Source organism: Girardinichthys multiradiatus, chromosome 2, assembly GCF_021462225.1.
Source record: "Girardinichthys multiradiatus isolate DD_20200921_A chromosome 2, DD_fGirMul_XY1, whole genome shotgun sequence".
In the NCBI taxonomy this organism is placed as follows: domain Eukaryota; kingdom Metazoa; phylum Chordata; class Actinopteri; order Cyprinodontiformes; family Goodeidae; genus Girardinichthys; species Girardinichthys multiradiatus.
The window spans coordinates 3,873,193-4,161,550 of record NC_061795.1 but is presented as its reverse complement, the minus strand read 5'-3'; the positions used below and the strand labels follow the sequence as shown (position 1 = coordinate 4,161,550).

The following is a 288,358-nucleotide window of genomic DNA, read 5'->3' as shown; positions in this document are numbered from 1 at the left end:
ATGCTTTGTTGACTGTTTCCAGATGATAGAAAGGCAACAGTAGCTCAAAAAACAACACATTACAACCAATGTATGCAGCATACCATCTCTGCATGTGTAACATGGTGAAACTTGAAACAGATGACCTACAGCAGCAGGAGCACACCACAACAGGTGCTGCTCCTCTTTAGTTAACAACAGAAAATGGAAACCACAAATCACAATGGCTCAAGAAAACTGTGCACACAGATTGTCTGGTCTGATGAATTTGGATGTTAGCTGAGACATTCAAAATTAAAAGTAAAACTGGTTTCTTCCTCCACAGTCACCAAGTACATTTCCAATAGATCAGCTTTGTTATGGAATTGAAGATTTTCCTTAAGGATAATAAGCAGAAACATCTGACCAAATCTCCGGGGGGGGGGGTAACTCAAGCCTCTGTGTTTCCCTTCTGCCTATTTTTTGTGAACTTTTTGTGAAAACCTTTCGAGAAATCCTCCTTGCTCCTAAGCCTGCCTGTTTTGCTGCTCTGCAGGTCAAGACGCTGATCAAGCTGGGTATCCTTCCTGTCATGCATCTGTTGCTGCACTGGATTATTCTTCACCAAGCCCAATTCCCGCAGCACCTGACCGCTTCACCCTGCTCACCCGCTCTCCAAAGCAGCCACGGACTCTAATCCAAGCTTCCCAGGACGACTCACTCAGGCTAGCTCACCACCCGAATCATTACCCACCTCGGAGCTGTAGACCACGCATCCAGAAGAAAAAAAATCAAACTCCCGTTTCTTGCCCATTTTCTTGAACTTTCAAACTGTCTCTGTCTGGTTCTGCATGTGGGTCATGAAAATCTAACCCAATATGACAGAACCGTGTCAGAACCATCCCAGTTATTATTTCAACATGATTCATTCCTGAGATCTCTGTTTGAGCAACAAAATTATGCTTCTCAGCAACTTGATCAACTCACATCGTCAGTACAGGAGCTTGCTAATTGTTTTTACCAAACAGCTCAGCCCCCTCCTACAGCCGGCCAGTTCCTTTCTCTACTACTCGCTTGCGGGAGGTTCCCTCACCCACTTCTGAACACTATTTTGATGAGACTGGCAAATGTGGGGGATTTCTGTTGCAATGTTTACTCGTGTTCTGCAGGTCTCCCCATTCCTTTTCCGATGGTGCTTCCAGAATTTCATATGTGGTGGGACTTCTTCAGGGAAACACATTAAGGTGGGCTGAAGCCAGATTTAACTCTCACACACTCTTAAATCAGACCTTTAGTAACTTTTTGTCAAAGGTTTACACAAACTTTCGGTTACACAGAATCTGAATCTGAAACTCGAAAATTATGGAGTCAGAAACAAGGACACCAGTCAGCAGGCATTTTCGCCATAGATTTCCACACTCTGGCAGCCTCTTCAGCCTGGAATAATCAAGCTCTCAAAGGAGCATTCCTCCAAGCCTTAAATGACTAGTTAAAGGATGAAATCGATAATAGAGATGAACCTGAGACCCTGGAGGAATTGATTTCTTTGACAATCAAAATTGATAATAGACTTTGAGAAAGAAATAAGGAAAGGAGACAACATGTTCAAACACCCACTGGTTTAATAACATGTGCTACATCCAGGCTGACTAGACCCCACATTGATCCAACTCCAGAGGAAGATAGGGCAAACTCATCTGATGCCGGATGAAAGGAGACATCGCTTAGAGAACTGTGCCTGTTTGTACTGTGGCCAGGCTGGCCATTTTGTGGCTAATTGCTCAATTCGGCCTAAAGAGAGAGCCCGCCACTAATTACGGGGGTTGTGGCGAGTGGTACTGAGAAGGACATTTTCTGTTTAACTCTCCCAGTATCTATTGTAACCAGTCAAGATTCTTTGCAACTCCAAGCATTGGTGGATTCAGGTTGTGAGCAAAATGTTATGGATGACAATCTGGTTCAACAATTAGGGATCCCCACCTTTGTCCTACTAACTCCTATTCGGGTGTTGGCTCTGGATGGTAAAACCCTCTCTCTCATCACCCATAAAACTAAACCCATCAAACTTATACAGGTCCTTCTCAAAATATTAGCATATTGTGATAAAGTTCATTATTTTCCATAATGTCATGATGAAAATTTAACATTCATATATTTTAGATTCATTGCACACTAACTGAAATATTTCAGGTCTTTTATTGTCTTAATATGGATGATTGTGGCATACAGCTCATGAAAACCCCAAATTCCTATCTCACAAAATTAGCATATTTCATCCGACCAATAAAAGAAAAGTGTTTTTAATACAAAAAACGTCAACCTTCAAATAATCATGTACAGTTATGCACTCAATACTTGGTCGGGAATCCTTTTGCAGAAATGACTGCTTCAATGCGGCGTGGTATGGAGGCAATCAGTCTGTGGCACTGCTGAGGTCTTATGGAGGCCCAGGATGCTTCGATAGCGGCCTTTAGCTCATCCAGGGTGTTGGGTCTTGAGTCTCTCAACGTTCTCTTCCCAATATCCCACAGATTCTGTATGGGGTTCAGATCAGGAGAGTTGGCAGGCCAATTGAGCACAGTGATACCATGGTCAGCAAACCATTTACCAGTGGTTTTGGCACTGTGAGCAGGTGCCAGGTCCTGATGAAAAATGAAATCTTCATCTCCATAAAGCTTTTCAGCAGATGGAAGCATGAAGTGCTCCAAAATCTCCTGATAGCTAGCTGCATTGACCCTGCCCTTGATAAAACACAGTGGACCAACACCAGCAGCTGACACGGCACCCCAGACCATCACTGACTGTGGGTACTTGACACTGGACTTCTGGCATTTTGGCATTTCCTTCGCCCCAGTCTTCCTCCAGACTCTGGCACCTTGATTTCTGAATGAATGCAGAATTTGCTTTCATCCGAAAAAAGTACTTTGGACCACTGAGCAACAGTCCAGTGCTGCTTCTCTGTACCCCAGGTCCGGCGCTTCTGCCGCTGTTTCTGGTTCAAAAGTGGCTTGACCTGGGGAATGCGGCACCTGTAGCCCATTTCCTGCACACACCTGTGCACGGTGGCTCTGGATGTTTCTACTCCAGACTCAGTCCACTGCTTCCGCAGGTCCCCCAAGGTCTGGAATCGGCCCTTCTCCACAATCTTCCTCAGGGTCCGGTCACCTCTTCTCGTTGTGCAGCGTTTTCTGCCACACTTTTTCCTTCCCACAGACTTCCCACTGAGGTGCCTTGAAACAGCACTGTGGGAACAGCCTATTCGTTCAGAAATTTCTTTCTGTGTCTTACCCTCTTGCTTGAGGGTGTCAATAGTGGCCTTCTGGACAGCAGTCAGGTTGGCAGTCTTACCCATGATTGGGGTTTTGAGTGATAAACCAGGCTGGGACTTTTAAAGGCCTCAGGAATCTTTTGCAGGTGTTTAGAGTCAACTCGTTGATTCAGATGATTAGGTTCATAGCTCGTTTAGAGACCCTTTTAATGATATGCTAATTTTGTGAGATAGGAATTTTGGGTTTTCATGAGCTGTATGCCAAAATCATCCGTATTAAGACAATAAAAGACCTGAAATATTTCAGTTAGTGTGCAATGAATCTAAAATATATGAATGTTAAATTTTCATCATGACATTATGGAAAATAATTAACTTTATCACAATATGCTAATATTTTGAGAATGACCTGTAGTATCTGGAAACCATCATGAAAAGCTAACTTTTTATGTTTTCCCTTCCCCGCACTCTCTCTTGGTTTTGGGATACTCCTGGCTGAGCCTCCATTGCCCTCAGTGCGTCTGGAGCCAAGGTCGAGTAGAATCATGGAGCTCTCACTGTGTGTCCTCTTGTTTGCACTCTGCCCATGTGCCCCCAGTTCCTACCAGGACTGAAAAGGAGCTAAATCCTACTAACTTGTCTAATGTTCCTGCTGATTATCATGATTTAAAAGAAGTGTTCAGTAAACCCAGAGCCCTCTCACTACCTCCTCACCAACCATACGACTGTGCTGTCAACCTGTTATCTGGAGCCACTCACCCCTCCAGTAGACTATTTAATATCTCTACTCATGAAACAGCCAGTATGGAAGAATATATTAATGAGTCCTTAGCAGCAGGCATTATTAGACCTTCCAACTCTCCTCTTGGTGCAGGTTTTTTCTTTGTGGCCAAGAAAGATGGTGGCCTCAGATGCTGCATCAATTTATAGAGTACTTAACCAAACAACCATCAAAAACAAATACCCTCTACCTCTCCTTACCTCAGCCTTTGAACCAGTACAGGGTTCCAACATCTTCACCAAACTGGAGCTTCGCAATGCCTACCATTTAGTCAGGATTCAAGAAGGTGACAAGTGGAACAGCTTTTAAAATGCCTATTGGACATTTTGAGTACTGAGTGATGCCCTTTGGACTGACAGACACCCCTGCTGGTTTTCAGTCATTGATTAATGATGTTCTATGAGATTTCCTGAACCAATTTGTTTTTTTTTTTGTTTTTGATCTTCTCTAAATCCCTATCTGAACACAAAAGGCATGCTAGTTTCATTCTGGTTTCATTCTGGTTTCCACCCTCAAACCAATGGTCAGGTCGAATGTATGAACCAGGAGCTAGAAGCTACACTTTGATGTCTCTGTTTGTCCACTGGTTCCACCTGGAGTTCTCACCTTCCCTGGGTGGAGTATGCCCAAAATGCTCATGTTTCAGCTGCTACTGGTCTTTCCCATTTCAAGATCTCTTTGAGCTACCAACCACCACTTTTTCCCAGTGTTGAACATCTAATCTCTGTTCCCCCAGTCACCCAACATGTCCGCGGGTGCCGAAGGTGTGGGAAAGGACCGTAGCAGCATTGAACTGCACCACTGCATGGAACCAGAGGTTGGCGGACAAGAGACGTACGCCTGCGCCTACCTAATTACCTGGTCCAAAGGTATGGCTGTCCACTCGGGACATAAATTTGAAGGCCACTTCCAGGAAACTTTCCCCCAGATTCGTCGGACCCTACACTATTACCGAAGTGCTGAATTCCACCTCTGTCCCTCTGGACATTCCTCCCAATCTTAGAATTCACCCTGTGTTTCATGTCTCCTTGCTCAAACCTGTTCTCACTAATCCTAGTTGCCTTCCTTTTGAACCCCCTCCACCCGCCCGGGTCATTGACAGCCATCCGGCTTACTGTGTGGACAGGATCCTGGATATTTGCCGCCGAGGCAGGGGCTACCAATACCTTGTGGACTGGGTGGGGTATGGCCCTGAGGATCACTCTCGGATCCCCCGTTCATTCACTGCATCATTCCTCACCAAGCTGAATTCCTGCAGCACCTGACCGCTTCACCTTGCTTACCCGCTCTCCAATACAACCACGGACTCTAATCCATCTTCCCAGGATGAATCACACCGGCTAGCTCACCACCCGAGTCATTACCCACATCCGAGCTGTAGACTCCGCATCCAGACAAAGTATCAAACACCCGTTTCCTCGTGAAAATAAACCTTTTCAGAAAACTTTGAAACTGTCTCTGTATGGTTCTGCATGTGGGTCAGGAAAATTCAACCCAACATGACACGAATTACCTGAGCCACCAACTATGACACTTCTTATACATCCCTTATGTCTACATACATGTCTTTTTTCTCTCTCCACTTTGCTTCAGCCAGTAAACCCAAATTGCCATGATTTAGTCTTTAATGGGATGGTGACAACAGACCGACACCATATTTTGCCAATACGTTATTTACTCATTCTTACTTTTCAAAATAAAATGAAATGAAACTGTTTTGATTACAGAGGTTCCATAAATTTCAAAAGAGCAATATAAACAAGAGCCTTTTTTGTAAATAAAATTACTGGAATATAAAAAATCCTTTAACAAAGTGAGTGTTTAGAAACTCTGACAGGGTTCTAAAGACAAGGAAAGCACTATATTGTTAATTAGATAGTAAGTTATTATCGTAGCACCATGAGCCAAATGTAAACATTATGTGTTAAATTATAGAATTAGAACAATAAAAAGAAAAATATGGTGATAATACTCAGCTTTTGTTGTGTTTGAACACATATGGTCAAAAATGGAAAATGGAATTAAATATTGTCAAAGTTTAAAACATTTAGCAAATTTCTCCAATGCTGATGTATGGGAGAACCTTTTCTGTTTTGTTCTGGTGGATGTGAACTATTTAAAGACTGAAAACTACGCACAATCTTTTAATTTATCCCATTAGGGAGGTATGTTGTTTAGTTAACCGTCAACTAAGCATTTAATCCAATTATGAAGACTGTTCACTTCCAAGAATGCACTGCTTAACTGCATTAGCCTTTGAAATATGAAATGAAGTCATTCCACATGACAAGAATCAGGTGCTGCATTCAGACTGAGGTCAGATGCTGCAGTGATGACGCATCTTTGTTGCAGGCATGACAAAAAGGTTCGAGTCTTCTTATAATGGCCAGCATACTCTGTGTGATGTCAAAAATTGTTAAGGATCGTTGATCATGTCACTCTGTGCAATGTCAAATGTAATAGATGTGGGCAGTTTCTTCCCACTGCAGAATAGCATCAAACATGAGGGAAAGAAGTCCGTGGAAATGCTCAAGGCTGGGAAAGACAAGGAGAACAAACAAGAGATTGGTCATGACAGCAGTCACACTGCACATTTTTCCTTAAAGTTACTGACCCTGTTTGTTATTTATTATGTTTCTTATTTGGCTGTGGCATTGCTGTTAGTCTGTCTTTTTAAAAAGCAACTCTAATTCAATAGCATGACAAAAAATGAAAATACTAGAAATGATGACATAATGAATCAGGATAAGCTTTGTTGGCCAGGCTTGTGTTCACAAACACGGAATTTGACTTTGGTTTAAGTATGAAAACCTAAAATTTAGGAAAAATAAAAAAGGAAAGATATGTACATATTTGTATGTACACCTAATTCCTTTCTCCATTTTTTTAAAGGCTGGCTAAGATTGTCCAAATATGCTAATCTTGTTTTACAGCAGAGTGGCTGGCTACTCTGGCTGTAAGGTGTTTTTTTAAAAAGACTCGGGGAAGAAACTGTTTTCGGGGCAGCTGGTTTTTGCAAATGCTCTCTGTTGCACCAACCTGAAGGTAAAAGTCTAAACAATTTGTGTCTAGGATGTGTGGGGTCTGCAGAGATTTTAGTGGCCCATTTACAGACCTTAGACCTGTACAAGTCCTAGATGGAGGGAAGGTCAGGTCTGATGACCTTCTCTCTATAGACCTAATTGTTTGATGTAGTTTGGACCTGTTCTGTTTTGTGGCTGGGCCAAACCACGCAGTAATGGATGAACACAGGTCAGACTGAATAATGGCAGTGTAGAAGATGTTCAACTTAGTGCATGCTCTGTGTTGCTTTCTGTTCTGTAAACCACAACAACAATTATATTTCTCCACATCTCATTTTCCTTGGTTTGGATTTTGGGCCTGTCTATGCTGACTGATATTTCAAAGAACGGGTATATTATATAATGACACAGATACTGGATTCCCAAGACAAGATACACTTTATTGCCAAATGTATTCGTTCACCTGCCTTGACTCGCATATGAACTAGTGACAAGAATCTTAATCCATGGAGTTCGATATGACATTGCTCCACCCTTTGCAGATATAACAGCTTCAACTTTTTTTGAGAAGGCTGTCCACAAGGTTTAGGAATGTGTTAATGGGGATTTTTAAACATTCTTCTGGTAGCACTGGTCTAATTCATCCCAAAGGTGTTCTAGCGAGTTGAATTCAGAAGTCTGCAGGCCATTCAAGCTCATCCGCATCAAACCTTCTTATCCACGTCTGTATCGATCTTGCTTTGTGCCCTGGTGTACAGTCATGTTGGAAGAGGAAGTGGCCATCTCCAAACTGTTCCAATAAAGTTGGAAGCCCTGAGTTGTCCAAAATCTTTTGGTATGCTAAAACATTTGTTCTTTTCACTGGAACTAAGGGGCCAAGCCAGGGGCACATGATAACATTGTAATGCAGCATCACAGATGCAATACTAAACATGAAATTTACAAAGCTAAAATATGTTTCAATGAGACAAAAATTCTGCCATGATGGAAGAAAGATAATTTACAGACACATGACTCTGAATGACCAACCTGCTGGTTTTATGGTTTTTGAAAGCTACCATCTGCTTTGTTGGGTCTGATATCTCATCTTCCTCTTGACAACAGTCCAAAGATTTTCCATGGAGTTCAGATCAGGGGAGTTTGCTGGCCAATCAAGAACAGGAACACCATGGTCATTGAACCAGCTTTAGGTACCTTTGGCAGTGTGGGCAGGTGACAAGTCCTGCTGCAAAATAAAATCAGCATCTCTGTACAACTTGTCAGGAGAAGGAAGCATGAAGTGCACTAGAATTTCCTGGTAGATGGCTGCATTGACTGTGGACTTCAGAAAACCCAGTGGACCAGAATCAGCAAATGGCATGGCACCCCAAACCATCACTGACTGTGGAAACTTCACACTGGACTTCAAGCAGCGTATTCTGTGGCTCTCTACTCCTTCTCCAGACTCTGGGACCTGAAGTCAGCTTCTCTCCTTCTTTTGTCATAATATTTCTTCTGCTTCTTGCGTGCCTTTTCCAAATTGTGGGTAACAAGTTATTTGAGTTCCTCCAGCCGTACAGCTGTGGGATATGCAAATGAATCTGGATCACAAAGGTGTGAGTGGAGATCATTATCCAGGGGTCCCCTCAAAGAGCGTCCAAGGTTGATTTCAGCAGGGGTCACTCCTGAAGATTCATGTACAGCTGAGTTGAGAGCAAAACGAAACTCTGATAAATACTTGTCCCAGGTTTTATGTTTTTCTTCTACATAGGATGCAATCATTGTCTTTAAGTTGTGATTTATCCTTTCCGTTAGGTTGGTTTGAAGATGGTAATGCGACGTTTTCTTCAGCTGGAGATTCCATCATTTGCAGGTGTTGTGACCTACAGCCATGGATTTCAAAATAAATGGCATTTAACTGACTTCCAGCACAACTCCGAAGGGGGAAGGGGGGGTAGCAGAGGACTTCCCATGATGCCACTGCCCGCATAAGACCCCCACCTTTCCACAAGTCTTTCTCTTACACGGCGATGACTATCGGGATAGGAGGGAAACAAAGCGCGCTGATGTCTTTTGCTGGCAAAAAGACATAAATTCAACTGGCACCAAGGAAGCCATACGATCATCGATCATATGCAAAGTTAAGTAGAATGAAATACTGTCTGTGTATCCGGTATTTTCATTCATGAACGGGGAAATTAAGGTGTAAGAGTTGCTTACCTTTTCTCTTCGAAGCCCCTGCAGAAGCAAAACTGTGTCGCAGAGAAATCCCAGTAGAGAAGCTGTTTCTACAAGCCAAGTCTGAAGGAAGGACAACGGCCTGCATCACCGTGTCTACGGTAACGGAACAGCTGGTTGACGGACAGAACGAGCAGTCTTTCAAGCTACAGCTCCGGAGGTCAGGTTAGCTGAAAGCTAACCCTTTTGTTCAGAGCGAACACACCTCCAACACCCCGCGGAGCTACCGAGCTAACCGCTTGTTGACTGTGGATACCTTCTTCAAACTTTACCCTTGGACAACATTTCCTCACCATGGTCAGAGGTTAGGTTTGGGCAGATTAACAGATAGGTTTAGGATGAAATGATCTAAACGTTTTCATGTTATGAAGTTTGGTTTTATGAAACTCTGCTATCTTGGTGCTGGCATGCTATCTGTAGCATGCTATCTGTAGCACACGTGCCGGGTTGTGTTCTTTGTATGTTTTGAAGTTAAGATAAACTTTATTTAAAGGGTGGTTTTAAACAGAACATTGCTCATAACGTGCCATCCGCGCTTATGAATTTTAGCCCTTTTATTAACCCTGGTATTTTAAAGGTATGTGTTGATTCTGATGCTAAGCTATCAGCTTCTTTGTTAGCTTAACGGCTAACCGGTAGAGAACATGTGCTACTAAGACTATTCAACAGAAAGGTTGTTGGTTTTCAAGCTAGTGAATAATAGTCCCTGGACATCATTTACTAGATTTGATAACTAAGTAAACCCCATTAAGCCCAATTTTTCCAGAAAGATTTGGCTCTTTTCCAAAATGGCTCCCTTAATAATATTTCTTCAAATATTATTTCAATAAATAAAGGCAGTTAATTAGACACCGTTGAGAAATGGTCATCCAGAAGGTTGGTTTTATTCAGCAGATTATTATTTGAAACATTATTTTAGGGCTGCACGGTGGCGCAGTTGGTAGCACTGTTGCCTTGCAGCAAGAAGGTCCTGGGTTCAATTCCCAACTGGGAGTCTTTCTGCATGGAGTTTGCATGTTCTCCCCGTGCATGCGTGGGTTCTCACTGGGTACTCTGGCTTCCTCCCACAGTCCAACGACATGTCTGTTAGGTTAATTGGTCACTCTAAATTGCCCTCAGGTGTATGAATGAGTGTGAGCATGGTTGTTTGTGTGTTGCCCTGCGATGGACTGGCGACTTGTCCAGGGTGTACCCTGCCTCTTGCCCATAGACTGCTGGAGATAGGCACCAGCTCCCCCGCGACCCACTATGGAATAAGCGGTAGAAACTGACTGACATTATTTTATTAAAATAATATTTTATTTGATCTTGCATTGTGAAGGGTTGTCTAAATGTTGCCGATTATTGCCTAAGTTAGTTCCAAGACTAACTTAACTTCATTTCCAGATTCTTCAAGATAATCCTTGGTCCTCAAACATAAATAACATTGCATGGTAATGTTGCATCACTCTTTTTGGTCATGATTTCCAATCATCTTTAATCAACTTGTTTATATTGTACATAGCCCATTAGTCTTTGTTATTCTTTAATTCTGCTTGGTAGTTTCGTTGGATTGTTTTAGCATAGTAAAGAGTTTGTTGATTGAAATATGTTTGACTTTGAGTTGACTTATTTTTGTTAATAAATTCTTGTATTTTAAGAAATTGTGTGAATTCATTCCATATATGTGCAGAGTTTATGCTGTTCAATAATGTCAGAGCTCGTCTCACACCTTTCTATTTTGTCCTAATACCATCACCTTACTGGGCTGGTATTCACAAGACAACCCTTAACAGACCGAAATATTATTTGATAAAATATTAAAATATCAAAATTAAATATTAAATAATATTCTCAGATTCATAATTACAACACAGGTTTCCTCAAACACAGAAGATACAAACTGTGGGCCTTGGTCTGAGAGAATGTAGGTTGGTGTATCCCAACGGGTGAGTATTTCTTTGGTCAGGATATGAGATATGGCGTCCGCTGTTGCCTTGCGAAGAAGAAATAATTCTGTTCAGCAAGTGTAATAATCAACAAAGACTATTAAATACAGATTTCCCCCGGTAATGCGGGGAGCATTACCGGGGGAACATTGGATGTTTGATATCAGAATTTCTGCTTTTTGGAGTCAGCGGTTACCTGGCATATCGAGAAATTCGGAGAGTGTAAGCAGCTGTTCTGGCAATTGTGAGGCTGCCTGGCATGTGTGATGGGATCTTCAGGGAGATCAGCACTCAGACTGAGATGTTACGTGAGCTGAATCGCAGACTGGATGTGATCCTTGCACAGGATCGCAGGCAGGTTGCGGTTCCTGGACTCAGGAGTGAAATGGGATAAATCTTTGAGAAAGTTGTTCGCTCGGATCTGGCGAAAGACCAGGAATTTGGCTGTTTGGATTCGCCATTGAGAAGCATCAGCGAGACTCTCAAGGCTGACGGAAAATTAAGAGTCAGCCTAACCCAAATAATTATTGTTTTTCTGAATCTGGCTCCCCTGCACGGCCTTGATGGCTGGCTATCTTCAACCTCTCCTGGAAGTTATGTAAACATGACGCTCTGCTCCCTCTGCCCCCTCCCTTCCCTGAGGACACCTGTGGACCTGCTCAGAACTTTGTGGCCGGTTGATGAACATTCCAACGTACCATCAAGGACAATGGCCTCTGTGACAGTGCTTCATGGACTTACTTGCACACAATCACTCGCACACACACACATGCTCAAGATAAACATATGCACCCCCTCACACCACCTTCACCGTTCCCGGCATGATGTTGTTTTGTCAACTTGTTGCTTCTTTGTGCTGAGGTTTATTTGCAATCTCATACTGTATCCTGCTAAGGATAAAGTGTGAAATATGATTTTTTTCCTCTACTTACCTAATGTGGCCTCTTTTCTCATCTAGCAAGAGCAGCGCCTGTGAGTGGGCAGCAAAGCCTCGGTGACCCGTCCCCCCTTGTCTTGTGTCATGATGTATGTTTGGATGGGTTGTACTGGAATTCTAATTTCCCCTCGGGGATCAATAAAGTATCTTTGAATTGAATTGAATTGAATTGAAATGGTCCCATGAGATCTACCCCCAGCATCTCCCAGGGCTTGCTGACAAGAGTCTGTTGAAGCTTCCCATATGGTTTCCGGTTTTCAGGTTTGTAAAGCTGACACATCTTACAATTGCGCACGTAATTTCTTACGTCCAAGCTCATCTTGGGCCAATACACAAGTGCTTGCAATTGCTTGTGGGTTTTATATCGTCCATGGTGGCCAAATAACAGATTGTCATGATAGTAATGAAGTAATTCTTGACGGAGAGTTGATGGAATGTAGAGAAACCTGTTACAGTGGGACTGTTACGGTTACGGTTGCATAACGAAACCACCCAAGCCAGTGTCAGCACCAATGCCTGGAGGTATTGGGGTAGGATTATTACCAAGTCAACTTTCAATGCATCATGCGACGACTTGTAAACCCCAAACTCCTTCCTGCTATTCAGAATCTTCTGATACTTCGGCGCATTCAGGCAGATGACTTCAGAGTGACAACGATTGCAGAGACGGTTTTATATGAACTGAAATTGGTACAAGGCATCCACAGTGCAATATCGGACATGTATGATCGCATGGGTGATAATAAATACCTCAAGCAACTTAACTCTGTTTAAGAGTGCTATGGACTGACAAACTGATCTCACATGTTTGATGACTTGTATCATTTTAGTATTCCAGTATTTGAATTAATCTGCATTATCTGATTGTGTTTTTTTCCTTTTTTTACTATTAAATACAATTAAAGTGGGAAAAGAATAACTTTTCCAGAAAGTGTTGTTTAAAAGATTGCAGTGTTTGAATTAATCTGTATTATATGAATACATTTAGCTTGTTTACATGGAAAAAATAAAAAAGGGAAAAATCTACCCTCCGTTGTGTTTTTTCTCATTATTTAACAAGTAATCATCAGAGTGAGTATTAGGCAGGGATGGCAGGAAGACGGTTGATGAAGAAAGTACACTGCTCAAAAAAATAAAGGGAACATTTAAACAACACAATAAAACTCCAAGTAAATGAAACTTCTGTGAAATCAAACTGTCCACTTAGGAAGCAACACTGATTGACACTGATTCACATGCTGTTGTGCAAATGGAATAGACAACAGGGGAAATCTTTGGGGATTAGCAAGACACACTCAATAAAGGAGAGGTTCTGCAGATGGGGACCACAGACCACTACTTAGTACCTATGCTTTCTGGCTGATGTTTTGGTCACTTTTGAATGTTGGTGGTGCTTTCACACTCGTGGTAGCATGAGACGGACTCTACAACACACACAAGTGGCTCAGGTAGTGCAGCTCATCCAGGATGGCACATCAATGCGAGCTGTGGCAAGAAGCTACCAGGAGACAGGCCAGTACACCAGGAGATGTGGAGGAGGCCGTAGGAGGGCAACAACCCAGCAGCAGGACCCCTACATCCGCCTTTGTGCAAGAAGGAACAGGAGGAGCATTGCCAGAGCCCTGCAAAATGACCTCCATCAGGCTACAAATGTGCATGTGTCTGCACAAACGGTTAGAAACCAACTTGAGGATGGAATGAGGGCCTGACGTCCACAAATGGGGGTTGAGCTCACAGCCCAACACCGTGCAGGACGCTTGGTATTTGCCAGAGAACACTAGAATTGGCAAATTTGCCACTGGCACCTGTGCTCTTCACAGCAAGTTCACACTGATGTTGGGGCCATCCATTTTGGTCGCACATGCAGCTCAACAGACGTCACAGCTCTGACGTCACCAAGAGTGTAAAACCCAGAGGAGAGGAAGTTTCGGTGCCATTTCAATTCAATTCAAAGATACTTTATTGATCCCCGAGGGGAAATTAGAATTCCAGTACAACCCATCCAAACAGACATCATGACACAAGACAAGGGGGGGACGGGTCACCGAGGCTTTGCTGCCCACTCACAGGCGCTGCCCTTGCTAGATGAGAAAAGAGGCCACATCAGGAAAGTAGAGGGAAAAAACCAAATTTTACACTTTATCCTTAGCAGGATACACTTTGAGATTGCAAAAAACCTCAGCACAAAGAAGCAACAAGTTTACAAAACAACATCATGCTGGGAACAGTGAAGGTGGTGTGAGGGGTGCATATGTTTATCTTGAGCATGTGTGTGTGTGCGAGTGAGTGTGTGCAAGTAAGTCCATGAAGCACTGTCACAGAGGCCATTGTCCTTGATGGTACGTTGGAATGTTCATCAACCGGTCACAAAGTTCTGAGCAGGTCCACAGATGTCCTCAGGGAAGGGAGGGGGCAGAGGGGGCAGAGCGTCATGTTTACATAACTTCCAGGAGAAGTTGAAGATAGCCAGCCATCAAGGCCGTGCAGGGGAGCCAGATTCAGAAAAACAACAATTATTTGGGTTAGGCTGACTCTTAATTTTCCGTCAGCCTTGAGAGTCTCGCTGGTGCTTCTCAAAGGCGAATCCAAACAGCCAAATTCCTGGTCTTTCGCCAGATCCGAGCGAACAACTTTCTCAAAGATTTATCCCATTTCACTCCTGAGTCCAGGAACCGCAACCTGCCTGCGATCCTGTGCAAGGATCACATCCAGTCTGCGATTCAGCTCACGTAACATCTCAGTCTGAGTGCTGATCTCCCTGAAGATCCCATCACACATGCCAGGCAGCCTCACAATTGCCAGAACAGCTGCTTACACTCTCCGAATTTCTCGATATGCCAGGTAACCGCTGACTCCAAAAAGCAGAAATTCTGATATCAAACATCCAATTATACACACATCTTCTACATCCTCGACTGACATTATCGACAAACACACAATCCTCCACTTCTGCCAGGAGTCCATTGTGTATCCAGAGAAAAACATCCCGTCCGGACAAGTTGGGCTCTCCTTCACCCTGTCTTCTCCTCGAGAATATTTTATCAATTGCATTGAGAGACCAGCTGACCAAATCCATAACTAAGAATTTGGAAGATATGCAAGAAGAGGCTCCAAAGACAAGACACAGAGCTGAAGCAGGGCGGATATGGGAGGGGGTGGGAGACAGAGAAAATCGTCCTCCTCCACTGAGAGCAGAAAACAGCCTGTCTCACAGGTCACCGTAACGGAGGCGCATATCTGGGGAGACAAAAGCTCGCAGGCAAACCTTTGCTCCACAAGGCCATTCCCGAAAGAGATTGAAAGCTGAAAATCTGTCTGATACGAGAAGATCAGAGGATTTATTTGCCGATCGAAGACCACGCCACACTCGGTGCAGGTGAAACCCACAGAGGTTCTATGTCCAAGGAGATGAGTTTCCCTCCTTGTTGATTCAGTCGACTACACGGTTTGTCATCTTTTCCCCTCCTGGACGGATGAGAAGTTACCATTTATTTTTTTTTTCTCCTTAATTCGATCATGGACGCGTGATCCCCCTCCCCTCCTTTTCTTCAGATCTGATCCATCCTCAGCCGGTGGAGGGAAGAAATCAAGTTCAAAGTAATTTCGTTCTTTTCATAGTAAACCGGATAGGTGCATTTAGAGGTCTGGGCAGGATGAGGCAGTTAAGGTGATGTAGGATCACCAGTAGTTAATCTAAGGTATTAACTTGTTGCATGCAATACTGATGGAAGTATTGCATGCTGAGCTGTGTTTTGATTTGGTGCGTAAGCGCTGCTGAATTGTGCGTGGTTAATGTTTGTCCGGCTGATCCCAAATCAGCCAGGAGTTAGAATTTGGAATTTAAAAGGTTTTTCCATTCAAGGCAACTGCTGTCTGGGCCTCGCCCGACCATTCTTTGTTCCAGTTTTATTGCTGGAGATTTTCCACTGAGTTCCCGCCTCAGAGTTTATGACCCTTTGTCAAGATTTGAGCGATCAGCTACTAGAGGCTAAAGGGGCGTGGCCCCACCGTTTTATCAGCTGATCGCTGCGATCGAGACATCAACACGACAGGGGGATTTCTTTCCATTTAACCCAAATTACACATTTTGTCCATAAAACTGCTGGTTTGATCTTCATAGACACTAAATGCGCATATATTTTTTATTTTATTATTATTGTTAGGTAGTCATTTTTATTCCCTTTGTGTAGAACGGTGCTTGTTAGTTAGGTGAAGGTTTTGGGACCAGAATAATGGTATATCAGGATTATTTGGCTTCAATAAATCTTCATCTATATAATTAAGAGAAGCGTTTGTGTTTATTTCGTGCAAGAGTGATTTATCTGTCAAAACAAGGTCGAAGATCCCCAGCTTCGGTGAAGCGGTTGAACAGTGACAGTTTGTGGTTTTGGTTGATAATTAATAATTATTAAAGAGCTTTGAGCCCATAATCACAACACCACAGGGCATCTCTGATTTTTAGTTAAGAAATTAATATTTTCCAAATTATGATTTTAAATTATAATTATTGATGAATATTAATTAATCAATAATCATAATCCTTACACTGAGCACGTTACAGACGTGATAGAGTCTGGAGACACCGTGGAGAGCAATCTGCTGCCTGCAACATTCTTCTGCATAACCGGTTTGGCAGTGGGTCAGTAATGATGTGGGGTGGAATTTCTTTGGAGGGCTGCACAGCTCTCCGTGTGCTCGCCAGTGGTAGCCTGACTGCCATTAGGTACCGAGATGAGATCCTCAGACCCCTTGTGAGACCATATGCAGGTGCGGTTGGCCCTGGGTGCTGGAGTGTGTCAGCAATTCCTGCAAGATGAAGACATTGAAGCTATGGACTGGCCCATTTCCATTAATGATTTTTGTGTGATTTTGTTGTCATCACATTCAACTTTGTACAGAACAAAGTGTTCAATGACAATATTTCATTCATTCAGATCTAGGATGGTTATTTGAGTGTTCCTTTTATTTTTTTGAGCAGTGTATATGTGTTTTCGGGGTATAGATAGGTTGAGGAGGGTCTATACAACATGAAACAGAAAAGAAGGTTGCAGTTGAAAAAGTTAAAGATTTTTTTATCAGAAGATACATATTGTTGGACCACTTGTTTGCTGAATATTGGACCATTTGCACGTTGCTGGACGCCACTATGCCTTTCCAACATCATCGGCCATTTTGTACCGCAGGATAGTCTGTCCTACAAAACCCAGCGGCCACTGCGGCTGATATGACGTCACAGGAGGCAATATAGGAAGGTGAACATTTGAAAGAAGCTGTTTTCACGTTGGATACCGGACCAACATCTGAAGCATCATCTGGAGAAGAAGAGGTCCCACGTGGAGTCTTCACTTCACTCATAAAAGAGGTTTCTGGAATAAGAAGGCCAGAAATTTCACTTTGCTGATCGAAGACATGAGTTTAACACGTAACCAAAACCACGGAGTTTCAAGGAGACGCAACTTTCCCTCCTTGCTTGGTTCTAGTTGACTGCTGACGGTGAGATCATATTTTTCCTTTTCGCCAAGGAGGCCAGAGGACGGAGATTGACCACTTTCTTGGAGTTTAACTGCGGACGCGCAGGTGCTCTTCAACCTTTTTTTTTTTTTTCTTCACTCGCTGCTCAGAAGGAAAACTTCAACAAAGTAAAACTCATCCTTTTATTTTTTTTTATTTTTATTTGTTTTTTAGGAATAGCGTGGGCAGGGTAGAGTAGGATTTTTAGTGCGATTAGATTCGCCATTTAATCTATTGTGTTCTGAATTATATGTGCATGCAACATTTTATTGAAATTTTGATGTGCTGTGTTGGATGTCTGGAAGCCGCTGTGCTACCCATCTTTTTGTGTGCTTTGCGGGGTTATGTAACACCTGAGAGCAAGCGTAGGTGCGCTGTGGAACTGGACTGTTATAATAACCTCATGGGGAAATTCACCATTTTCTTTGTCTTCAACTTTACTGCTTACTAGCTTGCCGCCAAAAGTTTTATAACTCTTTGTGTGCTCACCCCCGCCCAGAGTTGGGGGATGTTTTATGACTGAGTGTAACCGAGTCACAGTTTGGGCTACGCTCCCAACCTCCGCTCACCACCACATCCCTTTGTCATATTATCATTTTTGCCATAACTGCTGGATTGATCCCATACACACCCATTGCTGTTTTGCTTTATTTTGTTTAGTTAGATATTTTACCCCTTTTTTGTGTAGAACTTTGCATGTTTGAGTAGGTGAAGATCATTGAATCGGAAGAGCGAGTGTATCAGGCTGATCGATTTAATAAATGTTCACATAGATAAAGAGAAGTCGTGGGTGTTTATTTTGTGCAAGAGTGATTCATCAGTCAAAATAAGGTTAAAGTTCCACACGTTTTGGCAGAAACGGTCGATTAAACACCGACATCTCTGATAATAGTTATTAATTATTACTGACTATTTAATGGTTGTAATTATCAAAGGCGTTGAGCCACAATTACAACACCAGAAGACATCTCTGGTCTCGATTCATAAAGGAGGATATTTGGTTAAGAAATTAATTTTGTCAAATTATGATTTTTAATTATAATTATTGATAAATATTAATTAATCAATAATCATAATTCCAATAATATACTCTACATAAACCTGCAAGAAGTTCCCGAGAAACAGTTCCAGGCCGATCTCTGTGACATGCAAACTCTGGCCAAGGAAAATAATGGTTATAATTATTTATTAACCGTCATTGACATCTTTTCAAAAAGGGCTTATGTATGAGTTTTGAAAAGGAAAACAGCCGCTGAGGTGGTAAAGGCATTTGAATCAGTTTTAGGAATATTTCTGCCTGTGGTCGTGTTTGCAACAGAATAAATAAATACTTTTTTTTCTTTTTTTATTATAATATTTCTTTTTTTTACCTCAGATCAACAGGTATAGATATCTTCAGGATGATCCCAAGCAAAAATCAAAACATGTTATTGAAAAGGTAAAACAGTCTAACATTAGGCTTCTGGAATGGCCTTCCCAAAGCATAAACCTAAAAAAGTAGTTGTATGTTTGTGAACTATGCCTAAAGGCAGGGTCCGTCCCAAGAAACCAATTAATTTGAATGAACACAACCAATTCTGTTAAGAAGAGTGGTGAAAAATATAGGCAGAATTCCTCCACAAGCTTCATGATGGCTACAAGATGTGTTTTGGGTTCAAGAAAATCCACAATGAAGTCAAAATTCGCATCCACTTTTTATCATTTATTTACAATTCATTCGTGCTTACGATGAGTGTATGCATACTTCTGACCAGACTGATTCTCCATTTATTCAACAGAGGTAAAATTAGAATTAAAGAGCAGTAACATCAATTTACTGTAATTTGTGTTGTTGGTGTGAACTTCCAACCAAGCTGCACGAATGGTACAAAATGAATTTAAGTACAAAGTTATTGCATAAACATCTGCAGTTCAGTATCTAATGTGTTTGCGTGTAACACCCAAAAAATCCAACTAAGAATTTTTCTTTTAAAAATCCTAGTTGATCAAATAAATAGTACTGCATCAGAAAGTCATTCACAACTTTATACAAAAGTGTTGTGGTGTCTGTTCAGCAACGTCATCAAAACACATTCAGCCACCTAACAGCTCTTAACAAAACATGCCCAGACAGGCTGAAATCAGCAGCAAGGCATTCCTGACAAATTACTTTAAAAATATATGTTACTGTCATTCACAGCTGTCACAAATTAATTAAATATTTGAGTTTGAGGAAATGTTATGCTGATCACTAAATCATTAATCCAATAATAATTTGAACACTAATAAAATATCACAATAAAGCTGGGAGCTGGAACTTCATTTCTTTATGCTTGTAGCTATACACATATAAATGTTTTTACAGGCTGGGGGCCCTTATATGGAAGCAAATCGTTACCATAATTCAAATGAAAAAGCATTTTCAGAAATGCTTTTTCATTTTAAGAATGTGGCTGCATTGTTTGACTCATAAATGAAATTAGTTATCAATAATCCTATTTGCATTTTAATTTTCTTCTTCAAGACTGCTCATTCTTTCACTTAATTAAAATGAAAAAGAAAAAGACATTTGAGATTTATTTTTCAAAATGTACCCCAGCAAATAGATACCAAAATTCAATTTGAAATGTAAAATTTGAAAATGAAAAAGCATTTCCAGAAATGCTTTTTCATTTTAAGAATGCGGCTGCGTTATTTGACCCATAAATAAAATTAGTAATCAATCACCCTATTTGCATTTGCATTTTCTTCTTCACGACTGCACATTTTATGCCATAATCAAAAAGAAAACAAAGCAGACATTGCTTTTTCGTTTTTGTGGTCTGCCCGCAAAGTACTGCCCAGAACTCGAAAACGAAAAAGCATTCCGAGCTGCGGGTGCAGAAGAGTGACGTCAGCAGCCACCCTTCCTCAGCTCCCTGCTGACCGAGCTACCCATCTTGTTCGGTGGGAGGCGCTGTGCACGTCTGCAGTGCATTACATTGCAAACGTGCCGAGAAATTGATTGAATTGCAGCAGGACCGAGCTCAATTTGTGGCAGTGGCAGGCAGAACTGGTAGTTCCGGTGGCAGCCTTATGGCCTGGGACATCCAGCGTGTTTTTAAGCATTCGGTGGCAGTTCCGCCACAGCCTGCCACCGAAGCTGCCACCGGAACTGCCACAGTCTGCCGCAGGGTGGCACGGGATTCCGCGAGGATGCCAGAAGGTGCCAGACCGGCCGTAAAAGCTTGCCAATGCGGTTGCCGCTGTTTTTGTGGAAGCTGATGCTGATTATCGGCAAATGGGTGGTCATTATTGTTATAGCCTGTTACCTTTAAATAATGATTTCATTATTGATTATTATTTAATAAACAGCTTTAGACCCATAACATAAGGTGATTGTATTTACTTGACATGGAAAATAAATAGCACTACGTGTATGTGTGACGTGTTGAAAGGATGACGAAGATTTATTGCACAAACAGCCGGTTTATTCTGAATCGTCACTCACAGAAAATTACAAATAAATGCTTAAAAACACGCTGGATGTCCCAGGCCATAAGGCTGCCACCGGAACTACCAGTTCTGCCTGCCACTGCCACAAATTGAGCTCGGCCCTGCTGCAATTCAAACAATTTCGCGGCACGTTTGCAATGTAATGCACTGCAGACGTGCACAGCGCCTCCCACCGAACAAGATGGGTAGCTCGGTCAGCAGGGAGCTGAGGAAGGGCGGCTGCTGACATAACTCTTCTGCGCCCGCAGCTCGGAATGCTTTTTTGTTTTCGAGTTCTGGGCAGTACTTTGCGGGCAGACCACGAAAACGAAAAAGCAATGTCTGCTTTGTTTTCTTTTTGATTATGGCATAAAATGTGCAGTCGTGAAGAAGAAAATGCAAATGCAAATAGGATGATTGATTACAAATTTTATTTATGGGTCAAATAACGCAGCCGCATTCTTAAAATGAAAAAGCATTTCTGGAAATGCTTTTTCATTTTCAAATTTTACATTTCAAATTGAATTTTGGTATCTATTTGCTGGGGTACATTTTGAAAAATAAATCTCAAATGTCTTTTTCTTTTTCATTTTAATTAAGTGAAAGAATGAGCAGTCTTGAAGAAGAAAATTAAAATGCAAATAGGATTATTGATAACTAATTTCATTTATGAGTCAAACAATGCAGCCACATTCTTAAAATGAAAAAGCATTTCTGAAAATGCTTTTTCATTTGAAATATGGTAACGATTTGCTTCCATACCCTTATGCTATCAATATGTCCTTTCCTTGACCAGTTCTATGGTGTGTTTGTGTTCATTGTTCTGTGAGAACAGCCAATTGTGTTCAGGTTAGCTGTTTCACAAATTTGTCTTAAATGGAGACAATGTTTACTTTGCTATTATTCCTCATCTTTTCACTTTTCCAGATGTTCTAATACTTTGGGGTGATGCATGTATAATGTGAAGTCAACTTCAAGGAAGAACACTTGGCTAGGTGTCAAAGCAAAAACATCTGTCTGTAAATATGGACCATAAAAAGCATGTATTCTCTGGACACTGTCCTAGGTAGTGCAGGCGAACCAAATGCTAATGGCGCAAACACTAGTGAGTCATATACAATAAATAGGTATGCCCAAAAGTCATATTAGAAGCAAAAATGTTGTTTCCCAGACTTTGCTATTTGTATAGTTTTTAGATTGCTGTGCAATGAGATCTAGTGCATACCAACTCATTGCAAAGAGCTTAATTAGCTTAAAAAAGTTTAACATATTACAAAAACCCTTTTCCCTATACAATATTTGCCTTGACACAAAAGGGTCATGAGGGGTTCTCTCGTCGGAGATCGCCTGGTGGCTGGGTTGCTCCTCGCGGGACCCGGCCGGGCAAGCCCGAACGAGAGACGCAAGACCATCCCCCAGTGGGCCCACCACCTGCAGGGGGAACCGTGAGGGACCGGTGCAAAGAGGATTGGGCGGCGGACGAAGGTGGAGACCTCGGCGGCCCAATCCCCGGATGCTTAGGCTGGCTCTAGGGATTTGGAATGTCACCTCGCTGGGGGGGAAGGAGCCTGAGCTTGTGCAGGAGGTCGAGAGATATCGACTAGAAATAGTCGGGCTCGCCTCCACGCACAGCCCCGTCTCCTCGAGAGGGGCTGGACTTTCTTCTACTCTGGAGTGGCCCACGGGGAGAGGCGGCGGGCTGGGGTGGGTTTGCTTGTTGCCCCCCAGCTCAGCTGTCTCGTGTTGGGGTTTACCACAGTGGATGAGAGGGTCGCATCCCTGCGCCTTCGGGTTGGGGAGAGGTCTCTGACTATCATTTCAGCCTACGGGCCAAGTGGTAGTGCGGAGTACCCGGCCTTCTTGGCGTCCCTGTCGGGGGTGCTGGATAGCGCCCCTCCTGGGGACTCCATTATTCTGCTGGGGGACTTCAATGCCCACGTGGGAAACGACAGTGACACCTGGAGAGGCGTGATCGGGAGGAATGGCCTCCCCGATCTGAATCCGAGCGGTGTTTTGTTATTGGACTTCTGTGCTAGTCACGGATTGTCCATAATGAACACCATGTTCAAACATAAGGGTGTCCATTGTTGTGGAATTTTCTTATCAAAGTGGGTAGAAGTTGACTCATAACAAGAGAAAATCCGGACTTTGTCTTTATAAGTTTTATTCAAAGGCATTCAGCGTTTGAAGACCCTGACACTGAGGTTAGTCAGTTAAACAGAGCCCCGATCAACAGTTACACACAGTATTTATACCAGAACATGACAGTGTTATCTCAACTTCAAAGAGTCTGTGTTTTATGACCCCAGACCCTTCTCAGGTTCAGAGGTGACAAAGTTATCTAGGAACCCATCTGTCCTTCCCAACACATCATCCTACCAAATGAGTTTAACCATTAAACTTCTGATAATGGCTTTTACAGCTTCCTCCCCTAACACAGATGCTCAGAGGAATGAGGTAACCCAAAGGTCATATACTTTGGAATGCTTACTGCAAGAATTTCCATTACACCATCAGTGTACTTGGCACCAGGATACCCTAGGCAGGAGGTCAATTATCGACTTTGTTGTCGTATCATCAGACCTTCGGTCGCATGTTTTTGACACTCGGGTGAAGAGAGGGGCTGAGCTGTCCACTGATCACCACCTGGTGGTGAGTTGGATCAACTGGGGGAGGAGAAAGCCGGACAGTCTTGGCAGGCCGGGAGCAGTGATTTTGGAGTTAAAGGACTTTAAATATAATGTATTGGGAGTTGATTGGATGAGGAGAAGAGCGAACCCGTCTCTGATTGGAGCGCTATGGTGGAGTCATCAGGTGGAGCGGAGGCGATGAAGGTGAGTCTTCCACGTAGAATGTTCATTAAAATTCCATTTCAACCTGGAAAGATTCACAAAGGAGGGAAACAACAAGATTATGATTAGCAGGCTTATTAATAAAAAATATCTGTTTGGCGCTCAGACCCTGGAGGAAGACGTATACTCTGAGAATGACGAGAGCTAGTAAGGGCATTTTAGGATTAGGATTAGGTATGTTTCCCCCAAAAAGTAGAGGCAGAGCTGAGGCTGAGATTAGAAAGGGAGTTATGAACTCTTGAAATTACGTGCAGGATGAGGTGTTCAGTCCTAGGACGAAAGGTTAAAATTATATAGTTAAACAATATAAAGGTTGCCTGACAAGGCATAGAGGCTGTTGTCTGGCAGGCAGATGAGCATGATAACTAACTGAGATGCCTGCCGAGGTATGATGGAACGACCCTGCCAATGGTGGTAAGAGCTTAATTATCTAGATAGGAATGCCTACCTACTAAGTAGAGATGCTTGTAAAGGCATGATCGAAAGCGCCTGCCAATGGCGGAGATCATGACGCTTAACTATCTAAATGGGAATGCCTGCCATGGCATGATTGAAAGCGCCTGAAGATGGCGGAGATAGAGAAACCTAACCATCTAAATAGGAATGCTGGCAAAGGCATATATGAAAGCGCCTGCCTATGGCTAAGAAATAGTGAAAACCTAACTATCGAAATGGAAATGCTTGTCAAGGCATGAATGAATGCGCCTGCTAACGGCAGAGATAAAGATGAGTTTACTTTACTTGAAAGTAGCCTTGGCGCGGTTGAATGATTTTAAAGAAATTGAATAAATGAAGAGAAAATACCTGACAGGAAGCGAAAGGATGCAGCGTCTAAGATGAAAGTGAGAGAATGGAGCAATCAGAACTGAGTGTTTGGAGGATGAGAACCCAAGAGCTAATGGATTGTTGTGCGGATAAAACAGATTGTAGGTCGGGAAGAATGTAGGAAGCAAATGCTGCAGACAACCAGCGACCTAGTCTCTGGAGAGATGCTGTTGAAACTCTGTGGGAGGCTGCAGTAGTAGCAGCACCGATGCGAAAGGAATGACCTGAGAACTGATTTGGGGAAAGTTTACATGGAGCTAAGCTTTGTCTCATATAACTGAGGAACCAGGGAGCAGACATGGGGATGCCTTCAGGTGTGAGGAAGAGGAGTAAACTAAATGGGAAGGAAAAGAAATAGCTGCGCCTGACATACACTTGAAAGATTTTAATTAAAGGTTCTGAGTTGTACTGGTTTCTCTAACCTTATGTGAATTTCATGAAAAGTTATTGTTTCTTCCATACCTCTCTGAGGGCTCACTGAGGGGCAGATGCACAACACTGTTAGCAGCTGCTAAATGTGCAAACCTCATCTTGCAAGTGCCGCCATTTCTAAAAGACACAAAGATTGATCTGCTCTACTGAGCAAATATGGCTTCCTACTGTTGCAGATTCCCAACATAAATGAGATGTTAAAGTTGAAACCTGCCAATGATATGAATATGAATGAGAAATTCAGCCAGACAGAATAACTAATTGAAAGGAGACATGCAGAACGGTGTGGACTGGGAATGACGGAGAATGGACGCCGAAGCGGGAGGCCAGGTGAATGGTTCTGCAAGCAAGAAAGGAGTTAGGAGGGGGAAGATCTGTTGCGAACAACGCGAGGAGCGGCCACATTGTCAGACTGAAGTCGAACATGACGTGGCTGACGTCAAAGTTCAGCTGCAGAACGGAGGGTTCCATGAATGAAGATCTTTTAAAGCGGAGCCTTGAAGGATGATTGGCCGGGAAGAGATGCAGACTTCACGCTGATTGGTGGGGCATAGCTGCATGGAGGAGTAATTAGACGAAGCTGGAGATGATGGTGAGTCTTCCTTGTTGAATTTTTGTTTATACTTCATTAGTCAACTACAATGTATCATTACCAGGCAATCCTGCAACAGCTTTTAAAGAATCTGATTTATCAATATTTATTTTCAGTATTAGAGAACATTACAACAGAGAGAATCAAACCAACATCTACCCTCTAACAAAATGATTGCTTTTCATTCCAAATTCAATGTGTGCAGCACTAGACAACATTGCTCACCTGAAAAAGAAAAAGGTAATAGAAAACTTTCACTTTATAATAGACCCCAAAACAAAGTTTTTGCCTTTGACACATTGATGAGACAGAGGACCCAAATGCACATAGGAGGAAGATGCAATTGTCTAAAACATGCGGTTCAATAGAATAAAGTCAAAGACTTGAAATATTGATGGAAAAAAGACAGAAATGAAACCAAACATTTCAGACAATAATCTTGAGCTCAAGAGAGACCAGAAGCAACAGAAGGGAGTGATTTCTACAGTGGAAATAGGTGGGTGATCATTAAGAGGTTGCAGTTTTGAGAGGACCAAGAGACTGAAAACTGAGGGAAGTTAACTGAGAAAATGACACAAGAAAAGCACAATAAACAGTAGAGAAACCAAGCCTCAGTGAAACAATAACTAAGATGAAAAGACTGATCAAAATGTATCCAGAAAGGCAAAATATCATTCTACACGACTAACATTAATCATACAGGTACAGTAAGTATCAAAATAGTTGTAAACTGTTACTATAAAAAACCTGAATTGCCTTGTACACCATAATAGACAGTCTTTCCATAAATTCCATAAAAAGCCTTTGAACCTTATAAAGTGTTTTAATTGTTACACACAATTTGAACTTATGAAAACAATCTATAAATGCTAAAAGCCACAATACACATTTGCATCACTAAAACCTTCTGGCCATTATTATAGAATCTTGCCCTGGGTCAAAGCTACAGTGTTTTACAGCACTAAGGCTATAATAAAAAAAAGGTTTGGGCTCTATTCTACTATATAAAAGTATTTTAAAAGGAAAAAACACTATGAGGTAAAATTATGAATTAGTTTCTGACTGATCATATGATGTAATCTGATGCCAATGTTCGTGGGAAATTTAACACCACTGAACCAGCTTGCCTAATTCCTGGGAGTGCCTACCAACTGTAAATGAATCAGTTGTCGTGCTGATGGATAAATCACAGTCTAAAAGCAAGTTTACAAGGAGTTCCTGTTGAAGCAGTTCACCACACCAGATTAAAATACTTATCTCTTATTGAGAGATAATAAGTATTTCTGTTTATACTCTGCTCCTGTGTATCCAGGTATTTGGGTGTCATGTTTGTAATTCCTGACTCACTGACTGACTCATACAGAATAACCGATTTAAAAAGATGTTTATTTTTGCCTCAAGCAGCAAAACTGAAAAAGACACCCTTCTTTTCTATTATACTTGCATGTAATTCCTCACAGTCAGAGCACATTGCCAGTAACATGGCAGTTTAAACAACAATAACATGGCAAAGCTTAGGATAAGTAAACATCAAAGTAGAATTTGTGACAAATCTTATACCAAGAAATTATTGTACAGGAATCATTATTCAGTGGGGATGAAATACTACAGCTTGGTTTCCCTGCAGCACAGTTGGTAGCACTGTTGCCAAGAAAGACGGTCCCGGGTTCAAATCCTGTCCTGCTAGGTTAATTGGTTGGTTTCTCTTAATTCCCCTTAGGTATGAGTGTGAGCGTGCATAGTTGTTTGCTTTGTGTGTCTCTGTGTTGCCCTGTGATAGACTGGTGTACATCCCCTGCATGATGGATGGATGGATGGATGGATGGATGGATGGTGTTGGAAAAATTGTATATAGTTTTTATCTTTTATCTTATATTCTTTTCCTTTTGTTTTATTTGACTATTTGATTTTATAACCATTCACGATGTTTGTGTGAGTAAAGGATGTGTGAGTTGTCTGCAGGCAAAGGTCATAAATGGAGCTGGGAAGGAAGCGGTCCAGTTGAGGAGGTCATAAAGATGAAGGCTGATTGCGCGAAACAGAAGACGCACTGATCCTGGAAGATGGAGAGATTGTGGAAGTGTGTTGTTACAAGATAAAGGAGTTTACGACCTGTTTACGAGGCAGCTGTTGTTTCCCATCCTTTAGAGAACAATGTTTTTGTAACTAGGGTCCCCCAAAGATAATAAAAAGAGAGGTACGGACAGATGCTGTTCAGAGCGGTGCGAGATTTGTAACTGAACACATCTTGACCGTTCTCCTCGCTGCAAGTATATAACTAATTCTTTGTCTTTCTCTTACTTTTGTGATGTTATATGTATTTTAGGTTGTTTAAACCTGACATTAATTTGGTCCTTCAAAGCCGGATTCCAACTACGCCTGAGGATTCCAGCGGGTCGGTAGACTCCAGGAAAAGACCGTGCGCACGGCTGTCTTCATCAGGGAGACACACAGACCCTTTCCGGGACTGGATTTCGGCTCACCCGCTGGGGTCTGACGGCTGACGGAACTCTGAGAGAGAGGAGGAAGACAAAGTGGTGAGTGAATCTGGATTTAAAAGTGTGACAAATGATTGGGGGTCATTGCATGAAATAAAACAAATCCTGTACATCCTAGGCCCTAACAGGTAACAGCAGAGCGGCGGATCCCTGTTTAAAGTATTGTTGGGACCTACAGCCATGGATTTCCACATTAAAACTCCGGTACAGACTTTTCTGGAACTTTTCAAAATAAAGTGCATTAACCTTCTTCCAGCACAGCCAGGAAAGGGGATAACTACGGACTTCCTGTGGCGCCATTACCCAAATAAAAGCACAATTCCAAAGGGGAAAGGGGGGTAGCAGAGGACTTCCCTCGATGACACTGCCCACATGTAAGCCCCCACCTTTCCACATGTTTTTCTCTTTCCACACGCCTCCAAGGAGGACGGTTCAGGAGAGGCCCAGCGCGCGAATGTCTTTTGCTGGCAAAAAGACATAAATTCAACTGGATCCAAAGCCATACGATCATCGATCATATGCAATGTTAAATAGAATGAAATACTGTCTGTGTATCCGGTATTTTCATTCATGAACGGGGATAATTAAGGTACAAGCATTGCTGACTGTCTCTCCGAGCCCCGCAAATGCAAACGGTGTTCGAGAGAGAGGCCCCAGCCAGGACGCAGTCTCTCAGTCTGAAGGACGGACTACGGCTTGCACCACCGTGTTACGGTAACGAACAGCTGGGCAGCGGACAGGCCGAGCCGCCAGCTCTCCGGAGCTAACTCTTTTGTTCACAGAGCGAACGCAGAGGTTTGCTACCGAGCCAACCGCTTGTTGACTGTGGATGTTTATTCGAACTTCATCGCCCTTGGACAACGTTTACTCACCATGGTCAGAGGTTAGGTTTGGGCAGATTAACAGATAGGTTTAGGATGAAATGATCTAAACGTTTTCACGTTATGAAGTTTTGTTTTGTGGAACCTGGCTATCTTTAGCGCTAGTAGGCTAGCTACGGCACGCGCCGGTTCTCTGTTCTTTGTATGTTTTAAAGCTAAGATAAACTTTATTTAAAGGGTGGTTTTAACCAGAACATTGCTCATAACGCGCCGTCCGCGCTTATGCATTTTAACCCTTTCATTAATCCTGGTATTTTAAAGGTATGTGTTGATTCTGGTGCCAAGCTATCCGCTTCTTGCTAGCTTAACTGCTAACGGTAAGAATACGTGTGTGCTAGCATTAAGGCTAGTCAACAGAAAGGTTGTTGGTTTTCAAGCTAGTGGATAATAGTCCCTGAACATCATTTACTAGAGTTGATAACTAAGCAAACACCATTAAGCCCCATGTCTCCAGAAAGATTTGGCTCTTTTCCAAATTACTCAATAATATTTCTTCAAATATTATTTCAATAAATAAAGGCAGTTAATTAGACACCGTTGAGAATTAGTCATCCAGGAGGTTGGTTTTATTCGGCAGATCATTATTTAAAACATTATTTTATTAAAATAATATTTTACCTGATCTTGCATTGTGAATGATTGTCTAAACGTTTGCTGATTATTTCCTAAGTTAGTTCCAAAACTAACTTAACTTCACTTCCAGATTCTTCAAGATAATCCTTGGTTCTCAAACATCTCCTCTCCTGTTAGCTTTCATGAGTTTACATGGCTACGAAGTGGAAGACAATGAGGAGAAGATAAAAAAGAAGAAGGAGAGTATCAATGCCCTATGTTGGAAGTAGCCGAAACAAATGAGCCTCAGTTTGTGTTTCGACCGTGGACTGCAGCAGACATCCAAGCCAGCGCAGCGTTACTTCCAGATTCCGTAGAAGACGGAAGAAAGTTTGCTACGGAATTTAAAGCTTTATGCCATGAAATGAGACCTACCGGCACAGAAATTCGCCAACTCCTTGCAGCAAAAATCAAACCTGGAGAGTTAGTTGGTCTGAGATTGCCAGATCCTGCAGTGCACCTTCGCGTGACAACTGGAGGTGAAAATGGTGATTTAAATCATCGTAATGGACCATGGTATAATGCCATAGAACATTTGTGCACTGACTTGATCACAAAATTTCCACAGAGGAGTGACTGTGCCGTGCTACAACAAGTTAAACAACGTCCTGATGAGACTGTCGCTGATTTTCTTTACCAGATGGAAGAAGCGTTCAATAAACATTCAGGTATGGAGCGCCTCGCTGACTTTACTGTTTTGGGCCCCTGGGAAAAGATGCTGTGTGGATATATTATGGAAGGACTTCTCCCTAAGATCGCAGCACAAACTAAGACTCTTTATGTTGGTTGGAGACATGGGGTGCGTTTTGAGGAGCTGAAAAGACATGCTTTACACAGCGATGATGTCATCAACGACAGGAAGAAGAAAAAAGTGGACAAAAGAGAGACTGATTTGCATAATGCTGCCTTGACCCTGTACTACAGTACAAATCAACGTGGTTCTTTTCCTCGAGAACGAGGCCGGGGACGCCGGGGCAGAGGTCGGGGAAGGGGACAGTGGTCCCGCTCCGATGCTTGCCATAACTGTGGAAAGTTGGGACAATGGAGGAATGAATGTCCAGAGAAACTGCAGCGGATAAAGATTGGAGTGATTATTTTATGTTTCTTTTTGATTTTGATGTTTCTTTCATGTTGTATTATTCCAATGGTTAGGGGAATGGTAATGAGACTGATAAATTTTTCCATGTTAAACGTTGATAAGGATGTACACTTAATTTCTGTTTGTCATGATTGTGATGATTCTGCATTTGAGGTGATGATATGGATACCGATGGATTTTATGTTGCTTAAGATGCTTTAATGATGTGCTAACTCTAAATTGTTTGCGGAGTTACTACTGATGTTCAGCGTTTTAGTGGTATACATGGAGTTTTGGTGGTTTATTTATTTTTTATTTTTTGAGGTGTTGTTATTCTTGTTCTTTCAGTTTTGTTTTCCTGGTGATTTGTGAACCTTAGCTCTTAGTGAGGGCCATGACTATACGGCTTAACTATACGATTAACTAGAATGCCATTATTTTGGACAGTGACGGTGCAGGAAGGAATACATTTGCATACAAAACAACAATGAGAAATATTCCTTACTGAACAGGAGGAACAGTTCTTGAGTGAAGTCCCTAATAAGTTATGGTCAAAAGACCCTACTGACGTAGGCTTAGTAAAAGGAGTGTTACCTGTCCAAATTAGAGCAAAAACAGAATACAGGCCCAGTGTAAAATAATACCCTTTGAAACATGATGCTCGTGAAGGAATAAAACCAGTAATAAAGGATTTAATAACTGCAGGGGTGATAATAAAATGTGAGGACTCACCATGTAACACCCCATTTTTCCAGTTAAAAAACAAGCTCCATCAACAGGATGGCGCATGGTACAAGACCTACAGGCAGTTAATAATGCAGTTGTGCAGAGAGCACCATGTGTTCCTGATCCTTATACATTATTAAATTCCCTAAGACCAGATGCTAGAATATTTACTGTAGTTGATATAAGCAATGCATTTGTCTCTGTACCTGTAGATAAAGATAGTCAGTTTTGGTTTGCATTTACTTTTGAGGGACAAAGATATACTTATACCAGACTACCTCAAGGTTACTGTGAAAGTCCAACTATATACTCTCAGGTAATGAGTGCAAGTATGGCCAAGTTTGACCCTCCAGGAGGTAGTCAGGTTTTACTATATGTTGATGATGTGCTATTAGCCTCTCCTGATGAGGAGACCTGTAAAAATGACACCATAGCATTATTAAAACATTTAGCAGAAGAAGGACACAAAGTCAGTAAAAAGAAACTTCAGTTGTGTAAAAATGAGGTTAAACACCTAGGCCACAATCTTAGCGCAGGGGGACGCACAATTGTAGAAGAAAGAGACACTGCAATATTACAAGCTCCAAAACCAGTAACAAAAAAACAAATGATGTCCTTCCTTGGACTAACTAATTATTGTACAAACTGGGTGCCAAATTATGCAGAAATAGCAACTCCATTGAACAAACAAATGTATGAGGAAGAGCTGAAAATGATGTCTGAACTAAAATGGAGTGTAGAAGCTGAAGAAGCATTTACCAACATAAAACAAGTCCTAGTTTCCAGTATTGCTTTAGCATTACCAGACTATAGTAAACCGTTTGTTCAGATGGTAGATTGCAAGGGACATTTTATGACTTCAGTTCTGGTTCAACAACATGGAGATAAAATGAAACCAATAGCCTATTTCTCTTCAAAACTAGATAGTGTTGCGTGTGCGCAGCCATATTGTGTGAGAGCTGTAATTGCTGCCTCCATGGCGGTTGAAGTCAGTGCTACAATAGTGTTATTTCATCCTTTAATCCTAAGAGTTCCCCATGCAGTTTCAGCATCATTACTGCAGACAAATATGACCTTTCTATCACCTGCTAGACATTTGTCCTGCATGTCAACTTTACTGTGACAACCACACTTAACTATAGAAAGGTGCACCACTTTAAATTCAGCAACATTGTTACCAACGCCTGAAGATGGAATTCAACATGATTGTCAAGAATTAGCAGAAAAAGAAGCAAAAACAAGAAGTGATTTGCAGGATTTACCTCTTTTGCACGGGAAAATAGTCTATGTAGATGGTTCCTCTAGAAAAGATGAGAGAGGGAAGACACAAACAGGATATGCAGTAGTGACGAGAGATACAGTGTTAAAAGCGGAGCAATTACCTTTACATTATTCTGCACAAGCTGCAGAGTTAATTGCGCTAACCGAGGCCTGCAAACTATTTGCAGATGAAGAAGTAACTATTTATACTGATAGTCAATATGCATTTGCAACAGTGCATACATTTGCTCAATGTTGGAAGAATAGAGGCATGGTAACATCTACTGGAAAACCAGTAACGCATGCTGATTTATTAAAAAACCTATTGAAATCAGTGCACTTTGTAAGTGTGCAGCACACACTTCTGGCACGAGTGATGTCATAAAAGGGAATGCATTTGCAGATAAGACAGCAAAAGCGGCTGCAGCTGGACAAATCAAAATATTAGTAATGGAAAAACAACATAATATAGGGCCTCCTTTTGCGGCCAATACAGCGTCAATTCGTCTTGGAAATGACATATACAAGTCCTGCACAGTGGTCAGAGGCCATTCTTCTTGCAGGATAGTGGCCAGGTCACTACGTGATACTGGTGGAGGAAAACGTTTCCTGACTCGCTCCTCCAAAACACCCCAAAGTGGCTCAATAATATTTAGATCTGGTGACTGCGCAGGCCATGGGAGATGTTCAACTTCACTTTCATGTTCATCAAACCAATCTTTCACCAGTCTTGCTGTGTGTATTGGTGCATTGTCATCCTGATACACGGCACTGCCTTCAGGATACAATGTTTGAACCATTGGATGCACATGGTCCTCAAGAATGGTTCGGTAGTCCTTGGCAGTGACGCGCCCTTCTAGCACAAGTATTGGGCCAAGGGAATGCCATGATATGGCAGCCCAAACCATCACTGATTCAATTCAATTCAGTTTTATTTATATAGCGCCAATTCACAACACGTCGTCTCAAGGCACTTCACAACAGTCAGGTACATACATTCCAATTAATCCTAACCATTGAACAGTGCAGTCGGAGTTAGCTTTTTATTCAAATTGGATAAAAGGTTTTTCTATCTAAGGAAACCCAGCAGATTGCATCCAGTCAGTGACTTGCAGCATTCCCTCCTCCTGGATGAGCATGTAGAGACAGTGGACAGTGACTGGCGTTGACTTTGCAGCAATCCCTCATACTGAGCATGCATGTAGTGACAGCGGAGAGAAAAAACTCCCTTTTAACAGGAAGAAACCTCCAGCAGAACCAGGCTCAGTGTGAGTGGCCATCTGCCACGACCGACTGGGGGTTTGAGAGAACAGAGCAGAGACACAAAAAGAACACAGAAGCACTGATCGAGGAGTACTTTCTATGGGAAGGAAAAGTAAATGTTGATGGATGTAGCTCCTTTAGTCGTTTCACCTAGAAAGAAAGAACAGATAAACTCTGAGCCAGTGTTCAAGGTTAGAGTCTGAAAGAGAACACATATAATTAGTTACAGTAAAAGCTCAGTCAATCGCCATGTCTAGGAGAGAGAAAGGGTTAAACACTAAAAGACAGGGCTATGTGGATCATCGGTAGAGGGTGAGCATTAATTTGTTGCCAGCAGAAGCTCGGATGATTCTCCTCTCCAGAAAGGTGTCACAGGTAGACACAGATCCAGGCCAGGTTTAGCTTCTAGGAAGAGAAAAGAGAGAACAAGGTTAAAAGCTGAAATAACAGCAAATAATCCACTGATTTCACTGATCCACCCCCATGCTTCACTCTGGGCATGCAACAGTCCGGGTGGTACGCTTCTTTGGGGCTTCTCCACACCGTAACTCTCCCGGATGTGGGGAAAACAGTAAAGGTGGACTTATCAGAGAACAATACATTTTTCACATTGTCCACAGCCCAAGATGTGCGCTCCTTGCACCATTGAAACCGATGATTGGCATTGGCATGAGTGACCAAAGGTTTGGCTATAGCAGCCCGGCCGTGTATATTGACCCTGTGCAGCTCCCGACGGACAGTTCTGGTGGAAACAGGAGAGTTGAGGTGCACATTTAATTCTGTCGTGATTTGGGGAGCCGTGGATTTATGTTTTATGGATACAATCCGGGTTAGCACCCAAACATCCCTTTCAGACAGCTTCCTCTTGCGTTCACAGTTAATCCTGTTGGATGTGGTTCGTCCTTCTTGGTGGTATGCTGACATTGCCCTGGATACCGTGGCTCTTGATACATCACAAAGACTTGCTGTCTTGGTCACAGATGCGCCAGCAAGACGTGCACCAACAACTTGTCCTCTTTTGAACTCTGGTATGTCACCCATAATGTTGTGTTCATTTCAATATTTTGAGCAAAACTGTGCTCTTACCCTGCTAATTGAACCTTCACACACTGCTCTTACTGGTGCAATGTGCAATCAATGAAGACTGGCTACCAGGCTGGTCCAATTTAGCCATGAAACCTCCCACACTAAAATGACAGGTGTTTCAGTTTCATTGTCCAACCCCTGTACATGATATTGAGGAACCTTACTATATTAGGCAGCAAGCAGTGCTATGTGTGTGTGCTATAAACAAAGGACATTATTGCATCTTTCTTTTTCTTTTATTATTATCATTTACTGTGTGCTACGTGCACTCCAAATAATTGGTTTTTCTTAGTTTTTGTGTTTATGCACTTTTTGTAACCTGTGCTATCTTAGCATGTAAACTTAGTCTGTTTTGACTTGTTGGCATGAAATGTACTAACTTTCTGCTAAGATTTTGATCCTACAGAAAAAGATGGTAACTAATTTAAAAACTATGACATGGTGCATTTAAATGAGCCAGAATTTATTTTATAAAGTAAAGGCATGACTGCAGTTTGTGTGCCATTGTAGACATTTAAACTGGTTATTGGGGCGAGAAGGACAGGGCAAACAAAATACTTTAATTCCATTTATTTGCTAACTTAATCTTTTTCCAACGTTGGAATGTTCAAGTTGTTACCAGATGACCTTTACAAAACTCTATCTGGACAGACTTTCAGAGAAGCGTTTGCAAAATGGAAATAAAAGAGGTATTATAGTTCTGGATGTGTCTCCATCCAGAAAATCTTTCCTAACAACTATAATAAACATACATACTCTTCTAAAGCCACCTGCTTTCCACTAATAGTCCAGTTTAAATAAAATAGCTAAGTAATGAATCCTTCTAAAGTTTAGTTTCTTTGGTACAACAACATTTAATAGTTTTTCTGGGCATTTAGGAGAAAGATTTAAGGTTTCTCTGTGTCTTTTAAAGACCAAATTAATGTATGTAATTCAATCCTCCTTAGAAATCAGCGTGCATGGAGCAATGCCTTATTTATTATTTGTAAAGTCAAATGTTGAAGAGCTAGAGATTTGAAAGGCTTGACTATCAAATAGCTTAATTTTTAAAGTGGCTCATGCAAACATTATTATAGTCAATATTCAGACCTGTAGACTCCTGGCTTTTCCACAACACTGTTATCTTTTGCAAACAGGGCAATCTGAGTTCAGTGATTAAACAAACTAATGCTCACCAAGTTTCCCATGACCTGAATGAACTATGAGAGTAAGACTTGGACTTAAAACCAAAAAACTGATATATTTTTGAAAGCAAATGGTGTGAGGTGCTGAAAACTCTTGACACGTTTTCAATATTGGTCCAACAGTTTTATTAACTCTGCCCCATTCTCCTCTCCTCTCCTCTGTTTTGGTATTTGTTGTTGTTTTACTCTTTTACAAAGTTTTGAACATGCTGAGATTAAAGGACTGGCGCTGAGTTTACATCCTTGCTCCATGATCTATTAGCTTCAGGTTTGTTTATGTAAATGATGGGCGTGCAAGGACATGTTTGAGCATTAAGAGGGCCAATTGGGATAAACCCGGGTGCTAGCTGTGCTGAAGAGTGGTGGCTGTAACACAGAGCTTTAGAACATTAGTGAACAACCTGACAATGCATCTTTTAGATTGACCCTGAAATTAAGAGGAATTACTGACAGCAGATGTAATCATCTTATATAAAAAGACCAAAATTACAAAAGGATCAAATAACCAGGACACCTCATCCTTCTACTACTCCTCTGCTCAGTAGTAAAGAAATTACAAGTTTTGCTAATGACAGGTTTCTGTGTAATCTAGAAAATTGTAGAATTTAATTTTAATATTTCCAGGCCTGAGTAAGCATGTAAAAAAAACAAACGTATGGAAAAATAGTAATGGTATGCAAAGTTTTGTCCCTTTCCCATTCTTGTTTCTGTCCTTCTACCCTTCCTTCCTACCCTATTTGAATCCTGCAGGACTCACAAAAAAACACATAGGTGACAATTAGTGGCAATTAAGTTGATTTATAAATATATATTTCTTCGGCGCTCGGACCCCAGAGGAAGACACAAATGCTAAGAATGACTTGAGCTTGAATGAACAACTTATGAATAGAATTAGAGGTGTGTTCCCCCCTGGGATCCGACTGATGGTGGAGTGGAGGCCTGAGGAGGTAGTGAAATTGGGAGAAGCTAGGAAGCAGATGGTGGAGGTGGGGAGGAGGAGGGTCGCAGCTCAGCTTGAAGAGCGAGGAAGTCCTTGAGTAAAGATCTTTAAAGCGGAGCCTTGAACAGTGATTGGCTGAAGAGGAAATGTGGACTCAATGCTGATTGGCTGCAGCGGGGACGCATGGTGGAGTCATGGGACGGAACAAAGGAGGGGGTGAGTCTTCCAAATTGAATTTTCGTCAAAACTCCATTTAATCCTGTAAGACTGACAAAGAAAAACACATAGGTGGCAATTAGAGAGGTTTATTTATAAATATATATTTCCTTGGTGCTCGGACCCCGGAGGAAGACACGAATGCTGAGAATGACGCGAGCTTGAATGAACAACTTATGAATAAAATTAGAGATGTCTTCCCCCCTAACGGGCCAGGCCGCACCCAGGCTGAAATAAATGAACTATCAGACGTAAATAATTTCAGGTAAGATAATGAATGAATAGACTAATAGGGAGAATGACAGGCTTACAAGAAGAAAGGGAAAGAGAGAGCTGGACAGGCTTGATGAAGGGATGAGTTTAGACAGAAGAAGAAAGGAGTGTGACGCTCAAGCGCAATAGGGTGGAGAGAGTCAAGTGAGGGATGGAAGGAAATAGGGAGCCTGCCTGGTGCAAGGCAGTGAAAATGATGAATTAGCTTGAAAAAGGCATGAAAATGACAGATCGAGACACGGAGGCACTGAGCAAATGAAAGTGTGAAAGCATGACAATGATGACTCGAGCCGCGAATGCATCGAGATGACGGATGCATTATGCCACGGAGGCATGGGGGGGGGATGAAGAAGGAGTATTCAAGGCAAAAGAGGTGACGACTCGAGCCTGAAAAAAAAAAAAAAACCTACGGACGGGGATCGATAAGGAGAAAGTCATCGAGGAGGTGGAGGAGAGAAGGTAGCTTAACAACATGAAGGAGGATCCAGCAAAGAGCTTCAAATAGTTTGTTGAAGAGGCAGGGTCTAAAAGTGAGCCTAACTGTGAAATAAAAATGATTTTCCCATTTGACACCTAGGAGGTGCCACTGAGAAGGGTGGACTGGCATGACCTTAAAGGCATCGGTGATATCTGCTTTGGCAAGACATGCTTTTATAAGTTTGATGGCATGATCCACTGTAGTGTAACACAGGGAAAAGAGGGGCTTGGGAATGATAGAATTGGTGCTGGGTTGGGAACCTGAGTGAGGAGCTGAGAGATCAATAATAAGGCGTTTTTTTCCTGGGGACTCCATTATTCTGCTGGGGGACTTCAACGCCCACGTGGGAAACGACAGTGACACCTGGAGAGGCGTGATCGGGAGGGATGGCCTCCCCGATCTGAATCCGAGCGCTGTTTTGTTATTGGACTTCTGTGCTAGTCACAGATTGTCCATAATGAACACCATGTTCAAGCATAAGGGTGTCCATCAGTCCACCAGGACACCCTAGGCAGGAGGTCAATGATCGGCTTTTCTGTCGTATCATCAGACCTTCGGCGGCATGTTTTGGACACTCGGGTGAAGAGAGGGGCTGAGTTGTCCACTGATCACCACTTGGTGGTGAGTTGGATCCGCTGGAAGAGGAGAAAGCCAGACAGACTTGGCAGGCCCAAGCGCATAGTGAGCGCCTGCTGAGAACGTCTGGCAGAGGCCTCGGCCAGGGAAGTATTCAACTCCCACCTCCGGGAGAGCTTTGATCAGATTCCGGGGTAGGTTGGAGACATACAGGGGTTGGACAATGAAACTGAAACACCTGTCATTTTAGTGTGGTGTTTGTGGGGTCCACCTTGAAGGTGTTGTCTTTTGGGTCCATCCAGTCTGAAGAAGTGTCAGGTTATCATTGTCAGGTCAGTGAGTTTCATAAGTCAGTCAGAACCTTGGTCATTTGGTCTGTGCACATAATGTCTCATGGATCCAACCAATGATTTGTCAACAAAACTTCCACACAGTGTGATGTTATTTCTCCAGCTTCCACCTGTTGAAGAAAAATGTATTGTTAATAAATTAACTGCATTTCCTAGAACACTGCATTCCTCCTGGATGATCATCACCTGTTGAAAAACTTCATTATTAAGTTAGTCAGTTGTTTCACATATTCAATCAGATCATTAAACATTGCAGTAGTTGAAGTTGTTAGTATCAGTAGGTGAAGTTATTATTATCTCTTCTTCAGCATAGAAGGTATCAGTAGGGGGTTGTTTTTTCTTTCCACTAACCACCTTTTCAGCATGCATTGCCCAGTTCTGCCAACTGGTAACCGAGCAGGTGGGTAGATCAATATTATGTTTTGTGACCCAGTTTCGAATCTCAGGTAAAGCATTTGCCTGGAGGGCATTTTTGAACTGCTGTTTATAGGGACTGTCATCAGCAGTATCATTGAGGCCATTCAGTTTAATTGCCACGTATTTTTGCTGCTTATTAAATTTGGGGATCCCTCTCTCATAGTTTGTGAAGTCGGAAAAACCGATGTGAATATGGTGATGCCTCTTCAGTTATTTGTCCCACTGGCGCTGAGGGTTCAGGCCCTGTCGCAGCTGCAGCAGCAGGCTGGGGCTGTGGCTGCCTGCCCCTCCCCCTTACTATTCCAGTGTCTGGCAACTGCTATATAAATCTCCTTGCTCTTTTTATCGTTCCCTGCCTTTCTTTTATGAGCTTCAGCAATTCTTTTTTTTTTTTTTTTAAGTTTGACTGGGTTATTTCCTTTTCCTAAGTTTGTCTTTCTGTTGTAATCACTGTACCAAATGGGTACAAGCAGGAACCGAAAAATGTCCTTTAAACTTATAATCTTTCTACCATTTAGCAAGATTTTTTTTTTTACTGTATCTGGATCTTTTGAGTGCATAAACGTTACATCTCCTTCTAAAGATGGCTGCTTCCGGACACAGTTCCCCATTTTAAGAGTTTTTATTTTTATATCTATTAAAAACTATTATTAAGAACTGAATTCTACTTCTATTAATTTATATTAGCACTATTTATTTTATTCTCTGTGCTTTATTATATATACTTTTATACTATTTACTCTAGTTTATTATTATTCAGACTCCGCTCTTTTTATTTATTTATATATATATATATATATATATAACAGAGATTCATTTATGATACATATTACGTACCATCAAATCAAACAGAAATCCTCAATGGGTCCCCAACATCTCCTGGAAAACAGGCTTCTAGATCAAACACCTAGTTTTGATTCTGTTTTCCGCTTTGAGTTTTACTCTCGGAGAATGCAGGAGTTTTAGACTGAGATTTGATGACACCTAATATCCAAATCAGAATTCCTTGAATACCTCTCAGCTGTCAACATCTTTATGTTAACACCAGCAAGGTTTCGGGTTATCTCACTGAGAGTGCCGTATGATTCTGCAGACACACACACACACACACACACACACACACACATGCACCAACACACAATCACTTATAGGCGAAAATCACCTAGACTCGGTTTTCTGTTTTTTACGCGCTTTTCTTTTTAAACTCAGAATTTTTTCCATGGAGTTGGTTTGCTTTTGAATCTCCTTAAGGGAAATTATGAGTACCTCTAAACTCAAAAACTCCTATTTATTCTTATTTTTCTATGGAGTTGGTTTGCTTTTGAATCTCCTTAAGGGAAATTACGAGTACCTCTAAACTCAAAAACTCCTATTTTTTTATTATTATTATTGAGGTTATGATTTTTGTCTATAATAAAGCTATATCCTGTTTAAAGACTACAATATTGACCAGAAAGTAGTCAGAGACTGAGGAAACTCTAGGGGTGTATTTTCACCTTAGACTCAGAAGTCAGATCTTCCAAATCCAAACAGCAAGAAAGCTCCTGTAAGAATTATGATTATTGGTTATCGATTATTGATTAATTGCTGTTATTTCAGCTTCTAACTTTATATTCTCTCTCTTTTCTCTTCCTAGAAGCTACACCTGGCCTGACTGTGTCTACCTGTGACACCTTTCTGGAGGGGGGCATCGTCCAAGCTTCTGCTGGCAACAACAATGCTCACCCTCTACCGATGATCCACATGGTATGGCCCTGTCTTTCAGTGTTTAACCCTTTCTCTCTCCTAGACATAGCTACTGACTGAGCTTCTACTGTGACTAACTCTATGTGCTCTCTTTCAGACTCTAACCTTGAAAACTGGCTCAGAGTTTATCTGTTCTTTCTTTCTGGATGAAAAGACTAAAGGAGCTACATCCATTAACAATTACTTTTCCTTCCCATAGAAAGTACTCCTCGATCAGTGCTTGGGTGTTCTTTTTGTGTCTCTGCTCTGTTCTCTCAAACCCCCATTCGGTCTTGGCAGATGGCCGCTCACACTGAGCCTGGTTCTGCTGGAGGTTTCTTCTTTTTAAAAGGGAGTTTTTCCTTTCCACTGTCACTACATTCTCATCCAAGAGGAGTAACTGCTACAAGTCTTTGACTCAATGCAATCTGCTGGGCTTTCTTAGGATAAAAAGTTTATCTATCTATTTGAATAAATAACTGAATCTGATTGCACTGTTCAATGGTTAGGATTAATTAGAATGTATGTACCTGACTTTGGTGAAGTGCCTTGAGACATGTGTTGTGAAAGGGCGTTATATAAATAAACTGAATTAAATTGAATTTTATGCCAGTCTGCACACTGGAGGTGCACACTCTTGCTGTCTTAAGGAGAGGGCGGAGCCCGTCTGCTAAAAGGAGTGTGTGGCTGTCTTGTGCCTCAGTTAAGAGGGGATCTTCTTGGCACAAGCTGTCATACAGCTCTCTACTGATTACTGTTTTTTCGAGCCAGAATGCTAGAAGCACTATGAACATGGTTTCCAGGTGTACACCTTCCACCACTTTGGGGTTGTAAGTTTTCACACCTGGGTTCTTTAAAGAGATAAGAAATGATGCATAACTGCATCTGGGAGGAGTCTTCTGGGTGGCTGGGTCTACCTTCATCGTCCAGAAGCCATTCGCCACGTCCACTGTGGAGAAAAAGCGAGCGTCTCTCACCTTAGCCAGCTCCTGGTCCAGGTGAATCATGGGCCAGGGTAGGGGTACCTGCTTGTTCAGTGAACGGTAGTCCATTGTCAGGTGCCATTTTCCGTTCGGTTTTAACACCGGCCAAATCGGGGAGTTTCTCCAACAGCTTATTGAGGATCTCCTGGATCGAATCGTAAGCGCACAAATGTAGGGGGTGCATTTGGGTTCGTTGGGTTATGAACCGTGTGGAGGTCAGTGACCCCACAATCATAGGAGTCCTTTGAGAGGACTGAATTCATAAAACAGCTTCTTAAGCACTGTTCTTTCCACTTTAGTGCTTAGCGCATTGGCTTTCTTCAACTGCTAGTTGACCTCGGTCTCAAAACTGGGGTAAGGCTTTCTGGATGACTCTTCTTGACCTGGTTGGCCTGGGTATGTTGCAAGTGCGTACACCACCAGGTTGCCTTCAGCCCCCAGGGTAGCACCACAAGTGTATTTGGTTGTTGAAACCTCATGTCTCTCAACTGTGATCATGTCCGATGGAAACGTGAAGAAAATGTCTGGAGAGTCCTGTATACCGGACACGAATAAGGGCAGTTCTCCAATGACGGGGATGGTTAGCTCAAAGTCATCCTTTTTGACAATCAGGCGGATCAGTACACCTGCTGTTCGCTGCGGTATTAGTGAATTGGTCTCACTAATGACCTGGCAGGCCTGAGGAATGGTTTGTTCTGACAACATGACCTCAGGGGTTCCCAAGAAGGGACTTGAGGGAGCATTGGCTCGGGCCCAAACAATGTGGTTGAAGGTGTCTAACCGGGCACCCAGCTGAACCAGCAGGTCTGCCCCGATAAAAACTGGAGGGTGCAGGTGTTGAACAATACTAAAAGCATGAGAGAGCTGCGTCTTGCCAACCTGCACATTGAGGGTCCAGACTCCGGTTGCCTTCAGACTCTGAAAGCAGACTCTGGCTACGTTGTGCCTCAATTAGGAGTGGGTTTTCTCGGCACAAACGGTCATATAGCTCCCTGCTGATTGTGTACTTCTCCAACCAAAGTGCTAAGATCACTTCAGGTACGAAGGTGTTTTCCAGGTGCACACCTTCCACTATTTTGGGGTTTTAAGGTTTCACACCTGTACTTTTCAAAGAGCAAAGAAATGAGTCATGACTGCAGAGCGCAGTTCCCTGGATGGTTGGGTGCAGTCGTGCACCAGGGGTGCCGAGGTTGGTCGCAAAGGGTGGTTTACTGCTTGCACCAGGGGTTTTGGCACCTCCACCTGGGCCCAGAGTTGGCCCTGGTGGAGGGGCCATCACAACCCTCAACTTGAAATGGTCTACCAAAGGCAAGCATGGCTTTACTCACTTCCTCAAACAGGTTTGAGCACATCAGGCTAATTTCTGATCCTGTATCCAGGAGTGCGTTCGCCTTAACATACCCTATAACGGTCGGATAGTATAGGCGACGGGCATGTTTGTCGTGGGTTAGTTCACCCAAGAAATTTAGGAAGGGAGTCCGTGGTGTCTCTCCTGACGAGGTCCCAAGGGGTTCTTGAGGTTTCTCAGGTTTGTCTCCCCCACCCGACCTGGTAGACTCTGGTGGCTGTGGAGACGGAGTCCACGCCTAGTCATGCTAACGGGGATTTCGGGTCTGGTTTAACTGGAGGGTCGGCTTCCTGTTTCAAGGATTGTGGTGACCTGGCGCATCGCTTCTGTCACCATCTTGCGTAAGGCATCCTCCATCTCTTTCCCCAAAATTCCTTCTGCGCATTGGTTCCACCCTTTTCCATCAGTTTTACCTTTTGGCCTCGCTTGATGGTCAGGGCGTCTGCTCAACCGGAAGTTATCTGGTTTACCAGACTTCAGTTGCCATTCATTATCAACCCCCCGGTCCTGCTGACCGAACCTATGTTGTTCCCTGAACCTGTTCTTAACATGGGTTCTGGTTCAAGGCATTTCCTGACCTTCTAACACAAGGCTGATTCTTTCTATCTGTACCTGTAAAACCCTAGCCTCACCCTCTGATCACTTGGCCAGGTGAGCAAATGTTTCCCACGTCATCTGAGCATACTTTCGGATCTCTTGGATGCTAAGGGTCTTTGATCTGCAATACATAGTAACATTGTATCACACACTTTCATGAAGGTTGTGGAGGAACGGATTTAAAAGCATGCTCCTCCACAAAGCCAGGAGCATTGTGTCCTTGGAAGTAAGCGGCTCTCAAGCACAGGTAATACTCCCTGGGTGCTTCGCTTTTCTTTTGCTGGATGGCGAAAGCACCAAGTGTAGCAGAGGCCCGGTCCGTGTACACAGAATATTCTTCCCTTAAAGCTTCACAGAGGGTTGAATAATGGTCACGGACTCTACAGGGCAGGCTCTTCATGAAAACATAGACGCTCCTGGATGTTGTCTTCCAGATGAGCTTCAACTTTTCCCTTGCTGATGGGCAGTACAAAAAGAGAGCGTTCAACTTCCCTAAGATAATCATCAATGTTTGACTCTGCATTATTAGGGTCGAAACGCTCTATGTCCTTGGCAAGAGACTCAAGCTGGTGGGTGCGCAGTCCACTCTCAGGGATTGGTGCTGGCCCATCTGAGTCATCATCTGAGAGTTCACTCCTACTACATCCATGGTGTGTCAGTGCATCACGCTTCACCCTCGGAGGAGGCACTGGAGGCTGCTCAAGGTACAACGGTGGGCCCTGTGCTCCCTGGACTCAGGTCCTGAGCAGCGGTTGAGGGCACTATGAACCACCTGAATCCCAGGGATGGCTCTCCTGATGCTTGGCGGAGGTGAGGAATCGTGGAGAATGGTACTGCGAATCAAGTTTGAAGGCTGCTCGCCTCTAAACCTTGAACTATTTACTTCTACTGGATCCGCGACCAGGTATTGTTCATGGCTGCTTATTACAGTGGGATGGGACACCGCACCACTGAACCTAGTCTGACTATTCACACCTGTTCTGGACTCTGTGGATGTATGGGGAACCCCACGAGCCTGGATAGGTAATCTCTGGAGAGCAGCTTCAACTTCCTCCAGATCTAACCTGCAGGTTCTCTGCAACCTATTTTCAACTTCTGTTAGTTCACCCTTAAGGATATCCACCATCTGCAAAGTATCCTTCAGCTCAAACTGCAGTTAAACACTGGTCTATTTCCAACATTAACCTTCACTGATACAACAGAGTGAGCTGTCCTAATAAATCTGCGACCCGTCTGTCTTTTGGTGGGTTCTTAATGACTTGGAGCAACTCCTGAATCCTTGCTTCACATTGCTTGATGCTATAATCATTGAGACCTTTGCGCTCCTCTGGGGATAACAGGATCATTTCTTGTGCCTGCATTCGTATGGAGTCCTCCTGACCCACATCTCCAGCTGCAGTCTGGGATGTTTTCTCCATCTTTTGCGAAAATGCACAACAACAAGCAAAGCTGTTCAGCTATGAACGACCGCTAAATCAATTAGCAGTAATACAAACAAAATAGACTGTTCAGTTATGTATGATTGCTAAAGTAAATTAGCAGTAATACAAACAATCTAAGCTGTTTAGTTATGAATGATCGCTAAACTCAATTAGCAGCAACACAAACAGACTAAGCTGTTCAGTGATGAATGATGTACTTAAAATGGGTGCACCGGTTTGGCTATTCAAACTGTGACTTACCCTATGCTTTACTGGAAATAATACAGCAAACAAACAAACAAAAATATATATATTTTTTTTTTTTTTGAGAAAAAAAATAAAATAAAAAAGGAAAAAGCAAACTAAAACATTCAAGCACTATTTCTAGCTTCAAATGAATGTTAGTGGTACCCACTATGGATCGCTTACCTTCTAGCTGGGCCTACAAAGTTAGACAACTAAGTTAGTTTTATGAGTCAGACCAAACATGCTTCACACAATAAAACCCAGCAAAAACACTTAAATTTTAGAGCAGAAGTGGTAATCAATGATCAATAACTTCAACTTTCAGCTCAAGTTATGCCCTTTGATCATAGTTGATGGAATTATCTGCCTGTGTTAATGAACTAAATGATTAAATCAAAGTAGAAAATGTCCTTGGTTGGAACTGCAATTCTCACCAGTGACCAATGGATGGCACCAAATGCAGGTCTGCAATGGGGAAAATACAGATGCAACTGCATTTTTACTTAGTGGCCACTAGATGTAAGTCTTGCTCTCTACCTAACTGAGAGAGTTGGTCACAGCTGTAGTTACACCCAACTGACACCAGAGGCTGATAGGAAGCCTCCAACTGTGGTAGGAATTTGGTTGCTGTGGTAACAGCTGATTGCACCTAACAGACACTAGAGGCAGATGTGATGCCTCCTGCCCTTACAGGAGTTTAATTGCTATGCTTATCACAGCTGGTTTTGCTGCAGCTGATGTTCCACGCATAGCAGGGCTGGCCAGCTGGAAATTAACTTTAAGTCTCACACCACAAGTTATACCAAGCTTCCACCCTGCATCCACAAAAGCACCTCTGAAAGATTATTATTACTATTACTCCTCTGCAGTAGAATTGAGCAAACTTCTAGTCAAGATATCCTATGGCTTACAAGCACCCTTGGAAAACTCAAAAAATCTCACAACAAAGCTCCTAAGTTCCAAATATCACAATTGTTCACTCTGTGCAACAGTGATGTCTGTCCTTTTAAGGCCCACTCAGGGACGCCAAATATGTAAGAATTATGATTATTGATTGATTAATATTTATCAAGAATTATAATTTAAAATCATAATTTGAAAAATATTAATTTCTTAACCAAAAATCATTACTTACGAATCGAAATCAGAGATGTCCTCTGGTGTTGTAATTATGGCTCAAAGCCCTTGATAATTACAATTAGTAAATTCTCAGTAATAATTGATAACTATTACTAGATGTCACTGTTTAATCAACCGCTTCACCGAAGGTGGGGTATCTTTGACCTTATTTTGACAGACAAATCACTCTTGCTCAAAATAAACACAAACGCTTTCTCTTTATCTACGCGAAAATGTATTAAATCAACAGCCCAGGTGCACCTCGCTATTCTGATTCAATAATCTTCACCTAATCAAGCATGCCGCATGCCAGAGATACTCTCACAGCGTGATCATCTCCTTGCCTGCTGCTTGGTCCTTATTCCGGCTGGTTCCTTCTGTCATGTTTGGAGGATTTGAGGTAGGACTAATGTACATATCATGGCGAGGAGGCCACATGGTGAGTTGTTAAGAGTTTAATGATGATGAACAAAAGACTTACAGGTAGGCTGGCAGAGTGCTGAGCATGAGAACAAACAATCAGGTCCAGGAGTACAAAACTGTGACAACTGGTAACAGACTAGGAAGAACTCAGTGACGATAGCAGGAGGAACCAGTGGGGAACAATGAAAACCAGCAAGCTCATATACTGATGGAAGTAGAGTTTGAACCTATGAAACAGGGAGACAGGTAATCAGCGGAAACTTGACACAGGTGTGGAACAGGCTACAAGGAGACTGAGGGGAATGCGTCAAATTAAACCAATGAGCAGAGCAAAGGCAGGGACATGAGGAACTGAGAAGAAAACAAGGAAACTAGACTAAATAATAAAACCAAGGGAAAAACAGATTTATAGGAAAATATAAACAAACACACAAAACACAAGAATCTAGGGAGTAACAACAAACAGAAGTAATCTAATGACTAATGACCTAGATGAACAGAAGCACTAACTTGGCAGATCGTAACAATACTCACGATAAGGGTATGTACCAACTCTGATGCTGACCCAGAAGTGATAACAGGAGTGCTCATGGTGACCCAAGATGGACAGCAATCAAGTGTCATTTTGCCCATTTTGTGGCACACATATGAGTAGATTAACTCGGTTTTGTTTTTTTGTGTGGTCGGTCCTTAGAGTCTGAGAGACAGCAAGCTCAATTCGTGGCAGTACCAACTAGAAATGGTACTTCTGCCACCGGAGGGTACAACAGGATGCCAGACCAGCAGTTAAAGCCTCTAAGATGCTGCCACGCCGACTGACGCTGTTTTTGCCAAAGCAAATGCTGATTATCGGCAAATGGGTTGCCATTATAGGTATTAGCTATTGACAGTTATTCAGTAATTACTTTCAAATGATGATGTCATTATTTGTTATTTTTAATAAACAGTGTTAGACCCATAATATGAGGTGGCTATATTCACTTGAGATGGAAACTGTCATAAATAGCATTATGTGCATGTATAATGTGCTGAAACGATGACGAAGAGATATTCCACAAACAGTTTATCGGTAGATAAATCATGAATGGTTACTGTGAATTGTTACTCACAGAAAATAAAATGAATTATTTAAAAACACGCTGGCACTCTGTGGAGTCCGTGGCCACGAGGGTGCCACAAGGATGCCAGAGGGTGCCAGACCAGCTGTAAAAGCCTCCAGAATTTTGCAGCTGCCTGGGTTTTACTGTGGTCAAGCCACCTGCCTCCACTTCGAAAATGACAGTCAAGTCAGCCCTCATGCATTTTTGTTGTGCGTAGAAACATCATTAAATAATGGCAGTGGGGCTTGCTGAGATCTTAGTAAAACCAACATTTTTTAAAGGAACTGACTTGTCGTGATTGATGTCATTGTTGCTGTTATTTGTATTAGATATTTAAAAGTCCACCCGCAAATGTATAGATATGACATTTTACTTTTTGTCACTGTTTTATATGGTAATTTGTGTGTTCATTACTTGTGAATGTCCATTTATATTCCCTCAGCTTCCACGCTTATTAAAACAAAATTGTTTTCATGACCAGTCTCATTTCATGTTGACAGAACATATCCAGATGTCACTCATCAAATTTCACTAACATCTGATGTGAAATTTCAAAATTAAAGCCATAAAAAATAAGACATTTTAGATATTGCTGTGTTTATAGCAAGAAATCGGATTGTTTCCAGTGATTACTGGCACTTCAGGCTGACAGAAGTCTACCACTTCTGGGTCAGCGTCACAGTTGGTACTTTCCCAATTCTGTAAGATTTTGTCATTTGTAAATGTGTTTTGAGACTTGTGAAAGTGTTTTCTCAAATGTAAATTTGTTTTCCGAAATATAAATTGGTTTCCTGAAATGTGAATTTCTTTTCTCAAATGTAAATTTGTTTTCCGAAATGTAAATTTGTTTTCTGAAATGTTAATTTGTTTTCTTAAATTGAAATGTGTTTTCTGAAATGTGAATTTGTTTTCCCAAATGTAAATTTGTCTGTGGAAACTTTATACTGGATTCTGTGCCTCTCCACTACTCCTCCAGACACTGGGAGCTTGATTTCCAAATGAAATGCAGAATTTACTGTCATCTGAAAACAGGACTTTGGACCATTGAGCAACAGCCCAGTTCCTTTTCTCCTTATCCCAAGTAAGATGCTTCTGATGTCTCTGGTTCAGGACTGGCTTAACACCAGGAATGCAGCATTTGTAGCCAATGTCTAGTCTGTGTGTGGTGGCTCTTGATGCACCGATTCCAGCCTCAGTTCACTCCTTGTGAAGCTCCCCCGAATTCTTGAATGGATTTCACCTGACAATCCTCTTAATGCTGCGGTTCTCCCTGTAATGTGTTCTTCTGTGATAATGAGGAAATTAAAAACAGAACCCATTCTTAGAGCAGCATTGTCTGATACTAATCTTCTATATACACTCAATGCCATATGTCTGCACGAGGTCCAGAGCATGAAGACAAAAGTGGGTAAGTCTCTGGACGTATTGAGCAAAGCCAATTGAGTTTAAGATAGCATTAAAAGCTATATTTAGGCACTTTCAGTGTCAATATGAATGTTAAAACCCCCCACTATAATGACCTTATCAGTATTTAACACTAAATCAGATAGGAAGTCTGAGAACTGAATAAAAATGTTTGAGTAAAACCCTTGTGGACTATAAAAAACAACAAACAGAAGTGTTTTTAGTGCTTTGCAATTTGGATTGGAAAAGTAACTGTTAAATATTCAAAATAATTGCTATTAATTGACTTGGAACTAATGAATAAATAGAGTAGTGAAAAGAAAAGAAAGAAGAAAAACCCACAATGGTCACAGAAATAACTTGAGTCTGACAAAGGTAATAATAAATAAAAATTCTATGAAAATTAACAAATGAAAGTCAGACATTGCTTTTCAAACTTGCTTTAACAGAATTATTTCAAAAAATATACTCATGAAACAGGCCTGGACAACAATCATGATACCCCTGAAAATATTGTGACCAAAGGGACATATTAAATCAAGGTGTGTCCATTAATTAGCATCACAGGTGTCTACATTCTTGTAATCAGTCAGTGGGCCTATATAGGGCTACAAGTAGTCACTGTGCTGTTTGGTGACATGTTGTGTACCATACTCAACATGGACCAGAGGAAACGAAGGAAAGAGTTGTCTCAGGAGATTAGAAAGACAATTATAGACAAGCATGTTAAAGGTAAAGGTTATAAGACCATCTCCAAGCAGCTTCATGTTCCTGTGACTACAGTTGAACATATTATTCAGAAATTTAAGATCCATGGGACTGTAGCCAACCGCCCTGGACATGGCCGCAGGAAGAAAATTGATGACAAAACAAAGAGACGGATAATACGAACGGTAACAAAAGAGCCCAGATAAACTTCTGAGGAGATCAACGATGAACATCAGTGTCAGATCGCACCATCCGACGTTGTTTGAGGCAAATTGGACTTAATGGGAGACGACCAAGGAGAACACCATTGTTGAAAACAAATCAGACTGGAATTTGCCAAACTACATGAGAAGCCACAAAGCTTCTCGGAGAATGTCCTATGGACAGATGAAACAAAAATGTAACTTTTTGGCAAGGCACATCAGCTCTATGTTCGCAGATGGAAAAATGAAGCATTTGAAGAAAAGAGCACTGTCCCTACTATGAAACATAGAGGAGGCTCTGTTATGTTCTCGGGCTGCTTTGCTGCATCTGGCACAGGGTGTCTTGAATCTGTGCAGGGTATAATGAAATTATAGACTATAAAGGGATTCTAGAGAGAAATGTGCTTTCTGACATTTCTCAATGTCAGAAAGCTTGGTTTTAGTCGCAGTTCATGGGTCTTGCAACAGGATAATGACCCAAAACACACAGCTAAAAACACCCAAGAATGGCTAAGAGGAAAACATTGGACTATTCTGAAGTGGCCTTCTATCAGCCCTGACCTAAATCCTACTGAGCATCTTTGGAAGGGGCTGAAACATGCCGTCTGGAAAAGGCACCTGTCATAGTGTTAATGGCCAACTTGACCCACATGCAGAAAAACATAACTAAACAGAGAAGCGTTTAGTAAGAAGTTTTATTTGCGGAACCAGGTACTGGAAACCGAGGATGCTGAGCGACAGCAAGAGAAAAGCGAACACAGGTAAGACACCACCAAAGAAACCTTAACAATGTGCTCTATGTGAGAGCTTACGTCCGGTTGAGCTAGGTCCGCCAGGGAGAGAGGTTATGATCCTGGAGGGGCTGTGAGCAACACTGCAACGTTGGAGCAAGGTAGTCCTGAGAGGTTCGGAGGAGGGTGGACAGGGTTCGCCTGGAGCTATGAAGCAAACGTCTGATCCGGCAGCCAGCGAGTAGAAGAGCGAGAATCCAGAATCCATAAACTGTTAGAAGTCTTCCAGAGATCTCTTAGGAACTAGGCTTTGGTATCCTGAGACAGATAAGACCATTAATCAAGGGAATAAACAGAGTCTTCACACAAGATCAAAAACTTCACAAAATCATGAAATTGGCCAGGCTGAATACCATGAGGAGGCAAAACACTCAGGCATCGAAGTACGGGCTCGCCTCCTTCTTATAGTCCTCCAGCTGATGACACTCATGCGATACACCTGACCACCCAGAACTCAGCTCCTAACACCCCTACTGGTGGAAAAGGGTTAGTAGCAGGCAAAAATTACCAGGATCTGACAGCACCCTTCAAACCTGAGACAACTGGAGCAGTTTGCTCATGAGGAGTGGGCTAAACTACCTGCTGAGAGGTGCAGAAGTCTCATTGACAGTTGTAAGAATCGTTTGATTGCAATGATTGCTTCAAAAGGTTGTGCAACAAAATATTATGTTAAGGGTACTATCATTTTTGTCCAGGCCTGTTTCATGTTTTTTTTTTTTATAATTCTGTTCAAGCATGTTGGAAAAGCAATGTCTGACTTTCATTTGTTCATTTTCATAGAATTTTTATTCATAATTACCTTTGTCAGATTCAAGCTATTTCTGTGACCATTGTGGATTTTTCTTTCATTAACCGAGGGGTACCAACAATTTTGTCCACGTGTGTACTTTTTGTGAAAGCAGAACAAAAAAATCTGCCCTGTTGTTTATGATTATAATTAAATGAAGAACATAATTTATTGGTTTATTGGTTTGGGGACCAGAGGATTTCGTCTCTTCTTTTTGCAGATGACGTGGTCCTGCTGGCCCCATCTAGCCAAGACCTACAGCATGCACTGGGGCGGTACGCAGCCGAGTGTGAAGCGGCTGGGATGAAGATCAGCTCCTCCAAGTCCGAGGCCATGGTTCTCAACCGGAAAAGGGTGGCTTGTCCTTTTCAGGTTGGAGGGGAGTTCCTGTCTCAAGTGGAGGAGTTTAAGTATCTCGGGGTCTCGTCCACGAGTGAGGGAAGAATGGAGCGGGAGATCGACAGACGGATCGGTGCGGCTGCCACAGTAATGGGGGCGCTGTGCCGGTCCGTTGTGGTGAAGAGAGAGCTGAGCCGAAAAGCGAAACTCTCGATTTACCGGTCGGTCTACGTTCCTACCCTCACCTATGGCCATGAACTTTGGGTCATGACCGAAAGAACGAGATCCCGGATACAAGCGACTGAAATGAGCTTCCTCCGTAGGGTGGCCGGGCACTCCCTTAGAGATAGGGTGAGGAACTCGGCCATCCGGGAGGGGCTCGAAGTAGAACCGCTGCTCCTCCACATCGAGAGGAGTCAGTTGAGGTGGCTCGGGCATCTACAGGTCCTTCTAAAAATATTAGCATATTGTGTTCATTATTTTCCATAATGTAATGATGAAAATTTAACATTCATATATTTTAGATTCATTGCACACTAACTGAAATATTTCAGGTCTTTTATTGTCTTAATATGGATGATTTTGGCATACAGCTCATGAAAACCCAAAATTCCTATCTCACAAAATTAGCATATTTCATTCGACCAAAAAAAGAAAAGTGTTTTTGATACAAAAAACGTCAACCTTCAAATAATCATGTACAGTTATGCACTCAATACTTGGTCAGGAATCCTTTGGCAGAAATGACTGCGTCAATGCGGTTTGGCATGGAGGCAATCAGCCTGTGGCACTGCTGAGGTCTTATGGAGGCCCAGGATGCTTCGATAGCGGCCTTTAGCTCATCCAGAGTGTTGGGTCTTGAGTCTCTCAACGTTCTCTTCACAATATCCCGCAGATTCTCTATGGGGTTCAGGTCAGGAGAGTTGGCAGGCCAATTGAGCACAGTGATACCATGGTCAGTAAACCATTTACCAGTGGTTTTGGCACTGGGAGCAGGTGCCAGGTCGTGCTGAAAAATGAAATCTTCATCTCCATAAAGCTTTTCAGCAGATGGAAGCATGAAGTGCTCCAAAATCTCCTGGTAGATAGCTGCATTGACCCTGCCCTCGATAAAACACAGTGGACCAACACCAGCAGCTGACACGGCACCCCAGACCATCACTGACTGTGAGTACTTGACACTGGACTTCTGGCATTTTGGCATTTCCTTCTCCCCAGTCTTCCTCCAGATTCTGGCACATTGATTTCCGAATAACATGCAGAATTTGCTTTCATCCGAAAAAAGTACTTTGGACCACTGAGCAACAGTCCATTGCTGCTTCTTCGTAGCCCAGGTCCGGCGCTTCTGCCGCTGTTTCTGGTTCAAAAGTGGCTTGACCTGGGGAATGCGGCACCTGTAGCCCATTTCCTGCACACGCCTGTGCACGGTGGCTCTGGATGTTTCTACTCCAGACTCAGTCCACTGCTTCCGAAGGTCCCCCAAGGTCTGGAATCGGCCCTTCTCCACAATCTTTCTCAGAGTCCGGTCACCTCTTCTTGTTGTGCAGCGTTTTCTGCCACACTTTTTCCTTCCCACAGACTTCCCACTGAGGTGCCTTGATACAGCACTCTGGGAACAGCCTATTCATTCAGAAATTTATTTCTGTGTCTTACGCTCTTGCTTGAGGGTGTCAATAGTGGCCTTCTGGACAGCAGTCAGGTCGGCAGTCTTACCCATGATTGGGGTTTTGAGTGATGAACCAGGCCGGGAGTTTTAAAGGCCTCAGGAATCTTTTGCAGGTGTTTAGAGTTAACTCGTTGATTCAGATTATTAGGTTCATAGCTCGTTTAGAGACCCTTTTAATGATATGCTAATTTTGTGAGATAGGAATTTTGGGTTTTCATGAGCTGTATGCCAAAATCATCCGTATTAAGACAATAAAAGACCTGAAATATTTCAGTTAGTGTGCAATGAATCTAAAATATATGAATGTTAAATTTTCATCATGACATTATGTAAAATAATGAACTTTATCACAATATGCTAATATTTTGAGAAGGACCTGTATACCGGATGCCTCCTGGACGCCTTCCTTGGGAGGTGTTCCAGGCAAGTCCAACCAGGAGGAGGCCCAGGGGACGACCCAGGACACGCTGGAGGGACAGCGGCTGGCCTGGGAACGCCTTGGGCTCCCCCCGGAGGAGCTGGAGGAGGTGTCTGGGAAAAGGGACGTCTGGGCGTCTCTGCTGAGTCTGCTGCCCCCGCGACCCGGTCCCGGATAAAGCAGAAGACGACGAGTACGACATAATTTATTATACTATGTACGAAGTTTATGTACTATGTATGAAGTTTATTTCTAACGTGACTCGCTTTAATTAAATGTGCACCTAGATTGAAGTAATATACGCAAATCCACACACACAGAAAATCCATCAATTTCAACATTTTAATGAAACCAATCTGAATGGAAAACTGTAGAGAGACAAGCACTTCTTTTTATGCTTCCTCCTGTCAGAGGAGGTTTTGTGGGAAGGCTGGAAATTTTAGGTTGATCCAAGAAACACAAGCTTAATCTGTTGGTGTTGAACACACCACTACAGAATGTTTTCAGTACATTCTGGAAAGATTTTTCAAAGGCTTGTTGACATTCAAACATTCTTAACATTTGTATTTTTTGTGGTTTAGTCAGGCCTGTCGGCTGTATGTGAGAAAGATTAATGGACCAATTTGGGTTTTTCCTAAATGTGTCTTATCCATGCTAAAACAGCAGAATCTTGCACCAAAGTAAAGGTCTAATGTGGAAGCAATGATTTTGCATAGAAATGACAACCATACTTTGCCCTGTATAGAATGTGTCTTTGTGAAGGGACTAAGAGATGTACCGTGGAGTTATGGAGCAGGACTAAAATGCAATCTTCCAGTTGGTCAGGTGATGTAAGAACACCTTACTTTATTTGTTGTAGACAAAGCTAAAATCAAATAGAGTAGTAAGTAATTGAACTGAATGAAACCAAAACCTACTACATAGATATGTGGCACACTGGAAATATTACAACAGAAAGACTTTAAAAATAAAATTAACCAAGGAGTATATTTACAGAAGAAAGAACTCAGGTGTGGATGGAGATCACAGATTGGAACAAGGCATTGTTGAAGTGCAGGCAGTAAAATTCCCCCAGGTAACCAAGGGGAGAAACTCTAAGATTTGAAACAGAAATGTACACTCACTGGCCACTTTATTAGGTACACCTGCTCGTTAATGCAAACTTCTAATCAGCCAATCACATGACAGCAACTCAATGCATTTAGGCATGTAGACATTGTCAAGACGATCTGCTGCAACAGGAAACTGAGGCTACAATTTGCACAGGGTCACCAAAATTGGACAATAGAAGATTGGAAAAACGTTGCCTGGTCTGATGAGTCTCGATTTCTGCTGCGACATTCAGATGGTAGGGTCAGAATTTGGCGTCAACAACATGAAAGCATGGATTCATCCTGCCTTGCATCAACGGTTCAGGCTGGTGGTGTAATGGTGTGGGGGGATATTTTTTTGGCACACATTGAGCCTCTTAGTAACAACTGAGCATCATGTCAATGCCACAGCCTATCTGAGTATTGTTGCTGACCATGTCCATCCCTTTATGATCACAGTGTACCCTTCTTCTGATGAGTACACTGTGGTCCAGCAGGATTACGTGCCATGTCATAAAGCACAAATCATCTCAGACTGGTTTCTTGAACATGACAATGAGTTTACTGTACTCGAATGGCCTCCATAGTCTCCAGGTCTAAATCCAATAGAACACCTTTGGGATGTGGTGGAACGGGAAATTCGCATCATGGATGTGCAGCCAACAAATCTGCAGCATCTGTGTGATGCTATCATGTCAATATGGACCAAACTCTCTGAGGAATGTTTCTTGTACCTTGTTGAATCTATGCCACAAAGGATTAAGGCAGTTCTGAAGGCAAAAGGGGGTCCAACCCAGTACTGGCAAGGTGTACCTAATAAGGTAGAGCACAATAGATGCATCCAAAGCAACACAGATCAGGAGTAAAATAGATAGAAATTAGCAAACATGTCCATCATTCACCTAGGTGAACAAGGAACAATTTATCAAACATGACATCAATTCACAAAGTCCAAAATCTATATTTTTACGTCCATCTAAAGTGTTTTGCAAAAGTATTTATTCCCCTGATGATTAATTATAAAGGAAAAGCAATTGTTTGACAATAAAAATCTGTCTGATGTGCATTTGTGTTCCCTTGCAAAGCTAAAAAGAAATACCCCCGAATTGCAGCAAAAGGTGGTTCTACAAAGCATTGACTCTGGAGGGTTGAATACAAATGTCCACCACCATTTGAGATTTTTTGTTATAATAAACAAATAAATATTTGAACTTGATATTTTCCTTCCCTTTTAGGATCAAACATAAATTCTTCTTTCTCATGAAATCCCAATAAAATACATTGGAGTTCATGTTCATAACATCACAAAATGTTAAAACATCCTTCTTCTATTAAAGGAAGTTAATTTTGAAAACATGTTTCTTTTGGTATTTGGTCAAGCATCTGTGTGGTTTTGTTCTTGTAGGGCATGTCCAGTTATTTGTCCATCCATTTGTCCATTTACCCATTAAATCCTTGTAGCGTCTTAGGGGGCTGGTCTGCAGCAGGTATTTGGCGGAGTACATCCAGGACAGGTCTCCGGTCCATCAGAGGACAACACAGAGACACACTGGACAAAAAACACTGCAGACACATGCTTAAACATAAGAGAGCTTTTATTATAAACATTTCCATGTTACAACCAAAATTTTGTAAAGCATTCCCACAGAATCATGCTGCCATCATCACATTTCACCATGGCAATAGTGTGTTATATGCAGTGTTAGTTTTCTGCCACACAGAGTTTTTTATTTAGATGTTCAGTTTTGGTCTCATTGCTAACACTCTCTGACAAACATCTTAGGCATTTACAGAACTTCTGTTTTTGTAGTAGGATTATATTGTATACAGCTAGACTCTATTTAAAAACTAGGCGATTTTTGAATGCAGTTGTTGCACAGGAATACAAATGTATGCTACACTTTCAAGATTTTTATGTGTAAGAAAGTTTGAAACATAAAATTGTCATTGGTTGTTCTTAATTAGTAAAGTACTGTAAGCAGAGAAACATTCACACATATAAATCAAAGCAACGTAACATTAATCAGATATTTTGCAAAACTGCAAAACTTGTTGCTCTTTTTAAAGAGCATTTCAGATGATGGACAGATGTTCAAGACTCAAAGTTTAATGCAGTGAAAGAACCAAAGACACGGGTATTGCAGTTGCAACAAGGGTAACAATTGAAGCTGAAGGTGTTTTTGAAAGCTGACATTTAATCTAGAGAGACGAGTGTTGCAAACATATCAGCTCCATTGTTAAGGTGAGTAGGAAACATGAAGTTTGTCATTGTAAGATGATCACTTTAATACATTACACACAGGTTTTAAGCAGCTGTTAAATGATAAATCCACAGGTTTTAGTGCACCTGATAGCAGCACACAATGTAACAGTCATAAACTAGTGTGAATCTCTTGAAGGGAGAACACTCATTGTGCTAGATATCTACAGAAAAATGTTGGAAAGGTAAATAAATCCTGGGATTTGTGGAAGCAAACAAGATGACCAGACATAAACTGTATCAGTCTGCCCCGTGAGTTGTTTTGGAAGATTAGGTGATTGTGAGTATGCTGGGATAATTTTCAAAATTGAACTGTAAATTACAGGAACCTAACATCTTCAATGCTGTTGCACCACTGGGTGTCTGATGGAGAGCTAGAGCGAACTGACGTGGATCAATGGGACTAATAATAATAGAAGACTCAAACAGCGTGGCTTCAAATGGAACTATCTTGTTCGGTTGGAGAAAAAGGAAACAAACTTAACAACAGTCTCTTGTGAAACTGTAGAAAATTAATACCAACCTAACAGGGTATTTTAGCCCACTGTTGGAAAATGTTCAGTTTGAGTTGTTTTAAATTGCTGAAGTCAGCTAAAACAGATGGTGTACGCCTGGCTAGCTTGTTAGCTCTCACCACTGCAAGGATTTATTTACTTTCCAATAAGCTCAAGGTAATATAACATTTTTCTACTACAAAAAAGAACTACTACCAATAAGGAGATGGAAATCTTTCTTATGAATATTTGACACTGAATTTATCTGGACGTTTTTTTTTTTACAGGATGTTCTTTAAGTTGCAGAATTTGTTTATTTTTGCCACTGATTTGATGCTTCTCTAAAGCTTTCTAAATAGAATTTTGGTCTTGGGCTATTGCTGGCAGGTTTAAAAAAGCTTAATTCTTGTGATTTTGGCTTTGAGTGCTTTTGTTATTAAATGACTAGCCTTAGCTTCAAACATAATTTTCTTAGGCTAACACATTTACCTCTGGTGTGCCTTTGTAATGGTTCTAATCAAGTATTTGGTACAAAAAGTACAAAAAGCCACTCTTATGTTGTGCTCTATATCTAGACATTCACTTATTGAGGGTTTGCAGTGTTCAGGGTGTGCTGCAGGCTAAACTACCGCTCCTATGGCTCCAATCTCACCTAAGGTCTTTGTTGGGCTTTTGTTTTAGAATCTCCATGAAGTTTCACACAATTTTTTCATTGACTTCCCTCATCCTACCATATGCTCAATAAGTCATAAAACAGTTTTATGTCTTTAAAACTTCCTGATAATATTCCATGGTTTTTGTATCTTTTGGATTTGTTTTGGTTTTTGATATCAGCCTTCTGATGCTTTCATTCAGCTCACTAGTCTTTGCCAGTGTAAGAGAGAAATTGCATTCAGCCAACCTCTGCAATAAAATCACTATTTATTGGTTAATTTAGATAACGTAAACACTAAAGATTTACCTAAAGTATGTATAATGTGTTTGAATTGTTTTCTGATTTGGATTGATCAGAAGGTGCGAAACATTAGTCTCAGGTAGATTTTATGCGATCAGCTCAGCACAACAAAGCAACTCAGGATTACAAGTGTCAGTGTTAACACTGTAGATAAAACAACACCAGCAGGCCACTTCCTTGTTGGAAAGTCTCTCTCAGAAGGGTTCCACATAAGTGTTTCCGCAGACACAGAGGTAGACATGAATCTCTCTTTTAATTTATGGACCCTCTTAAAGAAGAGCTATCCCTAGTGGTTTGGATGGGCCAGACAAGCCTTTGCACTGTCTGTTCTCCATGACCAAACTGGGCAGGATAAAGTTTTTTGTTTCTAAATGTGAATGTTTTTGGGTAAATGTTTTGTGGGATTTGGATGCAGAAACTTTCCCCTTTTGTTGGCCATGGTAGCTACTAATTGGAATGCATGTGATTGTACACATTTACAAGCTTAATTCATGGGATAATTATAAGTGGTTTCCGTCTGTGGTGTGTCCACGCAGTGAGGTAACTGTTCTCCAATGGCCTCAACACTCATTAAATGTAAATCCAGATGAGCACCTTTGGAATGTGGTTCAGGATTCACAAGATTCATGGATGCACAGCAGACAAATCTGCATCTGCATCTGTGATGAAATCTAGAAAAAAAGGTTTCAGACATCTTGGAATTCTAAAGGCATCCAAGTCCAACTACTTTAGTGGGTACACGTTGCTAGTGCAAGGTGTACCCAATTGTGTCAAAATTCCAACCTTGCAGAAATAATGTTTTAAAGAGCGGACCAAGTGCCCCTACTTCTGGTGCAGTCAAAAAGCCTGAGGTCAGTTGATCAGTTTTCATTTACTGTGTTCATCTGTATCTTTATGCTTCATTTCTCTTTATTCATATTTTTTTTAACAAAATTTGTTCTTCAGTGATGTTTACTTGTAGGTCTGAAGCAAAACATCTGAGCTACATATGAGAAGACCACCCAGATTTACAAAAACAAGTGCTGATAAAGGCATCAAAGAAGGACTATTACTTAGACCAGACCTGGCAGAGAAAACACGCCTCCACCTGCACCTGCAGCACGGTGTGTGCCAATGCTATCATTCCAGTCAACATCACTGAGAAGAAGAAAGAAGAACATCACATTGCTTGATTCTGACAGCCTATTGATTCATCGGCCCAAATGCACACCATGTGAAATTAGCAGGGTTTTGTACACACACTCTGTAGTCTGCTCTGTAGGAGTCATGTGATTACCGGCAGGCACATACAGGCCAACATAGATTTGAGACTGATAAACGTCTTGTTAATCATTAGGTCCTGGTTTCCAAGTGGGGCTTGATAAATTATACATTTTATTAAGAACTTTATTATTCCCAACTGTCTTTAGGCATTTATCTGTATTTGATAATAACTAGACTTGTTCCTATCGTGTACAGCATTAAAGTTGCTCTATGTGCACCAAACCGGTTTTAAAGCATTCCATAATTTTATTCATTCTTTACATCCCAGTATCAGAAATGGCTTCAGAGAGATCTGTCAAACCATAATGAATAAATTATCTTAATGAGATCACAGGTATGGTTGCAGCCCTTGAAGTTAAACATTCCTGTCGTTAATATCCTAGGAAGGATTAATAACATTTGAGACATGCATAGATCCAAAGTAGGAATGCACCAGGCTTAGAAGAAGCTTTGAGCCATCCCCACTCAGTCCATAAACTGCTGGTTTGATCTCCACCCATACTCGCTGCACATCCTTACTTTTTAATTGTTAATTTACCCCTTTTGTAAAATAGTGTATGCTTAATTAGGTGAAAGTTGTTGGACCAGAGTGGTTCATTGTAAAAGGGACTATTGGCTTTAATAAATTTTCACATAGATAAAAAGACAGTGTTTGTGTTTGCTTTATGTAAGAGTGATTATCTGTCAACTGAGGTTAGTGTTCCCTACCATTCGGTAAAACAGTTATTAACAGTGACATTCAGCAATATTTTGGTTAATAATTGTCACTGGACAGCTTTTGAGCATGAATGACCTGTTTAAGCTCATGCCACAGTATCTTAGATGGATTTAATATAAGAGTTTGACTTGGCCACTCCAACACCTTCATCAATTTTTTGAACCCTTAATAGGTTGAGTTGCTGGTGGGCTTTGGGTCACTGTCCTGCCGCATGACTCAAGTGTTCTTATGTTTAACGTCCCAAACTGACATTCTTTTCTTAGACCTATTAGTAGAACACAGAATTCTCAGTTTCCATCTGTTACAAAAAGTTAACTCACTTCCATTTACTTGTCTGATATTTATAAACTTTGTTTTGGTCATCTATTTCAAATCTCTGTTAAGTCTGTTTGTTCAGGCAGTCTTCGGCCATAATGGTCTTTGTGTAAAAATAATCATGTATAAAATTGAAAGTGTGTCAGTGGCATTGGTAACAATTTCATGTGATCCAGTGAGTCAGACTCTTGGGCACCAAGTCTACTGACTGGCATTCCAAGGCCTTGAGAAACTGCCACTAGAAGACAAATCACATTATCAGGAAAAAGACTGTTCCACAGCTTCTTTTTTTTACCAAGGAACTGACATACTCTAGTGGAAGAACATCATCCTCACTGTGTGACAGAAAAGAATAAATTAGCATGAAAATATCTCCAACTGATATGTACCATTGCAAAGGGGGTACAACCTAAATAACTCACCATTTTATGTTATTAATAAATTTTGTTAGACACTTTCTTTAGTCAGTGTCTTCCACATGAACAGTTGTTCAGTTAAAAAAACCTGACAGGTAGATGTCAGGAAAGTAAGAGATTCTTTAAGCTCAGTCCTAAGAGATGTCTAGTACACACAAGCAGGGTATTCAGACCGGTTCCTGAAGAAACAATCTAATTTTAAGCATGAATCTTCTTTTTTCTTCTCACATACAATGACGAACAGTCAAAGAAATCAAGGAGCCAGAAAGAGGCATGGGCCAGTTAAGGGTGTCAAAGTATACATAGGTTTCAAAAAATTGGTAAAAGTCTTTTCAAGTCAAAAAAAAATCTGCCCTTCTTCTGTTCTCTGGCTGTATGGTGCGTAGAGTAGCTCAGCGCTGCCACTCCCCCACCTGTTACTGCAGAATGCCGGCCAGCTAGCTAAAAGAAGGCAACAACATGTTTTTATACTTTCAAAAAAAGAACCAACTTGTCTGTTTGGAAATATTTCTGTTCATGAAAAAGTAAAGGAGGGCCATCCATCCCTTTTTATTAAACCCAGTTTGTTTTTACAATAAATATGCAGCCACAAACTTTCCCAATATGGATGACTTTGTCCTTTCACATCATACAAGGGGATCCTGTGAGATCACAGGCTGTCTGAGTTTCCAGCTCGTGTTGCTGCAGTTGCAGAGTCAAAGAGGCGTAGCTTTCAACCCGCAGCTTTTACCTGCCCTACCCTAAAGATTTGGGCAATCTATTTTAGCCGCAAAACTCGGTTGCACTCTATATTTCCTGCCTTACTGCTGCTGCTGCCAGCTTCTGCTTTGTGTTCTTCAGCCCATCCACCATGCATCACCTCTCTTGGGCACTGAGATCAGAGACTCCTTCCTGACATAAGGAAGCCATGTTGAGGGGGTACAGGAGAGAATGCTCACACATACAGCAGATAAGGAAAACCGAGTGAGTTCAAGAGCACAACCAAAATAACAATAAAGCTTGTGTGGGGGACCTTTATGTTTGGATATCTCTCCAGTACTACAAGAAAACAACAACTACATGAATTCACATTGGATTTGCTTTACATTGTGTGTGTGTGTGGGGGTGGGGGGTGTGACTGACATGAACAAAAGCACTTCAGTTTGTGATTTGATTTACCCAACTCCATAAAACCAAACAAATTTACCACCACTAGTGTCTGCTGCCCCAAATCCTGTAAAACATTTTAATCATAACTCTTTTTTGCTTCACATTAATAAAGTTATAGGTTTAAATATTTGAGAAAACTGTAACAATAAATGAAGGGAAAAGATAATCTACAAGAGGTCTAAAAAATACATATTTCAATATATTTAATCACTAAAACAAATTGCTAATCAAAATCAAATCTTAGTTCCTCTTCTTTGTTCTCTTACTACATTTCCGTTGTTGCCTGCTCTCTAGTTTAAAGAGGAAATCTTTGCTTTTCAGTGAGAAGTTTACCACATGGGGTCCGATGGAGTCTAACACCCAGGTAGCAAACAAAGCTCTGAAGAGCATACTGAGAGGGATTGTGTTTGCCAAAGGATTTAAAGGTTCCTTTGGTCTGCAGGAAGCCCTGACACTTAAAAATGTTCTTGTTTGCTGAGGGCCTCAAGTGTACAGGGGTCAAAGGGAATGGCCTGAGTAAATAAACCCAGCCCACAGAAGCAGCCTTTCATTGTTCAAACAAAGCTGATGTTTAATGATTGCTGGAAAACTGGACACAAGACCTCAAGCAGACAACCTGTCTGCTATCTTAAATTTGGTCCACTCATTTGGGGTGACCTGAGTAATGTTGTTGTATTCACATAATGAGCAGTCAAACCTTAATCAGTCGCCTAACAGCTAAACTTTTATTAGAAATCATCAGCGTTTACAAATGATTTTATTTATTTCTACTCAACAATAGACTCTTCATGATACACAACGGTAATACTGGAAAAAAGTAAAATGTTAATTAGGTTAAATATTAAAACATGTCAGAATAAATTCCTAACAACAGACAAAAACAGAAAACAAAAAGATGCTGTTGATGAAAAAAAGATGTGTTAAGCTCTAGTTGTAAATCCTGTGGATGTTTGGCTTCCTCTAATTTAGCGCCCTCTTAACTTTTAACAGCACAAAGCACTTTACAATCTGTTCCTCATTCACCAGTTCACACACACTTACACACCAATTGTGGCAGAACTGCTATGTGAAAACTGTCATCCAACTACCTCTGTGAACTGTTCATTGGATACCTCGGTTCATAGAAAAAAATGACACCCCATTAAATATTCGGATCTTAATTAAGAAATATTAACATGTTAAAGTTTAATACATTTTTAACCGTTGAAAAAACAAGTTGCAGGTAAATGATAAGATTAACCTTGTTTTACTCATTAAAAGAAGATATCAGCCATTATACGAAATATTCCATTAATGCATCTTTGGTAGAAATAAATTCTGTGAGATGTTTCTTTTATCCATCTATCAGTCTGTGACATGAATTTGGTTTATCCCAAACATGTTCTCTGTTCTGGTGTCCAAATAACACAATTTGAGGCTCATCTGTCCAAAAGAAAGCTTACTCTGGGGTGTTGGCGAAGAGGCCCCGACTGAACCTTGGATCCAGAAGGAGCAATGTGGGTTTTGTCCTGGCCCTGGAGCAGTGGACCAGAACTTTACCTTCACGGAATTGCTGAGAGAGTTGTAGGAGTATGCTCCTCTCGTCTACATGAATTGTGTGGATCTGGAGAAGGCCTATGACTGTGCCCTCTAGGTATGTGCGGGTTGCTCCAGGTGTATGGGGTGTTTGGGTGGCTTTTTAGACGTATTCAATCCTTGTAAGCCCAAAGCAAGATCTGTGTTTGAATTCTCGACACAAAGTTGGGCCATGTCAGATAAGAGTCATCTCCTCTAAGTCTGGAGCCATGGTTCTCCCCCGTGTGGGTTGAGGGTCAGTCGCAGCCTCGAGTGGAGACGTTTATGTATTTTGGTGTCTTGTTCACAGGTGATAGTAGAATATAGATTGACTGATGGATTGGGGCTTCATCTGCAGGAATCCGTGCGTTGATCCGGGTAGTAGTGGTGAAAAAAGAGCTGAGCCAAAAAACAAAGCTCCCGATTTATCAGTCTGTCTACATTTCAACCCTCACCTATGGCCATAGGATATAAATCATGACCAAAAGAACAAGATCTCAGATACAAGAGGTCAAAAAGATCTTGTTTCAGAGGGTAGATCTACTCAGCATTGGAGATAGGGTAAGGAGTTCTGTTATCCAAAGGGAGCTCAAATTAGAGCTGTTGCTGCTCCGCATCAAAAGAAGTCGGCTGAGTTGGTTCGGGCATCTGATTTGGATGCCTCTCGGGTCCCACTTTCAGAGGTCTCCTGGGCATGTCCCACTGGCAGGAGACCGCAGGGAAGACCCAGAACTCCCTGGGGGGACTGTAAATCCTGTCTGCACTGAGAACGCCTTGGGATCCTGCAGAATGAGCTGGAGGATGGATGGATGAGTTTGTGTTGTAGTTGCTTGAATCATGTTCCCATTCTCAGAGAAGTAATCATCTTTACTCCACATGAAGACCTCCTGCTAATATAGGTCCTTCTCAAAATATTAGCATATTGTAATAAAGTTCATTATTTTCCATAATGTCATGATGAAAATTTAACATTAATATATTTTAGATTCATTGCACACTAACTGAAATATTTCAGGTCTTTTATTGTCTTAATACGGATGATTGTGGCATACAGCTCATGAAAACCCAAAATTCCTATCTCACAAAATTAGCATATTTCATCCGACCAATAAAAGAAAACTGTTTTTAATACAAAAACGTCAACCTTCAAATAATCATGTACAGTTATGCACTCAATACTTGGTCGGGAATCCTTTTGCAGAAATGACTGCTTCAATGCGGCGTGGCATGGAGGCAATCAGCCTGTGGCACTGCTGAGGTCTTATGGAGGCCCAAGATGCTTCGATAGCGGCCTTTAACTCATCCAGAGTGTTGGGTCTTGAGTCTCTCAACGTTCTCTTCGCAATATCCCACAGATTCTCTATGGGGTTCAGGTCAGGAGAGTTGGCAGGCCAATTGAGCACAGTGATACCATGGTCAGTAAACCATTTACCAGTGGTTTTGGCACTGTGAGCAGGTGCCAGGTCTTGCTGAAAAATGAAATCTTCATCTCCATAAAACTTTTCAGCAGATGGAAGCATGAAGTACTCCAAAATCTCCTGATAGCTAGCTGCATTGACCCTGCCCTTGATAAAACACAGTGGACCAACACCAGCAGCTGACACGGCACCCCAGACCATCACTGACTGTGGGTACTTGACACTGGACTTCTGGCATTTTGGCATTTCCTTCTCCCCAGTCTTCCTCCAGACTCTGGCACCTTGATTTCCGAATGACATGCAGAATTTGCTTTCATCCGAAAAAAGTACTTTGGACCACTGAGCAACAGTCCAGTGCTGCTTCTCTGTAGCCCAGGACAGGCGCTTCTGCCGCTGTTTCTGGTTCAAAAGTGGCTTGACCTGGGGAATGCGGCACCTGTAGCCCATTTCCTGCACACGCCTGTGCACGGTGGCTCTGGATGTTTCTACTCCAGACTCAGTCCACTGCTTCCGCAGGTCCCCCAAGGTCTGGAATCGGCCCTTCTCCACAATCTTCCTCAGGGTCCAGTCACCTCTTCTCATTGTGCAGCGTTTTCTGCCACACTTTTTCCTTCCCACAGACTTCCCACTGAGGTGCCTTGATACAGCACTCTGGGAACAGCCTATTCGTTCAGAAATTTATTTCTGTGTCTTACCCTCTTGCTTGAGGGTGTCAATAGTGGCCTTCTGGACAGCAGTCAGGTCGGCAGTCTTACCCATGATTGGGGTTTTGAGTGATGAACCAGGCTGGGAGTTTTAAAGGCCTCAGGAATCTTTTGCAGGTGTTTAGAGTTAACTCTTTGATTCAGATTATTAGGTTCATAGCTCGTTTAGAGACCCTTTTAATGATATGCTAATTTTGTGAGATAGGAATTTTGGGTTTTCATGAGCTGTATGCCAAAATCATCCGTATTAAGACAATAAAAGACCTGAAATATTTCAGTTAGTGTGCAATGAATCTAAAATATATGAATGTTAAATTTTCATCATGACATTATGTAAAATAATGAACTTTATCACAATATGCTAATATTTTGAGAAGGACCCGTACTCTAATATGAGATCTTCTGACCACTGTCCACCAAGGGAGGATACCTATTCACAGCTACCTGATTTTGCAAACACAACAAGCTCCCTCTTTAAGGAGAAATAACCTTCCACCCTGTGGAAGTGTTCAGTTTCAGAGGGACTGTGAATGATGCCCCATTGCTTCATTGCTCCATCCACTTCACCCTCCCGGCACGCTCTTTTTCCCTTGTATTGTAGGCTGATTTTTGCTTTGGATTTTTAAACCCAACTACTTAAACCCACCCACCTTCAATACATCATGGAGTAGGTGAACTTTAATTTTTAAACTCCACTGTTGTAAAAATGTATTTTTAGATCTCTAAATAAACTCCAAAGCAAGTACATTCAAGACTGTGACAAAAACCAAGTACTTAGAAATTCACTCCAGGATTAAGAATAAATCTTTCATCATCCGCTCCAAGGCAAGAGTCGGTGTTATGTTTTAATGTATACAGGTGTTGTCAGTGTGTTGTCAGACCCATGCTTTTCCTAAACAAACGTAGAGTTAGAAACTACAGATCTTAGCCAGTGTGTAAACACAGGTAGAGACTCAGACCTTATAAGTGAATGAGGTGCTAGTCTGTCATCAAAGTTGTTTTTAGACCATAGATTTGGTCTCACTTTGGAAGTTGTGATTTGTCTGGTGATTAGCACTAATCTTGCAACTTCAAATTAAATGTACAATATTTTGATAAAAGTATTCACTTATCCATCCAAACCATTGAATTCAGGCTTTTCAATTATTTCTATAGCCATAGGTGTATAAAACCCAACATAGACAAGCAGACTGCTTCTGAAAACAATTGTAAAAGAATGGATCTAAGGAGCTCAGTAAATTTCTGCATGATACTGTTATACAATGCCACCTATTCAGTCATATTTAATTAATTTGAAAATGCGTTCCGATGAGGATCAATTGTCAGATTAAAAATACCTTTTGGAAATAACCTTAAGCAGGTATTAATATACTTTACATCATCTGTGTTGAAAATGTTTTAATTGATCTGATGTAGAATTCTCATCTTAAACATGTTTGTATTAGCTGTATGCGAAAAATAAAAATCATAAATCCTTATGAATAACCACTTGCCTTTAAATTCAAGACTATTCTTCCATAAATGCTAGATTTGTGTAGTACACAACTGACGGGGATCCTGTTAATAGATTCTACTACCTGAGCTGTGGATCTCTGCAGCTCTTCTAGAGTTTCCATGGGCCTTTTGACTGCTTCTCTGGGGGTCGGCTGTGGCTCAGTTGGTAGTAGTTTGTCCTGTTACTGCTGGGTTGCCATCTCAGTTGTTCTGTCCTTGGGCTGCTGTGGCTACAAAGTAGCTTAGAGCGAATGGGTGAATGTGCTTTGGGGTCTCTGGGGACTTGATAAAGTGCTATACAAGTTCAGGTCCTTTACCATTTAATGTTCTCCTTGCCCATTTGTCAGTTAAAGTGCAGTTATGTCATACTCCCTCCATTGATGAATTGAACATTGCTGTATGAAATGTAAAAGTTTGGGCTGCTATTTCACAATTTAACTCCTGCTTTAAACTTCTCCACATCTTTCTCCCTGACCTGTCTGCTGTGTTCCTTGGTCTCCATGATGCCGTTTGTTCACTAATGTAAACAACCCTTTTGAGGCCTTCACAGAACAGCTAAAGTAAACACAGATTGACTTCTGAAGGCAATTATTTGCTCTGGATTTCATTTAGGGGTATCACACAGTAAAGGCGGCTGAATACAAAAGCACACTACACTTTTTCATCCATCAGTACATTGTCTTCTGTTTATTCGAGATCGGAATCTGAACCTGTTGCTCCCCAGCAAAATCCTTCTCATTCTGGGGTGTACCAATGTGTTCCCAGGGCAGACAAGATATGCATTACCCCCAGCCAGTTCTGGGTCTTCCTTGGGGTCTCCTCCCAGTGGGAGGTACACAGGGGGCATCCAAATTAGACGTCCAAACCACTTCAACTGACTCTTTTCAATGATGGAGAAGCAGTAGCTCTACTTTGATCTCCACCAAGATGGCAGAGCTCCTCATCCTGCGTCCAGCCCCCTTCCTGAAGAAGCTGATTTCGGGTGCTTGCACCACAGATCTCTTCTTTGGGTCATGACCCATATGTCATGACCATAGTTGAGGGTCGGAAGGTAGACTGCCCGGTAATTCGAGAGCTTTGCTTTATGGCTTAGCTCTTTATTCACAATTTTTTTTGGCAGGGAAACAATCATTACATGATGTTTATTATTCTGACAAATAATCTGTCATTTTGCAGTCCTTCACAAGCTAATCATGTGCTGTTGGTGTTGTTTCCTGTTTAACACAACAAAGCTTCCATGCCACAAAAATTTGACTGAGCTTTGACCTCAAACCCATCAAGCACCCTTGATATGAAATTGAGCGTTATCTGTTCAGCAGTCCCTCTGTCCCAACATCCACCCACCACTGTAATGTTTCTGTGGCTGAGAAGGGGTAAATTCCTAAAGCCGCATGCCAAATCTCATGAAGGGATTTTTCATAAAAACGGAGGATGATAGGAAAGCCTGTTGTTGGTTTTGACAATTAAAGCACTTTAAAAGTAGTAAACAGAATTTAATTTTAACATCACATGGAGTCTTATACAATTGATTTGCCCTAATTTAAATAATGTAACTTAATTTGCTTTTGGAAAAAGTAAACCCTTAGTATAAATGTTCCAACTACAGGGGGATCACACTCCTCAGCCTCTCTGGTAAGGCCTATGCCAGAGTATTGGAGAGGAGAGTCCGGCCGATAGTCGAACCCCGGCTTCAGGAGGAGCAGTGTGGTTTTCGTCCCGGCCGTGGGACACTGGACCAGCTCTATACCCTCTACAGGGTACTCGAGGGTTCATGGGATTTTGCCCAACCGGTCCACATGTGTTTTGTGAACCTGGAGAAAGCATTCGACTGTGTCCCTCGTGATGCCCTGTGGGGGGTGCTCCAGGAGTATGGAATTGGTGGCCCTTTACTAGGAGGCCATCCGGTCTCTGTACAAGCGGAGCAGGACTTTGGTTCGCATTGCCAGCACTAAGTCGGACCTGTTCCCGGTGCATGTTGGACTCTGGCAGGGCTGCCCTTTGTCACCGGTCCTGTTCATAACTTTAATGGACAGGATTTCTAGGCGCAGCCAAGGGCCGGAGGGGGTCTGGTTTGGGGACCAGAGGATTTCGTCTCTTCTTTTTGCAGATGACGTGGTCCTGCTGGCCCCATCTAGCCAAGACCTACAGCATGCACTGGGGCGGAAGAGGTGTCTGGGGAGAGGGACGTCTGGGCGTCTCTGCTGAGTCTGCTGCCCCCGCGACCCGGTCCCGGATAAAGCGGAAGACGACGAGTACGTGTACGAGCCCTTAGTATAAATGCTGAAAGAAAACCATAAAAAACAAAGACTTTACTTAGGACTGAAAACTCATAAAAGAAGATTTAATATTTAAGCTCTTCTGATTAAATTAAGACATAACTTGCTAAGATTGCTTAGAATAACAGATTAAGGCTTAAGTTTAGGAGGCCGTGCTTATTTGTTCTAACACTAAATTCTTTGGCAGTACTGATTGCTATGGGATATAATAAGGGAAGAAGCTGTATGAACAATCACATCACATTTCAAATGTTTTTTTTCTGTAGGAGTTTATATTTTAATTAAATCCACCATAAAAACACCAAACTGCAGCTGTTGTTTGCCATTCACTGCCTGCGTTAAATTACAGTACTTCAGGCTCTGATTAGACAGGCATGCAGTTAGGAGCCCCAAAACCACCAGTTGTAGATCACATCTTAGACAAACACCCAACCGATCATTACTCCACCAATTACTAATATTTTCATAAAACATGCTTTGCTTTTTCAATACTTTCAGAAATACATTCATACATTTCTGAGAGCTGATTGTTTTGCAGCAATTGGAGGCAAGCCATCTAAATTAACATGAGTTTGACACTTAGTTGTGAGAATGCATGCATTTCCTCCTGTAAGAAGCTCCAAAGTGACTCATGAGCTCCAATGAGTTTTACCACATGTAGCAGTAAATCATCAGCCATCAACTCATTTTGACCTTCATCTAGCCTCCAGCTAAATGTACTCTGATCTCATGAGACAGTTCCACAGTTGAGGATAATAGAGATAATAGTATTTGGTTATTTTTTTACTGGATAAAGGTTCTGTTTGTGTTTATTTTAGTTTACTTTGAATTTTGTCAAAAGGTTAAATATGTGCAGTCATGACGTTCAATAAAGTCATGGAAAAAACGAAGTACATCCTTAATTCCATAGAATTAAAGAAGGAAGTGACAGCCAGGTGTTGCTAATCTATGCTATTAAATATTATTGTTCAAGCGGACCACACCTCTTGGGAAATGCAGCTTTAGGACTCTCTGATTACTGTTTGTTTAATCTCATTCTAACTTACAGGCAAAAACTGGAAACCTCTAAGCCTGTGGTTCGAACTGTTAGGAAATGGACTGATGAGTCAAAACAGATGTTACAGGCCTGCTCTGACTGCAAAGTTTTTTTGTTTTTTTTGAAGCTTCAGCCAAATCATTACTTACGAATAAAAATCAGAGATGTCCTCTGGTGTTGTGATTATGGGCTCAAAGCTCTCAATAACTACAATTAGTCATTTATCATTAATAATTGATAATTATTAACCAAAACCACTAAATGTATTCTACACAAAGGGGATAAAAATGATAACAATAATGAAACAATAATAATAAAAGAAAATATATGCACATTGAATGTCTATGAAGATCAAACCAGCAGTTTTATGGACAAAATTTGCAATTTGGGTTAACTTTGAAAAAGAAGCCCCAAATCTCAAACAGAGTCATAAAACTCTGAGGCGGGAACTCAGTAGAAAAACTCCAGTAATAAAACTGGGAAAAAGGAGTGGTCAGGCCACGAGGCCCAGACCGCAGCTGCTTTGAATGGAAAAACTTTAAAAGTCCAACTTCTAACTCCTGGCTGATTTGGGATCAGCCAGACAAAACACACACCTTGCTTATCGCGTCCGCTCTCCATGATTCAGCCGAACAGCAAATCAAAACAGCTCAGCATAAAACAGTTCAATCAGTATTGCATGCAACAAGTTGATACCTTGGATTAACAACTGGTGATTATAAATCACTTTAACTATGCCTCACCCCGCCCAGACCTCTAAATACACCTATCCAATTTAATATAAAAAGAACAAAATTACTTTGACGTTGATTTCTTCTCTCCACCGGCTGAGGCTGTATCATGTCTGAAGAAAAATGAGGAGGGCGAGGGGGGGATCATGTGTCCGTGATCAACTAAAAAAAAAACGCTAAACTTCTCATCCGTCCAAAACGGGGAAAATATGAAGAACCGTTTAGTTGACTGAATCACAAGGGGAAACTCATCTACTTGGAAATAAAACCTGTGTGGGTTTTTCAGCTGTCAGAGTGGTCTTTGATCTGTACATGAATCTTCTGACCTTCTTCTATCAGACAGATTTCCAGCTTTCCGGGAATGGCCATGCGAAGGAAAAGTTTGCCTGCCAGCTTTTGTCTCTCCAGATATGCGCCTCTGTTGCGTCGTCCCATGAGACACGCTGGAAATGGCAACAAAAGTTAACTTTCCGCGGGTTTTATAATCCTGGGTGACGTCAGAGCTGCGATGTCTGTTGAGCTGTGCTTGTCGAACTGCGCAGCCTAGTGGTCTGTCTCACCAAAATGGATGACCTCAAAAACAATAAACCATTGTTTAGCTGCATCGGTCCAAAGAAGAAGCTTACAGCAGTGGGGATCAGAGCCTGTATAAGCAGCCAAGAAACAAACTGACAATGAAACAAAGATCAGGGCAGCTAAGAGACGCAACAGCGAGAAGCTTAAAGGTAGCTTCTCTGCTACCGACCCAGCTAAGGTTTGGAGGAGCTTGGACACCATGACTAGCTATGCCGCCGCCCACGCTGTGATTACCCCATGACTGGCTGACGACCTCAAAAGCTTCTTGTGCAGGTTTGAAAACCAGCCATTCACACCTTACTCCCACACGAAAGGACTACCTGCACCCCCACCAACAACTCTACAACCCCTCCTATCTACCCTCTGACCCCACGCCTGCACTAAAGATTACAGAGGAAGACATTTGTACCACCACAACCTGCCCTTGTTTTTTTGGCACGTATACTGCTCCTTCATCTTTATTTTATTTCTGAAGTTTATATAGTTATACTAAATGTCTGGACACTGTAAGAGCTTGAAACCAAAGTGGAATTCCTAGTGTGTGCACACAACATTGGCCAATAAAGCTGATTCTGATTCTGTTTTTGTGTGTTATCTATTCTATTATTATAATTATCTATTATTTTTCTTTTCTTTTCCTGCTCTCGGTGGAGGTGGACGCTTTTCCTCTGTCTCCCGCACCCCTCCCATATCTGCCCTGCTTCAGCTCTGTGTCTTATCTTTTTGGAGCCTCTTTTTGCACATCTTCCAAATTCTTCCAAAATATGGATTTGGTCAGCTGGTCTCTCAATGCAATTGATCAAATTTTCTCGATGAGAAGACAGGGGTCGGGAGAGCCCGCTTGCCCGGACGGGACATTTTTCTCCGGATACACGATGGACTCCTGGCAGAAGTGGAGGATTGTGTGTTTGTCGATAATGTCAGTCGAGGATGTGGAAGATGTGTAGATAATTGGATGTTTGATATCAGGATTTCTGCTTTTTGGAGTCAGCGGTTACCTGGCATATCGAGAAATTCGGAGAATGTCAGCAGCTGTTCTGGCCATTGTAAGGCTGCCTGGCATGTGTGATGGGATCTTCAGAGCAATCAACACTCAGACTGAGATGTTACGTGAGCTGAATCGCAGACTGGATGTGATCCTTATACAGGATCGCAGGCAGGTTGCGGTTCCTGGACTCAGGGGTGAAATGGTATAAATCTTGGAGAAAGTTGTTCGCTTGGATCTGGCAGAAAGACCAGGAATTTGGCTGTTTGGATTCGCCTTTGAGAAGCACCAGCGAGACTCTCAAGGCTGACGGAAAATTAAGAGTCAGCCTAACCCAAATAATTATTGTTTTTCTGAATCTGGCTCCCCTGCACAGCCTTGATGGCTGGTTATCTTCAACTTCTCCTGGAAGTTATGTAAACATGACACTCTGCCCCCTCCCTACCCTGAGGACATCTGTGGACCTGCTCAGAACTTTGTGTCCGGTTGATGAACCTTCCAACGTACCATCAAAGACAATGGCCTCTGTGACAGTGCTTCATGGACTTACTTGCACACACTCACTCGCACACACACACATGCTCAAGATAAACATATGCACCCCTCACACCACCTTCACAGTTCCCGGCATGATGTTGTTTTGTCAACTGTTGCTTCTTTGTGCTGAGGTTTTTTTGCAATCTCAAACTGTATCCTGCTAAGGATAAAGTATGAAATATGATTTTTTTTTTTTTTTCCCTCTACTTACCTAATGTGGCCTCTTTTCTCATCTAACAAGGGCAGCGCCCGTGAGTGGGCAGCAAAGCCTCGGTGACCCGTCTCCCTTGTCTTGTGTCATGATGTATGTTTGGATGGGTTGTACTGGAATTCTAATTTCCCCTCGGGGATCAATAAAGTATCTTTGAATTGAATTGAATTGAATTTACTCCACCATGGCATTCATTTATACACTTCTGATGCCCCAACATACCCTGTTGGTGTGAATAGATATTTTGTATTGTAAAATCTGGCGTGAATGCCATATTTGAAATTAAATATGTATATTACACAAACACATACAATATTTAGATATTGTATCAATAACAGTATGAGGCTCTGAAACCAAAGCACTGAAGCCAACAACACAGCAGCTTGCATGAACAGTGTGGCAGTTACACTCTGTTCTGAGCAAACTGACAGATCAGTCTCCGCCTTAGCTCATAAGTGTTACAAAAAACTCTCCCATTGTTTTCTTATGATGCATTATTGCAAATAGTTTTTATTCTCTTGGTTAAACTCAGCTTTATTACATATCTTATTTACTACAGGTTGCTAATTGATGTGTTTGGCAAAAATATAAGCCAGTTTAGAAATAACGGGAAAGAATTGTGACAGAATTCTAACATAAAACAAAGTACATATTAGAAACATGGATATGAGGAATGATATAAGGGAAGCCTTGAGTATGTATTGGCCCTGGTTCTCCATTAGCAAGCTTTATTGCTTTCCTTTAAGCAATGTAGCAAACAGCAGATGTTATTGAAAAAGATTAAATAGACACTCAATGGCTTTATGGTTTAGCAGTGATCTTTTCTGCTGCATGCTAATGTTTGGATCTTAATTCAGGTGTCCTTTTCCAGGCTCCTCTAGTGGAAAAACCAATTACATAATTGCTGCCCTGTCCTCACTACTCACTTTAATGCTGTGTATGTGGCTGTTGGCCACATACTAATCCCCAAATACAATTTGCTGAAGATTGTTAGTACCCTTCAGCTGATACTCCTGTGGAAGATTTTGAGGATGGTAATACACTAAACTTTGTCAGTCTCTCAGGAAATGGAGTTGATGACAGGCTTTCTTGGTGGTGTTGGGGAGCTAGGGAATCTGTGCAGGAAGCAATGTAGGGATTCCTTACCCTCCTCCTGATCCATACTTGATTTAATGCTGACATACCCAAAAACTGAAGACCACCTGCATTGTTTGAGCAACTCTTAACTGCAACATTGCTCCAACATAATAGGTGAAAGGGTGTCCAGTCTTGTTGTCTGCTTGAGTCCAGATAGGTTCTTGGCCAGGCTACCAACTGGTAAGTCTCTTCACCAAGTAAAATGTAGGCCAACATATTGTTGTTGACATCTTCTAAATTGGTTGTGTGTTTGGCAAAGTTTATGATACCAGAGTAGCAGCAAACAATAGAAACAGGTTGGAGAATATGGGCCTGTACCAGATAGGACTGATAATGAAGAGAACCAGCCTCCAATTGAGCCTCTTAACTGATTGGCAAAGGGTTTGCACATCTTTCATATTAATTTGTGCATTTACAATCATATTCAATAAATTAGAATATGCATTCCAACGAGGTTCGTTTGTCAGATTAAAAGTACCTTTTGAAAATAACCACCATAAAGTAGGTATTAAACATACTTTTCATTAAACCCAAATTTCTTTAGTAAAAATTTGTTTTATTGGTCTAATGTCTAATAATAAATGCAGTTACTAAAATAGATTTCAATATTAATTTATTTTAAATGACTGTAGATTCAGAGCTTTGCCCAATCGAAGGAGATTTTTTCATGATAGGCTTCTCCCAATCTACAAATCAATGGGTATAAATCATCAATTAGGCTTTTTTTTTGTGACATATCACCCTTAGTTTGAAGATGTACATAAGACATTACAAGCCCAGATCCATAAAATGACACAGAGGGATCTCTGCAATCAACCGTTTTCCCAGGCTTTTAGAGATCCTGGATAAAAAAAAAAAAGACTTTTCAAGACTAACGCTGAGACATAGTTTAAAAAATATTGAGTAACACAAAAATTGGTTTTGATAATAAAATTGGGCATTTTACGTTTCAGCCAGGGATCTTTTAAAGTCAGGAGAAGTTTAAAATATTTTTTTGTTTTAAATTTATTCCATGTCTGCTGTAATATAAACATCCTCCATGTGCTTTGACTGAATTGGGCCAGACACAGTAATAGTATTCATCATAAAACATCTGCAAACTTTGATTACACTGAACAAAGTCGCTTCCTGTTGCAATTGAACCCTTGGATTTTCTTTAATTTTCTCATAGACACTGCTTCATTGTAGGAGAAGATGTTTGTTGTTTCAACATATAGTAGTAAATGACATTAATTGGTCACAGACAAGTTTTCCTGTGTTTATGCTTAATATTAAACTTCGTTTGGCATTTCAGATTGGGCTGGCACTAGGATGACGCAGTCTCTCTGTTAAGCAAAGCACAGCTGAACAATCTTCATATCCTTACACACGTACAGCTAAAATCAAGTTTACACACACATCATAGGCATATTAAAATAGTTTGGCTTTTTCATGTTTTAAATGACTTTTTTCCCAGGGGGTAATAAGTAAACACCATACAAATGCAGGGATTTCTAAAACAAAAACTGGGTGTGTAAATTTGAAACGTACCAAATTTTCTCTAGCCTACACAAGGTCGACATATCACATACAGGCTCAAATATATGGATAGAACTTGGTTATTGTTTGGGTAACTACCCCTAAAGGAGTTTTCGAAGTTGTTAGCAAGCTTTGCATCATTCTGGCTGGATATTTGACCATTATTCTTCGCAGAATTGGTGAAACTGATATAAACTGGTTGGTTTCCTGCCATGGACCTGACTGTTAAGCCGGGTCCATGGCAGAACCCAGAACCTGCAGAAATGGATAAAAAAGAATCAACCAATTTGTGTCCATCTATAGTTCTTAGATCTTCTCGGAACTCTTTGCATTTTCCTATTGTCCCATTGTATTGATCGATCCGTACATTCAAACTAATGCCTTCTGTGTTGCTGCACTCAATCACGACCATTAAAGCAGTGTTAATAATAAGGCACTGTAGTATTCAACTCACTTATTAAACATTAATGGTAGTGTAAGTTTATATTTGACCCAATATGTAAACTCTTAATTTACTATATCTCCATTCTTGTTTTTAAAAATAATTTAAGATATACATTTAATAATTTCATTCAAGTTGACAATGAATAAATGTTTAAATCAGCTACAGTTCTAAAGAGTTGGAGTTGTGTGCGAGAGAAAGACGCTCGACCATAATCATGCCTTTTAATCCCACTTTATTTAATAACCACCACCAAGGGTCTTATAAAAATCTTAAATTGTGAAAAAAAAGAAAGAAAGACAGTAAATGAGGTAAAACTCAATACATAGCAAACTGGATGCTTCATGGTCCAAAGCTGTACCTTCTTAATGGAACACACTGTTAATCAGTTAGCATTTAACACTGACTGACACAGGCTCTGACCAAACACATGATGGATCTGACACAGTAAAAAATAAAAATACTGGACTCAAAAACACACACTGCCATAGCTTTAACCTGGAGAGTAAAAAACATAATACTAATAAATAACACTGGATATGAAACTCTGAATATGAATGTAGATTAATATTTTTAGAGCCAGAAAAGATTAGCGCACAGCAATGCCTTTAAGTAGTACCGCCTCACTGATTCTGACAGAAATCAGTCTGTGCCGCCTCCATCATAACAACCATAAACAACAAATCTCAGTCTTGTGGAGAGAAACCAATAACATCACGGGAGCTGTGAAAATCTTGATTTGCTCACGAGAAAAAATGCAGCTCTGCAAAATTTACATTAGAAAGTGTAGAGCGTGTCGCATTGATACAATTACATGGCTGCCTTGGCTTAGTCTTTACGTTGAGGCAGTCCTGTTATAAGGTGCAGAAATGTTTTTGGTGGTCTTTCTTGAAGAATTGGTTGAATATGCAGATTACTTCAAAGACAGCCAGTTGGGTCTTATTTAGTGGTAGAATGAAAAAAAAATACCCCTTGGCATTGCCAGAAACTGCTTGTAAACAATAGAGTCTGCAAAAACGATTAGAAAATATCTAACCTCCAAATGATGTCTTGGTTGCAGTGAGTCGTTACATCATCCTTATTGTGCAGAGAGGATGGAGGAAATCCATGTTTTCCAAATGTGCTAAGAAAATTCCCCTCTTGAGGTGGAAGGAGCTTTGGAAAATGAAAACACATGGTGCTGCTAAGGAGGGGTGTGCGTGATCGTTAACCGTCATATAAAAATGGGTGTCACCCATGTAGAAGCAATGTCCTCGGGACAGTTTACTAAGAAAAACATCCAAAACATCCACCTCTAATAAAGCTGCTGCAGGACAGAACATAGCCGTGAAAATGGAACAGATTGATCAGGGTTAACAGTCTGGAAAAGGACCTTCAATCAGATTGTGAGGTGAAGGCAGCTAGAAATACAAAATACGATGTCATAGCATGAAGTGCCAAGTGAGATCAATAAATTTAAGCTGCTGTGACGGAGCATGAGCTTGTAGTGTTAGAGGTGTTTGTGTGTGTGTTCGTGTGTGGGAGGGGGGGTATTTTGCTTGCTGTGTGGTTTATTTTGAGCTGTGAAGTGTTCTGTTACGGTCCTGCCTCAGAGACGTGTGGGGAACAGGTCACTTCCTTTAATTGTCCGTGATACAATCATTCTTTTTTCTTTTAAACAATAACGGAAGAGTGACACATCTTATTAAACACAAATCCAGTGATAAACAATAATCACACACACGGAGCAGAAAAAAAGAAAAGAAAAGAAAAATGTGTGAAATTCACATTCAGTTGAAGCTCACATTTACATCTGCAGTGGGCTTAAAATAGATCATTTGTTCCATATAGTTTTATATGATCTAAGATTTAAAAAAAGGAAAAATAAAGACGGACACTGAGCAGTTCGAAAGATATGAAGAAAACATACAATCTCAGCTGATTAAGAATACACATTATTAAGGGGAGTGCTGTGTTATTCTAATGAGCTTTGATAAAGGTTCTCCAGTACTGAGATGCACTATTATCAATCACCACTTAATATACGCTCTATCTCCTCTAGTCTCTTCAAGGCTGCTGCCCTTTTTTCCTCTATATCTTTTATCTCTTTAGTGGACTTGCCCTTAGTCCGTTTGCCAGCCTGTGTACTGTCAAAAGGTTCTGTTTGGTCTGCACCCCCACCTCTGAGTCCTTCTACTGAGGATTTCCGCACATTCTTCTCCTCTCCGGTGCTCTTTCCAACAGCATCAGCACCCCTCCCTTCCTTTTTGCCCACAGCAATCTCTTCTGTTGCTTCCTGCGGCTTTTCCTCCCTGGGTGACAAACGGGCTCCCTCTTTTGAAAGCGGCTCCCCTGCTGCGCTCATGGCAGCCATTTTACTGCGTACAATGTTCAAATGACGACGCACATACTCCTCATTCGGAGCCAGGGCCAGAGTTTCCTCGAGGCATCGCTCGGCCCGCGGTAAGTCCCGTTCTTCGAAGAAGACCACACACAGGTTATGTTTTCCTTGGACGTTGGTAGGGTCCATTTGCAGAATGCGTTCAAAGCAAGCTTTAGCCCCGTGGGTGTCCTTCTTGTGGTTCATGAGGATGTCGCCTTTCAGAATCAGGCCCTTTATGTGCTCAGGGTGGTGGCGCAGGAGCTCGTCTAACACAGGCAGTGCATCAACCTCACGTTTAGACTGAGAGTAAAGCAAAGCCAGGTTAAACAGCGCGCTGCGGAACCCAGCCTGCAGACCTATGGCTTTTCGCATCCAATGTTCAGCTGCAGCATTTTCATTAGCATCCATGGCCAGCATGCCGAGGTTGAAGTAGCCATTGGCATCATCAGGCTCCTCTTCCACATAGGTGAGGAAACGACGGTTGGCTTCAGGCCAGAACTTTGGTTCTCCTGAAAGGAAGCAGACAGTTTAAAATCAAGGTCTGACCCTGCACCACAAATATTTTCAATTAAATGCACAAAGTCTGAGTAGTTTTTGTTTAGAACAATAGATTGTCTTGACTTGAAAATGTGAAATTCGGGAAAAGCTGACCACCATCAAAACCAGTGTAGGGAATAAAACCTGTTTTAAGAGTTACAACAGACACTCATAATGGAAGGGTTGTGAAAAGAAAAGAACATATTTGCTTGGAACCCTTTTGTTTCAAACCCTACTATGCAAATGATTATTTGTCAGTCAGTCATCTGTCAGTCATTTTCTACCGCTTATTCCATAGTGGGTCACAGGGGAGCTGGTGCCTATCTCCAGCAGTCTATGGGCGAGAGGCAGGGTACATCCTGGACAGGTCGCCAGTCCATCGCAGGGCAACATACAAACAACCATGCACACACTCATTCATACACCTAAGGGCAATTTAGAGTGACCAATTAACCTAACAGTCATGTCTTTGGACTGTGGGAGGAAGCCGGAGTACCCGGTGAGAACCCATGCATGCACGGGGAGAACATGCAAACTCCATGCAGAAAGACCCCAGGCCGGGAATCGAACCCAGGACCTTCTTGCTGCAAGGCAACAGTGCTACCAACAGCGCCACCGTGCTCGTTGCCAAATTGTTGTGGTAAAATTTGACTCTCTAGTCAGACCTGTTGTAATTTTTCCCCAGACATGCTGACTAAACCCTGCACAGAGTGGCATCCTTATCTTGCATTCTCCAGCCCTGGAGCCCTTCCTGAGACTGAGCAGAGCTGAGTAAACTAAACCAAAACATAAAATTAGGCCTGCAGCAGGAGGAAGTGTAAGAGAATACTTTTATCAGGTCATGCGAAGTCATAACACAAAGTTATCTTCTAAATTTTCTATTACATTACAAAAAAGAAATTGGCTCTAGAGAGCTTTATTTTAGCAAGTTTGCTTTAGTCCAGAATCTAAAGACATTTCTAGATCATAGTTCTGCAATAAACACCCAAACACACCTCCCCCATTAAAGCTCACTTATCTCTTTCACATTGTGAATGTTGATCTGCCAGCGAGTGCTTTCATGCAGTTGGGATTGCACAAACAAAGGGGTGTGTCCTACAACTTGAAGCATTCACCTGAGTGATATGTATAAAATGTGTGTGAGGGACTTTCCCTATATCTGGCTGAGCTTGGTGTTTCGATCCTCATGCAGGTGTTTTTAGAACATAAAACTGCGATGATTTAAGCTTGATTTTTCTTTTCAGATTTTTTTCTACTCCACACAAGGTTATTTGAGCAACTGTTGCTCATGTGACTCATGTTTATTTAACTGCTGTGTTTGAGGCCACAAATGATAGCATGCCTCAAAAATCTGAGCTTCACACAGACCTTCTAGCAGCACCTTAGTAGGCAGGCACAGAGGATGATATCTGTGTCACGCAGGCTCGCTGGTCGAGCAAACAGCAGAGCAGACTGTAAGCCAGGAATTCTTCCTCTTTGGAAATGGAATTTGTTTCCATGAACTGGAAAGTGCTGAAACACCAGTGTCAACATCCACAATAAAGCCAGCTTGACATTGCTGAAGGCTTTTGACCAAGAAAGAAACAACTGCTCCAAAACTGACAGCTTACAGCTCAAGTGAAACTCACAGCTACCCACACGAACAAACCAAATGCCTTCTGGAGAAAGGTTTTATTGTCACAGAAGCTGAGGATTGAGCCATCACCCCTAAATAACAAAAAGCATGTTTGGGAGGAGTCAACGTGAGGCTTTCCGGCCTAAGAACACTGTGCCATCTGTCCCACATGAAGGTGGTAGCATCATGCTGAGGGACTGTTTGGCTGCCAGCAGTAATTATTTATTACACAAAGTCAACAGCATAATGGTTTAAATTTAGACAGATTTTGGTGTTTTAACAAGAAATGAATCCTAAAACACATTGAAATTGGTTTTGGAATGGACAAAGCATGCTACTGGGAAGGTTGTGGGCTAAAATTAAAGGTCAGGTCTGTGGCAGAAAACCAACTTATTTAACACTCCTATTCTGCAAACATTCAGATAGAACTATGCCAGAAGCTTATTGCTGTACAAAAATCAATCACTAAAGGCTAAATATTGTTTTTTTCATGCTCATGATGAATGTATGTACCTTTCTCACCGGTACTGTGAACACCAATGTTATAAAATATATGTGTAAATATCAGTCAGTCATTTTCTACCGCTTATTCCATAGTGGGTCACGGGGGAGCTGGTGCCCATCTCCAGCAGTCTATGGGCGAGAGGCGGGGTACACCCTGGACAAGTCGCCAGTCCATCGTAGGGCAACACACAAACAACCATGCACAAACTCATTCATACACCTAAGGGCAATTTAGAGTTACCAATTAACCTAACAGTCATGTCTTTGGACTGTGGGAGGAAGCCGGAGTACTCGGTGAGAACCCACACATGCATGGGGAGAACATGCAAACTCCATGCAGAAAGACCCCCGGTCGGGAATCGAACCCAGGACCTTCTTGCTGCAAGGCAACAGTGCTACTAACTGCGCCACCGCGCAGCCATGTGTAAACATATATGTGCATATTTCACTTTCTTTAAAAATATCATGAATTTAGTGTTTTTTAAGCTTGATACTTCTAAACAGTGAGACAAGTCAACATTTCTAACTGATGGCTGGGATATAACTCTTCTAATGACATAGGAGCTGAGCATGGTGCAAAAAGAAAGTTAAACCACACTCCAAAATCGGCTTAGTTTCACATGGCTAATTTATTGCTCCAGGAAGTACCCAGCTTCACAAAGCAATATGATTAATATAATCTTTCAGTGGTTGAACCTTGACTTTATACGCTGCTCAAAAAAATAAAGGGAACACTCAAATAACACATCCTAGATCTGAATGAATGAAATATTCTCATTGAATACTTTGTTCTGTACAAAGTTGAATGTGCTGACAACAAAATTACACAAAAATCATCAATGGAAATCAAATGTATTAACCAATGGAGGCCTGGATTTGGAGTCACACACAAAATTAAAGTGGAAAAACACACTAGAGGCTGATCCAACTTTGATGTAATGTCCTTAAAACAAGTCAAAATGAGGCTCAGTATTGTGTGTGGCCTCCACGTACCTGTATGACCTCCCTACAACGCCTGGGCATGCTTCTGATGAGACGAAGGATGGTCTCCTGAGGGATCTCCTCCCAGACCTGGACTAAAGCATCCAACTCCTGGACAGTCTGTGGTACAACCTGACGTTGGTGGATGGAGTGAGACATGATGTCCCAGATGAGCTCAATCGGATTCAGGTCTGGGGAACGGGCGGGCCAGTCCATAGCTTCAATGTCTTCATCTTGCAAGAACTGCTGACACACTCCAGCCACATGAGGTCTAGCATTGTCCTGCATTAGGAGGAACCCAGGGCCAACCGCACCAGCATATGGTCTCACAAGGGGTCTGAGGATCTCATCTCGGTACCTAATGGCAGTCAGGCTACATCTGGTGAGCACATGGAGGGCCTTGAGGTCATCCAAAGAAATGCCACCCCACACCATCACTGACCCACTGCCAAACCGGTCATGCTGAAAGATGTTGCAGGCAGCAGATCGCTCTCCACGGTGTCTCCAGCACACAGCAAACCTTCTTGCCACAGCTCGCATTGATGTGCCATCCTGGATGAGCTGCACTACCTGAGCCACTTGTGTGGGTTGTAGAGTCCGTCTCATGCTACCACGAGTGTGAAAGCATCACCAACATTCAAAAGTGACCAAAACATCAGCCAGAAAGCATAGGTACTGAGAAGTGGTCTGTGGTCCCCACCTGCAGAACCACTCCTTTATTGAGTGTCTTGCTAATCGCCAAAGATTTCCCCCTGTTGTCTTTTCAATTTGCACAACAGCATGAGAAATTGATTATCAATCAGTGTTGCTTCCTAAGTGGACAGTTTGATTTCACAGAAGTTTGATTTACTTGGAGTTATATTGTGTTGTTTAAGTGTTCCCTTTATTTTTTTGAGCAGTGTATTTATCTCTCGTGCTTACCAACAGGTTTCTGTTGGATTCAAAAGCTGCCTCACCTTCCAGTAAAACCTGCTGCAAGTAAAACTGATCATTTAATGTTTGTCTTGTTACGGAGTCAAAAAAAAAGGTACTGACAGAAACTTGGCTCAGATCACTTCAGAATAGGGGACAGTTCTTAGGAACCTGGTCACACCCTGTAGGTAATAATAGGTTACTTTCTTCATTCATTCCAGTTTGCATGGTGCTACAATATATAAGTGACTAACAATTCAATGCTTTTAATGTTCTCACTCTGTCAGTCAGTTTGGATGTTTCACATGTGTGAACTGGTCCAGGTTTTACTAATAACGAGTCACAGTCGTCCACAAATGAGTTCATTAGAAAGCATTAAGCTGGATCTTCTCTCTTTCTCGTAACTCACCAGACTCCTGCATGAGAAGAGCTGAATTAAAAAGCGCCAGTTTGTGGCGCGGGTTGAGCTCCAGGGCGTGGTTAAAATTCTTCAGGGCTTCAGGTGGGTCTTTCATCTCGATGTTAACGATGGCAAGATTGTACCACAGGTCGGCGTTGGTGCCATCAAGTTCTAAGGCTCTGAGGTAGGCATCACGGGCTTCTGTCAGCTTGTTCATCTTCAGCAGCAGCTCCCCTCTGTCAAAGAAACAAATAAACTACATGCTGTAGACCTGAAATACAGACTCGCGCCATTCGTCTGCAACGACTTTTTAATTTAAGTAAACAATTTGCTACAGTAAATGTATTTATCTCTCTTAATTTCACATTTTGTCACATTAGGGTTAAAAATTTTTAATTTTTATATTGGGATTTTATTTCATAGACCAAAAAAAGTAAGGCAAACCTGTGAAGTGGAAGAAAAGTAGAAACTGCTTTTCTATTTGGCTACCGTACTTTTATACCCGCTCGCCCCATCCAAAAACAAAACAAAAAAATCCAGTTTAACCAAATTCCTTTAGCCTATTAAGTAAATACACCATAAATACAGGAGCTGCATGAAGGTCTTGTGACACCTAGAGATGTGCTACAAAACATTAGTGAACAAACAAGTGTCACGATGTCCCATAAGGATAAAACTGTAAAATAGTTTAAAGTTGGATAAGGTTCCCCAGCTTTGAACATTTCATAGAGTAATGTTCAATCCATCATCTTAAAAAATTGAAAGAGTCTGACACAACCGACTCTGAACATCACCTTGAACACATCATCTGCACAGTGCGGATGATTTTCATCAGCAGGAACAGAAAAAGTAGTCATAGGTAAAGGACGATGGGTGGAGCTCAACACAGGGCAATCCAGGAAGAAAAACTGTTACAGACTGCCTGTGGCAGAGGTCCACCTTGCAACAGGACAACAATACAATTGAATACAGTGAGAGTTGTAGTGGAATGGTTTAGATCAAAACAAGGTCCTGTGTTTTCAAATCTGCAGCGAGATTTGAAAATTGCTTTGCACTCATTGTGTGCTTGAGCTAATGCAGAGAACTCTGTGTGGGTCTAGCACATAAAATCAAAACAAAGCACTCAAATTTGTACTTTTAAGGGGTATGAATACTGTTACAACCCATTAATTCAAACTGGAAACAAGTTCAGAAAATCTTGCCTGCTGATGTAGGCTTGTTTGAAGTCAGGTCTCATGCTGATTGCTTGTCTGTAGAGCTGATCAGCTTCCTCCAGCCGTGAGTCGTTGGCCCGGATCAGATTTGCCAGGTTTATGTAAACATTAAGGTGATTGGGGGCTACACGTGTCGCGTACTTCTTACCCGGAATAACCTGATTGGTGTAAAGAACCAAATATTGTCACAATAAAATAAGAAGAATGCGATTAATCTCAGTAACACAAAGAACATTTATTGTTTTATGGGAATAGATGGATAAATCCATTAATTTCACTATTGTTGCTGGAACTATTGATGGCATATTCATAGCTGTGGCATTTAGTGTTAGTTGGGTTTCAAAGTTAGTTTTATCCGTTACAATAGCAAACAAAGTAATTAGGAAGGGTGTGGTGACTTCAGGTAGTAAACCAGAAGGGAGTTAAAAGCTCTGTTAAGCATCCACTGTCTTCATGCCAAATGAGTGGAGTTAACTGTCCATGGGTGCACAGTAGTATGCTGCACTTTACTTTCTTTTGAATGGTGGCAAAGACCAGTCCCAGAGAGAAATCTCCTTACACACACACACACACACACACACACACTCTTGTTTTGCTATATGTAGTGAGGACCATGTGTTGACTCCCATTGACTTCCATTGATTTTCAGTCATTTTCAACCCTTTCTATGCCCTAACCCTGACAATAACCCTAAACCTAACTATTACCAGTGCATGCCTAACCCTAACCTTAACCTAAAGTCAATTCACACCTTAGTCCTAAACCTAACCGTTACCAAAATAGGTTGTGAGGACCAGCAAAATGTCCTCACTTTGGTACAAACGGTCTTCAATTTGATGGTGAAATTGGGAACATGGTTCTCACTGTGATGCCAAGACAGGAACACACACACACACACACACACGCGCACACACACAATAGTAGTATTTGGTGATGTAGCTATCAAGGCATAAAGTGTATGTGAAATGAGAACTTACCTGTGGCATGAGAGATTTGGCAACCAGATAAGCTTCCTCTGCTTGTTTAGACTTGTTCAAGTTCTTGTAAGTTCTTCCAACGTTCATGTGAGCCCCAATGTCATCTGCAGCAAGAAATATACATATTACCAAATGAACAATTTTCTATGCATTAAGTTTATTTCATGTTACCTAATCTGAAGCCTAAACACCAATGAAGGTGTGATGCATTTGAAACTGATCTGTAGGATTCAGGTAGCAACATAAATCCTGCTGAGAACTATAATGATCAGCCATCAACTATTAACGATGAGAAGAACATATTTCTGATTAGTACGGCAGGAAATCCTCACTGGGTTAATGTGTTTACATTATTAATCTCGGGAAAACACTTGTGGGTGGGGAACCGACAAAGTGGAAGGAATGAGAAGAATCCCCAGCCCCAGCCCCCCAAAGAAAAAAACAAACAAACAGTGAAGGGCCAAAATAATTGTTTCTGTACATTGTATGAAGAAAGGCGCAGTGTAGCTTTTTTTTTTTTAGCAATATTAAGAAATCTAGTAGATAGACTAATAGAACCACAGGCTGGCTCTTGACTTTGTGAGGAGAGACGAGATCAAGAGCCACTATAAACAGATTTAATGCACCAAAAGTCATCTCTTTCACCACCTCATCAAAATGGACTCTTTCACTTCCCCATCCTTGGACAAAACTCCCTCTTACATGTTTACTTGCACAGCATTATTCACAGTGTATATTTAAACTGTCCTTGATTCTTTTCATTTCTCCTGGGTCTGAAACAAACTTGCTTGTGTTTTCCTGTGATTTTATCCGCAGTATGGTTGTTTTTATTTAGGTCAGGAGGATGTCCAATCTAATTTCTTTCATCAATTCACTTAAAATCTAGATCTGCATCTAAATCTTATTCCCACAACTGCATCTTTTCAAAGCTGCTTAATCGATAAATTCGGATCTTCCACATATGCATCCCTGTATCGATGCAAATTAGTTAATCTTATCATTTCAAACCAGAAGGTTTCCAACTCCCAGTTGGAAGGACTTTGTTAAAGACAGAACAATGGGTATTTTGTGTCTCTGAAACACTCACAGCAAACCAAAACAACAAACGTTCTGTGAGATCTGGATTTTCCAACACATGTACGATACCTTCAGTTTATTGAAAAATGTCAAAATGATTTAAGGATGAATGACTGAAGTCGCTCACCTGGTTGGACGCGAGTGGCCTGGAGAAAATACCGCAGAGCCATTGCATAATTGTTCTGGTTCTCTAAAGCGTGGCCAACATTGTTCCACAACTTGGCATTGTTTTTGTTAACCTGAAACAGTACATAATTTATTAAGGAAAAAGCCCTCTGAAAAAGGCTGATTGATTAAAGCTGTGTTACCTATTAGACTTTAATGGAGACTTTTATCACAGGGTAAGCAAACGTTCCTTCAAGCACTGGAAAACCGCCAAAATACTCATACTAAGCTTTTACCTTCAGGGCAGAGGTGAACAGGGTATATTCCGATTCCCAGTCCCAATTCCTGTTGAAAGTTTTCACTGCATGGGTGGTTAGCAGCACGCCAATCATCAACCAGGAAATCTTCTTTAAATGTCTGTGACAGTTTTAGAAGGTGTTTAAATTTCTCCTTTTGGCAATAAGATCAGTCACAGCATCATACTGATGAGACAAGTCAAGTTCATGTTTTACTGCTCAGGTGCGTGATAATTCTATGAGTTTTAATAAAACACACTGAGGGATCAAACACTGTTCACAAGCCTCATGGAGGCACTGCAAAACAATGTTCCAACTTTTTATGAACCAACAAAGCAAGAAACACCATAACATCCAGATGAAGATGTTCTGATAAGATGAGACCAAACTTGATGTAAGTGGAGTGTCCCAATAACAAGCAGTAATCAACCCTAGCACCTCAAATTGAGCCCATAACTCTAAACCTAAAAGTGGGCACAACTATTTACAAGGATCCAAGACAGCTGGAAGATCGCTTTTAAAGTCTTTCAGATCACTCCACACTGCTTCTTACGTTTTAACTCTCCTCATCATGTGAAACAAAAACACCATTCATCAGACATTATATCATCAGCTCCAGCACTCTGGTAAATCAATACATTTCAGACAGAGATTACTTCATATTAATGTCCTTAACCAGTACAGAGAAATAAATGGTAACAACATAAAGATCTACAGTGCCTCGCAAAAACATTCATAGCCCTCATGTTTTTTGCTTTAAGTCTTGAAATGGCAACTTTAATGAATTTTATCAGGATTTTATGTGAGACCAATATAAAGAAGTGCTTCTTTTGGGAAGTGGAAGGAAAATGATAACAGTAGCAATGATGTTTAAAGCAGGGTTAGACTTTTGAAACAATATCCCAATCTTTAAACATTTCAAGGAACACCACATTATCTGAATGAAGAGTAAGGCACAACAGCAAACCCACCAAGACATTTCAATCAGAGAAATGGACAAGCCACACCTATGGAAACTCTTGAGATCAATAAGCTGAGGTGAGAAAATCTGTTGATAGAGCAAGTTAGTCTCGCACTCCAAAAAACCTGGCCTCTATGCAAGTCCTGTTTACAGATTTCCACAAGCGACAAGGAACAACAGATAATGTGAAAGAGCTTTGGTCAGATGAGACCAAAACGGATTTAATATTCAGCAAGGCCCTAAAATATGTTTCAAGGTGGAGGTTCACCTTCCAGCATGACGACTCTAGTATACAACCAGAGCAATAATGGAAAGCTTTATATGAAAGCATAGTCAAGTGTCAGAACGGCAGAGTCAAAGTCTGGACCTACATTCAATAGAGAATCAGACGCAAGGCTTGAAAACTGATTTTTACATACGGTATTCTACATCAAGTCTGACTGAACTTTAATTGTTTTAAAAAGAAGAATGGGCAATTTTGTTTTATTTCTTGAATTGTAAAGCTGGTAGAGACCAAAGGACCTGCAGCTGTAATACAGGGAGAAGTGAGTTGCTGAATACAAATGTTGAATCCAAGAATCTTTAATTTTTTTTTTTAAGGACATGTTCTTTTCCTTCCACTTCACAATAATTATTTACAGTGGCAAGAACAAGTATTTGATTCACTGGCGATTTTGCAGGTTTTCTACTTGAAAAGCATGTAGAAGACAAATTTTTATCATAGGTACTCTTCAACTGTGAGTGAAGGAATCTAAAACAAAAAAAACAGAAAATTGCATTGTGTGATTTTTAAGAAATAAATTTGCAATTTATTGCACAACATAAGTATTTGATACCTACCCTACCAACCAGTAAGAATCCCGGCTGTCACAGGCCTGTTAGTTCTTCTTTAAGAAGCCCTCCTGTTCTCTACTCATTACCTGCATTAACTGCACCTGTTTGAACTCATTATCTGTATAAAACACCTGTCCACACACTCAGTCAAACAAACAAACACCAACCTCTCCACAAAGGCCAAGACCAGAGAGCTGTGGAAGGACATCAGGGATAAAACAGTAGACCTGCACAAGGCTGGGATGGACTACAGGAAAATAGCCAAGCAGCTTGGTGAGAAGACAACTGTTGGTGCAATTATAAGAAAATGGAAGAAGTTCAAGATGACTGTCAATCTCCCTCAGTCTGGGGCTCCATGCAAGATCTCACCTCGTGGGTCATTAATGATCATTAGGAAGGTGAGGGATCAGTCCAGAACTACACGGCAGAACCTAGTCAATGAGTTGAAGAGAGCTGGGACCACAGTCTCAAAGAAGACCATTAGTAACACACTACGCCACCATGGATTAAATCTTGCAGCGCACGCAAGGTCCCCCTGCTCAAGCCATGCATGTTCTGGCCCATCTGAAGTTTGCCAATGACCATCTGGATGATCCAGAGGAGGAATGGGAGAAGGTCATGTGGTCTGATGAGACAAAAGTAGAGTTTTTTTGGTCTAAATTCCACTTGCTGTGTTTGGAGGAAGAAGAAGGATGAGTACAACCCCAAGAACACCATCCCTACCATGAAGCCTGGAGGTAGAAGCATCATTCTTTGGGAATGCTTTTCTGCAAAGGGGACAGGACGACCGCACCATATTGAGGGGAGGTTGGATGGGGTCATGTATCAGGAGATCTTAGCCAGTAACCTCCTTCCCTCAGCAAGGGCATTGAAGATGGCCTTACTGAGGGTAGGGGAAACACTGGAGGACTGGTCCAAAATCCCTGCTGCAGTGTGTGCAAACCTTGTCAAGAACTACAGGAAACATCTGATATCTGTTATTGCAAACAAAGGCTTCTGTACCAAATATTAAGTTTTGTTTTTCTAATGTATCAAATATGTATGCCATGCAATGAAATGCTAATGAATTACTTTAAAAAATCACACAATGAGATTTTCTGGATTTTTGTTTTAGATTCTGTCACTCATAGTTGAAGAGTACCTATGATAAAAATTAAAGACTTCTACATGCTTTGCAAGAGGGAAAATCTGCAAAATTGGTACTGTATCAAATATTTGTTTTCCCCACTGAATGTATTTATTTTTTATTTCATTGAGACATATTGTAAACATTACTTCATATGTAAAATACTTTATATGTAAAAAGTATTTCATGCAAACAGGTATCTAGTCATATCACTACTTTGTGCTGGTCTATCACAACAAATTTAATTAAAATACTGCAGTTTGCCAGTTGTAACATGACAAAATAAATTGAGGTTTGAACTGAGTCACTGAGATAACTTCAATGAAGTTCAATTTCTAATTATTGTGACAACTTTCTGCAAACATCTGACTATTTTAATTGCAACATTATAAAAAGACAAAGCTACAGAAAAAATAATTTCCTCCACTTAAATCAAAAATTACAACAAAATGGCAAAGAAATTTAAAAACAAACTGGCATTTTGTTCTGAAGTTGTATTTTTTATATTATTTCAACCATAGCTATTATTATTTTGGACATTTACTTACCCTTTATGCGAGACCATCTTAAATCCATGTGCTATAAGAACACAGAATCCCATACTGGGAACATAAAGTACCCTCTCTGCAACAACAAAACCCACAGGAAAGAAGAGGTTGGATGCTGGAATGAAGGGCAGGACGATCAAAGATAAGGCCTGAGAGGTAAAAAAACAAAGATCAAATTTATAAAGCTAAGCTTCAACCTCCGTGAAAGTTAGCTATGATAAAAAACTGCTTCTAAACTTGACCATGTTGTCTCAAGAGTTTAATATGGTGCGATAGCTGATGGGAGGGTAAGCCAATCACTTGAATGCTCTCTCAGTAAGTAAGCAATGCAAAGCAATATTCAAAATGAGTTGACTGTACAGGTCCTTCTCAAAATATTAGCATATTGTGAAAAACTTCATTATTTTCCATAATGTAATGATGAAAATTTAACATTCATATATTTTAGATTCATTGCACACTAACTGAAATATTTCAGGTCTTTTATTGTCTTAATACGGATGATTTTGGCATACAGCTCATGAAAACCCAAAATTCCTATCTCACAAAATTAGCATATTTCATCCGACCAATAAAAGAAAAGTGTTTTTAATACAAAAAACGTCAACCTTCAAATAATCATGTACAGTTATGCACTCAATACTTGGTCGGGAATCCTTTTGCAGAAATGACTGCTTCAATGCAGCGTGGCATGGAGGCAATCAGCCTGTGGCACTGCTGAGGTCTTATGGAGGCCCAGGATGCTTCGATAGCGGCCTTTAGCTCATCCAGAGTGTTGGGTCTTGAGTCTCTCAACGTTCTCTTCACAATATCCCACAGATTCTCTATGGGGTTCAGGTCAGGAGAGTTGGCAGGCCAATTGAGCACAGTGATACCATGGTCAGTAAACCATTTACCAGTGGTTTTGGCACTGTGAGCAGGTGCCAGGTCGTGCTGAAAAATGAAATCTTCATCTCCATAAAGCTTTTCAGCAGATGGAAGCATGAAGTGACCCAAAATCTCCTGATAGCTAGCTGCATTGACCCTGCCCTTGATAAAACACAGTGGACCAACACCAGCAGCTGACACGGCACCCCAGACCATCACTGACTGTGGGTACTTGACACTAGACTTCTGGCATTTTGGCATTTCCTTCTCCCCAGTCTTCCTCCAGACTCTGGCACCTTGATTTCCGAATGACATGCAGAATTTGCTTTCATCCGAAAAAAGTACTTTGGACCACTGAGCAACAGTCCAGTGCTGCTTCTCTGTAGCCCAGGTCAGGCGCTTCTGCCACTGTTTCTGGTTCAAAAGTGGCTTGACCTGGGGAATGCGGCACCTGTAGCCCATTTCCTGCACACGCCTGTGCACGGTGGCTCTGGATGTTTCTACTCCAGACTCAGTCCACTGCTTCCGCAGGTCCCCCAAGGTCTGGAATCGGCCCTTCTCCACAATCTTCCTCAGGGTCCGGTCACCTCTTCTCGTTGTGCAGCATTTTCTGTCACACTTTTTCCTTCCCACAGAGTTCCCACTGAGGTGCCTTGATACAGCACTCTGGGAACAGCCTATTCGTTCAGAAATTTCTTTCTGTGTCTTACCCTCTTACTTGAGGGTGTCAATAGTGGCCTTCTGGACAGCAGTCAGGTCGGCAGTCTTACCCATGATTGGGGTTTTGAGTGATGAACCAGGCTGGGAGTTTTAAAGGCCTCAGGAATCTTTTGCAGGTGTTTAGAGTTAACTCGTTGATTCAGATGATTAGGTTCATAGCTCGTTTAGAGACCCTTTTAAGGATATGCTAATTTTGTGAGATAGGAATTTGGGGTTTTCATGAGCTGTATGCCAAAATCATCCGTATTAAGACAATAAAAGACCTTAAATATTTCAGTTAGTGTGCAATGAATCTAAAATATATGAATGTTAAATTTTCATCATTACATAATGGAAAATAATGAACTTTATCACAATATGCTAATATTTTGAGAAGGACCTGTAGATGTAAAGAGTTGTAGGACCAGAGCAGGAAACAGACCTTACAATGTTAGCAAAAATACAAACAACTTCAATTATTATTTTTTTTAAAACATCCTTGTCCTGTTGGAACACCCAACCCTACCTCTTATCTACTTGTCTAACCCGTTGTGCACGTTTTGTTTGTTTTTAAAGTGAAAAATGAAAGAATAAAGAAACTAATGTTCTCAACTTTTTGTTTATATTTGAGAGCATTTCCTCATGCACTTAAACAAGTTTGTATTGTTTCACGGGTATAGTTCAATATTTTTCAATAAAAGATTGGAACTCTGAAGGTGTATTGTGACCTTATAAACACTTATAAAACAACCCATATCTGCTAAAAAAGGGAATCGGCAGGTCAGGCTTTTTAAAGATTGGTTATCGGCCAGAAAACGGTAATCGGTGCACCCCTAGCTGTTTCAAAAGGACAACAGTCCAAAGAGTGCTGGTTTTGGATAAAGCAGACTAACATCTGGAATGACCTGGACTTCACATCTACTGAAAATGTAAGGAGTATGCCCCAAAGCCAGGTCTGTAGAAATATTCCCAACCATTTAAATGAGCTCTACCATTTCTAGTAAGAGTGGTGATTAAATATTCAGCCTGAATTACGCAAGGACATTGTTGATAACTATAAAGAGCATGCAGTTTCTTTGCAACTTGCCAATATACATTCTTGCAAATATTCCATAGAGTTGTATATACACAGTACAGACACAAGGTTTGGACACACCTTCTCATTCAAAGAGTTGTCTTTATTTTCATGACTATGAATATTGTAGCTTCACACTGAAGGCATCAAAACTATGAATTAACACGTGGAATTATATACTGAACCAAAAAGTGTGAAACAACTGAAAATATGTCTTATATTCTAGGTTCTTCAAAGTAGCCACCTTTTGCTTTGATTACTGCTCCACACACTCTTGGCATTCTGTTGATGAGCTTCAAGAGGTCGTCACCTGAAATGGTTTTCCCTTCACAGGTGTGCCCTGTCAGGTTTAATAAGTGGGATTTCAAGCCTTATAAATGGGGTTGGGACCATCAGTTGTGTTGTGCAGGAGGTGGATACAGTACACAGCTGATAGTTCTACTGAATAGACTGTTAGAATTTGTATTATGGCCAGAAAAAAGCAGCTAAGTAAAGAAAAACGAGTGGCCATCATTACTTTAAGAAATGAAGGTCAGTCAGTCCGAACAATTGGGAAAACTTTGAAAGTGTCCCCAGGTGCAGTCGCAAAAACCATCAAGCGCTACAAAGAAACTGGCTCACATGAGGACCGCCCCAGGAAAGGAAGACCAAGAGTCACCTCTACTGCGGACGATAAGTTCATCCGAGTCACCAGCCTCAGAAATCGCAGGTTAACAGCAGCTCAGATTAGAGAACAGGTCAATGCCACACAGAGTTCTAGCAGCAGACACATCTCTAGAACAACTGTTAAGAGGAGACTGTGTGAATCAGGCCTTCATGGTAAAATAGCTGCTAGGAAACCACTGCTGAGGACAGGCAACAAGCAGAAGAGACTTGTTTGGGCTAAAGAACACAAGGAATGGACATTAGACCAGTGAAAATGTGTGCTTTGGTTTGATGAGTCCAACTTTGAGATCTTTGGTTCCAACCACCGTGTCTTTGTGCGGCGCAGAAGAGGTGAACGGATGGACTCTACATGCCTGGTTCCCACTGTGAAGCATGGAGGAGGAGGTGTGATGGTGTGGGGGTGCAAAGCAAAAGCAAAAGGTGGCTACTTTGAAGAACCTAGAATATAAGACATATTTTCAGTTGTTTCACACTTTTTTGTTCAGTATATAATTCCACATGTGTTAATTCATAGTTCTGATGCCTTCAGCGTGAAGCTACAATATTCATACTCATGAAAATAAAGACAACTCTTTGAATGAGAAGGTGTGTCCAAACTTTTGGTCTGTACTGTATATTTGAGCCTTTCAATTCTAGCAAGAAGAAAACACAGTTCAAAAACATCATTATCATCACCCCGGCACTGTACTGTTAAAAATTTCAAAAACTATTTTCTTCTCTGAATGCGATCTCAATGTGTTGTTAACTGATGAGTTAAAAAGATGGAACAAATAATAAAAGATTCCTTTGTAGGAATGAAATCTATTAAGAAATACAGCTAAGGAAATGCAGGGATTTCATCCAAACTGATCACCATCGTGGATTTAGATTTGAAATTATTCAAGCCAAATTGTGAAACTGCACAACTAAAATTGCATTCTCCATCTAAAGTCATAAAAAGCAGAGGAATTTCTGAAATCTAGACATCAGGCAAACTCAGCAGCCACTGTATGTGAGAAACGCCACCGCAAAGTAGGCTTTTCCACAGAACAACACTTTTTGAGTGGTGTCCCATGCTCCATGTGAGACAGCAGGCAACCTTGCAGAGACGCTAAATAGGTTGATGTGATATGACAATGTTACGCAACATATTCCAAAATGTTCCTACCAAACCAGAGTAAACACTGCACAAGTCATAATTGAGTTTATTTATTGTTGATTTGTGTTGCTCTTTCTAAAAATGAAAGACTGTAAGGAAGTTTACTGACCTTCAACTATGAGAACCATAAGCCTGTTGCACAACAAATGCTTATTTTTTTTCTGTATCCCACAGTGAACATACACCACCCATGTTTTCCTTTAAAATTTAAACAAGAGCCTATCTTTTATTGCTGGCACATAGCTTCTTTCTTTTTTTCCCTCTTGTTTTCATCTCGTTTTCTGATGCAATTTTTTAAAGCAAAAATCAGCAGCCAAAATGAATTAAAACCAGAACTTTCATAGAGGATAAGTCAGACAACAGAGCACAGTAGGGTAATAAACTTAGTATTTGGCAAATTATGGCAAACTTCAAGCCTTGGCTAGCATGTTGATCCAGTACAATTAAATAGGAAAAAGCACAATTATCTTCGGTGTCTTTTTAGCTGTGGACGTGTTGGACACAAGGAACCTCTTTCACTGATGTAGGTAGTTTTTGCCCGCAAACGGCATATTGTGTAAAAACACAACATGAGTTCCATCTTTTCTTAACTGCTTAATTAAGGATTAGTCAGTTCAGTCCAAAGAGCTTAAAGCTAATACGGGCATGCCAAGAAAAAGTGGCTTAGAGAAAAATGGCTTAAAGTGTTTCAAAACTACACAAGACATCATCTTCTTTGATGTCTCAAAGCCCTAAATTGTTGGTTAGTCAGAACCACGAGAAAAGCACAAGTGTTGTGTTGTCTGCATGTCAAAATTAGCCTTTATCTCTACTTCTGCAGAAAGCTCTGCCCTCCAACCTGCTACACCAACATGTAATTCAGATGACTGAGGTGGATTTAATGCATCATAAACAACGCAGATACTTCACTGGTCTGGGAGGACATCATGTTTTACAAAACACATTTCGTTTCTTCATGTTAAGACCAACATATAAGCATTTCTAGGTACATTTGTGGGAAGAAATAAAATAAGATGACATCAGCTTAAGTTTGCATTCTTGTGGAGGACTAATGCATTAAAACATTTAAATAAAAATGTGAATAAAGTGACCAAACTTCCTCTCACCATGATCACAGTCTTGGCTGAGCTGTGTCTGTAGCACAGGCTGTAGTGAGCAAGCAGGCACAGAAATGTGTAGAACATCACAGTGGCCAAGTTACGGAGGTCTAAAAGGGACTCCACAAGAGGAATGGTACCCATAGTCCAGTCGCAGCACAGCTCTGAGGGGTTTAGTAGCAGCCATGCGTTCACAGGGAGCAGGTAGTTGAAAGTCAGCTGCCTGGTGGGAGTGGGACTGACTGCTGCCGGGTTATCAAATCTACAAAAAGGGCACAGAGAAGATTCATTTAGCTATTAGTGCAGGGTGCAAAACAAAAAATAACTATGCATATCATAGTAAAGCTGAAAAGTATATTCTGTATTTATCATTCTAGCAACTTCTCTGTATGCAATATGCATATCACGAAGAACCGGCTAGACTGCAGTTGTAGATGTTAGCTAATTATGTACCATGCATTTCTTATTACTAGATGTTTAATGCAGTATAAAATGTTTTAAAGGTCAGTCGGTGGGAAGGTGGTCAAGTCATCAAGGAATTACAACAATAAACATTTCTTATGTAGATGGAAATTATTTTTTGTTTCCCGTAGCTGGACAAAGTACTTCTAATTTGTGGTCCAAGTTTGTTATGAACACAAAACAAAAAGACAGCGAAATCCCTAATTACTAGCTTATCATGTTATTTTGGTATTGCAACATTCACCAACATTATCGCATATTGCATGTTTTCCTAATATCGTGCAAAACTATACCATTCCAGAAATACTTCCCAGGCTGGAAGAGTGAACGGGAACTCAACAGAAATATCCTTTTTGATCTTAAGGACTAAGCAGTTTGTCAGTATATGCATCTGGGTGCACCACTACCACCCACCATACAGTGGTGGGTGGTAGTGGTGACCTCTTGATCAATACTCATACCTACAATTCATACCTACATTTTACCTGTGCATGACCATTTCTTCCCAACTCACTTTCATTTCATATCCAAAAACAGAAGAGTAGTGTGACTCTTTGGCCAGTTAAGTATTTTTGATAAATTATTGAGATAAATATTGATAAGAAATGTTGAAATCAAGCATGTGAATTATTTAATTGTATATAATATTTCCTGAGCATTTTATTTTACAGTCAATTCCAATTTCTTTTGGTTCTGATTCCTTTTTGGTGAATTTGACAGCAGATAGAATTAGACGATTATAAGCCCTGATCAAACCAGAGAACTCCTGTTTGATAGTTGTTACACAGCAGCATTTCCATGCAGTACACTACAAGTACTTAATAGGCAATGTCTTGCTTCAGTACTGCCAAGCTGAAACATCAATTCATGATGTTGAACAGTGGTGTGACTGTTTTCTTCACTGAGTAGCACCTCAGGGCTTTTAGGCTATGGGAATCAGCAGAATGGTTTCAGGCTTGGGCCTTTACTGAGGTCTACCCTGACTTCCTGAAACATTTCCTATAATATTCTGGGTTGCAAATCTTTTCATCGCTTCTTTGAAATTTATGGGCATGGAAGAGCAAATGAGAGCCACAGCAGCATAACGGGTTGCTGTCTTTGCAACGCTGTAAATAAGGACTCCTGGAGCACTGCTCCTTCCCAGTCTGTTCAATATTAAATCAAACTGTTGCGTTGGTGTTATTTTTGGACAGGTCGGGTCAAATTTGTATAATCAGTGTTTGATTTCAGACTAACAGACTTTGATATTGGTAGCAGTAAAACTTACATGCAGAGAAGAGAGTGACTTTCTGGAAACCTCTTTTGGGATCAACGATGTGCTGTTAGGGCAAATTTGCCTGAGCTGAAAGTCCTACACAAATGGCCTTTAGGTTGGAGAGTTAACTACTTTTAGCTAATTGGTTTTTTTATGCCTTCACCTTTAACATGAAGGTCTCAAAAACTTCCAAGTTATTTATTTTTTGTAGTTCTGTTTAAACCTTGAAATAACAGACTTAAGAATACCAAGACTTTATTTTCCTTTAAATAGAAGTTGGCTGAATAAATAAACAATAAAACGATGTCCTTTTTTATTGACTTAAAGATTATATTTTTCCCCTTCTTACTTATGTGTTTGAGCATATGGGTTTACATTTTTTCATTTATATTTGACACCAGCTTTCTTTTCTGTCTTCCTAGTAAGTCCCAAAAGTTCCCCAAAACAACTTTAATCCGGCACTCAATACCGGCACTCAACGGTAACAGTTTTTGGTACTTTTGTGTGAGTTTATGTGGTAATAAATGTTAATTTGTTTAATAATACAATCTCAAAATTTTTCAATTTAACATAATTAGATCTCAATATAAAAACATGAATGAATAAATCAAAACAGTATCCAGCTGTTTGTATTGTAAAATCTTAGCTATTTCAAACATTTCTTCTTCCATGTTGCTGGCTGCAGACGAGTTGCTAACGGATGCAGGCGTGCTGACGGTGCTAAATGCAGGAGTTGCAGGCGAATGCACTCTTCAGCCTTGAGAAAAATCTGGTGCTTAACCAGGGGCTTCCTCTGATTAGAAGTATTCCCGCCGCTGGCCTTGTATTTCACAGCGAGCGTAATCTGAACCGCATTTTGAAAAGTGGAGCTTGTTGACCATACCAGCGGCAACTGACGTCATTACGCTCTTGTGTGTGCAATGCTGTGTTCATGTCTGGCATGATAAATCGCCTACTCTTCCACTCCCTTAGTGTCACAATGATGCGTTTAGGTACCTAAACATGATATTGTCCGATTTCACGTTAATCGGTTCCCAGTATTATCGACGGAATTTGGTCGGTACCTATAAAACTACCGAATTCGGTACCCATCCCTATGGCTAACACAGAAAACTCTGCACTGATACAATTACTGTCACTTTAAAATGTAATATGGAAGTCTGTTGGTTCCTCCTTTCTTCACATTTTGTGCCCAAGCAGCCAGACTTCATTCTAGTATTATTCTATTAATTCTTATAATACAATAGTTTTTCAGGCTCTATGCAGGCATTTAAAGGTTTTCTTGAGACTTTGGCTGTTTTTTTAAATTCGTTTTTGCAAATGAGTGTAACTGTTTGTTAAACAACTTAACTCTTATCTATAAGTCATGCAGGCATAAAGTGGTTCCTAAACTCAAAGAAACAAACCAGTCTTGTGCCAACATCTAACTTAACTAAGAAACATGTGTAAATTGCATCTTGAGGCTCCTTGTGACCTTTAGTCTGTCACCAAGAGACTCACATTTTAGCACCAACCAGATCAGTGCAAGTATATAGGGGCCACAGGTCTGCAAATTTATGGTGTTTCAATGGTCCAACATACCTAAAACAAACAACCGGGCCTCTGCAGAACTTTATGCCTTGATAAAAAGGTAATTCAGCCATTTGAATCAGCCAATTTGGATCAGAATCCCATCTAAAACATGCAGACCTCCCCTTGACAAATGGAGTTGGAGACCCCTGAAGTAGACAATTCTCTGACATACAGATAATACATTGATGTGTGATAAATATCTGTGATTTGGTGTGTGGTCTTACTGGATTATTTACCAGGATATCAAAGACCTGACTTTTATATGTTGTTCAAATGCAGTAGAAAGTCTTCAGTAGAGATACACAGAAAAGCAGATGGTGAAACTGGAGGATTTTCAACTTTATCAGCCCTAATGGTTGAATAGATAGACTGAAACTCAAAAATCCTGTATTTTTTTCTATCAGTGAACACACTACATCTAAGATACCACTAACAGCCCTTTGGTCCAACCAAGCTAATCACTTAGAAGGTCCTAAACACAGTATAAATAGTCAGGTCATTTATCCATAGTCACATTTAAGGACAGGATTGAAATTGATAATAGGAATTAGCAGCTTAGCCCAAATACCTCTGAAAGACCTTCAGAAATCCTTGAGCTTTGATCAGGATTTTTTTAAGAACAAGAGAAAGTTTAGCTCCTTGGAAGCAAATTGGAAAGAAATACCTAAAGCCTGTAAGTGAAAAAATTTCTAGAAGCCATCTAGATAAAGCAGCTATTACAGAAATATTTGTCCAAAAACTGACTTAAAGCCGAGTTAACCCTGTGGTCATAATGACTCTGTTTTGTCTTTACAGCTGCCTGTGATATCTCCACATTCATAACTCATGATCAGTCTCTCATTCCCACTAAAGTACCCCAAGCCTGCATTTGTATTTAAACTGCACTGATATGGGTCATTGTCCAAACTTGTTTTACAGAATCTGTGCTGTAAACTCTGATCACCACTGAGGAGACAATAAGCTGTGTATGCTGGGTAAATTGTTATGGCTCTGTGGCAGAAATTCTAGCAGACAATCTGGAGTCATCTTTAGGATTACAGCTAGAGGATTAGTCTATCTGAGCCAATTGCCTAGAATTTTATCTTCACGCTCAAATGTCATTAGGTGGAATCTTGTGCAGACAATTTAAAAATAGATAACCATCAAGAAATACTTGAACCAGCAGACCTACTGGTGTTTTGAAGCGGTCAAAGAGTGTAAATCTTTAGATTTACACTATAAATTAAAATTTCTATAAATTGTGTGTTTAATTTAGATACTTCAGTTACCTAATCATCATATTTCAGAGTCTGTGCTTTTGAACATTGAGTTTGAAATAAACTGAAGCACAGATTTACACGTGTACCATCCAGAACCGGTTACAGCCCTGTATTATTTTGTGAAAACAGTCAATAGTGTCTTAGACTTCTAAACATCAGCTGATGTTTTACGTCTTTCTGCGTAATACTCTGCCAGACCTTTATAGAAGCCACCATGACCTGATGCTTGTTTGGGGTTTTGGTATATTTACTGTGATCTGAAGCAAGATTAAAGGCAACTAAATCAAACTGAGACCGGGTAATGGACTGACCCTTTTGTGCCTTTTTCCCCTCTTTACCGTAAAACAGTTTGGTCATATCTTATGTTTTATTGAGATATCCATGGAGTTTTCATTTCTTAGATGTGTCCCTGTTCCAGCACAATTGCATCCCCTGCATTTCATCAGGTTCTGCAGGAGCCTGCTAATGAATCATTTGATTCACGTGTGTTAGATCAGGGAAACAACTACAGCAGGGGAGCCCAAGTCCAGTCATTGAGAACTACCATCCTGCATCTTTTAGGTCCCTTCTCCAATACATCTGGATTAAATAGCTGAATTCCCTCATCAGCTCGTCATTCAGCTCTAGAGGTTTGGTAACAATCCATTTATTTTATTCTGTGATGTTGGAGCAGGGATGTATCTACAGGTTGCAGGGTAGTAGCTCTCGAGGAGTATTTTTGATTGATTTGATTGAACAGTGTTATTCCGGGATGCTTTTTCTTTTAACAAAATGAAAAACATTACAAAATAAATCAAAATGTATACATTAAAAATAATAATCTTTATGTAAACTCGATAAGCACTGGGTAACAATGACAAATTTCAAACACACTGTTAAAATTAATTCGAAATTATATATTGCAGACTTTCGAAGGTACTGCTACATGAACAAAAGTGTGATAACAGTTGCTTTAAGAAGGTTCGCTGACCTTCTGACAACTCAGCTGCAGTTGTTAAGCCAACAACCTACCACTTCTGGGGGGGCACTAGGGTGGCCAGTGTTATTCCCCCCCCAATGTTTGCTTGTCAGATGCTTCTGTGTTTCCTTAGCTAAGCTAAACTACTGGTCAATGGATTTCAACAATTATAAATGCTATTCTTTACTGCATTTATTAATTAATTACAAGCTCCTGTTGATTTATTCTACCAGTGACACATGCTGCAGAATTTTGCGTCGCTATTTTTAAAAGATCAAACAATTTTCATGTGCATTGCTTGCTAAACTGTATAACTGGCCATACTTATCAGTTTGGTAATCTGATAAACAATAAGCAAAGAGGTCCAGTTGTTTGTGTCAAGTAAAATATAACATCAGAAAATAATTAATGTGGTGCATTTTAGGAAATGCATTATCAGAACATTATAACAGTTTCCTTCAGCGAGTTAAAACTGTGTAGGAGCATATTAAAGCTTTCATGAAGAAACACCTAATGGGAAAATATGTTATTGTCGAGAAATAAATTAGAAAGTCAAATCAAGTCAAGTCAGGTTTATTTATATAGTGCTTTTCAGCAACAAGGCACTGTACATAAGAAAAAACATTACAATGATACAGAAAATCAAACAACAGAGGTAATTAAAAAAAATAAAGAGAATAAAATGATGGATAAGAAAACAAAAGGAAAATTGGACTGAAAACTTAACTAATAATGTTTAGATAACACATTCAAAGGCCACTCTAAACAAGTAAGTTTTTTATCTTGATTTAAAGCAACTTAGGGTTTCGGCGCTTTTACAGTTTTCTGGGAGTTTATTCCAGATTAGTGGAGCATAAGAACTAAAAGCTGCTTCTCCATGTTTGGTTCTGGCTATGCAGAGTAGATTTGAGCCAGAAGACCTGATAGGTCTGGGTTGTTGATATACTGACAACAAGTCTGTAATGTATTTTGGTGCTAAGCCATTCAGTGATTTATAGACTAACAGAAATATTTAAAAGTCTATTCTCTGAGCTACAGGGAGCCAGTGTAAGGACTTTAGAACCATGTTGATGTGCTCCACTTTCTTAGTTCTAGTGAGGACGCGGGCAGCAGCGTTCTGGATTAACTGCAGCTGTCTGATCGACTTTTTAGGCAGACCTGTGAAGACACCGTTGCAGTAATCAATTCTACTAAAGATGAACGCATGAATTAGTTTTTCGAGGTCCTGCTGAGACATTAGTCCTTTAATCCTGGAGATGTTCTTTAGGTGATAGAAGGCCGACCTTGTTACTGTATTTATGTGCCCTGAAGGTTCAGGTCTGAGTCCATCACTACACCCAGGTTTCAAGCCTGACTGGTGGTTTCTAGCTGTATTAACTGAAACTTTGTGCTAACTTTTAAACACTCTTCCTTTGGTCCAAAGATTATTACTTCAGTTTTGTTTTGATTCAGCTGAAGAAAGGTTTGGCACAACCAAGCATTGATTTCTTCTAAGCATTTACCCAGCGCTTGAATGGGTTCATAGTCACCTGGTGACATCGTAACGTATAGCTGTGTGTCGTCTGCATAGTTATGATAACTTACGTTGTTGTTTATTAAAATCTGAGTTAGAGGGAGCATGTAGATATTGAATAGGAGGGGCCCTAAGATGGACCCGTGGGGAACGCCACATGTGATTTTTGTGGTCTCCAATGTAAAGTTACCTACTGACACAGAAAAGTCCCTGTCCTTCAAGTAGGATTTAAACCAATTGAGTGCTGTACCAGAAAGGCCGACCCGGTTTTCCATGCGCTCTAATAAAATGGAGTGATCAACAGTGTTGAATGCTGCACTAAGGTCCAGTAATATCAGCACTGTGGGTCTTCCACAGTTTGCATTTCTACGGATGTCATTGAACAACTTGACAAGAGCAGTCTTTGTACTGGGGTGAGCAGGAAGCCTGACTGGAAGACATCGAAGCGGTTGGTCATTGTTAGGAAGTTGTTTAACTGCTGAAACACAGCTTTTTCAATAATCTTACTGATGAAGGGGAGGTTTGATATAGGCCTGTAGTTCTGTAGTAGAAGCTTGTCCAAGTTGCTCTTTTTCAATAGAGGTTTGACAATTGCTGTTTTCAGGGCCTGGGGGAAAACGCCTGACAAAAGGGACGTGTTTATCATATGTGTTAAATCAGATGTTATTACGGGCAAAGGTTTCTTAAGGAAAGCTGTGGGTAAAACATCGAGACAGCAGGAGGAAGAGCTTAGTTGCTGTATGATTTCTTCTAAGTTTTTGTAGTTTATCTGATGAAATTGGGAAATTTTGTCAAAATCAGCTCTAGTTGGGGACAACTTTGGTACTGGAGTTGATGTGGATGTACTGACTGCCCCTCTGATCTTTTGGGTTTTTTCAGTAAAGAAGTTAGCAAATTCATTGCAGGCCCTGGTAGAGTGGAGTTCAGATGCTACAGTTACAGGAGGGTTTGTTAACCTGTCGACTGTGGCAAATAATGCACGAGCATTGTTAATGTTTTTGCTGATGATCTCTTGAAAAGAAAGATTCCCTTGCATTTTTCAGTTGTAGGTTATATCTGTATAGTCTCTCTTTATAGATAATATAGTGGACCTGGAGTCCATGTGGAGTCCAGTCTTTCACCACCTGCGTTCAGCTTCTCGACACTCCTTTTTTTCACTTCTGTCTGGTGGAGCACTTTTCCACAAAGACATTTTCTTCCCAGAAACGACTTACACTTTAATTGGAGCAATTTAATCAATAATGTCTGAGATTTTAGAATGAAAGTTTTCTACCAGCTCATCTACAGTGTTACAGGGCAAAGTGGAGGTAGAAGAGTAAATCTGGTTAAAGGTTTCAGCAGCACCGTCCTTAAAGATGTTTTTTCTTATAATGTCGCTTTGGCAAACTGAGCCATTGGAGATGAGAAATGAGATGAGAAATAACAGAAAAGTGGTCAGATAGGGCAACATTAGTTACATACACCTTGGAAATGTTTAGACCCTTAGTGATGATCAAGTCCAAAATATGTCCCTGTTTGTGCGTTTGCTGTTTAACATGTTGAGTCAAACCAAAATTTCTAAGAGTGTCACATAGATCTATTGGACTTCTGTCTTCAGGATTGTCTATGTGAATGTTGAAGTCTCCCACAATAATTAAACAGTCCTAATCAACACATATCACAGATAAAAGCTCATTGAAATCACTGAAAAAGTCTGTTTTGGACTTAGGAGGCCTGTAAATATAAAGAACATGGTTCGGACCGGGCTCTTTACCTGGAGAGCCAAATATTCAATATTCAAATTTGCCCAGAAATACTTTTTCACACTTTAGTAAATCTTTAAACAAAGCGGCCACCCCTCCACCTTTTCTTTGCTGTCTGCTCTCACAAAGAAAATTGTAGTTCGGAGGCATCGACTCTATCAGAATGGGAGCTTCATTAAATTCATGTAACCATGTTTCTGTTAAAAACATAACATCAAGATCGTGGTCAGTAATGAAGTCATTGATTAAAAATTATTTTCCTGACAGAGATCTAATGTTCAATAAAGCCAGTTTATATGACTTAGTTGCTGATATTAACTCTGTGTCTGGTTGTACCTGACAGTTTATGGCTTTTAAGTTTGATTGTTTATTACTGTCTCTTATCCATTTGGCTTTGTTCTTTCTGTCACCTATAAGCACAGATATTTTACAACTATCTCCTATTAGGGGCCCAAATTTTTCCTGGACATGCTCATTTCTGATAGAGTTACCACTGGGGCCCAGTCTGTATCACAGAGAAGTGATTTGAAGGTCCTGATTAGGAGGAGATAGATTAGGAGGTGGTGGGGCTCTGCAGCATTTGGAAGATGTGCATCTGACAAGCATTATCATTGTTGTTGATACTCCCTGTTCTCTGCTGAAGGTCGAAGCTGTAGGTGGATTATTTACTGAATAGAAGAGATTAGATGTGAGACGTCTGGTTCCTGGCTTGTTCAAACAGAAACCATCTTGTTTGAAGAGTTGTACTTTTTTCCCCCAAAAATATTGAAGTTGTCGATGAAGTTCACAGATGTTGTAGGACATGTTTTTTTCAACCACTTATTAATCATCAGAAGTCTCGAAAACATTTCATCTCCACAGAAAATCGGTGCAAAGGGTCCGCTGAGAAGCACTTTGATATTGAGACGTCCAACAATATTCAGCAGACGAGTGAAATCTTCCTTCAGTCCTTCAGATTTTTTCTTAGCCACGTCATCCATGGCTTCACAGTGTATAATAAGGTTTTCTAGAGACGGGCGCTTTTCTGTGCAAGAAAAGACATCCAATATCGTGACCTGGATGTATTGGCATATTTCAACCATCAGAAACATACAATCCTGATCAGAATAACCCTTGTAAACATACCTTTGCTTTTTTGGGCTTCAGTGGATAAACAATAGAGTAGATTTAGACATAACTTTTATCAACAGTTTAACAAAGCTAGAAGTATAGAGTGGGACTTAAACTAGCAAATTTAAATTAGTTATGTAGGGTTGGGAGACATGATCAAAATATATCATGATATAGCTCTGGAGCTTAAAATCATGATCATCAGAATTTCCCTACATACAAAAGTATACCTCAAATGAAAAAAAAGAGCATTTCTAATATAGACAGGTGTTTTTATTTCAGCAGAGGAGAGACTGTTAGCTGTTTTAATTAGCTTCATGCTATCTGAAGTTCAGAGGGCTTTACACGTGGATAAGGCTCTTATTTTGAAGGTTTGATGTTTTGACACAATAAACAGAGGCATAAACTATCAGGGTTACTGTTTTGACTGCCCTGCTGACTGTATGCAAACCCTTGGGTACACTGCCGGTGGTTCAATAATTCTGATGGCTGGTAACCAGTTAAACAGACAAACCAGCCCATTCTGAGGAGCACAAGCTTCCTAATTCTTTATTTACTGACCAATAGCCTCCAGGCAGCGAATAGCCACTGGCAGAGAGGTCTGCTCTAGGAGTTCCCTTCCATATGCTTTGAGGACCAAACATTTTTAAAAAGCCTTCTTGTGCAGTTGTTAAGTGCAAGGTTCAGCTAAAAGCAACTCTTGGTACATCCAATTTGCCAGTACATCCAACCGGCCTCACGATGGCAGACCATGAGTAACCACACCAGTCCAGGACCTCCACATCCAACATGTTCACTTCCAAGATCGTCTGAGTCCCGCCACCCAGACAGCTGCTGAAACAATCGGTTTCACAACCAAAGAATTTCTGCACAAACTGTCGGAAACCTCAAGGAAGCTCATCTGCATGCTCGTCGTCCTCATCGGGGTCTCGACCTGACTGCAGTTCGTCGTTGTAACCGACTTGAGTGGGCAAATGCACACATTCGATGGTGTCTTGCACAGTGGAGAGGTGTGCTCTTCCCGGATCAATCCCAGTTTTCCCTGTTCAGGGCAGATGGCAGACAGCGTGTGGCGTCATGTGGGTGAACGGTTTGCTGATGTCAACATTGTTAATCGGGTGGCCCATGGTGGCGGTGGGGTTTTGGTATGGGCATGCATATGTCATGGACATTGAACACAGCTGCATTTTATCAATGGCATTTTAAATGCATAATAATGCTGCAACAATCCTGTGTACAGATCCTTGCCCCATGTTGCTAGGATCTGTACACAATTCCTGGAAGCTGACAACATCCCAGTTCTTGCATGGCCAGCATATTCACCAGACATGTCACCCATTGAGCATGTTTGGGATGCTCTGGATTGGTGTAAACAACAGCGTGTTCCAGCCAATATTCATCAACTTCGCACAGCCATTGAAGAGGAGTGGACCAAAATTCCACAGGCCACAGTCAACAACCTGATCAACTCCATGCGAAGGAGATGTGAGACAAATGGTGGTCACACCAGATACTAACTGGTTTTCAGATCCCCCCCAATGAAGCAAAACAGCACATTTCAGAGTGGTCTTTTATTGTGGCCAGCCTAAGGCACACCTGTGCAATAATCATGCTGTCTAATCAGCATTTTGATATGCCACACCTGTGAGGTGGGATGGATTATCTATGCATAGGAGAAGTGCTCACTATCACAGATTTAGACAGATTTGTGAACAATATTTGAGAGAAATTGTTATTTTGTGTATATAGACAATGTTTTAGATCTTTGAGCTCAGCTCATGAAAACTGGGAGCAAAAACAAAAGTGTTGCATTTATACTTTTGTTCAGTGTATTTTGCTATTAACAGAATTAAAATTCATACAACCTTTCGATTATTCCAGTAAGAATTTTTATATTTCTTAGGTTGGTAAAAACTCAGTAGGTGTTATTTTTTTTACGAGTGACGTTTATTATACCTGACACACACACCCTAAAAACTTCACACAATACCTCATCTGTCCACATTATAGACATCAGAAACCGTAAACACACCAACGATCTATGAACTACAGTTCTTTTATTTAAAATACTGTCATCAAAACGATCAAAAAGAATTTGTTTACTCTTAATAATCAACTATTTAAATGCAAACCATGCAGGTACAGAAAAAGGATGGATGGAAGGAAGGAATAATAAATAAATTAAAAATACAATACAGTACAAGGCCATTAGCCACATCCATTAAGTGAAATACTCTGAAAAACCACAGGAAGACATTCTATTTAGACCATCTGTAAACCATAATGCAGTCCGAATTAAATCATCCAGCACGCAGTATAATGTGTTTTTATATAATCCTGAAATCCATTAACATCCAAATAATGGCTTAAATTGTATTACACTGGTATTTAACGTCTGAATATCTATGGTACGCAACAAATGCATCACCCACGGAACACATTATAATTTATTCATGTATTACATAACTCACCTAAAAGTTTTATTGATGTGTCAAATCAGAAAGAGGTTTGCTATTACTTTTCATGATAGTTCATTTATGTAATCATTTTCTGACTCTGTACATTTCATTGTAAGGCCTGCCTACCTGGTGAAGACAGGCAGCTGGGACTGGATAACCTGAACCCTGATGATGACGAGCAGCAGGGTGCTGATGACGAGGACAATGAGCTTCAGCAGGGTTTGTAGGATAGCGTACGGGAAACCATCTTTACCCTGCAGGACTTGCCGCAAGGTATCCAGCAGCAAGGGCAGGGTAAACTATGAATGGCAGCGGGAAAATCACAGGAAGAAGAGAAGGCAAGTCAATCTTAAAGTTTTAAATAAGTTTTAAGTTTCAACTCTTCCTACTTGTTTGATGTTTATGGAACTAAATATTTCTAATTCAAGACTGCTTCTCAAGATATGCTTAAGCCAAGCTCAGCAAACCCATTCCTTTAGAAAGCTCCACTTTATAACAGATGTTGCTATTTATTTTCAAATATAGTCATTTTACATACCTTTATATTTGCAGCAAATTGTCTCATCACATTGCTGTAAAATAGCATTTATTATTCACAATATAGTATCTGCAAGTATAAATCTTCTAAAGGCCCCAAGGGTAGACTAAAAGTTGGTTAAACTCCTGGCTTGTACCTTCATTCATCTTTTACACTCTCCCCTGAAGGAAATCTGCAGCAAACTATCATAGTAGTGGAATATTAAGAATTAATATATTGGTTTTAGCCAGTACACCTGTATTTTTCCATTCACTTTGCCAAATCATTCATATTTATCAAAGAAATGTTCTGTGTGCTCCAACATTGGACTGCAAATGTTAGATTTACTGTAACCAACAAGGCTAAGAAGGCTTTAGAACCTTACCCCTTGTGCAACAAACACTTCATAGACGCAACAGATGCCAACGACTGTGATTCCCTGCTCCTTACACAGTGTCGCCGAAGCCACCAGAACAACAGTCAGAGCAATGGGGGGCCAAACTGATAAATAAAGAACAAACATGTGAGACACTCAGATCACTTAAGTGTAAATCAGATTCAGAATCAGCTTCATTTGACAAGTTTGTGCACACAAACAAGGCATTTGGCTTTGGTTCAACTGGCTCTCAATGAGGACGTTTTCTCCCCCAGAAATAAAAAAGGAAAATATTTTTGTAAATATGTAGGGTTTTTACATAAAAAGAAAGGCATGGTTGAATTGTGCAAACATGCTTGGTATTGATCAGGGCATGCTGACTGTTAAGTAATCAGCAGACAGCCTGGGGAAAGAAGCTCGCTGTGGCGGCTGGTTTTGCCAATGCGCTCTGTAGCACCGACCTGAAGGTAAAGGTCTAAACAGTTTGTTTGCAGGATGTGTGGGGTCTGCAGAGATTTTTGCTGCTCTTTTCCTGACCCTAGATCTGTACATGTCCTGGGTGAAGGGAAGGTCAGCCTCTTCCTCGTTCCTATGCAGCTTCCTCAGATTTGAAGTGAACTATGATTTATTGTTGTGCGAAAGGTCTTGGTCTGCATACACATGTCCTCACAAAAATGGATGTATGATGTCACAGCGTCAGTGAATCCGTTTAGATCAAAGGCCGAAGCTTCACAACTATTGATGTGAAGTTTGCCATTTGAATGTATTTTGTTTGAAAATGCCAAGCTGTGTGTGGTTTTCATATTAGTTTTGTGTGAAGTTGCTAAATGCAGGTAGTAGTAGTGTGACTTTCTAGATACTTGCTTGATATGTGTGCCCATTAACCAGTTCAATTCAGGAGTTTACATACAGTGGTGACAAAAAGGTGATTCTTAGTCTTTTGTATGTTAGTCGCCCATAAACGCTTCAGATCATTGTTCAAGTCCTGGATGGAAGGTAGGTCAGCCCCGATGATTCTCTCTGCAGACCTAATTGTTCATTGCGGTCTGGACCTGTTCTGCTTTGTGGATAAGCCAAACAACACAGTGATTAATGTGCACAAGACGGACTGAATGGCTCTGTAGAAGGTGCCCAGCAGCTCCTGTAGAAGGTTAAACTTCTTGAGTTGTCTCAGGAAGAACAGTCTCTGTTGGGCTTTCCTCTTAACGGTGTCTATGTGTGAAGACCAGCTCAGGACCCGAGAAAGGCTGGTTCCCAGTAACCAGAAGTGATCCATAGTAGACAAAGTGTTGCTGAGGATGGTGAGGAGGCGGCTGTGTGGTGGTGTATTCTGGAAGTCCACTGTCATCTCCACAGTTTTGAGCAGGATAAGCTCCAGGTGGTTCTGACCACACCAGTGTACCAGCCAATCCACCTCCTGTCTCTATGCAGACCCGTCACTGTCCTGGACCAGATCAATAATAGCATTGTCATCTTCGAACTTCAGGAGTTTCACAGATGGGTCTGCTGAGGTGCAGTCATTTGTGTACAGAGAGAAGAGGAGTGGGAAGAGAACACATCCCTGGGGGCCCCAGTGCTGATGGATCTTGTGCAGGAAAAGATGCACCCCAGCCTCACCTGTTGCTGGCGGTCAGTCAGGAAACCGATGATCCACTGGCAAGTGGAGGCTGGCACCGCAAGCTGGGTGAGCTTCTGGTGGAGGATGTCTAGGTTGACTGTGTTAATGGCCAAGCTGAGGTCCACAAACAGAATCCTGGCGTACGCCCCAGGGTGGTCGAGGTAGTGCAAGATGAAGTGTAGTCCCAAGTTGACTGTAGCATCTGCCAACCTGTTTGCTAGGTAAGCAAATTGAAGGGCATGCAGCAGAGGGCCTGTAATGTCCCTCTCATAACTTCTGCTTTGACTCATCAGTCTACTTCCAAACAGTCCTAATCACAGGACTAGAGGGTTTCAGTTTGTACCTGTAAGTTGGAATGAGATGAAGAAGACAGTGATCCGAGAGTCCTAAAGCTACACAAGGAACTGTGGGGTATCCTTTCTTTAAGACTGTAGCAATGGCCTAATGTGTCTGTCTCTCTGGTAGAACACTTTACACGCTGTTTGCATTTTCAGAGTACCCCCAGGGTTTTTAAAGTAAAATTTAAGACCTTTTTAAGACCACTCACAATGAAATTTAATGCCAACTTTATAGCCATACCGGCAAAATTAATGAAGGATTTAATGGAAAATCTGTATGGATTTTAAGGCCTAGAAAATAATTACTCGCCAGGTACTTGAATTAAACTTATTTGTGATGTTTATGTCTAATATATACATTTGTTTGATGATCCACACCAAGGGGGCAATCCCTTTTTCTAACCATTGTAGATCTGGGAAGAGGGTATTGAAGGGGAAGTTAATGCAGAAAATGATCATTAGAATTGAAAGTTGTGACAGTCATACTGGTGTCCCACTGATCTCTAGCTCATGCCAGACTTCAGTAGTAGACTTGGTAGTTCCTATGTTGCTTCTTAAAATACTTATCATCTTCCCGGCGATTACTTTGGGTCTTTCAGACTTTGGCAAAATGTGGTTAAACATCCCTTGTTTGGACCACCAATCTTACAATCTGCAGTTGGTTAGAACTTTCTCAAATGGTGTAAATCTACAACTTGCATTCATTAGATCTTCACTGAACTTCTTGGACGTTCCTATTGTTCTGAGAATTGATCATTCCACAGAGTCAAAAAATCCTTACATACATATATAAATGGATATTCAATGGTAAAGCCACAGAGCTTTTCAGTTAAAGTAAAAAAAAAAAAAAATAGAGAACTGTTAAGAACCTTTGGAAAATGAGCAAATGCGACAAATGCTAGAAACAAAGCAAGTCGGCTCTGCACTGCCTGCCTAGATTTAATCCTGGTCCATGAATAAATTTCATCAGCTGTAATAGAAAACTGATGTAGCTCCCAGATCTTAACTATGGGAAAAATATTGAGGTGCCTTTGATCTGCAAGTTCAAGAGGGTAATCCTAGCTCAGTTATTAAAAAAAGAACAAAGACTGTAGTCAATGAAGAAAAAAACCACCCTTCTCCTTACTTTATGGAATATATATTTTACTAATGAGTTTATAATAAACAATAGTTTCACTTGGTTTATTTCCTCTTTAGTGCAACATGTTTTCAAAGTAAGTTTTGACTCATATTTGGGCTGTCATAAGCTATAAAGGTGGGCATTCTTTAAGAAAGTTGACTGGAAAGTTTAAGAAAAATCTTATCTGTGTTTAAAATGCTATGTGAAATGTATTTCCTGACAAGCCTGTTACTTTTCCGAAATGCACTTGCTAATGGGAGCAACTTGAGGTTAACTGCCATGTAGAAAGATTCAATAGAATATGGAGACCTTATCGTAGGAATCACAAACACTGTGATGAGTTGTCAAACTATCATTCATTTTGCTGCATCCATTCATTTCAACCATAAAGTGTTTGCAGGTTCTATGTAACAGGAAACATGTGGTCTCAAAATACTAATGCCAAGAATTAAAATGCAAGATACTAAAATGTTAGATAAAGCAAAGGTTGACATGATAATGGCAACATCTTTTGGTCTGGACAATTTTTCCATACTCTTTTTTTCTTCTATGAAAACAAAAACCCAACTAAAACACATTTCCTTTTGTATTGAGCAACCCAGTATGAAACTGATAATATCGCAATGTTAGAAATCAGGAATCTCACAACCTTAGCTTGTGGGCCTTGGTTAGGTGATCCCCTCAGATCACTATTTCATCTCTGATACTGTGTAAATCAATCAAGATTATGCTGTATAAATTCAATAAAAGATTATCCATGGCACAAAGCACTGTTGATCATCTTATATGGGGGACTTTTTTGTCAAATTTCCAATGCAAAATGCACCAAACTAAATGACAAAACTCCCCCCAATTTGTTTTTTCACAGAAAATCCTAAAGAAGTATGCAAAAGTTTAATTATTCTTAGTGGTACATTTGACTTACCAATGGAATGCTCCACACTAGTTGATTTTGTGTATGCCAGGAAAGCAGCCAACAGGAAAATTGAAGAAAGTAGCTCAGCTCTTCCAACTACACCAGTGACCTGAATAGAAAGGAAAAGGTGCCATTAGTCCATTCCATGGCCCATGCATATCAGTTTAGGAAGCACGGTTTTAAGCTTTTACAACAATAAAGCGACCGCATTCCTCCTTAACATCCAAAGTTCAGCAACAACCACGCATCTACAGTCAAAGGAATGGAGGTTTGAGACCACGGGAATGTTGGGCTGCAGGATATTAGGAAAACGTGCGATAAGTGATAATACTGGTGGATGCTGTGACAACAAGAACACTGTCATAAACAAACATAATTTAGAAGTGTTAAATGTCTTTCTGCTTTGGGTTCAGAGAAAACATAGACTGCAGATAATGAGGAGTCTATACTGCTATTGGAAAAACAATTAATGCATTATTTTGAACTCATCAAGGTTTTATCAAAAAAATTACTTCTGGACAATATCTGCAGTTTTGGCATTGAAAAAACTTGTTTCTAAATTACTTGATCACCTTACCGCTTCTTTTTCCTCCAAGAACCCTTAATGTTGCATTAAAAAACTAAAGAGTCTGAATGCATGGTACTCAAATAATTAGCTAATATCCATTGCAATCCAGGCAGTTCTTTGCAATAGGTTCTCTATTAATTAAGGTCCAAAGACTGGGATGCTCACTCCCTCACATTATTCTGTTAGGCTGGAATCAATATTAGGGCTGAAACAATAAAATCGGATTAATCGATTATTATTATACCGGGCTGCACGGTGGCGCAGTTGGTAGCACTGTTGCCTTGCAGCAAGAAGGTCCTGGGTTCGATTCCCAGCCAGGGTCTTTCTGCATGGAGTTTGCATGTTCTCCCCGTGCATGCGTGGGTTCTCACCGGGTACTCCGGCTTCCTCCCACAGTTCAAAGACATGCCTGTTAGGTTAATTGGTCACTCTAAATTGCCCTTAGGTGTATGAGTGTGTGCATGGTTGTTTGTGTGTTGCCCTGTGATGGACTGGCAACCTGTCCAGGGTGTACCCCGCCTCTCGCCCATAGACTGCTGGAGATAGGCACCACCTCCCCCGCGACCCACTATGGAATAAGCAGTAGAAAATGACTGACTGACTGACTGAAATAATCGTTAGCTAATTGAGTAATCGCATAATCGTTAACTGGAGTACACAGACTTTAAACATAACATTTGCTGAAAGAGCAACAATTAAGCAAAAATCGATTAATCAAAAAATAGTCAACAGATTAATCAATTTGCAAAATAATCGGTGGTTGCAACCCTAATCACGATGCTGCTCACTTACTGATGTGTTTGGGATTGTTTTCTTGTTAAAACACCTATTTCAAGGGTATTTCATGAGCTTTTCAAGTATTTCCATGCATTTAAACCTGTCCATGATCCCTGGTACGCAATAAATTGGTACGACAACGTAGTATCATAAACATCCCTGTAGCATGACACTTGAGCCACCACTGTGGCTTTAATTCAGTTCTTTGCGGGTGTCTGTCAAACTGTCTGTGGCCCTTAAATGACATAAGAACAATCTCGCCTTCATCAGTTCATAAAATATTTTGCCATTTGTATTTAGGGGCCAATCAATCTGTTCTCTGACTAACTGTAACCCTTTTAGCACATGTCGTTTTGTTTCAGTAATGAGACTTTGCAAGGGCTTCTTGCCAAATGCTTGGCATCGCATAGGTGTCCTCTAATTGTTACAGTTCTCAGGAGTAACTGTACACCTTCTTTGATTACTCACTAGGTCTTGTCCATTTTGGCTCTTCGTTCATCAATCTGTATGGTCAGTTTTCTTCCACGTCTTTCTGGTTTTGGTTTACATTAGAAATAATTTGAGTTCATTTTAGCTCTTGGCATTTTATACGTTTTATACGTCTCTTCAGTGCAGGTGAAGAGCCTAAACCTAATAAAAGCTGAAGGTCCAGATGAAGTCAGCCCTGGGATTCTGAAAGCCACAGCAGATCAACTACTGTACATGGTACTCTACAGTCTGTAGTAAGCCTATTAAAGCATGAGAAGGAAGACGTTCCAGCACTGTGGAAGACATCCTTGTTCAGTTTTCTTGAAAAACAGGTTTCCTCTGACTGAAAGTAGTCACTTTCAGTCAGAAGAAAAACACTTTGAAATGGCTCAGCCAGAGTCCCAACTTGAATGTGATAGAGAATCTGTGGCGGAAGCTAAAGGTTAGGTTGAGGGCAAGGAGGTCTTCTAACCTCAAAGACTTGGAACAAATAACCAAAGATAAATCACCTAAATAGTGGGGGGAAACATGCAAAAGGCTGGTCAGCCAAAAATGAAGTTGAAGACGCCACAATCAACTCTCTGATAGCACTGTGAGGAATATATTCTTTGTTTTCTACAGTATTTTTAGCTTAATGTTTGGTCAAGCAACACAAGACCAACGAATGGAAATTTACTGTTAATGTTTGTGAACTCAGGAGTAACCTTAGACTGCCAAATACCTAAAACTCAACTGTCTGTACATGTTTGATGTTCAGCTTCCTTTTAAAAAAAGGTAAAGTTGTTCCGTAACAAGAAACCACTACCAACTCACTGCTCAATAATGAAACACTGCTCCCATATTTGCTTTAGCACAAGTTTGCATAAAAAACAAAGATGACAAAACACAACTGTGTTGGCAGCCAGTGGAAAAGTACATTTCATCAAATAGGACACTATTTTTTCTTTCTATTTCCTTTTTCCCCGTTAGTAAAAGGTCAACAATTGAACCCACCGTTTTATCTAAAACTGAAACTGTTCTAGAAGTCTTTTTGATAAAAGATTGGGTTAGATCATGTTATAAGCAGATGAACCATCAATAGACACAAGTCGAGCCAGAGCTCCATCCTCAACCCTCCTATATAGAAATTCCAAAGCTTCCAGTGCAGGTTCAGTTAGCCTTAGAATCTCAGCCATTACCAACCTCTCAAATGAATGCTACACTTTTGAGATTTTTCTTTGTAAAAAAGAAGAAAAAATCCCGAAAAACACATATCCTTATCCATCAACATAATTATATATTTTGTGTTAGCCTGTCATATAAATCCTAATTATAATACTAATAATAATGCATTATAGCTTGTGATTGAAACATAATGAAATCTCAAACAGTTAATACAGTATGAATACTTTTGGAATACTCTGCATTTGCACAGGATCTGATTAATAAATTGAAAAAGTTGTCAGGGCAGTGCCAACAGTGGTTGAAGCCAGATGTTGCAAAACAAAACAACATCCATTTAATTTAGAGTCATCAATGGATGCAGCAGCCAGTGACTGAAAGACACAAAGAGAGAAAAAGCCGTCTCTGAGCTGGGGAATTCTCTAATAGCCTGGGAGCAGAATGAGGAATTTTCCTGAACACAACACTGCACACCTTCTGTAAACCACACTACAGGTCCTTCTCAAAATATTAGCATATTGTGATAAAGTTAATTATTTTCCATAATGTCATGATGAAAATTTAACATTCATATATTTTAGATTCATTGCACACTAACTGAAATATTTCAGGTCTTTCATTGTCTTAATACGGATGATTTTGGCATACAGCTCATGAAAACCCAAAATTCCTATCTCACAAAATTAGCATATTTCATCTGACCAATAAAAGAAAAGTGTTTTTAATACAAAAAACGTCAACCTTCAAATAATGATGTACAGTTATGCACTCAATACTTGGTCGGGAATCCTTTGGCAGAAATGACTGCTTCAATGCGGAGTGGCATGGAGGCAATCAGCCTGTGGCACTGCTGAGGTCTTATGGAGGCCCAGGATGCTTCGATAGCGGCCTTTAGCTCATCCAGAGTGTTGGGTCTTGAGTCTCTCAACGTTCTCTTCACAATATCCCACAGATTCTCTATGGGGTTCAGGTCAGGAGAGTTGGCAGGCCAATTGAGCACAGTGATACCATGGTCAGTAAACCATTTACCAGTGGTTTTGGCACTGTGAGCAAGTGCCAGGTCGTGCTGAAAAATGAAATCTTCATCTCCATAAAGCTTTTCAGCAGATGGAAGCATGAAGTGCTCCAAAATCTCCTGATAGCTAGCTGCATTGACCCTGCCCTTGATAAAACACAGTGGACCAACACCAGCAGCTGACACGGCACCCCAGACCATCACTGACTGTGGGTACTTGACACTGGACTTCTGGCATTTTGGCATTTCCTTCTCCCCAGTCTTCCTCCAGACTCTGGCACCTTGATTTCTGAATGACATGCAGAATTTGCTTTCATCCGAAAAAAGTACTTTGGACCACTGAGCAACAGTCCAGTGCTGCTTCTCTGTAGCCCGGGTCTGGGGAATGCGGCACCTGTAACCCATTTCCTGCACACGCCTGTGCACGGTGGCTCTGGATGTTTCTACTCCACACTCAGTCAACTGCTTCCGCAGGTCCCTCAAGGTCTGGAATCGGCCCTTCTCCACAATCTTCCTCAGGGTCTGCTCACCTCTTCTCGTTGTGCACCGTTTTCTGCCACACTTTTTCCTTCCCACAGACTTCCCACTGAGGTGCCTTGATACAGCACTCTGGGAACATCCTATTCGTACAGAAATTTCTTTCTGTGTCTTACCCTCTTGCTTGAGGGTGTCAATAGTGGCCTTCTGGACAGCAGTCAGGTCGGCAGTCTTACCCATGATTGGGGTTTTGAGTGATGAACCAGGCTGGGAGTTTTAAAGGCCCCAGGAATCTTTTGCAGGTGTTTAGAGTTAACTCGTTGATTCAGATGATTAGGTTCATAGCTCGTTTAGAGACCCTTTTAATTATATGCTAATTTTGTGAGATAGGAATTTTGGGTTTTCATGAGCTGTATGCCAAAATCATCTGTATTAAGACAATAAAAGACCTGAAATATTTCAGTTAGTGTGCAATGAATCTAAAATATATGAATGTTAAATTTTCATCATGACATTATGGAAAATAATGAACTTTATCACAATATGCTAATATTTTGAGAAGGACCAGTAATTAGCAAACAAAATAACTTCACACAGAACTGTTCAATTGACAGCTAAAGCAGCTATACCTAATTGTCTACACAGATTTTTTGTGTCATAAAATTACACACCACCAAACAGAAACTATTTATTTTTCTTTTTTCCATTTTGTTCAACATGTTCATTTCAGGCTGGTTATAATAAAATGATTCTTTTTGACTCCCAGGTGTCAAAACACCAATTAAAAATAAATCACGGAACTCATTGACAGAAGCCAGGCGACACGTTCCACCACAGGATACCTAATACACAGAATAACACGGCATCTTTGGGAGCGTTGAAAAGGCTTATCTACAACAGCGGGAAGCTTGACTCCACTAATCTGAGCACTTATGTCCAGCTGTGAAAACAGACCTATTCAGGTAAATCATTTCAACAAATGTAATATTTCTTTAAAGGAGTTTCTCTGACAGCAGCGCCTGTCACTTATGTAAATGATGACTGCCCTCATGTGGAGGCAACAACATTCTCCTTTCTATCCAAAGCCCTATTTTATTAGTAATAGCCCAAACCTAAAACCTCTCATAAGGTTCCACACGTGGTACTTAACAAAGAGCTTAACAAATTAAGAGCCTATTGTTTGTGGTTTGTACCTCTTAAGAACATCCATGCACAGGCATTAGAGGAGGGCTGCGGCTTTTAACTGAAAGGATTAACGTCAGCATTCAAACTGAGCACAGGCTGTGTTCACAGACTGACCTATTTGTCAGAGAAGGGAGATAGAAAAAAGCAGTGGCATGCAACTTCTAGGATCCTCAAATGTCTAATCAGTTCATCAAAGCTAATTCAACGGAACAGAAGGTAGTTAGCTTAATTACGCAGAATTACCCAGACCCAATTTCCCTCTTCTAAGCATCTGCAAACTGCTTTTCAATTGCAGGCTTTACCCTCTAGCCACTTTTGGAGTCCTATAATACTGATATGGAGTACACTAAACAATTTGTATTTCAAGATTCTCTGAGATTCGGGAAAAAACCCTCTCCATTCAAGAAGTCATCACCAGAAAACATGGGGAACTGACAAGGCCTCTTTGTACACACTTACTATAAAGGGACCTTCAGTGCTTGGAACATGACAGCAAAACAAATGATCTGTTCAGAAAGAGATTCCAGACGGAGATAACATGAAGGGCATCGCTGGACTAACTCTGAGGGCTCATTTGTGAGGCAAATTGTTTCCATTCAAGATGTCTGAGAGGCTCTGCGCAGATTAGGGCAAACCAGGAGGAAGACTCGGGCAGAGCTGCAAGATGTGCAAAGCAGCCCTCCGCCCCACCAAGTAGAACGCTTCTCTTTGTTTTTCCAATTTTCCTCAGAGTTAGACGACCCATCGCTTCGGCTATGGTGATAAGGACAAATGACAAGTTTTAAATGGGACAGAAACGTCCCAGACAGACAAAGGAAATCAAGCTCCTATTCAGTTCAACAACAGCTGTGGTGCTTTTAGCATCCAAGATAAACTAAATCGTCTAGTTTTATATGACAAAGTACAAGCAAGAAAAGCCCACAAATTTAAAGATTTTAGTAGAACGCAAAAAACATTTAATAGTCTAGAGCAGGGGTGTCCAAAATGGGTCCTCGAGGGTCAGTGTCCTGCATGTTTTAGACGTGTCTTTGCATCAGCACACCTGATTTCCATTGATGGCTGATTAAGAGGCTTTTGCTATACTGCAGTCGCCTGAATCAGGTGCATTAAAGCAGGGAAACATCTAAAATAGGGCTGCAATGAATGATTATTTTGCTGATCGATTTGTTGAATATTTTTTTGATTAACTGATTATTAATTGGATAGAAAAAGGAGCTTAATAGGAGATTTTTTCCCAGAATTTGAACCAGGTGAAGCTAAAGCTATGTCACTTGAAGAGTTCTGGTTAGAGCATAATTACAGACAATGAAAGTTTTTCATCCTAAATGGAAATTCTTTTTATTTTTTGTACAAGGCTCCAGATTATTCAATTACTGAATTAGCTGACAATTATTTCCATAATCAATTAATCACGATTAATATGATTAATTGTTTCAGCCCTAATCTAAAACATGCAGGACTCCGGGCCTCGAGGGCCGACTTTGGACACCCCTGGTCTAGAGAAACATGCTGATAAACAATGGGATGTGTAAACTGAGGGAATCTTAGGTTGTATTCACACCAGGAAAGTCCTTTAGTCTTCTTGTTTGGTCCGGACCAAATCTCACATTGTACTTTTTGCAATTGAACTGTTACTTGTAAACAAAGCCATGCGGGTCACGATCATTACTCCCATTGGACAGAAATGACGCGGGCGAGACAGAGCACAGACCTGGAAATGTAGGAACAGCTGTAGACGTGCTGCAGGCAGAAACTGTTCTGCATATTCTGCTGTTATTACAGCTGCAATATTATTGTGAGAGTCAAGAGCAGCTTATTCAACACAGATTTTGCGAAGTTCTATTTATAATTTTGTAACAGCGTCGGAGAATGCATTTGCCCTGTCCCACAACATGCCAGTAGCGTTGCTAAGCAACATAGTCCAAAGAGGACAAATGGGGGGAACGAACTCTGATCTGTTTAAAGCAGGCAAAACGTGGCAGGTGTGAATACACCATCACTTTTGGTCTGCTGTCAATGGACCAAAGTTTGTTTTTGGACCAAACAAGCGGACTAAAGGACTTTCCTGGTATGAATACTGTGACTTGAGTCTAGCTTCTGGACAGAAGGTATATTCAGCAGAATGTGAAGACTTTTGCAGCCTCAAACTGCTTTTTTCCAGGATTGTCTTATATTTAGCTTTGCTTTCCCAGTCAATTCTGACCAGCTTCCATGTACCCAATGAAGACAAGCATCCTTACAGCATCACGGTTAGTATTCGGCTCCACATAATGTTCCGCATGCAAGCCAAACAGTTCAATTTTGGTCTTATTCTGTATGGCTCGAGGCAAAGTGAAAATTTAATATCTTATGGTGTTCTTTCAAAAACAATTTTTCACTCTTCCATAAAGACCGGACATACATGACTGATAGTTGTCCTGGCAACAGATTCTCCCACCTGAGCTGTGGATCCTTGGCGGGGATACATAAAAAATTGGAATATTTAGCAAAATTTGAATGCTTTTGCAAGGCAATGTAGAGATACTTCTTAATTTCACAGCTGCCTTTACAAAAGATTCTGATTTTCCAGGAGCAAAGGAAAAAAACTAAATGCTAAATGATGCCACATGCTAGCTGTATAACGCTGTGAGACTGATTTCTGAGAGCAACCTAAAAAGGTCAGTAAAGCTTCTGTATCTGAAGTAGTAAGCTCCCCCATCTGTGTAAATATTAGCTTCACGGACACAGACAGCCCAATGACGGAGTTCTGTCGGTTTGAGCTCCCCTGCAGTGAGGTACTTCCCAGGTGAGCAGCTCCTGAATCACACAACGCTCCATTCTACATTGCTACAAATTACCGCAGGAAAATGTAAATGAGCTGACAGTTCAGTTGGCTGCTAAACAGTGAGGCAACGAAACAAAGCAGTCCACCCCCTCCATTACTCCCCCGTTTAGTTGTAAAGATATCGTGGCCTAATGTGGCTAATAATAAACACAGGTTATGGTGGAGCCAGGCTGAAGCTGACAATCGGAACAGAAAGAAGTAGGAAACCTTAGCAACCTATCCTGCTGCTGTAGTTGATCACTAAAGAAAATATGCAAAATTACTAGAAAGACAGACTTTGTGGAAGTCTGCTGCTGAATACATTTGGATGGACCAGATCCTTGTTTACACTGTAAAAAATAGGTTTTGTATGCGCCAGATCCAAGTTAGTTTATTTTAGTATAAAATGATCCTTTATTTGTCCCACTGTCAAATTGACAAGGCAAGATGAAGCACACAATGGTACACTAAAGAAAAGCAAATATAATGAAATAACACAATTGCACGACTGAGTCAAAGGTAAACACTACTATAAAAGATATTAACACTTGTTAGTGTTATCTGGTCTACTATATAGACAAACAGGAAAGTGACGCCTTCAAATTATATATTTTTCTAAACAAGGGTTAAATTGGTCTCAAATGTTTCTAATTAAGGAAGTTGAAATATTATCATATTGTCATTAATCATTTGTTTCTCTTAAATGGAAAGAACCGTGGACCTTCCAAAAATGTTGCCGCGGTAATGATAATAAATCAAGTATTTTTCTTTGTCGGTATCAAGTCATGAAAACATTTTGCAAACATTTTGCTCGACATCAACACTGTCACCCAAAATTCCAGGTAAGTTGGCCTCCGAATCCACAAGATTTTTTCAGTATCATACAGTGCATGTGTTATATAACATTTCTTTACAAAACTTACAGCCTCAGTGTGGATGGGGTGCACGGCAAACAGCAGCGCTGCCAGTAAGCTGAAAGGCTTGTCCAGGAACAGTCGGCAAACCCGCAGGAAAAGCACGCAGACGGCGGCGTGTAAAATGATATTCAGCAGGTGATAGGAGGCTGCGCTGAGATCACTGAAGAGGTAATTTAGTCGGAACGTGAGCACCGTCAGTGGTCTGTACGACTTATGGCTGCGCTCCTGTAGTGGGACACATAATCAAGCTGTCAGATGCAGGTCAACAGCTCATTTTCCAAACAGATCTCATGGTTCATTTTATCACAATAAGCGGCAGCATCAAATGCAGTGCAGACTTTATTTAACAATTTGAAAATACAAACATTTGCCAAAATATGATGTAGCAGTAGAATGTTTAAGAGATGCCACATTTATAAATGAGCCTGTAATCAAGTATGACAGAAGTATCTTTAACTGGCCTCAGCCATCGGCGTTCCCCAAAAGTCGTTGAGGAACAGGTTGCGGAGAGGCGTTGAGGGCCGGAGGTCCTTGTTGTCAAGGATAGCTGAGACATCATCAAACACAAACCCGCATGACAGGCTGTTCCAGTAACATCCCACCACCACCCCTGTCAAAAGTAAAATCTCCTTCCATGACACGACAGCCATAGCTGAGCCAAGCTGTCATGGATCACTGTGCAAAAAAAAAAAAGCATCAAATTAAATTACACAAGGAAGCTTTTATCTAAAATAACACGTATTAACATAAAATTCCAAGACAACCAAACCTACGCAGACATTTTCAAAGTAAATCTTTGCTCTAAGATGATAATAAATTACCCTACAGTGGAAAACGGACTCTTTTCTGCTATACTCTTTTTACAGCACAAACCCCTGGCAAAATCTATACAGTCACTATTCAGAGAAGATATCCATTATGTTGTTTTAGTTTGTGGGAAAAGCAGAAAAACTATTTCAGATATGAGACTAAACTTTTTAACAACTCAACACTTGGGCACTGTAAGCAATCAAAAGGAAAACAGCAACCTAAATGACATAAATGTAGTAGATGTAACAAACATTTTACAGATCAAGTAAAAGAAAAACACATGGAATCACTCTGTGATATGCCGTTCTTAAACAAACACATAATCATGTAAATGTGTCTGAGTAAACATGCTTGTTTTCAGTCAGTTGTGTCTAAAATGTTCTGTGGGAAAGCTTCCAGGTAAACCACTGAAGATCCGCTCTCAAGCCGAGCGACTTAGCCAGAAAAATTCATGGCTGAAATGAAAAGAAACTGTTCCATGATATTGCTCCATTCTGAAAAGCGGATCTGTTAACTGCTGTAAATGTTGGAACCTGATTGATAAAGTTTATTAATGAAATATGTGTCTCAATTAAGTAATGCTGTCAGAAAAGCAAGAGAAGATACAAGGTACTAATGGTAATTTTTTTAAGTTGTGGTTCTTCAATGAATTTGTATCCCTCAACATTAATCAGATTTCTCTTATTTGTTTTGGATATCTAGAATATTCACCTCTTGATTAAAACTGTTTGGTCTTAAATGTGTGATTTGTCTTTTTCTACAAAGTGACTGAACATCCTCCAGGAGTGACTCCATTATTTTCTCTCCTATGATTTCCAGTACAACCCTTTACTTTACTACTAGTGCTATGCGAGCTGATGTAGCAAGAGGTTTATAGTAATGTTTAAAATAAGAACACAGACTCTGGATCACGCAGTGACTAGAACTTGTGTGGAAAATGTGTATTTTATTCCCTAAATACAAACATTAAACAAACCACACCTGTGCTGTCAAACCTCTTCACAAAATAGCAAACACTTTAGGTCACTCAGTAACAGCAAACGCTGCTTAATTGAATGAGAGATGACACAGTCATTATTTCTGAAAGACATGACACCACAAAGTGTGTGGTATTTTAAACATATTAGAAAAATCTCAGACTCTCTAATGTCCCGTAGCGTTAGCAACTTTAGCAGGTAATGCTAACTAGGTTGGTAGGCGTCTTCAAAAGACTGCATGTGGTGGAAGTGTAATCGTTTAGTTCTGCCTTACCGAGGACATGCAAAAACAGAGACGGGAGCTTCAGTAAAGTTTATGAGAAGAACTCAGGACGGTGCAGGAGATTTGGAGTTACACGGAATGTCATTTGTACCAACTAGCTTAAACGCACCGCTGCTATCTCTTCCGGTGCGGAGGTGAGCGCGCAAGTTAAACATTAGCCAAGCTAGGAATAAAAGAGTCCGCGACTTGTTTGAAGTTCTGAAGCGTTGTCGCGACCGGAACCACCTTAGAATGAGATGCTGCTTTGTTTTAACGCTAAACTCGCGTTATCCACCCGGTTAGGTTTACTCTTTTTCCCGACAGCTCAGTTTGTTTTATTTCCGCTTAGCTCTTGTGGTGTGAGCCGTAACCTAGCAGCAGCCAGAGCTTCACAACATGGACATTCCAGGATGGATGTTAGCTGTTATTCTGCCTTTCCTGTTTACCTCAGGTTGCTTCCACCAAGTCTAACATGATCTTTAAATCAAGGTTTCGAAATATAGATTCTGGACCTTTCGTTCATAACAATTGAGTGGAGTTGTTTTTGTTCCTCCAAATAACGCGAGTGAAAACTGTAATAATATATTATTTACGGTATAATTAAATGGATGATGTCAGAAATAATTGGCCGTTGCCTCTCAGTCGCATTAAGCTTATCAACTAGATTAATTAACTGAATCTTTAAAAACATTCCTTGTTCAAAATGCCGCCGTCCGGTCGCATATGGGATAAAGTGTCAAATATCGACCCAGAGACCCTTGATGACGGTGAAAAAGACGAACTGGATGAAGTCTTCCGCATTTTTGTAGCGGTAATTGTTAATGGTTCACATTTTACATTCTATTGACATCATTGATCGCTGTTCGGTGTCTTCTGTTTTCTGGATTTTAAAATGCATGTTTGAAGAATCAGAAAGCTCTGAAAAAGTGTCCCACCTCCTTGCAGAAATGTTTCGTTTTTGCCCTTTTGTCGGACTTAAATGTTTCAGACCACCAAATATTATTGACCCCACAACCCGTTTCCATGGAAGCTTCTTCACAGATATGTAATTACTTTTTGCATTTTTTATAGATAAGGTTGTTGGCCCACGAGCCATCATCTTGGCTGCTGCTTGGGAAACCTCTTGCTTGATTTGACTTGTAGCTGTGCTTTGGATCACCATCCTGCTACATAACCAATGTGTGCTTGAGCTGAAGGTCACAAACTGATGGCTGGATATTCTTCAGGATTTTATGGCAGAGAACAGAATCCATGCTTCCATCTATAATGGCCAGACATTGGGGTCCTGAAGCAGCAAAGCAGTCCCTGGCTATCACACTGCCACCACCATACATGTCAGTATAATGTTCTTTTTCTGACATGTGCTAGTTTTACACCCAAGAGAATAAACTGCACACCTTCCAGAAGTTCCACTTTTGTCTCTTTAATCTGCAGAATATTTTTTCAGAAGTTTCAGGGTTCATACAGATGTTTTTTGGCAATAGTTAAAGGTCTTTGTAGTCAACATTGTTTTTTACCTTGGAACTCTCTCATGGACTCCATGTTTGCCCACACGCTTTCTTGTATTGTGAGCACTGACCTTCAATCAGACAAGTCATGCTTGCAGTGATTTAGATGTCCTTGTTTTTTTTTTGTGATCTCCTGAATGATTTGTTGAGTTTTTGTAGTAATTTTGGTACGCCTGCGCCCGGGGTGGTTCACCACTACCCTATGTTTTTCTTCATTTATGGATAATGGTTCTCACTGGGGTTTTTTCTGGAGCTCCAAAGCCTTAGAAATGGCTTTAAGACTCTTTTCAGACCCAATGGAGTATAGCAACTTTGTTTCTCATCTGTTCTTGGCTTTCTTTAGTTTGGGGCAAGATATCTTGTGATCCGTTGAGATCGCTTACCCTACTTCGTGTTGTCAGATAGGTTTTATGGACATGATGCAGTATATTGATTTAACACATCTGACAGTCATCAGGCTGGTGAAGTTGAACTCGGCTATCCAAAAATTGTAGTTAATAACAGTGAACTCATGTTTAACAAGGGAAAAATAATTTTTTTTCACATGAGCCCTGGCTGAATTGAATATATGCATAGACCAGGCATAACATTATGACAACTGACAGGGGAAGTGACACCCTTTATCGCTTCACCATGGAACCTGTTGGGTGGGATAAATTAGGCAGTAAATTAACTTTTTTTCCCCCACGCTTTGTGTTACAAAGTGACACAAAGCAAAAAAATAGGCAAGTGTAACAAATTTAGCATAAAAGCCAAAATAAGATGACAAGAGGACCAAAACCACAGCTGTTGTGGGCTGTTTTTGGTCTGCAGTGGTCATAGTTGGAACTGCACAGCCAATCAAATCATCATCACATTATTAATGTATTAAAACAGAGTGATTCCGAAGAACTGCTTTGATGTTACTTTCAAACTCTGCATGTCAATTATATATTTGCTCAGTTTGATGGATTTTCACTGTCACTGATGCCCACACCTGATGCAGATTAAAATATACTTGCCAAACGTACACTAAAAATGAAGCTATCTTCCTTTTATTATATAAAAAATTAAACTTATTGTTTATCTTTTATTATTATACAGAGTTTCATTGCTTCTTACTGAAGAGTTTGGATTATTAATGCCTTCTCAGCTACAGAAATCTGAGCTTTGTTACTGAGCTTTGGTCAGTTTAAGAAAAATATGTGCATGCAATCTTATATATAGATAAAATATCCATTTTGTGCTGCTTTAGGTACTCCATCACTGTTTTTATTAGCTGAAATGACTGCATTGTTGAACATTTTTTTCCATCTAAATCCATGTTTTCCATGCAGACTGAAGAATGGGAGGTGAAGGATAAAGCTGCAGAGAACATTATTGGAGTCCTTCGAGTGGGTCAGGCCCTGTTAAAGGTATTAGGTTTTGTTGTTTTTATATTGTGTTTTCTCCTGTGCACATCTGCTCACTATCCCACAGGTGTGATTTATTTTAAAAAGGAAGACAATTTCATATATAGTCTAGAGCACTGCTAGTGATGCTTGTCAGGGTGAATGGTGCTTGCCTCTGATATTCCACAGACATGAAATACTGTATGTCTGTTGGTTTAAGCCCCTTGGCCTCATCTCTTTCTGCACCTGTTAGATTAAAGAACGGGAGGTTAAACTTCATGAAAGCTTCATCGATGACATTTGCATACAACATGTCAAAACAGGTGAGGTGGGATTCCATTTAATAGAAAGATTTTGTATGAAAACCACATGTTTAAAGTTTTTTAAATCCATTTGTTCTCTAGAAAATGAACTTCGAGCAAAGGTGTCCAAGCTGGAACAGGAGCACAAGGTACATTTTTTTGAGCAGGTATTCATTTCAGGTCTTTACAGTGATGGTAAAAAAAAAGTTTGCCCTCATTAATTCTATGGTTTTAAGACAGAACATGTTAACAATTTAAGTATATTTATTTGTTGAGGTTGTGGAGGGAACAGGTCCTTACTGCGTTTAATTTTTCCCGTGTGAGAAAATAAATCCACCCTTCGATTTGGTTGCCAGCAGTAACTCATTGTTTCCTGTGTGACTTTATCAGCCCTCCTCAGTGTGGGGAAATATAGGCCAAATCTCTGAAGAGCTTTTTTATTTTGCACTAAATTCGGACATCTTAGAGCTTGAAGTTGGTGTACCTACTTATTACTGTGTGTAAACTGTAATGTAAATTAGCATTGTTACCACAGCTATTTACTCTTGTTAGAGTCACTTAGAAACTAAAACAGGCCTGTTTAACTTTCCCACATTTTGTCACATTACAGCCACAAAGGTCAATGTATTTTCTTGGTGTTATATGTGGCAAACGAGCACAAGTAGCACGTAATTGTGAAGTAAAAGGACAGTTATACAAGCCCCCCCAATCCCTGAACAAAATCCTGTGCAACAAATTGCACTTGGAAGTCACCTGATTTGTAAATGGAGTCCACCTGTGCACAGTTGTATCTCTGCGTCAATCCAGCAGTCCTGCGAAGGCTACAGAGGTTTGTTAGAGAACATTAGTAGACTAACTCATGAAGATCAAGGAACAGACTAGAACGGTCAGGAATGAAGAAGAAATGGATAGACGTCTAAAGTGGGGTTAGGTGAAAAAACTATACTTAATGTGTTGAACATCTCATGGAACAATAGTTCACAAAGTTGGGGTCCGGAACCAGCAAGTTTGAGGCCCTAATATATTCCTCATCAATTAAAAAAAATATCAAACATAATATTGGTAAAGGATATTTATGCTATAAATGTTTAAAGAGAGTTAGACAGCACATACAAATAGATAAATGCGATGTATTGGCAATCGTATTGGTTGCCAGTGCTTTTTGTGTTGTCATTGTACCCCATGTATGATTGACTTAGTAGAATGCAAGCTAGAGTTATGGTCACAAGACTCTCCCACTGTTAATTTGTGGGTCTGAAGGTTCAGTCTATTGTGTTGAAATAGAAAGATTATGGCAAAACTGCAAACCCACCAAGACATGGCTGTCCACCTAAAATGAAGAAAAACTTTTAATCAGTGAAGCAGCCAAGAGGTGAATAGTAACTCTGGGGGAGCTCCAGAGACCCACTGCTCAGGAGGGAGAATCTTATGACAAGACAACTATTTGTACAGTCTGGACTTTATAAAACAGTGGCAAGAAGAAAGTCATTGTAGGGGCACCAAGTCATAAAAAGTCTTATTTTAAGTTTGCCAAAAGACGTGCAGGTGGTGCAGCATACTAGTGGAAGGAAGTGCTCTGGTCAGATGAGACCAAAATGGAACTTTTAGCCCTGCTTGTGTTGCAAAAAACTAATATTTCCTGACACCCTAAACATACCACCTCAAAAGTAAAACATGGTGGTGGCAGCATGTTTTTCTTCCATAGGGCAAGAAAAGCTGGTCAGAGTTGATGGGGCAATCGATGGAGCAAAATACAGAGTAATCCTAAAGGAAACATGCTAAAGGTTGCAAAAGACTTGAGAGTGCTGCAACCCTAGGCGTACAGCCAGAGCTACAACCGAGTGAAGCCAAATCAAAGTATGTTCATGTGTTAGACTGGCCCAGTCAAAGTTCAAACATATATCCAAGTGAGAATGTGTGGCAAGACTTGAAACCTAATGTTTATAGACACTCTTCCTCCAATTTGCTCGATTTCACCCTACTCCGTGTTCGTAAAGGTAGCGCAGAGAATGACAACCCATGGATTTTACCATACAAATATTAAGCACCACATTGGCCGAAACAGGTTGAACCGAAAGCTGTGGTAGTGGTTCGAAGTCATTGTTGGAAGACATGATGTGCAAAAGTCTTTGTTTTACTTTGAATCATATCTCATGTTTGGTAGGCTCACACTAGAGGGTGACACGGGAGTGGATTTTCTCTGTTGTCCCATCCCGCTCCCACAGAAAAATGTCTTGTCCCATTCCAATCCCAGGCCAGCATAAAAACAAATCCTGTCCCATCCCACTCCTGGTAAATTGACTCCCACTCCCATCCTCCTCCCATTTAGAACGACTCCCACTCGTGTGCCACTCCCATTTTTATTTTCTTCATTTAGTCTTTCGGCAATTTCTTTGAAGGACCAATTAGGTCCCTGTTTGTAGCTGTAGTAAAGGCCAGTTAAAGTAAAAAGAATAATAATGAAGAAATAATAAAATATCAAACAAGGAAACAGACCATGCCTATCTTAGTTGAATAAACAAAATGTATATAGTTGTATTTTACTCATTTATTAAGTGATTGTTTCCTTTGAACAATGACATTGCTTTTATGTTTCAAATTGTTGAAACGAAAGAAAAATGCACCTAGCAAGAGAAATGTTCTTGGTGAACAAAAGTGCAAAAAGGCATTACCTTCACAATTTAGAAACTGTAGCTCAATGGTTCACAGCTCTGGTCCTCACGGACCCCTTCCCTGCAAGTTTTAGCTGTGTGTCTGCTCCAGAACACCTGATTCAAATTCCGACATCAAGAATGGAGGGTCAAACTGGACAAAATTAAAACAATAAAATCATCATTAATTAAATAAATGTTGGGAATGTCCCATAAGTGAAGTAAATGTAACATGAAAGAAATGTAACATTAAATGTGCCATTATATCATGAAATGGACTATTATGCAATTAAATGTGCCACTGAATAATTAAGTATATTTTTAAAGACGACATGATGTAATTAGTGGTACACTTAATATTTAATGATGTATTAAATCAATTGTACATTTAATGGTACATTCAATTTTTTTTCTATTTCACAACATTATTAAATTCCTTTGATGAAGCCTTTCCCCTCTACTGTGGCAAAGACTCTTAAATCTTTAGAGCACATGCGAGCAGTTTTGTTGGTCAGATGAGACTTGACACATGTTGGTACTTTTTGTTTGACGAATGAAGAGATGTGGGGCTGATTCAATCCAGAATTTGCCTCACAAGTGTCCCTTAATCACTGGTGAACTTGATTACGACTAAACACGTTTTACAAGCAGCAGACTGCGTGTTAACAGCGCTGCATTCAACTCTCCTGAAGTTCAATAATATTTGCGACTTTCCTGTCAGCTCTATGAGTTTAATAGATAAGTCTTTACTTCTGACTTTACGTTGCAAATCCAATTTTACCACGTCCAGTTCTCCACCTGCGTTCAGAATGGAGGGAGCAAACGCAGGTGGAAAACATCGATCAGAAGCACTGTTGGCTTGTGGGTCGTGTAGTTCGTTTGACTCGCATTATAGTATAGGCTTCTTGGAAAAAAACTACACAATGGCGGCATCAATTCAAGTTATTTTTTCTTAAAGTTTATAACAAAGTCTCAGTTTTACATTTCCAAAGACAATTGATCCTAGTTTATTTTTCCTCTTATTGCTTAGCTCCCGCTCCCGTCTGGTCCAGTTCATTTTTTATCCTGTACTGTCCCAATCACGTGATCTTTACTAATGCTGTCTCCCATCCCGCGGGATTCCCATGGGAATCCCATGATTTGTGGGATTCCCGTAAAAAAGTCAGCCTCTAGCTCACCATATCTCATTTTATTACATTTACAATAAGGAATTAATTGATTGCTCTTTTTAGTAAAATATATTGGAGTTTTGTGGTTGTAACTTTACAAAATGTGAACAGTTCGAGAGGCATAAATGCTTTTGCACTGGAGACCACTAAGTCGTACATCTGACATGAAATCACCTTTTCTGCCTCATCACTTCCGTCAACATAGCCAAATCTTTCAGCCAATCACTGATCGTAATCTTGGCTATGACGGGATTGGCTGTAGTGACCACTGCAGGAGTGCACCTAAGAAGATTACCGCTAATTCCATGCACGCTCTTAGCATTTAGTTCTTGTTATAAATGGACTGAAACTGATTTATTAATATTTTTTTGGCTTTAGGAGAATTTCCAATCCGACTGTTTGTTTTGCAAAGAAATTAATCCTTGTTTGAGAACCTCAATCACAGCTGAGCTACATATTGGCTCTGTAAACAGACGAAGGTGAGAGAGACTAAAGTGGGGGCTTTTTTTCCTGTGTCTGGTTTCCGATCCATACGGCTCAGCAGCTTGGCACTGGGCCAGACAGCCGGTTTCTTAGGGATGAGATTCGGCAGCTCGAGGCTCAGCTGGAGCAACAGGAGAAGGAATTGACCCAGTTAAAGAAAGACATGGGCAAGGAAAAGAACACCAATGAAGAGGTATGAGTCTGCCACCCACAGTACCTTCACGTTTTATACAACTGTTGGCTGCAGGTCTTTGGATAATCCTCTTGTTTAGTTTGCACACAGTGTTGTTTTTCCATTTAAACACAGTTAAAGAGGATTGTTTGGTTGGTCTTTTGAAAAATATTCCAGTGGTTTATATTGAACTGCATAAAATAATAACATTTTGATAAATACCAATAATAAAGGAGAACATCTTTAGAAAAAACACATTGTATTGAAGATCCTAATTTCTTCTCTAATAGACTGAATCCGGGGCAATCAGATTAGTCATTGTTTGCTTAAAGCTGCTGGATACCTTTCACTGAATAATTCTCATATTAGTCATAGCCAACTGGAAATGAGACAAAAGTTAACTGTGTTGTGTTTGAGGACAGAAATATTTCTGTGCATTTTCTTTTTTGTTGTGTTTTCCTAGTTAATGGTGCGGTTGGAGGAGGCTGGGGACGAGGTGAAAAAGTTGAAACGAGAGGTACGCAACCACTGGGACCCATCATTCCATTTTGTTCTCCTCTGTCCTCATCTGTTCTTACCCCCCTTCACTTCTGCCTGATTTCACGTGTTCTTTGTTTGTTCTATTCTCTCTTTCGTCTGTTTCTCTTCCATTGGAAAGTTGAAAAAATCTAAGAAGAAGGTAAGAAATTTAGGAATTGTAGTTAAAAGTAGATCGCTTTTAAGAATAGAAAATTTTATTCCATTTTTGGAATTTACCAAAATAATTGTCCACTTTGAGCCCTAAAGCTGCAGATGTATTATTAATAAAGATGCACCCAACGTGGTCAAAGTCTGATCATTGGGTTTTGTATAGCTATAAAGCTTTGAAAAAAATCCTCTTTAAGATCTTTGACAAAAGGAAATATGAGAAGAGAATTCAAAATATTATTTTCTAGGCTTCCTTCCCTGAGCGGTCATTAATTATTTATTCATTAAGACCAGTGAAGTCAGGCCGCTATGAGACAGAGACGTTATCAGATCTGAAACATTTTGCCTTGCAAATAATTTCCCATGTTTTTCGTGATATTTTCTTTTTTCTTAGACTTAAATAATTTTTGTGTCCATTCTCAGCAGCAAGAGCTGGATATGGGTCACTGTTTTTTCAAAAGTTCCCAATAATAAATGGATTCCTTTGAGTCGGCTTTAATGTAACAGCCGCTGGATGTTTGTGCTGCTGTTTACTATGATATTAAAACGAATGTAAAAAGGTAGTTCCTAAAACTACTTTGTGTTGTACCTTACAGTTTGGGTTTTAATTAGACTTTCAGTGAGAATCTCAGCCTAAAACGCCTGCCATAGAAAGTATAAACCCTTAACTAAGAAATTTCCAAAAGGCTGCCAACATTTCCAACTCCAACATGGTCCAGGACAGAGCGAGGGTGAAAGTTCAAAAGATCTTGTAAAAACAAATCTTTAGCTCGTATCCAAGCACTGTCCTTCCCGAAATGATTTCTGCCCTTTCTGTGCCATCACAGAACGAGCAGCTCCAGCAGGATGTGGAGTTCTACCATGGAGAGCTGGAACAGAAGGACCCTCTTCCATCCAGAGACGAGAACGCAGAGACTCAGAGGAAGCTCAGCTTGGCCAACCGCCAGCTTTACCAGTGCTTGGAAGACCTTCAGGTTTATTGAGATCTCATTTGCTAAATGAGACAAATTAACATATACAAAGCCAAAAATATACCATTGGTGTTCTTTAAATTAATAATTATGTTTTCCGCAACTCGTTTTTCTGGCTGTCAGCTCTTTTTATGTGCAGCATGGGTTAAAGTTTGAGGTATTCGTTCACTGATCTAGTTTATTGTATTATTTTTGTGTCTAACAGCGAGCAGAGGATGAAAACACACATCTGAAGACACAGAACGAGCAGCTGCAGAGGAGCCTGGAGGAGTCTGTGAAGGAGATGGAGAAGATGACAGATGAGTACAACAAGATGAAGATCGTCGTGCAGCAGACTGACTCAATTATGGACCAGCTCAGGAAAGAAAGGGATCACACGAAGCTTCAAGTAAAGCCGGCTCTCCTCAAACTGCTGTGTTTTGTTTTTGTATGTCCATGTTCTGATCCCACCCTGAATCAAGGGGTGCTTTGTGAAATATGTTTCCAAGCTGAGATGAGTTATGCAGGATCAGTTATCATTCCTTTGTAAGGTCAGAGTAATGTTATCAAATAAATATATGGTGTGTTACATCTGTCTTTTTTGCTTTTAAGTGGATAATCTAATGTTTTTGTGCACCAAACTGAAGCGAGGCTCCATGTGTTTTCTTATGTGCAGGTTAGAGAGTTGACAGACAAAATTCATAGCATGACCGAAGAGAACGACCCAATTATGGCAGCTGTCAACACCAAAGTGGAGGAGTGGAAGGTGAGAGTTAAATGTAGGCAATAATGTAAGGGCTCCTGTTTGTTTCTTTAATCTTTGAGCAGATATTCCTGACAAATTGACACGACAGTGACCCTTACATGTTGAGCGCATTGACTCATGCAGTTGTAGTCAGAGGTTCACATTCTCTCATCAGGGGCGTGAATGTTGTTCAGTTTGGGCTTTTCGAGATTTTATTTGAACCATTCTATTCCCCAGACTGACATTATAGCGCCACACACGATTTAAAAAACTGGATGCAGACACTTTCATTTATTTTGAATTTTCTCTAATGCACAAGGGGAGTGATTATAAATACAGGCCTAAAAACATCCAGTTAAGGCCAAAATCATTCATGCTGATTTAGATTTTAAATTGTTTTCATTTAAGAAGTTTGCTTCTGATAAGAAATAAGACGGATATCTCTCAAAAGATAATACAACAATGTAAAAGAAGTATCAGTTTTGAAAAAAAATTATTATTTATTTGACAGATGACAAATAAATAAGTAAAATAAAATTTAAAAAAATTGACGTGGAATATCAGCAATTGGTGGCCTAATTGTAAACAAGGTCATTTTTTCTGTACTTCTGAGTTATCAATAGCCAGACTGAGAGCAAAAAATATGCAGAGTTTCTGTTCTTACCTGAGCAAACATCATGACAAGATGTTTTCCTCACACAGAGGGTGCTCTCTGGGAAGGACGATGAAGTTTTGGTGTACCAGCAGATGATCCGTGAGCTGAGGGAAAAGCTGCGCTCAGCCCAGCTGGACTTGGACAAAAGCAATATAATTGCCCTGCAGCAGGTCTGTCCCAAAATATTCAAAAGAGTCAAACCTTTTTATGTATATGTTTACGTCTCACATCTCTGCTTCTTCTGTGGTGCTCTAAAAGTGTGGCATATATTCAGTATGAGATGGTTCTTTAGAACAAACCTCTTTTTATTAGAGCTGCTTAGAAATGGCAAAACATATCTCAAAATATAAAGTTTTTTCTTAATAAACTCAAACTAATAAACTACCCTTTACTTTTCAAAGCCGAAATAGTAAGAGTTTTAAAGTGGAACAACTTCATAAATGTCATACTGGTTTTTATGGCTGCCTGATTGTGTTAGAAAACGGAACAGAAAAGGAATGCGGAGCCCCTCACTGCAACCCCAAATATATTGAGTTTACAGCTAGCTTTGCCTGAAAATAGTCCCTGAGATGCCATTACTACATGTAGTGTTGAGTAATAGATACCTGTGTGTGTTCACTTGTCACTGCTGCAGATGTCTCTGTTGCAGTCTGACCCCAGGTCTGAGCTGCTTGCATTTGCATTTGCAAACATTTGCTGCTGTATTTATGGTGATTGAGAGAGATGCAGGACTCTTACAACGCCTAAGCAGATGATCCAGATTCCGTTTATTTAACCTTTACTCACAATGGCTGCAAACATTCAGACTGAAGGAGATCAGTTGACATGAAGCAACTTTTATCTCCAAATCAGACTGCAGTGGACAGGTGCACTGGATTCAACCAGCTCAGACGTAAAGGAGGACTGGATTAAATTTCGCTTTTATTTTTAATATTTATTTTTAGCTTGGTAGTTCAGATAAGCATGAAGAGAATTAACAGAGACTCGAAAGAGTTTTCAGATTTCTTTGGAAAATAAAATGGAGCAAAACAGCTGCTCCCCTACTTTAAAAAAACACGGAGCAGTTATCCCAGTAAAGGAGCAGACCTGACGTCACACTGTGTGTAAGAGCTGTTGCCCTAGTGAAGGTTTATATTAATATTTTTAAACAAAGACAAATAGAGTATAGAGGATATGTCTGTATTCCCTGAAGAATGCAGCCCCATAACTTAACTCCACAACAAGCATCTTCCACAACAGAGGTTGAAAGCTTAAAATGATAAAACAGAGCTGCTGGGTTCCATTCAGCCTTACTGGTCTCAAGTCTTGCTTTCTCTTGCTCTCCCACAGCCTGAATGAACCTTGGACATGTCCGACATGTCGTTGAAAACCTAGTTTCCTTTCAAAGGCTGTAAGATTCTTTAGATCTCCGTGTTTACTCTTACTTCATTTCACACACCTTGCTGATACTGAAGATAGCTAATTTTAGCTAACCTGTCATAACAATATCCACACCAAACAGTGCTGTCTATGGGAACTGGGCGCACTTAGCATTGTGTGAAAAAGAAGGGAAAAAACTGACTTCAGAGTTTCCATATATTCAGTCACCAGTCAAGTCAGTCGAGCTGAAAATCAGCTCGACTGATCAAATGATTGCTCTGTTCATCTTTAGTGATGTTAAGTGATGTGGTGTTTACGAAACGAGTTCATTTTTCCTCTTTGCTCAGATTGCCAATACCTTCCGGCCATGAAGAATACTAATACTCAACTATCCGTTTATAGGGATGGATAATTCTTTTGAAGAGGGGCTCTATTGAGAGATTGTGAGCAGTAAATATGTTCTCTGCAGTTCATAACTCTAAGAATTTATTTTGTATAAAACGGATTCGTTTTTTAAGGAGGGTGGCGCTTCGCTAATCAGACTGAGTCCAAGAGTGACTTCTATAATGTTAAAGAAGTTCAATGGCAAAAATGTTAATTGCAAATTATAGACATTTGCTGGTTACCAATATAAAGGAATATATACCAAGCTTTTAAAATGTAAAAGTTTAGAAGTATAAGAATACCAACCCCACTGTTTAAAGTTATTTGAATGAGATCCCAGAGAAAGTGTTGTAGTGAGTTTTCTCAGGCCATATAGAGCAAATAGTTGTGAGTTCTGTTGCTGCGCACTGCTTATTAGCTGGCCAAAAGAAGGCCACTACACCTTTCCTTCGCTTACATGACAGACAACTCAGGCTGTTGCTTACTAAAGGACCGCCAACCATCACTCTTATTACGATAACGCTTCACAGTTGGCAAGGATGGAATGTGTTATTTCAGAGTAAAAATCCAAAACATTAAAATAGCTTAGGTGAATTTGAGGGCTGTCTGGTGGTTCTCTCCAGGTACTCCAGCTTCTACCCACAGTCCAAAAACATGACTGTTAGGTTAATTGGTCACTCTAAATTGCCCTTAGGTGTATGAATGAGTGTGTGTATGGTTGTTTGTGTGTTGCCCTGCGATGGACTGGGGACCTGTCCAGGGTGTACCCCGCCTCTCGCCCATAGACTGCTGGAGATAGGCACCAGCTTCCCCGCGACCCACTATGGAATAAGCAGTAAAAAATGACTGACTGACTGAATTCGATTTGAAATGTTTCTACACTGCCTTACGTTCTAGCAGATGCTAATAAATTTCAATTGGCAATATTAACGTGAATTTTTGTGATGGTGACATCAGTTACAATTCACCCACATCTTCCTAAGTCTTGTATTTTTTCCAACCCATCATCTTGATGTTGGCTGAAACGTTTGAGTTTTAACATCTTGGTCACAAAAATCTAAATCATGTATGGACGTCAAGGTCAATGAAAGTCCATCCAACTGGGAAAAACATAATTTGAATGCAGAGTATGAATGCAAGGCTCTTGAAATATGATGGCCGAACAAATGTCGCATCTAAGCAGCCCTAAGCGATGTTGCACGCCTTGATATCGCAACAGTGATGTTGGCTGGACATCTGCTGTGCAATTCTAGAAGCTAAGAGGGTTATGAACTGCAGCTGAGATATTTACTGCTCAGTACTTCTCAAAGAACCCCTCTTCAAAGTAAAATCTGATCTATCCTGTTAATTTTAGCTTTTTACTGGGTCCATGTGTTATATTTACTCCAAAAAGTACATTGTGACAGCACAAAGAAATGTCAGTCAGTCAGTCATTTTCTACCGCTTATTCCATAGTGGGTCACTGGGGAGCTGGTGCCTATCTCCAGCAGTCTATGGGCGAGAGGCGGGGTACACACTGGACAGGTCGCCAGTCCATCGCAGGGCAACACACAAACAACCATGCACACACTCATTCATACACCTAAGGGCAATTTAGAGAGACCAATTAACCTAACAGGCATGTCTTTGGACTGTGGAAGGAAGCCGGAGTACCCGGTGAGAACCCACGCATGCACGGGGAGAACATGCAAACTCCATGCAGAAAGACCCCCAGTTGGGAATCGAACCCAGGATCTTCTTGCTGCAAGGCAACAGTGCTACCAACTGCGCCACCGTACAGCCCCACAAAGAAATGTAACTGTGTAATATTAGGTGGTAATGATATGTGCAGTATGTATACGAAAGATACACAAGTATCTTTCATATACTTACTGCACACACACACACACACACAAAAGGTGTGTGTGTGTGTTTGTGAAATACATTATTTGTGTCCCTTGATGAAGAAGTTTCCTGTTTGTTTGTTCCATCCACATACCGTTTTCCATTTTATGACCTGTTTACCTATTTTTTCTGCACCATTACCTTTTTTTTAAACTTCTCATCAACCTGTCCTCCTTTCCTTCTCTATCGCTGCTCTGGCCCAGGTCATATATGAGCTCTGTGGTGTAAGTTCCATCCATCATGTGTCTTCTGTTCTTAGCCGCTGCTTGTCACTCTGAAAGCTCCCATAATGAAGCGTGTGACAAGTCTGTTTAGTGCTGCACGTGAACTCTTTTTATTTTTGAAATGTCTGTGAATTCTCCACAGGCTCTCCAAGAACGGGACAATCAGATCAAGATGCTGAGCGAGCAGGTGGAGCAGTACACCAGAGAGATGGAAAAGCACGCACAACTCATAGAGGAGTTGAAGATGTCCACAAACAAAGACAAAGGTGTGTTGATTCGTGTCTGAACAGACTAATCCATTGTCTTGGTATCGGTGGTTTTTTTAGTAGAAAGCTCTAAGTTATTCAGCTATAAACAAAAGTGTTTATGGAATTTTATGTTCCTAAAATAAAAGAATTAAAGTTGAAAAGTATGAGGATTTCTTTAAGCTAGTGGTCTAAACATGAGCAGATAAACTCACACAAACTTTCGATAACGTTTTTATCAGAAATGACAGAGATAAATGGGATAAGGTACAGGCCACTGGTTTGGTTCCATGGTTTAGCCCTGCTACTCTGAATGGCATTGTTGTCACGCACAGAAGTTGGCTGCCTTTAGCCAAGAGAATTCTAAATGTTCAAAAAGCCAGATGTTTCCTGAAGAAGTTGTACCCCTAACCCTAACCCCTAACCAAAACACAGCTGACAAGGTAGAATATGGGGGGAAAAGCATATCAGGAAGGGGAGGGGTGATGCTAATGCCCCTGTACTTGCAGGGTGTATATGTTGGAGCTATTTGCAAAAATGTCAACAATACAAAGTGAGAACATCACTCACAAACCTGATAAAATTTTCATTACCAAATGGTAAAAACTCCATAAGATGAGTGTTAGTGTGATGTGCTTCTTAACCGAGTAACCAAAACACGTGTCGTAATTTTTCCAAGGCACCACTGAATATTGCCATCTTCTAAGATGGACAGGGAAGCCTGCAGCTCATCGTTGCACCAAGGGTTAGACTTGTTGGTTTTGTGTGAGGATTTGATGCCTATACTGTAGGCCTTGCCTCGCCTCGTCGTCTTCCGCTTATCCGGGACCGGGTCGCGGGGACAGCAGACTCAGCAGAGACGCCCAGACGTCCCTCTCCCCAGACACCTCCCAAGGCGTTCCCAGGCCAGCCAAGAGACATAGTCCCTCCAGCGTGTCCTGGGTCGTCCCCTGGGCCTCCTCCCGGTGGGACGTGCCTGGAACACCTCCTGAGGAAGGCGTCCAGGAGGCATCCGGTATAGATGCTCGACCCACCTCAACTGGCTCCTCTCGATGTGGAGGAGCAGCAGCTCTACTCCGAGCCCCTCCCGGATGGCCGAGCTCCTCACCCTATCTCTAAGGTAGTGCCCGGCCACCCTACGGAGGAAGCTCATTTCAGCCGCTTGTATCCGGGATCTCGTTCTTTCGGTCATGACCCAAAGTTCATGGCCATAGGTGAGGGTGGGAACGTAGACCGACTGGTAAATTGAGAGCTTTGCTTTTCGGCTCAGCTCTCTCTTCACCGGCAGCCGCATCAATCCGTCTGTCGATCTCCCGCTCCATTCTTCCCTCACTCGTGAACAAGACCACGAGATACTTAAACTCCTCCACTTGAGGCAGGAACTCCCCTCCAACCTGAAGAGGATAAGGCACCCTTTTCCGGTCGAGAACCAAGGCCTCAGACTTGGAGGAGTTGATCTTCATCCCAGCCGCCTCATACTCGGCTGCGAACTGCCACAGTGCATTCTGTAGGTCTTGGCTAGAGGGGGCCAGCAGGACCACGTCATCTGCAAAAAGAAGAGACGAAATCCACTGGTCCCCAAACCAGAACCCCTCCAGCCCTTGGCTGCGTCTAGAAATCATGTCCATAAAAGTAAGGGCAGCCCTGCCGGAGTCCAACATGCAGCGGGAACAGGTCCGACTTAGTGCCGGCAATGCGGACCAAACTCCTGCTCCGCTCGTACAGGGACCGGATGGCCCCTAATAAAGGGCCCCCGATTCCATACTCCTGGAGCACCCCCCACAGGGCATCACGAGGGACACAGTCGAATGCCTTCTCCAGGTCCACAAAACACATGTGAACCAGTTGGGCAAACTCCCATGAACCCTCGAGTACCCTGTAGAGGGTATAGAGCTGGTCCAGTGTTCCATGGCCGGGACGAAAACCACACTGCTCCTCCTGAAGTCGAGGTTCGACTATCAGCCAGACTATCCTCTCCAATACCCTGGCGTAGGCCTTACCTTGGAGGCTGAGGAGTGTGATCCCCCTGTAGTTGGAACACACCCTCCGGTCCCCCTTCTTATGAAGGGGTCTTGGCTAGAGGGGGCCGCCTCGTACAGGGACCGGAACCGCCTCGGTGACTTCAGCCTGGGTGATGAAAGAGTCCAACCCCAAGTCCCCAGCCTCTGTTTCCACCACAGAATGCGTGATGGCAGGATTGAGGAGATCCTCGATGTACTCCTTCCACTGCCCAATAATGTCCCCAGTCGAGGTCAGCAGCCTCCCACCCCCACTATAAACAGTGTTGGCGAAGCACTGCTTCCCCCTCCTGAGGCGCCGCCGGACGGTTTGCCAGAATCACTTCGAGGCCAACCGGTAGTCCTTCTCCATGGCCTCACCGAACTCCTCCCAGGCCCGAGCTTTTGCCTCTGCCACAGCCCGGGCAGCAGCACGCTTGGCCTCACGGTACCCGTCAGCCGCCTCAGGAGTCCCACAAGCCAACCACAGCCGATAGGTCTCCTTCTTCAGCTTGACAGCATCCCTTACTGCCGGTGTCCACCACCGGGTTCTGGGATTGCCGCCGCGACAGGCACCGCAGACCTTACGGCCGCAGCTACGGGCAACAGCATCGACAATAGATGCGGAGAACATGGTCCACTTGGACTCTATGTCTCCAACATCCCCCGGGATCTGGTCAAAGCTCTCCCGTAGGTGGGAGTTGAATACATCCCAGGCCGAGGGCTCCACCAGGCGTTCCCAGCAGACCCTCACTATGCGCTTGGGCAAGTCTGTCCGGCCTTCTACTCCTCCAGTGGATCCAACTCACCACCAGGTGGTGATCAGTGGACAGCTCAGCCCCTCTCTTCACCCGAGTGTCCAAAACATGCGGCCGAAGGTCTGATGATACGACAACAAAGTCGATCATCGACCTCCTGCCTAGGGTCTTCTGGTGCCAAGTACACTGATGGACACCCTTATGTTTGAACATGGTGTTCATTATGGACAATCCGTGACTAGCACAGAAGTCCAATAACAAAACACCACTCGGATTCAGATCGGGGAGGCCATTCCTCCCGATCACGCCTCTCCAGGTGTCACTGTCGTTTCCGTTTCCCACATGGGCGTTGAAGTCCCCCAGCAGAATAATTGAGTCCCCGGGATGGACACTATCCAGCACCCCCGACAGGGACACCAAGAAGGCCGGGTACTCCGCACTACCGCTCAGCCCGTAGGCCGAGACGACTGTCAGAGACCTATCCCCAACCCGAAGGCGCAGGGATATGACCCTCTCATCCACTGGGGTAAACCTCAACACGAGACGGCTGAGCCACCAGGCAACAAGCAAACCCACACCAGCCCGCCGCCTCTCCCCGTTGGCCACGCCAGAGTAGAAGAGAGTCCAACCCCTCTCAAGGAGATGGGTTCCAGAGCCCACGCTGTGCGTGGAGGCGAGCCCGACTATTTCTAGTCGAAATCTCTCGACCTCCCGCACAAGCTCAGGCTCCTTCAACCCCAGTGAGGTCACATTCCACGTCCCTAGAGCCAGCCTAAGCATCCGGGGATCGGGCCGCTGAAGTCTCCACCTTTGTCCGCCACCCAATCCTCTTTGCACCGGTCCCTCACAGTTCCCCCTGCAGGTGGTGGGCCCACCGGGGCCTATACTGTAGGGAGTTTGGAAAATTGTGTTTTTCTGCTCACAGACTCATATGGTTGCCCACGCCATGGGATATTTAACAGGTTTTGGTCAGTGTTTGGTACATCTACATGTCATTTACCAAAACAAGTTTATGTCTTCCTGTCTTTAGAAAGACAATTGTTATTGGGTGGTCAGAGACCTGTAAGAAAACTGATAAAAGCCTGATTAGTGCATCTTAATGCAGTATATCCAAACTCATTTGTTGTTTATAAAAGTTATTAAAGTTGCACAATCTTTGTGCTCTGAAAAAGGAAAGGTTCAAATAAATAATTAAAAGCCACAATTATTCTTAAAATGATGTTCACCATGAGTTTATGTAAACGTTTGACTATAAACTGTAGCCTGGATTAATATGGGTGTTTACCATAGTGTTTGGCTGTTTAAATATAGGTTACCTACAGTTGAAGTGATTCTAACATGTTCTTGTCTAAGGTGTGCCTTCAACATCACAGCAGAGGAGGATGGAGGAGCTGAGGTCCAAGCTGAAAGCTGCAGAAATCAGAGCGATGGAAGCAGACCGAGCTTTCCGACAGGCAGAAGCTCACGCTGAGGAAAAAGACAAAGCTTTCATTGAGGCTTCAAATCGCTTGAGCCAGTATGAGTCTGTAAGTATACAAATACTCTTTTTTTCTTTTGTTTTTGGCTTTAGCTTCCTAGACTTGGTTTTATCCAAATCGAATTAACCGATGCTTAATTTCCTAGAAGTAAAGGCTTGTGATCTTCTTATTCACCATCCATCCTTGCTGTGAATAAGGATTTTAAAATGCCTATGTGACTGTGGTGTGATCAACATGCTTTTTGGGTCCACAAGCATAGCGTTTGTTTTTTTTACCAAAGCTAATCGCACCCTGACTTCCCCAAAAAAGCATATCAGCCAAAAATCAAGGAAATAAAAGTGAGACAAGACGTGCTTTTTGATGTATGACTAATCATAGAACTATTTCTGTACGGCAGGGCACTTATGGCCTGGAAGCAGCCATTGCCGAGATCAAAGAGTGTAACAATCAAATTAGAATGAAAGATCGTGAGGCAGAGGCCATGACCAAAGAGATCAACCAGCTCGAGCTGAGAATCAATGACCTCATGGACGAAAATGAGGAGTTCCGGGAAAAACTGGGTCAGAGTTTTTGAAAACACCACGGTTCTCAGTCTGTTTAGACAACACTGGCTCATCTGAGGCGGTGAAATTTATACGAGTGCTTTTGGATTTTCCTGTCACGAGCAGGTCTTGAGCTGAAGCAGGAAGTGGATCTGACAGAATATAGGCGTGCCAGGGAGCTCAGGCAACGCCAGTACAAAGCTGAGAACCAAGTTTTAGCCAAAGAGGTAAAATGGGATCAAAGAAGATCAGACTGTTGCTTTTATAACTGCTGAACTGACCTCATTTCAACTTTTGCTTGATTTCTTTCTAGATTGAACGGCTAGAAGAAGAGCGACTGGAGATGAAGAAACAAGTCAGGCGCATGGTGAAAGAAAGAGGTGAAAGGGCAAATTTAAATAGTACAAAGCATGTTAACATGCAGGTTTCAGCAGGCCTTTTTTGTCACATTTGTTATTTGACCCATCCATCCATCCATCCATCCTTTTTAACTTTTATAGACTTTTATTCACATGTTTCTATAATATCCTGTAATATAAAATTCGGTAAAAAAACCCCCATAAAAATGCAGGAAAAATACACAAAATAAAAAGTAATATTAATCCATTTTCACATTAACATGTGTATGCCCCCCTCCACATATCCCTTTACATTCTGTCATATTACCAACATAAACTGCAGTGTATTTTTATTGAGATTTTATGTTATAGAACAACACAAAGGCATGTATAATTGTGAAGTGGAAAAGAAAGTATACTTGGTCTTTGAAATGTTTTGCTATCAAAAATCTGAAAGGTATGGTGTACAGTCTACTTTAATGTTTTATTCCTAAATCCGGAGTCTATGGCTATGATGAAGACGTTTTGAGTTCTGCTTGATTTAACAACTTTCAGATCAGAGTCTGCCTGCACTGGATCTGATGTGGAAAGGTTATGGGTTCTGGTTTTCCCTTCTTTGTTACCTTGACCTATTTGCCTTTTCAGGAATAAGACTGACATGTTGAATAAAACACTATTTCTTGCAAAAACAGGAAAAATTAAGATGCAGCCATGTAATGTTGTGCAGGGGTATTAAAATAGCTTGTGACACTTAAGACACTTTTTTTTCTTTTTACTGGTGATCAGCTGTGTCTGCAGGAATCCCACATGCAAGTGTGCAGCTGGAGGAAGATGCCAGGTCCAGCAGAAAAGAACAGGCACTGCTCAAACAAGGATACATCTACACTGATGATGAGATCAGGCGCAAGGTACTTTTTTTCTCCAAATCAAAACAGCCTATGGTTAAAAGAAAAAGAGTTGGGACTGATCTGATGTACTATTAGCTCATACTAACTCACTGCAGTTTTTGAATAATTTTACAGCCTAAAAATTGAAATAAATCCATGTGGCCTACGCATAATTTTGATCATGAAAGAGGGATCAACACTACGAGGTGTTCCTCTTCAATAAAATCCTGATTCTGTTTAAGCACATTGGCTCACAATATCTTCAGTCATGTAAAACAAAAAGAACATCTGTATGTTATTTCTGCAACATTACCTGTACGATGGTCCAAGACAACAATGCAGTGGTTCTGATGATTAAAGCAAGAGCCTTAACTGTAGAGTTCTTGTTTAAAGCAAAGCCCCCCCACACACACAAACACACACACACACACCCTCTATTGCTGACATCCGAATGCAGTTAGAACATTGTCTGAAACCTTAAACGTGAACAACCCTTCAGAGCCGAATGAGTAAGGGTCTTTGGTTGCCTTTTACGACCCCTTGCCAATGTTTTCTTTAATTAAACAAACCACAGTGAGCTGTCCCCACCCACCTCATCTTCTGTAGCAGGTGTCAAATTCTGACAAGTGTGAGCTGTGAGGACAAATCCAATGTCTCCTTTTAAAATAAAATGTAAAAAATTAAAGAGACCCACATCCAAAGGCAAGCAATAGGCTATCCCTTCTGTAAAACATGGTAGATTTAGGATCATTGTTTGGACCTACTTCACTGCTTTGAAGATGATGTGGGTAAAAACCTGATAATAATAAGAGACACACTTATCCGGGCTTTTTTTCTAGAAGGTTAAAGTGAGGGGAAAATACAATGAATATTTTCTGAATGATCTTTAATTGAATTTATTTAATTTCATTTGTTTCTTTGAGCTTCCTAACACATTAACTTTGCCTTGCAGAATGAATACCTGGAGAAAGAACTGAGCAGCAAGAAGAGAGAGCTGGAACTTCACAAGATTGAGTTTCAGGCTCAGTGTAAGTTTGAGAGGCTCTCAGGGCGAGAACAGTATTGAATTGAATTGTTGTTTTTGTCGTTGTTTTTTATAAACTTGTTTGTTCTTTTTTGTTACCAAAAGACTGAAAGATTTATTCAGCATCTCAAATGGTTGTTGGTTTCCTTTGTTCATGTCTTTGCTGTGTGTTAATCTACAGTGGAAGACCTGTCGAAAGCAAAGAAAGATTTGGAGGCTTTGCTGAAAGATGTTTTTCAAGCTACGAGGATCAATCAAGAGATCGGTTCTGATGCAGTCATTATTAGCAGTCTGAGAAGCTGGCCCAATGTGAGTATTAATCATATACCAGGAAGGACTGAGACCATCTTTTTTTTATCATTGCTACTAAGAAGTTCAGACCCCAGGCCTGGCAGAAATGTTACACTTCTTAAACTGAGTTTCTTTTTTCCATATTTTGTCCTGTTACAGCTACATACTCCTATGTGTTTTATTTTAAATTTAATGTGGATTAACTGCCAGTTAAAGATGCTTGTTGGTGTGCTTTTATTATCGTGCTGCTGCATAACCCAAGTGCACTTGAACTTAAAGTTACAAATTTCTGGGTAGAGATTTCTTCCTTATGATTTTCCGGTAGAGAGCAGAATTCATGGTTCTCTTTCAACATTCGTTTCGGTATCTCACTATGGGACACGCCTCCAGCGCCTGTCCCCCAGAAGCTTTATTACATTACGCCAGTCTTGACTGGCAGACGGAAGTGACGTCCGCTCCCATGGGAGGGACTTCCTCCCAGTATAAAAGTCGACGTCACGTAGGTGATCTTCAGTCTAACACCTCTTCTCGCACCCAGAAGCACCTCTCAGACGGTCATTACAGTAACTTGAGCTAGCTTAACTGTTCAAAGAGCGAGCTAACAACTCAGTCGCTGAGCTCTTCCCAATAACTGTGCTCGACTGTTCTGAGTCTTTTTCAACGCTGGTCTGTCACCAAACAGCAGTGCTGCAACTGGTCACCAAACTAGCTGCAACCTTAACGGAGCTTACGAAGTTGTGTAACTTGCACCATTCTCACCATGAACAGAGTCAAACCACCATCTAGAACCTGCACATGTGTGCACGGCTCTCCCTTAAGTCTCGTCGGCGCAGGCTAGCGCGCCAAGCTAGCCTGTCGGAGGTTGATCCTATGATGGGGGTAGCCAATCCCCCGCCACCGGAGCTTCCTGGTACTGATGAGAGAGAGCCCACTTTGGCTGGAGCCAGTCGGGGTGATCAGCTCGACGCTGTCGCGCCACTGACAGACCCAGAGGAAGACGAGGCCGCACTTCCAGGTTTCAGCACTCTTGCTAACGCTGAATCCAAATCTGAAGTGGAGTCCATCAGTCTCGGGTCTGACAACGACGAGCTGGACTGCAGGCCTTATGCCATCCAGTCGGTTGCAAAGCCCTTGGTGACGGATGACACCAGTCGCTGCGGTTCCCCAAACCCGACTGCAACGGACCTGCATGATGTCTGCAGAAGGGCAGCAAAGCCTCACCAGATCACCCTCCTTGCAGGGAGCGAGGAAGAGGTGTGTTTATTAAACTGAAGATTACCTACGTGACGTCGGCTTTTATACTGGGAAGAAGTCCCTCCCATGGGAGCGGACGTCACTTCCGCCTGCCAGTCAAGACTGGCGTAATGTAATAGAGCTTCTGGGGGACAGGCACTGGAGGCGTGTCCCATAGTGAGATACCTCACTCATGTTTCAGAGAACCGGGGTTAAATCCTTAACCTAAAGTTTCATTAATTACTGCAGGTCGTCTAGTATCCTCAGACCGTCACACTACCACCACCATGTTTGACTGTTGGTACGAAATTCTTTTCCAAATTCCACTTTTGTTATGTCAGTCCACATTACGTTTTCATCAAGATGTTGTTTGGAAAATTTGATTGTTCTATTGTTCAGTGATGAACTCTGACGTGGCTTAGGTGAGTTCTGCAGTGCTATAGAACAGTAATTGGTGTGAATTTATGTAGCCTTTTTTCAGTTGTACCGATCACTCAAAGCGCTTTACACTAGAGACACATTCCCCCTGTCGCACTCACAAACACACACCCATTCATACATTATTACACAGATTGGTACAACCTAAGGATGTCTTAAGTGCCTTTCCCAGGGGCAGATTGAAATATGGCAGGAAAAGGCTGGAATTGGACCAAAACTTTCAAATTGCAAGCCAACTACTCTTCCCACTGAGCCTCAAGAGTCTGGTAGGCCAGCCACTCCTGGGAAGGTCCATGCTGTCCCATGTTTTCTCCATTTAGAAATAATGGCTCTCACTGTGGTTCACTAGAGCCCCCGAAACCTTAGAAATGGCTTTGTAACCGTTGGCAGACTGATAGATGTCAGTTACTTTGTTTCTTATATGCTCTTAAATTTCTTTAGATACTTTATTAATCCCAAAGGGAAATTAAATGTTGTTGTAGCTCATATGATGCAGGTCTCTTCAAAGAGTCGTTGTAGATGCTGATGGCTGTGGGCAGGAAGGATCTCCTGTAGCGCTCCGTCTTACAGCAGATCTGAAGAAGCCTCTGACTGAAGACACTCTGTTGTTGTAGGACAGTCTCATGAAGAGGATGCTCAGGGTTCTCCATAATGATCTTCATTTTATGTAGAATCCTTCTTTCCACAATGATCTCCAGAGGTTCCAGAAGAGTCCCTAGAACAGAGCCAGCCTTCTTTATCAGCTTGTTCAAGTCCCTGGCTCTGATGCTGCTACCCCAGCAAATGATGGCAGAAGAGATCACACTTTCCACAGCAGACTTGTAGAGGGTATGCCGCTTCTTGCTGTAAAAACTGAAGGACCTAAGCTTCCTCAAGAAGTACAGTCTGCTCTGTCCCTTCTTGTAGACGGCTTCACAGTTGCATCTCCACTCTAGTCTGTTGTCCAGGTGAACACCGAGGTATTTATACTCCACCACCTCCACTTCTTCTACCATGATGGAAATAGTGTTTGACTTATTCCTGTTTCTCTTAAAATCTACAATCATCTCCTTTGTTTTAGTCACATTCAAAATGAGATGATTGTTTCCACACCATGCCAGCTTGCCAGCTTCTTGTCTCTGATCCACCCCACGACTTCAGAATCATCCGTGTATTTCTGTAGATGTCAGGAGTCTGTCTTGTACTGGACGTCTGACAAACAGACAAGGATATTTTGGCCTGAGAGCAGCATTGGTGCCTCAGGGGATTAAGCACGCGACCCATGTACTGCGGCATTGGTTCTCGATGCAGGCTGTCACTGGATTGAGCCCCGGCGATGTTTTCTGCATACCCTTACTCCACTTTATCACCATTTCCTTTATGCTGTCAAAAAATTTAAAAATAAAGACCAATAGCGCCTAAAAAATACCAAAAAAAAAGGTTTAGCCTACTTTATTTTATCAAACAGTTTCTAAATAAGCGATTTATTGATACTACGTGTCTGGGGGAGTCTTAATCACATCTGGGTGTGGCTACTGAAATCAAAGATTTGAGTTAAACAATGGTTAATACATGATTTAAGAAGAGGGAATTATATTTTCATGTTGGGCTCTGTTGGTTTGTCTGATATTAAAATTTGTTTGATGATTTAAAACATTTAAAATGTGACATAGAAGCAAAGAAAAGAAGAAGTCTGGAACGGGACAAATACTTTTTTACAGCAGTGTACATGCTGAGGTGATTCAACCCCAAAAACTTTGACAGATTAAGCCCAACTCTTAAGCACACTGAAACATTTCATCTGACCCATATGTTATTGTAAGTTTTTGTTTTTCTAATTCTCATTGAAACCATTTACTGCTGTGTTGCTAACAGCTTACTTTGAGTCTCTTTGTTATTTCTGTCGTTTGGTAACTCAACACATGAGAAAAGCAGCAGGTTGTAAAAAGAAAACCAACCCTTATTGAGGCACAGCAGAGGGGCATACTTAAACGGCTTTACAGCAACAGACATGCCCAGGAGGAAGGATTGCAAGTATCAGATGCCGCATTGCTCACACATGTTAGAAATAACATTTAACAGAAAACAAAATGTGCTCTTACTTTGAAGTTCAAAGTTTGTTGGCGTTTCTTGTAAGTATAAATATGATCATAATAGATGTTGAGGAACATTTAACACTTGAAATGAATGAAAATTTGTTTTAACCCTTAAATGATTTGTTCATTTTTCCTAAGGGTGAAAGGATATAACCACATACAACTGCAAAGCTTTTTACATTTTAAATTTTGTGGCCAGTTTTAATTTATTCAGTATTTTCTCTGATCCCACATTATCCATATAGGCTCATAATGTCAACTAAATCTTTAATAAGTGTTGATAATGGTTCTAGACAGTCTTTTGTCTTGAGAAGGCCAAGGCCTACCGGTCTCTACTGACTGATCATGATTGATTGCAGCTGGAAGTCTCTCTTTGACAGCATTAATTTGTTTGACACCAAGGTTGTTGCAGAGCTTTACCAGGGCTGATGCTAGAGCCAGTTGTTTATTAGAACTCAGAGCCTCATTATAATGTCATGAAAAATGTCTCTGACAGTAAATCTTTCATCCTCGCTCTGATGGGGCTGTTCAGAGTTCTTGCTAATGCTTCACAACCCTAACCAGCTGATTTCTGAGCGGTACCAGCAGCACTACAAACATGAGTCGAATACAGTGTATGGAGTATGATTTATTAACACTATCTGATGACATTAAGATACTGATAGTGAATAAGAACTGAGACAGAAATGGTGTTTAGAGGTTCAGTGTAAAATACTGGGGTTAAGCACAGTTCTGCCCGACACATTGACCTGATGAAACACGGTGATGGATCATATCTAAATAAACAGCAGAGACAAAAAGGTACAGAGAGCTCACGCTATTTCTCTGCACATCCAGCGCTGGAACGTTCGAGCTCTGTGATTTTTAATAGGATTGTTTTGCTCCTTGTCAGGCAGATAAAAACTAAATTATCTCGGTAAACCTTTAATTGGCCATTTTCGCCCCAGTTCCTGCCTCTGGTCCAGCTACGAGTTGGTGCTGAGATGGCGCCAGTTTATCAGTGTCATAGAAACAGAAACAATAATCAGAACAATGTCAGGGTCCAAGGAGCTCAGTCAAGATCAAGAGAGGGAATTTTAGATTCGCATTAATTGAAAATAATTTCTAAACAACCAGATTATCATTATATCATCAGGACAGTCAACAAAAGTCTCCAATAAAGGGAGATTTGTTGGGATCTTCAGGAACAACACAGGGATCATCAAGGTTCAAGCCTTCCAGGAACTGGAAAATACTGGAACACCAGTGTCTCTGTACACAGTGAAGCCAATTTTACATTACTACAGACTGAGTAGAGGTTAACAAACAAAGACGTGTGTGCTCCAAAATTGGGAGGAGTTAAGGCAATGTTTCACAACCAAAGAACAAGAAGTCGACTATTGTGGACTCATGGCCCATCAGAGCTAGCTAAAGCTGTAGCTCGTCTACATACAGGGGTTGGACAATGAAACTGAAACACCTGGTTTTAGACCACAATAATTTATTAGTATGGTGTAGGGCCTCCTTTTGCGGTCAATTCGTCTTGGGAATGACATATACAAGTCCTGCACAGTGGTCAGAGGGATTTGAAGCCATTCTTCTTGCAGGATAGTGTCCAGGTCACTACGTGATACTGGTGTAGGAAAACGTTTCCTGACTCGCTCCTCCAAAACACCCCAAAGTGGCTCAATAATATTTAGATCTGGTGACTGTGCAGGCCATGGGAGATGTTCAACTTCACTTTCATGTTCATCAAACCAATCTTTCACCAGTCTTGCTGTGTGTATTGGTGCATTGTCATCCTGATACACGGCACTGCCTTCAGGATACAATGTTTGAACCATTGGGTGCACATGGTAAAGAATGGTTCAGTAGTCCTTGGCAGTGAAGCGCCCATCTAGCACAAGTATTGGGCCAAGGGAATGCCATGATATGGCATCACTGATCCACCCCCATGCTTCACTCTGGGCATGCAACAGTCTGGGTGGTGCGCTTCTTTGGGGCTTCTCCACACCGTAACTCTCCCAGATGTGGGGAAAACAGTAAAGGTGGACTCATCAGAGAACAATACATGTTTCACATTGTCCACAGCCCAAGATTTGCGCTCCTTGCACCATTGAAACCGACGTTTGGCATTGGCATGAGTGACCAAAGGTTTGGCTATAGCAGCCCGGCCGTGTATATTGACCCTGTGGAGCTCCCGACGGACAGTTCTGGTGGAAACAGGAGAGTTGAGGTGCACATTTAATTCTGCCGTGATTTGGGCAGCCGTGCTTTTATGTTTTTTGGATACAATCCAGGTTAGCACCCGAACATCCCTTTCAGGCAGCTTCCTCTTGCGTCCACAGTTAATCCTGTTGGATGTGGTTCGTCCTTCTTGGTGGTATGCTGACATTACCCTGGATACCATGGCTCTTGATACATCACAAAGACTTGCTGTCTTGGTCACAGATGCGCCAGCAAGACGTGCACCAACAATTTGTCCTCTTTTGAACTCTGTTATGTTAGCTATAAAGTTGTGTGCATTTCAATATTTTTAGCAAAACTGTGCTTTTACCCTGCTAATTTAACCTTCACACTCTGCTCTTACTGGTGCAATGTGCAATCAATGAAGACTGGCTACCAGGCTGGTCCAATTTAGCCATGAAACCTCCCACACTAAAATGACAGGTGTTTCAGTTTCATTGTCCAACCCCTGTATGTGGCTGTAGGGTCTTTTCAGATGACTCACATGCATCATTATTACTGATCTGCTCTGTCCTGCACAGAGAGTTTCCCCGGTACATCTGATTACAATATACATACCTGCTATAAGAACAATTGATGATCAGAGCTCATTGGTTAAAAAGCCACAGCCCACTGAAGGCTTGCTAGTTATCCAGCAGCACACAAACACTGACACCCCACTGATGGTTCTCTGGGGTCTGCTAGGATATTGGGTTGAAGCTTGAACACCAAAGGGTTCAAAGGGTGTGGTGGCCTAGTGGTTAGAACAGGAGGTTTGTGTTCCAGAGGGGACACAAGGGGCCAGGTTCGTATCCCACAGATTACCACTCTGGCTCCCTGAGCAAGACCCTTAGCCCCAGAATGCTCCACGGGCGCCGCACAATGGTAGCCCACTGCTCCCTGTAAGGGATGGGTTAAATGCAGAAGACAAATTTCGTTGTAATGTACAATAACCAATAAAGATGATTATGATTATGAAATAAAATATTTAAATTAATTTGGGATTTATGTCCATAATGCATGTTTGTAAACTGTTTTTTAACTGTTCTCTCTCTTGACACAGGCTTTAGATGTCAGCAGCCCAGGTGGGCAGCCTGAGGCTGACCTCAAGTCCCAAATCCATCAGCTGGTGGTGCGAAATGAAGAACTGAGGCAGGAGTTGAAATCAGCTCGCGAGGAGGGGACCAGCAGCTTCACCCACCTTGTCAGAGCCAAGGAAAAGGTATGAAAAGATGACATAATACTGGAGCCAAGACAACAAGGCAGCAAATGAGTGTTCAAACTGATCTAATATACAGGTTATTAAATAAAATAGAAATAAAAAATTTGGAAATACTGAAATTTAAGGACATGAATAACAGGAAACGTGTGTTAAAGCTTTTTGCGTATGCAATCAAAATGTTTCTATAACCAGTGAGTCTTTTATTTTTTTTGTCCAACATGTGTTGCTTCCATTTCATTTAACATGAGAACGGAGGTAAACAATGCGAGAGTTTCAGCTTTCAATTTACATTCTGTTAAAGTGTTCTGAAAGCTGAAAGTCTGCAGCAAATAAACGTTAATGACAATGTTTGTTAGATTCATGTGCTGGAAGGAAGCAATGTCGAATATTAGACGCATTAAACGGTTTTCCCTTTTTTATTTGTTTTAAACAGTTACATTTTTCCTCTTTTTTTTGTGGACTACATTTCAGAATATCTGATTCACCACTGCTTCCTGTAAAGTGCCTTTTTTCTAGAACTTACACAGGACCCCACTGAAATAAATTAAACAACCACTTTGTGCAAATGTTTTACGTGAAACTGAAAGTAGTTGTGTTGCAAAAGGCTTGACTGATAAGTTATGCTACACCCTTCTATTGCCTTCTTCTGTCAGGTGAGCCAGCTCCAAACTGAGCTGGAGCTGCTCAGGAAATCAGGCAGCGGTGGAGTCCTCCCTCAACCTCTGACCCTCCCTAGGGGCCTGGGACCTAGCAGCACAGAGGTCATCAGCTCCTTGAATGAATATGCCGTGCGGCTGCTTCAGGTCAGACTTGCTTTCATCTGAGGGCTTGGGCTTAAACAATTGTAAATCAACTGTGAGTCCATAAAAATAAAAAAAAAACAGCAACACGGCTCTGTTCTTTTTTAGGAGCTAAAAAACAAGCAGGAAAAAAGCAAGAAACTTACAGAAACTCTGGAAGAATACAAAGAGAAGTTTGCTGTCATAAGCCATCAACAGGGACTCCTCTATAAGGAATACTTGAGGTGGGTTTACTGATATATGATTTAGAATAAAAACTGTTTTAATGAACTGGTGAAAATGTCTTTATTATTTGTTTCTTAGTGAAAAGGCAGAGTGGCAAAGAGAGAAGCAGACGTCCATGGACACGAAGAGTAGGCTGGAGGAGCAAAAGCAGGTGGACGATGTGAAAATTCAACAGTTTAATGTAAGTCAGACAAATTGCTAACAGATTAATAAAATTCAAATTCTTTAAGATACACTTCATTTTCCAATGAGTTTATTTTCTTGACTTTAGAATGTGGCTCCCATTTACTGGAGATGCACCAGTCAGAGATTTTGTGGCCAGTTTCTGATCACCAATTTAGTAAAGATCCGACCTTGCAGTTCAAAGTTTAGCCGATTCCGATTTATGTTTTAGAACTTTAAATAACAACAAAATACTTTTTTTCAATTCAACTTTCTCAAAATAGCCCATTATCCCATAGATGTTTTTCACACTGAAAATCAGTAAAATCTTCCAGGCTGTGGGATAGCGGTGCCTCTAAATAAAGCACAACTGAAAAGAACAGGGCAGTATATTTTTCATACTCCCTTGCATGACAATATAGCTGACCTTTTGTTTCATTTTACAGCGTTTTACACCTGCTGGTAATGTGCACCATATCACAGGGTGTTGCGTCGTTTCTATAAAATCATTTCAAACTAAAGAGCTGCATCTAGCTTAATGTTTGAAAGGTTAAAAGTCCAATTTATTGTAACGTTGGATTGTCAAAACATTTATTTATTGTAACTATAAAGGAGTCTTGGTTATTGTTTTCAACAGAAACAGAGGCACCATCTTAAGTGGTTGTAAGAGATAGCTGTTGGTTTTACACAGCTATACAGTCAAACTGGAGATCACTTATATCTCAGGCATCTCATATTAGCATTTGGCATGAGTAGCACAGTTAGCATTGCTAAGAAACATCAGTCACTTTGTTTGTTCAATGTAAAGTATGGTTACCTTTACCTGAACTGTGAAATTTCCAGAAGACCCCAACATCTCCTAATCCATCATGTTCTGCTTCATATAGAATTGGACACGTGTAAAGGATAAAAAAGAGCATAGTTGCTGCAATACATTGAGCTTCCTGTTATCAGCCTAAATTTTTACTCAAACACAGATGTAGGGTTTGAGAAAGAAATGAATCATCCAAGACCACTGCATATCTTGGATTGAACAGATTTCAACACGTGTTGCAACTAAATCTCCATGTTTACATAAATCAGAACAGAGCAGAAGTTTATAACAAAACAAGCACAGGACACACGAGGAAAGAAGTTGGTGTCCTGTCTGGGTCAGGGCCGTTTATTTACCATGCATTTCATCCATCAGGATCTGCTGGACACACTTCACAGAGACCCGGAGGACATTAGGAGACAGCTGAGTGAAGCTTTCCGCAAGCTCACTGTCCTGAAGGTCAACGAGAAGAAATTAACACGGCGCTACTCCACTCTGCTGGAACAAGAGCAGCTCCTTCGCAAAGAAAACAGTCAGTTGAGGGATGAAAGCAGCCATATGCAGGCTTCTGTCATCCAAAGGATGGGTTACCTGCAGAGATATAAGGTAGCCACATCCTATTACATCTGTTTCATGCAAGCAAACTGTCAAGCAGGAGTAAATCAGTATGCATTGTTTTGCTTTCAACGACTTTTATTTATCGCACAACAAATTCTGAAACTGGCCTCAGGTTTTTCTGTGTCCTTCCCACTATGGAAGAAACCATTGTTGCCAAATTTCACATTCTGCATCTTATCAAGACCATTTTTTCAGTTTTTGATTGCAGGGAGGATTGGGTTGCTCTCCTCCACCCTGAAATGCACCATAAATCTTACATTTGATTCTACAGAGGAGACATGTTTTCCTCAAAGACAGAATTTGCAAAATATTTTGGCTTGTCTTGCTGTTATACTCCTTCTCTGCAATACTGGTTTTCTGTGCCATCTTGATTGCCAATATTTTGATGAACATTCACCAGCACCTGGAGGCACCGTTTATACTGTCATCTTTCGCGGTCATCCGGCCTTCCATCATCATACTCCCACCTCTTTGCCTTATCATGGTCCTGCTGGCTATGTTCACATGGAATGTGCTGGACCCTACTCAAGGCAAAATAATTTAGTTCAGTGACTTCTTACTCAAAAAGGTGCTCCTAATAGCCACCAGGTTTCTTTTGTTTTCTTATAGCAAAGGTAAATTTTTCCACTCAAATCTAAACAGTAAAATCTGTTCGAGTTTTGCTCCCAGATTTGCAGCAGTATTCTGTTTGGTTCATTTGGTGCACTGATGGAACGAAGTATGTGGAGCATGTTAGACAGATAGCCTTTGCCGCTCTGACACGATACACTATAATCCCAGATTAGAGCGGGGCTGACAAGTCAGTTACCAGCCTGCAAGGATCCAAGTTCACCTAAGGGAAGTTTTTATAGAATTTGTTTTTGTTTGACAAGTTTGTAATTTTGGTATTTTCTTTTCTAAGATCTCTTAAAATAAAACCCCAAAAAAAGCAAAAAGGATGTAAACAGTCGTGGATTTTTTTTAGTGTGACACGATATGTAAATTTTGTGTAAAAGCAGCTACTATGTACCAAACTTAGGCAAAGCTTCATTTCCTATGGTTACCTGTATGCTTTTTACTGCCTCCTTCCTTGGACCATGATTCAAGGATGAGGAAGTTTTCTACAGTGAAATGTGATTCTTTTTTAAGGAGCTGAAATGTCTTCAGTGATTATATCTGATTTAAACAGATGCAGTTCCAGCAACATTTATTTGCAACCCTTGTAATGCTAATGCTTTATTTAACCCTCTTTTTTCCAATAGGATAGCACTTAGTATTCTCCTTTAACATTTCACAAGGCGGGTTCATACAGACAGTCTTTGAAGAGTCTTTTGAATATTCCTCTTATAATAATATTCCTATACATGATATTTATATTTCTCTAGATTATCCAATCCTGGGCCTTCTCTTATGCTCCTTAGATCACCCTACATATTTTATATAGGAATACCACAGAACAGGGTTGATTTTGTGTCTGCTGAATCCTTTCTGTTTTGATTTAGTTAAATGTTCTGAATCACTATCAAGCAACCAATGACAACAGATTTTTCTTTTTCTCCTAGAGTCCAGCACAGTTCTACAGGTCCTTCTCAAAATATTAGCATATTGTGATGAAGTTCATTATTTTCCATAATGTAATGATGAAAATTTAACATTCATATATTTTAGATTCATTGCACACTAACTGAAATATTTCAGGTCTTTTATTGTCTTAATACGGATGATTTTGGCATACAGCTCATGAAAACCCAAAATTAATATCTCACAAAATTAGCATATTTCATCCGACCAATAAAACAAAAGTGTCTTTAATACAAAAAACGTCAACCTTCAAATAATCATGTACAGTTATGCACTCAATACTTGGTCGGGAATCCTTTGGTAGAAATGACTGCTTCAATGCGGCGTGGCATGGAGGAAATCAGCCTGTGGCACTGCTGAGGTCTTATGGAGGCCCAGGATGCTTCGATAGCGGCCTTTAGCTCATCCAGAGTGTTGGGTCTTGAGTCTCTCAATGTTCTCTTCACAATATCCCACAGATTCTCTATGGGGTTCAGGTCAGGAGAGTTGGCAGGCCAAGTGAGCACAGTGATACCATGGTCAGTAAACCATTTACCAGTGGTTTTGACACTGTGAGCAGGTGCCAGGTCGTGCTGAAAAATGAAATCTTCATCTCCATAAAGCTTTTCAGCAGATGGAAGCATGAAGTGCTCCAAAATCTCCTGATAGCTAGCTGCATTGACCCTGCCCTTGATAAAACACAGTGGACCAACACCAGCAGCTGACACGGCACCCCAGACCATCACTGACTGTGGGTACTTGACACTGGACTTCTGGCATTTTGGCATTTCCTTCTCCCCAGTCTTCCTCTAGACTCTGGCACCTAGATTTCCAAATGACATGCAGAATTTGCTTTCATCCGAAAAAAGTACTTTGGACCACTGAGCAACAGTCCAGTGCTGCTTCTCTGTAGCCCAGGTCTGGGGAATGCGGCACCTGTAGCCCATTTCCTGCACACGCCTGTGCACGGTGGCTCTGGATGTTTCTACTCCAGACTCAGTCCACTGCTTCCGCAGGTCCCCCAAGGTCTGGAATCGGCCCTTCTCCACAATCTTCCTCAGGGTCTGGTCACCTCTTCTCGTTGTGCAGCGTTTTCTGCCACACTTTTTCCTTCCCACAGACTTCCCACTGAGGTGCCTTGATACAGCACTCTGGGAACAGCCTATTCATTCAGAAATGTCTTTCTGTGTCTTACCCTCTTGCTTGAGGGTGTCAATAGTGGCCTTCTGGACAGCAGTCAGGTCGGCAGTCTTACCCATGATTGGGGTTTTGAGTGATGAACCAGGCTGGGAGTTTTAAAGGCCTCAGGAATCTTTTGCAGGTGTTTAGAGTTAACTTGTTGATTCAGATGATTAGGTTCATAGCTCGTTTAGAGACCCTTTTAATAATATGCTAATTTTGTGAGATAGGAATTTTGGGTTTTCATGAGCTGTATGCCAAAATCATCCGTATTAAGACAATAAAAGACCTGAAATATTTCAGTTAGTGTGCAATGAATCTAAAATATGTGAATGTTAAATTTTCATCATGACATTATGGAAAATAATTAACTTTATCACAATATGCTAATATTTTGAGAAGGACCTGTATTTACAATGATATTCTAAAATGTTCATGACACTGTAGCAAGGTTCCCAGTGCCTTTTATAAGAGAAAGATGACCACAGCATCACAGATCTTCCATCCTACTTACCAGTGGTCATGAGGTTGCTTTTCCACATATTCATTGTTTGTTCTGTGTTAGATGCAGCTGAGGTGTTTGTTATTAAGAGGTGGTGTAACGGGACGCATGTCCACGTGAAGGAGCAGCTCTGCACCTAGGACTTGGAGTTGCTTATTGTGGGCATGCGGCCTAATTACATTCCTGAGGGAGTCAGGGTACATAATTGTGTTTTGCGTGTAGATCCTGCTCTCGGCTGCTGGTGCTGCTGCGTGTGGGTGGCTCCACAGCGCAGTCACCCAGATCCAGACATAGCATCCCCGGGCCCTCCTGCTGATCAGCGGTTACTTCAATCACGCCTCTCTCCCGCCATTCTCCCAACCTTCATGCAAAACATCAAGTGCCATACGAGGGACAACAAGAGGCTGGACCTACTGTATGCTAACGTGAAGAACGCTTACACCTCTGCCCCTCTCACCCGCTTGGATGGTCAAACCACAGCCTCATCCATCTGCTCCCACAATACACATCCAAGGTGAGAAAAGAGCGAGCACAGTAAAGGTCTGTGAAAGTGTGGACGGAGGAGCCCAATGAGAGATTACATGACCTTTTCCAGACAACAGACTGGGGCATGTTCTGCAGCTCTTATGGAGAAGACATTGATGTCCTGACCTGCTGCATTACGGACTATATTAACTGTGTGGACAGCATTGTGCCAACCCGGAAGGTAAGGTGCTTCTCCACCAACCATCCCTGGGTGACCCCTGAGCTTAGAACCCATCTGAACCAGACGAAGAGGGCTTTCAACTCAGGGGACAGAGAGGAGTAGAGGAGAGTTCAGCAGAGTGTCAGAGGGACAGCTGATGAAGACTAGTGCTGGCCATGCCAAGGAACCGGCCCACTACAGACCAGTCACCTTGACCTCCCACCTGATGAAGACCATGTAGAGGCTCATCCTCGCCCACCTCCACATTGTGGTAAGCCCCACCTTGGACCCCTCTGCATTTTGCCTACAGGCCCAACATCGGAGAAGGGGACGCTGTCATCTACCTGCTGCAGCGGGTGCTCACCCACCTAGAGACCACCGGGATCACTGTGAGAGTTATGTTGACTTCTCCAGTGGTTTCAACACAAGTATTGCGAGTGGACGCAAAAGTATTGAGTGGGGACGCAAAAGAAAAAAATTCCCCCATGTCCCCTCGCGGGTTCCGTAATCTCGCAATACTTTGTGGGATAGTTTCCTAAAGCAAAAAAAAAAAACAGAAGGCATTTTTCTCATTTTCACCAATCCCTGGGCTGAACCAGCAGTGTGAATGCGCCTCATCAGGGCAGATCCATGATTCTTCACCATTGCAGAATAGTGCGATTTTTAACAGTTTAGCATCTAACTCCACTAAAGCAAAGCACAAAGGCTTGACAAAAATTAAGGAAAAACATAATCATATGTTCTATGAATGTATGGCACTGTTTTTGATGATCACGGCAGAATTCTGGACCTTGTGATCATGAATGTGGAAAAATACAGGGTCAATAGAAAATAAGTTAATGTAAGATAACAAATAAAGCGAGAGATGTACCACTAACACTAAACTGTAGCTGAAGCTCTCCTGGTTTGGTAAGGTGCTAACAGATTTGTTATTTTTGAACTAATAGTGATATAATGGGAATCCAAGTGCTAGTGGTATGTTCTCACGGTCACACTAATCAAATATCTATAAAACGCTGAAGAGTGTAGAATTGAACATTTTTTGTACCTCCCTTATCATGCTCTACATTGTGGGTGTTAGCACGATAAAATTGGGTCCTCGTCCAGCCTAGTGGCCAGTGGCTAAATAAATGTAGCCTCTGTGTCGTATAAGTTTGTTTGAAAAATCAAACATCACACATCTATAACTGGAACAACTGCATAGGAAAAGAGTGGGCAAAACCCACTCTTTTCCTAACAAGGGAAACTCGTGTTAAACTTGCAAGCTATTAATATTCAACATTTCGATTTTGGTCACAGACCTTCATCAAGCCAAAAAGTTCTTAGAATCTAGAAAACAACAGAAAAAGTGTACTCAAAACATTTACTTTAAGATGATTTTTACCAATTATTGTGCCACTGGCAAGTTTGTTAAAAACAATTATTTAACATGTTTTTTTTTCACACCAAATAAAATGTATTCAAATTAAAAGCATGAAATTCCTCAGTGTGAGATTATGCTACTACAATAAAGGATGGCAAGAGATTATACCAGCCCTGTAGAAAGCTAGCCAATAATGTCAGCAGCAAACATTTATTTAAGCTTATTAAGAAGAACAGTATAACTCCAAATGTGATACATTAGAATGCAGCTGATTATCAATTCCAGTGTTGTTTGTGTTTTTGTTCTGGTCATAAAAATATATATTTTTAATATTGAAATACTATGGTTATTTGTCTTGGTTTGTTTCCTGAATTGACATTATTAAAGAAAACCCATCCATATACATATGTTCACTTATAATGGTCATGGCAGCAAGAGAATATTTGTAATTATGGGCTTTGGTTTCATTATTGGTATTTTTATGCTTGCCAGGAAAACCAAACATTAGCAATAGGAACACTTCAGACTGGACGTAACAGTGGTTTAGGAATTAAGATAGAGAATTAATTTATTAGAATATTTGCAAAGGGACTTCTTACCCCTTTGTTTCCAGTTAAATTATTTTGACACAAGAACAGAGGACATGTTTGCTATGAACCAAATCCATAATTCCAGCTCTGTGCTGGAGGTGCTATGATTCTGTGATGTTTTGCTGCAGCAGGACCTCGTGAGTTCACCATCATAGAATCCTCGATAAATTTTTGCATGTAACAGAGAGGGCTGAGAGCATCTGTAAAAAAGTTAAGCTGAAGCAGAACTGGAACCACACCAGTAAATCCATCTAAAACTATCTGGAAATGAAGAAATGGAAATTCCTGGTCCGAGTCAGACCCGAGGTTTTGGTTTCATTGAGATGCTTTGGGAGGATTTGGAACGGATTGTACAGAACCCAATATAAAACCTACATGTGTATCTCTATATATACATGTGTGTCTTTTGAGCTGGGTCTTAGCTAAATTTCATTAAGGTGACATAATGACATAAAGAATCTGGAATCTTGAAGAAACCCCTCAAACATATATTGCAGTTTAAAGCAAAGATTGGGGAAATCTTAGCTGAGGTAACAGCTGTTTCCAAGAGTGCGCCTGGAAAAAAGAGTCATAGTTTTGGAGTCTAGAATGCTTTTTTTGAATTCTGCTCCTTCTCCTTCCCTGTACACCAAGGACATAGTTTGGATGCTAGACCGTCAGCATAGCCAAAGCACCCAACAGCCCTCCCTGACAGAAATGAGGGCAATGGGATGGAATGGGATTCTAACTTTGTCTTTGTGAACAGGCACTGTTGATAGTCATGAATGGCCAAGTAGAAAGGACATTTAAAAAATGTAGAGATCTTTCAATAGCTGGTGAATAGTGTGAAGATACTCAGTTAGTGTGGGGAAAGCTCAGTGAGCCCTAAGGTGGCACTTAATGAGAAATTTAGACATGACAGAGTCTCAGGAGTATCTTAGAAAACACTCCACGCACTCCACCAGTACAGCCAGAAATGTAACTTGAAATTAAACAAATCTTTGTGAGGAGAAGCACATTCATCAATACTAAAAACAGAGTCGAGGTCACTGGGTGAATGTTCAGCTTAGATGGACAAAGAGGTGGAAGAATGGTTCCACATTTTAGCATGCTTTTGAGAGGAAGTGATGAGAACCAACCCTTGACCTACTGATACTGATTTACGGCAATTATGATTTCACTTTAGAATCTAAAATATAAGAAAAAGAAATTAAGCATCCATTTGGGCAACGACTGTGTGAGAGAGCAGTCTGTGTAGAGCAGGGTTTTACAATTGTTTTAAAACAAACACAAAATGATTATGCAGTTGACAGTTTACCCTCTTATAGTAGTGGTTAGCGTGGCTAGCATTACAAAAACAGCAATGAATGCTGTGAGTAAATTCATAATGTTGTTCCTTACCTTAACATATAGATGTCCAAAAATCTGCCAGCCTTCCTGTTATCTACTGACAATCTTGCTCTTCTTTGCTCTCTTACAGCCGGAATGAAGTGAAGACGCGTTGACGTGTGTTAGAAATATGTTTTTTTGGAACCTTCTTACATCTCTGCGCTTCTTCTGATTTCAACACTTTACTGATACATACAGTCCATGCAAAGCTGTTAATTTGCTTCCTTTGGTTTATATATTTTGAACTGACAAAAAGTCTATACACTCCTTGCTGGAACATTGAGTGAAGGTAGTGCATCAAGATGTGTGATTCACTTGATCCTAAATGTTTTGGTTTAATCTTGCTCTTTTATGTTGAAAATGATGTTCTTCACATAAGATCCCATTTGAATAGAAACATGGTAGAAAAATGCATGGGGCAGTATTTAAAAGATTAAATGATGAGTAATTAAACATTTAAAACTATCTATTATATATACATTTAATATTTTCATATTTTGTGCTTTATTCTGGCCATTACAATTGAAGTAATTCAGTTGTTCCAAAAAGGCTCCGATGATCAATTGAATTTGTGAATCACAAGAATGCACAGCCAAAATGTTTCTTACCACCAAGTAGAGCGATTCTAATGCCTTTCTTTCTGTTTTAAAGGAAATGGCAGCCTATGAGATAACTGCCCTGCAAAAGGCCTTGGACAACAGCGTGCCTGCGTCAGAACTTGAGAGGGCCAATAAGCAGTACACAGACCTAACAATCAAATACAGAGATGTGCTCCAGAAGGACAGCCTTCTTATACAGAGAACCACCAACCTTGAACATTTAGAGGTAATAAGCCACATTACACCTCAGTTATTTACTCTGCGATCAACTGTTTCTTCTTCAGTAAATGCAGTACTGTATAAAAGTCCTGATTCTTCCATTCTTTCTTCTGACTTTGATTCATAAGAGTCAGACTTTCTTACAATCTTTTTAAATGGTTTTGAAGAGCTCTTCAACATTCCGATGTTTTTTTTTACGGTTTTTAATTCAATTTTGGCTGCTTTCTGACTGTACTGTACAGGGATAAACAGCTGCTAAACTCAAGAGATTGTTTAGTTATTTCCACATATAACAGACAACTCCGCTAAGAACCAGTTTTAAATGTGCTCCTTAGGCACACTGTTATTGTCCTCCTGTGAAAAAGATGCAATGTGTTCCCATTGTTTGTGTTAATTTTATTTTTTAAAAACCTAAAGATAACACAGTTTCATAATAAGAAAACCAGCAACCAAGCTGGAATGATTATATGACATAAAACCTCAGTTAATTTTAATAACAAGGTTAGGAGCACATGTATGAATTTCACTGTGGATTGGCTGATCCACATGGACTTAAATATAGACACACAATCTCACTAATATTTGGATAAATGTTGCTTACCAAGTTGAAGAGAACCCACATGCTATTTGTAGCCATGAAGAAGGTCCTGGCATATACTGTACTTCTGAATGGACCTTAGACTATATTTGTCAGAATTGGTGTAGACAGGTATAAATTCACTGATTTCTTGCTGCACACCCAGCTTTTCAGCATAGTCCACTAATTTTCCAATGGGTTGAGATCGGGGCCAGTCCAGAATTGGTTTTATTCATTCTAGGGTGAGATTTTCAAACCAAAGGACACTGTCCTGAAGGTAAAGCATGGTGGTGGTAGCATTTGCAGTGGGCCTGTCTCGCCACAGTTAAACTAAGTGGCTGAAATCACAGCTGCTGACGGGGGGGCCTTCCAGCCATCAAATTATGGTCAGGTTTTTTTTTAAATGTATGATTAATATATATGTTACATAACCTTTTTTTCCTTCCCCTTGTAGTAGTGGTAAAGACACATAGTAGCAGAGACCTTTTAAAATATATTGAAAACATCCAAATTTATTTTAAATGTTTTCAGTTTTATTCAAATAATCAAAAATAACAATGTATTAATAAACGTATTAATTTGGGGATTTTCGTCACTGTTAGGTTTCTATATAGTGAATATTGTCTGGAATCTGTTCTGAGAAGGAAAACTAAAAAAAGTGTGGAGCAGATAGGAGGTGGAAGAAGGGAACAGGAGACAAAGGGAAAACATGGAAGGAGAAAGAATGCAGTATGAATCATGTGTTTAAATGGTAAATTTGAATTGATTTTCTACAAGTAATAGAATATCGTGGGGGAAGGCCTATATGTGATCTTGACCAGGGCCAAGGCAAGGTTGTCCGCTGGCCTGGCTGGAACAATATAGAAGGACTAGCCCAAATTCATCAACTTCACCTCAAATCAACAACTAGACGGTTGAAACGTGGGTGTAATTGAGTGTTCCAGATGGATAATGATCTCAAAATCAGAAACAGGTTTCGGAATGGATAAAGCAGTTCAATTTGAGGCTTCTGTAATACCCTAACCTCAACTCTATAGAGAACTTGTGGATGTGGCTCAGAACCGGATCCTTGTTAGTGAACTCTATTGATTCGGCCAAGAAGAGTGGTGAACGATCCAGCCTGCTGAAAGCTTGTTGATGTCTACAAAAAGCATGTGGTGGAAAGGCAGCTAGCTACGTGGAATCTATCCCTAATTCTGATAGATGATATGTAAAAAGTCTAAATATTTTAATGCAGTTTTTGTTTTTAGAACTCATTCAAGCTCTGTTTTGTATTAGCATTCAAACCTTTAACTTCTTCTACTTCGTATAATGCTGTCTTATCACTAATTCTTATGTTTTAACCACTGCAACCACACCAGAACTGTACTGCACCAGATGCTGTCAAGGTCAATACATTTCCAGAAAATATGTGAAAAAGCTGCCAATGAACAAAGAAAGTTTGAAAAACCTTTTGGTTGATCTTTTAAAGACTGCTTTAAAAGATTACAAGTGGCTGCTTGCTGACACCTTTTGTACAGTATTGTAAATAACATTATCTTTCGTAGTCTTTTGATCTCTCCTAATGCACATTTATAAATCTGTCTTAAATCTCAGAGTGAAAACGAGTCTCTTCGAGAACAAATCTCTGCCATTAATAAAGAGCTGGAGATCACGAAGGAGAAACTCAATACCTTGGAGCAAGCATGGGAGAGCTCCGCTTCAGTCGGTAAACAAATGATCCTCACTCTGGTCATTTTCATCAAAAAAATAAAAGGAAGAGCATAGTGTGTTTTGTTTACTCAGAATCTGTAAATGTGTTACCAAGCTATTTGTGCTGCATAACAGTCGAGACATGCAGTCGCGACCAAACACAAGTTTTCACACAGCTTCTCTTAGATATTTAAAAAGAAGTCCTTCAGGGGCTAAATCTGAGGTTGTCTGTTATAAACAAAACTGTTTCTGGGTTTTAGCGATGCCACAGAACATGGCCACAGCAGACGTTTCCCACAAGGGCAGATGAGTGTTTACATCTGTTAAATTACAGTTTTCTGCTCTGCTTTGTTGCCCTGCATGCAACCATTATTGTAATAATGGTTGCCAGACGGTTATCAGACAGCTTATGTACAGCTGCACTGTTTTTGTAATTGGGTTTGAGCACTGGCTTGTCACAACAGTGAGAACCTGAGGGTAGAAGTCATTATAAGAATAGGAATCTGCGCTCCTTTCTAACAAGAACAGTCACTGATTCACTCCATGGCAGCTGTATGCCAACTACAGTACCTTGCAAAACCAATTATACTGGTGGAAGTTTTCACATTTTGTTATTTTACCACCGGATTTGAATGTATTTCATTGAGATTTTATAAAGTGGATAGAAACAAAGTTGAGCACAATTTTGAAAAGGAAATAAAACGATGCATGCTTTTCATTTTAGTATTCAGTCCCCTTTCTTTGATAGCCTCTCGTGTATAACGTAATCTGAGTATAAATCAAGCTGTTCTGTGAAGGCCTTAGAGGTTTGCACATCAAAGATTGCACTTCCTTCACAAATTACTTCGATTTGGTGTGTGTAAAACATTGATGAGCATCTTTTATAGCTCTATGATAGAATCTGTCCTCACATTTGCTTTCATCACCTGGTTGGGCAACATATCAGTAAGAGACAAAAAATAGGATAAAGCAGGTAGCAAAGGTGGCTGGTAAAATAATTGGCACTAATTTGCCCGATCTTACAGAAACATTTTTAAAGAAAGTTAGGCAAAAGCTATTCTTCCCTCTCCTCATCACCTACTTCATGGTGAATTTGAGCTCCAATCATCTGGAAAGAGATCCAATCAGCCTAAATCAAGGACCAACAGATGAAAAAACTCTTGCTACTGGGGCCATTATTTAGACAAATGTAAAAAGTGATTGGTTATGTGATGCTTAGTTGGATTCTTAGTTGTAATGTTGTAGAGTGACTGCGTCTGTGTTGAGTTTTTTATGTTTTCCACCGGGCTTAAAGACAAAGTTCCCCTACGGGAACTTATTAAAAAGTTTAAAGCAGGATCAGGTGTAAAATAAAATCAAAAGTTTTGAATATTGAAATTGTTTTGGACTGTTTTATCCCACAACTAAGAATGGATACATTTAGCCATGGCTGCAAACCTGATCTGACTGGCCCTGGCAAACTGAGCAAACATACAGCAACAGTTACAATGGAGTGAGTTGTATTAAAGAATATTCATGTGTTAGAATGGTCCAGTCAAAGTCGAGACCTAAATCCAACTGAGGCAAAGCTTGGAATGGCTTTTTAAAACTACATGTCCTTACCCCTCAATTTTACAAATGTGTGATACTTTATGTTGGGCTATCCCATAAAATCCTTCTGAAAAACATTTGAGTTTGTGATTGTAACAAGACCAAATATGAAGAGGTTCAAGGGGTAAAATAAAAAATACTTTTTAAGGCAATCTACTATAAACAAGTTTGCGATCATTATGCTTCATGGTTTGTAGCTTTGACAGTTGTTCAATCAGTGTCTTGATGGTTTCACCTCCCTGAAATTGTTAATTTTTTCAGGCTCTGAAACTGGCATGGCCAAGGCTGACAAGGCATCAATCAACAATGAGATGATATCTGCTGCACGACGAATCACAGCTTTAGAGATGAAGGAGCTGAACGAGAGGCAGAGGGCTGAGCACGCCCACAAAATGTACGAGCACATGAGGAACTCCCTCAGACAAGTGGAGGAACGCAACTCAGACCTGGAATCCAAGTTTGCTGAGGTACGATACCAAGGAAAACATTACAGATTAGGTTTTTTTCAGTCTTGCACTTAAATGTGCCCCTCAACATAATCAAGTCATAACAAACTTAGGTTCTATTTGGTCTTTGGTTCACCAGACAGGAACACATTATTATCTAATAAGTGTGTTTTGTTTAATCCAAGTATAGAATGGGGTTTTATGCTCTGCAGAGCCTGTGTGGAAAGATGTTTATTATACCATGTCATCATTTAGGCTCATTTCTTGGTGAAACTGCTGCTAGGCTCTGATGCTTCACATCACTTCACAGTTTATATCTTATCTTCTCCAGTTAAGCTTCCCTGTCTTGCAAATGTGACCTTAATCACTTTTATCAAACAATTTGTTTTCCTTTAGTTGACCAAGATGAATGTGGAGGCCCAAAGGATTGAGCGGGAGCTAAGAGACGAGCTGGCGGGCAGCACCAGTAAAACCATCAGCGACGCTGACAGAGCCAGGATCGCAAAGCTGGAGAAGGCAGAGGTTGAGCTATGCGTCGAGGTTTCCAGGTGCCATTGACAGTGTCCTGGTGTTTTCATTTGTCTATTGCTATCATGAAAAATAGGTGTTGTCGGAAACTGCCTTCACAGTCGTGCCACATCTTTGCTAATTGATTGCTGAAGCAAACATGTTTTTGCAATCCTAGCGAAGATAAGATGGTCCTGACTGGATCTGGATGATTTCAGTTGGCCAGGAATCAACATTGATATCATGACTGTACCAGGCGCTTATTAGATAGTTGTCCTAACTGTAAAATATTAAGATTTGTGCAGCTGGACCTGTTGGAGACATCTGCAAGCAGATTAGAATCTTCTAGTTTAGTTCTTACTAAATGATCACTAATGATCATGTTGGTAGTAAATTCATTTCAAGCTTTTATTTATGATTGAAGATAAACACCAAGTGCTGTACGTCTACTTTTCTTCTACAGGCTGCAGGAAGTCTCTGATGTGGCCATGTCCCAGGTGTCTGCTCTCCAGGCCAGACAGAAGTCCAATGATAAAGAAGTAGAAGGTTTAAGGAGACAAATACGTGACTATCAGGTAACTATGAGTTGATTTTTATTAGTAGTAAATATCTTTAAAGGAATAGCAAAATCAGATGTGTTGCATTCATCTTTCTTTAGTTTTGTATGGGAGAGTCAATCGGTTTTTAGTACTTGAAGAAGTATTTACGCCAGCCTAAGCAACAAATAATTCTAAAGTGAAAGGAAAACAGTACATGTACATATTGTATGTATTTGAGTCAATACTTTATAAAGCCACTGCAGGAAGGTGAACCTCCTCCTCAGTTTTAAGTCGTTTGCAGCCTCTAACATGTTTTCCACCTAGATTACTTGTATTTTGCTCTATCCTCATATCATGTGGGTACGTTTGTCTGCCTGTCGTGTCTAAAAGAGGGGCAGAGACATGTTGGGGTCGGCGATATTATCCTGCAGCCACATCAGTGAAACAAATATTACTGTTTTCCCGATACTCCGGTTTTCAAGATATCCCACATTCCCCATCAGGTGGTAAGGATTTGTCGTGTAACCTGTTGGTTGCTGGTTCGAACCCCTGCTCTGTCTGTCTCAGGTGTTGCATACTTGGGCAAGACACCTTCCTTGCCTGCTGATGGTGGTCAGAGGTCTGGGTACCGTTTGTGTGGCAGCTTCACTTCTGTCGGTCTGCCCCAGGGCAGCTGTGGCTACAATGTAGTCTACCACTGTCAGTGTATGAATGGGTGGATGACTGATTGTAGTTAAAGCACTTTGGAGTCCCCGGACTAGATAAAGAGCTATACCATGATCAAAGGTAGACATTGTTTAAACTTCCTTCTCTACCACCATGACATCTCCTCTTTAACTCATCTGGGATTTGCTCTGGCTTGTCTCACTGCTATCTTTACACATCATAACAAGAGGCAAGAAACTAACTGCAAAAATCCCTTGAGAGCACAGCATCGTTGCTTAATTCCAAAAAATGCCACGTTTCCAACCAGAAACTGAGTAAAACAGAACTCAAATAGAGATAAATTAGTTATCATGAAATTGAGCTATTACAACAAGCTAGCAGCCAGTGTGCCTCTATTGTAGAACAAACTACACACAGAAAAACACAAGGCCGGACCTGATACAGTAATTCATATGGTTGCACTAGAAATGTTTAGGGGTATCAGAATAAAGGGGTCTAAAGGGAAACTCATAAAACCTGTTAGACTCTGCAAAAGACCAATGCAGGAAGGCGGTTCACTGTCTTGTATTGGTTCTACAAAGCTTTGACTAGGACTACATTTAAATGCAACCCACACTTTTCAGATTATTTTTTAAATATTTAGAAAATCCTACATCATTTTCCTTCATCTTCAGAATTATGCGCTACTTTATATTAACCAGTCACCAGAAAAACTCAGTAAAATGGATTGAAGTTTGTCCCTGTAAGGTGATAAAACGTAAAAGAGTTCAAATGGAGCAAATACTTTAGCGAGACAGGTTGTTTTCTAAATTGTTGGACAGCCATCTTTTATGTCTAATACATCAGTTGGCCGTTACAGCAGGCCTACCTACATACATTATATTCAAGGAAAGAATAAACAAGGCTGGTTTACAGCAGTCTGTTTTAAATCAGTGTTGTGAAGATCCCTGTTTTTTTTCTCAGTCACAGTCAGATGAGAAGGCTCTGATTGCGAAGCTTCACCAGCACATCGTGGCTCTGGAGCTCAGTGAGTCAGCGGCTCTGGGAAAACTCGAGGTGGCTGCCTCTCACATCCAGCAGCTGGAGGCCTACAAGCTGCGTGCTGAGCAGCAGCTGGAGGCCAGTGAGCGAGCGCTGTTCCTCGCCCGCCAAGAGGGCCATAATCGCACCACTCGCCTTCGGCAGACCATCCAGTCTCTACGCAGGCAGTTTGCTGGAGCGCTGCCCCTCCAACAGCAGGAGAAGTTCTCTTTGACAATGTTGAAACTCCAGGAGGACAGAGCTAAAGCCCAGGAGGAGAGGAGGGGAGCAGAGAAGGAGAGGCGGAGAGCAGAAGGAAGAGCTCAGGAGCTGGAACTGAGACTGCGAGGTCTGGAGGAGCTTATCTCAACCCTAAGGGATGTGAAGGGGGCTCGGAAGGTCTGTGTGGTCAAAGAAAAAAATCTGGATCATTTACTGCCTTGTATTTTCACAACTAAATTATGCCTTACATGAAACAGGTAACAGAGTGGCACAAGAGGATGGAGGAGGCTCGCCTCCAAGAGCTGAGGAAGGGCAGGGAGCTGGTGGTCCAGAAGGAAGAAATCACCTACCTGAAGAAACTTGTTGAGGAGCAGGACCGAACAATCTGTTCTTTGGAAGAGGATATTGTTCAGCTGAACGTTGTGAGAACAAACCTTTTAGAACAAACTCACTAAACCAGCCAACTTTTGCCAAACTGTTAGGAGATAATGTTTTATAATTGTAACATATTTATAAATTGTACATAAATGGTTATACAGAAAGGAGTGGAGGTATCTAGGAAGATATAACATATTTATGAGCTTTACTCATTAGCCAGCATGGTGGTTCAAAGTGTTTGAAAACGTCTGTACTCTTAATAAGCTTCAAGAAGAGCGCCAGCTCGCATGGGATCAGCGGGAGGTGGAGCTGGAGCGCCAGCTGGACCACTATGAGAAGCAGCAGAATGACATTCTCAACAGGGCTGAAAAGGTAAAACAATAACTAGTGATGAAACTCTTCCAATTTCTTAAAGCTCAAACATATTTTACAGTGAAGCAAGTTGGAATGAAAATTTGGGTCAGTTTCTGAAACATGTTGCCACCCCCTGAATCACTGTCTTTTCATTGTTTTTTTAGTTTAATGAAGGTGCAGGGTCCCTCCCTGACCCAACGCTGCCTCTTGCTCATCAGTTAGAGTTCGCCTTGAGTAAAATCAAAGAGCACGTTCGCACAAATTTGGACCTTCAGGGAACGTGCAAAAGTTTGGACCAGGTAAAAGATTTAGTCACAGCTCACACAGTCATCTATCCTTAACCCTTAAGAGGTCCTTTCAAAATCTTGATTTATTTGTCCCTTGACAGAAAAATGTCAGTTTGTCTGTAATTCATTATTTAGTTGTTATTTCTTTAAGAAAAAAATGTCACACTTAAGGTCATAATGACCAAATGTGTCAGCTTTCTAAAATCTGCTGTAAAAATAATATACTGGTATTTTTTCCACCAAAAATGGTTATGTCTTTTTAAACTACTTCAGCTGGAAATACACATATCAAGTAAGAAATATATTTCTATTATATTACTCATTCAAAGGCCAATATGTTGACATAGCTCCACTGTTTTTTTGTTTTTTTTTAAATCAAAAAAAGAAAAGACAAATTATTCCTATAAAATGCATTCAGTTTTTCACACACACATATCATTATCCAACATAGATGGTGATGCACTTTTATTATTTAACTGGTTAAACGTACCCTTGCAAACAAGAGGGAAAAATTTGCCATTTTGATGCATATACTTTCAATCTGAAAAAGTAATGGTAGTAGTACTACTGCACAGAGGAGTTCTGGCTAGCACTGTTGTAAGGATGGATGGATGGATGGTTGGATGAAATTAGCATAAATCTGGTAGATAAACATAAACAGTGCTTGATATTAGTCTAAAGTGAAACCTCAACGTAAAGGAATATCTTGCCAATGGTATTCAATATTTCATATTTTGTACTTAGGAACAACTTTTGTGTAGCTTAGCCAAACAAAAAGGCTAATTTAAACAAATTTAGACAATAATTTTACTTTATTTTTTATTAAAGATCTTCTTGCAAATTTTAGCTATATCTTTTGGTTCTCTTAAATGTATTATATGTATTGCACAACCAGTTTTGTTCATTTTTAAATCCTTATTCTAATAACCCAAAAAACAGAAGCTGAAAGAGAGTGAAGTGGCTTTATTGAAAGCAGACAAGAACATCATGTCCAGGGACAAAGTGATCAACGAGCTGCGTCTCCGGCTCCCAGCAGCCGCTGACAGAGAGCGTCTTCTTGCAGACCTTAGAAGGAACGACGAGGAAGAGCCTGGCAGCCAGCCAGCCCTCAAGTTGGCCCACCAGACCATCAAAGATCTCCAAAGTCGACTTGACAAGAAGGAAGATGTGTTGAAGAAATACCAAAACCAGCTGGTTCAGGCCCGACAGGTAAAGTTGTGCTGTTGAATGATTGATAAAAAGAGAAGGACTACTAGACATGTTTTAATGTTGTGCTTTTCATTGTCTTACTTTCCTTGACTAACATGCTGTTGGTCCCAGGATCAAGAGGAGATGATAAAAAGACATCAAGAAGAGTTGATAATATTACATCAGAAGCTGGACTTGCACACAGACACTTCTCTGGATCAGTTCAAACAGACAGCAATGGTACTTTCAGCCTCTCTGTTTAAAAAGAACCGGCAACCCACCTATTTTTGTGGGTTGAAATACCTGAGTTTTACTAAGAAAAATGTCTTTTGAATATTTCAGTTTAGGAATGCTACATTTTCAAATCCAAGTATATTATCTTGGTTGCCACCTAGGCCTTATAGTACGCGACATGTTAAAAATAAGGATTTGTCCATTCTCCAAGCACCTGCGATACAATTTAAGGCAGCATTAACTGCCGGCTTTAAAACTGCCTTCATTATGTTCAGGAGCTGATGAAGAAGCCCACTATCAGAGTGCCAACATCTAAACACCTGGAGCGTCTGGCTGAGTTGGAGCAGACTGTGGCTGACCAGGATGCATCGCTCAGCTCTGTCACAGAGAAGCTGAGGCTGACCACAGCTGAACTGGAGCGACAGAGGCTCACCGTGGAAACACAGGCTAAAAGGCACACTGAGGAGATGGCAAAGTAATCACCCACCTAAACTGTGTTTTACAGTGACCAGTTGTATGTTTCAGCTTAACAAAGACAATTAGAAGTATGAAGTTTCAAATTTAGTTGTTTTCGGAGTACATTAGTTTAAGATTATTAACATTTTTTATTATAAATTGTGACTCATAGTAAGAAGGATTATGGATATTTTAACCAGTGCCTTGAAATTGTATTAATTCCCTTTAAACTTTCCATTACATTTTATAATGTTACACTCAAAACAGGATTTAATCTAGTAAGCCTGCACAAAGGGGTGCATAATTGTAAGGTGCAAGGAAAATGATGCATGCTAGAAGTGTTTTGGGGTATGTCTCTACCACCTTTTCACACGTAGAGACAACTTATCTGCTTATTGTTCTTTGCAAAATAGCTCAAACTCCGTCAGATTGGAGGGGCAGCCTCTGTAAACGTCAAATTTTAGGTCTTCTCAATTGGATTTAGGTTTGCACTTTGACTGGACCATTCTTACGCATTAATGTGCCATTGTAGCTCTGGCAGTACATTTAAAGTCGTAACAATAACTCTCCGGGAATAAAAAGTCAACTACAAGATGTCAACTTTTATTTGCAAATAAAGAAATTTCAAAGTAATGAAAATACATCCTGGAAGGAAACAGAGGGTAATTTCAAGTAAATTACCCAGAGAGTGAATTGTTTTGATCCAGTAACTTTGTTCCTGAACTCTTGTGGTTTATACAGATGCAGTGTGAAGAATTAGATTTGGATTTTTCACACAACATAAGCTTCCCACCCTTTTTCTAACGGGTAGAACCAACTAATACTGAAAGACTTTAAGGAAAAAAAAATTATTTTGACCACTTAGGGTAAATTAAAAGACTAGGTTTAAAGAGGTTAAAAGAAAATCAGATTAAAGGGGGTTATCTAAAGTTTAGTAGTGCAAAAGGACATAGTCATGTTAGTCATGGGAGAGCAAGCCCTAAAGCATGTGTGGGTTAGAACACAAATCTTACAATACATTTGAAAAACTAAAGGAAACACCAGCAAAAACCTGAGAGTTTCATGAAAGAACAATTTATTACAATGTTTTTTTTATTGTGTTGGAGTTGTGATGTTGGAGTTCAGTTTCAGCAAATAGTGGGATGGAGTCACCAAACCTCCATACCAACTATTAGACACTGAGCAAAGAAAACAGGGCTCTTTTTTGGCATGACTCAAAAAAAACAGTTGGCTTACAGACAGACAGGACAGGAGCTTTGGTTTGGTGTGAAACGAAGAATAAACAGGCGGAAAGCATATTTATTCTTTAAGCTGAAGGATCTGTGATGCTGTGTGCATGTTTGTGTTGACAGTTGTTAGTGTGTGACATCAATAGCTCTTACCAGGACATTTAAAAATGCATATTATGTTTTTGACCAGAAAACTGAAAATGGGTCATCATTGGTTCTCTGATCTGAAATGTCACAGTAGTGGTTCACCAGATATAAAATCAGTCGTGTTCCCCTGCCATCCCTGTCTACAAATCTAAATCCTATAGAAAATCTGCCTGGTGAGCTGAAGAGCAGAGAGGAATGAAGAAGTCCAGGGGCTCTAGATGAGCTAGACTAGTTGTGCAAAGATAAATGATCAAAGTTTCCTCTCTCTTTATGTTCAGGTCTTGTGAAATCTTATAGGAGCAGAATAACTGTTATTCTGTTTGCATCGTCAGGTGATGTAAAATATGAACAGCTAAAACAATTATTTTTTAAGGTTTATACATATTTGTGGTAACTGGATTTTCCAAGCAGAATCAGCAATGAAAAACAGTGAAACAATACCTGTTTTTCATCTTTGTAGTCAAAAACGGACAGGAAGAAATTTAAATTGTTTTTCTTTCATATTTAAAATATTAAAAATATAAAATCACATCAGAGTTTTTATATATAAATATATTTCTCATATTTCTTTTAACTCGAACTTCACACCCAGTATCTGTAACATATCTGTCAGCATTTTGAAAACAGCTAGTTTAATATTAAATATAGGTCTATAAATGCTTTCTCAGTATTCAATAGAGGTGTACAATTAGTAAAAGCAAAGAGACCCTCACAAAAAAGTCTTAGTCTTGTAAAACATACTAAAGGCAACAGTTACAGCTGCATCAGAGCAGTGAGCAATTCTGTAGCCATAACCTGGAAGTGCAAGGAACAGAATTTCACACCTTAAACCAGCCATGACTAGGTTCCCCATCATTAGACTTCTGACAAAGGTGTCAAAAGATCACTCACAGAGAGCTTCAGAAAGACGTGGAAACTGCAGGTACAGTTTTTCTTCAGGGAAACAATAAGTAATGCACACAGCTACAATTGCCTTTATGCACACTTGCAACACAAGACTCCACTGCTGAAGAAAGAGCATGTTAAAGCTTGTTTTAAGTTTGTATCAGAAGATTTGAACAGTGGAGAATATAGTCTGGTGAGACGAGGCCAAAGCTGAATTCTGTCGATGTCATTGCACACATAGTGTTTGCAAGAAGGAATGCTTCTGCACATAAGCCTAAAAACACCATGCCAAAAGTGAAGTTTGCAGGTGGGAACATCATAGGGAGGGCTGCATGTGACATACATGAATTGTCTTTACGAAAAAAGGCTTTACCATGAGCCTTTTTTGGTAATATGCCTTTGACCAATAGCTGCATTTGTGGACTACTTTGCTTTGATTTCTTTGTGTGTTTGCATTGCTCGGGTTGTGGCCAACATATGGTGGGAATTTTATGTCAATAGAAATATTAGAAGTATATTTACTGAGATGAATGTCAAAGTGTCGAAGACTTATTTTCCACAATGTACTTGCTTCAGTTCCTTAATTATACCTTACTTGGTCAAAACAGTACCTTTTAGAAAATAAATTTTTAAAGCATATTTTTACTCTGCAGGAACAGAGAAATGTGTTCTCTCTCCCAGGGCTCATTCTGTTCATGCGGGCCGGAACAATGTCCTTTGGATCAAAAAAATGTACTGTCTGGGTAACACAATTTCTGGGCAAAGCTTTTTTTTTTTTTTTTGTGGTGTCCAAAATCTATTTTGTGATTGGTGTCAGGTTTAATCAACCAAGAGAAAGACAAAGAATTAGTTATTTCACTCGCAGCGAGGAGAACGGACAAAGATGTGCTTTCAGTTACAAATCTCCTACCGCTCTGAAAACCATCTGTCCGTTCCACTCTTTTTATTATCTTTCGGGGTTCCCTAGTTACAAAAAACGTTGTTCTCTAAGGATGGGAAAAACAGCTGCATCGTATACAGGTCATAAACACCATTATCTTGTAACAACACACTTCCACAGTCTCCCCCATCCTTAAAATCAGTTGTCATCTGTTCAGCGCAATCAGCCTTCATCTTTGTGCCCTCCTCAACTGTGACTGCTTCCTCTCCAGCTCCACCTTTGATCCTTGCCTGCAGAGACACTCATCACATCCTTGAAAGGTTATAAAGATCAAATAGTCAAGTTAGAGAAAAGGAAAATATATAAGATAAATCTATATTCAATTATTCCAACAATTGGTCATACACAATTTGGTTACTATACTGTCAAATACTGCAGTGGAAAGGCCTTATGGAGACTTCCCGGGATTTGTGACGTAATTTTTTTGTGAAGTATGAAATAGCCCAGAAAGAACTTTGTTCTTCTTCTTGCCACCTTGAGTAGACAAGCATATTTCTGTGTTCTTACAGAAAATGCACAGCCATTTACTCTCTTATCGTGATAAATTAATATGTTAATATGAAAGAATGTTGATTTGGAATACTTAATACTACTTCTTGTTATAATACTAACAACAGGGATTTTTTGCAGGCTGGAGGAAAATTATGTTGGGCAGGTGAAACCTTTGACCCGTGAGCTGGAGGACAAGAGCAGTCAGATGGCTCAGATGGAGAAGGAGATAAACTACCTCCGTACTGAGCTGGAAGCTCAGAAGGAGGCCAACACTCGCTCCCCAAGCAATACCATGAAAAACCTGGTGGAACGACTCAAAGCACAACTCACTCAGAAGGAGAAACAGCTCAAGGTCCTTGAGAGGTTTTTTTAACTCAGCAGTATTTGTTTTGTTTGTTTGTTGACTGATTAACTTGCTGCTTGACTGTAACTTGCAGGAATTTCAGTTAACTCTGCTTATTATCTGTAGCTGTGTGACAGAATCGTTTATCTGAACATCTAGTTTAGCACAAAATAAAAATGTGATTCGCAGTACAGCTTTGTACGAAAAACTTCTTAAATCTAAAGAAAATTTAAATGGAGCAAAGAAGGGAGTAGTCTTTGTGGAAATGCATGATGGAGTAATACAGTCAGTGGCCAAAAAATAGGGAATTGCTGCTTTTGGTACAATATTCGCTCATACTTGTTTTACTTTGTTCCCAAAAAAATAAAGAAATGTATGAAAGAGAAGTATTTAGTTTATCAACTGAAAATTTTGGCCTTGTAAAACATACCATAAAAAATGAATGACATCGCTGTGATAACTCTCATTTTTCTTCAGACTAAGTAGAAAAAGCAATGGAATAATGAAGCCCATAAAATCCTAATTGGTGCTACTTTTCACTCCTTTCTGGCTGCAACATAAAAATGTGGAACGAACTGAGGATCAGAGTGCATAGAAAGGTCCCCCAGAACCCTCAAGATTTGAAGACAGTTTGTGTGGAAGAATGTTTCCCCCATAAAATCCTATTTGGGGCTTAATTTAACTTCCTTCTGGCTTTTTTGACTATTTAAATTCTTTAGGCATGGCTTTCACTAACGGCTTTTCACCATTCATCAGTCAGGTTCCAACAGTCTTCCATCGTAGCTGACAGATCAACTTGGCCGGTTGGAGCCTTGTCAAATTAGGAAATGCTGGTCTAGAATTCTCACATTTTAATAACCTTAAGTATGAATATCATGGTATTAACACAAAATGTCAAATATCTATAGTTTTAAAACAATGTGAGCAAGAATGACAGGTGATGCTTCTTTAGTTCTCAACTCCTTTCTGTTTTTTTCTCAAAAGTTAAGAAACGTGTGATAGCATTCTGTCAGCCAGCTGACCAGCAGTGCACAGTGTTGTTTCTGCACTTTTTTCTTATTCATTCTTCTTTCATTTTTTTCTGTTGTGCATTATCTGTTTCAAAGCCAGGCTGCTTTTTTGCCCTGCTGAGTGAATCTATAGCTTGGTTTACTTGAATGTTTCCATTTTACAAAATTCAAATTTTGTATGCACTTCAGATGTCTAATTTTAGACTCAGCTTAACAGGAACAACCAAAGTCCTTTGCCGTCATTTGAGTTTTATACTTCTCTTTTAGCTCTAGACTTACTTGCAGAATTAGACTTGTACAGATTGTTTTAGAAAAACAAATTGTGATCTCATTTGTTTTCTAAATATTTTGAAAATGATAATTCCAGCAATGTCATTTAATGTTTTTGAGGTATGTTTTATAATTTGCTTTAGCTTCAAAGTAAAGCAACTCAATGAACATCATCCATACATTGTGATTCCATGTTTTTGCTAGAAGTTGCAGCTGTAAATGAGGTCAGACCACCTTATTGTATTATAAGAACCAGAATCTTGTCTGTTTCATCCCTTTTTTCAGGCTCTCAGTAAGGCTCTACTGGAGTTGCGGGCAGAGATGACGTCTGCTGCAGAGCAGCAAGTCATAGCCAGTGCTGCACAAAAAGAAGAGAGTCTTAATGTACAGATGCTGGTTGACAAACACACCAAAGACCTGAAGGTAAGATCAAAGGGTCAGCACAGCATACCCTTTTATAACTCATATGTCATGGTTTGTTCCCTGTTGATATAATTAGCTCAAATGAAGCTTTGTTGGATGTTGTAGGTCCTACAAAATGGCATAATGGTTAGAAAGCAGGACATCTACAAAGCAACTGTAATGTAATCATACCTGCTGACAGGCTGCATTACATGCTCCTGGTTTATATGAAATTACATTTAAAATGCTTCTGGATTTAAGGGACCATCTACATCCATCTTACCTGGCATGAAGGTGACCTCTGTAAACACTTCAGATGACAACCTTCATATGCTTACCTTGAGATGGTTGTTATTTCTCTCATCTACTGCTGATTATACAGCTCCGATGAGAGTTTGCATACATTCAACCTGGACATGAATGTCATATTAATTAGGGTTTTTTTTAGATTTAGATGATATCTAAAAACAGCAATTGGATCCACACAGGGATCAAATATATTCATACACCCAAAGAAATACTCAATTAAATGTGTGTTAGCAAAGAAACTTTCATTTTGATCTTTGTTTGGGAACATGTCCAGTTGGAACATTCTATGTGTCCAAGGCTTAACCGTATGACCCAAACCGACCCTCAGACGAAAGGAAATTGAATTGAAACGACCAAAGCTCCATTCTGCCTTGAACTGGCAACTTCTAGATCCCTGGATCTCCAGATAAATCAGTTCTATATAGCCATGAACTGAGAGATAAAAGATCACTAGCCCTTTTTTGCCTGGCTTAAAATGTAATGTTGCCCACATCAGTTAGCAGTTTGTTTTACATTCATTATTTATATTAGGATTAGAATGTGTGGATCAATCCCTGGCAGAAAACCAACATTGTGTGGACATTTTGCCCAGTCCACACAAGGGGAAATGGGTTGTGTGGGTTAACAGTTAGGTTTAGGACTAAGGTATGAATTCAGTTTAGGTTAGGTTTTGGTTAAAGTTTACCTTAACTGAGATTTTGAAAACACTGCCATTATTTCACCAATCCAAGATGTTCCTAAACAGATAGATTTTGACTGTTAAAAAGGAGAAAACATCAGCTTTGCTGCAGTGCCATTAACTCTCCCTGTGGCAGCCTGAAAAAATAGTTCCTTTCTAGAAACTTCTTTAATGTTTCTTCAGACCTCATAGCTAACTTTTAGTCTACGACACTCAGTAACAACTTCCACACTAAAGAGGGTTGTAATCCTTACTACTAGGCAACACCAAGGTATAGTGATCAGAAAAAGATTGGGATTTTTTTTTATAGTCAAACAAAAAATCAGCTTATTTTTTTAGTTCTTCTCTACTAATACAGAAACAATAAGAATAATGTGATAGAAGTATTGATAAACACTCATCTTCAACTGTCAATACAAAACTGTGTGCTTCATTATATGCTGAGCTGTGAGTGACAGAAGGCTTCCAGATGTTTCTTTGTTTTACAAATCAAAACACAAAATAAAAAATCATTTAAAAAGGAAAAAAAGAATATTCATCTTAATGAAGATCTTATGTAACTATTTTTTAGGCACAGGTACAGGAACTGAATGAAGAAGTTCAAGCTGCCAAGGAGTCTGCCAAAGCAGCTAGGAACAGAGAGAATATTCTGAAAGAGGAGGTCAAAGGACTAAACCAAGATTTCCAAAAATATCAAAAAACTCTGAGACGTCTGCAGGCTGAAAAAGAGGAGCGAGAGCAAGAAGTAAAGGGGCTCAGGCAGCAAGTACAGAGGCTCACCAGCTCCATGCAGGTTCGTAACTAAGCATGAAATCCCTGGCTCGCCGACAGTCAGGGTCAGTGTTCATGATTGACCAATAATAAAGACACTGGGCAAAAAAGGCATTCATGGGAGAGGTCCAAGGCTTATAGACCACTGCTGACTATAAAGAACACAACCCTTCTCATGTTTGCTTAAAAACATCTTGGTGATTTCCCAAGACGTTTAGGACAAAATATTATGTAGAATAACAAGACCAAAGTGGAATTTTTAGCAGGTGTGAATCCTGTTGCATTTGGCTCAAGACGAAGAGCATTTTAGAAAAAAAAATCCTAATTTAAAAACTGTCTTTTCCATTTACTGAGGTTATCATTATCTAATATTAGAATTTGTTTGACAACTTGAAACATTTTAGTGTAGCAAAAAATCAACAAATGAAGAAGAGGTCAAGTCCTTTGTCAAGGCACTCTGTGTTGGTCTCTGGTCTTGGGCATATTGTAAGAACCTTTGCTTATTATGGCATAGGTTGTAGAACGATATGTTGGACAGCAGCCACATGACAGCCAGTATCATCACAGCATCATGTGGGAAAGTGATTAAAATTATCTGACTCTCCGTCAACATTCAGATGTTGAAATATGATAATACATTGATATTGGAGACATGCTGCGCCCGTTAGGCTTGTCCACATGCAATAAAAAATTATAGAGGAATGTGTCAAAAGTATTACCACATTCTTCTGAGGTTTAAGATAAACTACAGCCAGTCATTATTTGGGTGTTCTTATGGATTAGAGCAGCAAACAGCTTACTTTGAAGTTGTTTTTCAAGACTATACTTCAGAAGTTTACATACACCCAGAATGGGTGATTGGGGCCGCATTTCATTTTTAGGCTTTACAGATTTATTTCAACTGTTCTTTTTCCAGTGTGGAATAAATGTATAACACCTCCAGTAAAACGTGAAACTAAGAACTGGATATACAGATTTGAAATGGATTTTCTCTATCCACGCTGTCCCATACAGTCAAAACTATACATATACTGCTTTTATTGTTTTGTTAAATGTCTTTTAACAAGTGGAACTTCCACCACATGCTGTTCATAGCCATTAACAAGCTTCTGGTATCATTCTGGGCACCAAGCACTCTGCTTGGCAGAATTGCCTTTTTATTTAGTCTGGTTTATTTCTGGCAAAAACCAGGTTTTTAGGTAGAGTCCAGAAGTTTCCAATTGCACCACAATGCACAAGTGCTACAAGCAGCAAAGCACCTTGTTGTATATTTTTGATTCAGTATGTATCATTTAGACCACGTGTGGATGAGATCACACATTTTTACGGACAGATATGAAAGAGATGTTGATTTTCCCCTGTTGATCAGAATCAGACAGAGGCAGCTGGGAAAGGAGCCCTCATAGAGAATCTGCAGAAGAAGATCAGGAAGCTAGAGTCTGACCTGGAGAAAAGAAGCGATGTAAAAAACATCAAAGATGATCATGGAAAGGTGTGTGCACCATTAAAGCGATATAATACTAAGCAAATATGTTGGTTCATCATTTTTAGTCATTTGTGTTATTTAGTTGAAATGAACTCTGTTGATCTGTCTGGGGTTTCATGCATACATTAACAATGAAAAGTATGTAAAAGTAAAAAAGTAATGAGAAAGTCACATATGAGGAATTTACATCAAGAAGCAAAATGTGGGTTTTCTTTCCAAAAATTTTAAATTTTTGCAGATAAAAGGGTTTCTGTCTGACAGCAGCAATATGCTCCATGATACTGATATTATCAATATGCAGCAATTCTGCAGTCAAAACATTGCTCCATTTTTTTGCCACTGTTTTTCTATGTGCTTTACATCTACAATACATTCACTACATGCTGATTGCACTAAAAACATATACATGCAAACGTGTATGAAATCCACAGATTATATAGACATGAGATCCAAATAATTTACATCTGTTTTTGCAAATTGCTCGCAGTACAAAGATGGTACCTTTAGAGATGACTGAGCAAAGAATTAGTAAAACTGAGAACATTATGGAGAACCCTGAGCGTCTTCTTCAGATCTGCTGTAATACAGACCTGAACAAGAGACCTTTCCTGTCCACAGCCTTCACTATCTACAATTACTCTTTAAATATTCTTTTACAACATTTCATTTCCCCTTGTGATTTAATAAAGTATTTTTAATAGAAGTGTATTGAATTAACATAGGTATTGAGTCTGGGCCAATCCAGTATCAGTATCAATCTCTGCGATTTTACTTTTGCACCACCTTATTAATGGCATTAACCACCAACTTTCATCAGACTGTATTTCTTTTACCCAATGTTTGTGTCACAAACAGCAGTGGCCTGAGAGTATCTGACACTATTTACTCTGCTTGTAACTTACATAAACAGGAGCAGATTTACCTCTAAACTCTGTGCATAATACTTTATTTAAATATGGGCAAAAGGTCTCAACACCTAGAGATAAACTATTTAAGGATTTGAACTTCCTTTGCATGCAGTTTGAGGATTAAATTGAAACTGCACCTCTATTCGCTCAGGGGTTTTTCAGATGGGTTGGAGAATGTTATAGAGGCATGTGTTCAGTTGTGTGTTAGATAAACAAATCTAATATAAATTAGGTAGAGAATAGAAAAGATCCCTTTTTACTTTTACCGTACCTGTTGATAGAAAGTTTGCACAGAGATTCCTCCATGAACTTCCTCCTTGTTTAATTTTAAAATACAGTATTAGCAACTGAATATTTTTGTCTTTCAAAATTAAATTTAAACCTTTTGTCAGTGCAAACTATAAGCAAATGTACTTGCCACCCCTCCCCCCCCCCCCAACACATCCAAGAACCTAAAGCGTTGCACTACATAATTATGTATGAGTATTTACCTGTTTCACTAACGTTAGACATGTTTGTCCAACAGACTAGAGATGAAATTGTAAGGTGGGAGGAGAGCAAAAAATGGCAGGCTAAGATAGAAAAGGTGAAGAATTCCCTGAAGGAGAAAGAACAAGATAATGGATCATTGTCAAAGCAGCTCAGCACTCTTAAGGATCTTTATGCCAGGTCAGTATATACAGCATATTATACATCTGGTATGCACAGCTTTTAGATTTGGTACAGTGATGGTGATGACTGACTCATCATTCCTGATATTCCTGTTTGAAATCAACAGATGCTCAATCACAGCTGTGCATCACGCATGCAGCTGGTGTGTCATTTACACCTATTAACCTTGTGTGTTTTTGTTTGCTTGCAGACTGGAACAGGAGAAAGCTGCATTGCAGAAAAAACTGAAAGGTCGAGGTGTAACTGCTGACCAGGTGGTGGGGGCGCGAGCCAGTGAAATGGAAAGAGAGATAGAAGAGTTGAAGAAGAGGAATTCTGACCTGGAGGCCCAAATTGAAACTATAAAGTATGTATGAACCTACATAGGTGTTAGCTTCCTTTCAGAATCCCCTGACTGTTAATGTTCACCTAGATGGTGTCACTTCTAGTTTTAACTGAATTTGAGTATCCTGATATGTTAAAGAATGCCAAGACCTTTTTTTCTATCTTTGCATGCTAATTTTTTCCCAAATATCTCAAAGAAACTAGGGTTGGTGATTAAGCCGACTAGATCGTCCACTGCAGCAGTCCATTCTCCCAGTAGGTTAAATTCATTTTAAATTGCCTAGAAATGGGTTTTAGGGCATCTCCCTTAAGAAAAACATAACGATGGTCAAGTTCAGCACAGAGCCATTAGGATGGTACGCTGCTGCAAAATCCTCGATTTTCAAGAAATCTCTGGTAGTGTTGCTCTAAAATCATCACACTTTCTCCTACGTTCCTTACAGTAGTAGTCTATTTTGGATTTAATATGACAAATCAATACAAAGTGTGTAGTTGAAGGGAAAAAAGACCATACTGTTAAAAAACTGTTAAAAACGTTCAACAAATAAAATCTTTAGGTTAAGGGTTTAACCCCGGTTCTCTGAAACATGAGTGAGGTATCTCACTATGGGACACGCCTCCAGTGCCTGTCCCCCAGAAGTTCTATTACATTACATCAGTCTTCACTGGCAGGCGGAAGTGACGACCGCTCCCATGGGAGGGACTTCTTCCCAGTATAAAAGCCGATGTCACGTAGGTAATCTTCAGTCTAGTAAGTACACCTCTTCCTCGCTCACTGCAAGGAGGGTGATCTGGTGAGATACCTCACTCATGTTTCAGAGAGCCGGGGTTAAATCCTTGACCTAAAGTTCTCTTTCAACATTCGTTTCGGTATCTCACTATGGGATATATTTTGCTCCCATATTGCCAGATAAGCTCACTCGAAGACCAACAGATGCATCCAGCATTCATGGCAATGTGGAACCCACACGCAGAACCGTGTGAGCCAGTGTGGGCTTTGTGACATCCAGTTTATAGAACCTAGTGAAGGTGTGAGGGGTTGCCCAGCTGGCTGGAACAACGCCCAGGATGAGGCCACACCACGAGTGGAATGAGCCCGCAGACCTGCAGGGGGTGCAAGATGCAAGGCCTCTGCTCTCATAAGCCATAATAATAGCCCCCACTACCCAATGCGAAAGACGTTTTTTTGTGAGAGGCTTTCCTTTATGTGATGAAGCCCACGACACAAACAGCTGCTCTGATTTGTGAAAATCCGCAGTTTTTTTCACATACAACCGCAGAGCTCGTACTGGGCAGAGCGTATGCAGTCGTTCATGCTCCTGAGAGGAGAATGGTGGTGGGTAGAAACCCATTCATTCAAGGGCACGGCATGGCAGAGCCGTAGCAACCTTAGGTATAAAGGCAGGATTAGGTTTCAGTAAAACCCTTGACTCCTCACCCAGAAACTACATGCAGGAGGGTTAACTGAGAGCGCTTGAATGTCACTCACACGCTTAGCAGAGACCAGAGCAATCAATAAGGCCGTTTTAAAGGAAAGCACTTTGAGCTCAACCTGCTGCAACGGTTCGAACGGTGCACGTGACAACGCATTGAGTACCATAGGTAAATCCCATGAAGGAGTGAGGCTCCTCGAGACTGGGCGGAGCCGTCTTGCACCCTTCATGAATTGACACACCAGGGGGTGCTGCCCCACTGTTTTGTCACCAAAGCCAACGTGACAAGGTGAAATAGCAGCCAGGTACACCTTCCCAGTGGAAAAAGCCAAGCCTTTATCCAACAGTGCCTGCAGAAAAGTTAAAACGTCCTACACAGGGCTTTGCATTACGCTCACCATAGGTTTTGCACACCAACCCACGAATGCCTGCCATTTAACCCCATACATACTACGCGTGGAAACGGCCCTTGCATTCTGAATTGTGTCAATAACGTTCTGGGGAAGCCCACTGGCAGCCAGATTTAACCCCTCACAGGCCAGGCCTATAGGGCCATGCGCTCCGGATGCGGTAAAATATTTCTCCGTGGAGATCTCTGTGGAGGGGAAGCCGCCATGGCTCGACGTGTAGCATCTGAAAAATCTCCGCTAGCCAGTGTTTCCCCGGCCAGCTGGGAGCTATCAGAATGAGTGAGTGTTTCCCCTCTCGCACTCTGGCGAGAGTAGGAATGATCAGTTCCAGCGGGGGAAAGGCGTACAGTAGGACCGGCCGCCATTTGTGGGCTAGAGCATCCAGTCCAATCGGAGCCTGTCGCTCTGTCAGTGAGAAAAACATCGGACACTGAGCGTTTTCCCCTGATGCGAAGAGGTCGACCTCCGCTCGGCCGTACCTCTTCCATATCTGGGACATCACCTCGCTGTGGAGTTTCCCATCTTTGTAGCGGGGATTGCCCCTTGACAGCATATCCGCGCCTCTGTTCATTACCCCTGGTAAGTGAGTCGCTCTTAGTGACAGCAAGTGTGAGCTGGTCCAGATTATCAGTCTGTATGCCAGCTCGTGTAAATGACATGAGCGCAGACCCCCCTGTCTATTGATGTAAGCAACCACCGTTGTGTTGTCCGTTCTGACCAAAACATGGTGCCCTTTGATAAAGGGCAGAAAGTGTCCCAGTGCCAGCATCACGGCCAGGAGTTCCAGACAATTTATGTGAACTGTCTGTGTTTGTGGACTCCAAACGGCGTTTACCATCCTCCCCTCGTGAGTGGCTCCCCAACCTGTCAGCGAGGCGTCTGTGGTAATTACCTTCCTCGTCAGGATGGTTCCCATGGTAACGCCGGTGTTGAGAAAACTGGGGCTCTTCCACGGACTCCGAGCACGTGCACATGTGAGAGAAACCAAGACGCTGCGGTGAGTATGGCATGTGGGGCTCAAGCTGAGTGACACCACCCACCTTTGCAACAGGCTTATGTGTAGATGGCCGAGTGTGATGACCGCCAGCGCAGACGCCATCAGATCCAGCAGTCTGAGGCATAACCTGAATTTCACCTGTGCCTCTGCAAAAGTGTGCCAGACAAGCCTGAAAGGCTTTTACTCGTTCCGCTGAGAGGCGCGCTCTGTACTCAACTGAATTCAGGGACAGGCCAATGAAGGTGATTGTTTGTACTGGGGTTAAAATGCTCTTTTCCCAGTTTATTGTGAATCCCAGAGCTGTCAGATGTAAAGTAAGCATCTCGGCATGCGTCATGAGCTCCTCTAGAGACTGAGCTGCAATAAGCCAATCGTCTATATACGTCGCCAAACGCATCCCCCTTTCCCTCAGTGGCGCAATGGCTGCCTCGGTGCATTTCACGGATACACGTGGGCTCAGCGAGAGGCCAAAAGGAAGTACCAAATACTTGTATATCTTTTCCTGAAACGCAAATCTGAGGAATTTCCTGTGAGGGGGGTATATAGGGATATGGAAATATGTGTCTTTCAAGTCTATGGAGACAAACAAGTCTCCTTGACGCACAAACCTTATCAGAGCTGCGTGTGTCAGCATCCTGAACAAATACCGTCTCAGATATGTGTTCAGAGCCCGCAGATATAATATCGGTCGCAGACCCCCACCTCTTTTTGGCACGTGAAAGTATCTGGATTAAAACCCGTCTCTTCTTTGCTCCTGTGTTTACCAGCCGAACAGCTCTTTTGTGCTGCAGGGAAATTATTTCCTCTTGCAGGACGCAAGCGGACTCCCCCCGGGCGTATGACTGTACTATGCCCTTGAAACAAGATGGGGCTGTCACAAATTGGAGCCTGTATCCCCTGGATATAGTCTTTATCACCCAATCTGATGCTCCTCACGCTCGCTTGAATGAGGCGTTCTGAACTTGAACTGGGACAGTACGTGTCTTGGTAGGGGGGTGCAGGTGTCTGGCAGAGCCTGCTCTCCCACCCTGAAGACGGCTCCCTAGGTAGCGCGCCTCTTTTTCTTTGCGCTCACAGTAGCGGAAGGGGTTGCTCGGTTTCCCGGTGTTGCCGGGGGAGTGAATGTCTTCCTTCCCCAAGCACCTTTGAGCTCGGTCTGTTTCCCGCGGTCCGCTGACTACGGCTGAGGCTGGCATTTGGGGAAGCGGTAGGCCAGTCGAGCTGCCACTTGAGCAAACGGCACACGGGGTGCTGGGTGGGGAGGAGGCTGCGTTTACCTGGGTAGACACAGCTTTAGCGCTTCACCTTCTCTCTTTTTCTCCTCACAGCGTTTTTGCATGGCTGCCACGGTGGGGCCGAATAAGCTCTTCGGATCCACGGGGTGTCAAGAAGCTGGTTCTTCTCTCTTTGAGATAGGCTAGACAGGTTCAGCCATCTAGCTCTCTCCTGAGTGACCATCAGGGCCATGGCTCTCCCGGAGGCTTGGACAGCGCTTCTGTGGAGACCCAGGCATAGGTCCGTCACCACGCACAACTTGTCCCACAAATCAGCCATCGGTGTAGCAGTCATCTGCTCCTGTAACTCTGCTTGGTAAGGGAGGAGAAGAGATGAAGCGGTCAGGGCTTTAACCGATGTAGCCACCGCCTTGTAGCTTTTTGCATTCAGAGCGGACTGAAAAGAATCAGCTTTGAACGGAAGGGTGGGTCCTGCCGCTGATTTCTTCAACCGGGTGCAGGTGAGATGCCAGCAGAGGTTCTACGGGAGGCAGATGTGAAAAACCGCCGGCCTCCATGCCTGTCCAGTCCAGCACCGACCCTCCCAGGGCGGGGTTCTTGGCGGTGAGAGGATTGCTCCAGGACCGGGTTGCTTCCTCGAGGCACTCGGGGAAGAACCGGCAACAGCTGTCTGCTGGAAGATTTGGCTCTCAGAAGCCGCTTCCTCTCATACCGTTATGTGGTAGTTTCGGTGAGGGTTTCCGGCCACTCAATGCCCAGATTCTTTGCTGCCCTTCTGCAGACATCGTGTAGGTCCGTTGCAGTCGGGTTTGGGGAGCCGCTGCGACTGGTGTCACCCGTCACCAAGGGCTTTGCAGCCGATGGGATTGCATAAGGCCCGCAGTCTAGCTCATCGTCGTCAGACCCGAGACTGATGGACTCCACTTCATATTCGGACTTGGCATTAGCAAAAGTGCTGAAAACCGGGGAGTGTTGCCTCGTCTTCCTCTGGGTCAGTTAGTGGCGCGAAAGCGTCGAGCTGATCACCCCAACTGGCTCCAGCCAAGGTGGGCTCTCTCTCATCGGTACCGGTAAGCTCCGGTGGCAGGGGATGGCTACCCACATCACAGGATCAACCTCCGACAGGCTAGCTTGGCGTGTTAGCCTGCGCCGACGAGATTTAAGGGAGACCTGTGCACAGTGCTCACAGCTCGCCGGTGATGCAAACGCATCCTGGGCATGTTGCAGCCCCAGACACGAAGCGCGGGCAGAATGGGTATCTGCCCCAGCTATGAGATTGCCACATATGCTGGTTCTAGATGGTGGTTTGACTGTTCATTGTGAGAACGAGTGCAAGTTACACAACTTCGTAAGCTTCGTTGAGATTGCAGCTAGGTTTGTGACCAGTTGCAGTTTGCTGTTTGGCGACAGACCAGCATTGGAAAAGACTCAGAACAGTCGAACACAGATATTGAGAAGTGTTCGGCGACCGAGTTGTTAGCTCGCTCTGTGAACAGTAAGCTATCTCAGTAGTTACTGTAATGACTCCAGAGGTGCTTCTGGGTGCGAGAAGAGGTGTTAGACTGAAGTTCACCTACGTGAGGTCGGCTTTTATACTGGGAGGAAGTCCCTCCCATGGGAGTGGATGTCACTTCCGTCTGCCAGTCAAGACTGGCGTAATGTAATAGAGCTTCTGGGGGACAGGTGCTGGAGGCGTGTCCCATAGTGAGATACCGAAACAAATGGGCCACTCCATGTTGATATTACTTCCAGTCAGAAATAACATAATGTTCACATTAAAAGATTACTCAAAATCTATATCTGTCTCCCATACTGACTAATTGACTCCCGTTTTGTATTAACCTGTTACTAAAACAATAAATAAAACTACTTATTGTAAGTTTTGAAAAACAATAAAATATATTCCCTTTTTTTTCCGCTGCTTTTAAAAATCAAACATCTGTCTTTATATAAAGAGAGTTACTTTTACCATTAGTAGTAGAGGAAGCCGTGTTGAGGTACTTCTGCTTCTTGCTGAAGCAGGTAATCATTTATTTGAATGTGCTGACAGGAGCTTTGAACGTCCAGGGCACTCAAGGCTCCATTTTCCGAGATGGTCGGTCAACCAGCTTTATTAGTCCCACCTGGCTCCTCAGACACCCAGAGATCTTATAGATGACATCAACGGCCCTCTTAAGCTGACACTATATTGTGGGTTTTCATCAAGCTGTGAGAATTTGAAAGCTGGCTGTGTTCCTTGAAGTGCAGACATCATAAGTCAGGGAGATAACAGCATAACGTTCTGCCTGTCAGGCTTGGAGAGAGACATTTGACACGTTGCATTAAATTCCTTTCACCTCATTCTAACACCAGCAGACTCAATAGGCGACAGAGTAGTCGTCTTGCAATCAGAAGGTTGTGGGTTCGATTGCAGCTTCCTCCTGCCATAGGTCGATGTGCCCCTGGGCAAGGCACTTAACCTCAAGTTGCCTACCGATCTGTGTATCGGTGTATGAATGTGTGAGCGTTACTGAGTGCAATTGGGTTAATGTGGCTCTAGTGTAAAGTGCTTTGAGCGGTCTGTATGACTGGAAAAGTGCTATAAGTTCAGTCCATTTACCATTTAATAGTCTGTCACTGGACACCACGATGCAGTATACCGTTCATGGTGGAGGCGAATGTTTGACAGCACCCTAATTCAAAACTTGACCCCACCCATGGCTCTCGATTGTGCCACCTGCTGGTGGAAGTTGTGTATTCGAGACTGAAATGATTTATTATATGAAACAGTGGGAGATTTTCTTGACTGTGACTGAAGATTTTGATATACAGTGGCATCTCAAAAAATCTATATCATTTATAACACACTGGTATACTACAAGCATTTATTTCTACTAATTTGACAATTATGACTTATAGCTAATTGAAACCCCAAATTTTTTTTTCAGAAAATTACTACATTAAATAAGACTAATAAAAAATATTTTAATACAAAAAATGTAATGTAATAAAAAACTCTTATGACTATGTTATGGCCTACACAGTTAAGGGAAAGATTGCTGTGACTGCTGACTTGACAGCTGTCAAGCATATAATACCAGCACCCTCCACAAAGAGGGCAAGGTTCATCAAGGTCCTCCCAAAAGAAGCTGGCTGCTCACAGTGTTGTATCCAAGCATAGTCATGAAGCGTTGAGTGGAAGGAAAAAATATGGTAGATAAAGTTGTACGTATGACAACACTAGCCACAACCTTTTCAGTGATATTTTTTATTGAGATGCACCTGTATGCCAGTAGAAGAAGTGATGATGAAAATATTAAGTCAAAAGGTAAAGTTTGTCACTGCAGAAAGTGTTTTTTTCATCACCACAAAAACAGCAACAACAACATTAATCATTAAACAAAAGGCTTGAGGTTTATTTTAAAGTAAACATTTGAGTTAAAATTAACATAACATTATTCCAAATGTATTTTAAATAATTAGGTTACCTTACACTAGGGTTCACCTAGTAAACTGTTGCTCTAGTGCCCCTCCACCCTATACTACAGAGTGAACGGGCTTTATAGTAATCATTATTATTGCTTCTTTTAATATTTTGAATGTACATTTCTCAAAAAATGTATTTTATTCTGATTAAATTTAAGAGAAAAGTGAAATCTGACTCGCATTTGCCCAAAAAAAAAAAAAGCTTATTATGCATATGTGGCCCTAAAAGTTGAAAGAGACCAGTTTTTTGTGATTGTGTAGATAATAATCTATCCATTCATCTCTTTAACAAGAATGAATGGACAGGGGTTGTGGAGTATATTCCTCCTCTTAGTGGGCAAAAGGCAAGGCACATAATGGTGAGGTCACCAGTCCATCACAGGCTCAGCACATCTAACCACAAGCCATTTTATTAAATCCCCCTTTTGCCTTCAGAACTACTCTAATTCCTTGTATCATTCATCTGGGATTTGGGTTTATATTGACATGATAGTGGCACGGAGTTGCTGCAGATTGTTTGGCTAAAATTCGATGAGGTGACTCTCCTGTTCCACCACATCTCAAAGGCTCTCTGTTGGGTTAAGATCTGGTCACTGTGGACAGTGTAGACACTGGAATATAGTGAAGTCAGGTCAGGTTCAGGTTTGAGATGTGACAAACTGCATTATCCTGCTGGAAGCAGCCATCGTAAGATGGGTACACTGTGGTCATGAAAATGTGGACTTTACCATTTGAATGTTGCAGCTGAAATCAAGATTTATTGCCCCTGGGAGTGTTTTTCCAATCTGTTCTTGTCCAGTTGCAGTAGTGCTGTGTGAATTGTAGCTTCAGTTTTCAGTTTTAGCTTACAAGAGTGGCACCCACTGTGGTTTTCTGCTGCTGTAGCCCATCTGCGTGAAGGGTTCATTATGTTGTGGGTTCACAGATTTTATTCTGCATACCTTTGTTGTGGATATTTGAGCTACTGCTGCCTATTTATCATCTCAAACCAGTTTACCAATTCTACTTTTTTTGTTTTTGTTTTGTTTTTTAGATATTTCTTCGGCACTAGTGGCCTTTATTTTTATTTTTTGACAGTAGGCAGATAGAAAAGAGGGGTAGAGAAAGGGGGAGACATTCGGCAAATGTCGCCGGGTCCGGGACTCGAACCCGGGATGGCCGCTTCGAGAACTGTAGCCTCCGTATATGGTCGTATATGGTACACCATCAGCGCCACGCCAACCATTTCTACTTTTAACCAAAAAGGCATCCTTAATCACTCAACTACTGCTCACTGGAAATGTTCCCTTTTTCAGACCACATCTGATGGTTGTGCTGGAAAATCCAAGTAGATCAGCAGTTTCTGAAATGCTCAGACCAGCCTGTCTGGCACTAACGACTATACCCCGTTCAAAGTCGCCTATATCTCCTTTCATCCTCATTCTGATGTTCAGTTTGAGCTTCCGCAAGTCGTCTGCTTGTCTAAAAGCATCGAGCTGCCATGTAACTGGCTGATTCACCATTTCTGTTGATAATCAATTAAACAAGTGTAGTTAATATAGTGGCCTGTGAGTGTAGACACACGAGAAAGACAATCATGCACATGTACTCTCACAGCTAAGGGGACTTTTTTCTCATTTGCCTAACATGCATCTCTTTGGAATATGGGAGGGAACTCAAATGTTAACCCCAGGCAGATAGCCTCCTGCACACTGTGCCACCAGGGATAAAATCCAATGTAAATAAATATGTAAATTTAAAAATAAATGAAAAACTAATCAATTCGAATACTTGTAGCCTCGAAAACATTAGCACATCTGCTAGGCTAACAACTTGATTCATGTGTTCAGCAGGTTTGTCATGGAGAGAGGTTACCAACACAAACCAGTATTCATGCATCTGGCAAATGCAACATTTTAATGGGCAGTACGTGAACTTGATTTATGTAAAATGTTCTGAGCCTTATTGAGAAATTACTATCAGACCATGCAACATTTAAAAGGTATTCCTGTCCTCTCACAGAACTGCCAAGATTAAATGAAGCACATTGAGCTACTAATAAGGGGAACTCTAAAGACATTGAATTTTCTTTGGAGGTGTGATAAAAAAAACGGGGCTCAGTACAAATGCATGCCACATTTTTCAGATTTGTTACTATAAAAAGTTTAGAAAATCCTCACTGATTTGGCTTTATGGAGCTATGTGTACTACACACTTGTTCTTTCTCTTTCCTGTTGAATGCGAAGGCAACACCAAGCCTTACGTCGTGATGATGCCATGGAGAATCTGATGTTAAGGAACCAGCTTCTGGAGGAGAGGCTCCACTCCTTAAAGGGACTGATATCCAAGGAACCCCCATCGAGGCCCTCCGTAAGTTTAAACTATATATTTATTGCTTAAATCCGATCGCTTGCCTTTTGCTTTATTTTATATATGGATGTCTTTGAATTATTAGTCTTAAACAGAGCTCATAATCACAGGTAAAGCTGAAGCAATAAACAGAAGGAAGACAGTTCACGTATTTTAAAAAAAAGTACATTTTTCATTTTTGGCCTCACAGTTGGAGAGAGATTCTCATTTCTCCTTTTTAGTCAAAGGAAACAGTCCAGTAGACACAAAGTGATGAAATAAATGGAAGATTAATAGTTTATTTGAATACACAATACTTTCTCTTATTTTGGAGGACTGGAATCAGAGAGCAAAGTCAACAAAAGAGAACAAATTTATGTGGTATTAACTGCATTTCTTCTGTTTAAGAGCTCTCCTTGAAGACTTGAATATGACCCATGTTTTACAACCATGACAATTTCTAACATTTATTGCAAGATGAATTACTTGGCTTGTGCTCTCTTTGAAGGTCTGGAGATGTTTAACAGTCTATTCATCCGTCTTCCTCTCTTTCTTCATGTTTCTTCTCTCTGGGATTAATCTGGTTTACTGCCTGCGAAGGGGAGAGACATCTCTCAGGCTTTTAGTGAGATTTGCTCTGTCACTTTTGATGTTGAGGAGGGGACGTGCGTCGCGAACACGACAGCCCTGCTTCCCCGGAGCTGCAGCCGATCGCTCAGCCCTGAGCCTACTGGCGACACCCTTAGCCAACAGGGGGAGGCCATGCAGAGCCAGGCAGATGGAGAAACTCCAAGCTGCTTTGCTGGAGAAGAGGATTCTTACACTGAGCAGGAGCGATCAAGCGTTGATGGAAAGGCTGCAGCTGACCAAACAGACACAATCAAAGAGGCGGATACTGCTGGTGATCATGGGGAAGACAGTGAAAGGGAAATAAGAGCGAACGCTCAAGAAAATCAAGAAAACATCCCAGTTGCATCTGAAGTTACTGTGCCTGAAGAACAGGAAGAGCCACACAACACAAACGGGAATGATGCTGGACCTGATCAGTCAGGGAGGACACAATCCATCATATCTCTGTCTGCATCACAGGCAGCAGCATGTGGTAGAACGAGTGAAAGTGAGAAGAAAGGGCATGTTTGTGACCCTTATAGTGATGATATGAATCACGAAGATGATCTCCGAGTCCCCCCTGAGGTGCCTCAGAAGGCTGAAGAAGAGGTTGAAGTGAAAGAAGAGGAAGGTGTGACAACAAAGGCAATAGAAGATGATCAAGAGCATGTCTTCTCAGCTGATCCTGATGTTGATTCTGTTATCACACTCAGCAAACACCTAGAGAGATTTGTTAGAATAAAAAGGGACAAACAAACACGAAAACAGGAAGCTCTGAGATACCCGAAGGTACTCCAGCGTGTGTAGTCCCCCCTGCTAAGGTGTTAGTGCTGTCATAGCAGTAGACATAGCAGCACCAAAGTTAAGCAAACCCAGTGAAATGACATGTTAGAGTATGATTAGTGTTAACTCCCTGCTCTGTCCATCACAGTCCTAAGGTTTCCACTTGCTCTTTGTCTTTATACCCCTTGAACTTTTCCTGATTTTGTCCCATCACAACCAGAAATAATGTATTTTATTGAGAATTTGTATTCAGCTCCCCTAATTAAATACTTTGTAGAGCCACATTTTACTATAATTACAGCTCCAAGTGTTTGAGGGTAAGTTTTTCACATCTACACTCAGAAACTTTAACCTGCTGTTTGCAAAATAGCTCAAGCTCATTCAGACTGGAAGAAGTGAGTGTGGGAACATAAATGTTTAGGCCTCTTCAGTTGGTTTTAGGTGTTTACCTTGACTAGAACATTTTAATAAATTGACATGCTGTGATCTGAACCACAGTTTCCTTCCAGGTTTGGGCTGTACATAGCATATGAACTCTGGGCAGCCGCCACCATGTATAATTATGGCGATGGTATGTTTAGGTTGGTGTGCCATGTTAGTTTTGAATGGACAGGGCACCATCTTCCTGATGCTGCTGTGTTCTTATGGCAAACTATGAAACTAGCGCTAGACTTGATTTAGCACAGAGGGGCTGAATATAAATGCAAGCCCCTTTTCAAAATCACGTATACCTTTCCTTCCATGTTTGTGTTGATCTGTCACATAAAATCCCAGTGGAAAATACTGGGGTTTGTGGTTTTAATGTTACAAAATGTGAAAAAGTTCAAGGGATGTGAATATTTTTGCAAAACACTGTTGACCATTTACTTAAAACGATCTGGATTTTACTCCCTGCAGCTTTTTCCTCCACTGCACTTTGTTGTTACTGAGCTGTTAGTCACATTTGGCTCACTCTGAGATTTTGCTGTTCTTAAGCATCAGGTTAAGCACTTGGAATTGTCTTGTTGCTGAAATGTGCTATACAGATAACCGCCTTGCCTTGCCTTTAGACTTCGGGACGAGGTACCAGCACTCCATCACAGAGAGACCAGGACCTTTCAAAGGAAAACCTCAAGTTGGCCTCAGAGAACTTGGAGCTACGCTTTCAGCTGGAGCAGGCCAACAAAGACTTACCAAGGCTGAAGGTGAGACCCAAACACTCCCCTAACGTAGCACATGTCCAAGCATTCTGATTTTATAAATACTTTTAATCATACCTATCTTTAGTATTTTACAATGGTAGAAGATGACAGTTTATCTGCGTCAGACTTCAGCTGTCTGACAGATGGTCTTAGATTTAAAGACTTCTGTAAACAGAGGGGTTTGTTGTTGACTCTGTACCTCGGTTCAACAAGTCCAAATCATCACTGCTCTGCCGCGATGCTAGATACATGATATGTTTACACTGACATGCGTTGTTCAGTTTTGGCCAAACCTAGCAGCGTGCCAAATGGACCTACATTCTTCTTGTTCTTGAAGTCCTGTAATTCTTTCAGAGGCCATTTTGAGAACAAGCCATGCTTGTTGAGTCTTTTTCTACTTATCCTGTTATGACCTTTACATTTTTTTTAACATGCAAATTGAAGCCTGTAGAATCTAAGATGGAGCTTTTGGGATTTTTGCGATTTCTCTAAGCATTGCAGGACCTGACTCTGAAGTGAATTAGCTGGGCTGTCATGGGAACATTTTTTCATCCTCTTGCTCTCGGTGGAAGACACGCGTTTTCTCTGTCTCCCTCCCTCCCTGCTGATCCCTGCTCCTGCTTTTTGTCTGTATTTTTCTCAGAGCCACGCTTTGCATATCCTCCAAACTTTTAAATTATGGATTTGGTCAGCTGGACTCTCCAGATCTGCGGAAAGTACCAGAAATTTGGCTATTTGGATTTGCAATTGAGACATACCAGTAAAACTGTTAAGGTGGTTGGAAATTCACAACTGCCTGAAACACAACATTTATTGTTTTTCTAAATCTGGCGCCCCAATGTGGCCTTGACAACTTCTGCTAACTGGCTATCGATAAAATATCTCCTGGATGTTATATAAACACGACGCTCTTCCCCAGCACTCCCCTACCAGCTGTGTGCTGATAGGACTATGCAGCCGATTGATAAAACCTCCACCTCTCTTCTCAAGGACAATGGTGCTTCTATCAGTGTTGATAATCTAATTCTTGCAAACACACTCAGACTTATATATATTCGCACCCTCAAGATGCCACCGTACCCTTGCTGAATCTTTACTTATGTGTGTGTTGCTTACCCCTGCTGAGGTTTATTTGTACTATTTCAGACAGTCTGAAATATGATTTTTTTTCCCTCCTATCTTACTTTACCTAAATGTGTGATTTTATTACTTTTCATAGATTTTCAGATTTCTCAGAAGGATTACCAGCAAAAGCCAAATATTATTAGTAATTTGGACTTCAGCTGCTCTTACACCAATGACCCAGCTTTCTTAATTAGACTATAAAGGACTGTTATTACTTAGTTCAACTTCAGTACCAGTAAAAGCAATATATTATTAGCACCTGAAAATGTGGATTAAAGCTGTTTTGTACCAGTGACTCAGCTTCACTAGTTATAATTCAGTGGAATGATGAGACTATTAGATTTCTCAGAAGGATTGTAGCTGTGTCTTTATCTGTGTTTATTTTTTTTCTTTGTGATTGTATTGTAATTGTATGTACAGCGCTTTGAGTGACTCGTTACTGAAAAGCGCTATATAAATAAACTTACCTTACCTTAATTGTCTCAAATGATTTCCTCTTGTGAGTCATTTTTCTCACTGTAGCATAATGAGCTTCAAATTCTTCGGAAAGGCCTTATAATGGCCTATGTTGATTGCTTCATCAAGGTTCTTGCTGATGTGTTTCCTCCCTGACATTGTGTTAACACACGCCTGTATGCAGAAAACTAGCAAAACTCCTGCTTTTATACAGCTGATTACACTTGCTGATAATCAGTGAATAAGTGCACCTGACTGTCACTTTCCCTCATCCTATAGAGGCAGTCAGGGTGTAATTAGTTTTCTTTACACACATTTAGTTTCACATTTTTTGCTTCACCTTTGTTAAATAAATAAAGACAGAGTGGGATCGGTTGTGTGTTTTTGTACACTAGGGGTTAGACTGAAATAATATTAGAACCTGGCACAGATCCTTTAAGTACTGATATGTAAAACCCCTGAATTGGAAGATGTGTGTCTGGAAGGGTGTACTTTCTTTTCTCCATGACTCTAAACATTTTTTTTTTTGTTTCCACAGAATCAAATTGCAGACCTTAAGGAGATGTGCACGGTACTGAAACAGGAAAAAGCAGAGGCAGAGAAAAAGCTGACACACGTAAGTAAGCTTTTACATCATTACTTTATGTATCATTTAACAGAACTGAAATGGATAAAAGCAACTGAGTTGGGCTTCAGCATTTAAATTCAAAATGTGTTCCTTGTCAGGCTGGTTATAGTGGCAAAACAGTCCCTGAGCTTGAGAAGACCATCGGGCTGATGAAAAAGGTGGTGGAGAGGGTGCAGAGAGAAAACGTGGCGCTGAAAAAATCTGGCGTGCATGCAGATCAAGACAGAGTCGCTGCTTTGGAGAAGGAAAATGAGAAACTGAAGGTCGTGGCATTGTTTATTTTCCGCTTCTAATGCATCTGTGTTTTATTTCTACACATGATAGAAAATGTTGTTTCTTTCCAGGCTGACTATGAGAAGCAGAAGCATCAAAGCGAAGCTGAGCAGATGGCAAAACTTGAATCTAAAACCAAAGGACTGGAGAGGATAGTAATGGAAAATGAGCGCCTTCGCAAGGAGATTAAAAGGGTAGCTGCACTTTATTTATGTTCCATAGTTTTTAAATATCAGTTTCATTTCTTCGGAACTGTTATCTCATTTAACGTCTCATCTGAGTGTTGTTGTACTTGAACAGGAAATGGAGGCAACAGAGAGGCTGAGGGTGACGAAGACGAGTCTGGAGGTGAGCAATGAGAAGCTGGAATCCGAGCTGGAAAACACCAAAGAAAGACTGCGGACAGCTCTGTCCAAAACTGTTACCGTGGGATCTGACAGCAAAGCTTCGAAGGCCACTGTTGTAACCAGGTCAGCAAATCTGAGCTTCTGACAAATATAGTCCCCTGCAAAAGTATTCATACCCCCAGAACTCTGCCATGTTTTATTGTGTTACAAACACAAAACTGAAAGGATTTTATTGGGAGTTTATGTGATTGACCAACACAAACTTGAGCATAATTTTCCCCCTGTGTGTGATTGTATATCACTATAAATCCAACTGCTCTGTGACAGCCTCAGTAGTAGCAAGAAGTAAACCATTGGTGAAAGAAAGCCGTAAGTCAGGAATTTTGCAGTCATCAAAAAGTCTTAAATTTAATCATCTCAATTTTAGGCCATAAATAATTTTAATCTTTTATTTTAGTAAATTAAGCCTTAATTTGTTAGGCTTATTATTTGCTTCTCCCATCAACTTTGTTTTGAGAACTGCACTAGTTTATTTGTTTGTTCCATGATTTGTAGTGTTGGCTGAATAATTTGAGGGATATTATGCTGTAACAGAACTACAAATCCCATGATGCAGGAAAGCAATAAGACCTGTTGAAATAGTTTTATCCCCAGATATTTACCTTTCACACAAACCTGTAAAAGAATCCTGCTCCTGAAATCAGACTTTGGCTTAAAGCTGTATGTTTAGGCCACCTGTTCATAGAAATTTGACTAATTTGTAAAACAGAAAGGAAAACCTTGTATCTTTCAACTTCATAATGATGGACTACTTTGTGTCGGTCTATCCCATGAAGTCTCAACATTTGTGGTTGTAATATCACAAGATCTAAAAGAAAAATGTCTGAGTGTGTGTTTGATTTCTACGTGCAGAATGTTTGAGAACAAGATGAAGGAGCTGGAGAGGGAGCTCTCCCAGAAGACTTCCAGCGTGTCTGAACTCAAGCAGCAGCTCAAAGAGGCGAAGGAGCGTGAGGAAAGAGCTCAGACGTGGGCGCGACAACTTGAAGATCAGGTACGGGCTAATCGAACTGAGTCGGGAACAGGCCAGCTCATTGTTGAATGGTACGAGTGCATCAAGCCAAGCCTGACTGCTGGTGGGCTTGATGACTCATGAGAAAGTGGAATGCTCCTGGAGCTTTGTGATTTGGCTTCAGTTTTAGGTCAAGTATAAGGATTAACAGCCTGGAAGATAACGTGGCTCCTGAAAACATTAATCTGAAATGGTTAAAGTGGCTTTTCATTTCATTTATGCTGGTCATTTACTGCAGAGTTGTGTGATTGAAAGGGGCAAACACAGCTGACAGGGTGGTTTTCTATGGGTTTACAGAGGAGTTCCTCTATGAAGTTTATAGACAACTTCTTTCACTCTTCTTGTCACTGACTGGTTTCAAACACTGGATTCACTGTTTCGGGCAGTTCTTCCTAACTATATAACATACAGCTGCAGCCATTTTTAAAAACAAGAGCTGGGTACAGAAAAAAGTTATAAATTGAATTTAATGTACATTTTCTCCGACCACAGGGTCAGATATTATACACACTGGCAAAAATACATTCACCTAATCCTGTGGTGAAAGTGGAGCTAATATTGTAGAATGTTGTTTTTAATTCTTCGGGTTTGTGACTACGATTGTGTGCAGCGGGTAGTTTTTGTTTGACTGCATTTTTTAGACAGACCGATAATCAGTACAGTGGAAAGGTCCGAAGAACTCAGACTCCACTTTTACGAAGGAAGAAGTGTAGAGTTACACATGTTGGTAAAGATTTCTTAACAGCTGCAAAATCCAAGATCATCCGTTCAGGAACGACCCAGCAACCACCAAGGCCCAATCCTGCAATGCACTGGAAACTGCAGGGAGACCGGTGTCATTGTCCAGTAAAGTCAGTTTTACATTGTCGTTGACTGAGAAGTGCAGACCTGCTCACAAATCAACACCTTCAAGCCGGACTGAAATTTCCAACCATCCACATGGACAAGCCAAATGTATTTGAGAAGGTTTTATGGTCAAATGAAACATAAATTGAGTTGTTTGGTCAGAATGATGTTCAGAGGAGTCAAAGTGAGGCTTTCAAACCTATAAATACTGTACCAGCTGTCATGCATGGCATCAGTTGCAATAGCATCATGCTGTGGGGATGTTTTTCTAACAGTGATACTGGTACATTGTGCAAAGTGACTGGAATAAGGAAAGACAACTACCTCCAAACTTGGATTCACCTGGGTGCTGACAGTGATCCCTAACACACTTGGGCCTGTATGAATATGCTCATCCAGTATAAATCAGAGGAAAAACCACAAATTAAAATCTCTGCATCCAGTTCTAGGTTTAAAACAAATTTTAATTGTATGTTATATTATCTAAAACAGACATTCTTGCCCATGATGACCGTATGTAAGCTTTAGATCACAACCACCAAATACTTTCATGGATGAGTCATTTCAGCTCAATACATAATAGATAGAATAACTTAATGAACTTTCATTTGTTGCTCCTTAGGTTGATATGTTACAAAGGTTTCCAGCAGCTCCAAGGACTAATGTGGGGCACACCAAGGAGCTCCAGGCTGTCAGGTATGTTCACAAAATCCATGACATACAAATATGTGACATTTATGCAATGTTGCAAGTCATTAATGAACACCATCCCATGAGTGTGATCTGCATGCATCGCTGCAGATCCAACATCTGGGAAAGCTGGGCAAGTGTTGGCTTACATGATCATCCTTTCCATCTTTATGCTTTACTCTTCCAAGAAGCGCACATTTTCTCCCTGAGAACAAATTATTGCAATGATCCATCATGAATGTGTGGACTCCTTATGTGTCGATCGATGCTTCATTTGATGAAAATGCTTCTATTTGAGCAGATAGCCTTCAGTTCGGTCACAGTTTAAATGCTTTTTTAGATCCAGTCTTAATTTTGTACAACAGCAAACTAAAAACCCCAGAAGGCAGTGCTATCATACAGGATTACAGGCTCAGTGAGATAACTTTAATTCAGTTCATGCTTCTCAGTCTCATGAAGCTAATTCACGTTACCCAAATCTATCACCTTGGTAACATGCTGAAAATCAAACCTGCTCCGTACACACACACACACACACATCTTCCTATCACTGACCAGCTAATTTAGAGATCATTACTTATGGGAGTTCTTCTACAGACAATAAAATAGTAACCAGAGATTTTTTATGAACTTTTAACACAACATGATGCATGAAAACATGTTTGGTTCTGAGTTAAGAACAGCTTAACTCTCCATCTTGTCTAATCTTGTTCATGGTGTGGATGATGGAACTAAAATGGATTTATTTGTCTGTAGACTGGCAACCACTGAGCCAGAGAGAAGGACCATGGAGCTGAAACAAAAGCTGAAGGAGGACGCTGAGCAGGACAGTGAAGCTTCTCCAGAACCTGGTGAGACTTTTGTGTTTTCCCTACTAATGCTGTTCTGTAACAAAAACATTTCAAGACTTATAGCATAAGACGTATCTATTCAAGTCTCTTGTGCACATTCTATTAGGCCTAGGTTAAGTACTGTAAGTATTGGGTCACTTCCTTTCCACACATGAACTTTAATAATATCCTATTTTTTATACAAAGGTTTTACTATACCAGCTGCAACTCTTCTGGGAAGGCTTTCTACAAGGTTCAGCAGTGTTTTAGGATAACGTTTTGAACCATTCTTCCAGAAGTGCATTTATGCAGTCAGACACTGATGTTGGTTGAGAAGGTCTGTCTCAGTCTCCACTCTAATTCCTGTCTTAGTGAGGTCAGGAGTCTGCTCCGGCCTGTTAAGTTCTTCCCCACCAAACTCACTCATTCATGTCTTTAAGGACTTTGTGCTGCTTACTGGTGCTGCCATGTTCAAGGAAGGGGCCTATCCCCAGATCGGTCCTATTGAGTTAGGAGCATCCAACACTGTCACATTGCCCGTAATGATGTAAAGCTTGGAAGCAGCTCTTTAGCAGAGGAAACCTATTCAGTGGAGCTCTCCATCCCTCCTTTTAAGCTAATCTGAATGTCAGATGAAGTTTGAAGGAGTGTTTTGATTCTGTAGATGGTTGGTGAGCTCTGGGCACCGTGCCCCTCAGGATCTGCTGACCCTGCTCTATGATTTTATAGTGTACCACTTTATGGCTGAGTGGCTGTCGTTTCCAACCACTTCCACTTTGTTATAATACCACCAACTGTTGATGGTGTAATATTTAGTAAAGGAAATGTCAGAACTGGACTTAATGCACAGGTGGCATCCTATAACAGTACAGTACATTGTTAGAATCTTCTGAGAGCGAACTACATGCCTAGGTACTGGCATCTGTGACTGAAATACCTGAATGTAATGATTTAGAGGAGATAACCCAGTCCTGGCAACATTGTGTAACTTAATGGGAACCAAACCCTGATCTCAGATGTTGTATTCAAAGGTTATGGGAACCTGAAAAGGCTTCTGCAAGCAGCTGAAAGCGAGAAATCTAAACTCCAAGGAGAGGTGAGAAAGCTAAGGAAGGAGCTGGAGAACTTTGACCCGACCTTTTTCGAAGAGCTTGAAGATCTGAAATACAACTACAATATGGAGGTGAAGAAGAACATTCTGCTGGAGGAGCAGCTGAAGAAGGTGTGCGATCAGTTTGGCGTATCAGCTGAAATGCCCAGCGTGTCCATCAGTTAACTCACGGTTATTGTGTCTTTTACTGAAGCAACATAGCTTTATTTTTATCTGATAATTATTATTTATGAGATCTTCTGTATTTGCCAATAAAATGAAGTTCATTTTAAACTGTCTGAATTAACTTGCATTTATTCTTCACACAACATAAGTTTGTATTTACAGTATTTACAGTAATAAATTGTCATTAAGTAAGTTTCACATCAAAGCTGTGCACATTTTTCAAAGCACCTTAAAAACCGTCTTCATTTTTAAATCCTGTTTGGTGCCTAATATTAGATCAGATTTCACCTTCAGTTTGCCGACTCTTCACCCACTGAAAACCCTTTTAATGAAGACCTTTAGTTCTGTTTCTTAACAAAATGATTCAAGATTTTTTTTGTCAGAATGGCTCCTCCTCGCCAATGTACTGAGGTAAAAACAAGCCTCTTCTTCTCCAGTTTACAGCTCATACTCCACATCCTGAAGCCGACTGAAGCGGTGTCCGTTCAGTGGGAAAAAAGACGACAACAAGCCCTTGCTGCTGCTGTAGGTGTCAATTGTTCCCTCAAGGCGAATGACCACGGGCCTGTCGGCGAGGCAGGTTTCACCGTCTGGCCACCTCAGTCCCAGGTGATGGCGATGAATCTGCGAACATAAACACACACTTATCTTACCGAAGGTTTCCGACTGTGACAAACAGCCTTTCTCTACACAAAGGCTTAAACGGTGAATCATTAGAAAACGATTTTAGAATAAAACTGAGACTAAAACGTTAGTCTTAGGGCAGCTTGATGACAGAATATTGACTCCTCCCACCTTGATTAGAGTGCCATCGTTACAGTGCCACACAATGCCCTCGACTCGGCCTTCTGAGCTCTCCTGGAACCAGGAGCAGAGCTGCTGGAAGTTCACAGGTGGAGGGTTTCTGATCTGAATACTGCCGTGTGGCACCAGGCAGTGGACGGGCTGCTTCTTACTTCCCAGTCCTGTACAGATAAGACAACTCAACTAAAGATCAAAGTTGTGATGACGAGGAATGAAAAGTAAAAGAATCTTTTCAAATATCGGTATCAGAAAAACCCAAATCAACAGACCGACCGCTAAGAACACACAAATTTTGTTGTATAGTAAACTTTTAGGACTCAGCTCTCCATGAATACATGAAGAACTGTTCAGTGCTGAAAAAGGTACATTATAACCATGAGGAACAGCTGTTTATAAGAGCATTTTCCTTCCTAATGTTAACTCTGCAATAACCTTTGTAATCAAGTTTTGACTTAAACTTTAAAGAAATGTGTACAATTTTAAGGCAACAGAACCCTCCAGCCATGACGGTTTATCATAACTGTCGGCAATGTTGACTTCCAAAAAAATACACTTTTTACCAAAACAGAAATTGTTCAGAAACTCTCAGATTGTTCATGTGGTACACGCTGGGTTTTTATGCCTTTTAAACACTTTTAAAAGAGACACGCTTTCAGTGATTTATTTCCAAGCTTTAATAAGAAATGTGTTCCATGTGAAGATGTGTGCAGAGTTTCACCGTCATCCTCTAATCAGCTTTGGAGACGCGTGTTAGATGAGACTTCTGAAATTCTGAAAAAGTTCAACTTGAACCCTAAATTAAAATGTATCAAATGTTGGAGCTGCTTCAAGCAGCAGGTTCTAAGAATCTAGGCCCAGTCGGACTGATGCCTGGTTTCTACAGGCTGAAGGGCAGATTTCAGACCTCTGAACATGGTGTGGCTTTTCTGCCACTCATTACTACTTGGAATCATAACCATGTCCTGTCTTGTGAAAAGTCTTTCAGCCAACGTTTTTACATTGCAGCGCTGACTAGTGTTGATGTTTCCTAATTTGGGGTTTAAATTTTATCCAAGTATCTGTCACCATGGTTACAATATGACCTTTTTGGCTCTCTTTAGCTCGCTGGCAATAGAAGTTTGTTTGCGAATAACTTCCAAAGCTATTACACTGGAAAAACGTCCTCCACCATACATTCAAAGCTTCCTCATGAGACGTACCAAGCTGAGCTCCTCATGGATCCTTCCTGAATTATATAAGAAGATACCAGAAATGTTTAAACTGATCCAGCCAGCAGGTTAAAAATGATCTGGAGCCGGTGGGCATGGCCTAGCCAGCCCATGTGAAACAGAAACAACCAGAGAATAAATAAGTGAATGTCTCGCTGTTTTTGTGTGAATAGGCTTATGAATATAGCACCACCTATAGGTGGATCAGGGTAATCAGTTGTGTTGAGAGACTTGTGGGCAGTTGTGCCACATCCAGTTTAGGCTCCTGATGGGACACATCACTGAAAGGTTACGTCATTATAGTATATTTTGATTACTGGCAGCATGGAACCAACGACACAAAACATTAAAACTGCACAAGATACCGAATCAAGTTGCAACCACAATTTTACAAAATGCAACACATCAACTGTGATGGACTGGCGGCCTGTCCAGGGCTTACCAATGCCAACCCCCACACACACCAGACCCTGAAGTGACAAGTGGGTACAGGCGATGAATAGAGGGATGGGTGGATGAACATCACAAACACCAACCACTGCTGGCTGCAATATTTGTTAGCGTGTTGCATTGAAGGTGCCATGCATTCAGACACTCCTAGCCAATCATATCAGGCCAGTTGGAGGGTCCTTAATGGTCTTTTATGTCCATGTCTGAAACAGACCATAGGAACGAAGAAGCTAAAGTTTAAGGTGAATGATGGTGACGATGAAAATGAAAAGTTTGAAAAATGTGGATTAATCAACATTCAATAATATCATAATGTCCTGTTTTTCTAATATTGAGTTGTGAGATCCAAAGAGTTTAAGCTGCATGCAGTAGAATCAAGAACCAAAATAATAAAAGAAAACTGAACAAAACCAACAGGTTGAAAACCGCTGCTTTCCAGCTGAGCTCCCCTGCCTCCACTGTCTTTGAGGCCTTTAGATAAAAACTGAATTGCCTCACCGTAAGGGTTTCCATTGACACTGGTTCCAATAAGCTCCAGTGTTTGCTCCTGAAGGTCTGCCAATGGGACTGCTGTGATTTCCAGCATGTCCTCATCATCACAGCTGGGCTGCAGAACAAGAGCTGCCCCGACCTCATAATCCACCACAGAGGAGTGCCAGCAGTACTGCCTGTTGCTCTTCTCCACCGGAACCCAGCCTGCAGTTTCACAAGAACAGAAATCGGTGTTGCCAAACATGTTGATGGTTTCTGTACAGGAGATGGTCCTGACTCCTTGTTGCAATACAAGAGCTTCAAATCTGGCATTATGTGTATTTTCATCTGTTGTAGATATGAAAACTGAGACAAATTAAGTCTTTAGATTTAAGGATTTTAAGAAACAGGTCATGAAAATGATCAAATCTTTCCCAGATTACAAACTTACTTAAATTAAAATTCAAGTGTACATTTCACAGCACCATTATTTACTAGACTAGAATAGAATACCATGTGCAAAAGGAGTATGTACACTTGACTTGATTCTTTTCTTGACCCACGACTGACTCAATGACTGCAAGGGGCCCATGGAACTTGTGTACAAACTCTACTAAAACCTGACGTACCCTGAAATCAGGAAAACTGCCTCTACACAAAGAAGAATTCAAGAACGGTTCATTCAAACATCCCAAATCAACGGGGAACTGGGCACACATATGGGAATACCAGACTCTTTCCTCTATTTACATTACCACATAGATGCTCCTGAGATTTTCCAAGGCTGCATGGTCAAAGATCATGTCTTCTTGTGGGAAGAAAAGGAACTTAATGGGATGTGAGTCGGAGACTCCTATATTTGGCTCCATCTAATGGGAATGTGTTAAACTTGGCTGCCATATGGATGACTTTCATCCATACAGCTCGCATGGCTCTGCTCAGGGATGACTAGCATGATTCTGATCGTTCTGCTAGGTCCTCTGAAATGCTCCTGCACATATGAACCCCAGCGGGAGTCAACAGCTAAACAGATCCGAGCACCGCGTAGCTCCCTGAGGTTCTGTACTTACGCTGCTCCGGGCACATATAGTGGCTGATTGGCCGCCACTCCTACTACTTCTACACAATATGTAATTGGAAACTGTGGATAAATTAGTTGTTCAAGTGTCTGATGTGTTTATCACATCACCAACAGTTTCATAGCATAACCTCTAGGTGTCGCCAAAGGGGCCAATTAGAAACGTGTTCCATGGAGCTGGTCACATCTCCAACATCAGTCCATTTACAGTCTGTAAATATTTAAATAATTCTGTACTATATTGTTATATGGTATATTTTGTTCACTTTTTATTCATCGTTATTTTATTATTGTTTCTATTATTTATTTATCCTCCCTAATACCACCTTACTATACTTTCAACTTTACCCTGTCCTGCTGCAGAAACCATTTAATTTTGCCCTAGGAAGATAATAAGGTTTATCTTATTGCTATATAATAATTGTAACATTATTATATTAGGTTTATGTGCTCATTTATTTGACTGTTTAGGGGGTGGATCGCTGTGCGATGGAGCCGGTAGAGTTTTAATAAGTCACTGTTGTTCATTGGGCTCACTAAAAGTCCTCCTCACTACTCTTAACATTTCCTCACGTTAGGAGCTCTCTTAAGGCCTGAGATGCTTCATGAATAACTTTTATCTTACTGAGGGGAAAAGTTTAAGAAAAATCGTAGAATTCAAGAAATTCTACGATTTTTCTTTTAGTTTCAGGGTTCTTTGTGAATATGGGTCCAGATCATTTCTCTCGTGTTCCGATAAACAAAACTCTTAAAAGATGTTGTAATCACTTTGTGCCATAACTGGAAGTTAGAAGGTATCAGAGAACCTGGAATATGTCCAAGTTGATCAGGAATGGGATGTCCGTTGTGATGTTTGACTCTGTGAGCAGGAATCCACGTCTCAGGCACAGTTTTAAAATCTTCCTCCACGTTCCAAGAGAAATCTGAAAGAAAACCGAAAAGCTGAAATAAACCAGCCAGCGCTGTCGGGCAGAACATTCCGGGTTCCTGTTAATTAAAGCGTGGAATATGAGCACTTAATTAACGTCGTGATACCTTTATAGTTCTTGTGAGTATGTTGGTGCTTCTTAAACCTCTTCTCTGCCTGCTTGTTGGGCTTCCTGTCCAATCTGGCCCAGAGGTAAGGCTGACCTGACAACAAGACATTAACATTCATAATAATAAAATAAGACTGTTTTTATCCAAACAGGCTTTGTTTCATTAACACAGAGTTGAACTTTTTTTTCCTAAAAGAATGAAGCCCAGACAGGAAGCATCTAGTGTGCTACAGAGCCATCATCCTGAGACCCACTCACCTTGATAAAGAGCAACGTAGCAGCAGGTACCGTCCAGTTTTTCTGTGGCAAAGGCACAGTCTATGTTGGCCTCCAGAGCGACAGGGTTCACATTTTCTGTGGCAACCACCTGAAACAGCTGAAGATAGACGGAAAGAGGAGGAGTATGCATAAAGGGCAGAACTGAACCATTGATTTCCAGTTAGACAGCAAATGACATTTAAAAACATTTAAAACACGGGCTGCACGGTGTTGCAGTTGGTAGCACTGTTGCCTTGCAGCAAGAAGGTCCTGGGTTCGATTCCCGTCCAGAGGTCTTTCTGCATGGAGTTTGCATGTTCTCCCCGTGCATGCGTGGGTTCTCACCGGGTACTCCAGCTTCCTCCCACAGTCCAAAGACATGCCTGTTAGGTTAATTGGTCTCTCTAAATGGCCCTTAGGTGTATGAATGAGTGTGTGTATGGTGGTTTGTGTGTTGCCCTACGATGGACTGGTGACCTGTCCAGGGTGTACCCTGCCTCTCGCCCATAGACTGCTGGAGATAGGCACCAGCTTCCCCGCGACCCACTATGGAATGAGGGGTAGAAAATGAATGAACATTTCAAACATGACATACGTAAAAAACAGCATTTCCCAAACAGCTATTCATTTCCCACAGAGCAGAATGTCATGAAATGATTGAAGGAAACTGGAGTAATATGTGACTTTTTGACCCATCATTCATCAACAGCGCACAGGTCAACAAGGACATCACGGGAACCTCAGCAGAACCCGTCATGAGCCTCTAATTCAACACTGAAATACATACAGTGCATTAAAAGCGGATTATGTTTATAAATCACTTAATTAGTAAATAGAGTCACTCTGTGAGGAATTTAATCTCAGTATAAATCCAGATGTTCTATAAAAGCACCAGAGGTTTGTTAGAGAACATGAGAGAACAAACAGCATCATGGAGACAAAGTAACACAGCAGAGAGGTCAGGGAGAACATTTAAAGCAGGGTTAGGTTCTAAAACAATATCTCCAGCTTTGAACATCTCACACAAAACGGTGCAATCCATCATGTAAACATGACACAATCACAAACCTACCAAAACATGTCCACCTAGTATGACAGGACAGGCAAGGAGCGTATGAACCTGAGAACTAGCCAAGAGGCTCCAGGTGCCTCCCTCTAAAATACATAACGGTTTGGGGTTTTAATGTGGGTAGAAATACTTTAAACACTGTAAATATGAACTGTGTGCTAGGAAAAAATATACTATCTAAATCCTTAAAGAAAGCGGTTTGCTTCTCTTATCGAAACTCTTTTTACGTCCTGCAGTCATGAAGACAAGGACTCTGAGATGTACAAGTACCGATAGAACGTTCTACCTGGACATTTACGCACTTTAACCCTGAGATGCATGCATGACGGGATCCTAAACTCTTCCATAAGTGGGTCCTGTGTTGGAATCATTGTGTCATTTTGATTGACAAAAGCCTGATCCCCATGAGGGAAAATGCTGTTGCTGGGGGTTGTGTTTGTGTAACTGTCTTGTACCCTCATTGCATGCCGTAATGGCAGACTATGTGTTTCTTGCTGTGATCATTGCACACAGCATGTCCCACAGTGATTGTTGACCTTACCGTCTGTTAGTTGGGCAGATCTGGTACCTCCTTCTCTTTGGTTGGCCCTGCTTGTGTCTTTCCCATGACTAGGTTGTAGCTCTTCTCCCTTCACACCTTCTGCTTGCTTCAACAATCAGGGTTTGTCGTTGAGGGCAACATTCTGGTTATCTTCTCTTGTGTGGTGTGACAAGCTCCTCAGGGAGCTCAGTGAGGAAGAGACGTCGTGCACTGATGAAACAAGTGTAGGTATTTAAGGTGGTGATGTCAAGGATGTTCTAACACAGCACCATGGGCCACCACTGCCTTTGACGCTTGCAGGTGAAGGTGCCAACCATCTGGTCCATGGTGTCTACACCTACTTTGGTCTGTATGTACACTACGGGTCAAACGTTTTAGATACAATCTCTCACTTAGTGGGTCTCTTTATTTTTATGACTATTTACATTGTAGATTCTCACCAGAACTGTATATAGTAACAAAAAGTGTGAAATATGTTAGATTCTTTAAAATAGCCACTTCTCTCTCCAATCTACATACAATGTAAATAGTCATAAACATAAATAAAACCATTAAATGAGAATGTGTGTCTAAAACGTTTGGCCGCTAGTGTGTGTGACGACTTCGGTTTTTTCTCTTTCTGCTATTTTCATCCACCACGTTGGTTTGATGCATCAGGAGCATGACAGCCATTCCTTTTTTCTGACTTAGCTGACCATGGTGAAGCTGCCATTAAATCCAAGCTCTGCGCTGAAAGCCACTCTAGATTTGGAAGCCTTCATTAGAGGAGGGATGGCTGCTGTAAGACTCCCACAACAGTGAGATCCTTCTCCAGGAGGCACACCTGTGAAGACTGAATGGGTGCCGAACAATGTTTTCTCCCAGATTCCTCAGTTTCTTCCCCTAGTTGTAAACTATCCCATGTATTGTACACAATCCCAGAATATATTCACGCTGTACTTGGCGGTCGGGTTTGGCATTAACTGTTGAAACTTGCACCTCTCCCTGATTATAGCATAATCCTGAAGATAATACATATATCAGATGTTGGTGTAAAATAAGAGGTGTCACTTGTGATATAGTTGATATATCGCAAGTAGATGTACTGTATGTTGCTGTCAGTCACTGATGATCCGAATCAAATAATCCAATGAAATTCCATTGGGAATGAAAACGGGTCATTTTTGACCCACTTATGGAAGCTTGGGGCAGTGATACAAAAAACTGAATTTTGTCAAATGTATGAGGGGTAAGCTGAAATTTTAAATGGCATGATATCAATAATACATTTAAACCAACTAGCTGGAATAGGAAGTGATAACTTTATGGTAAAAATATCCAGCAGGAAAACAACCTCACCGGGGGAATAATGACCCATTTCTGCACCTTAGAGTTAATCAACACGAAGGACGATAAATATATTCAGCAAACATTAAAGGTCTAACCGCGGAAGAAGACAGCTGTGTTGTTAGTAGAGAGTCTGTGGTGTAACACCCGCAGAATCATTCAGAGGCTGCTGATGATGATGATGATTATGAGCGGTTCGCTCACCTGATGCTTCCTCTTTCTGGACGCTTCTTCCTTCACGTCGGTGAGAAAAACACACGGTATCTTCTGCTGAACGGAGCCCAGGCGGCGCATCGCGACTGCCTACTTTATTTATTCGGGTAATGTTTGTAATTAACAACGAAAGCAAAAATTGTTAGCAGCTAGTAGCCAGTAGTGTGGATTTGTGTACAACAGGAGGTGCCTCTTCTTTGACCAAATTTTCCTCGAGCAATCGGCTAATGGAAGACTCGTTACCGCCGCCATGCGGCCTGGGTGGGAGTTACACAATAATGAAAGCCTTCTTCTTCCTCTTCTTCGTCTTCTTCTTCTTCTTCTTCTGGTGTTTAATGGCGGTTGGCATGAATCTGTAGGTGTGCATTATCGCCACCACTGGTATGGAGTGTGGTTCAACATGGATTAATATCTTATATACTCAAATTCTATTAAATAATTTTGTTCTTTTTAGGAATCTTAAAACAATTTGTATATGTTTGCTCCCTATTTTCTTTTGTAATGAATCTATTATGCTAAACTTTTCTTTAATCCTTTCAAATTCTCTCTTCATGCTTCGTCTTTCCCGCTCATATTTCTGACACTCTATAAAAATATGTTCAATTGTTTCATCCATCCCACAGTGGTCACATTGTCCTGTGTTATGTTTATGTATTTTAAAAAGTGTATAATTAAGTCCTGTATATCCTAATCTTAGTCTTGTTATTACCCTTTCCTCCTTTCTATTCCTTCTTCCAGTTCATTTTTCACCGACTGCCTTTTTGATCCTATAAAACCATCTTCCTTTTCTTTCTCCATCCCACCTTTTCTGCCATTCTTCCTTCAATTTTTGTTTGATGATGTTTTTTGCTTCTGATTTACTTAAATGTACTGTAAAATTAATATGATTTTGCGTTGCCTTCTTAGCCATCTTATCTGCCATCTTATTTCCTTTAACCCCAATATGTGCTGGAACCCATAAAAATACTATTGATAAACCCATCATTTGTAGTCTGAATAAAGTTTGCTGTATTTCTAGTAGAATATCTGGCCTGCTGTCTGAATGGTTATATTTTAAACTCAATAATACTGAACTTGAATCTGAACAAGTTATTGTTTTTAAAGGCCTTATGTCTTCCATCCACTGTACTGCTAAAAGTATTGCTAATATTTCTCCTGTGTATACTGATACACCATTTGTGATTCGTTTTCCTACTCTTATTTGAAATTACGGTACTATGAATGCTATTCCTATTTTGTCATTTATTTTCGATGCATCTGTATAAATCTGAAGGTATTGATAATAATTATTAACATATCCCTGTACTATATTTAACTCTAATATACATGTTCTTTTCTTTTTTTCCCATTAAAGACATATCTACCTGTGTTTCTGGTAAGATCCATGGTGGTACAACAGCTATTGGCAGTATCGGACGTATTACTATATTTTGTAAATGAAACTCTTCTGATATTTTTTGAATGATCCATCCAAAACGTCTTGTCTCTTTTTTAATTTTTTCCCTGCATGGCTTCAATATCTTTCGTGTTGGATGACCCGGGTTTTTGCCTTGTAAATGTATCCAATAATTTATTGTTAATTGTGTTCTCCTCAAATCTAACGGCTTTCTCCCATTTCTACTTCGAGTGCTGCTGTTGGGGTTGTTTTGAAAGCTCCTGTACAAAGTCTTAATGCTTGATGTTGAATAATGTCTAATTTTTCCAGGTGCGTCTTTGCTGCTGAACCATATATTGTTATGATTCTGGCACGTTTGCTCTACCCTGTCTCCCTGGCTGCAATCAGCAGATTAGATGCACCTGGTGGCTGCGGTGTAGTCTGTGGAATGCCAAGCACCTGTGTCTTTCCTGATATATACTGACTCTGACAAGCAGACGGTGCCAGATTTTTGAAAGCCATCGTGTGAGTATATATCCAGCGTTCCTTCCTGTCTGATCATTGTTCTTGACCTTGCCTTGCCTTTTGGATTTATGCCTCTCTGCCTGCTCCCTGTCTGACTATTTGGATTTTGGTTGTCGACCTTGTTTCCTGCATCTGGTTTATGCCTCTGCCTGCCCCTTGCCTGACGCCTCTTGTTCCGATCGTTGACCCTGTTTCTGTCCTTGGATTATTGAGCCAGCCTAGCCCTCGGATTATTCAGCCTGGAGTCACTTCTTACCTGTGCTGTGGAGATCACCGCCTGCCGCCCACTGAGGCTTCCCTTCTGGGTTTCAAATTCCACTCAAGACAAAAGCAGGTTAGTGGCTTTTCTGATCCCTGCAAAATCTGGAGAGACTACAAGTCACTAATCCCTCTTTCTGCCTGTGATTCCTGGAAGTTGTGAGGAGTGTTACCTGTGTGACGTTTTCCTGTGGCTGAATAAACCTTTTAAACTTTCAGTACTCTGTCTGGCTGAATCTTGGGTCCGCCTTTTTCTGATTCATAGCATATATAATACTTCCATAATCTATATTTGATTGGATCAATCCTGTATAAATTTGTTTTAACGCTTACCTGTCTGCTCCCCAGTCACTGGTGCCAAACATCTCATAATATTTCATACTTTCTTACATTTATCTATTATTTTCTGAATATGTATATTCCATAGGATTTTCTCATCAAACCATTCCTAAAAATTTTATACTTTTAACTTGTTCTAATTCTTGATTATATAATTTAAATTTTATTTCCTCTTGTTTTTTTCCGTGTAAATACCAAAACTTTTGTTTTCTCTACTGGGAACTTGAATCCCCATTGAAAAGCCCACTCCTCTATCCTTCTTATCTCCGCCTGTATTTTCTTTCCAGTTATCTTTACATTTTTCCCCCTTTTCCATATGGCTCCATCATCTGCAAAAAGTGAACATCCCATTTCTTTTCCAATTTCTGTAAATACGTCGTTTATCATTATAGTGAACAATATTGGACTTATAATACTACCTTGTGGTGTTCCATTGTCTACAGCACATTTTCTTGATATTTCTTGATCTATTTTAACTTGAAGAGTTCTATTTGTTAAAAAATGTTGAATCCAATTAAACATTTTCCCATTAATTTTCATTTCATTTAATCAGTAATCCTTCAACCTAGATCATATCATATGCTTTCTCTATGTCAAAAAATACAGCTACTACACTTTCTTTATTAACTTGCACTCTTCTGATTTCATGTTCTAAACACAACGTTGGATCATTAATATTTCTCCCTTTTCTAAAACCTCTTTGCACTTTAGTAATGTACTCATTGCTATTCAAATAATATGTTAATCTATTATTAATTATTTTAACCATTCTTTTGCATACATTTCATGTTAAAGCAATAGGTCTATAATTTTCTGGTTTTGTGTTGTCTTTTCCTGGTTTAGCTATTGGTACGATGATTGATTCCTTCCAGCTCTGAGGCAGCTCCCCCTCCTCCCAGACTTTATTATAAAGCTCTAATATGACGTCTTTAGATGATTCACTGAGATGTTGTATCATTGTGTAACAAATCTGATCTTTACCAGGTGCCGTATTCTTAATTTTTCTAAGCACAGAGTTCAGTTCTGCTTTTGTAAACGGTTCATTGAGTTATTTGTTTCTTCAGTGTTCTGTAGTAAATCTTTGTATTTCAGTTTTGTGGCTTCCCTCCCTTTCCTTCCCTCATCACTAATGTTACTTGAACTATGAATTTTATTAAATGTTTTAGCTAGTATTTAGTTTTTTCTTCATCTTTTATTATATTTGTATTTTCTACTTTTAATATTGGATATCCATATTCTTTCTTAATGCCATTCATTCTTTTAATTGTTTTCCATATTTTATCAATTTTTGTTTCTCTCCCTACCGTACTACAAAGATTCCTCCAATATTCTCTTTTTGCATTCCTAATAATTTTCCTTACCATTGCTTGTTTTCTTTTATATTCAATGAGATTCTGAAATTCAGGATTTCTTTTTAAATGCTTTAAACGCTTTATTTCTTAATTTTATTACTTCTCTACATTCACTGGTCCACCATGGTACCATTTTCTTATCACACTGTCTTTCTCCTTTCTTTATTGAATTTTCTGCAGCTTCTATAATTATCTTACAAACACATTCATTTATATTATTTACATCCATTTTCATATCTATTTTTCCTAGATTTGTTTCACTGAGATATTGAAATTTAATCCAGTCTGCCTTATTAAAATTACATTTATTTATTTTTATATTCTTAATGTTTAATGTTAGTCCTGTTCTGATCTCAATGGGATAATGATCACTACCTACTGTGGTATTTCTATCAATATCCCACTCCCATATACCAGCTAATGAATTTGATACCAAAGTTAAATCAATTGCTGACTCTGTTCCTTTTCTTACATTAATTCTTGTACCCCTTCCATCATTAAGACATACTAAATTTTTTGTTTATTACTTCTTCTATAACTTGTCAGTTTTTATCATTACATTTTCCACATATTGTGCTAGTAGCATTAAAGTCCCCGCACCATATTACTTTCTCCTCCAGATATTCCAACATCTCCTCCATCCACTCCATTGATAATGTTTTACATGGATTATAAAAATCAATTATCTTACATTTTCCTTCTTTTTCCCAAATTTCAACAACTATGTACTCCAAATCTTTACCTTTTTCTACTATTTGATATTGAACTCCTTCCTTTATAAATATCACACACCCTCCTCCATTTCCTTCTTATACTACCATACCCTTTAATAACAAAATCTAATGTTGGTTTTAACCATGTCTCCTGTACACAAATCACCTCTGGTTTCTCTTCAAGTTTATTAATATATCCTTTCAGTTCCTGTCCATTAGCTATCAGACTTCTAGCGTTCCACTGTAGTATTCTCATATGTCATCAGCTGAGGTTCCTGGTCTCCCCTCTGTTTCCAACCTCTTATTGATGTTCTCCCAAGATCCCTCTTTGAAATCTAGAAATTTTTCTGCTCCTGTCACAATTATTTTAATTTTTTCAGTTTTATGTTTGGCCTGGTCAGTGCAATTGATGACGTAAGCAATGAATAGTATTAATTTTTCTACCGATAACTCAATATTCTCCTCTGTTTGCAGTTTTTGAGGAATTTGTCTCTCTTTTTGTTCCACCTCTCTTATCTTTTGTCCTTTCACACTTTTGACTGCTTCTGCATAACTTGTGTTTTTGCTTACCTTAATATGTTGGATTTCCTTTGCTGTTTTTCTCACCTCACATCCTCCATATGTAACCCTATGTTGACCTCCACAGTTACAACATTTTTCTTGCACTTCTTTACAGTCTTCTATCTTTTGATCTTCTCCACACTTTGCACACCTCTGCTTTCCTTTGCAATAATGAAAGCCTAACATGACAGATATGTTAAGAGATGTTAAAGATTATTTGACTGACCTAAAATTATTTAAGTCAGGTTCAGGTGTTTTCAAAACTAAAATTATAAGCATTTTAAATATAGGGAATTTGTCCAAATTCAATTCTAAATTTTACTTTCAATGAATACTGGGTCCAACCCCAGAGTAAAACTCTTCATGAAAATTTGATATTTTGTTCCATTAAGTTTAAGCTTTGTGGAACAGTGCCCATACCACCTGAATGTGGCAGAAAGAGGAAGCTATCAACGGCTGCCACCAGATCCCCGAGGAGTCAGGTGGTCCAAAACCCTCCACTAACTGCAGAAGACCTTCAGCAAGACTTGATGGCAGCCTGCCACTGCGGTTTCGGTTTCTATTGTGAGGTGTACATACTAAAAACCCTAGGCCTAATAAGTTTTGGGACTCTGTTCTCTGGAGCAAATAATCAAAAGTGGATTTTTTTTTGGGGCCTATGAATTATGTTGGCCTATGTCTGGAGGAGGAAGAATGAAGCACATGCTGAAATAAACATCATTTCTACAGTAAAGCATGGTGGTGGCTCAGTGATGCTCTGGGGCTGCTTTGCTTTCTGTGGGCAAACTGGATTTAATTCAGTATCAAGACATTTTGGTAGAAAATATCCTGCCATTTGTAAGAAGTCTGAATCTTGGGTCCTATTGGACCTTCTAAACATCATAATAAGCCAAACACACCACAAAATCCAACAAGGCTGGATATCAGAAAAGGTTCTGAAAGATATTAGAGGAGCCATAATCAGAATCAAACTTTACTGAAGATCCCTAATAGGATTTGAAAAAGATTATTGTAGCATGCAAACCATTCATTATTAATGAAGTGGAGGCGTTTACCCATCAGGAGGGGGCTACGATTCCCAGGAACGCTGCCTGGAACTGGTGTCTGCCATGCAGCCTGTTTGCAGCAGTTCATAACAGCAAGTGTCGCTCTACTAAGTTTTGAAAGGGTTGAATAATTATTAGATTGTCATCAAGAATCAAGAGAGAAACCTTATGCAATACTAGTTGTGTTGACCTATTTAAACTGTTGTTTGATGTGTTTATTGCAGACAGCTGCTAGTTTGTATACTTTGTCAGTAAACATAATTTGCCGTTTGGCTTGAACAACTCAGAGATTTTCTCAAGAATTGTATTTGTCTTTTGACATTTCTTAAGGTTCCTTCTGCTTCTTCTAGCAGCTGCTATTCCCATCTTGTAAACCTTGGCTTTTACTCTTGCAGCTGCCCCCCCTTTAGATAATTGATGAAAAAAATGACAAACATTATTATCATCCCAACAACATGTTTTTGTTGAAATATTTTCTTGTGGCTACAGCTGCTGTATTGGCAGTAAAACTTTGCTAAATACAAAAACGTGGCCTTGTAAAACATTTCCTGCTGTTTTACAGAATAAGCATCAAAAATATATTATTGCCATACAGTGCATGAATGCATTGCATTAATATAAGCTGCTAATACTTATTGCTATCCAAGTATGTAAAGGTAAACTGGTTATAATACTGATGATAATATATTTGACATTTATGCCCAGCCAGAAATACAATGGAGTGGTTTCAGTGGCCCATTCAAAGTTCAAACCTAAAACCAACTTAAGTCTGTACAGGTCCTTCTCAAAATATTAGCATATTGTGATAAAGTTCATTATTTTCCATAATGTCATGATGAAAATGTAACATTCATATATTTTAGATTCATTGCACACTAACTGAAATATTTCAGGTCTTTTATTGTCTTAATACGGATGATTTTGGCATACAGCTCATGAAAACCCAAAATTCCTATCTCACAAAATTAGCATATCATTAAAAGGGTCTCTAAACGAGCTATGAACCTAATCATCTGAATCAACGAGTTAACTCTAAACACCTGCAAAAGATTCCTGAGGCCTTTAAAACTCCCAGCCTGGTTCATCACTCAAAACCCCAATCATGGGTAAGACTGCCGACCTGACTGCTGTCCAGAAGGCCACTATTGACACCCTCAAGCAAGAGGGGAAGACACAGATAGAAATTTCTGAACGAATAGGCTGTTCCCAGAGTGCTGTATCAAGGCACCTCAGTGGGAAGTCTGTGGGAAGGAAAAAGTGTGGCAGAAAACGCTGCACAACGAGAAGAGGTGACCGGACCCTGAGGAAGATTGTGGAGAAGGGCCGATTCCAGACCTTGGGGGACCTGCGGAAGCAGTGGACTGAGTCTGGAGTAGAAACATCCAGAGCCACCGTGCACAGGCGTGTGCAGGAAATGGGCTACAGGTGCCGCATTCCCCAGGTCAAGCCACTTTTGAACCAGAAACAGCGGCAGAAGCACCTGACCTGGGCTACAGAGAAGCAGCACTGGACTGTTGCTCAGTGGTCCAAAGTACTTTTTTCGGATGTAAGCAAATTCTGCATGTCATTCGGAAATCAAGGTGTCAGAGTCTGGAGGTAGACTGGGGAGAAGGAAATGCCAAAATGCCAGAAGTCCAGTGTCAAGTACCCACAGTCAGTGATGGTCTGGGGTGCCGTGTCAGCTGCTGGTGTTGGTCCACTGTGTTTTATCAAGGGCAGGGTCAATGCAGCTAGCTATCAGGAGATTTTGGAGCACTTCATGCTTCCATCTGCTGAAAAGCTTTATGGAGATGAAGATTTCATTTTTCAGCACGACCTGGCACCTGCTCACAGTGCCAAAACCACTGGTAAATGGTTTACTGACCATGGTATCACTGTGCTCAATTGGCCTGCCAACTCTCCTGACCTGAACCCCATAGAGAATCTGTGGGATATTGTGAAGAGAACGTTGAGAGACTCAAGACCCAACACTCTGGATGAGCTAAAGGCCGCTATCGAAGCATCCTGGGCCTCCATAAGACCTCAGCAGTGCCACAGGCTGATTGCCTCCATGCCACGCCGCATTGAAGCAGTCATTTCTGCAAAAGGATTCCCGACCAAGTATTGAGTGCATAACTGTACATGATTATTTGAAGGTTGACGTTTTTTGTATTAAAAACACTTTTCTTTTATTGGTCGGATGAAATATGCTAATTTTGTGAGATAGGAATTTTGGGTTTTCATGAGCTGTATGCCAAAATCATCCGTATTAAGACAATAAAAGACCTGAAATATTTCAGTTAGTGTGCAATGAATCTAAAATATATGAATGTTAAATTTTCATCATGATATTATGGAAAATAATGAACTTTATCACAATATGCTAATATTTTGAGAAGGACCTGTAGATGTGCAATAAGACAAAATAATTCACACCCTGAAAGAGGCAGCAGGTGCTCTGCCACAATATGGGTGAAGAATGTGTTCAATGGACAAGCTGGTGGATGTACAAAACATCTGGAAACCATGTATTATTTTCCATTTGTCATGTTGCTAATTATCCCAATACAAATATTAGAGTTTGTAAATGTAACATGAGGATGATGTAACTCTACCAGTTATTGGCACAGATATGGCAGCCGAATGGCGAACAAAGAATATGGTGTTACAACACCCTGTCTTTTCAAGGAGCTTATTATTGGAATGGTATGTGCTGCTGGTTTCCATCAGCAGAATCATCTGTACATCAATATATTTAATAATTTTTATTTTCTCAAGCCAAATTTTGTACTTGGAAAGAGCAATAAAAACATAGCTGCTTCTTGAATCACACAACATCATTTGAAAGCATCAAGAATATTATATCGTTGGCAAAGAGAAGACTAACTGTGGATGGTTTACTTCATATGATAAACAGCTTGGGTCATATAACAGGACAGAAGCTAACTAATGGTAACTGAGCTTGAAACTCAACATAAGCCACGAGCGGTACATCATCTGCCTCTCTCCAGTCTCAGAGCTGCTTCTTCCTCGTTGGTCTGTAATTTACAGATGGATTCAGTCTGGAGTGTTTCATGCAACATATCAGGCCTATAAAAGAATGTAAAACAGGATCCAGAAACATCAACTACTCTGAGGATTTAAATGCATGGATTCACACACAGCTGGATGTCACCGGAGTATTTAATGCTCAGTTCTTCATCATGTTCTGGTTCTGCTCCATCTTCACTGTGTAGGTCCATCTCACTGTGGGTGTTCCCCCACATCTCTGTCTCTAAGTCGCCCTTATGGTGTCGGACACACCAAAAAACAATATTCCTTCACCATAAGAGACAAGAAATGCGGAGGATTAGTCATAAAATATGTGGATCACTAGAATAAAACAACACATTTGCATGCAGCTTACTCTCTGATGTAAGATTTGTTTTTGGTTTGCTTCTATAGTCATGGTAAAAACAAAGGTGCATCCTCCTCCATCTATGTTTTATATAAAAGGATAGAAACAAATGATGTGGAATTTACCCTGTTTTACATGTTTTTATATGTTTTCTAACCTCAAGTGTACAAGAACATGCAGATTCCATACTGTCAGAAGAGCATGGAAATCATCCAACCAGATGCAGCCAAGGTGAAAACCAAAGCACAGAGAGGATCAAGCTTTTGCAGTGGTAGCCCCTAGTCTGTGGAATAACTTGTGTCTTGTAACTGCAGAGTCTCTGCAGCCTTTTAAATCCTGCTTAACAACTCCCTAATTTACAATGGCTTTTAGTTTGGGTTTAGTTTGACTCCCATCAGCTCTTTCATATTGTGGTTTTTCCTTGTTTTAGCCTGTTTTTAGGCTACTTTTGTTTTTAGTTTAGTTTATTGTACTTATTTTATATTGCTTTGATGCTTGTCCTAATTACCTTGTGAAGCCCTGTTTTAAAACGCTTTATAGAAATAAAACTGACATCAACATCAGCAATGACTTTATAGAAGCAATCTTCTGGTCATCAACCTGGGAAGGGCACAACAGATATCATCTGTCAGATGTCATCTTAAATGACTCAGGAGTGGAAAATACTTCAGAAGACAGCAACATTTCCTGTCTTCCCAGGAGTGGATCTCCCATCAACAATAGCTCAAGGTGAAACTGTGCAATGCTCAGAGAAACTGCAGAAAACGTAAGAGCTGCATCTCAGACTCCAAAGGTTTCAGTCAGTATGTTCAAAGTTCAGGTAAAGTTCATGGCAGGATGATTAGAAAAACACTGAAGTCAAACTCCAGACCTTAACCTGATTGAAACACAGGGCTGGGACAACAACGAATGTCTGCAAACGGCAATAAAGTGAAGCCACATTGTAAAGAAAAGTGGGCCAGGAAGACCTCTTTGAGTTATTGCTGCTAAAGCTGTTTTTGTCTTCATTGTTGTTGGATAAATGATGACAATTTGGAATCTATTGTGTGCTTTTTGTATTGTTTAAATTGTACTGTTTTGAAACCTGGTAAAAATCAGGTTATCTTTGTGATTTCCTGATATATAAAACCCTAGAACTGAAAGAGGGTGTACTTTATTTTTCCATTGACTAAAACTTTAGAATTTAAAGCTGCTCAAGTGATCAGGAACATGACTCACGATTTGTAACACCACCATGCTGTCGCTGCTGTAAGAAGCAAGAGAATGAAGCTCAGACTGATGACTGTGATGTGAGCAGCTGAGAAAGAAAGAAACAATTAAAACAAAAGTATGAACACACAAAATCCACTGAAACCCAATCTGGGCATTTTAAAAGACAAGAGGAGCAAGGTGGACATGAAAAACATGGGTCAATCTTAGAACGTTTTTAAGCTCAGACGATACAAGGTCCAAAACGTCATTCACAGTTTTTGATTTTATAAACTCTGGCCTTTAAGCAGTTTAAATTAAATAGTTTTAATTCAATTAATGGTTTAATCTAATTTGGTGGTTTCCTGTCCCTAGAGGATCAGCATTTAAAATGAGTGAAATTATCCATCCATCCATTTTCTATACCCGCTTCTTCCATACAGGGTTGTGGGGGAGTTGGTGCCTATCTCCAGTGGTCTACATGTGAGAGGCGGGTCTACCCTGGACAGGTTACCAGTCCATTGCAGAGCAACTCAGATACACACAGGACATACAACCATGCACACACACATTCACACCCAAGGGCTACTGAAAGAGACCAGTTAATCTAACAGTCATGTTTTTGGACTGTGGGAGGAACCTGGAGTACCCAGAGAGAATCCACACATGCACAAGGAGAACATGCAAAATCCATGCAGAAAGACCCCTGGCCGGTAGTTGATCCCAGGACCTTCTTGCTGCAAGGCAACAGTTCTATCAACTATGCCACTTTGCAACCCTGAATGAGATCATATTGTCATTTAAATTTTACCAATTTCATGTCAACAAAGATTTTCCCACCTTATCTGATGCTAAATAATTACTGTGATAGAACCTAATTAGAATTAGAAATGTTGATTACTCATTGATATTGAAGTCTATGTACAAAAGAAATTAAGTAACGGGTTTACATTGCTCTTCCTTCACCTTTATGTGTTCTGTCTTGATGTAAGATAAACCAGTGACAGTAAATCCAGTAAAAACTGGGAGAAAAATAAATGTTTACCATCTAGTGTGGGGTTCGCAGAGCTAACAGACTGCTTCAGTCCCGGCTCAGAGGAAACAGAGGAGCTTGAGGGCTGCCTGGTGGTTGAAAATCCAACAGTGACACCGGTGGGTATGGAGGTAAGATGGCCATGAGGAGAAACAGGAATATGTGAGGGCAGGTGTTTAACAGGGGAGGAAGAGGAAGAAGATAAAGATGAATCTGTTGTTTTAGTAAGTGGGGCTGAAGCTGAAGGTGCCTGTTTGGTGGGCGGAGGTGTGACTGTCTTTTCCACTGAAGGTAGGGACTGGGTTGGTGATCTAAACGTAGGTGCAGCAGATGTTGAGGCTGAGGTCAGTGCTAACAGGAAATCAGAAGATCTGGAAGATTGTGGACTGGCTGTAGTTGGTTTCGAAGTTTGGAGCTGATCTGTAAGTTCTTACAACAAAGAAAACATGAAATGTTGGACATGCAAAATCAAGATATATCAGTAAGAAACACGAGCAAAATAAAGCTTTGGCCGCAAGAATAAATACGTTTCTGCTTTAATAAGCGATATGTTCAATGGGCCGAGCTGTTCAGTACCTGAAGCATTGAAGCAGAACACCGCAAATTTTCTTTCAATTGGTGCATACCACAATACCAGTCCAGTTTTTCCTGCTCCACAATTCTTGTCAGATTGTATTCGTGGGATGACCGCTATCTTTTCAGCCACCCAGCCAAATCTGGTGGAAACAAAGTGTAGCACAACTTAGAAATGTTTACCGTCACATACAATGGTGATGATGATGATGACCACACGAGTGCTGCCAGAAAGAGATGGTCAGATGGGGCCTGATAACCTTAGTTGGCACAACAAAATCAAAAGCTATAAAGACCTTCAGGAAGTGTGTTGTACTGTCATTAAATATAATGGGGTTGGAGGGTGGGCCTAAAAAAGTGACATAAACAAAAGATTACATATAAATTAAAAACAAAGTATAACTTGTCTGACAAAAGTATTTACGTCCTTTTAACTTCTCTGTATTTTGTCAGACTGTAATCACAAACTTCAATGTCCGTCACTGGGATTTGATGTGATAGACCAACACAAAGTAGTACTTAAATGTATTTCCCTTTTAGAGACTGAAAAGTTAGCTGACTTTGATTTGGGAAATTGCTCCAGCTAAGTCAGTTTGGATGGAGAGCATCTGTGAACATCAATTCTCAAGCCTTGCCACAAATTCTTAACTGGATTTATGTCTAGACTTTGACTAGGCCATTCTCACACATGAATTTGCTTTGATCTAAACCATCCCATTGTAGTTCTGGTTGTATGTTTTAGGTCCTTGTCCTGCTGGAAGGTGAGTCAACTTCTTAGCCACTTCTAGCAGCTTCTCCTCCTGTAAAGTCCTGTATTTAGCTCCATTTATCTTGCTGGCAACTCTGACCATTTTCTTTGTCTCTGCGGGAGCATGATGCTGCCAACACCATGTTTTATCGTGGGTATGGTATGTCTAGGGTGATTTACTGTGGTACTTTTCAGTCACACAGCGTTATACATGTACACTAAAATGTTTAAATTTGGTCTCCCCTGATCAGAGCACCCTATTCCACGTTTACTGTGCATCATCCTTGGCTTGTGGCAAACTGTAAATGGGAATTCTTATGGCTTTTTTCTCAACACTCTTTCATAAAGACCATATTTTTGGAGTGCTAATCTAAACGTTATCATGTTAGTAGATTATTTTAGGTCACCATGTATCTTCTGGCTTCTTTTCTGAATAATGCTGTACTTGCCCAGTCTGTCAGTTTAGATGGACGACCATGTCTTGGTAGGTTTGCAGTTTTGCTGAACCCTGTCCATTTCCAGGTGATAAATTGAACAATGCTCTTCAAGATGTTCAAGGTTTGAGATATTGGTTTATGACCTAACCTCCACGTCTGCTGTGTTCCTTGGTCTTCATGATGCTGTTTGTTCACTGATGTTTTCCAACAAACCGCTGAAGCCTCCAGAGAACAGCTGGATTTATGCTGAGATTAACAGCACATTTCTACTTAGTAATTAGGGGACTTCTCAAGGTATTTAGCTGCACTGGATACACTTTATTTAGAGGTATCAAAGTAAAGGGGGCTCAATAGATATGCACACCTTTACAGATTTTTGTAAAAATCATCATTACTTTGTTCTGATCTATCACATAATATTGCAATACATTACATTAAAGGTAGTGTTGTAATGTGACAAAATGTGGAAATATTCAGTGAGCGTAAATGTATTTGCAACGTACAGTAAAAAAGGACATAACTCTTGCATTGCATTTGGCCCCCTCTTGGTTGCGCCGCTGAGACTTCAAGTGTAATTACCCATTCATATTCATACAGTCAGCTAAGAGAACAGTTAGTGTGTAGTTTTTTAATCAAACACCACCTCTGACTGCTGGCCCATGTGATTTCATGCATTTAATTCATTGATCATCCTACTTGCATGTCTCCAGTCCATGCTGTACTGCTTCCTCCACCTGAGCTTTGGTTGCTATGGTGACGTTCAGAAATAAGCACGCAGCTCTTGCTTCAGTGAAGTTTAAGGTGTACTTTCCTCCATCGATCAGAATGAAGGTTCCCATGGATTTGTTAGTCTGAGCCATGACTGAAAAATTGCAAAATTGATACGTGTTGTTAACACTTCTTGGTAATTTCCAATGAAACTGATTTGATTTTAACATCAGTATTGACACAGCTAACAAAAAAGGACAATTTTACAGCCCTTAAATGTCTAGATTGTACTTTACTTAAGGCCAAGGTTCTTTAAATATTGTACAAGTAGGCTCCCAGTGGTGGTTCTGTGGCTTCCTTTGGCCATTAACAAGGTAAATATGCGCCAATACAAAGTCTGAAAGGTGAAATCTTTAAGCACGCTGATCTTTGTTTCAAACAGAAAAAAAATGTTGAGCGCTGTGAAGAATATTTTGAAAACTCACTGTATAAACTAAAGCATACTGCAGTAGTAATGGCTGCCTATCAACCTCTAAACCCAGAATGTGGAGCTGGGAATCTCAGCTACTGCGTGATTAAATCGCAGAGACAAGAAAAACACAAAACTGTCAGTCTTGTTGTATTAAAGTTAAAATGTCTGTCAAATCAAGTGCAATAAAGAAATCTTAAAAGAGTAATATGATGATTGTATAATCTTATATACCTGAGTCAAGCACCATTTAGGATCAACTTGCAATCCTCTCCACAACCAAATGTCCTGATAGTGTCTCAATTTCTTTCCCGTAGATGTTAGTATCATAAAAACACCATGGAAGGAAGAACCGTCTTTGTCGTCGTTGTCGTCTTCCGCTTATCCGGGACCGGGTCGCGGGGGCAGCAGACTCAGCAGAGACACCCAGACGTCCCTCTCCCCAGACACCTCCTCCAGCTCCTCCGGGTGGAGCCCAAGGCGTTTCCAGGCCAGCCGAGAAACAAAGACCCTCCAACGTGTCCTGGGTCGTCCCCTGGGCCTCCTCCCGGTGGGACGTGCCTGGAACACCTCCCGAGGAAGGCGTCCAGGAGGCATCCGGTATAGATGCCCGAGCCACCTCAACTGGCTCCTCTCAATGTGGAGGAGCAGCGGCTCTACTCCGAGCTCCTCCCGGATGGCCGAGCTCCTCACCCTACGGAGGAAGCTCATTTCAGCCGCTTGTATCCGGGATCTCGTTCTTTCGGTCATGACCCAAAGTTCATGGCCATAGGTGAAGGTAGGAACGTAGACCAACCGGTAAATTGAGAGCTTTGCTTTTCGGCTCAGCTCTCTCTTCACCACAACAGACCGGCACAGTGCCCCCATTACTGCCGCAGCTGCACTGATCCGTCTGTCGATCTCCCGCTCCATTTTTCCCTCACTCGTGAACAAGACCCCGAGATACTTGAACTCCTCCACTTGAGGCAGGAACTTCCCTCAACCTGAAGAGGACAAGCCACCCTTTTCTGGAGGGAAGAACCCCCCTTGGTAAATACTTTGTTTTCCAAATAACATCTTGACAAACATTTTTAAACAATATCACAACATAATTTTGGTCCATATCCTCAAAAAGGTTTTCCACTGCACTTCTCTTCGGAGATGTTTCTGAAGAAGCAAAGATCAATGTGCCTAAACAACTCATCTTTTGAGCTAGCTCTTGACTTTTATGACTTTTATGTACATTACTGGTAATTTGTTAGTATTTACCATGTTAAACCACAAAACTATCTTCTAAGGACTCTGAAAGTACACCATGATATGAATCACCTGGAGTAGTTCTGACCAGCACTATGGGCGCTGGCGCTGGTTTTGACTAAAACGAAAAGTTCTGACTAAAACCCCTTTGTGTTCCATCAGATCCTTCTCAGCTTATGCATTGTGGTTTGTGTGCCCCATGCATTGCTATCATTTTAAAATAATTTAAAATGCAATGTACCAGAAGTGTTACATACGTGAACACACTGAAACCTATAAAGCCCCATGTTAAAAAATGACATTAGGGGTGGTCAGAAAATAAATACCATCAAATAGACAACAGACATGGTACATACACCATAAAGATATATGTAAAAATGTCATAAATACAGTAAATAATATAAAAATAATCCTGATCATTGTATACAAAACAATATGGAAGAGAAATTGCCTTAAATGTTTATACCATGGTACAAAGTCAACTAAAATCATATCTTCAACAGATTTAATGATTTTCCAGTCACATTATTATGACATTATAATGAATATATATGCTTGATGCATTATCTGAAAGGACAGATTTGTTGATTTCCTTTTTACTATGGGACAAATTCATGCAGAAGTCTTACCTTTACTCAGGCTGGAAGCAGAAAGCTGCAACATTGCTGGAAAGAACATCAGGAAAACTGACAGAAAACAGCTTCTTATTGCCATGTTTTTCTATGAGAAATACAGCTGAAATGAGTGAATGTGAAGAGGCACCTGGAATGCAGAAGGGTGTCACCAAACAATGTCATGTGGAGGAAACAGGAAATCTGAGTTCAGCTCTTCCTGGTGACCTTTCAGCCAGATACATCCAACATCCACATGACAGTAGCTCTCAGTATGTTTTATTCAAACATTGTTTGGGTCATCAGAAAGCAGATAGATGTATGCAAGAACCAAGCTGTTAAAGATGTTGCTGCTGATTTTCTTCCTCTAATAGTTTATTGTCACCTCAGTGCAATTCATTGTGAGTAGTCAAACAAATAATCAGTCAGTCTTAATTTTTGTGATTTTATGTGATTGCTCACATCATTTCTTGTTACCATGGATATAAAAAGAACCTCCTTGTTAAAGTGCCAGTTTATTTCAACCATTTCAGGACATTTTCCACCTCTAATGTGACGTTATTTCCTGTAGTATTTAACTGAAAAATATCTAATGAGGGAAACATTTTTAAAATAAAATGCTGCAAAACCCTGGTTAAATACAGTTAGTATAGTTTTAAACTAATGCTTTGTTAAAGAACCTTTCAGTATTTGGTCCTTCTGGGTACACAACTGCCATCAATTAATTAAATGCCTGTGTACAAGTAGGGTTTTCCTGACATTTGCTGATTTGCATCCACCAACTGAAGCCATTATTTGCAGAGATGTTACAAACGTTCAAAGTAAGGTTATTTTACAAAGATATCAGGTATATTCATACCATGGCACATTGAAGGTAGTCATCAATAACTGGAGAAATGGAGCACAACAGTGATATTACTAAAACTACACAGCAACACTGAAGGAGCTATGGAAATTTCTGGTCGGTACTGTTTGTGTTCTACATGTGACGACAGTCATCTGCATTGTTCGTATGTCTGGAGACCTGAATAAAATCTCCCAGGACTTTGTAAAATGAGTGCGTTATAGACTGGTGGAAGCAAACTGGGACCTTTGAGCAACAATTTGAAAATGTTTGCCTGACAGTTGCCTCAAAAACAACACTCTACGTCACCAAAAGAATGCAATACTCACAGTGAAACATAGTGCCGGCGGCATCATGTTCTAGGGTTCATTTCCTTTGGATGGAACCGGGGTTTCTAGTGTATACAATTCTAAAGTTTTAAATATTACTTAAGTCCTCTGCTTGAAAGCTGAAGAGGGTTTTATTTTTCAGCATACTTGTTAGCTCAAGTACACATCAAGATTTACCAGAAGGAAAAGTTAGTGTGAGTGGCCTAGTTAAAGTCCAGAAGTAAATCTGACAGAAAATCAGTGGGGTCTCCAGATGAGGGATGCAGACTACAGATGTCCTCACACTCTAATAGATTTTTGAAGAACCTTTCCAGTGTAAGGTCCACAAATATTACCAAATCATGATCTAAGATGTGGATAGTGTCCTATCAAAGAAGACTGACTTCTTAAATGTTTCAACGTATGCTTTAATAAACTAGACTGCAGATACCTATGCAGCCAGGTTGTTGCATCTTTCTAATTTTTTTGATTTTTTACCCTAAAACATATGTTTGATTTTCAGATATATTGAACTGGAGTCATGTCTCATTAAAGGTGAAAAAAGTTATGAAATTATTTATCATGGTCTAATTTTGTGATGTCAAAATAATCTTTCATTTTACACCATGTCTTGCCATGTCAGTCTAATTAAATTTCTACATTGCAGACCTTTAACCACACATGAAAGTCGCTGATTAAAGGAAAAAAAACCTCCAATACACACACACACACACACACACACACACACACGCACGCACACACACACACACTCATACACAAACACACACACTTATACACTCATACAGACACACAACACTGAGCTTTGTGCCAAAACTCTTCATGCAGGCAGGGTCTCCAGATGCATTAAGTAGTTTAAATACAGGCAAAGTTCTTGTGTGCCATCTTCAGCATGTTATAATCTGTTCATAAACATATTTCTCAGATCAGAGAGAAAATGGACGATGATACAATGTATTTGTTCTGTGCGCATTAGCAAACTGTGCAGCTCCAGCTGCTGCCTTTGTTTTATACAACCAACTAAGTGGGTTGACAGAAAAACCCCATTCTGTCGGGACCTTTTAGTTGATTAAGAGTCATAATAAGCTTGCGTTTATCATGGAATGAAGGGATGATCTGAAAGAGATTGCAGTAATATAGACCAGGTCATGCTGATAAAATATACTTTTACTTTAAGGATTTACATCCTAAACACAAACACAAAGGTCTTTTTGATCTACTGACATTTTTAACCATCTGCTTTTTCTGCCTGGAGTTATTGTCATTATAGAGTTTACAGAAGTTATTCCCCCTGCCATTCAAAGTGACACGCTACGACATGGAGAATGTTTACCTCCCTCCCATTCAGGTTTAGGTCCGATCAAATTACTTAATGAATACTGAATGACAGTTAGTTGGTGATAGGATACACCCCGTGAACTGGACATGAAACTGAGAACCTCATTCAGTTGGCTGTCCCATGTTCAACAAGTAACCCAGGTCTTCTCTTTGAGCATCATCACAACAATCATCAACAAGAGACACTTTGGTGGAAGTACAACCGTCTGGCACTGGAATGTCTATTAGAGCTAAGTCCCATACAGACCTACAGACAGCAGGCAAGTCCTCAACGGAGGACAGCTTTCACAAATCCTTCTCCACAAGCGGTGTTGGAGTTAATAGAAGCGGGCACTTTGGGAATGGGGTGACAGAAGAAGTCAAAGTTTTCTCCAGGGCACCCAGGAGGCCCGTTCGGGTGGTCAGGCCTGTCAGCGCTGTCAGCTCCAGTGGCTCTTTTCTCCAAATTAATCACCTACAGGGGGAACTGGTTCGGAAGAGGAAGGTAGGCATGTAAGCAGGGTATGAAATGATCAGTCACACATGGTCATGACTAATACTGACATAACAGAACTGGGTTTTCATAAGTCTGGCTTTATAGGTATATTTTGACCATTTGAAAGGTTAAAATGATTTTGGAGCATTTCCTGCTTGTTGCAAAACAAACAAGGAAATATTCTGAGGCCTCAGTGCTCCTCTCTAACAGAAAACAGTCCAACAGGAAATGCTCATTTACAAGGTGCTTCATGCTGGACTAAATGGAGAACATCTATGATTCAGCAAACATCAGCTATTGGTCTGATCCTCCAGAGTTAGCAGTAGGCTCTAGGCTGCTTCTTGCCTGGCCTGTCAGTGGATGGTTGGCCAATTGTTTAGAGTGCTTTGAATGTCTCCCCATTTTCTCCCTGACCTGTCTGCTGTGTTCCTTACTCTTCATGATGCTGTTTGTTCACTAATGTTTTCTAAGAAGCCTGTGAGGCTTTCACAGAACATCAAGGTTTATATTTACCAATCATGTGACTTCAGGCAATTTACTGAAGGGAATCAAAAAAAAATGTGGCTGAGTACACAACCCTAACGTTTTTGAAAACCATGTATCATTTTGCTTCTACTTCTAATGTGCTACTTAATGTTAGTTCTGTCACACTTTGAAGTTTGTGGTTGTAATATGACATAGTGTGAAAAGGTTAGAAGGTTATGTATATCTTGCAGGCCTCTCAGAAGAATGCAAGAACAAAAACACATGATAACCTTTGTGTTAAAGAATTTGTAGGCTGACAAATTACTTCTTGAGTCATCAGAACACCCAACACAAGGGCGTTGTGTTTTTATGCCCTTAGCTACCTAACCTGCCATTCAGGAATGCTCTTCAGATTAATTATGAGTTTAACTTGGCCTAAAAGAGCAGCATCAATCATTCCAGTTGATAAATAGTAATGGAAATAGTTTGCAGTAAGATCTTTGATTAGTTAGGATGGATAATATCAAATAAATAGCCTTCCAAAGTACTGATGCATATTGATGTACTATGATAACACAATTAATAATTTTTCATTCAGCTAGTTCTTATGCTTCCAAAACAAACTCTGCAAACTGCAGCTTTTCCTCCTCAGTGCATGTCACTGATATTGCACACTTCTCTCAGGAATGTGAGGACCTCAAAAGGGAAAACAAGTTCTTATCAAATGAGATCCACATGGAACGGATCACGATGCGCACGGAGAACGAGCTGACGATGAGGAACCTCAGGAACATGAACCAGGAGCTGCAGATCCAAGTGAAAGAGGTGTGCTTAAAGCAATTAGTGTGGTTTGAAACAGCATTCTATTCAGGAGGAAAAGCTCAGTAGCTTTACTCTTTCAGATAACAAAGAAAGAAATATTTATTTCACAATAAATCTTTCATTAGACACCTTTCAGAGTCCTGCATAGCATTCTGTGATCTGATGTTCAGTAATAAAACCCATCTATCAGACAGTGTAATCACATCAACTAAAAAAACGTTCAAAGGAATTTTATTTTGCATATTTAAAGCAGACTCTTACTCTGAGAGTCACATTACATTGAGGAACAAAATCTGGCTTCTAAAATGTCCTGATCAAGTCAGCACACATCTAACTCCTCCCTTATGTTCTCTTTAAGCTGAAGCAGAAGTTGCATCAGAGCCAGCAGAGGCTGACATTTTGCTCCCGCGCTGCAGATGAGGCGGAGGAGTCCAGGGGTGAGGCTGAGAAGAGCAGGGTCTCAGCTGAGTCTCGTGCCCTCGGTTTTCAGCGGGACAAGGAGACAGCTGAGGCTGACCGGAGGCGGCTGAGTGAAGAGCTGCAGCTGCTCAAGAAGGAGGTAAACTCCTGATACTGAACTTACTAAAAATTTCAGAGATAAAATCCAAACTCAGTACAGAGTACATTTCTTCAATAATCCAAAAAACAGACAAAACATTTTTTTATCATTTTTTTGTTATTCATATAAAATAAAGTCACCTGAAGCATTTTTTTATTTTACATTCCTTTTTTTATTCGATCCGAGTGATTAGGAAAATTCAATTACTTTTTTTCTGAGGGACAAACATGATGTGACACATGGTGCTACTTCTCTAAAACACTCTTCATCATGGAAAAAAGAACAGAACATGCCATTCAAGAACAAACAAGGCTGAACGAGGAACCAAGTTCCTAAGATGATTGTAAGGCGGGTAAAAGAAAAACTCCAAAACTCAGTGTTAGTGAACTGCAACATCTTGAGCTCACCATGTCTCCATAACAACCATTGCATGTTATTTACATGACAACCAGTTGCTGAAAAGCCTTTTCTCTCCTTCCTTCTAAATACTGGGTCTTTAACTGGAACCATGTGCTCTAGTCAGATGAAAGTAAGACAGAGTTGTTTGGACCAAACACTCCAGGTGGATCTGTGGTGAATCACATGAAGAATATGTGAAAAAGTACCTCTTCCTTACTGCTAAGTTTGAAGGAGGATTTCCCTACCAAAGGCTCTGAGAATATTGTTTTTCTGCATGGTATCAAGAACTCTGTGAAAAACCAGGACATTTTAAATGAAAATCTGATGTTTTGCCTGAATGCTTGCAATGGGCAATTATTGGGTCTTTTTCCAAATCACCCTTCTTCCAAAACATTTAAAGACTAGATATTTGCATACACTGTATAGAAAGACACATAACAATTTTTTCTTACTGTTAAATAAAACCTTCCTGTTATAGTTTAGTTACAGTTACTCAAATTATTTGCTAAATGCAAATAATATGAGAGATTTCCTTACAAACTTGTTTAAACAGGAGAGATCTTGAAATTGTCATTAATAAAAGGGCTTTTCCAAAAAAATATTTAATAATTACTTTAATTACGTACTTTTTCTTATTAATGTAAGTGATTTTCCAAATATTTCTTAAGGTAGGACTCTCCCTCTAATGAAAACCCATATGAACTATGAGTTTATATAGAGGGACGTCAAAGAGCAATACCATTGATCACCACTATATACTGACTTAGAGATAACAAGACTTAAAATTCTTCATACTCATATACATATATACATTGGTAGTTTGTCATGATAGTTTTTAGTTTTGTATGTATTAGTTTGTAAAAATGTATACAAAAGAGCATTCAAAAATGTAATAATTATGACTACAGCAGCTCTGAAAAACACTAAAACTGTAAAGAATTACTGCATTTGCAGATTTATGACAGTAAACCTTAGTACACTTGAAAACAGCAACAGTGCTGTGAAACACAATTTGCCCCTTAAGGATTTATCCTGTTTTTACTTTTAAAATCGTGATTTGATTTAGTAAAGGAAGAAAAGCTTTCCAAACCAACCTTACATTCCAGGATTCACTTAAATAGAGCCTGTCTGACAACATGAAGTTAAAAGATAGTCTAGAAGATCTCAGAAAACAGCCCACAGAGTTCCTACAAGTTTTCAGTTTGAAAATTGCACATTTTTCAAGACTCTTTTTTTTTTTAAATTCCTGATACTTTTTTTTACTAAGCTGGGTTTTATTACCTGTCTGGTCTATAAATTGTTCTACAACACAATGATGAAGTTGGTTCTGATGTGGTAAAGGGGATAACTTATATCTACTCCACAACATGTAAATTTTTCATACATTTATTCTGTTTGTAAAAGATTAAAACAATTAGAGTTTTACTGCTTTGTTTGATGCCAAAAGCAGACCAAGTTTTAAAACCACGTACAGGTCTGGTACAAAATGGATCTAAGAAAATCAAGAAGTCAAAGTCAACTAATTGGCTATTTTATTTATTTTGTTGACAGATTTACTTTTTTGAGTGGTTTCATCCCAAAGCCTAGAATTAAGAAAAAACTAAAAACACAAAATCTAGAGGGGGGGAAATGAAATTTTCCTATAGGTCGATATAAAGGACCCTGAAACCAAACCAATAAGTGAAGTTTAGAGGTCAACACTTAAAGATAAAGGATGTATCTCAAAGTCTTGAGACCAGTCTAGCCTGGAACTCAAACACTTTCCATAGTCTATTTTCCTTTTCCATACCTCTCCAAACCTGGAAAATGATTACTGCAAAAGATGGAGAAAACATGGATCATTGGTGAACCCTTCCAGGAGTGGATGACTTACCAAATTGATCTAAGAACGCATCAATGTTTTTTTCTGGAGGTCACGAAAGAGGCCAGTAATCACATCTAAAGCATTGTGGGCCTAATTCCAACAATACGAAAGAGACTGGGCGAAAATGGCCTCCATGGGAGCGTTCCAAGGCAAAAACCACAAAGAACATAAAAGCCTGTCTCACATTTACCAAACATCTTGACGATACCCAAAACATATGGAAAAACATTCTGTGAACTAAAGAGATAAACGTGGAATTTTCTGAAAGGCGTGTGCCCCGCCACATCTGGGAAAACAGAACAACCAAACATGGTGGTGGTAGTGTGATAGTCTGGGGCTGCTTTGCTTCTTCAGAACCTGGATGACTAATTTCTGCTCTCGCCTATAAAATTCTGAGAACATCCGGCCATTGTTCGTGACATTAAGCTAAAGCACTCTTGGGTTGCACAGCAGGACAACGATCCAAAGCACACCACCAAATTGACCTCCTAAATGTTCAAAAAAGGTCATAGGTTTTGCAGTGGCCTATTCAAAGTCTGGAGTTTGAAATTGAAGATGCTGTTTCATGACCCTAAACAAGCTACTCATGCTTTAAAACCGAGCAATGGCTGGCGTTTGTTTCTTCCTAGGGTGGAAAAAACACTTCTAAAGTTTAGGGGGCAATTCATTTTTCACATAGAGCCAGGCTGGTTTGATAGCTTTTTTATTCTCAGGATATATTTATCTGATATTAAATTTTGTTTGATGATCTAAAACATTTAAGAGGGACAAAAAAAAACCAGGAGAATACTTTTAAAAGCACCAAACTGAATATTAGAGACAAATAAGTCTGAGGTTTAACTTTCCACCTTTACTCCTTACTCAAAACACTGTTTTGTCAGCTCAAGTTAAGACCAGAAACTCAACAGTGAAAATACAAAACACTAACTTTTTACTATCATAAGGCCAGAGTTGCTTTCAATTATTGTCACACAGCTCTACAGTGAAGAATGGTTTAGTGATGACTCGGTAGGAACGATCTCTATTTGATCCACATAATAGGGTGATGGGAAAGTTAATTACATGAATTCCTTAGTTACAGATACTCACTATAATTTACATAATCACTTTTTGACACGGATAATACTTATCTCGAAATTACTTAAAGCAAAAGAGAGGCAAAGTATTTCAGGTGTAGTTTTTCAAATGTATGTATCCTTCTCTCTGTAGTCAGAAGTAATGTTCATGCAATAGCTACACATAAAAACAATGAATAACTAAACGAAACTGAATAAATCATGAGCCGCTATATCGTTTCTGACTTCAACCTTTGGTTTTTGCAGCACACTGATCTGCAGCTCACACTGGTACAAACGGAGAAAAACTACTTTGAAGCCAAGCTGAAGCTGGAGCGGGCTTCTGGGGAGAAAAACACTCTGCTGCAGGAGAACAGGAGCCTGGGTGCAGAAAGAGAAGAGCTGAGACTCAAGCTGAGGCATATCACACAGGAAAATGTCCAAATTAAAGAAAGGTACCCGGCACTGGCTTGGTGTTTTTTTTTTTTTTTCAGTAGAGCGGGTCGCTGTCAGGATCTCATTGAGTTCCAGTCTGCTTCCTTCATAGGATGAAACTTGTGCAGTAAGTCCAGTATATGTCCTACTTGCTAATTATTACACAGTCAACTGATGTTAATAATATAACAAATTGGAAGTGAGAACAACAGAAACTCAGCCACAAAGTCATAGGCCACGTAAAATCACAGAGGTGGGGTCAGCAGATGCCGAGGTCTAGAGTGAGCAGGCATCACCACTTTTCTGAGGAGTCAACAGCAACACACCTCCAAACTTCATCTGGCCTTCAGATTAGCTTGAGAACAGTGTGTAGAAATGTTAATGGAATGATCTTCCATTGTCAAACGGCTGAATCCAAGCCTTGCACCAAGTGCAATATGAAGTATCAGATGAATTAGTGTAAAATATGCTATCACTGGACTGTAGAGCAGCAGAGAGAGAGAGAGGGTGTACGGCATCCATTTTTGTGTGTCTTTACATTGGGTAAGTGGATGTGAGTGTTTGTATGTGTATGCACAAGGGTGGGAAAGTGTGATCGTGACTGTGTGTGCCTGTTTTTCTGTAAGGTTGGGTTTTGGGCTGTTCCCTCTCCTGGATCATCTTAGGCACCCCATCATATGTGGGGCCTATTTGCTCCCCCGTCTTGGCTGGGAGATGGTGAGCCCTTGGGTCTCGATCTCTGGATCTGCTCTGGTGTAGTCAGCTCACGCCGTGGCGTGTGGACGCATCGTTGCAGCTCCATGGGGCTTCTGCACGGTGGCTGCTTGGTTGCGGGAGGGTGGGTATAGTCCCTGGCAGTGGTCCTCCTGGGGCTCCCAGGCTCTGAGGGGCCTTTGGATGTCTGTAGCTCCGATCTCCTCTGTGTCTGCCTTTTTGAGCCCTGCTTTTGAAAATTCTTATGTTGAAACCTTAAATACACAAGTGTGCTCACACGTACAACCAAACGTGTTCAGATTCAGATACACAGATATATCTTCTTTCTTTCTCACTTCCTGGAGGAAAGTGTACCAGAGTCAAATTCCTTCTGACTCCGGTACACTTTGCTCTCAATAATAAAGAATATCTTTTTCAATGTACATATATACACGATTGACTTTACAATGGAATATAACATGAGTTCAGTCCAAGTATGCCTGGTGTTGTTCTGGAACTCTGGTTGTCAGGTATTCATCAGAGAAACAGCCTGGGGGAAGAAACTGTCTCTGTGGCGGCTGGTTTTAGCAGACAGTGCTACAGGGGGGTGCCTAAACTGTTTGTGTGCAGGGTGTGTGGGGTCTGCAGAAATTTTAGCTGCCCTTTTCCTGATCCTAGACCTATATACATACTGGATAGAGGGAAGGTCAGCCCTGATGATTCTTTCTCCAGAATTGATTGCTCGTTGCAGTCTGGACCTTTCCTGTTTTGTGGATGAGCCAAACCACACTGATATGGACAAAGACAGGACAGAGTGAATGATGGCAGTGTAGAAGATGACCAACAGCTCCTCTGGAAGGTTGTACTTCTTGAGTTGCCTCAGGAAGTTCAGTCTCTGCTGGGCCTTCTTCCGAACAGTGTCTATGTGTGAAGACCATCTCAGGTTTTGAGAGATGGTGGTTCCTAGGAACTGGAAGTGGTCCACAGCTGCTACGTTGTTGTTGAGGATGGTGAGGGGGTGTATGGGGGTGGTGTTCTCCGAAAGTCCACCATCATCTCCACAGTCTTGAGTGGGTTAAGTTCCAGGTGGTTCTGACCACACCAGTGTACCAGCCGATCCACCTCCTGTCTGTATGCAGACTCATCATTGTCTTGGATCAGCCCAATAACAGTGGTGTCATCTGCAAACTTCAGTAGTTTCACAGATGGGTCCACTGAGGTGCAGTTGTTTGTGTAAAGAGAGGAAAGGAGTGAGGGAAGAACACACCCCTGGGGGGCACTGGTGCTGATGGTTCTTGCAAGTGAAAGTGAAGTGGTGCAAGTGAAAATGCTCCCCAGCCTCACCTGCTGTTGCCGGTCCCTGAGGAAGCTGGTGATCCACTAACAGGTGGAGGCCGGGACTATCAGCTGGATGACCTTCTGGTGGGGGATGTATGGGTTGATAGTGGTGATAGGGTTGATAGCCAGTTGGTTGGCGCAGGCTTTCAAGCATGATGGGTAGACATTATCAGGTCCTGAGGCCTTCTTTGTTTTCAGGCGCTGAAAGAGTCTATTTACATCTTCTTCTGAGATCCTAAATGCAGGCAGGGGATCTGAAGGAAGGGGGGTGGTTGGTGTATGGCAAGAATTTTTGTCGGAATGGGATGTGACGGAGTTGGGTTGAGGTGTAAACTGCTGCTTTTCATACCTGCAGTAGAAGCCATTCAACTGATTTGCCAGGGTGAGGATTCTGCTCAGGGTTGGGGAAGGGTCTCCTGTAGGCAGTCAGGTTTTTCAAACCATTCCAAACAGCAGAAGCATCTCCATGTGAGAAGCTTTTCTTTAGCTTCTCGTTGTAGCTTCTCTTCGCGGCTTTGATCTCCTTGGTTAGTTTGTTCCTGGCCTGTTTCTACAGGGCCGGATCCCCTCTGCTGTGAACCTCTTCCTCATCCCTGCACAGCTACCTTAGATGAGAAGTGAAGCAAGGTTTATTGTTATTGTGTGTGCAGAAAGTCTTGGTTTGCACACAGAAATTAATGTATTATGTTACCACCTCAGTGAGTTGGTTTAAATCAGTGGCTGAAGTTTTAAAAACAGTTCAATATGTGCATTCAAAGCAGGCCTATAACATCAGCTGTGACTCATCAGTCCACTTCTTAACAGTCTGTACCACAGGTTTGGAAGCAGGTTGGGATGAGATGGACCAGAGAGTGGTCAGAAAGTCCCAAAGCAGCCATGGTGACAGCATGATATGCATCTTTTAAAGTTTTATAGCAGTGGTCCAGAGTGTTTTCATCCCTGGTGAGACACTTAATGTGCTGTCTGTGTTTGGGACGTTCAATGGAGAAGTTTGCACTGTTAAAATTCCCAAGAACAATGATGGGGGAGTCTGCATGTTTTTTCTCCACGTCTGTTATCAGCTCAGCCAGTTGTTTTTCAGCTGCTGAAGTAAAGCCATGAGGTGGTATGTGAGCACCAACCAGTACAAATGAGGAGAACTATAAAACAGTTTACAGTTTATGAGAAATGACTCCAGGTCAGTAATACATGTCTTCTTCAACACTTTGGTATCTCTGCTCCAACCTTCGTTTATATAAAAGCAGATTCCGCCTCCTTGCTTTTCCCTGATAAGTCCGCGTTGGGGTCCCCTCTAAACAGCTGAAAGCCTGGTATCAGAAGTACGCAGTTCGGGGTGTCCTCACTCAGCCAGGTTTCGGTAAAGGTTTCGGGGCGGCAGATCCCCGGTGGTCCGAGTTTTTAAAGGTGAAGAGAAGCAGTTCATACATCTTGTTGGCCAGGGAACACACATTTGCCAAGTGGATTGAAGGCAGAGGTGTGTGTAGCCCTGGCTGTTGGAGCTTCATGAACAACATGCAGAAAACAAGAGAGCAAAGCTCCGAGGCTACCATCACCGAAAGACAGTGTTGTCTTAATCCTTCTTCCTCTCCCCTATTCTTATCTCCTTCTCTCCCTTTTTCTCCAACCTTTCTCTTTTTTGCTTATGTTTTCCTTTTTATTTTTGTCTCTGTGTCCATTGCATTTGAAATAATCCCAAATCAATTTCTAATCAAGTTTTTAACATATATATATATACTTGTGAAAGTAGATCTGTTGGGGTCTGTTCAATGTTACTGGTTAGGTTGGTTTCAGTGTTAATATAGTTATGAACTGATGGTTATATGGTTTATAAAACACTGGATTTACACTGATAATGAGACTCCTTGCCTCCTGGCATCTTGGTCTTGCTAAAACAGGAAAGGTTTTTAAAAGTTTAAAAGACAAGACAGTGAGTTGAAAAGGTTCTGAGTCTTTTTTAAAAGGCTGTCAGGAGCACGGGCCCACTGATGGTAGCATTTCAGCAGGGTCAGGAACAACCTTGGGTATAGGCACAAGCAGTAATACTGTTTGGTAAGAAGCCATATATCATCTTCATATTTTTGTCATATTGTTGACGCTACAAAGGCTCCCATCAGTCATGCGAGCTGAAAGTCAGTGATCAGTAAAGACAAAAGTAGCTGCACTCCTGTTGGCTGGAAGGAAGTTAAACTGTTCAGTTTGTTATTTCAAAGCCCTGTTTCTGGGTAGGATTAAAGCAGGTCTAGGAAGAGAATAACTATGACTAATAAAGCTGATAAAAGCTAACAAAACATAATATAAAAAAAAATAAATCCCACATCATTATAGTGTTCTTTTGACCTTCGTCAACTTTTACAAGCATGAGACAAAGGAAAGGACAGGATTGGACAGAAGATGTGGGGTGTTGTCATAATAGACTGGTGTGGTTTTAGATTTACATGTGTGTAATATTTTAAAAACTGATACCAATACCAAATACCAATTTGAGCCAATATGGATTTTAGAATTTTCTCTACCAGATCTACAGGGGTTGGACAATGAAACTGAAACACCTGGTTTTAGACCACAATAATTTATTAGTATGGTGTAGGACCTCCTTTTGTGGCCAATACAGCATCAATTCGTCTTGGGAATGACATACAGGTCCTTCTCAAAATATTAGCATATTGTGATAAAGTTCATTATTTTCCATAATGTCATGATGAAAATTTAACATTCATATATTTTAGATTCATTGCACACTAACTGAAATATTTCAGGTCTTTTATTGTCTTAATACGGATGATTTTGGCATTCAGCTCGTGAAAACCCAAAATTCCTATCTCACAAAATTAGCATATCATTAAAAGGGTCTCTAAACGAGCTATGAACCTAATCATCTGAATCAACGAGTTAACTCTAAACACCTGCAAAAGATTCCTGAGGCCTTTAAAACTCCCAGCCTGGTTCATCACTCAAAACCCCAATCATGGGTAAGACTGCCGACCTGACTGCTGTCCAGAAGACCACTATTGACACCCTCAAGCAAGAGGGTAAGACACAGAAAGAAATTTCTGAACGAATAGGCTGTTCCCAGAGTGCTGTATCAAGGCACCTCAGTGGGAAGTCTGTGGGAAGGAAAAAATGTGGCAGAAAACGCTGCACAACGAGAAGAGGTGACCGGACCTGAGGAAGATTGTGGAGAAGGGCCGATTCCAGACCTTGGGGGACCTGCGGAAGCAGTGGACTGAGTCTGGAGTAGAAACATCCAGAGCCACCGTGCACAGGGGTGTGCAGGAAATGGGCTACAGGTGCTGCATTCCCCAGGTCAAGCCACTTTTGAACCAGAAACAGCGGCAGAAGCGCCTGACCTGGGCTACAGAGAATCAGCACTGGACTGTTGCTCAGTGGTCCAAAGTACTTTTTTCGGATGAAAGCAAATTCTGCATGTCATTCGGAAATCAAGGTGCCAGAGTCTGGAGGAAGACTGGGGAGAAGGAAATGCCAAAATGCCAGAAGTCCAGTGTCAAGTACCCACAGTCAGTGATGGTCTGGGGTGCCGTGTCAGCTGCTGGTGTTGGTCCACTGTGTTTTATCAAGGGCAGGGTCAATGCAGCTAGCTATCAGGAAATTTTGGAGCACTTCATGCTTCCATCTGCTGAAGATGAAGATTTCATTTTTCAGCACGACCTGGCACCTGCTCACAGTGCCAAAACCACTGGTAAATGGTTTACTGACTATGGTATCACTGTGCTCAATTGGCCTGCCAACTCTCCTGATCTGAACCCCATAGAGAATCTGTGGGATATTGTGAAGAGAACGTTGAGAGACTCAAGACCCAACACTCTGGATGAGCTAAAGGCCGCTATCGAAGCATCCTGGGCCTCCATAAGACCTCAGCAGTGCCACAGGCTGATTGCCTCCATGCCACGTCGCATTGAAGCAGTCATTTCTGCCAAAGGATTCCCGACCAAGTATTGAGTGTATAACTGTACATGATTATTTGAAGGTTGACGTTTTTTGTATTAAAAACACTTTTCTTTTATTGGTCGGATGAAATATGCTAATTTTGTGAGATAGGAATTTTGGGTTTTCATGAGCTGTATGCCACAATCATTCGTATTAAGACAATAAAAGACTTGAAATATTTCAGTTAGTGTGCAATGAATCTAAAATATATGAATGTTAAATTTTCATCATGACATAATGGAAAATAATGAACTTTATCACAATATGCTAATATTTTGAGAAGGACCTGTATATGCCTACAGTGGCCAGGTCACTATGTGATAATGGTGGAGGAAACGTTTCCTGACTCGCTCCTCCTAAACACCCCAAAGTGGCTCAATAATATTTAGATCTGGTGACTGTGCAGGCCACGGGAGATGTTCAACTTCACCTTCATGTTCATCAAACCAATCTTTAACCAGTCTTGCTGTGTGTATTGGTGCATTGTCATCCTGATACACGGCACCAACTTCAGGATACAATGTTTGAACAATTGGATGCACATGATCCTCAAGAATGGTTCGGTAGTCCTTGGCAGTGACACGCCCATCTAGCACAAGTATTGGGCCAAGAGAATGCCATGATATGGCAGCCCAAACCATCACTGATCCACCCCCATGCTTCACTCTGGGCATGCAACAGTCTGGGTGGTACGCTTCTTTGGGGCTTCTCCACACCGTAACTGTCCCGGATGTGGGGAAAACAGTAAAGGTGGACTCATCAGAGAACAATACATGTTTCACATTGTCCACAGCCCAAGATTTGCGCTCCTTGCACCATTGAAACCGATGTTTGGCATTGGCATGAGTGACCAAAGGTTTGGCTATAGCAGCCCGGCCGTGTATATTGACCCTGTGGAGCTCCCGACGGACAGTTCTGGTGGAAACAGGAGAGTTGAGGTGCACATTTAATTCTGCTGTGATTTGGGCAGCCGTGGTTTTATGTTTTTTGGATACAATCCGGGTTAGCACCCGAACATCCCTTTCAGACAGCTTCCTCTTGCGTCCACAGTTAATCCTGTTGGATGTGGTTCGTCCTTCTTGGTGGTATGCTGACATTACCCTGGATACCGTGGCTCTTGATACATCACAAAGACTTGCTGTCTTGGTCACAGATGCGCCAGCAAGACGTGCACTAACAATTTGTCCTCTTTTGAACTCTGGTATGTCACCCATAATGTTGTGTGCATTTCAATATTTTGAGCAAAACTGTGCTCTTACCCCGCTAATTGAACCTTCACACTCTGCTCTTACTGGTGCAATGTGCAATCAATGAAGACTGGCTACCAGGCTGGTCCAATTTAACCATGAAACCTCCCACACTAAAATGACAGGTGTTTCAGTTTCATTGTCCAACCCCTGTATATACAGTGTTTAAGAGAAGTGTTTGTATTTATTTTGTGCAAGGGTGATGTATTTCTCAAAATAAGGTCAAAGTTCCCCCGCCTTCGGTGTAGCTGTTGAATAAACAGTGACATTTAGTGGTTTTGGTTTATAATTACCAATTATTAATGATAAATAACTAATTGTAATTATGAAGAGCTTTGAGCCCATAATCACAACACCAGAGGACATCTCTGATTTCTATTCGCAAGTAATGACTTTTTGTTATAAAATTATTTCCCTGAATTACAATTTTTTTATTATAATTTTTGATAAATATTAATTAATCAATAATCATAATCCTTACAGTAGACACAGATGTTTCTACTCTGGTGTCAATAACAGTCTATACATGGGATAAGGAACCTGTAAATGTTGTTGTTGCCAGTCCTTGAGATGATGATATAGCTTGTCTTAAAGACTCCAAGACCTGGATCCAGTTAGCAGGTGCAGGTAGAGGGGTGCCCAGCAGGATCATCCTCCCTTTGTGTAATCTGCCTTGGATGAACAGAACCTTTAGAACATGCCTGGGTGCCTTGTTGTATCTACAGATTCCAACAGCTCTCAGCTGCGCTCTGGAAAGGCAACACTTATTCTCTCTGGTCCCGTTCTAACCGTGCCAGTTCCTGGCATCATTTACAAACCCACCACTGCAGGATGTGTACCAAATTACATCCAAATTAAACTACTCCCTCTGGTGCTTAAACTTTTTGAATGACAGTATGCTCAGCTGCATTTAGGCTACCTTAAAAATGTAAACGAACTACTTAGGGTGTGTCGGGATGATATTTCATGCATTCTGCTTGCAGTGAGATGACTTTAAGGCGTAAAGCTATGGCGGCAGACGAGGAGAGGAAAAGAGCCAACCAGGCTCAGCGAGAGATCGAGGCTGAGAGGCGTCAGGCTGACAAAGAGAGGCAGGAGAAGACGGCAGAGTGCCTTAGCTGGAGGGAAAAGCACCATGAGTTGGCCAACATCCTTCAATCTCACGAGGATCTGAAAGCTCAGATGCAGAGCAAAGCAGTAAGGACTGCTCATCTAAGATAGAGTGGAAAGGTATTTACCATCCTTGTACTTTGTCACATTTTGTGACATTACAAACACAAACTTCAATGGATGGATGTGACAGACCAACATAAAGTAGAGTGGAACTGTGAAGAAGATGGAAAAGGAGGCATGGGTCTCAATATTATACAGATAAAAATCTAAAAAGTGAGAGATGCAGTTGTCTCAGCTCTGTTTACTCTGATGCCCCTAAAATAAAATCTAATGTAACCAAATGCCTTCATTTATAATTTAATTCCTAAGAAGATTCCACCTCCACGTAATTTAATCTCAGTATAAATCCAGCTGTTCTCACTGGCAAACAAACATCTTCTTGAAGACCAAAGAACGCAGCAGACCAAGGTGGAAAATGAGGAATAGTTCAAAGCAGGATTAGAAGTATCATCCTAATCCAAACCTACCAAAGCATGTCTGTTTACCTAAACTTACGGGCCGGGCAACCAGAGCATTAATCAAAGAGGCCAATTGTAACTCTGGAGGAGCTGCAGAGATCCACAGCTCAGGTGGGAGAATATGTCAATAGGTCAGCTATTAGTTGTGCACTCAACAAATCTAGCCTTTATGGAAGAGTGGCAAGAAGGAAGCCATTGCTGCCTTTTGTAGTTATGTAGGGAACACAGCAAACATGCTGAACAAGGATTCTTGGTCTAATAAGAATAAAATTTAACTTTTGGGTTCTGTGTGGTGGAAACTATCATTGCACATCACCCTAAACATGCCATCATTAAAGAGATGAATGGCAGTAGCACAATCATGCTGTGGGGAGGCTTTTTTTAAGCAGGAACAGGGAAGCTGGTCTGAGTTGGTGATAAGAGAAAGTGAATTAAAATATGAGGCAATCCTGGAAAGAAACTTTTTAAGAAGCTTCAACAGATTTGAGACTGGGGTGGGGGGTTCATCTTCTAGCAGAATAACAGCACTGAACATACAACCAGAGCAAGAAATTAAAGAGGATTCAAGGCATATTAACATGTTGGAGCGTTCAAGTTTAAATCTGGACCTAAATACAAATGAGAATCTGTCTAAAGATTTGAAAATTGATGTTCCAAAGCATTTCTAGTCCAATCTGACTAGATTTCAGTTATTTTTCAAAGAATTGGAAAATATTCAGTCTTTAAATGTGCAAAGCTGGTAGACATAATACCAGAATACTTGCAAAAAGTGGTGACTCAGGGATGCTGAAAATAAATAAATGCCACACTTTCTCAATACTTACTGATTTAAAAAAAACCAAAACTATAAATTATTTTCCTTTCATGGCACAGTTGTGTGCTAATTTGTGTTGGTCTATCACATAATAACCTAATGTAAAACATTCAAGTTTGTGGCAGTAATGGACAATATGGAAAGGTTGAAGGGATGCGTGAATACTTTTGCAAGACCTTACTGTTAAATTGCTGTTAAATTGCTGAATGCACCCTGTCGACAATTTCTTTACATTTTCTTGCAGCTAAAATTAACTAAGTATGTTTTTTTTCTTGACAAAATAACATTTATCAACTGAAGTGTTTATGAATGCATTCCAGAACTATGAAGCAAACTTTAGGATGCAATTTACAGCTTTGCAATGTTGCAACACTTATGATGATCTGGCATCATGAACATCACAAGCAAATAATCAGTTGAGCTTTCTTGCATTTTAATACTACCGTGAAAAGATTTGACGTATTTGAGATCCCCTAAATTTGACGGATAAAAACAGTAAGTTTTGGTGAATCCGTTCTTTGAATGTTGGAATCAGCTTCCGACATTTCTGAATGTTTTGATGAGCTTGCTGAAAGTTTCTTCAGATACATCTGAAATGTGTCTTTCCAACACAGTGTCAGGCTAACATCAAGAGCTACTTTTTGTGTATGGCGGAGAGCAATCAGCGAGTAAAAATCCTGAAAAATCCAGATGGAAACCCAAGAAATTTCACAGTGAGCTTATTCTCCTAAAGCAATGCAAAAATAATCTATTCAGCTACACAACAGAGGACAAAGCACGTTGACATCACTTCCTTTTACGTGTCCTAATTCTGCACAGGAAGGAGATCCTGTATATATCAGCACTTCCGAGGACGGTCCCGAAGAGCCTGAGAGAAGTTCATCCAGGTAGAGTTGTATAGAAAATAACTGCTGCCCGACATCACTAATCAGATCAGTCACTGATTTTTGTGAAGATTTTAATCCTACGTGGTGAATTGTTCACTTGGTGTAGTGAAGTGATAGAAAACCAACAGTGATGATGTGATGATGCAGGATTCCTTGCGTCTGATTCTGAGTAATTTAAAGGACCGTGTTTAAAATAATAGCAGAGTTGAGTTTAATAGATGAGGTCATTTATTAGAATAATAAACAGGCGTTAACCAGGTGCACCTTATTTAAGGACAATGTTTTACATGCTGGTTACAGTGCATTCCCCTTCCCTAAAATCTGAGTAACATGAGTCATGCACAAGAACAACCTACGTTGATTTTAAAGTTGATAAGAAAGAAAAAGAAATGCAACAAATTATGGGATGCTCAGCTAAAATCTCAAATGCTTTGAAATGTTGAAGGGGAGGGGAGTTCCTGCCTCAAGTGGAGGAGTTTAAGTATCTCGGAGTCTTGTTCACGAGTGAGGGAAGAATGGAGCGGGAGATCGACAGACGGATCGGTGCGGCTGCCTCAGTAATGGGGGCGCTGTGCCGGTCCGTTGTGGTGAAGAGAGAGCTGAGCTGAAAAGCGAAGCTTTCGATTTACCGGTCGGTCTACGTTCCTACCCTCACCTATGGCCATAAACTTTGGGTCATGACCAAAAGAACGAGATCCCGGATACAAGCGGCTGAAATGAGCTTCCTCTGTAGGGTGGCCGGGCACTCCCTTAGAGATAGGGTGAGGAGCTCGGAGTTGAGCCGCTGCTCCTCCACATCGAGAGGAGCTGGTTGAGGTGGCTTGGGCATCTATACCGGATGCCTCCTGGACGCCTTCCTCTGGAGGTGTTCCAAGCACGTCCCACCGAGAGGAGGCCCAGGACACGCTGGGGGGACTATGTCTCTCGGCTGGCCTGGGAACGCCTTGGGCTCCCCCCGGAGGAGGTGTCTGGAGAGAGGGACGTCTGGGTGTCTCTGCTGAGTCTGCTGCCCCCGCCTCGGATGAAGCTGAAGATGAGGACAAGGATGACAACCATAGCCAAAAGGACATAACAAGAATTTGAAAATGGCAAAGCTCAGTTTATCATCAGCTCTTTTGAGTCCTGACACAAATAAAATGGACATTTGTGAAGCCCATTTCTCAGAAAGAAACCCCTGCAACATCCCCCAGTTTGCATAAGAACACATTCACTGGCAAATGCAGCAACTTTCGATCAACTGTTAAAAGCAAGGATGTTGGGTCAAGGGGCTGCAGACAGACCCCAGAACACTCAACTGAAGCCACAGTACTGTGAAAAGAGGAAAGCATGGGCTAAGGCATTATGCTATGGGGATGTTTCTCATACTATGGTGTCAGGCCTATTTATCACAAAACAGGGATGATGGACCAGTCTGAATGCATCAGAATTCTTGAAGAGGTTATGTTGCCTTATGATGCAGAGGAAATGCCTTTTGAATGGGATGACAACCCCATACACATCAGGAAGCGAGGGGTGTCTTGGTTTCAGATCAGCAAGATTAACGTTATGGAGTGACCAGCCCAATCACAGAACCGTAGGTGAACACTAAATTTATGGGGTGAAATGAAATGGGTTGTTTCAGAGGAACCGTATGCATTCCGATGTCATAGGCTGACATACTTGTTTCCAGCTGCTGGATGTTCTAAGCAGAGCTGAGTTTTACAACTAAATATTGTTTCAGTGGTTCACAGAAAACCTCAACCTTCAACAATTTTCTGTATGGAAATAAACGCTTTTAGAAAGATTTTGAGCTTAACTAATTTTCTAACATCTTTTCTAACTTCTTAAAAGCTGAAGGAAGCAGCTGCTATGACACATGTGGCCACCAGGTGGCCTCATACACACCAACTACAACTGCTCCAGATTTAGGGAAACTATTTAGGTGAAAACTCATCTGTTGACACTTTGCTACAAAAAGGTTAAAACCTTTCATCATCCTCCCATAGGACTATGTTGAGGATCTCAGCGCCACACACAGGAAGGGACCTGGGTCCCAGTCATTTTGATGAACTGCCCGCCTTCGAAGGGGAGCGCCCTGGATCTGCTCCTTCACGCAGAACCAGAAAGATGGTGGAATACTTCTGGATCCCAACAGACCAGGAGTAACGATCTGCTCTTTTCCAACGTATGAGGTGGTTTATTTCACTTCAAATGTATAAACTGCAATAATAAAAAAAAAAACAGCAGGAAGTACTGGTGCTCATGTACTGGATTTTATTGACATTTAAGCAACAGAGGTGCACAATAATTATGAATACCTTACAATAAGATTCAAATCCATTGCCTTACACATACTCATGGCTTATCACCACAATTCTTGGGTATGTTTTAATTGTTAGGCTATTACGCTTAAGTAAACAAGACATTACCTTTCCATCATATTTTCCACCAACCAAAGAACCACCTTTATGCTGAGATGTCAAAGAAAATAAGCCACTTTCTCACCATCATTCCAAACTGCAACAAAACTGCATTTTATGGGTAGGTTTCTACCCGGTTACAAAGCTGCAGAAATACCTTTTCCTTCTTGAATATTAATACTTGCAAACCACGTGAAGCTTCCTTGGAAACGTATATTTTAAAAATAATAAAGTGTGCAATTAGGCCAGGACTGAATGAAATGCTTAACCATTTGTTTTGGCTCATTATTTAATTTCATTATCATAATCATCCCAGAACAAAACCAAAAAGCCCATCTAACTAAGAGGTAGAAACAGGCGAAACGTTTCAGCGTCACAATGATCACACGGTTTTCAACTGTTGGAACATCTGGAGGAGTATTGCAACCACTCGTCATACAAAACACTTAGAAGGTAAGAGTTAGCACCTCCTGATCATGCAATGCAAAAAGAATGGGTTCATGAGCATGGGTGATTTAACACACCCAGAAATGTTTTGCCAACGTATGCTTCATCATGGCTTTAGTGGGCCATCCTGATTCTCTCACTCTGAGGATGGCCATATCCTTCCTGCTGTTGCTTAGGACTGCACCGGAGGCTGATGATCATAAAGTATCTCACCATCAACACCATTTCATAGATGTATTTAAATATCTCTTAAGATCTTTATTTTCTTTTTTAGCCTAAAGGTAAAGAAAGGTGAAGAAATTTAGTTTCAAATTAGGGGAAATAATTGGAAAACAAAAAACAAACAAACATGGAAAATGAAAATATAAAAGCAACCAAAAAGAGGAAAGAAACACGGTAAAGTCATATTAAATTTGAACTTGGGTAACTGACGGAAAATAAAAATCCAAACATCCACATTAGGCAACATGTCGAACAATGCTCCTCAGCCCCACAAGTGAACAGGTTTTCAGTTAAGATTCCCTGAAGCAGCTCGGTGCCAAATGGCAGTGGTTAAATTAAGCGTGGTGCTTGAAACTAAACAAAAACAGTGTCTAAGAACAACAAAAGGTGGATCCAAGTCATGATGTTTCAGCTTGGTATCTCAGTCTGCTTCTTCCTCAGATTCCTCTTCCTCTGCCGTCTCCAGCCAAGTGAGCCACTGGTTGACCTGACGGGAGGAAAAATAAGTCACTTGGTTTTCTGACATCTGCGTATGAACAGATAGGTGTGACTGAATTTAAAGGTGGCCAGTTTCCGGCTTCGGGAAGATTTTGATCCAACGACTTAGATTCCTCATCAAAGAACTAAAAATAAAATTCTGAATTTTTTTTGTTGTGCCCATTCTGCTGTGATCGGTGTGTTTCTAGAGCGGAAGCCAGAGACAACATGATTACAGTGTCGCATCTTAATTTAGTGCTGTTCCTGCAGCTCACATAGCTACAAAAAAAAAGCTCTTAACCCTGGTCTTTGGGGGCTTTAGTTCCAACACCAGATTCCAATGATAGCATTACATCCTGCATGCCATCCATGGCTGCATGAGCCTGTTCATCGGGCAGATGAGAAACAACCAAAACATGCAGGAAAGCAGGTCCTGAGGATCAGGGCTGACATCAAACTAACATTTTAATAACATGCGTGATCATAACGGAGGGTGAAACTCCTAGGAACAAAAGAGAGCAACTGTTCAGCCTTGCTGGTATTTGCTGTAACTCTCAGCTCTACCAGCATGAATGCACCACAGACATGGCAAAAAAAACAACTGCTTCTTGCGTCTGTCTGCTTCCTTTGACTTCATCTTAAAACACCTCTCTGGTACTGAAAATGACCCGGTCTCCCTCACCCCGTAACTAATTCTACATTAAAGAGTCTTGTGGCCATTGCAACATTGTACTGCTTTAGTACGGTGCGCTTGCTAAATAGATTTGTCAGTTTTCCTACTAGACCTCTAAGTTGAAGGAAAAAAAAAATAAAAAATCACCTGGTTCTGTTCACCATCTGATTTTCAGTGCAGCTCTATTTTAGACTAAACACACGGTTCCTTTAATGACAGACGTGTACCTGGAATAAAGCTTTTCCTTTTCCAGGGAATTCTTGGGTAATATCTTCTTTCCATGCAAGGAAGGCTTCTTCTTCAATGATCTCCATGTCGTAAAAGTTGACAAAGTAGCGCAGCAGCATGCCTTGAGGAAAAGAAATAATTTATAAACAAAAATAAATAAAATCATGTAATATTTATACAAATATCTTAAAGATGTTACAATGTGTTTCTGCTTGTTAGACATTTTACAGAACAGAAGAAAGCCTAGGGCTGGCGTACCTTTAGGGAACTCGTTGGCGTTGCAGTGCACCTGCAGAGCGTAGAGGGCGCTGACCTGTAGTTCAGTGTGGTCGTGCAGGAACTTCTGCATGACGGGTTTGAAGGCCAGCAGCAGCTGCTTCTCCTGCTCCATCTGCTCTTTGGAGGGGGCTGCCAGCTGATCATCGCCCTCCGCCATGCACAGCTCCTGCGAGATGTACTGGAGGAAACTGGACAAAGATCCCAACACTGGCCAGTTAAACCCAGGCTCCTTATTTAAATGTGAATCTCAATGTTATTAGTAGTGCTTTGAACTTCCAGCCAGAGCAGCTTTGATTAATTTAAATGATTTAAAAGTTGTTGTTTTTTTTTTAAACCAAGAAACTTATTTTCATATGGTCAAAGGAAGAAATGAATGGTTATTTTCTGTTATCCAAACAGTCTGGAGTTGCTGACACTGTTTAAGTGTACCTTGTCATGAGGATGTTGACAAAGCCTTTGTCAGTGTGAAGCCTGGGCGAGATGTTGTCTTTAATCCACTTGTAGATCGACTGTGGAGATGGGTCTGCCTTTATCTGCTTCAGCAGCTCCTTCTCCAGCTTTAGCAGCGGGAACAGGAAGCTCAACCCTTTCCCCTCCAGAATCTCCAGCATGCGGTCCTTATTCTGATCGATTTCTGTCAAAATGGATCATATAGGAAGGAGGTCACTACCTGGCAGTTTTATGGTGGCCTCCATCTTTGTATCAAGGTCCGTCTGGGCTGAAAAAGCTTCTTAAAGTACCTGTGACACGCTTATCCCACACATGCAGAAATTGAAAGAAAACAATATTGAAGGAATTGGGCAGTAATTGACATGATATTAGGATTAAAAGACGTGATAAAAGACAATTGTGACACAAAATAAGCATATTTTGCAAGTCCAAAGTCTGAAATGACATCAAAGGGGACGTCTCTGGTCACTCATTGTGTGAGCGACAACGATAAACGGTTCAGGTAGAAGCCAAGTTGCGTTAAAAACAGCGTTAATATGGTGAAACGATGCATTGCTGGTGTTGCCACCACCAGGGACGAGAAAAGATTTTCTTCTGCAGGCCCGTCATGATATGACACCATTTATACCCTCCCTTCGAAGCTCACATGATTTTAGAAAACTTTCCCATTAGCTGTCGCATAGGGTGAAAGGAAGCGAGAACAGACTCAGCGCATTCATCATAACCACACGGAGGGAGCCCAGATGTCAGTCAAAGGGCCGCTACGCTCATAAAAAATGAGCATATCATCCTAATTTCAGCGTAGCGGCCCGCTGGCTGTTCAGAGCATCTGATGGGAGAAGACTGCCAAAGAAAAGGTTGTTGTTGCTGAACGGATCAAGACTCGGCAGGTAAGAACACATTTGGATATCAGCAGTTATTGTTAATAATTGAAAACCCGAAACAACTACTATTATAATAAAAAATAATAAATTATTATTAAAGTGGATAAATTACACACGCATACAGTATATTTAAATAAATGTTTCTCTGAAGATTCTAGTATAAAGTAAAAAAAAAAAAAAATGACAGCAGGTACTGTTTTCAGAGCTTGAATTATCCCTTGTGTTTGCTGCTAATATTTGATCAATATTTCCTTTCCAATTGGATTTATCATAAAAATTTGACATCACAGGCACTTTAATTAATGTCTGCTGGGGGGAGATTGGATGCACTAAATAGAAAATAGGAGACATCTCCTCTGTCAAATATCACCTGCAGCTGTCTAACTCTTGGTAAAATTCTCCAACCTGTGAATCGGCTGCTAGAAACACTAATTGTGTTCAACATTAAAGCAATCCATTGTGAATGATAAGCAACGGAGCTCTGTACCTGGAAGCATCTTCTGCATGTTGACCTTGCTCTGCTGGAAGAGCTCCATGAGCCACTCGCGGTCCTTCAGCTTGGCCGTCTGCTGCAGGCAGAGCAGGAAGAGTGGGAAGTGGGTGCCGTTCTCCAGGGGGTGAGCCAGCTCTGCCACGCTCACCAGCTCTGCGATGATGGCCCGAGCCGCAAACTGGGCCAGGTAGGACTTCACCAGAGGCACGTCCAACTCAATCTTCGGGCACTGGTCCAGGACGTTGAGGAAAGCCTGAAGATGTGGGATCAAAAAACAAAATCAAATGGAGTGATTACAGCCCCTGGGCTCATAATAATGGGCAAAGTCAACTAGACCACTTGACCTTCTACACATTTTTTTTTTAAATCAAATGTACTTTATAGGAAAACAATAAATGGTTTTATTTCTTAAACAAAAATACAAATGTGAAAAGTCACATGCATCTGTATGGAGTTAATACTTTGGAAACATTTAACTCAGAATAAAGCTACAGGTCTTCTGGGGGAAATGTCTACAACTCTGCACATTTTACCCATTCTCTGGAAAAGGTGCAAAGCTGAATCCAACTAGATTAAGAGAACATCGTTTTAAAGTCTTGTTGCAGATTCTCACCTGGATTTAGCTCTATACTTTGACTGGGCCATTCCAACACATGAATATACTTTGGTATTAAACCACTCTATTGAACATTTGGCTGTGTCCTGAAAGAAGGTCAACTTCAGCCATTTCAAGTCTTGATTTTGTGACATCTTTATTTTCAGGTTTACACTTTATGTTCCAACTCGGCCCTTCCTGAAGAGAAGTGTGCTCACATCACTAATCACTATGCACCCGCCATGTTTCACTGGGGGGGGACAGTGTGTTCAGGGTGACATGCAACAACAGTGCTTAGGGAGATTTTTAAAGCTAGGGATATTGTTTCATACCAGATTTAAACTCTCCTTCTCCCTGACCTGTGTGAGCTCTTTGGTCGTTAAGATGCACCTGAACCTCCCCACTGAGGGTCAATAAAAGGTCATTCCTATTCCATTTTATTCTAGTTTTTTTAGTATATTTCTAAAAGCATTTTGAACCCAAGTATCTGTTTCCGTTTCACAATTATGAGCCAGTTTTGTTTATCAAACAAAATCCCAATAAAACACATAAAAATTTGTATAATGTGCTACAAAAACTTGGGCTAGGCACCGTATCTCAGCTTTAGTGCGTCACCAACAGCTTTATTACTTGGTAAACGGTGACTTTCTGTACCTGCATGAAATTTTCTCCAGTAATAAGCCCCTCAAGGCGGAGAGTGTGAATCAGAGTGCTGGCGTGCTCCTTATCCTCATCAGGCCGGTCCAGGGAACACACGATGATCTTACTGAGCATCTCTGGCAGGAAATGCCTCGGTGCCTTCATCTCTCGCACGCCGTTGACGGCTTCAGTCAGGTTCTTAGTGTTTAGGTACTCAGTCATGATTGCCTCCTGAGGAGACGATGAAAGAACATCAAATGAGCTGCTGTTGGTTCTCAAACCATGACAGGAACTTTGATTGTGCTTCTTGCACAACGTTGATGAACTAAGTAGGATCATTCTTACCATCTGCTGGGTCTCACACAGAACACTGAAGTACATGCGGTCACTTTAAGGGTGTTAAACACTTGTTTTAAAAGTTTTTGGTCTTCCATCATTAGACATTAAAGTTAAACATATTTGGTTTTCTTACTGTGGTTTTTAGAAGTTCCTCTTTGGCAGGAGGCGGCTTCTTGTTGGTCTTCTGGGGTTTCTCCTGGATAGGTGGAGGGTTGGTCTTCAGGCCAAGCTGTGGAGGCTGAGGGAGGAGGTCATGTTATCCTCAATGTTTTCATCTTCACTTCATTGCCAAACTGTCATCCGCACATCTCCTACCTGTCCTAGTGGAGGGGTTTGGGTGCGAGGGGGCTGAGCACTGGGAGGCATCATTGTTGGGATCTGAGGCTGAAGCTTGGGCACCTGGTTCTTGTTCAGGAGGAATGACTGAGCAGGCCTGAGGCTGATCTGGAGACCACCAAGCAGCACAGAGAGCATACAAAGGAATCAATCCTCATCTTAAAGAAAAACAAAGTGTAAATCTGTGTATTTTTGATAAGTGATGCCCTCATATCTCATAATCACAGTCAGCGGACCTGCTACCAGATTGACAAAGAGGAGGAGGAGGAGCAGGAAACTGAGAGGAGATGTAGACAGAGCAAAGAGAAGAGGAGAGACTAATAGCAGGTTGTGTCCCTCAGAATAACGCGTCTTTTTATAATCACTGGGCATAAAGGCTCCAACAAAGTAAGGAGTCATGTGAAGCAGTTACGGCTCCTGTGATAATGCAGTATCTGCATCAGTGTAGAAGGAACCTGTAGAAGGGATTGCTTTGGATTTTTACGGTGAGGTTCTGTTAATAGATGAACAGTTATTACCTCCAGTAGCTCATTCTTGGCATCTTCGGTTAGTTTACATCCAGGTTTATAAATCCTAGAGGCTGAAGTTAACGGCTAGTCCGAGACCAGAGAAGACCTCTACCGTTATAAAACTTAAGTCTCAACAACCTCATAAATGCATAATTACGTCTGCATAATCCACCACGACGTTTGAGACTTAAGTTGTTTTTAGATGGTAGAAGTTCGCTTCGGACTTGGATCTGTCGGGTTTGCAGTTAGTTTCAGCCTCTGGGACCAACTAATCAGGATTTATACCAAACGATGAAGAGACCAAGAGAGTCAGCCATGGCAGCTACGATATTAACTGCCTTAACCTTCTACCAGAACCTCACTTCAAAAATCCTGAGTCCTTTAAGTTCGGACAATTTGTTAATGAGATCTTCACACAGCTAGTTCTAACCTCATCTGCATTGAGCTGTCCTTTTTTGCTGAAACGTGGAGGCATGTCCTTGGACTGAGCCTGCTGCTGGCTCATGTGGTTCTGGCTCTGGTTGAGGAAATGTTGGTTCTGAACCTGTAAAACAGTATGGAGAGCATGATTGAGCAGACATATTTCTTGTCATTTGCTGTTTTGAACAATGGCACCCAATGATAACTGACTGCTGTTGGGCAATTATTCCCTTTGAGGTGAATTACCTGGCTGGACTTAACAAAAGACTTGGCCCCCATGTCAAACTGCGACTGCTGAGGAGGCGCGATGTGGCCGCTATGACCATTGAAGAGTGGGTTGGTGCGATGGCGTCCCATAGTGGGAGAGTACCTGTCCTGAATAACACCCGGTCCAGTTCCAATCCCGCTGCCTTAGAAACAGAGAAGCCCAGAAGATATTAGCTTCATTACACATACCCTTATGGGGAAAAAAGTGATCATTTATTAAAATGGCTCCAATTCTAAGTGATGAAATAAAAACGTGAACATAAAAAGTGACCCAAGAACAACAAAGCACACCTGGCATCTGTCCAAACATGTCAGCCAATCCCCCAAGGGTCTCCCTGTCCAGTTTCATTCTGTTGGGCATGAAAGGGCTTTCCAGGAAGAAGTCCATCCTCATCCCCTGGGACATGGGCGCTGGGATGAAAACACCCAGATCCTGAGGAAAAGCAAAAGCAGTGTTATTAAACTGTCTAATAAAATGATTACACAATTAATATAAACTATGCAACTTGATGGTTTATGAATTTTTAGTTATCATATAAACTAGTTAGGATCTTGTGGCCGACCTTCACTGCATCCTGACGGATCTGGTTAATCGTCTTTGGTCCGTTGTCGATGAAGGCCTTGCGGGGGACCCAGTTGTTTTCACGCAGCTCCACTGTGTCTTGCAGTAGGAAGCGGATCCTAGCAGGCAACTCCTTGTTGTTCATTAAGGATCGCATACGGCCAAAGTACTGATCCATTAAAGACTGTTTGAAGTACAAAGAGAGGGAGTAAGGGCTGAACACAGCGATTGGAGTTATGAACGTGAGCCAAGTGAGATAATAGGTACGGCCAGATGGTAATCTAAGCCAAGACTTAAAATGACAACTGGCACAAAACAAGGGAAGACGTAGCAGAAAAGGTAGTTAGAACGCTCAAAATGTTACAATGTTGTTGAAGGATTTAGTTCCTATGGTTTTGGCTGAAAGACAGGTAAACAGATGTTTTGTAGCAAATGGAGATATAAAGAAAATCCCGATCCATACAGGCTAATTTAAATCTTTCTACCTTTGCTTTCTCATGGTCGAGTCTCGGCCCCACTGTTCTCATTATCTGACAGAGGCATTCCAGATCCTCTCCCATATCCTTGAGCTGGACTCTCTTCTTCTTTTCCAGAAGCTTTGTAAACAATCATCAGAGAAGGCAAGAGGTCACAGTGAGCTTGATGGCTGGACTTCATTACCAACAAACCAATATTTTTGCTTTTCAAGTGTCATAAAATGTCACTTCCTTAAACAGAAACATGATCTCACTGTTTTGATGCACTTATGAAGGATAGATTCATGGATGAGGTCAAGTTTGCCAAGTTCCCCGATGAATTTAATGTTGCCAAGCATCTTGATCTTGGCAATGGCACGCTGCTCCTCCTCCTCAGAAGTAAGAGGGTTGTCATGTTTGTCATAGACTGAAAGGAAGAATAGATTAACAGCAGCCAGGTGGCGACACTACAGTTTTAAAGGTGGAAATTTATGTTTGGTTTAAAACCACTAACAGGTAAAGTGTTGGCATAGACGGGTATTCAATTTTCATATTACGATAAACTTGAGGTAATATAACAGTTTAACTGTGTTTACGCAAATATTAAAACAAAATCAATAAAACTGCTTCTATTTAAAAACCAAAAAACACCAATTATTCCTTGTGCCACAAAATACATTGACTACAGCAACTGCAGAAATGTTTTCAGTAACATTTCTCTATTGTCCGTTTGATCATAAAACGTTTGAAAGAAAGAAGGAATAAAGACCCACTAAATGGAGGAGTTTTTAAGAGCATTTTGTTCCGAATATTCTCGTTTTGTTCTTCTGCTCTTTTAAGTGTAAAAATGTAATGGATTAATTCTCCGGACTGCTTCATCTGCTCTGGTACCCAGCCTGCAGTGGTCTCCGTAACAGACACACTGCTGATAACATGAAACTGATGCTGGTGCTTCTTCCAAGCCACTACTGTTTTTTGTGAACAGATAAATTTGAATCTTTAAGCAAGAGAAAAAATAAATAAATAAAAATGCAGGAACCATTTTTAAGCCAGCTGACCAGAAGTGCACAGCAACACACGGAGAAAGGGGATTGTTGTGCTCTTCTGTGCTGCATACTACTAGAAAAACTATGGTCACTACGACACTTTCTCTGGCATCTCAGTAAAACAGGTTAAAACTTCAGCAGCCCGTTTTGCAGAGTGCAAACAGTACCTTTTTCAAACCAAAGTATATCTTGATCCCAGTAACCATCACATGATGATGCTATTGAATTACCACCTTTATCAAACTACAACTAAAATAAGCTCTGACAAGATCAATGTGAAACCTGTCCTGTCAACTTTCCACACCTCTAATGTATGCACAACCCTGGGCAAATGCATCATGTATACTTACTTTCAACATTTCTGGTACGATTTTCAAATTCATCTTGAAGCTTGGAAATCAGCAGTCTTCTGAAGGTCTGAAAGAGGAAAAAATTATTTCTCTATGAACTGCCATGTATAAATAAATCCTGGTTTCTTAATTTGGATTCCAAGAGTCCAAACTCCATCCTTTTCCTTCATGAAATTATTTTAGAGTTCTCAGTTGTTATTCAAACGTTCACAACGAATTTATACATATCCACAGGTCAGGCTTTAATCGAGACAACTAGGCAAAATCTCAGACTGCAAGGAAAGATGGACATCCGTATGGACTGATGATATCACATTTATTATGCTGACAAGTAAAGAGAGAATTAAGTTGGATGTTCTTCCCTTATATTCTGTTTTTGTATTTCATACATATCCAGACCTTGAAAATAATTGTAGACTTCTTCACTTTTTCAGACTGTGAGAATCTCATTGAACAGCCCTCAGATTTCTAATAATCACTTACTGTACTCTGCTTTTGGGATGTTTGGATCTCAGATGAAGGGCCATCAAAGTTTGGTGCGTCCTCTGCCAAGCGCAGACATAGCTGAGCATAGAGCGAGCTATATTTCGGCTCTTCTAGGGCTTTGTCTACAATCTGAAACAAACCAGAGTCAGAATGTGTGGATATGAGTCACAAAGAGCAGCCTGCCAACTGTGGATGAACACATCTCCATTTAGCACAGCTAAACAGAGTAAAAATATTCACTTACCAGCAAGATGATTCCTTTAAGGACGAGTTTTGAATCTACGCCCACATTCAGGAGCTCAAGGCATAGCTTGTCAAACTTCTCAGGTGTGAGTTTGTTGAGTATGCTGGGAAAAAAAACAAAAAATGGAAAAAACAGGTTAGAAAACCAGTTAAACTGGGTGAGAACATATGGCTGTTTTAAATCTACTAAAGTGCGTGTTAAAATTGATTGTTGTACCACGAGCCCAAACAATTTTCATTCCGATCTAAACATAGTTGTCTCAGACAAGGCCACACTCAGCACCCTGTGGTAAGCTTAAAATCCTGACAAAAACCATCATCTTTTGTACTCAGAAGCACCACCTGATCCACAGAGGGACTGGGCTGAAGTGCTTTCAGCAAAGCACATGCCATCCTAATGACTGGAGTCTTATCTTTTGATTTAGCGTAAACAACACAGGAGTCCCAGAAACACTTCTCCACCCTCCAGTGCTGTTTGAAATGTCCTCAGAAAAAGCTTGAATGAAGACTCCTTCAGACAACTCTGAAATTTGACTCGACCGGTTTAAGATCACATAAAGTCCTGTTGCCTTTGATCATGGTACGCATATCCAATTTGCTCTTATATTTTGATGGTTTTCCCTGGTATTCCAGTGAAAACCAAATCAAATTCCTGTATACTACAATGATGAAAAATAAATCATTCTTACCCCCTCACTTTCCTGAAGATTGCATCATGTCGCTCTTTCTCGTTACTGGAGTTGACATCTCGTTTAGTGCTTCGTGAAGGAACCCATCTCTGAACGCTTTGCCCTGGGGTTTTCCCCAGGAACTCGCTGTAGACACAGACAAAGAGAACGGGTTCAATAAATTCTTACAACAACATGGTTTTCAGACCGGAACACAAAGACCTTTCAAATAGTCATCGTTGTCAGACAAAACCTCAAGCAACTGCACTATCCCAATAACTTCCATCTATTAGCTTAACTTCTTCCCAGTGTCATGTAAAATCTGTCAAACTGAGTTAAAGCATAACTTGTAAGATCCAAAGCTACCCAGATGGCACGCATGTGTTTATTACACGACTTCTGGGAATTCAAATCACAGTTTCCTGAAATTATAGCTTTTATTCAACAAAAGGTGCCACGTCAGCTTTAATTCAGTAAGAATTAAGACTATAAAACCAACAAACCTAACCTTACCTGTTGCCGACAGTCTTGGGATAGTGCTGAGGTGCACCCCTACCACCTCCTCCCCCCGAAGAAGCACTGCAGAGGCAAATATTGGCAGAAAAACACATCAAGTTCTTGCCACAAATTGGAATCACTTGGCAATTACAACATTTATAGAAAGATTCAACAGTAAATACCAACAAAAAACCTAATCTAAAAAACATACCCAACGTAATAAATCATCTATTACACAGCACAACTGTAATGCTGTCTCAAACTACTCTGAATGTTCACTGTATGGCGATAGATTAAACAGCTTTGCCAGTGTTGGTAAACTGGAAGGGAATAATGCTGTGAATGAGTGCAGTTAGTCAAGAAAACAAGGCTAACTTTATCTGTTTATCAGCCAATTAAAACTGATCCAACTTAATCTACACACTCTTCCATCATTGTTTGCCCACTTTTTGAAATACATAAATATCCAGCAAGATACTTTCCCGCTGATCACATATCTGTTATCACTGCTGTCTTTAGCTCAACAATTAATTCGTTTTATAAATGATAACATTGATGACAACTAAGGTTATTAGAAGTCTCTATATGGACTGAAAGTCATTACAGGTGGAACCAACATGTGATTTGACAGCTGCATGTAGACAAGTCATTAACCATTTAAAAATGCTCTTGATTCATGAAAGTCAGATCTGCATAAAACTACACATCATTTAGAAGTTAATCTTAATGGGACTTTACCTGAGATTTAAACACAAATATTCAGGGTCCTTTTTTTTTTCAGCTTTTCCTATAATTATTAGTGTACTGGATCTCAATCGGAACTAACTTTGTTCTTTCGATCTAATAAACTCAGTAATTTAAGCATTTTTAAACAAAGAAGCAGCGCTTTGTCTTGCACGTTTTGTTCTCTTAAATATAAGATCAGGGAAGAGCATTTATACAAATTTGAATTTTAAACTCAGATCTATACTCTAAACTCAGAATATTGTTATTTAAAAACACTCCCTTTCAGTTTAGGTTTTTAGAGCAGTGAAGTACAATGTGTTTCCAAACTCAATGAGAAATCATTGTAAATAATCACGAGTTCAACAGTGACTAAATTCATTGTTCAATGCAAAGAAAGTGATCCCAGTACATGATAATTAGCAAGTCCAAGCTGACTGCAATCACACTGGATGTTAATGATCTCATAAGTGACTTTACTTGCCGAGTTAACTCAAAACCATCTACCTTCATAGGTATTTGATCTCAACTGCAAACCGATCAACAGGAAAAGCAACAGAAGGGACAATATGTTTTCCTTCCTTCCTTCCAAAAAAAAAAAAAGGATGAAGGTGAACTATTGTCATCGTCTTGGACAGAGGGAATTACAGTAAATACGTGTTGCCTTTTATACTGAGGCTCTGACTAATGTTAGCTACCTGTGCATTTGCTCTGTATACCAAAATATCCAGAAAATACTCAACTGTGTCATCAAAACAATGTACCGTCATTAACGTTTCTGTTGCTGCTAAATCAGAGACAGTGCAGCCTTCCAATCTGCATTCACAATCATTTACACAATCACGTTTCAACTCGTGCTGTTTCTTGTGTTTACACAATTTACACACTAAAGAATTATCAAACAGTTGCTTTGACCGACGTGACAAACTCAAATCCAGAACTATTACGCCAACGTTCAGAAGCCTATGCACATGAGCATTATTAAAAAAAATGCAGGCATTTTATATCCTAAACTTAATACAATAAACTAAAATAAAAATAAAAAAACACCCAATAGAAGCAATTTGCTTAAATGTGACCATTTACAGTCTGTTGTGCAAAACTTGGCTGTGAAGCAGTTATGGAGGGACTTTTGGACAACCAACAGGCCTGAAACCCTCCCAAGGATCAGTTTATACACCCAACCCCCCCTTGTAAAAAGGTCTCACAATGAGAAGTGCCTGACAGCCATTTTGAGCATATTCCCGCATCCTGGTTTGTTTTAAATGCCGGAAGTCCCAGCCCAAAATGCTATTATAGGACTGGCCTGGAATAAATGAGCTATTTTACCGTTAGTGGGCCTTGAAAAGGCTCTGTGATTTATTACCTGAAACGAGAAGCACCCCCTTCTGCAATCACACTCTCCACTTTGGCGGCTTGACAATGAAGAATACTCAAAAGAATAAGAATAATAGGAGGGGATGGGGAAAACGGGGCTGAGGAAGAAAGGAAAAAAATGCTATCAGTATCGTCATGAATGAAAATTTAATTTTAAATGATATTCACAGAGTGTACAAGCAGTGTTATCAAACAAAAGGTTTTAAAACCAGTATTATGAATTATACGATGTTGTACATGAACAACGTGTATTCATGTCTTACTCACCGGTCTAACAACAACACAAAGAATTGGAGGAGCCAAACCGCATGAGCGTGAATAGGTCCTTTGGTCGATAACAAAGAAGAAGCTGCGTCAGCTAACCGGCTAATGCTACCAGCTAACACACATTGCTGAATCCATAAATTAGCTCTGTCACGACACTAGCAGAATGGCGGTGACGTTAAATGTATAAGCGGCTGAGGCAGCAGGGCATGCAACAGCAGCAAATCAACATGATCTGATGATCTTAGTGTTGTGGTCAGATTTTAATGGCTCGTCATTATGGATGCCATACAGGACCAGCAGAGCCGACGTTAACGTTATGTTTGGTGCAGAGGCTCGGGGCTGGGCTGCATGGACTGCCGCGGATGCTTTCCACTCAACCGGTGTTTTAATGTCATCCCGTCACTGGTGTGAAAATTAACGCATGGGTCTGAATAATCCACTTCAAATCATCTGCACCAACAATTTTGGCAGAGCACATTTTATTAAACTTATGATATGCAAATAGTGAAATGATACTTGCATGCATGTATTATACGTAAATAAAACTCACTGTAACTAGGCTACGACGCCATTTTCTACTAGAATATAAATCAGCCGACCCCTCGCTCGGCTAGGCTACCAGCCGGTTTTCAAGCTAATATCCGCTAGTTAGCTTAACTCGAGCTGATGCTCTGTGCTTGCTAGCTTTCAGAAGCCATTTTGGATAAGCCGGTGCGGTTTTGTAAAGGGACCTAAATCTGCCTTACCTTCACCAAACCAACTTCAGTTTTGTTTTGTTGTTTGCGTACCAAAGAAGAAATAAGAGTGGTTCTATAAGAAAAGCGAGTTTTACAGCCGAATGCCAGGAGAGCGTCAAAGTCGAAAAATATCCACAAAAACACACACTTCGACCCTGTATCTCTGCCTGGTTTGTTTGCGTTAGCCTACTAGAAACGAGCTCGCAGCCTTATGAGGGGGGCAGAGAGACTTCAGCTCCTATTGGTCACTTATTTTGTTGCCATGTAAGTGCTGACCAATCACATTAAAGAAATATTTTTAGGGCGTTACCATTACCTCATATAATCCACTGACACACAAAGACAACTGGCAGCGTTAGTTGATTGGCAACAAACATACTTTTAGCACAACAAAGGAAAGCATGTAATAACATAAATAAATAAATAATGCCAAAGAAGTTAAGAACGGTTAACTTTTCAATCAAATTTAAACAGGGAAGAGAACAGACAGAGTGAACAGCACTACTTTATAAACAATGAAACATTTACAAACACTTATTAAGCAAATTACTGTTGTTTCAGTAACTCAGAATAACTGATATAGTTGTTAAACACATCCCCACACCTTACCATTAAAAAATATTATTATAATTTCCAGTCATTTTGTATATTGTCATATTCAAGAAATTTGGATATTATTGAAAAATTCATTTGCAGAAGATACGGTTAGATGAAGACAGATGACTCACAGTGGAGACCCCTGAAAGGGACAAGCCAAAATAAAAAAAAGATAATTGAAAAGTTAATTTGTTTCAGTAACTCAGTCCTATAACTGAAACCCATTATATAGATTAATTACACAGAAGCCCATGTTTTCAAGTCTTTATTACTGTAAATTATGATAATCTTCAGCTTACACCTAAAGAAAACACCATATTTAGTATTAGAATTTTACATCAGATCCGACGTGGGCTTAATGAAAAGTATGTTTAATACTTGCCTTAATGTAGTTATTTTTTTAAAAATAGTTTTAATCTAACAAATGAGCATCATCGAAACATATATTCTAATTTACTGAATTTAACTGTGTTTAGCATTGGGCCAGGTCAAAGTGGGCAAAACGTAGATGGTGTTTTATGTGGTCATTGCTGAGATTTCTCTTGCGTACATGTTTGATCTGGTAGTTGTGTTCCATGAAATGGAAACATGGGTCAAGTTAAAGGTTAGTTTTGAAAAGCTACAATATAAAACTAACAATTACTGCATTTAATGTTACACAGCTCTTACAAACAATCAAAGGTAACAAATTAGTAACAATTATTTACCACTTTGTTACCATAACTATCAAACCTTTATAGACTTTATTTTAATCAAATCTCAATATTGCTCTGAATAAAAAGACCCGTGTATATATAAAGTTGAATAATTAGTTCTTAAGGATAAAATAAAATTTCTATCCTTATCAAAATATTTTGTTTTATTATTATAAACCAATAGACAGAATAATAGTTTAGCTATGTGTGTTTGACGTGTAAAATATGTTATTTCTTTCTTTGTTTATATTTATTCAGACAGAAAATCTTTAGATTTCAAGTTTCTTCTACAAAAATTTCTGATTTGTTATTTATGTCTTATTTGTGCTGGTTAGTATAAATAACACGTCCCACCGAGAGACGGCCCAGGACACGCTGGAGGGACTATGTCTCTCGGCTGGCCTGGGAACGCCTTGGACTCCCCCTGGAGGAACTGGAGGAGATGTCTGGAGAGAGGGACGTCTGGGCGTCTCTGTTGAGTCTGCTGCCCCTGCGACCCGGTCCCGGATAAGCGGAAGACGACGAGTACGAGTACGAGTATAAATAACACAAAAATACACATTTTGTAAACACAAAGTTCTTACATGTAATCAGAAGACCAGACAATTAATACAGTAATGGGGAAAACTAAGCACATCCTCAATGGTTCTGTTGGATTTAAGAAAAAAGAAATCAGCAAGTTGCTGCTAATCAAACGTATATGAATTTCAGCCCGTGTGACTACCTCTAAAATAGCATGTTTTGTCAGTTGCTGGTCTGGAGCATGCAGTCGTGCTCCAGGTACCAAGATAGAAAGAAATCCACAGTAACGTTAGAGAAGCAATTGTTTCTGTCCAATTATCTGGAAAGGGTTATAAGGCCATTTACAAAAAAAATATAGCCTATTGTCCTACACTGACAAAGATTTTTCATAAGTGGAAAACTTTTATACTTATACTACATTTACAGTGTCCAATCTTGACTGGGTTAGATGTTCCAGCAAGCTGACCACAACATCAGACTGCACAATCCTCAGAGTAATTATAGCAAACCTAATAATTACATCTTGGATTCTAAAGGCCTTGCTCGACATATTAAGTTTTATAGTTCATGACAGGACAATCAGAAAAGACTGAACAAGTATGGCTTGTTTAAAAAGGCTTACTAGAAGAAAGCCTGTTCTTGCTAAGACAATATCAGCACAACTTAGGTTGGCAATGCTTCACCTGATTAAACCACAAGACTTCTGAAAAAATGTGCTTTGAAAACATGAGACAAAAGTAGTAAAGTTTGGCCATAATGCACTGCACCACGTGTCATTAAAACCATGGTATATAAGCACAAACACTTTATACTAATCCGCTGGTATGCTGAAGCACTGAGTGATCTATTTTGATCTCATTCGGATTGTCACCATGGTCTTTGGTTTTAAATTGTGGTATGGGGGGATTTTTAGGAGTTGGGGTGGGCCCCTTATTTCAGGTGAAAAGAACATAAGGTATTGTAAAAATATGGATCTGAGACCAAATGATTACTATCGCTATGGTGTTTGACCTTGCTTTGATGCCATTCCATTTTAAATCACACTTCTGTATAATTTAAAAGGTAAATCTTTTGCATGTATTTCACCGCTGATTAAACCATCTAATAATTAATGTGACTGAAATTATCTTCCTTTTGCCGTTGAACGGTAAATTATTATACAGTTAAAAAAGCCCAGGAGTTAATCAATTTCTATCTCCATTAGAAATAAAGACATGCCACCCAAGCTCTAAAAGTAAACAAACCCAGCTTACCGCTTAAATCAAAGTATTAAGTAATGGGGGGCTGAGGCTCACATGGTATAGGAGTTTGTCCTGTAACCTGTGGGTTGCCGGTTTGAACTCCCGCTCTGTCTGTCTCAGTTGTTGTGTCCTTGGGCAAGACCCTTCACCTGATGTGTCTATTGATGGTGGTCAGAGGTCTAGGTGGAACCGGTTGTATGCCAACCTCACTTCTGTCAGTCTCCCCCAGGGCAGCTGTGGCTACCTGGTAGCTTACCGCTGTCAGTGTGTGTGCAAGATTGGGTGAATGACAGTTTGTAATGTAAAGTGGACTTGATAAAGCCCTATACAGGTTCAGGCCGTTTACCATATTATTAATCAAACTAATCCATAACTCACTCATTCACTCATGAAGTAGTAGTAGAGAACAACTTAGACCATCATGTATCTGTGTCTGGGGATGGTTTCATGTTGATTAGGTGAAGGGGATCCAATATGGACCATCCATTTTACTTCCTGTTCTAAGGGGGCAGGGCTACGATGATATCAGCATCTGACCATTGGATATTTTTTTTGTTTTTTCTTTTAACCGTGTCCTGTCTGGCAGAGTAGCACTCAGAATTGTTGTCTGACTGCCAGGAAGAAGCCCAACAGATTTACTTTCACAAGTGGAGCATTACAGCCAATGCTTTAATGCTCTGCTTGATATTTATAGATAAGAAACCTTATTAGAAGTTGCTTTAGGGTTATTTCAATTGTTATGGATACGGAGACGGAAATTAAAAGGACAAAAAATAAGGAGCAAGACAGAAAGAGAGAGGTGGGGCAAAAAGAAAAAACGGAGAGGAGAAAAGAATGGAGGAGAGAAAGAAAGACAAAGAGATAACAAGACAACAGCCTGCTTGCTTCTACACCTGCAGAAACATATATAATAACAGTATTGTTACCAAAAAGTGCACGGTACTAATGAATGCAAGATTACATAACTGCAGCTCAATATAGAACATTTGTGTGTCTGTTAAGACCTGAATCTAAACACCTGTGGGTTTGAGTGTGAGTGCGCTTATGTAAACCAGGCTTATCCATAAAAATATGCAATAGCAGGTGTGAGGAGCCACAGACTTGACCCCCTGGACTTGAGACAGACATGGAGGAGAGCCGAGCCACAGACATCCAAAGGCCCCCAAGAGAACGGAAACCCCAGGAGAACGACCACCGGGACTACCGCAATCCCCCAGAGAAGAGCAGGGGAGAGTTCCAGGGGAACCACCCAGCAGCCAGAGTGCACAAGCCCACAGGCCCATCGGCAGCTGTCTATGCCAGAGCGGATCCAGGCATGGACCCAGAGACCCGACCGGGATACTGGGAGTGTGCCAGCACACACCATAGCAACCAGCCCCAGACACTGAGAACCACAAGTACACCAATGGGCAGAGACACCAGCCACCGGCAGGGAGTGTGGCGGGGGGGCCTAAACTGATCCAGGAGAGGGAGCAGCTCAAGACCTAAACTGACACAAAAGCAGGCACACATAGTTAAATCACACATTCCCACATAAAAACACACACCTACGCACCCAATTTAAGACACACAACAATGGACGTTGCACACTCACTCACATTCCCCATACATACTCTATACTCCCAGACCTAGGTGCCGATACCCCATAGAAGCAACCAGTCCCCGGACCCAGGAGGTGGTCCCTTTCCCTGGAGACAGGCAGACCACCCCAGCACCAGCCCAGACTGGTGCCGGCACCACCTGAAACCGAGCAACCCTGGCCAAGACCCCGGCCCCCAGCCCTCTGCCTCAACCCCAGTCCCCAACGACCTCCATCCCCATCTGGAGAGGGGGCCATTTACAAAAGAGGGGTCTACCTGGTCCAACCAGAGCAGCCACAGGATGAAACAGTCCCGACCCACCAATGAATTCCAATCTCAGCCCCATGAGCCCCCCACCCCCCATGAACCCCGACATCAATCTTCCCACAGGGCCATTCCCTATCAGGACACAGATATCGGACACATGCCCCTGAACCCAAACGCAATGAATCCTCTCCCTACAGGGACACACCCCCACAGATTAGCCCCATCCCCGAAAAGCTGACAAAGATACACCGACAGAGCTAAATTTGGGATTTAATCTGGCAAAAATCCTGTTCTTTCAAACCATAAAACTAACTATAAAGTTCCTGAATGGATACATGCATCAAAATTAGGTCAGATACTAAAATTAACTGCAAAGTTAATTCAGTTTCAAATTGTGGTTGTACACAAAACACAGCCTCTGGATACAGATGTGCAGCAACTGTCTGGACAGTGAGGTTAACTGAAGTTAAACCAAGTCTCAAGTTATTGCTTACACAGAAGAAACCAGACTGAGTCAGAACATTTAAAATTTTGCCTATGTAGCAGAGTTGATTGTTACTAGCACGGAGATACTGGAGTTATTAATTTTGACGAAAGTCTGAAATTGTGAACTCCTGGAGTGTCACGAGTTATAATGTTCTCTTAAATATAATCAGTGGCATCTGATGTTAGAAGTCTGATGTTTTGAGTCCTATTGTGACCAGTGACAGCTGGTTTTAAGCTAATCACTTGGTACATCAATAATGTGCCGTTGTGATTTATTCTTTCGTATTCATGTACAGTGCAAGCTGTTCATAATAATGCCCACCCAGGGACGCCAATGTTGGAATTATGAATCTGAGAATATTATTTAATATTTAATATTTTATCCCTTTAGCAGCAAGCACGTGTTCTTACCGGTTAGCAGTTGAGCTAACAAAGAAGTGGATAGCTTAGCACCAGAAACAAACACATACCTTTAAAATACCAGGGTTAATATAAGGGTTAAAATGCATAAGCGCGGACGGCGCCTTATGATCAATGTTCATAGCATTGCTTTATCTACAGACATATGCAGAAATCTTACACATACACAAATATCTTGTTGTTGTAAGGCAGAATTCTTACAGCCATATACACAGAGAAGCCTGTTAGCAGGCCACTAAGTTACACAATACATGTTATTTCACACATTATTAAACATAGCAAAGCAAGGTAGAGATAGGTTTTAGTGCGATGTAGAATCACCACGTATAGTCTAATGTGTTCTGAATTGTATGTGCATGCAACCCTTTTTTTGAAACTTGACTGCTGTTGAATTTCGGAGGCCGCTGAGTCTCGCAAGTTGTGTTTTTACTGTGCGAACACCTGAGAGCAGGTGAGCTGTGAAATTGGACTGCTATAATAACCTTATGGTGAAAATCAACCATTTTATTTGTCTTCAACTTCATGTTTTACTGGTTTGCCGCCAAAAAGGTTTATGATCCTTTGTGTGGACTGAGTTTACAACTTTGCTTGGGGGTTTTATGACCGCCTGTGTCCCGCTGAGTTACACTTTGGGAGGGTCGCTCCCAAAGTTTCGTTCAATCATATTCCCTTTTTATTTTGCCATAACTGCCATAACTGCTGGTTTGATCTCATACACACTCACTGCTGTTTTTATTTTGTTTAGTTAGATATTTTGCCCTCTTTAATATAGAATTTTGCATGCTTGATTAGGTGAAGATTATTGAATCGGAATAGCGAGCTGTATCAGGGTGTGATTTAATAAATATTCACGTAGATAAAGAGAAGTCGTTTGTGTTTATTTTGTGCAAGAGTGATTTGTCAGTTAAAATAAGGTTAAAGTTCCCCATGTTTAGGCAGAAACGGTTGATTAAACAGTGACCTCTCTGGTAATAGTTATCAATTATTACTGAGTATTTAACGGTTGTAATTATCAAAGGCGTTGAGCCACAATTACAACCCCAGAAGACATCCCTGATTTCGATTCATAAATGAGGAGAAAGAAAGAAAGAAATTGATTTTCTCAAATTATTATTTTTAATTACAATTCTTGATGAATATTAATTAATCAATAATCATAATCCTAACAGACAGCAGAGCAGACTGGATGAATAAATCAGCCATGAAAAACAGAAATGAGGAGTATATATGGGGCATGACAGATGATGCACGGACACTGACTGACAAAGTGCAAGCGGACCGAATGAAGCTGATTGCAAGCTAAATGTGGCAGGGAGTGGAAGCAAGACAAAGCTGGAACTAAACAGAAATACAAGAACAGACTCAAACGTAAGGAACATCTTACAGATAAAGCAGAACATAAACTGAAATACACTTTAAACAGAATACAAGAATCATAAGAAACTAAACCTAAGCAACAAACTAAGGCACCACTTAGATAACACTGATCAAAACCAAGATACAAAACACAACTAGAAACACAACATAATCAGAATCGGGGAAAAACCCAAAACGAAACCCAAACACCATTACATTATGACATAAAGAACTTTACACTAACATTTATTCACATTTTTATCATTTGTTAAGAATGTTTACCATTTATCAACAATCTCATGAGCAGTACATTGGGACTATCTCAAGAGCCTGTGGAACAAATGGTTCTTTAGTTCAAAGTAATGTCAGCTGAAGGCCTTTTTGCACAACCTGGTCAGAGTAGTAAACCTCTTCCACTTTGTTATAATAGCACTAATAGCTGACAGTGGTATATTTAGTAGCAAGAAAATTTCATGACTAGACTTACTGCATGGGTGGCTTCCTATCACTCTAAATATCCTGGACTTCACTGAACCCATTTTTTTACAAATGTTTGTCAAGGCAGTTGCCATGTCTAGATGCTTGATGGTATATATCTGTGGCCATGGAAGTGATCAGCAAATGTTTGGTCTGCTTTAAACAGACCAGAGTTCGTTTTGCCCCCATGGTCCAGGGTTCCAAACGACCAGACCAAGGCCCATTTTGAGGTGGTCTCAGTCCATTTCCAAATGGAGTCTGGTGCGGTTTACTTCTGGTGTGAGAACTGTGCTCGATACAACCCAACTACAGGAAACGCATATTTGCATTCAACGAGCTGGGCATCATGGGACAAATTGGCCCTCTAGTGTCGCCAACGCTACTAATGTATAAATGCTACAAACAAAGGTGAGCCGTGGACAGACCTGGAGCAACAAGGAAACACTGTGCCTTTCGATATTTGGGCGGATGCACATATAACACAACTACTAGAAAAGACACACTGATGTGTTCAACATGTTTAGTGAGAAAATGAAGGAGAGGGGGTTTGAGCAGTCTTCTAAACAATGCTGTGTTAAAGTAAAAAAAACTTCACCAAAGTCATCTAAAGGCACGAGATACGTTGAACAAGAGTTTTCCTTCTTGTCTGGGTCTGTGCTCTGTCCTACCCTAGTCAATTCTGTCCAATGGGAGCCACAACCCTCACACGCTTGACTTTGTTTACAAGTTATAGTTCACTTGCAAAAATACAATGTGAAAGCAAACCTGCACCAAACTAAAACAATAAAGTCTGCTTTTATTCCAGACCAAAGGACTTCCTGGCATGAACAGACCCCTATATTCAATGGGTGTGAGCTAGTTATCAACATATACCAAGTTAAAAGTTACTGATTAAAAACTGAAAAATATTTTCCATCATAATATTCCTATAGTTTTGGAATTGCTTTTAATAAGATAATGTAAAAAGTTACAGTTTTGGCTGGCTGTGAAAAGCACAAAGGACAGTGATGGTTTGCAATCTTAAGGAGTGCCACCTTTAACCGTTTTAAAACTATGGACGAGCAGCATGTCTGATAAGTACCTAATTGCAGGCTGTACCTGAGCAGATAGCCTGACTGATAAAGCATCTAATATTAGCTTGTTATTCTTGTGTTACTTTATAAAGAGCAGAATGGCAAAAAAGTTTATTTTCTGCACAATAGTCTCTTAAAATATGCTACAAAATTTGGGATGTGTGTTTTTTTTTCTTTAAATGTTGTGCTTAGGTCAAGATTTCAAACATCAAGTAAACGATAACATAAGTTAATTACTCAGAATCTTTAATGAGTTACTAAAAATACATATGTACAACATGCATATATACATACATAAGTGCTATTATTTACACAAGAGGTGAGTCACATTCGCAGGGCTTCATTTGATGCAACAATCACTACTGCCAGTAGATGTCACCCAAGGGAACTGAATGAACCTTCGGGTAGTGAACCACTTTGGTTCAAAATGATTCTATGCTTCAAAAAGCCTCATTTTGACATCACTAGTTTGAGGAGTTCCTTAATGGAGTCTCCAGGAAGGAGCGTGGCTTGGTAGACCTAGGACGAGGTAAACAGGCGATTAGTCAAAAACTTGTTCAAAAAATTATTTCAAGATCTCGTGTAAATCGGCCAGGTAGTTACTACCGCAGTGGGCAAAACACTCAGGTGTAGAAGTGCTGTCGAGCCAACCTCATATAGTCCTCCAGCTGATGAGGCAACGATGTGCACCTGTCACACTCTCAGTCCTCCAGCTCCAGTGCCCCTTAGTGGTGAAGAAAGGTTAGCAGCAGGCAAGGTGAAAACTAGACTCTGACATGTGGTGACCTTAGCAGCAGTTGGAATGATTGTTTCTTATCTTATTTTAATTTTATTTGTTTAAAACTTGTGCGTAAATACCATGAAATTGTGGTATTTATATTCAAGTTATCATACCATCAGAATCTCCTACCAGCCCGTGTCTAGCTGCCATTCTCTTATCTTTTAATGCAGATTGTTGCTTGGGGAGACTGCTGTCCGGTTCCAAGTCAAATCTACTGAAAGGAAAAAAACAACCACTCCCACAATCCCTGGTTGCGGACACAGGAAAACCAACTACAAAGAAGCCATAAACATGACAAAAATAAGTTGTTTGAAAAACAAAAAGGGACAGAATTACATTTAAAAAAAAACTTTAGTCAAGACAAGACAAGTCAAGTCAAGTTTATTTATATAGCGCTTTTCAGCAATAAGGCACTCAAAGCGCTGTACATGAGGAAAAACATTACAATGATACAGAAAAACAAATCAAATGACACTAATAATCCTTGGGAGTAATAATAATAATAAATAATCCTTCCGGGTTTACTGGTAGAAATTGGTTCCAAGCCACTCTTAATAATGAAGCATCTTATGCTAAAAGAAGATGATAATATTGATAGTCTCATCATTCCACTGAATTCTAACTAGGGAAGCTGAGTCACTGGTACAAAACAGCTTTAATTCACATTTTCAGGTGCTAATAATATATTGCTTTTACTGGTACTGAAGTTGAACTAAGTAATAACAGTCCATTGTAGTCTAATTAAGAAAGCTGGGTAATGACCCAGCTTTCTTAATTAGACTACAATGGTGTAAGATCAGCTAAAGTTCAAATTTTCTATTACTAATAATGTTTGGTTTTCGCTGGTAATCCTTCTGATAAAACAAAAAATCTATGAAGAAGTAATGAAATCATGCAATTAGGTGCAGGGCTAAGCAATACACAAGAAGAAAAGATTTTGCAAGAGTGCGGTGGAATCCAGGGGGTGTGAATATATAATTGTGAGTGTGTTTGCAAGAATTAGACTGTCAACACAGATAGAGCGCCATTGTCCTTGAGGAGAGAGATGGAAGTTTTCTCAATCAGCTGCAAAGTCTTATCTGGGTCACAGCTGTTTGGGGGTGCTGGGAAAGAGCGCCATGTTTACATAACATTCAGGAGATATTTTGTTGATAGCCACTTAGCAGAAGTTGCCAAGGCCACGTTGGGGCACCAGATATAGGAAAACAATAAGCGTTCTGGTTCAAGCAGTTGTGTGGATTTCCAACCACTTTAAGAGTTTTTACTGTTATCTCTCAATTGCGAATCCAAATATCCAAATTTCTGGGACTTTCCCACAGTTCTGGAGTGAACAACCTTCTCCATGATTAAATCCTTTCACCTCTGAGTCCAAAAGCCGCTTCCAGGCTACGATTCTGTTCAAGAACCGTATCCAGCTTGCGGCTTAGCTCTCTTAACAATTCAGTCGCAGGCAGCTTTGGGATGCTTTGAACAGCTGCCCACATTTTGCTACTCACTCGATAAGTCAGGTAACCGCCGGCTCCAAAAAGCAGAAATCCTGTTATCAAAAATCCAAATATATAAACGTCTTCTGCGTCCTCAAGCGACATTGTAGTCAAGCACACAATCTTCCACTGTTGCCAGAAATCCATTGTGTATCCAGAGAAGAATGTAGAATGTAACTTTAGTAAGTTTGATGTTGTTCTTTAAATTATTTTTGCTTTAATTCCTCTGACACTGATTTATCATTACTTTTTATTTGTTATTAATGGTCTTGTTTGTTTATTTGCATTTATTTGTAATTTTAATTTTTTATCAGCTGAAGCATGTATAATTTCATTGTAAAAATTTTGCAGTGACAATACATAATTCATTAATTCAAGTGGGTAAAACTGAATGCCGCTTTAAACTGTAAGAGAGGGCATCTTGTATGAGGCAGTCATTGTAATCTGTTCATTTAGCCTACCACTAGAGGGCAGAATTAACCTTTTTTTGGAAATGAGAAAAATTTGGCGAGCTTCTATCCAGCCCTCTTCATCCAACAAACAGGATGGACTGTCACTCCAGATCTCATCTGAAAGCTACAGTCATTACAAAAAACTGCAGGACTTTACTTATCAGGAGATTAAATGATCTGGTCTATACCAGATTCTAAGTTTATCTAAATCTAACCTCACTTGAAACTACATGGCAGATTCCACAAAGAAAATAAATAAACTCAAGCAAAAAATGGAAAATTTGGAAAAACACATATGCAACATATACATATTTCACCTTTCTTTAAGAAAATAGTAGTGATTTAGAGACTATGCTTCACCTTTCTTTAAGGGCATTTAGCAATTTAGCATTTTGCTTCACGCCCTTTACAGCAGGGTGGGTTATGCTTTAAAATTAACAACAAAAAAAAGATTGCTACACCTTCCGCAAGGTAATATTAGATTAAACTAGGAGTTAAATGTGGTAATAAGTCCTGTTTATTAATAAAACAAAATAAGCCAGTAAAGTTTCTCAATAGATATATGCATAAAAATCTTAGATCAGATACTGCAATTAACTGTAAAGTTAAATTAGGTTTTAAATTGTGTTCTTTCACAAAACACAGCATCTGGATACAGATGTGCAGTGAAATTTGGATTGGACAGTAGGATTAACTGTAACCGTAAGTCCCAAAAAATTACTTATGCGATAGAAACCAGATTAAGTCAGAACATCAGAGTATTTGCTTACATAGCAGAATTTATCATTACAAGCAAGGGAAATACTATTGTACTTCTTAACTTCTCCTTAACTGACTCGAAAATTGTAAACTCCAGCATACAATTTTATTGTATTATAATAATATAATAGATAATATATTATTCTCATATTTATATATATATTATATATATATATATAAGCAGTGACATCTGATGTCAGACCTCTGATGAGTTCTATCATTTCATTATTAAGCAGTGACAGCTGGTGTTTAAGCCATCACACGGTGCATCAATGATGTGCAGTTGTGCTTGTTTATTCTCATATATGGACAGGGCGAGCTGTTTAAAGGTATGCCAGCACTCGAATTACTCTTTCATCTACTGTTCTAATACCACCGCGATATTGGGCTGGTATTCACAGGACAATGCACAACAGACCGAAAGTTATTTAATGAAATAACTTAAGCATACTACTGCACATCTTCTGCCAATTTACCCCAAGATCTGCCTGTGCAAGAGCTCCATCTCAGATTGAACTCTGATAGCATGTTAAATGGTAAGGTTCATTGAAATATAATTACAAGACTGAATGAACATAAAATTCTTTTCTTGAAATATATTGACTTCTCTCAAAAAAGGAATACAGCAGCATGAGTTTACATAGTTCAGTCTGAATGAACCACGTGACATCTGGAAAAATATCCTGCGAACAGATAAGCTTAAAGTAGAGATGTTTGAAAATAAAGCACAGATGCATTTTTGGCTAACACAAAAGCAAGTACTTTATGTCAACTATTAAGCAGGGCGGAGGATGGGTGATGATTTGGGCCTGTTTTACCACAACATGATCTTAGTACTTTGAAGTCATTGAGTCAAACATCAACGCCACTGAAAACTAAAGTATTACTAATTATAAGTGCCTTTTCATCCAAGCATCTGTCTGTGTTTAACTTTTTGATACAACTGCGGTTTCCATACAGTGGGCTTGGATTAATATAAAATGACATGCAAATGAAAGACTGCTGAGCTGAAAATATTCAATTAAAATGTCACTTAACAGGAAAAAAGGGAAACTGAAGGGGAGAAAACAATACCATTGTTGTTTTTAGCAGACCAGGTAAAACGCTAACATCATAGTGTCAGGGTTTGGACTTTTTGGACTTTGTTTTTGGTTTTGTGTTTTCGTTTACCTTTAGCTAGATGTTTCTTATTTGTGTTTTTGTATTCATGTTAGTTGTGGTTTTCTGTTTTGGTTATCTTCAGCCTCCCAGTGTGCTCTCCTCGCTCCTAGTTCCCTTGGCGTTGCTTTCCTGTTTATTTTCTTAGAATGGTTTCCTTATTATGATTATTATTTATCATAGTTCTCTGGTCCCTTGAACTCTCTTATTCATTAGTTTCTTTTCTGTTACTCCTCTTGCCATTTGTTTTCCCCTTTTAGTTATTACTCGGTTTAAGTTCCCTTTATTCTCCAGTTCTTCTTAGCTTTGTTCGTCTAGTTCATTTTTGTTCTCCAGCCTCTCCTTTTATAGGTTAGCTTTAGTTATTGTTTACTTTTATTCTAGTCCTCGTTTCCTCTGCTTCATTCTTAGTTTTGTTCAATTGGTGTTGGTTTAGGTTTGTTTACTTTTGAAGTCAGGGTTTCCTTATGGTTTCTGTTTTACTAAGTGCTTAGGTTCTTGTGTTCCTTCCAGTTTCTCAGTTTCCTTCAGTTCATGTTTATCCTTGATTCTTATGCTTTATTTTTATCTTGGTTTATAGTTTCATTTAGGTCTGCTTACTGTCTTGTCTTTAGTCCCTTTCCTCATGCTTTAGTTTTATTAGGTTCACCTGCTCCCTCTGCCTTCCTGCCTCCTTGTCTCACCTGTTCTTAGTTCCTTTGATTACCTGCCTTTGTTCTCCCTCATTATATTAGTTGGTTTTGTGTCGTTGTCCTTTGCTGGTTCCTTGTTCTACTCTATGTACTCGTCCATGCCATGTGTTCCCGTAGTGTCTTCTGTAAGTTTTGGATCTCGACTCTGATCAGTACCTGCAGTGTTTTTGTTACGTTTGAATAAAGGTCAAGATTACTTCACAATGCTGCTGCCAAGCTTCGGTCCACCCCAAAACCACAATGTGACACTTAGGCATAATATCCTTCATTTAATAGCCATGTTAACATCCTTATGTTAGCTAGCAAGGTCCTTTTCCAACACATTCCAGCTTGTTTTAAGCTAAGCATTTTACTTGGAATCTGTGATATCGAATAGAAAAAATGTTAACTTCCTTAGAAGGCCAAGCTTCAACCTAATTTAGACACAAACAGAAACCTTGCAGAGGTCTTGAGATTTCTGTTAGCCTTGAGAATTAATGGTTGCTAAAATAGCTCACCCTGGATAACCTAGCTGATCAAAGCAGCTTTATTTCCACACACCTTGAAATCTTCCACTGTTGTGTGTCCTGTATTAGCCATGTCTATGGGTATTCCAGGTCACACTTGTGGGAAGAAGGAGACAACAGGTTTTTGTCTGCAAATGACGGCTCTGACAGCAAGTGCTTGCTATATGTTTCAAGTATATATGTATGCCTAGAAGTTATTGAAAGGAATGACGCCTTCAGCTTTTCCACAGCAGTCGGTTTGCTCTGTGATGACAGGGCATTATTATAAAGCGGTACAAAGTAAGAAAGCTAAGAGTTTACTTCAAAACAACCTAGAATTACAATAGCCTATAAAAAGTCATGTTCTGTGTTACTGTAAAACAATGAAGAATTGTTTTTATGACAAATTTTCACGCAAAATACAACAAGAAAAGACAGCTTGGTTGAACAACAAAACTCTATAATGTTAAAGTAGGGAAGCCAAATGAGCTCAAGATGCCGAAAGACAAAGACAGAGTGCCGGTTTTTGAAAAAAGCTGGTATTAAAATTTTAAATACATTAAATAATATTTGAAATTAAATTAATCTGTTTTGTGGAAGGATACAAAAATCAAACTTTTAATTTTGCAGAATTGTTCAACAGTTGAAAAATTCTCACATGTGGAAATAGTTGTTTTTACAGATTCACCCTACTGTTAACATTTTGTACAACCTTTTGCCAGTTTACCAGCACTTATTCTTCTCCTGTTACACTTCCTGGTTGGAGTAGAGATGGCATTGTTGATTACAAATTTTATCACACAACTTTTGTTTTTTAGTACAATAATAATGAAGGTGATGATAAATATGTATACACACATATAGATAGATAGATAGATAGATAGATGTATATATTGTCAAAATAAGGTGAGATCTTTCCATGTAATCCATGCAACATTTAGTAACTGCTCACAGTTAATTCCATAAAAGTTACAATAAATATCAGTCAGTCAGTCAGTCAGTCAGTCAGTCAGTCAGAAATGTGGGTAAGAAATGAGAATTAGAATAAAAAACATTAAGGTTTGACATTCTCAATCAGCTATACAGGTCCTTCTCAAAATATTAGCATATTGTGATAAAGTTAATTATTTTCCATAATGTCATGATGAAAATTTTACATTCATATATTTTAGATTCATTGCACACTAACTGAAATATTTCAGGTCTGTTATTGTCTTAATATGGATGATTTTGGCATACAGCTCATGAAAACCCAAAATTCCTATCTCACAAAATTAGCATATCATTAAAAGGGTCTCTAAACGAGCTATGAACCTAATCATCTGAATCAACGAGTTAACTCTAAACACCTGCAAAAGATTCCTGAGGCCTTTAAAACTCCCAGCCTGGTTCATCACTCAAAACCCCAATCATGGGTAAGACTGCCGACCTGACTGCTGTCCAGAAGGCCACTATTGGCACCCTCAAGCAAGAGGGTAAGACACAGAAAGAAATTTCTGAACAAATAGGCTGTTCCCAGAGAGCTGTATCAAGGCACCTCAGTGGGAAGTCTGTGGGAAGGAAAAAGTGTGGCAGAAAACGCTGCACAACGAGAAGAGGTGACCGGACCCTGAGGAAGATTGTGGAGAAGGGCCGATTCCAGACCTTGGGGGACCTGCGGAAGCAGTGGACTGAGTCTGGAGTAGAAACATCCAGAGCCACCGTGCACAGGCGTGTGCAGGAAATGGGCTACAGGTGCCTCATTCCCCAGGTCAAGCCACTTTTGAACCAGAAACAGCGGCAGAAGCGCCTGACCTGGGCTACAGAGAAGCAGCACTGGACTGTTGCTCAGTGGTCCAAAGTACTTTTTTCGGATGAAAGCAAATTCTGCATGTCATTTGGAAATCAAGGTGCCAGAGTCTGGAGGAAGACTGGGGAGAAGGAAATGCCAAAATGCCAGAAGTCCAGTGTCAAGTACCCACAGTCAGTGATGGTCTGGGGTGCCGTGTCAGCTGCTCGTGTTGGTCCACTGTGTTTTATCAAGGGCAGGGTCAATGCAGCTAGATATCAGGAGATTTTGGAGCACTTCCATCTGCTGAAAAGCTTTATGGAGATGAAGATTTCATTTTTCAGCACGACCTGGCACCTGCTCACAGTGCCAAAACCACTGGTAAATGGTTTACTGACCATGGTATCACTGTGCTCAATTGGCCTGCCAACTCTCCTGACCTGAACCCCATAGAGAATCTGTGGGATATTGTGAAGAGAACGTTGAGAGACTCAAGACCCAACACTCTGGATGAGCTAAAGGCCAATATCGAAGCATCCTGGGCCTCCATAAGACCTCAGCAGAGGCTGATTGCCTCCATGCCACGCTGCATTGAAGCAGTCATTTTGGCCAAAAGATTCCCGACCAAGTATTGAGTGCATAACTGTACATGATTTTTTGAAGGTTGACGTTTTTTGTATTAAAAACACTTTTCTTTTATTAGTCGGATGAAATATGCTAATTTTGTGAGATAGGAATTTTGGGTTTTAATGAGCTGTATGCCAAAATCATCCGTATTAAGACAATAAAAGACCTGAAATATTTCAGTTAGTGTGCAATGAATCTAAAATATATGAATGTTAAATTTTTATCATGACATTATGGAAAATAATGAACTTTATCACAATATGCAAATTTTTTGAGAAGGACCTGTATATGAAAGAAATATAACATTAATCATTTGTGAGGCATGAATAAATAGAATGAAGTGATGGTTTTGCAACTGTGTTTTAAAGTAAATGCTGAAAGCTGAAGAATGGAATGTGTAATACTGTGTAAAGTTTAAAACTGAGCAGATTAGGGAAAGAACTGTAGGATGACTGGGAGTGACAAGAGCCAGCTGCATGCTGACAGCGACGGGAGGAAGGGAGGATGCGACTACAGACCAGCGTGGCTATTATCAGCATCTCCAAGGCTGAGAAACAGAATCAGTAGGTCATGATGACCATGACTAAAGTATTGAGCAATAACCAAGAAGCTGAGCTGAATAGGTTGCGCAATAACTGAGAAGCCTAATAAGGGGCTGACTGGTGAAACCATCAAGCACCATAAAAACAATGCTGAAGGAGGGAACGGGGTTGTTTCCACGCAGAAGACCAGCGAACAAGATCGGACGAAGAAAATAAGCTTAGATTGAAAAGGAACAGAGACACAGCCCAACTGATCGACTGCATTAAAAAGAGGATCAACCCGTGTGCCCAGAAACGAGTGTGCCTCAAGATTAAGAATCTGATTTAATCTAAAGCCTTTTTATCCAGACAACAGAAGTGAACTTGATCGGTGAACAGCTGATTGCTTTAAGTTTCAGGCTTCTGGAAGTCCTGAATCAACCTCATTTATGTCTCCGGGTTTCCTTCAACTCTTCAGCCTCTGGAAAATACTGTCTTTGGAGACATATGACAACAAAGATCTTGTTTAACCATCGAAGTCTGGAGCATCAGTGCCTGCCACTTAGAGGAAGAAAACTGAAGATTAAGTCGTATTCCCTTCAAGAAACCACTTGTTGTTACCAGAAGAATCTTCTCCATCAGATGCATGGATGAGCTTCCGTCTTCAAAGCCTCTTCAAACCCACTAGTTTCAGCATCAGGGAAAGACAGGTTGAGTTGATTGATTCATTTCTATTATTGAAATTATTTTGTTTTGCTGAATTTAAGCTGTTACTAACCCCTGCAAAAGCATTACTAATTAAAGAAAGCATATAAAATTCTAGTTAAATCATGGACATTCGATTATTGAGTTACCTTATTTTTTGATGGTGGTAAAAAGTCTTGTTGCCTGGTTCCAAGATATTTTAGGAGGTTTTTATAGGTTGCCTTAGCCAATTTTGTTAAAACAGCACCCTTGGGGCTCGTGCAGAGCCACTAAAATTAACCTAGCCCATATACCAAGAGCCAGTTGTAAATTAGGGAATGAGCAGCCGTGAACAAAAGTGACTGTCGAGGGTGTGGATGACTGCGAGAGGCTACTCAGTCGTCCAGACCACCAGTTGAAGAAGGGCCAGACTTTTGGATGAAGGTTGTCAGAGGCTAGGCGAGTCATTTCCCGACACCAGCTTAAACAGAACCTTCAGTAAACCTGCTTAGTAAGACCTTTCAGGTTTGGGGAAGTCCGGACCCGTTGGATGGAGAGCTGGTTTGATCAGTCCCTTTAGACATAGGGAAGTAGGAGGGAGGGGTTAGCTTATCGGACAACAAAAATCTATCTATCTATCTATCTATCTATCTATCTATCTATCTATCTATCTATCTATCTATCTATCTATCTATCTATCTATCTATCTATCTATCTATCTATCTATCTATCTATCTATCTATCTATCTATCTATCTATCTATCTATCTATCTATCTATCTATCTATCTATCTATCTATCTATCTATCTATCTATCTATCTATCTATTATGGCATGCCGTTCAATTATTTATATTTATATTTAAAAATCTGAATATATGGAATGAACCTTGGATATATGGAATGAAAGTCTGAATATATTGAATGAACCTTAAATATATGGAATGAAAGTCTGAATATATGGAATGAAAGTCAGACTGCCCTCGAGGACTTATGGGTAATGTGGTTCAAAACATGCATAGTTGTCTGTAGGTGTGTTTTCGCGTGCTTTTGACAATTCATCGGCAGTGGCTCAAGCACTGTTCCAACCCTAAGTACGCATCAAACGAAGTACTCTAAAAGAACCCATAGATATTCTTATTTTATCCATTTTATTGAGGATCCATCCTTCTGCGGACTTGGGCCAGCATCATATCCCACAATGCATTGCACCACCAATAGTCGTAAACAGAGGAGGCGAGCGTGGACACTTAGCATTTTTATACTTTTCTGAATTTGTCG

The 288,358-nt window shown here is 40.8% G+C and overlaps 6 protein-coding genes and 1 non-coding gene across 13 annotated transcripts; 2 read left to right on the top strand and 5 right to left on the bottom strand.

Moving 5' to 3' along the window:
- Positions 1–78,391: 78,391 nt before the first annotated feature.
- Positions 78,392–127,156, bottom strand: tmtc3 (transmembrane O-mannosyltransferase targeting cadherins 3). The gene is made up of 14 exons (XM_047393058.1): positions 126,812–127,156; positions 125,212–125,425; positions 124,757–124,975; positions 115,389–115,488; positions 111,397–111,512; positions 110,621–110,793; positions 98,174–98,426; positions 92,623–92,771; positions 89,154–89,274; positions 88,880–88,991; positions 87,676–87,779; positions 86,687–86,856; positions 85,494–85,720; positions 78,392–81,044 (listed from the first exon to the last, which is right to left on the bottom strand). Exons 2-14 carry the CDS (start codon positions 125,398–125,400, stop codon positions 80,179–80,181), a joined length of 2,799 nt encoding a protein of 932 aa, XP_047249014.1. The 5' UTR covers positions 125,401–125,425; positions 126,812–127,156; the 3' UTR covers positions 78,392–80,178.
- A 195-nt stretch (positions 127,157–127,351) lies between these two features.
- Positions 127,352–207,853, top strand: cep290 (centrosomal protein 290). 6 transcript variants are annotated; one of them, XM_047393011.1, is made up of 54 exons: positions 127,352–127,610; positions 129,624–129,701; positions 129,931–130,000; positions 130,082–130,128; positions 134,344–134,475; positions 134,918–134,971; positions 135,113–135,133; positions 135,969–136,115; positions 136,318–136,500; positions 136,768–136,857; positions 137,539–137,661; positions 141,322–141,342; positions 141,485–141,608; positions 145,696–145,868; positions 146,218–146,380; positions 146,489–146,589; positions 146,676–146,742; positions 147,487–147,608; positions 148,540–148,615; positions 148,793–148,920; positions 155,917–156,075; positions 156,729–156,878; positions 156,984–157,099; positions 157,179–157,281; positions 158,452–158,682; positions 166,572–166,745; positions 168,912–169,023; positions 170,859–171,064; positions 171,440–171,591; positions 172,014–172,125; positions 173,719–174,174; positions 174,255–174,419; positions 174,640–174,747; positions 174,894–175,028; positions 175,956–176,225; positions 176,337–176,444; positions 176,714–176,913; positions 180,726–180,939; positions 182,496–182,633; positions 184,172–184,393; positions 185,741–185,863; positions 187,292–187,434; positions 187,628–187,783; positions 197,527–197,650; positions 198,230–199,027; positions 200,071–200,205; positions 202,322–202,399; positions 202,510–202,674; positions 202,756–202,878; positions 202,985–203,154; positions 203,944–204,085; positions 205,572–205,645; positions 206,396–206,490; positions 207,501–207,853. In XM_047393011.1, exons 1-54 carry the CDS (start codon positions 127,503–127,505, stop codon positions 207,743–207,745), a joined length of 8,130 nt encoding a protein of 2,709 aa, XP_047248967.1. In that variant the 5' UTR covers positions 127,352–127,502; the 3' UTR covers positions 207,746–207,853. The 6 variants fall into 6 exon arrangements, with proteins under 6 accessions (XP_047248967.1, XP_047248960.1, XP_047248984.1 ...); XM_047393004.1 differs by having other exon boundaries at positions 134,341–134,475; XM_047393028.1 differs by lacking the exon at positions 135,113–135,133 and having other exon boundaries at positions 134,341–134,475.
- Positions 207,854–207,858: 5 nt separating this feature from the next.
- c2h12orf29 (chromosome 2 C12orf29 homolog) lies at positions 207,859–216,468 on the bottom strand. Its single transcript, XM_047393073.1, has 7 exons — positions 216,192–216,468; positions 213,052–213,169; positions 212,792–212,887; positions 212,563–212,679; positions 210,706–210,903; positions 208,541–208,710; positions 207,859–208,369 (listed from the first exon to the last, which is right to left on the bottom strand). The coding sequence occupies exons 1-7, from the start codon at positions 216,279–216,281 to the stop codon at positions 208,184–208,186; spliced, it is 975 nt and encodes a 324-aa protein (XP_047249029.1). The 5' UTR covers positions 216,282–216,468; the 3' UTR covers positions 207,859–208,183.
- Positions 216,469–218,056: 1,588 nt separating this feature from the next.
- On the top strand, positions 218,057–254,117 carry LOC124882094 (trichohyalin). Its single transcript, XM_047388261.1, has 9 exons — positions 218,057–218,100; positions 218,318–218,434; positions 236,881–237,021; positions 237,377–237,577; positions 241,163–241,350; positions 249,537–249,750; positions 251,613–251,711; positions 251,818–251,885; positions 253,871–254,117. The coding sequence occupies exons 3-9, from the start codon at positions 236,932–236,934 to the stop codon at positions 254,028–254,030; spliced, it is 1,020 nt and encodes a 339-aa protein (XP_047244217.1). The 5' UTR covers positions 218,057–218,100; positions 218,318–218,434; positions 236,881–236,931; the 3' UTR covers positions 254,031–254,117.
- LOC124882082 (CD44 antigen-like) lies at positions 225,099–232,911 on the bottom strand. Of its 2 annotated transcripts, none has more exons than XM_047388242.1 (6): positions 232,767–232,911; positions 230,421–230,586; positions 228,543–228,682; positions 227,979–228,395; positions 226,964–227,042; positions 225,099–225,666 (listed from the first exon to the last, which is right to left on the bottom strand). In XM_047388242.1, exons 1-6 carry the CDS (start codon positions 232,849–232,851, stop codon positions 225,489–225,491), a joined length of 1,065 nt encoding a protein of 354 aa, XP_047244198.1. In that variant the 5' UTR covers positions 232,852–232,911; the 3' UTR covers positions 225,099–225,488. The 2 variants fall into 2 exon arrangements, with proteins under 2 accessions (XP_047244198.1, XP_047244206.1); XM_047388250.1 differs by having other exon boundaries at positions 226,964–226,991.
- eif4g2b (eukaryotic translation initiation factor 4, gamma 2b) lies at positions 254,116–268,206 on the bottom strand. Its single transcript, XM_047389517.1, has 21 exons — positions 268,188–268,206; positions 267,940–268,048; positions 265,866–265,931; positions 265,374–265,499; positions 264,686–264,788; positions 264,439–264,570; positions 263,956–264,022; positions 262,835–262,986; positions 262,590–262,700; positions 262,106–262,288; positions 261,834–261,975; positions 261,522–261,685; positions 261,286–261,399; positions 260,326–260,454; positions 260,144–260,248; positions 259,687–259,902; positions 258,432–258,690; positions 257,040–257,244; positions 256,590–256,798; positions 256,331–256,452; positions 254,116–255,440 (listed from the first exon to the last, which is right to left on the bottom strand). Exons 1-21 carry the CDS (start codon positions 268,204–268,206, stop codon positions 255,375–255,377), a joined length of 2,799 nt encoding a protein of 932 aa, XP_047245473.1. The 3' UTR covers positions 254,116–255,374.
- LOC124861711 lies at positions 260,549–260,718 on the bottom strand. Its single transcript, XR_007036724.1, has one exon. It is a non-coding gene; the product is annotated as a small nucleolar RNA SNORD97 (small nucleolar RNA).
- Positions 268,207–288,358: the final 20,152 nt, after the last annotated feature.

What these genes read in the sequence shown, in the direction of transcription:
- cep290 (XM_047393004.1), top strand. Translation starts at nt 127,503, where the DNA reads ATGCCGCCGTCCGGTCGCATATGGGATAAAGTGTCAAATATCGACCCA. An exon ending in CCAAAGTGGAGGAGTGGAAG is followed by an intron (nt 136,858 to 137,538) that starts GTGAGAGTTAAA and finishes TTCCTCACACAG; the next exon opens with AGGGTGCTCTCTGGGAAGGA. An exon ending in TGAAAATTCAACAGTTTAAT is followed by an intron (nt 157,282 to 158,451) that starts GTAAGTCAGACA and finishes TTCATCCATCAG; the next exon opens with GATCTGCTGGACACACTTCA.
- LOC124882082 (XM_047388242.1), bottom strand. Translation starts at nt 232,851, where the DNA reads ATGGCAATAAGAAGCTGTTTTCTGTCAGTTTTCCTGATGTTCTTTCCA. An exon ending in CATGGACTGGAGACATGCAA is followed by an intron (nt 228,683 to 230,420) that starts GTAGGATGATCA and finishes TGTTTCCACCAG; the next exon opens with ATTTGGCTGGGTGGCTGAAA. An exon ending in GTTCTGCTTCAATGCTTCAG is followed by an intron (nt 228,396 to 228,542) that starts GTACTGAACAGC and finishes CTTTGTTGTAAG; the next exon opens with AACTTACAGATCAGCTCCAA.
- LOC124882094 (XM_047388261.1), top strand. Translation starts at nt 236,932, where the DNA reads ATGGAACGGATCACGATGCGCACGGAGAACGAGCTGACGATGAGGAAC. An exon ending in TGCAGATCCAAGTGAAAGAG is followed by an intron (nt 237,022 to 237,376) that starts GTGTGCTTAAAG and finishes GTTCTCTTTAAG; the next exon opens with CTGAAGCAGAAGTTGCATCA. An exon ending in CCTGAGAGAAGTTCATCCAG is followed by an intron (nt 251,886 to 253,870) that starts GTAGAGTTGTAT and finishes ATCCTCCCATAG; the next exon opens with GACTATGTTGAGGATCTCAG.
- eif4g2b (XM_047389517.1), bottom strand. An exon ending in CATCCCAAAAGCAGAGTACA is followed by an intron (nt 264,023 to 264,438) that starts GTAAGTGATTAT and finishes TTCCTCTTTCAG; the next exon opens with ACCTTCAGAAGACTGCTGAT. An exon ending in TCCGTCAGGATGCAGTGAAG is followed by an intron (nt 261,976 to 262,105) that starts GTCGGCCACAAG and finishes GCTTTTCCTCAG; the next exon opens with GATCTGGGTGTTTTCATCCC.
- c2h12orf29 (XM_047393073.1), bottom strand. Translation starts at nt 216,281, where the DNA reads ATGCGCCGCCTGGGCTCCGTTCAGCAGAAGATACCGTGTGTTTTTCTC. An exon ending in TCAACTTGGACATATTCCAG is followed by an intron (nt 210,904 to 212,562) that starts GTTCTCTGATAC and finishes GTGAAACTGCAG; the next exon opens with GCTGGGTTCCGGTGGAGAAG. An exon ending in ACGATGGCACTCTAATCAAG is followed by an intron (nt 208,370 to 208,540) that starts GTGGGAGGAGTC and finishes TTATGTTCGCAG; the next exon opens with ATTCATCGCCATCACCTGGG.
- tmtc3 (XM_047393058.1), bottom strand. Translation starts at nt 125,400, where the DNA reads ATGGCTGTCGTGTCATGGAAGGAGATTTTACTTTTGACAGGGGTGGTG. An exon ending in AAGTGTTTGTTGCACAAGGG is followed by an intron (nt 110,794 to 111,396) that starts GTAAGGTTCTAA and finishes TGCCATTCATAG; the next exon opens with TTTACCCTGCCCTTGCTGCT. An exon ending in AAACAAGCCTACATCAGCAG is followed by an intron (nt 85,721 to 86,686) that starts GCAAGATTTTCT and finishes TTTCTTTGACAG; the next exon opens with AGGGGAGCTGCTGCTGAAGA.